Source organism: Sinohyriopsis cumingii, chromosome 16, assembly GCF_028554795.1.
Source record: "Sinohyriopsis cumingii isolate HCF-2022 chromosome 16, ASM2855479v2, whole genome shotgun sequence".
In the NCBI taxonomy this organism is placed as follows: domain Eukaryota; kingdom Metazoa; phylum Mollusca; class Bivalvia; order Unionida; family Unionidae; genus Sinohyriopsis; species Sinohyriopsis cumingii.
The window spans coordinates 32238978-32527335 of NC_142976.1; the positions used below are offsets into that span (position 1 = coordinate 32238978).

A 288358-nucleotide genomic window follows, 5' to 3' on the forward strand; every position below is an offset into this window, starting at 1 on the left:
AAGAATTACTTGAGATCGTACTTGTCCCTGTATGAAGCTACCGGACAGTTAGGAACCAACACCAGTCACGGTATTACGTACGAGGATTACGCAGGAGGCTACGCTTTGTGGGCTTTTGATTTCACTCCAGACCAAGACAGCGACGAGGGACATTTCCACCCTATAAAATCCGGCCAGATTCGTGTGGAAATTCAGTTTCCAAACCGAGACCCTGATGTAACGGTGAACGTCATCATGTATGCAGAATTTGATAATACCATAGAAATCAACAGTTTGAGAGAAGTCATTCTAGATTATTAGAAGCTATGGAAGACTGTTATCCCTCTTTACCTAGTGGAGAAACTTTAAAGATGAATTGTAAGGAAACTGTGGAAGAAGAATCCCAAGACAAAGACGAAGAAGATATCATGATGAAGTCAAGATGGCCAGAACAAGAAGCCCATTTAGTCTGCTGTTTTGCCAAACACTTGGCCGAAAAAATGACGGAACTGATCAAAAATAATTGCTATGGATGTCAAAACGATGATCCCAGTCAAATTCAACACGATAAATGCCTGATGTTAAGTCAAGAAGAAAAATTAGGCGAATATCTGGACGAGGCTTGGAGTCCCATCTCGGACGAAGACGTGTTGCACCAGTGGTATAAAGACTTGCGTGAACATTCTTGTCCACCATTAACCACTCAAGAGATCCATCGTATCGAAGCTCTCCTGAATCAGAGTGAGGAAACGAACGAAGAAACGGTTATTCGTCAGACATTTTCAAGCAAAAGGTCAGGATCGAATTGACAACGTATTATTACCTGTGAAGAAGAAGAAAAAAACCACACAAAACGTGCATACGTGGGAAGTTTATTACCTTTTGAACCACAGTTCGTATACGGCTTCTTGGAATCCTGTCGTATGTGCTAAAGATGAACTCCCTCATCGCAAACCTAAAGACCATCAAGCTTACGTGATCAACACGGACGACAGTCATCTCCCAGGAACCCACTGGGTAGCCGTTTACTTTCCTCAAGAAGGATGTGTGGAATATTTCGATTCGTACGGATTGCCTCCTTTGGAAGACGATATCATTGACTTTATGAGAAGAAATGCTCAGACCACCCGATTCAATAATGTGAAATTACAAGGCACAGATTCCTTGGTGTGTGGACAATATTGTGTGTATTTTCTGCATCATCGCAGCCTAGGTTATTCCTTAGAACATTTAGTGACTCATTTTGATCCTCGTTCTTCTTCTAGAAATGATGTGAAAGTAGATCGATGGTTCTGTGACCATTATGCTTATCTTTTGTCTCAAGCTAGGAAACGTAGTGTCAATCAATGGCCTAATGATTTCCAACAGTGGAAATCACAATTTCATTCACAACGTTGTCAGCCCTGTTTAAAGTAGACTGTGAATTGAGAAAAAAATGTTTGCCATTAGAAAAAATGTTTGATGTTATAATGTTGGATTATTGTTAAAAAAATGTTAGAGTTGTTGTTCAGTGTTAAGTGATTATTGAATAAAAAATGTTGTGTTTTGAAAAAATTGCCTTTGTGGTTTGTTTAGCTATAAGAATGTTTGATTCATGCTCTTTAATTTCTTACTATCCCTCTCATGACACTCACTGAACGTTGCGGCTCGAAAACCGTGTGGGGGATGTTTTCCTTCACGTCCGCGCTTTGACTTTAAGAACCGGGGTTGTTTCCAGTCTAACCATCCATTGTCGACTCATCCTCCTACGAAGATGTGCTCCAAACTAGCTAAGCTAAACGAAGCCTACGTGAATTTGCATAGGGTCAGACACAGTCTGATACCGATGCCAGAAGAAATAGAGAATGTGAGAATGTTAAAAGTCACTGAAGACCTGATAGAAGAGCTCTTCAGAGAAGAAGTGAACAGGGAGAAAGAAGAATGGACAGAGAAGCACAGACTTCAAAGACAGCAGCAGCAACAGCAACAGCAACAACAACAACAACAGCAGCAGCAGCAGCAACCTGAAGCTGACAGAGGCTTTGTCGATTGTCGTATCGACACCAAAGAGTTCTTCTTCTCTTTCCGAAGAAGCAGACCTATTGACAGAAAGTCTATCCTCAGAGGACATCGCATTCTTAGAAACTAAAAAAGATTGCCATAGCAAACAAAAAAACAAAAAGAGCCCTTTTCAGGGCTACCCCAATACTCTAGAAAAGAAATAACCATCAATTTGCCAATGTGTGTAGGTAGAGTAGTGTGAATATAAACACTAACTCTTTTTTTAAAAAATGTGAGGGTATGTGTTTGTGTGTTTGTGTTTGTAAGTGCTCACGTACGTTGGTATGGATAGTAGATTAAAATGATGTCTTTATTTGGTGTTTGAGGTGTAGATTTGGGGTTAGATTGGATTGCTTTGCGTATGTGGATAGTCTATTGAAGTGGTTAATAACAAAAAATTTTTAGAATAGTAATGGGTAGCATAAAAAGTGAGTGAGTGTTTCTTTTAGGTCCGCGCGTTGTTTTTTGGTCACGATCTAGGTAAGATCAATTTTATGTTTTAGGGGGATGTTTTCCATCACGTCCGCGCTTTCAGTATAAATTGAAACTCGCTCGGCAGTCTAGCTACCCTTGTTGATTGATCAACACCACCAGAAGAATGAACACCAGAATTGTGAAACTGCTAGAACTCCAGATGCACCTGGAATATGCCAATCGCATAGTAAATGAACTATCCGCGGAAGCCATAGTAGAAGAGACAAGAATAAAGAAGGAAGAGGAGGAGAGAAGAGAGAGGGAAGAGGAGGAAAAGAAAATAGGAGAGAGGATGACTTACAAGATACCAGAGACAGAGGATTGGGGTGCTAAAGCCAATCATCCTGCCTCTGCACTCCCAAGAAGAAAGGTGAAAGGAGACTGGGGAAGAAGATGCGTGTGTGGCGCCAGGCCAGGAAGGTGCCATCATTAGATAGGTGCATCTGGAGTTAAAAAAAACCCAACAGCCCTTTTCAGGGCTACCCAATACTCTAGAAAAGAAATAACTATAGATTTGCCAATGAGTGTAGGTAGAGTAGTGTGAATATAAACACTAACTCTTTTTTTAATAATGCGAGTGTATGTGTTTGTGTGTTAGTGATTGTGTTTGTAACTGCTCACGTAAGTTTGTGTGAATAGTAGATTATGGGTTTCTTTATTGTTTCTTAGCGTATGTGGAGAGTATAGTTTGGGTTTTATTATATGAAATGAGAAAAGTGGGGATGTTTTCCTTCACGTCCGCGCGTTGTTTGGTCATGATCTAGGTAAGATCAATTTTATGTTTTAGGGGGATGTTTTCCTTCACGTCCGCGCTTTCACTATAAGAACCCACAAAGTTTGATGTTGGAACCATTCTAAGGAATAACTGAGACAAAATGACTCAAGTATCAGTTCTATTTAATCTATTGAGAGACATCTATTTCTGGATAATGGATGTAGAATATGTTGTAGGAAGAATAGAAGAGGAATGGAGGCATGGAGATATGAAAGACTTTGTAAAGAGTCAAGTTCAAGGCCTAAAGACAGCAAGAGATATCATAGCAGGGATGATTGAAGAAGAAGTCAATAAGTCAAGAGGCTTCATTAACCCACCTTACTTCTGAGTGGGAAGTTTGAAGGAAGCACTGGATCATGTCATCAAAGTCCGGTGCTTCCTAGAAAAAATATTGTACTGGACAGAGTGGAGGAATGTAAAATGGGGGTTGGACAAGGTGAAGAAAGGGGAAGATCTGATGAGAAAAGTAATGGAGGAAGAAGTAGAGAAGATTAAAGAGAAATGGAGGGAAGAAAGAAAAGATGTGGAAAACAAAAAGAAAAAGGAAGAGTTTGAGCGGCTTAACAACAATTGGATGAAAATCCAAGAGAAGTTCCGACCCATGGGTCACCCGGACTGGATGCCGGAAACAGAAAAGAAGAAGAAAGGAATGATGGAAAAATAAGAGGATGGTGGAAGAAGTTAAGGAGCTAGAAGAATAAACCCAAAGGCCCTTTTCAGGGCCACCCATATTTCTCGAAAAGAGAATGACTTTCCATTGCCTACCCCTTTTTTTAAAAAAATTTAAAAAAAAAAAAAAAAAATCCCATGTTCAATTCCCCTTGAGGCTATAGTGGCCCAAGACTTTTTCCCATGTTCAATTCCCCTTGAGGCTAGAGTAGCCCAAGACTATTTCCCATGTTCAATTCCCCTTGAGGCTATAGTGGCCCAGGGTCTTTCTCCATGTTAAATTTCCATTGAGGCTATAGTGGCCCAGGGGGGGTCTATAATGTTAATATCCCATTGAGGCTATGGTGGCCCCATTCACTACTCATGTAGCGTGCCCATTATTGCGCTGTTTCCTCTCAACGAAATTTATCAGGACCTTCGTCGTTGGTGGTCGCTATCCCCTAGAAGTAAAATATCAAAAAGGGTGTCCACATCGAAATTCAATGAAAAGGTGACGTAATGGCCCAAATATAAACGTAAGATATATTCTTACAGCATGTGTTCTGCTCAACTTCCTTTATCTAGCCGCTAGGATCTGGAAATTGTCTCTAAGAATTTTCTTCAAGCCTTGGTTACTGTTAGAAGGGGTCCCTAATTAGACACTGTCTGAGAGACGTTGAAATAAAAATCCTCTAAGGTGGAGAACAATCAGTACAAACTAGTGATACAATCTATTAACATTTGCGTGGTTTTCCATACCTGATACCTATCGGACACTACTTATTTGGTCATTTCCTTTTGACAAAATTTGTCAGGACCTCCATCGGAGATGGATCTATCCCACAGAGATAAAAGATAAAAGACTGGTCCATGTAAAAACTCCTAAAAATGGACGTAATGGCCCAACTGATTAGGTGTGTCATCTTCTGACAGCATTTTTCGCAAATTGCGAATTTCTGGAAATTGACTCGAAGAAGTTTCTTTACACATTTCCTAGAGTAAGAACTGGTCCCTATTTAGATACTGTCCAAGAGACGTTGAAATCAAAATCCTCCAAGTTGGAGCACAATCAGTACAAACTAGTGATACAATCTAGTTACATTTGCATGTTTTTCATACCGGTACCCATAGGGCGCCCCTTATTTCCATGTTTCCTTTCGACGAAATTCATCAGGACCTCCTTTGTGGGTGGTCTCTATCTCCGAAATATAAAATATCAAAGAATTGTCTATGTTAAAACTCAATGAAAAGGTGACGTAGTGTCCCAAATGTAACGTAAGATATAATCTTACGGCATGTGTTGTACTCGATATCCATTATCTAGTCTCAAATTTCTCAAATTTAGCTCGACCAATAACTTTCTGTATTTTCCTGCTATTAGAACGTGCCTCTAGCTAAATATTGTCCAAGAGGCGTTTAAATCAAAATTTTCTAAGTTGAGGTTCCATTAGTACAAACTATTGATACAATCTATGAATATTTGAGTGTTTTTCACACCCGGTACCCGTCGGACACCTCTTATTTCGCTCTTACCACGCGACAAAATTCTTCAGGACTTTATTCGTGGATGCACTTAATCCCCTAGAAATAACATATTAAAGAAGGGCCCTTATCACAACTCTAAAGAGGGGACGTAATGGCCCAACTGTACAACGGTATATGTTGTATTCGACTTCCTTTCTCTTGTAGCAAATTTCTCGAAATCGGCTAGGCAAATTTTCTTCAAACTGTTTCTGCTGTTAGAACGGGTACTTATTTATATACTGTATGAGAGGCGTTGACATCAGAATCCTTTTAAGTAAGGGGTCAATTAGTACAAACTATTGATACAATCTATTAACATCTGCGTGATTTTTATACCCGGTACCCATCTGGCTTCCTTTATTTCCTTGTTTCCTCTCGACCAAATTCGTCATAACTTCTTCCGTGGATGAACTCAATCCCTAGATAAAACGTCAAAGAAGGGTCTGTGTCAAACTCTATAAAGAAGGGACTCGATGACCCAAATATATACGTAAAATATAACTTTCATATGGAATGTGTTGTACCAGACCACATTTTTGTGGCCGCGACTTTCTCGAAATCAACTCGACGTATTTATTTAAAAAACATTTTTAAAAAATACTTTTAACACATGTGCCTAGCCAGTTACTGCCTGACGGGCAATGAAATCAAAATCCTCTAATTAGTGGTTTAATTAGTACAAACTCTTGAATCAGTCTATTGATCTTTTCCGTGTTTTTCATACCCGGTACCCACCAGACGCCCTTTATATCGCGGTTTGCCATCGACGAAATTCGTGAGGTCTTCGTTCGAGAGTTGACTCTATCTCTTAGATATAAAATATCAAAGAAGGTTCAACGTCAAAACTGTATAAAGATATAATGTTTTTACGACATGTGTCTTACGCGACCTCCATCTAGCCGTAGATTTTTCGAAATCGCCTCGATTAATTTCTTTAAAAACTTTTTTCTACTGTTTGAACGTGTACCTAGTTAGATACTATGTCAAAAACGTTGAAATCAAAATCCTCTTAACAGGTGTTTAATTAGTATAGGGGTGCACAATCCGCGCAGATAAAATGTCAAAGAAGGGTCTATGTTATAATCTTCTTACGGAATGTGTCGCAGGAGACCTGCGTCATCTAGCTCATTTCTCGAAATGAACTCAACGAAATTCCTTGGGACTTCTTTCGTGACTACATTATCCTCTAGAGATAACATAACAAGAATGGACCTTGTCAAATCTCTTTAAAGGTGATACTTAATGACTAAACTGTACAAGTAAGATATAATCTTCTTGCGGCATGTGGTTTACTGGCCCTCCACTCCCCTTTATGTAATCCCAATTTCTGAAAGTCGGTTACAAGTATGCTAAGATCCCGAGTTCCAAAGACTTAAAGACAGTATTCAAAGTCAACTGAAGGCGTCCTAAACTCGTAAATACTCTGAATAATTCTCCTCTAAGGACATGACAAAAACACAAGAGAAATCTCCAATTTCACATTTGTATGTTTTTTTTTTTTAAATGTGGTTTGCCTTTTACTTGAGTCATTACTTGAAGACACGACCCAAATGCCTAACAAAACTAATTAATCCTATATTAAATTACTAAACACGTATTCCTATCAATATCCTAAATATTTCCTACATATAGTCTGTGATCTGTCTATATTCAGCTTTTTATAGCACTCGTATTTCTCAAATCAGGTTAGAATTACACCAATGCATGCTCTAAACAGATTTCATCTGCATTAACTAAGTGGTAACCAATTACATACTAAATTGGGAGTAATGAATACATAAAAATACTCGTTGTGAATATGGAATAAGTATTGAAATGTATGTCAAATATTTGAATCGGGAATATGTGATGTGATGTGACTTTGATTTTTAACGTAGCTTTAACAATTTTTCAGTCATATCGCTACGATGTCTGCAATGTGGCAGTTTATATTGAATATTGATGTCTAGCACTGGGGCATCATGCCGCAGACATGTAGCATGATGTCCCACCCAGTCACATTATCATGACACCAGGCCGATCAGTCCTAACACTAACGTCTTAATGCTGAACGCCAAGCAAGGTAGCTGTTAGCACCATTTTTGAAATGGTCTCTGGTATGACTCGGCCGGGGATCGAACCCACGACCTCCTGCATGCTACACAATATCATTGCAATCCTTTCTGCTTCCCTTTACCCCCTCTCCTCTCATGCATAAGGAATAATATACGCAGAAATCTGAAGTGAGAGAGGAAAAGAATTTGGGCTGGATGAAACCCTTTAACTGAACTTACACCAAGTAACCTACAAGAATATGGTTCGTCCTAACGGTATCTGTACACTTATCTTTGGATATCTACAGTGCTTAAATAATCAATGATACAAAGTCGCAATATCCTCTCGACACTAAGTATATTTCTTGGCTACAAGCACACATACTGTAATGTATTTAATGTGTTGTTGTTGTTGTCGTTTCTTAAATCTATTATTAATGTTCTGAAAATCGGTTATTATTAATACAATATGAAAATGTTCAAAAGGTCTCTCTCTCTCTCTCTCTCTCTGGACCATCGTAGCAAGATACGGGCGAAAAACCACAAAAAGACGAGCGTAAAGGATTTTCGCTTGTGTGATACGACGATGTCTCTGGACCTATGAATGATGGTAAAGTTAAGTCAAAACGAACAGATAGAGAGAGAGAGAGAGATGTTCTTTTTGTATGTGATATAAATGAAATATACAGTATAGTATGTACGCTATATCAATGACATACAACTCGTATAAATATTTCATTATATATATATATATATATATATATATATATATATATATATATATATATATATATATATATATATATAATACAAATAATACTATAATACACGTTAGGGGATTTTTAATTCGTACTCTACGAAGATTCGAACCAAGGCAGAATGGAAATTGCTATCCCTGGATTCTATAGAAGAATGCTATCTGGTGTATATTTATAATTCTTTATAATTAATTCTACCTTGATTTCTTTCATAGGAATCGGAATGACTGTGTAGATGGATGAGAATTAATTACTAGGTCATCATGCGAGTGTGTCTACTACACACGAGTACATATACCACCGATTGAGTAACATCATTGTTTGGTGATGTGCACTTAGTGATGAGGAATATGGACTATTGTGTGCAGGCAAGGCGATGGATGCCGTTTACCCGCGGACCTGTGTTCGAATCTCCGTAGAGTAGGAATTAAAAAGTCTCTAACCCGTATGATAGTATTATTTGTATTAAATATAAACTCTGCCTACTATTATCAAGCATTCTTCTATAGAATTCAGGGATAACATTTTCCGGTCGTGGTGTATATTTATAATTCTCTCTCTGTGTCTCTCTCTCTCTGTCTGTCTGTCTATCTGTCTGTCTCTGTCTCTGTCTGTATGTCTGTCTGTCTGTCTCTCTGTCTGTCTCTCTGTCTCTCTCTCTCTCTCTCTCTCTCTGTATATATATATATATATATATATATATATATATAGAGAGAGAGAGAGAGAGAGAGAGAGAGATTTCAACTTGTTTCCTTATCAGTTTCAAGCTTGCATGGACTTGCCCCTTTCGTGTATAGATACGTGAGTAAGAAACACGACATGACGTTGACCTTTTGATCAACAGATAAAGTCACACCAAACTCCATAGGGAGAGAACAGTCAGGCTGAAAACTTGTATTGGTAAGGATATATAACATATATCTAATTAACCTTATAGTAGATCATGTATTTTAGTAGTGAACCCTGCTTGAATCAAGTTAAGGCTCTAACAGATCCTGTCTCTAAACTGTTAACCAATGGAAATATAGTATATGTATTATTCTTTTAAGTTATTGTTCAAGCAAAGTATACCTTTTAAAGAACCACATGCTTAAATTCGAATGCTTTACCAGTCACATATTGTTTATCGCAATTCTTGTATTTAGCAGTTTCTCTAAATCTTACTATTTTTGTAGTTCAATGTTCCGCTGCTACAAGTATATGCTCGTTTTTTACAGTGTGTTACATGCCATCGTTTTTTGTATAGTGTTACAGACCATGACTACTTTTTATAGAGCGTTACAGACCATGACTACTTTTTATAGAGCGTCACAGACCATGACTACTTTGTACAGAGTTTGACAGACCAAGACTACTTTTTATAGTGTTACAGACCATGACTACTTTTTATAGAGCGTCACAGACCATGACTAGTTTGTACAGAGTTTGACAGACCAAGACTGCTTTTTATAGTGTTACAGACCATGACTAGTTTTTATAGATATTTTTATAGAGCGTTACAGAACCATGACTATTTTTATAGAGTGTTACAGACCATGACTACATTTTATAGTGTTACAGACCATGATTAGTTTTTATAGAGTGTTACAGACCATGACGACTTTTTATAGTGTACAGACCATGACTACCTTGTATAGAGTTTGACAGACCAAGACTAGTTTTTATAGAATGTTACAGACCATGACTACTTTTTATAGTGTTACAGACCATGATTAGTTTTTATAGATGGTTACAGACCATGACTATTTTGTATAGAGTTAGACAGACCAAAACTAGTTTTTATAGAGTGTTACAGACCATGAACTAGTTTGTATAGATTGTTACAGAATATGACTACTTTTTATTGTGTTACAGACCATGATTAGTTTTAATAGAGTTTTACAGACCGTGACTACTTTTTGTAGAGTTTTACAAACCATGACTACTTTTCATAGAGTGTTACAGACCATGACTAGTTTTATAGAGAGTTACAGACCATGACTAGATTTTATAGAGTGTTACAGACCATGACTAGTAAGCATCTTTGATATAGTATCCTTGACAATAGTAAGAATTTTCTATTCTATTGCAGGTATCATGAAGTACCTAGTAACAGCAATCGTTTTGGTCTGTTTTCACAGCTGCTATGGGTAAGACAAATTAAGCTGCGATTTATACGTGTTAGGTCTGCTCGAAAATAGCCATATCATGTAATCTAGTATTGTGAAATACTGCGCATTGAGAATGGGATACTTGACAGCAATACATCCTTATTTATGCATCGTCAAATGTTTAATATACATGCACATCAATATCATCCAGGCCACTCTTTCATCATAAATTTGTCCTTTTCTTCAATATAGTAACGTACTGATGACTTTGTTTTATTCAAACAATATTTTAACCTAGTAGATTGCAATATGTTTTTTTCCTAATTTGGAAAAAATCGTCTCTGAAAACACTAATTCACTCGCAGACTTCATCCTATCCAAATACAATAATCATCTTAGACACAATTTGTCAAAGATATGCACATTTTCTGGTGCATTGGCTTTAAAACCCTCCACTTATGAATAAGTAAATGAGCATATTTTCCTATCTTTTCCTGACAAAACATACGAATATTTATAGTCTAACATACATAGGGGGTGTATTATTATTAGTCTGATATACATAGGGGCGTATCATTATTAGCGTATCATTATTAGTCTGATATACATAGGGGCGTATCATTATTAGCGTATCATTATTAGTCTGATATACATAGGGGGCGTATAATTATTAGTCTGACATACATAAAGGGCGTATTATTATTAGTCAGACATACATAGGGGCGTATCTTCATGATTACTACATTTAGGGCTGTGAATTTTATAACAGGACAGTTTTAATTAGCTCCTCCTCCCCCCCCCCCCCCCCCCCCCCCCCCCGTAAAAAGAAAACAATAAAAAACAAACACACAAACAGGTCGCTTGAAATTACATTTAAGAATATAAGTATAAATGTTCTTACTTGTGTATGTATATTTTCAGCTATTCGTTGTTATTCTCACCTCAAAATCGAAGTAGGTAATTAACCAACACTCATGACATTTGGTCTTATGATGTCACTCAAAGAGTCATTCACTCTTATCAAGGCTGGATCAGCGTATTTTTGAATCTCGAATGGTTCTTGCATTTACTGTTATTTGTTATTTAGGCCATTACTATTTTGAACTTTATTTAATCAACACTCATAACAACAACTGGTATGTGTATTTATCTCAAAGAGAGTAGTTACCATAGCAAACGTATTGTAATAAATTTGAAGTAAGCGCATTTAGTTATATCATCCCATTTTAAGGAATTTTTATAATTTGTCGATTATTTGTTTGATTATGGCAACTCGGTTCTGTGGAAATATTCCTTAGCTCGAAATAATTAGCAAATTAGTAGGAACAAACGTAACTGAGGTCAGAACCGCATGAGTGCCATCTCGTTCCATAGTCCATATTAAAATGTAAAGGTGTACACTGGTTGTGTGATCCCAGGTGCGGTATTTATGGTAAATTACACAATAGAATAAACGAGAAGGGACTTCCGTCGTCGTCCACTTGGTCATTTTCACTTCCTGAACTTCATAGGTAAATTGTATAAATAAGAGCCGATAACTTGTTTTTTTCTTCTTTTTTTTCTTTCATTATATATCTTTGTGAACTCATTCATTGCACTTTCAGAAGCCGGTATTGTCTAGTCTGGCAAAATTAATTTTCCCTATTTCAATAGCTGCTACGGATAGTGTACTTTAGACTAATTGTGGCTGATTTTGTGAGCACAAGGGAGCAGTCATTTTAGTTAGCAGTGTGCTTAGATCATGTAAATTTCCCAAAGTACAATATCCAAAGAAATGTCAGCTACATTACATTAAAGTAGCATAGCGGTATGCCAACATTCTCTCCACTGTGCATGTTTTAAATCAAAATAACTTCACCATACATACGTCAATCTCTCAAAAATACATAATAACTGGTGAGCGCCCCCTATGTCGCCATGGAAGCAAATGTGATGCAATTTTACAGGCGAAATGTGTCTCACAAAATGATTGTACTGGCCTAAGGTGGCGCAGAAAAAATAGTTCCTTGTGTATGGGGAAGTTGTATAGTTTTATGGCGTGAAATGCTGACGGTACGGCGATTTGAAGAAGAGAAACCATGCAGATGTTAGGTTGATAGACAACTGGAAAGTTGTGAGATCTGTGGTCTTGTATTGATTAGAGTAAAATTATTTATAGAATGGACACGTTGAGCTTTCTAATTTACAGCAGAAGTTGTATGTAAGTCTTTGGAGTTAGGGGAAACTTATGACTTCTAGAGGAATCGCGCCAGAGTTTGACACCGCTCTGTCAACCAAACACCCCTGGGTTGTAACAGTATCTTTGCTTTAAGAGAGTAGCTACCATGCCAAAGGTATATTTTATTTCACCAATTAGGGACTTAGTGTTATGTACTGGGTTGCTTTTTTTTAATACAATGATTTTAAATATAAATGTCTTTACATAAAATGCCTACTTGTTACTTCTTCTTAGAGTTACTGTTATTGTTTCGTGTAAATAATCCGTGTCGTAGCGATGCAATGTTGTCATATAACTTCGACCCCACACAGATGAAACTTTGCATGTTGATGCATTGTAATAAGAATTATTATTAAATCCAATTACTGACCAAACAATTCGAAACACCGTGGCCGAATTAGCTAGGACAATGGCATACTCTTTTCATATGTGTATTTACTGAACTTTTAAAACCCCACAATAACAGGTCATATTAAACTGGGGCCGCGAGATTGTTCCAGTGATTTACACATTGCCTTCATCGCTTTCGTCTTCCGTCTGAAAATGTAAATTAACTACATTTACATTTATGACATCATTCTCCAGATCTCATAGTCATGCTAGATTAATTTGCATCTATGAAATGACATCACTACTGCACCACTTAACCTTATGGAAGGATGAAAAATTAACCCTAGTCCCTTATAGATGGTGGATCGAACTGCAGTGTTTGTACGACCTCTAATACCCTAATCGTAATTTTTACGAGATGTCACTATTAAAACAAGAGTTATAATCGTTTTTACAAATCATTCAGATTCGTCACACACGGAAACATTGCAACGGTAAGGACACACACGGAAACATTGCAACGGTAAGGACAAATATTGCAACGTCTTGAACAATTTCCACAGATATGTCTACAGCCGCTAGGAGATTTCAAGAATTTTACGAAACCTGAGAAAAACCAGCAACTACAAAGACGATAACATACATGTTGCCATTCGAATCAAAGAGTATCGAAGACTGGGTGACTTACTGAACATCAGTATCGAGACAATTTTGGCTACAATTGAACACAATCCATGTTGCCGATTGAATAGAAAAGTCTGAGTGTTGGTCAGTAAAAATCAGTGTGGAGCAGGTTAGAATGGGTGCTGATGGATATCAAAGCCGAAAAGTACCAAAATGAAAATGTACGTTCTCAAAATATACACAAGAATGCTGAAACGTACTGATGAAGTCAAAATATACATCAGAATGCTGAAACGTACTGATGAAGTCAAAATATACATAAGAATGCTGAAACGTACTGATGAAGTCAAAATATACATCAGAATGCTGAAACGTACTGACGAAGTTAAAATATACACAAGAATGCTGAAACGTACTGATGAAGTCAAAATATACATAAGAATACCAAAACGAACTGATAAAGTCAAAACGTTACTGTAACAAAACGTACACAAATTTCGGCAATGTATTAAACAATAAATTATAACATTTTGCAGTTCTCCCACCTAAACGAAACAAAAGGATATTATAACAGGTATGAAGTAAAAACTATAATTCTGGACTATTCAGCTTCGGCCCGATGATTTAAACAGCTGATCAGCTTAAATCATCAGTGATAATTTCCTTGTGTTTGTTTTTGTCCCCAATACTAGCTGTTTTAAGAAGTAATATATATTTTTTTGCTATATTAGACTCAGCCTCAGTTCTCGGTATTGTCCGCAACGTTTAATTCTGAAGAGTTAAATATCACAATTTCGTGTTTATTTATGCGATCTTTGCGAGAAGGATAATTATCATAAAAATGCGTACTAGTCCACGATTGTCCTGCGATATTTGTTCTTACAACTGTTTGTAGTCCTGCAAAATGCAACTTTTTAATGCATGAGATTTAGAGAAAACCGGCAATAGAGTTTATTGCGGTATTCATTTTGCAATACTCTAATTCTACCTTTATTATAATTGTGAAAATGTGAAATTAAATATTATTCACAGCAAAGCGAATTGACCACAATTAGTGTTTGACTTCGGTGTTTACTAGTAAGAACAATGTGTCTATTTTTGTGCCAGTCCGAACAACCCGTTTTTGTATTGTGTTTTTAGTTTGCTATAAAACGCAGTGACTGGTACAATTAAAGTTTTGAACTGAATTTGCCATTTTCATAAGCCAGATATAATTCGCAAGTAACATTTTGTAAGTGGCATACCAGTGTGGAGCACTTATTTTGTAAAGGCAGCACCCGCTTTGTTTTTCTGGTTCATTTGAACTTCTTCTGATCATGAATCGGAGTCGAAAGATGTATATACGCACTGACCTTACAGTATGAACATATAAGTTATGGACAAATGTCGGACATTATCTGGAACCAGTAGGTATAATACAATTAACAATAGGAGGATGAACCGACCACGTATTAACAGACTGCAATAGAACTAGTTTCATCCAAGAACACACAGGTAATATCATCAATAACTGAACTACTTTTAGAGAAAGAAACAACAAATCACACATAATACACATACACACGATAAAAAATTGGAGCAGCAGATTGGATAAATTCTATATTAGTAAAAAATAGAAAAGGAAATAAAAGCACGGATTATATTAGCAGACCGTTATTAAACCCCTATACAGTTAAATTATTAACTATCACCAAGAAAAGCCAAGATGGGCGAGTGAACCTTAGAAAATAAAAAAGGCAATATTGGCATTTTCATTCAGGTAAAAGGAAATAATAAACTCTAGAACAGAGCACACATATATTTGCTGATTGAAAACAAAAACAAAAACCATTTAATTATTCTGACACAATTAAAAATGAAAGTAGGACAAGAAGATTCGATTGGCTCTACAAAAAAAAAAGAAAAAAGAAAACAACCGAAGAGAAGAGAAAACAATAGTTTGCTAATACAAAAGGAAACCAAAAAAGATATATAATTATCGAATGCGTATACCAGTACTATCAGTAATTATATACAAGAAAAATCTAAGTAGATAAACAGTAGAAGATAATAGCAAAGATATAAAGTTTCAAAATTAGTGTAAAAAACAAGAGATAAAAATATACGTAGAGAATCTACAGACGATTATGGCAAAAATAAAAAGTTTAAAAATTAATAAAACAAAAAAAAATGATTACGTGAAACCTTTATCGAACAAACAGATTTAAAAAAAACAGCAATCACATAACTAAATTAAACTTAATCTCCTGTCATCAATGGGCGTTCATCCAACTATCATCCAAATTATACAGCATAGTTTATAATCATACTTGTAATGGTTAATACCAAAAATATCTAAATAAACTATTGTTGGACTCGAGGAGAAAATGGATATATATAATGTATATATATATATATATATATATATATATATATATATATATATATATATATATATATATATATATATGGAGGACGTGATAGCTTAAACATTGGAGACCCATATCTCTTATCAAGCACCAACTATAAAATATCCAACAAAATATAAAAAAATAGGATAATAGAATTTCTAGGACAACTAATAAATAAAAATCATTCATGTCGAGAAAACGAGAAGGGAATTACCAATCAATTTATTATCAACAAAATGTATTTTGGACCATTTGAGAACAATGATATATAGGGTATGATTTTTTGTAATCAATCGAGACAATTTATTTTATCCGGATTTTATATAACATTTTTAGATGGGTAAATATGCTATATAATAATACATAGTCTAAAGTGAAGGTAAATGAAGCCTATACAAAAACAAAGATGAATTAACAGGCAGACTATTGCACAAACTTCATCATTGACAAATCATCAGTTTCATATTTACAGAAAGAATACGAATTATACGATAAAGCGTGATGACCAAAGAGCAATTTTAAATACATTTAGCTGGACATTGGAGAAGTAAAATCATCCAGGCCTCTCCTAGAATATATAAAAATTAAAAGTTATAACCCTAGACACCTATTATGGCAACCAGGCAGAAGAGAAAGCAATTAACGTGAATTAAATAAAATTATAACTAAACATACTAGATAGCCTATTTTTATCATTGATTCTATTTTAAGATAATAACTATGTTATTTACTTGGGTTTAAATTCTAGGGTCAGCCTTGTTTATGACAGTAGAAGAATCTTGAAAATGAATCTGTACCGTGAACATATTTGAATAATATTCTGATTGGATGGTTGTATTACGACATATGTCAGGTGCGGATATATGGCTGGTTAGGGATGGATTGCAACAGAGAATCGTGCGGATCTATATAAGAAAAAAGAAGTACACATTTGTTTCCTATTCTTTTTCATATGTTTATTTTAATATAAGTCTTTTGGTGATGCTCAGTTACAATTTGAGAGGATTTATTAATTTATTGAATTACTGGAATTACAAAAGTGCTTATAGATAGTTTAGACAAAAATGTTATTATGGGATTATTGCGAATTCATTCAAAAACATTATGGATAATATCGTTGTGATAGAACAAGATTGTTAGCACATCGGTGCATTCATAAAATTGGTACAACAATCACATTGAGAGCCTGAAGTTCATTCTGAGCACCACAGAAGTTCATTCGGAGCGCTCTATACTTTGGACTTTTCATAAAACGTTTAGGACTATTTGGGCTTTAATTCGCAATAGTATAAGTTCCCGTTAAATTTTCATTGTATAACTTAAAATTTTAAATTAAATTATTTGTTGAATTTTATTAAGCTTGTTGGCTTAGCTTTTTTATTATTTTGTTAAACATTATAGAGAAGACACAATATGTAGCCAGTTATGGTATGTTTTAATTATATCCCAGGAAATGATATGGAATAATAATAATATATTTCTTTTGGGAGGGAATGCGCCAATTCAGAAAGGAAACACGTATAAAAGGAAAAGAAAAGACACACACGTATTTATATATTGTTACAAGCCAGGGGTCTTTACTTGACAGGTGTAAAACCCTGGCGTGATTCACGCTAGAAATCATAACTAAACACCAAATATCCAAAGACTTCTATACAACTTCTGTTGTAAATTAGAAAGCCAGACGTGTACGTTCTATGCATAAATTTTACTCTAATTAATGCAAGACCACGGATCTCACAACGTTCCAAATATCTATCAACCGCATATCTGCATGGTTTCTCTTCGTTAGTTATTCAGGCCGTAGAAACTATGCAACTATCCCCTAACACAGGGATCTATTTTAACGACACCACCTTACGCCAGTCAATCCATAGTTTCCAGGCACATTTCGCCAGTACAACTGCATCATATTTGCCACCATGGCGACATATACAGTATCTGCCGAGTGAATTCTTATTTATTCCTTTGTGTAACTTACCGATTTCCTACCGTAAATATTACCACTGCAGTCACACCAGCAATGTACAGCACTATATTTTAATAGCGACTATGGTGTTACAGTGACACTCATTCGGTTTTGACCTGAATTCACTACTAGTAAACAATGGCATCATGGAAACTCACTTGCACTTCACTCCGTGACGTTTGCTGCTAGCAATTGGCTAATTATTTGGGGCTAAGGAATATTTCCTTTGCAGCGAAATCCAGTAATCAGACAAGCAATCACAAAAATGTATATATGCATGTATGTATGTATGTATGTATGTATGTATGTATGTATGTATGTATGTATGTATGTATGTATGCATGTATGTACGTACGAACGTATGTATGTATGTATGTACGTACGCTTATTCTTGCATTAGTGTCTAGAAGCTGAATCAGTCTTATTGTTATTTGGTTAGAATTAGTCATGAAAACTATTATTCCCTGGAAATAGAAAGTGCTCATTAATACTTTTCCTAGACAGAAAAATTAATCTGAAAATATAGTGAATGCAAACAAGGACATTTTTGGATTATTTTGTTATGATACATCAAGAGACTTTAAGCACCTTCACAATCCAGGCCATTGACACATTAACACGTTCGAGACTACAGGCTCATCAGCACTTTCAACATTGAAATTTATTTTGAAAACCACGGGAATTTCATAGTAATGGACTTGTGAAAGAACTTTTATATCTGTTTGAGATTCAATTTATAATACTAAGTTCTTTTTAAATCTTCACTTTGTATTCAGCAGTGTGTTAGAAAATGACGTAGATGATGATCAGTATATGCATATTGTGATCTGTTTGTATGGGTGATGGTCGGTAGGTACTGGGTGCTGGTCAGTAAATGTGAGTAATTTTACCCAGCGTGACCCATAATGTTAAATTCCTTGAACGTTCAACGAGAGCCATACTTCGTTAATACATTAAATTTCCCTTTAAATGTACAATAATCACCTACTATTAAACTGATGGAAGTTTTTAACATTAAATTTTCCTTTTCTCAACAGTGATCTGAATCACATCCAGTAACTACTGAATTTCAAAGTCTATGTCAAACATTTATTGAGATTATGCATCAGATTCGTGAAAGAATAAATTCAATTGGTATTCGTTCTAAGATTTGAAAGAGCTTAATTAGAAATCTGAATAAAAAGAAATTCACTTTTTCATGCAATGAATCTATTTCATTAAGATATAAGCTCAGTCATAGCATAACTAGACAATCGAATAAAATTTACTCGTTGAAGTGGACTATACCAGAACATATTACCATAACCAGCCAGTATGCAGATTATGCGATTGTGGTGTATACCATAACATTGTAGCCGGCCAGTATGCAGATTATGCGATTGTGGTGTATACCATATCACTGTAGTTATCCATTATCTAGATTATGTGACTGTGTTATATATCATACCACTGTAGTTAGCCAGTATATAGATTATGTGATTGTGGTGTATACCATATCACATTAGCTAGCCAGTATCTATATTATTGATTGTGTTGTATATTATATCCCTGTAGCTAGCCAGTATGTAGAGCATGTGATTGTGGCGTACACCATATCACTGTAGCTAGCCGGTATTAAGATTATGTGATTTGATGTATGCCATATCACATTAGGTAGCCAGTATGTAGAGTATGTGATTGCGGTGTATACTATATCACTGTAGCTAGACAGTATGTAGATTATCTAATTGTGGTGTATGCCATATCACAGCAGGTAGCCAGTATGTAGATTATGTGATTGTGGTGTACACCACCATATCACTGTAGCTAGCCAGTGTATATTATATGAATGTGGTGTATACCATATCACTACAGATAGCCAGTATATAGATTATGTCATTGTATTGTATATCATATAAACGTAAATAGCCAGTATGTAGATTATGTGATTGTGGTGTATGCCATACCACACTAGCTAGCCAGTATGTAGGTTATATGATTGTGGTGTATATAGTATCACTGTAGCTAGCCAGTATGTAGATTATGTGATTGTGGTGTTTACATATCATTGTAGCTATCCGGTATGTAGATTATGTGATTGTGATGTATACCATGTCACTGTAGATAGCCAGTATATAGATTATGTCACTGTGTCGTATATCATATAAATGTAACTAGCCAGCATGTAGATTATGTGACTGTGGTGTATGCCATACCACACTAGCTAGCCAGTATGTAGATTATATGATTGTGGTATATATAGTATCACTGTAGCTAGCCAGTATGTAGATTATGTGATTGTGGTGTAACACATCATTGTAGCTATCCGGTATGTAGATTATGTTATTGTGATGTATACCATATCACTGTAGCTAGCCAGTATATATATATATATATATATATATATATATATATATATATATATATATATATATATATATTATATGAGTGTGATGTATACCATATCGCTGTAGCTGACCAGTATATAGATTATGTGATTGAGTTGTATATCATATCACTGTATCTAGCCAGTATGTAGATTTTGCGATTTTGGTGTATACCATATCACTGTAGCTTGTTTGTATGTAAATTATGTGATTGTGTTGTATATCATATCACTGTAGTTTGTCAGTATCAATATTATGCGACTGTGGTTTGCACAAGATGTTCGCAATATTTCGATTTTTACTTTACGATAATATAAATCTCTTAATTTTTATTCAGATTAAATTTGAAGCCATACAATGAAACCGCCTTATCGATGTTCAGGGGTTATGACTACAATCAGGATGATTTCTTTACATTAGACGAGCTGCATAGAAGCTTCACCATTTATGACGTCAACCGTGAGTAATATTTGCTTGTACAATCAAGCATTCGAGGTGATATCTGTCAGTGTGTTGTCACCCGTCTTTTCGCGGAAACCATTTGATATTTAATCAGAGTTTTCATCTGTCCTCACTGCAGTCTGCCTGTTGCATCCCGGTTTCCACTCAGTAACTTTAACCCATTCTAATGTCAAGGTCATGATTTTGCGCTCAATATCTTTATAACAATTCTGAGACAAAGAGACGAAGTTTGGTACTTATATGATTCGTAATTAATAAGTATGTCCCATACCCCACGTAATTAGTTCCATCTTGAGGGTCAAGTTCAAAACGTACTATTTTACACTTTTCCTCACACTTTTCATGGAACTCTATAACTTTAGAGCCGTTTGAAATTTAGGAATAAGACTTAGAATACTTTTATATGCTCATTAGACGGCGTGTTGCACACCTCATAGCCGCTCCTGTTTTCAAAGTCGAGTTTTCTTTAACACCTACTATTCCGCTCTATGACGTTACTGTTTTTTGAAATGAAGGGATAAAACGTTTCCTACCTTTGCATCATAAAAATGTGTTTTATACTAGTTTTGAGGACCATATCTGTAAGGTCAAAGCCACAACCTAATAGCCCACTTCCATTCCAGTCTAATGCTTTATTCATTTTGGAGATGACGGGATGAAATATCCCATGTCCATTCCAGTCTATAATTTATATTTTTTGTGATCACGTGATAAAATAGTTCTCTTTTATTACATTCTATAATTTCATCAGGTTTTGAAACCACGTGATGAAAACTTGGTATGCTTATATATCACGAGAAGGCACGTGTTTATTATACTGGCGAACCTATCATATAGATCAAGGTCACAATTCAAAATACTGGCGGTCCTATAATTCAGTTCAAGGTCAATATAGAATTTTCCATCATAGTTTTCTTTATGCTTTAGATATATTGGCCCTTTAGTATCTAGGTATATTTATGGATGATCATTATTTTCTTCCATACTTTCTTTTTCATTTTAAGACATAAAATCATTTTGAAATTTGGATACCTATCTTCAAGGTCAACGTGATAAAAGTATATTTTATGGTTGCTAGTGTTTACGCTTTAACTCCTAAACATTACCTGAGGTTCAGGAATGAACCAAGGTAAAACTATAATTGATGCCACCTCATGAATCAGTCAAACATTATCTTACACGTTAAGATCACTTGTCAGTTTCTTTTCTATATTTTGACTCTAATATACTTTGAGACATGTACATGAAACTTTCCATGTCCACCTTGTAAATATACAGCTCTGTAACAGAGATCACATTCAGATTTCATCATGGTATACTTGTGGGAACCTCATCACAGTGAGCTGGTCAAATCAAACAACAATTCACAGAACTTTCTTGATTTTGTAATTTTTTAAATCGACATGAATTATTTAATCATGAGATTATATGTAAGGCAACGATAATAAATTTGTGTTTAAGTAACATATATTACATATTTGGCTAGCTGGAGCAGCCTATAAAAGTAGTACCTAGGACAGCTGGATACGATGATAAATGACGCGTTCAGATCTGTTAGTGTATTGCTGTCACTGCATTATTGACCAGTTGCAGATGCCTCAAAGTCCACATGTACACTCCCATCTGTCAGTCTATTGTTATTTAGCACTCCTGACCAATTTCAGATTTCTCAGATTCGATATATACACTCCCAGTTGTTAGTCAATTGTTATTTAGCACTCCTGACCAATTTCAAATTTCTCAGAGTCCATATATACACACCCAGCTGTCAGTCTATAGTTATTTAGCACTCCTGACCAAATTCAGATTTCTCAGATTCCATATAAACACACCCAGCTGTCAGTCTATTGTTATTTAGCACTCCTGAAAAATGTCAGGTTTCTCAAATCCACATATACACACCCAACTGTCAGTCTATTGTTATTTGCCACTGCTGACCAGTTTCAGATTTCTCAAACTCCACATATCCACGGTCAGATCTCCAACTGTGTTTTTCACCACTTCCGACCAATTTCAGATTTATAAAACTCCATATATACACACCCAGTTCTCCGTCTATTTTTATTTACTGGAAATTCCAATAAAGTGCGAGAAAAATCCCCCCCCTCCCCCGTATGTCGGTCTATTTTACTTTACCACTCCTGACTAGTTTCACATTCTTCAAACTACACATATGCACTTTTCAAGAATACATGGCTGAAAATACTGGAACTGATTTTACAGTACAATAAAGTTGATTTTGGGTCAATCCTATGTATCCAGAACTCGTAGTCCTGATTGTCTTGTCTACGATCGAAACTTGGATGTAATCCTGATGGCCTTGTCTATAATCGAAACTTGGATGTAGTCCTGATGGAATTGTCTATAATCGAAACTTGGATGTAGTCCTGATGGCCTTGTATATGATAGAAACTTGGATGTAGTCCTGATGGCCTTGTATATGATCGAAACTTGGATGTAATCCTGATGGCCTTGTCTATGATCGAAACTTGGATGTAATCCTGATGGCCTTGTCTATGATCGAAACTTGGATGTAGTCCTGATGGCCTTGTATATGATCGAAACTTGGATGTAGTCCTGATGGCCTTGTCTATGATCGAAACTTGGATGTAGTCCGGATGGCCTTGTCTATGATCGAAACTTGGATTTAGTCCTGATGGCCTTGTCTATGATCGAAACCTTAACGTAACAGGTGTAGCTGAGATAAACTGTCGGCTCTTTTTAGCAGGAAAAGACCCATTATGTATAAATGACCTTAATGCAAATAAAATATACAAACCTTGTTCAACAGTTGTTAATAGCGGGCCATTCGTAAAGAAATTACGTAAGAATTACTACCAGGTACAGATGTAGTATTACTACCAGGTACATATGTAGTATTACTACCAGGTACATATGTAGTATTACTACCAGGTACAGATGTAGTATTACTACCAGGTACATATGTAGTATTACTACCAGGTACATATGTAGTATTACTACCAGGTACAGATGTAGTATTACTACCAGGTACATATGTAGTAATACTACCAGGTACATGTGTAGTATTACTACCAGGTACATATGTAGTATTACTACCAGGTACATATGTAGTATTACTACCAGGTACATATGTAGTATTACTACAAGGTACATATGTAGTAATACTACCAGGTACAGATGTAGTAATACTACCAGGTACATATGTAGTATTACTATCAGGTACATATGTAGTATTACTACCAGGTACATATGTAGTATTACTACCAGGTACATATGTAGTATTACTACCAGGTACATATGTAGTATTACTACAAGGTACATATGTAGTAATACTACCAGGTAAAGATGCAGTATTACTACAAGGTACATATGTAGCAATACTACCAAGTACAGATGTAGTATTAGTACCAGGTACAGATGTAGTATTACTACCAGGTACATATATAGTATTACTACCAGGTACAGATGTAGTATTACTACCAGGTACATATATAGTCTTACTACCAGGTACAGATGTAGTAATACTACCAGGTACAGATGAAGTATTACTACCAGGTACAGATGCAGTATTACTACCAGGTACAGATGTAGTAATACTACCAGGTACAGATGAAGTATTACTACCAGGTACAGATGCAGTATTACTACCAGGTACAGATGTAGTAATACTACCAGGTAGAGATGTAGTGATACTACCAGGCAAAGATGTAGTATTACTACCAGGTACAGATGCAGTATTACTACCAGGTACATATGTAGTATTACTACCAGGTACATATATAGTATTACTACCAGGTACAGATGCAGTATTACTACCAGGTAGAGATGTAGTATTACTACCAGGTACAGATGCAGTATTACTACCAGGTACAGATATAGTAATACTACCAGGTACAGATGTAGTGATACTACCAGGTACATATATAGTATTACTACCAGGTACATATGCAGTATTACTACCAGGTACAGATGTAGTATTACTACAAGGTACATATGTAGTAATACTACCAGGTACAGATGTAGTATTACTACCAGGTACAGATGTAGTATTACTACCAGGTACATATGTAGCATTACTACCAGGTACATATATAGTATTACTACCAGGTACATATGCAGTATTTCTACCAGGTACATATGTATTAATACTACCAGGTACAGATGTAGTAATACTACCAGGTACAGATGTAGTATTACTACCACGTACATATGTAGTATTACTACCAGGTACAGATGCAGTATTACTACCAGGTACATATGTAGTATTACTACCAGGTACATATATAGTATTACTACCAGGTACAGATGCAGTATTACTACCAGGTACATATGTAGTATTACTACCAGGTACAGATGCAGTATTACTACCAGGTACAGATGCAGTATTACTACCAGGTACAGATGTAGTATTACTACCAGGTACAGATGTAGTATTACTACCAGGTACAGATGTAGTATTACTACCAGGTACAGATATAGTATTACTACCAGGTACATATGTAGTATTACTACCAGGTACATATATAGTATTACTACAAGGTACATATGTAGTATTACTACCAGGTACAGATGTAGTATTACTACCAGATACATATGCAGTATTACTACCAGGTACAGATGCAATATTACTACCAGGTACATATGTAGTATTGCTACCTGGTACATATATAGTATTACTAAAAGGTACATATGTCGTATTACTACCAGGTACATATGTAGTATTACTACCAGGTACAGATGCAGTATTGCTACAAGGTACATATGTAGTTTTTCTACCAGGTACATGTACAGTATTACTACACGGTACATATGTAGTATTACTGCCAGGTACAGATGTAATATTACTACGAGATACATATGTAGTATTGCTACCAGGTACAGATGGAGTATTATTACCAGGTACATATGTAGCATTACTACTAGGTACATATGTAGTGATACTACCAGGTACAGATGTACTATTACTACCAGGTAGATGTGTAGTATTTCTACCAGGTACATGTATAGCATTACTACCAGATACATATGTAGTGATACTACCAGGTACAGATGTAGTAATACTACCATTTACAGATGTGGTAATACTAAGAGGTACAGATGTAGTAATACTACCAGGTACATATGTAGTATTACTACCAGGTACATATGTAGTGATACTACCAGGTATAGATGTAGTATTACTAGTAGGTACAGATGTAGTATTACTACCAGGTACAGATGTGCTATTACTGCCAGGTACAGATGTAGTAATACTACCAGGTACATATGTAGTATTACTACCAGGTACAGATGTAGTATCACTACCATGTACAGATGTAGTAATACTACCAGGTACATATGTAGTATTACTACCAGGTACAGATGTTGTAATACTACCAGGTACAGATGTAGTAATAGTACCAGGTACATATGTAGTATTACTGCCAGGTACAGATGCAGTATTACTACAAGGTACATATGCAGTGTTACTACCAGATACAGATACAGTATTACTGCAAAATACATATGCAGTATTACTACCATGTACATATGCAGTATTACTACAAGGTACATATGCAGTATTACTACCAGGTACATATGTAGCATTACTACCAGGTACAGATGTAGTATTACCACCAGGTACATATGTAGTATTACTACCAGGTACAGATGTAGTATTACTACCAGGTACAGATGTAGTATTACTACCAGGTACAGATATACTATTACTACCAGGTACAGATGTAGTAATACTACCAGGTACAGATGTAGTATTACTACCAGTTACATATGTAGTATTACTACCAGGTACATATATACTATTACTACAAAGTACATATGTAGTATTACTAAGAGGTACAGATGCAGTATTACTACCAGGTACAGATGCAGTATTACTACAAGGTACATATGCAGTATTACTACAAGGTACATATGTAGTATTACTACCAGGTACATATGCAGTATTACTACCAGGTACAGATGCAGTATTACTACCAGGTACAGATGCAGTACTGCTACAAGGTACATTTGTAGTATTACTACCAGGTACATATGCAGTATTACTACCAGGTACAGATGCAGTATTACTACATTGTACATATGCAGTATTACTACAAGGTACATATGCAGTATTACAACAAGGTACATATGCAGTATTACTAACAGGTACATATGTTGTATTACTACCAGGTACAGATGTAGTATTAATACCAGGTACAGATGTACTATTACTACCAGGTACAGATGTAGTATTACTACAAGGTACATATGCAGTATTACTACCAGTTACATATGCAGTATCACTACCAGGTACATATGTAGTATTACTATCAGGTTCAGATGTAGTATTACTACCAGGTATATATGTAGTATTACTACCAGGTATTGATGTAGTATTACTGCCAGGTACAGATGCAGTATTACTACAAGGTACATATGTAGTATTACTACCAGATACACATGCAGTATTACTACACGGTACATATGCAGTATTACTACCAGGTACATATGTAGTATTACTAGCAGGTACAGATGTAGTATTACTACCATGTACATATGTAGTATTACTACCAAGTACAGATGTAGTATTACTACCAGGTACAAATATACTATTACTACCAGGTACAGATGTAGTAATACTACCAGGTACAGATGTAGTATTACTACCAGGTACATATGTAGTTTTACTACCAGGTACATATATAGTATTACTACAAGGTACATATGTAGTATTACTACCAGGTTCAGATGTAGTATTACTACCAGGTATATATGTAGTATTACTACCAGGTTTTGATGTAGTATTACTGCCAGGTACAGATGCAGTATTACTACAAGGTACATATGCAGTATTACTACAAGGTACATATGCAGTATTACTACCAGGTACAGATGCAGTATTACTACCAGGTACAGATGCAGTATTGCTACAAGGTACATATGTAGTATTACTACCAGGTACATATGCAGTATTACTACCAGGTACAGATGCAGTATTACTACATTGTACATATGCAGTATTACTACAAGGTACATATTCAGTATTACTACAAGGTACATATGCAGTATTACAACCAGGTACATATGTTGTATTACTACCAGGTACATATGCAGTATTACTACCAGGTACAGATGCAGTATTACTACAATGTACATATGCAGTATTACTACACGGTACATATGCAGTATTACTACCAGGTACATATGTAGTATTACTACCAGGTACAGATGTAGTATTACTACCATGCACATATGTAGTATTACTACCAAGTACAGATGTAGTATTACTACCAGGTACAAATATACTATTACTACCAGGTACAGATGTAGTAATACTATCAGGTACAGATGTAATATTACCACGAGATACATATGTAGTATTACTACCAGGTACAGATGGAGTATTACTACCAGGTACATATGTAGGATTACTACCAGGTACATATGTAGTGATACTGCCAGGTACAGATGTACTATTACTACCAGGTAGATGTGTAGTATTTCTACCAGGTACATGTATAGCATTACTACCAGATACATATGTAGTGATACTACCAGGTACAGATGTAGTAATACTACCATTTACAGATGTGGTAATACTAAGAGGTACAGATGTAGTAATTCTACCAGGTACATATGTAGTATTACTACCAGGTACATATGTAGTGATACTACCAGGTACAGATGTAGTATTACTAGTGGGTGCAGATGTAGTATTACTGCCAGGTACAGATGTAGTATTACTACCAGGTACAGATGTAGTAATACTACCAGGTACATATGTAGTATTACTACCAGGTACAGATGTAGTATTACTACCAGGTACAGATGTAGTAATACTACCAGGTACATATGTAGTATTACTACCAGGTACAGATGTTGTAATGCTACCAGGTACAGATGTAGTAATACTACTAGGTACATATGTAGTATCACTACCAGGTACATATGCAGTATTACTACAAGGTATATATGCAGTATTACTACCAGATACAGATGCAGTATTACTGCAAGGTACATATGCAGTATTACTACCATGTACATGTGCAGTATTACTACAAGGTACATATGCAGTATTACTACCACGTACATATGTAGCATTACTACCAGGTACAGATGTAGTATTACTACCAGGTACAGATGTAGTATTACTACCAGGTACAGATATACTATTACTACCAGGTACAGATGTAGCAATACTACCAGGTACAGATGTAGTATTACTACCAGGTACATATGTAGTATTACTACCAGGTACATATATACTATTACTACAAAGTACATATGTAGTATTACTACCAGGTACAGATGCAGTATTACTACCAGGTACAGATGCAGTATTACTACAAGGTACATATGCAGTATTACTACACGGTACATATGTATTATTACTACCAGGTACATATGCAGTATTACTACCAGGTACAGATGCAGTATTACTACAAGGTACATATGCAGCATTACTACAAGGTACATATGCAGTATTACTACCAGGTACATATGTAGTATTACTACCAGGTACAGATGTAGTATTACTACCAGGTACAGATGCAGTATTAATACAAGGTACATATGTAGTATTACTACCAGGTACTTATGCAGTATTACTACCAGGTACAGATGCAGTATTACTACATTGTACATATGCAGTATTACTACAAGGTACATATGCAGTATTACTACAAGGTACATATGCAGTATTACTACCAGGTACATATGTTGTATTACTACCAGGTACAGATGTAGTATTGCTACCAGGTACAGATGTAGCATTACTACCAGGTAGAGTTGTAGTATTACTACAAGGTACATATGCAGTATTACTACCAGTTACATATGCAGCATTACTACCATTTACATATGTAGTATTACTATCAGGTTCAGATGTAGTATTACTACCAAATATATATGTAGTATTACTACCAGGTATTGATGTAGTATTACTGCCAGGTACAGATGCAGTATTACTACAAGGTACATATGTAGTATTACTACCAGGTACATATGCAGTATTACTGCCAGGTACAGATGCAGTATTACTACAATGTACATATGCAGTATTACAACACGGTACATATGCAGTATTACTACCAGGTACATATGTAGTATTACTACCAGGTACAGATGTAGTATTACTACCATGTACATATGTAGTATTGCTACCAAGTACAGATGTAGTATTACTACCAGGTACAAATATACTGTTACTACCAGGTACAGATGTAGTAATACTACCAGGTACAGATGTAGCATTACTACCAGGTACATATGTAGTTTTACTACCAGGTACATATATAGTATTACTACAAGGTACATATGTAGTATTACTACCAGGTTCAGATGTAGTATTACTACCAGGTATATATGTAGTATTACTACCAGGTATTGATGTAGTATTACTGCCAGGTACAGATGCAGTATTACTACAAGGTACATATGTAGTATTACTACCAGGTAGATATGCAGTATTACTACCAGGTACAGATGCAGTATTACTACAATGTACATATGCAGTATTACTACACGGTACATATGCAGTATTACTACCAGGTACATATGTAGTATTACTACCAGGTACAGATGTAGTATTACTACCATGTACATATGTAGTATTACTACCAAGTACAGATGTAGTATTACTACCAGGTACAAATATACTATTACTACCAGGTACAGATGTAGTAATACTACCAGGTACAGATGTAGTATTACTACCAGGTACATATGTAGTTTTACTACCAGGTACATATATAGTATTACTACAAGGTACATATGTAGTATTACTACCAGGTACAGATGCAGTATTTCTACCAGGTACAGATGTAGTAATACTGCCAGGTACAGATGCAGTATTACTACCAGGTACATATGTATTATTACTACCAGGTACATATATAGTATTACTACCAAGTACAGATGTAGTATTACTGCCAGGTACAAATGTAGTCTTGCTACCAGGTACATATATAGTATTACTACCAGGTACAGATGTAGTATTACTACCAGGTACAGATGCAGTATTACTACCAGATACATATGTAGTATTCCTACCAGGTACATATATAGTATTAGTACCAGGTACAGATGTAGTATTACTACCAGGTACAGATGCAGTATTACTACCAGGTACAGATGTAGTGATATTACCAGGTACAGTTTGAGTATTATTACCAAGTACATACGCTATATTATTACCAGAAATTCAGACTGCACCTGATGAAGTAGAATTTTGTGGTTTTGTCAATTGGTCTTCAAAAGGAATGATTTTAAAAAGAATATTGCCAGATGCTGAATTTGGAAAAAATTAAGTTCAAAACTGATAAAATGTCCTCATAATACACTGATGCCAGAATATATTGAAATGAGAATCCCACTGAGTATTATGCCGGGATATATTGAAACGAGAGTCCCACGGAGTATTGTGATATAACGTATATTGAAATGAGAATCCCTGGGATTATTACGATATAATATATTGAAATGAGAATCCCACGGAGTATTAAGATATAATATATTGAAATGAGAATCCCACGGAGTATTATGATAGAATATATTGAAATGAGAATCTCACGGAGTATTACGATGGAATATATTGAAATGAGAATCCCACGGAGTATTACGATATAATATATTGAAATGAGAATCTCACGGAGTATTACGTTATAATATATTGAAATGAGAATCTCACGGAGTATTACGATGGAATATATTGAAATGAGAATCCCACGGAGTATTACGATATAATATATTGAAATGAGAATCTCACGGAGTATTACGTTATAATATATTGAAATGAGAATCCCACGGAGTATTATAATAGAATATATTGAAATGAGAATCTCACGGAGTATTATAATAGAATATATTGAAATGAGAATCCCATGGCGTATTATGCCAGTTGATTTTCAGATTTAGGATTTGAAACATTGACTATGAAAAAAAAGTTGTTTCGTTTTATATTGGTACCACATATTTTAAATTTAACTTCTGTTATTAATTGAGAAACTGGGATTACTAAAGCATACTTAAACAAATATTGATGAACAATTTTAAAATGACGTCCTTTTATTTTTAGTAGGTTGATGCATAGTTTGCTGTATGATGTTCATCTTTATGGAAATTCATAAGAAAATAAGGTTTTTGATAATATAAGATATGTAAGGATTTACAGAACAATTGGTACGAAACATTTTGATTGCTGTTTTTATCTTACAGCCTTCAAGAATAGGAAATATCAATTGTGTACAGCAACTTGCAGACAATCGTCACAGGATGCTACACACACACACACACACACACACACATATATATGATGAAGTAGTTCAAATGATTATATACCTTTAATTAATCGATGTTGAATATGTAGATTTAATTCATGTTCTTAGAGCAATTTGAAGGGTTAATCTACATGTATCATTTCAATATAATAACGTTATGTTCTTTTAATTCTAATACACATCTACACGCAATACAGTTTAAAAATGATGACAAAATAGATATGTTTATTAATTAGGAAATAACATGCCATGCACAAATATTCGCGAAATAATATTGCTGTACGAGAAGAGAGAGCAGTACCTGTAACCTTAAACGTTTTCAGTCGATCAGATGCTCTTTCAACTTGAATAAGACACGAGCAATGCTCCTGGTCATCAATTCTTCTTGAGGTGTCAATTGATCTAATTTTATAAGAAAAGGTGGAATCAATTCTGCCATACATTAAAATATCTTTAATCAAAAATCCTCTGTCCGCAATCACTAACTCACCTGGTTCAAGTAAATCTGCCAGTCCACTTTTCACAAAATTATCCTGGTCTGAAATGCTATCGTCATAGACTTTTGACAAAACGTTATTGTTCCTGTCGGTGAAATTCCTACAATGCATTTTAGTGTAGCATGGTTTTTATAGGTAGAGTACATGTTACCTTGTTCAATAAAGTTTCTAGATAACCAAACAACTACATCAAAGCAGTCTAGGGTAACTTTTACATTTTTAAAACATTTGAAACAAGCAGACAATGTTTCCTTAAATGATATCTTTGATGGAAATTTTTTTAAAAATATTCTTGAGATAGTGCAATAAAACAATGTTGCCCGTTGATATTCCAGATCTTTCATAAATACTGTAGTCAGATTTCACTACTGTGAAATTTTGTGACCTTATACCATGGAAAGGGATGAAGGGACGAAAATTCACTGAATTTGCTTTTTGTAAGACATAATCCATTTTGCTACATGCAGATACATAAAACAGTTTTGGTATTGTACTTTTTTCAATGCAGATGACGGCAGAGTTACACGCCACGAGTACACGTCCTACGTCAATACTCATACCCCGACTCTACATGACCTTTCCCATGCACTTTACGATGATTACGATGTGGACAGCGATCACCATCTAGACGAGCACGACTTTGACAATTTGTTCAGCATGATGGACGTTGATAGTGCGTTGTTTTTTAACAGTTATATTCTATTCAATTAATGAGAAAGAGTGAAACGAATATAAATAAATAGACTTTAAAAAATTTCATTTAAGATACAATTTTAAGTTATCTATGTTGTATAAGTAGTACATATATTGACAGAGCTGGATTGCGATCTTGTTTCTGTTCGCACTTGTTTTACAATACCTATATATATTACTGCCATATCATCTCTGTCTGCGTGGGTTCGAGTCTCGGATTCAGCCAATGTGGGTATGTGAGAAAGCTTGCCAGTAGCTTCTCGTGGGTCGGTGGTTCTTTCCGGTGCTTTCCCCGGGTTCTTCCTCCACCATTGATACTGGCCGCCATGTATAGCCTATCGTGTGCTGAAAAATGGTGTTAAAGCCCACAACAACAACAACAACAACAACAACAACATTTTAAGGTGGACTCTGATCCACTTATCTCAATATATTCACTACTTATAACGACTGTAACAGGAACCTTGTTCTTATTTTTATGATTTTTTTATGGTGTGTGTGTGTGTGTGTGTGTGTGTATGTGTGTGTGTGTGTGTGTGTGTGTGTGTGTGTGAGAGAGAGAGAGAGAGAGAGAGAGAGATGAATGGAAATACATATGCTTTCAGCTTATCCATTACGTGTCGAAAGCGTAAGAATCTAGTACTATTATTATGCATAGATAGATAGATAGATAGATAGATAGATAGATATGTATGTATTTTTGGATTGATCATTAGCTAGATAATATGCGTAATCTATATACAGAATGATAAGTAGGCATATACCATGAGAGACAGAAAAAAGATAAAGATATATGAACTTGCAATTAGAAGTATCTGACTGTTACTGTATAAATTTCGTTGCAGTGGACCGTAGAGTATCAGTAAAAGAATGGGAGAGTTACTGGGTTCATGTAAGTGTTATATACTCACGAGAAAGTTCCATTTTGTATCGGTTTTATTTGTCATTTTCTTAAGGCTGTCGACTATAGCACAGTTTCATGGTTCGTTTATCTACCAGTGTACAAGGAATGCATGGAAACACACTAATGTTAATGTCCATCAAACGTTTTATTTGCTTTGGCTTTCGGAATTGGAAGTCCCCCCACCATTTTTTAAATTTTTTACGGAGATTTCTGAACTTAAGTTTTAAACCCGGTGTATAATGTATATACATTGATATCGATGAAAGGTAGCTGATTCGAACTGGTGTATCTTGTAGGCTTAAGGTAGCTGATTCGATCTGGTGTATCTTGTTGGCTTAAGGTAGCTGATTCGATCTGGTGTATCTTGTAGGCTTAAGGTAAGCTGATTCGATTTGGTGTATCTTGCAGTCTTCACGTAGCTGATTCGAATTGGTGAAATTTTCAGGCTTAAATTAGTTAATTCGAATTGGTGTAGATTGTAAGCTTAAAGCATCACGATCTTGACGTTAGTTAGACATTGCAACACATTTTCAAAGCAATAGTTGAACATTATTTTTTCCCGACAGTATTAGTAGTAGTAGTAGTAGTAGTAGTAGTAGTGATGCTTCTGCTGCTGCTGCTGATGATGATGATGTTGATGATACTTTATTCAGTAATTTTGGCCACCGATTTATATTACAAATTATAAATAAATGTAGCGTGCGCCATGGTGTACAGGAATTAAATGTGGTGTTCAACATGCGTTTACGTATAGAATGTCGTGTCAAGAATCAGTGTATGATATTGTTAAGGTGTTACTGCCACTATGTGTAACATTCGCCATTCGTATGAATTATCAAAGGTCATCTCACACGAAAAGCCCAATTAATATAGCAAGAAATATTCCTTATAATTAATATTTTCTATGACCCATAACGGATAAACGTTGCCTGCAAACGGAATATAGATAATAAACTTCATTCAAGTGTTTGTATTATAATCGATATAGACAAAGGCAATGGAGTTCATATTCTACCAAACAGACATTTTTTCCGGCATAGTCCACAGTATCTATTATTTCTCTCAGTCCTACTATGCCTGCCTGTCTCTACTTTCAGCATGTGCGCTGAGTGTCTGAATTTAGAAAGTATCTTCCTAAATAGATATAATAGTCAGCATTACAGATTTGTTCCGTTTATAATTCAGTTTTATACATACTATAAAACAAACTTATATGTGAATTTGTTATAATTGCTTTGCCAGTTTCAGAATGCCTTATCCTTAATTCTTTGCGAAGATAGTGAGAAAAATTCGGGGTGGGGTGGTCTCCAATATCTTGATTTAGCCAGAGATATCCAGAACTAAAGGGAAATAACACGTCTTTGACTTTGGCAGTCTAGTTGACACGATTGGTTTCATGTAATATTTTCAACAATAAATAACAAAGGTGCGAGTAGCGAGCAGGTATAAATCGCACAAGCCATAGGTATAAATCATACAAGCCATAGGTATAAATTGTACAAGCCATAGGTATAAATCATACTAGCCATAGGTATAAATCATAGAAGCAATAGGTATAAATCATGCAAGCCATAAGTATAAATCATACTAGTTATAGGTATCAATCATACAAGTCATAGGTATAAATCATATTAGTCATAGGTATAAATCATACAAGCCATAAGTATAAATCATAGAAGCCATAGGTATAAATCATACAAGCCATAAGTATAAATCATACTAGTCATAAGTATAAATCATACAAGCCATAGGTATAAATCATACAAGCCAAAGGTATAAATCATATAAGTCATAACTATAGATCATACAAGTCTTATGTATAAATCATACAAGTCATAGGTATAAATCATACATGCCTTTGTTATAAGTCATACAAGTCAAAAGTATAGATCACTGATACCATCATTTTAAATCATGCATGTCATGATTCCCCAGTACTAGACATCGTTATAACCTGCAACACTCCACACATCGTAGCAATATAACAAAAAACTTTTTAAAGCCTTTTTATAAATCCAAATCACATCGAGTATTAGACGTACTTACTAGTTAGCAATATACATAGTGATTATTAGTAATATACATGATGATTGGTTAGTATTTGGACATAGTGGACTGTTTGGCTAATAATAAACTTAGTAATTACAGTTTTGAGACATGAATTTTCGCTTGCAAAGAATTATATCCTTGGATTCAGTCAATGAAGTGCAATGAATTTATGGGGTACAATAGAGGTGGCTTGTTTCTGAAACCAAAAGGGAACTAAATGATCTCTTTATTTTCTGATCACTGACCATATTATTAAAACAGCTACAATTTTCTTTCCTAAAAGTGCACCAGATATTTTTGACATTTTTCAAATCATTGGTGTATAACTGACTTTTATTTTATACCATAATAAAGAACTTTGAATTTATGTTATTATAGCAAATCATATGTATACATTTGCATCATTCTGCATAATAATAAATAAGGTTAGTTGCATTCTACCAGCAGAGCGAGGGGAACGGAAGTGTACAGTACGCAAGTTCCTGGTTCGCTGTGATTGCTATCATTGGTCTAGAGCACACACACACACACACACACGCACATAGACATATATATATATATATATATATATATATATATATATATATATATATATATATATATATATAAAATGACAAACTGACGTCAACTTTCCGTGTTCTTAAGTCCATGCTAGAAAACTACATAGATGTCGATTACACAACCCAAGAAAGACCCTATTCTGTTTTACTATAAATATTATCTATATATATTCTCATACTGGTAGATTCCATATACCCAGTCCTTGCCATTTTAGTTCCTTAACACAACAAACCATCGCACTATTAAACAGCTCCTGGCCAGGGTAACTATAAGTCATTCCAAGTGAATACCTTCTCTGTTTCGTTCTCTGCTACACGAACGAAAATATGTAACGCAACTATTGCCTTCGTTGTTATATTCCTCACTTTTGCTTACATTATTCTGACACGTATGGGCATGGACCAAACACATATACCATATGTAATTTAATTTTATTCTTCATTGATCATCTTTGTCGTCGTATCAATATATTGTTGATGCTGCTGTTATTATTATTATTATTATTATTTATTTGCAGCAATTTATAAAATATGAGCACCTTCATTCACAAATCGGAAGGCGTTAACACTACGCTGATGGGCGGATGAATACTAAGACTCTAGGATGCGTAAAGTGTTGTTTTGTTCAACTCATAAAAAATAAATCCATATTCAACCTGATGCATTTTATCGTCGTCCTCGTTGTTTTTTTTTTTTTTTTTCATTTTCTGTCTCTGAAATAAACTGTGATGTCAAATTAAAGCAGTTTCGAACGTTGTACGAGAGTACAAGAGTTATACAAGTTAGAGCTCTTTTAACGATTAAACCGTTAGGAATCGTCTACCGGCGTAGGTACAGTCGTTTATAATCGTACACCATTGTTGTTATAAAGGGTAAGATAGTTACCAGAGAGTATACGACAGTTGTTAGCCTTTGAACATACCTTGATAACAACTTTGAGTTTCCTATAGAAATTTAAAAACTTGTGAATCTTTGAAGAGTGTTAGTCAGACACAAGAACAAAATATATAATTCAGCGAGTCATGTTATGCTTGCAATATAACTTATTATCTATACAATGGTAGAATATATATATATATATATATATATATATATATATATATATATATATATATATATATATATATATATATATATTCTGTTTGCGGATGGCTAAAACTCTTTTTCCTCCAACTTCGTTTCAGGCAATTTTCAGAAAACACTAACATCCTCTTAAAATATTTTATTTAATCGTCCGTATTTAGTTAGTTACAAGACTGTTTTGTTTGAATGAATCATCAATTTTTAGTTAACAGTCTGTCTTGTTTATATGAATTGTCAGTATCTAGTTAGCTACAAGAATATCTTGTATGAATGAATCGTCAATATTTAGTTCGTTAGCAGAATGCCTTATTTGAATGAATCATCGATATTTAAATTGTTAATATACAGCCTTGCTTGAATGAATCATCAATATCTAGTTAGTTAACAGTATGTCTTATTTATGTGAATCGTTGTCAGTATTTATTTAGTTAACATACTGCTTTGTTTCTGACGAGACCTGGATCAGTTAAGACAATTCCAATGATCTTTGCCACAACACCGTGTTATCAGTTTTGTGAAACACAATGTTCTCAACATTGAATAAGAACAGTATATAGTCAGAGATGGGTGACGCTTTTGTAAATAAATAAATAAAAACAAAAATAAACACTGTGTTTGTGAATGGCTAATGCAATTCGTCTCTTTCAAACTTCGATTCAGACAATTTTGAGAAATGATTAGCATTTTCTTTATGCTTCCGGATAAGGTCACTAACAGGCAATATTCTACCAGTTTAACTGGACCCTTGGCAACCTTGCCGTTTCGCCTATATGCGATCACCAAAATTTACAATTTTTAACAAGGCACACCGAAGCAAAGTCAACTTGTAAACAAAAAACATAGATACCAAAAGCAAGCTTTTTTTGCGTTCTGTTTACTTATGTAATTTTCGTAAAAGTATCTTAAGATTCAATTTTTTATTTCAACTTCGAAACACCATATAAAGTCAACAGTAAATCTGCCCACTTACCACAAATATGGCTGCTGATGACGTCATTCGAGAACTATTTATATTTGAATTATTCGTAAATATTTAGTTAGTTAACAGACTGCCATGGCTGAATGAATCAACAGTATTTATTTAGGTAACAGACTTCCTTATTTTTTATTAAACATCAATAATTAGCTAGTTAATAGACAGCCTTGTTTCTGACGACACCGGCATCATTTTAGTAAATTCTAATGATCTGCGCAACAAAGGTCGTGTTGTTACTTTTATGAAAATAGAGCTTTTCAAAACTGAACAAGATCAATATATTGAAATTGTCGAGTGATGCCTTTGTAAATACCTCTGAACACTGAATAAGAACAATAGATTGCCAGAGGTTAATGACACCTTTGTATGTCCCACTGAACACTGAACAAGAGCAGTCTATGCCCAGAGATGAGTGACGCCTTTGTAAATTCCACTGAACATTGAACTAGTGCAGTTTATGGACAGTGATAAGTGATGTCTCTAGCAACGAAATCTCGAGATCGGCTCTAAGGCTATTCTTCAACATTTCATACTGTTAGATCGGGTCCCGATTTAGATACTGTACATGAGGCGTTGAAATTAAAATCCTCTAAATTGGAATACAATTATTAGACTATTGATACAATCAATTAACTTTTGCGTTCTTTCATACACGGTTCGTATAGCCTACTCCCCCTTATAGCGTGTACTCCTCTCATTCTCTTGACGAATTCGTCAGGACTCCCTTCATGGATGGACTCTTTCCCCATGAGATCAAATATCAAAAAGAAAAGTCCATGTCTAATCTTTTAAGAGGGGACATAATGACCCAACAATATATGTATGATTTCATCTTTTGATGGCAAGCGTTGTTCTCGACTTCCCCTATCCAGCCAAACATTTATCAAAGTCGGCTCGACGAACTTTCTCCATACTTTTCCTACTGTTGGAACGGTCCCCGTTTAAATACCGACCAAAAGACGTTGAAATCAAAATCATCTAAGTTGGAGTACTCTTAGTACAAACTAGTGATACAGTCTATTAACCATTACGTGCATTTCATACACGGGACATATAGTGCACCCCTTAATGCGCGGTGACGTAATGGCCCAAATGTAAACGTAACATATATTCTTACAGCATGTGTTCTGCTCGACTTCCTTTATCTAGCCGCTAGGATCTGGAAATTGTCTCTAAGAATTTTCTTCAAGCCTTGATTACTGTTAGAACTGGTCTCTAATTAGATAATGTCTGAGAGACGTTGAAATAAAAATCCTCCAAGTTTGAGAACAATCAGTACAAACTAGTGATAAAATCTATTAATATTTGCGTAGTTTTCATACCCGATACCCATCCTCTTGACAAAATTCGTCAGGACCTCCATCGTGGACGGATCTATCCCCTAGAGATAAAACATCAAAGAGTGGTCCATGTTAAAACTCTTAAAAATGGAAGTAATGGCCCAACTGATTAGGTATGTCATCTTCTGACGGTATGTGTTATACTCGACCAGTTTTCGCAAATTTAAAATTTCTGGAAATTAGCTTGAAGAAGTTTCTTTACACCTTTCCTACAGTAAGAACAGGTTCCTATTTAGATACTGTCAAAGAGACGTTGAAATGAAAATACTCCAAGTTGGAGTACAATCAGTAGAAACTAGTGATATAATCATTAACATTAACTTCCTTTGTTGGTGGTCTCTATCCCCGAGATATAAAACATCAAAGAAGTGTCTATGTCAATACTCAATGAAAAGGTGACGTAGTCTCCCAAATGTAACGTAAGATATAATATTACGGCATGTGTTGTACTCGATCTCCATTATCTAGTCGCAAATTTCTCAAATTTAGCTCTACCAATAACTTTCTGTATTTTCCTGCTGTTAGAACGGGTACCTAGCTAAATAATGTCTAAGAGGCGTTTAAATCAAAATCTTTTAAGTGCAGGTTCCATTAGTACAAACTATTGATACAACTGAGTATTTGAGTTTCTTCCACACCCGGTACCCGTCGGACACCTCTTATTTCGCTCTTACCACACGACGAAATTCTTCAGGACTTTAATCGTGGATGCACTTTATCCCCTAGAGATAAAATATTAAAGAAGGGCCCATATCACAACTCTAAAGAGGGGACGTAATGGCCCAACTGTACAACGGTATATGTTGTATTCGACTTCCTTTCTCTTGTAGCAAATTTCTTGAAATCGGCTAGGCGAATTTTCTTCAAACGTTTCCTGCTGCTAGAACGGGTATTTATTTATATACCGTATGAGAGGCGTTGACATCAGAATCCTTTTAAGTAAGGGTCAATTAGTACAAACTACTGATACAATCTATTAACATTTGCGTGTTTTTCATACCCGGTACCTATCTGGTTTCCTTTATTTGCTTGTTTCCTCTCGACAAAATTCGTCATAACTTCTCCCGTGGATGAACTCAATCCCTAGATAAAACGTCAAAGAAGGGTCTGTGTCAAACTTTATAACGAAGGGACTCGATGACCCAAATATATACGTAAAATATAACTTTCGTATGGAATGTGTTGTACCAGGCCGCATTTTTGTGGCTTTACTTTCTCGAAATCAACTCGACATATTTACATTAAAAAAAAAACATTTTTAAAAAATACTTTTAGCAAGGGTGTCTAGCCAGGTACTGTCAGATAGGCATTGAAATCAAAATCATCTAATTAGAGATTCAATTAGTACAAACTCTTGAATCAGTCTATTGATCGTTTCCGTGTTTTTATACCCGGTACCCACCAGACGCCCTTTATATCGCGGTTTGCCATCGACGAAATTCGTGAAGACTTCGTTCGAGAGTTGACTCTATCTCTTAGATATAAAATATCAAAGAAGGTTCAATGTCAAAACTGTATAAAGATATAATGTTTTTACGACATGTGTCTTACGCAACCGCCATCTAGCCGTAGATTTTTCGAAATCGCCTCGAGGAATTTCTTTAAAAACTTTTTTCTACTATTAGAACTTGTACCTAGTTAGATACTATGTCAAAAACGTTGAAATCAAAATCCTCTTAACAGGTGTTTAATTAGTACAGGGTGCACAATCCGCGGAGATAAAATGTCAAAGAAGGGTCTATGTTATAATCTTCTTACGGAATGTGTCGCAGGAGACCTGCGTCAGCAAGCTCATTTCTCGAAATGAACTCAACGAAATTCCTTGGGACTTCTTTCGTGACTACATTATCCTTCTGAGATAACATAACAAGAATGGACCTTGTCAAATCTCTTTAAAGGTGATACTTAATGACCAAACTGTACAAGTAAGATATAATCTTCTTGCGGCATGTGCTTTACTCGCCCTCCACTCCCTTTTATGTAATCCCAATTTCTGAAAATCGGTTACAAGTATGCTAAGATCCCGAGTTCCAAGGACTTCAAGACAATATTCCTAAACTCGTAAATACTCCGAATAATTCTCCTCTAAGGACATGACAAAAACACAAGAGACATCTCCAATTTCACATTTGTATGTTTTTTTATATCTGTGGTTTCCCTTTTACTTGAGTCATTAGTAAGCTTTTCGAACCCGAATACTAATATTTCACGCCATGCATCAGAAGACACTACCCAAATGCTTAAAAAAACTAATTAATCCTATATTAAATTACTAAACACGTATTCATATCAATATCCTAAACATTTCCTACATATAGTCTGTGATCTGTCTATATTCAGCTTTATATAGCACTCGTAATTTTCAATTCAGGTTAGAATTACACCAATGCATGCTCTAAACAGCTTTCATCTGCATTAACTAAGTGGTAACCAATTACATACTGAATTGGGAGTAATGAATAAATAAAAAACTCGTTGTGAATATATAATAAGTATTGAAATGTATGTAAAATATTTGAATCGGGAATAAGTAACTGGTTACTTATTCCTTATTGAATCGGGAATAAGGAATATGGAATAAGTAACCAACTTGATTTCAATTAGTTTAGGCTAGGTTTTTCTCTTCGGTTTCGAATAATTCGCAATAGTCTTCAAAACTAATTTAGTCCAGTGAGCACTCTGCATTTCAATGAACAGTCCAAAACAATTGCTTCCTCTCAACAATATGTTAAGGCAAAATTACATTCGTCTGCAGACTTGCTGTTACAGTAAGATAATAAAAAATAAGAACGAATTAATTGTCATTCTACAAATACTTGTAGCATTTGTTGTAAAAATTTATTTTGCTCCTATTAGCTTAGTGGCATTTGGAAATCTACCACATATCTTAAGTATATCTTCTAAGAACCCACCTGAACGACCCATCCAATGGAAAATCAATGTAAACTTTTGTAAATATGGTTGATCCCACACAATCTACAGTCGCTCTTGATATCTAAAAATAAAACATATTCCGGTGTACAAAACTGAACGACAGATAATCACTACCATGGAATCTACCGGCCGTGGCTTTGCATCGCATACCGTTTAGGGTGACATGGGAATCATTGGGATAATAGAAACTGGCCCCAGTAAGTTAGTCACTACGAGTGGAAAACATGCATAGTCAGATCCGGTCCAAGAAAACAAACTGTAACGTAACTAACATAGTCAGATCAGGTCCAGGAAAACAAACTGTAACGTAACTAATATAGTCAGATCCGGTCCAAGAAAACAAACTGTAACGTAACTAACATAGTCAGATCAGGTCCAGGAAAACAAACTGTAACGTAACTAACATAGTCAGATCAGGTCCAAGAAAACAAACTGTAACGTAACTAGCATAGCCAGATTAAGCCCAAGAAAACAAAATGTAACGTAACTAACATAGTCAGATCAGGTCCAAGAAAACAAATTGTAACATAACTAACATAGTCAGACAGGTCCAAGAAAACAAACTGTACCGTAACTAACATAGATCAGGTCCAAGAAAACAAACTGTAACGTAACTAACATAGTCAGATCAGGTCGAAGAAAATAAACTGTAACGTAACTAACATAGTCAGATCAGGTCGAAGAAAATAAACTATAACTTAACTAACATAGTCAGATCAGGTCCAAGAAAACAAACTGTAACGTAACTAACATAGTCAGATCAGATCCAAGAAAACAAACTGTAACGTAACTAACATAGATCAGGTCCAAGAAAACAAACTGTAACGTAACTAACATAGTCAGATCAGGTCCAACAAAACAAACTGTAACGTAACTAACATAGATCAGGCCCAGGAAATCAAACTGTAACGTAACTAACATAGTCAGATCAGGTCCAAGAAAACAAACTGTAACGTAACTTACATAGTCAGATCAGGTCCAAGAAAACAAACTATAACGTAACTAACAGTCAGATCAGGCACAAGAAAACAAACTGTAACGTAACTAATATAGCCAGATCCGGTCCAAGAAAACAAACTGTAACGTAACTAACATAGTCAGATCAGGTCCAAGAAAACAAACTGTAACGTAACTAATATAGTCAGATCAGGTCCAAGAAAACAAATTGTAACGTAACTAACATAGTCAGACAGGTCCAAGAAAACAAACTGTAACGTAACTAACATAGATCAGGTCCAAGAAAACAAACTGTAACGTAACTAACATAGTCAGATCAGGTCCAAGAAAACAAACTGTAACGTAACTAACATAGATCAGGTCCAAGAAAACAAACTGTAAAGTAACTAACATAGTCAGATCAGGTCCAACAAAACAGACTGTAACGTAACTAACATAGATCAGGCCCAGGAAATCAAACTGTAACGTAACTAACATAGTCAGATCAGGTCCAAGAAAACAAACTGTAACGTAACTTACATAGTCAGATCAGGTCCAAGAAAACAAACTATAACGTAACTAACAGTCAGATCAGGCCCAAGAAAACAAACTGTAACGTAACTAACATAGTCGTATCAGGTCCAAGAAAACAAACTGTAAAGTAACTAACATAGTCAGATCAGGTCCAACAAAACAGACTGTAACGTAACTAACATAGATCAGGCCCAGGAAATCAAACTGTAACGTAACTAACATAGTCAGATCAGGTCCAAGAAAACAAACTGTAACGGAACTAACATAGATCAGGTCCAAGAAAACAAACTGTAACGTAACTTACATAGTCAGATCAGGTCCAAGAAAACAAACTGTAACGTAACTAACATAGTCAGATCAGGCTCAAGAAAACAAACTGTAACGTAACTAACATAGTCAGATCAGGCCCAAGCCAACAAACTGTAACCTAACTTGCATGTCATATGATGCTAGCATTAGTAGCATATAAACTGAGACGGATGTCTTTAAATAAGAAGAGTAACAATAATGTGTTGTCTCTTTGCTCACCTACATGGTGCTCTGCTTCATGTATATCTGCAGCGATTACCTCTAATCAGTAACCAATCATATAAATTGCTAAAAACATGAGATGAATTAATGGTGTTCGGTTAAAGCTGTTATATAATTCTTAGAAACACGAGGATAAGCTAATGATAGGAAAAGAGAGATGCTATGTAATTCATAAAAACATGAGGGTTAGCTGGTAATCGGAAGAGATGGTTGTTATGAAATTAATCGAGACTATTGGGCTAGCTGATAATCGGAAATGATGGCGGTTATGTAATTATTAGAAACAAGAGGGCTAACTGATAATCGGAACAGATGGCGGTTATGCAATTGATAGAAACGAGAGCCAGCTGATAGTAAGGAAAGGTTGCAATTAGGTAATTCATAGAAAAATGAGAGCTAGGTGATAGTCGAAAAAGATGGCTGCTATGTAATTGACGCAAACACGACTGCTAGCTGATGGTTGGAAAAGAAAGATGCTGTTTAATTCATGGAAATACGACGGCTAACTGATAATCGGAATCAGTGCGACTATGTAATTCATCGACAGATGAGCCTTTGCTGATATTCGGAAAAAGATGTTTGCCAAGTCATTTATAGAAACACGAATATTAGCTGATGGTCAGAAAAGACGGCTGTCAGGAAATTCCGAAAAACAAAACGTGGACTAACTGATAATTAGAAAATATGGCTTTTTTAATTACTTGGAATGACGTCGCGTGCGCCCAAAAGGGCATGTGCGACGGTAAATATGCTGTTATATAATTCGTATAAATATTAGGGGTCGCTGAAAATCTGAAAAGATATCCCTTGAAATCGGGGTAATATGACAATGGCATTTATTTAATAGAAACACTAGGGCTAGCTGATACTTAGAAAGATACCCGTTATGCAGGTCATGGAAACACGACAGGTAGCTAATAATCTGGAAACTCGAGACCTGGCTGATGCCCTGAAAACATGGTTGCTATGTTGTCCATAGAAACTCGAGGGCTAGAGGATAATCGGGAAAGATGCGTAATGAAATTGGGTTAATATGACTATCATAGCCCGTGAACTAAATTTTGCCAAGTGTTTGGAATATGTCATGTTCGGTAATCACAGTGCATGCCATTCAAAAACCAATTTCATTTTATTCATGTATCCTCTCATGAATCCTTAGTTTCATCCTAATACTGTCCACTAGCATCAAGATCGTCACCTTATTCTCATTTATCCGTTTGCAGTTTAATCATAAATGAGGCATTTTACAAATGGGATTACAACAGTAGGAAATGTAAACCTTTCAAACATGAACTTCATCGAAGAAATATGTGACTGTGCCCTTGCACAATAAAATAAACTCATTTGCACTGTCGTCGAAAAATTTCTTTAGGAACAGGTCAGACGACATTTCAGTACGCGTCAGTATCCACCTGACATGACGGATACAGCTGTGTGCTTTATCTCCGTCATTACATAACATATACTAGTTTACGTTTTACAGCTTCCGGACTCCGTGATGATGTGAATTCTAAAGCTCAAGAAGGATCCGTATCGGATGGTGACCAACAGCTAACATTAGGCTATTTCGAAGCAACAGAGTCGAATCTTTAGGATCGTGTCTTTAACAGTTACTAGTAATAATATTGTTGAACACAATGGGTGATTGTCTCATCCGCTGTATAGAATAACACTTGAACCGTAGTATAATTGGTACTTCTATGTCAAAATACAAAACATTATGAATCAATTCCACTTTAGTTCATATATATACGTATTTATACGTAGCCGTCATAACAAAGTTGCTCTTCGAAGACACGTAATTACGTTTAGTTTAAATTCATCGGTTTTGTTTAAGTTTGCATGCACTGTGGTATGTGTCGATCTTCGCATTTTGTTTCTTGTACAGAAGAGTCTGCCCATTGAAAAGATCTTTACTCATGTAGTCGAATGATGATAAATTGGGTAACTAGTGCAATTCAACTTCTCCAACAATATGTGACCACGCTCGAGCCAGATAATTTCCTTCTGACATGTTACACTACAATAGTCTTCCAAGGACTCTGCTGGATCATTCATCTTCTGATGAGAATGATGTATATATATAATAATGCTTGTCTAATCACCACATGACCATACATCAAGAAACTCTAATAATTGCAGACTTGAATGTTTTCTTTTTGTTTCACGTTTGTACGACTCTTCAGTGTACTTTTTACAGCCGAATATTAGTAGGCCATGCCATTAATTACAAAAAGGACCCAAACAAAGCATACCAAGCATGATTACCATCTCAAACTAATGAACACGTGTTCCTAAAATATCTTGATAATTCCCAGTGTTACTTTTAAGATATTAGGGAGGGTCCATTTTAAGAAACTAACCCTTACTGTCGCAAGGTCTCGTAAATGCTGATCATCGTGACGTCTGCTTCTTGAAAAGAGTTAATTACTAGGTTTAATATCCCCAAACACCGACTCCCCATAATCAACAAATAATCACTAAACTCTTACAATGCTATAGAGACGTAACTACAGGTTTCGCAAACCATAGGTTTATTAAAATAAAACACAAGTATGTTGCAGCGGCAATATATCAGACATTTCTAGTAATGCAAATACTGATAGTTTTAAGAAAGCATACTTTAAGAAAGCGTACATTACCATCTCGTCTAACGACATACACAAAAATTAAATCACTAGACGAGTCAGACGCTTTGGTATTGCTTTCAAGCCTAAAGCATAAAGGTCACGGACAACCCACCTCTTTGATCATTGCCATCTCATATGGGGACACGTATATATAAGTTAAAAAATTTTGATTTGATCAAAGCAGCCAGATATTAATTCACAAAGTGTAGGGATAGAAAATCACTTAGAAATTATACTTGCCAGTTCTATGATCAGCACAATGCCACGTCATTTCTTCTCAGACAGATTACAATGTTTAATATAAAACTGATATGCATTAAACAGTCAATATAGTGTTTATTTTTTAATTTAAAAAAATGTTCACACTGGTACAAGAAATAAATAATTGTATTAATTTCACATTTGAAATATAATAGAGTAATTAATCAATTATATTCTAAGGTTTCATATACTGTATCGCAGATATGTTATGAATAAAGTGATATGTGCGTTGTTTTAAAATCTCTTATATTTATAACATATTAAGACTGTAGAATAGTGACATAATGATTATGAATACCGTGTAATACATTAATGAAATCAATCCGTCTGGTAGTATGAATGATATAATAAAACTGACATGGAAATAAGGGCACGTGCTCAATATTAGCCCTAATAGCACTACATTCAATAATAATTGTAAAATATACAGTCCATAACGTGTACTAAACAGCTTGCTTTTCCGTTTTGTTTTAAGAAATTGCTAACGTAGAACTAAAACTATATGTGGCATTAGATCTCTGTATACATGTACTGGACCTGATCTAAAACTATATGTGGCATTAGATCTCTGTACACATGTACTGGACCTGATCTAAAACTATATGTGGCATTAGATCTCGATACACATGTACTAGACCTGATCTAAAACTATATGTGGCATTAGATCTCTCTACACCTGTACTACGCCTGATTTAAAACTATATGTGGCATTAGATCTCGCTACACCTGTACTGGACCTGATTTAAAACTATGTGGCATTAGATCTCTGTACACCTGTACTGGACCTGATCTAAAACTATATGTGACATTATATCTCTATACACCTGCACTGGACCTGATCTAAAACTATATGTGGCATTAGATCTCTATACACCTACACTGGACCTGATCTAAAACTATATGTGACATTATATCTCTATACACCTGCACTGGACCTTATCTAAAACTATGTGTGACATTATATCTCTATACACCTGCACTGGACCTTATCTAAAACTATATGTGGCATTAGATCTCTATACACCTGCACTGGACCTGATCTAAAACTATATGTGGCATTAGATGACTATACACCTGCACTGGACCAGATCTCAAACTATTTGTGGCATTAGATCTCTGTACTCGTGTACTGGACCTGATCTACAACCGAAACAAAAAGCATACCCATCTGGCGTGAAATAGTGTGAAATCACTGTACAAAAGTTTCCATCAATACATTAGAGATTCAAAATTTATATCAGTAGTATTTACATCTAATAGATGGGTGATCAAGTTTATGTAAAAGTTTTAATTGTTCTTTTTTGTTGCCAAGTTTGGTAAGTTAATGTATGTGACAAGGAATTATAAGATAGCTGAAAAGTAGCTGCTTGGCATTAGCGCGTGGAGTTCCCTCCATCCTCTAATGACCCGGAGTTAGCCATGAAAATAAGTATAGTATTTGTTTTGCTATATTGGCCATCCGGTTAAACTAGATTTTCGTCAGAGAAAAGTATGGCGGTATGTCCAGAAATACTGTGGTATACGGTGGAACGAACATTTCCGTAGTACCCATTTCTAATAATTACGGTCTTAACTTAAGAGATTTTAACATTTCATTCAAGATTGTAATCATTTTGGAAGCTATTGTCATATTTTCAGATAGTATTTGATAGTATAATTCACTTTTCTACAGGGCTCTTTTGTCCGTTGGCTATTCAATGGTAATGCACTCAGTTATGTAATTGGGAAATAGATATGATGCATGAGGGAATTTGACAAATGTACATGTAATTCCGGCAGTTTAAGGGGTGGCCCATTTAAGAATTATAATAAACATTACATCGGACTGGTGTGAAGGCCAAATATTTATCTGTCATATATCGATCTGTCTTTCAATGGTTTCAAGACAAATGTGGTAAAGGGGATGATTAATGGCAGTTACTACTCGAATTTTTTCTCATAAATATGCTACGTCCTGCCGTCTTTTAAGCTCCTTTTCTCAGTGAACTTGTTAACCAGCCTTGTTTACACTATGATCACACAAAAGACAATTTTTAAACACGTATGTTCCTAGCTACCAGCGACTAGCTGGAATTTATAACAAATATTCTAACACATTTTTCTCTTGGGAAAAATAACATGCATAAAGCCATTGCAGATCAAAATATGGTTGAGCGTAAGTATTTTAACGTATGCACGGCACCTTTATTATTAATAGTAATGAAGCTTTATTCGTTTGTTTAAAGCATAAAGATGAATTCAAGGTGAATATATAGTTTGATGTATGTACTCTTATTCTGTAGCATAAAGATGCTATAACGACAAAAAGACCCATGATTCCCCTGTATGCCTTTATTCTGTAGCATAAAGATGCTATAACGATAAAAAGACCCATGATTCCCCCGTATGCCTTTATTCTGTAGCATAAAGATGCTATAACGACAAAAAGATCCATGATTCCCCTGTATGCCTTCCTTTTTTGCTAGCATAAAACGATTACTATATGACAAAAGGCCCTGTATATAAGTACATAAATCTGATTAAAACTTGCAATTATAGCACATTTATGCCGGCCAGGGCCGGCATAAGACTATCTGTTGCCCTAGGCAAGGTTAGATTCTGGCGCCCCCCCCCCCTCCGGAAAATATTAATTTCAAAATTTATAAACAGTCTGGTGTTTCGGTCAGACTGAATCTACCCGATTATTTGTCCCTGTATGAAATAAACCAGGATAAAAAACGACCCTCAATAAAACTGAAATTAATTGTTTTATTTTTCAAAACTGTTGTTGATTTGGAGAAATGCGCCCCCTGAAATCAGCGCCATAGGCGGCTGCCTAGTTTGCCTATATGGTAGCGCCGGCCCTGATGCCGTCATAAATTTGTGATTTCGTGTTGTGTATTCAGCCGGTCCGATCATGTTTTTAGACCAGTAACAATTCATTTACAGACACAAACAAGGAAGTTATTAAGAGAAATCGCACGTGATCAGTTTACCCCGTTGTCAAACCTACTGCAAATGCCTACATAATGGATAGTCATTTGTTATTTACTTTGTATGTGATTGTGTTTTCTATCAATTACCAAGGTAAGTGTCATACTGGCGCGTGTTAGTGCATGCATTAATGTAAGGTGTCTGTCATTCGTCACTAAAAATCTATAAACGTTACATCGCCTTGCCTATATTCTTGAACGGGTTATACTTTACGCTCTAGATGTTACCTACCTCTTTATGTACATTTTATAAACACCACTCAACCATTTGAAAGGCTGTTTGAGGGCGCTAAATATATTATGAAACGCCCGCTTTATTTTTGTCTTCGCATTATAATTCCTTTGTAAATCAAATGATACCTGTCGGTAAGTGCTTCATTGATTACACTGAAGCAAACGATTTGTTGACATGTTGCACGGCACGTTTGTACGACTGAAACGTATACACAAAGAGATTAGATATTGGTACGGTGTAAATATTCTTTGATAAATTTGTGTATGTAATGGATATCTAGGTTTGATGAAGGAATTCGACCATTTTGCTTGCATGCCGATATATATATATATATATATATATATATATATATATATATATATATATATATATATATATATATATATTGTTCTCAAGCTCCTAGCATAATGGTTTCTCTTCGTGTAGGATATGGGTTTGGCTTTATACAGCTATTAATTGATATGAGATGTCACTGTAAATCTTCTGCTACACAGGGAACAGTTGATAAGCAGAAGCTGTATTTCGTTTGTGCAAGCTGATGTATTAATGCATACTCACTTTAGACACTCTTGTTACAGCAACTGGAGAAATTACCCTGAGACTGAATGGTATTGCATACTACGGCCGGCCGTTCAGTTTGATATGCTTCAATTCACTGAAGAACGAAACCCAATATGCAATATTCTTTAGGTCATTGTCTTTGGAGACAACTGGATCTAGGGTTGCAGTGGTGTTATATATAAACTCAACATGTAGCAGCACACCGTCGAGCTTTCGTAACTACACCTATAGTTGTCAGAGTAATGGAACGGAGATAGCTTTGATAGTCCCTGGTGAAAACGAGGTAGAACACAATACGTACTGGAGATGCGCCAATCCGGGAGGAGTAAATGCAAACAACAATAATGTCGTGAAAGCTTTTGTTAATGGTACGTATTCAATACATAGAGCATCTATACAGAAACTTGTTAAATATTTGTTATATTTGATCAGCATGGCAACTTTTTCTAAGAAGTTTGGAATAGACCTTTTACGTATAAGCATACATTTTTATCTTTACTTATCCATTATACATAAAACCAGCTTTGTTATTTTGATCACTATCATACGGAACCCTATACATATATTTGTTTGTCATTATTTCCTGTATGAGAAAATCTCTTGCTGACTGTATCGTATTGTCTTTTTTCCACTTCACAAGTATACCATTTTATTATTCAGTAGTTAAATGTGATGAGACAAATATCTTGACAAAAGTTAATTAACGGATCTGTGAAATGACGCGACCCACTTGTACTATGACAGAAACAACCGTTATAAATTCTGACTGGTCATAACACGTTCTTTAGGCATGATGATGAGATAATCGAAGATTGGAAACCGTGTTGAAACACAGGAAAGTACATAATTATAGATGTTTCAATCATCCACCATAAATGCTTTTGTGTAAAAGTTGAATATATGAACACACGCGCCTTTTGATTCTCGCGTATGTACATTAAACGAAGTTTCGGGTTTAACCTTTGGTACGATTAAGTGCAGTAGTTATTGTTTATGATAAATAACGAAACCAGTATTATAGAAATAAAATGATTTCTTCCCTCTCATGTCAGTACTTACCCCACAAGTTACAATTGGCACTAAATTGCAGTGAGGATAACTTCCGTGAGTTTGACAAGGAACGGTCTGACAATTAACGACACTGTCCTCTCAGTGGATTCTGGAGAAGCTGTGACCGTAACCTGTGTGGCAAGTGTCAGTCGCCCAGAAGCGTCGTTTTTATGGTATCTGGGCTCAGAACTTATTGGGACAGGTCAACAACTTACGTTTACACCTGAGCCCGAGAATCATGATCAGAAACTACATTGCTTAGCATACAACACAGATCTGGACACTGCTGTTTCCTCACAATCACCGGTTTTGAGGATTAGAGGTGAGATATCGAATTAGTCCATTTCAATGTGTATACGGGTTTTACAATTAGAAACTACTATACAATTGCATCTAGTTCATGACTGTCGACACAAATCATTATTTTGCGCAGAACTGACATACATATCAAGAAAATCGTTTATTCTAGCATAGTCCAAGATAGCTTGACAGCCTGTAAGTTAAAATAGAATGGAAATGATTCAGATATCTGTATTGAAATGAGTTTTGCCATATTTCTTTATCAGTTCTGTGCAAACCAAGCGATCATGATAAAAGGGTTTAAATAAGAATTGTCTCTGTACGACATGAGGGAAGGGCTAGGCGGTAATTCGGTTGAATAACTTTCTTTATTTTCTTACTTGACTGCGCGTATAAAAAAGATAATATAATAAAATATGGTTATTTATTACATAGCTCATGCATGGCTGGATGAACGGATCCATTCGATTCCTAAGTTGTTTTGTCAAAAGGATTCATTCTATACTTGATTAAATTGATTTAAGGTTTTATTTTGTGTTTACAAAGAAAATAGAGTGTCTGTACTCATTTTATGAACGTGAATGTATAAAGATACTTGAGTGATACTTTCTGGTTATATGATTCTACAGGTATCCCAAATAAGCCGACGCATTTGTCCGTCCTTTATCGAACAGTTGACACTATCGTCCTGTCATGGATGCCTGGCTATAGTGACGGACACACTCAAACGTTTGTATTGGAAGGAAAACTGGGTGCATCCCACAACTGGACCAATATGTCATACATTGTTGAAATAGACGCCAGAAATGCAGCAGTAATAAAAAATCTCGCACATCGTGGAACGTACCTGTTTCGGATGTTTGCCTTCACATCGATTGGAAGAGGAAATTATTCTGACCTTTTGAATGTAACACTGCTGGAAAACAATGAACAAGCAAACGGTTTGTTTGCATTTTTATGTTTTTTGCCTATTTGTACTGAAAGTTTGAATTGCTGGAATCTCACTTTAGTTCTATTTAAGTATGTTTTTACATGATGCGTTAGCACAACATCTCTTATATCACATGATATGATAAAGATTCTTCACACGAGGAATCGAAGTCGATTTCATAAATTTACGGTTGTATGCTAAGTTCCGTTTGAAGGGTTATTTTTGTTTATTGTTATTGCTATCCATCTTTACTAAATTGATGTAATATTTAACCTTTTCCACCGCTCCGGTGGCCTAGTGGTTAGAGTGTCCGTCTCGAAAGCGGGAGGTCGTGGGTTCCAACCCCGGCCGAGTCATATCAAAGACTTACAAATATGGTACTAACGGCTGCCTCGCTAGACGCTCAGCATTAAGAGGTTAGTGTTAGGACTGGTCGGCCTGGTGTCAGAATAATGTGACTGGGTGGGACATCATGCTACATCTTTGCGGCATGATGCCCCAGTGCTAGACATCACTATAAACTGCCACACTGCAGACATTGTAGCAATATGACTGAAAAATTGTTAAAGCTACGTTAAAAATCCTAATCACACACACACACACACACACACACACACACACACAACCTTTACCACCCGTTTGTTTTGAATGTACATTTTGTTACTAGTTAATTAATTAATTTTGTTTAAAACTCATATTAGCAGCATGTACAAATACCCATTAAGCAAACACTATGGGACTGCTCCCGTGACCTAAGTGGTTAGAGGCCAAGTCATACCAAAAACTTATAAAAATGGTACTAGCAGCTGCCTCGCTAGACGCTCAGTATTAAGAGATTAGTGCTAGGACTGGTCAACCTGGTATCAGGATACTGTAGCTGAGTGGGACATGATGCTACATGTCTGCGGCATGATGCCCCAGTGCTAGACATCACTATGAGTTGCCACACTGCAGACATCGTAGCGATATGACTGAAAAGTTGTTTATAGCTACTTTAAGAATCCAAAGATATATATATCTTTGGATTTTCATTTTAGAAGCACTCATTGCATTTAAGAACTAATTGTTATAATTCAATCGTAGTTTAAACATAAAACAAGAAAGAACAACTACAATACTTAGCACACCACTCTTATCAAATCAACGTGTGTATAAAATGTACGTCTGACTCATCTCTCCTGTGCCATCATTTTTTGTTTGTTTGTAGATAATGTTTTATAATGATTTGAAACGTTTCTTTTGCTTTTGGACGCAGACGATAGTTTACATAGAAAATTTAAGTCAATCATGATGTCAAGCAAGGCTAATTTACATCAATTCACAGGCATGTTATGGTATGTCTCAAATTATAAGTTTGACGATCTCCCTCTCCCGATATGTCGAAGGATATTATCGTCTAAATTCTTCAAAATTGAACGATAAAACTCAATTTTCAATTTCAATTTACTGAACAACAGTTTGTCCCAAATCACTTGATATTCACGAATAGCATGTACAATGATTGTTACTAGGTGACATTCTAATATAGGCTGTATCGCCTAGACACCGACTTATGACTTTCAATTTCCTTCCTGTGTCTCTATATGACTGTAAAGTTCCTGCCTGTCTCTTGGTATTACTGTCAATTACCTTCCTGTGCCTCTGTATGAAGGTCAATTTCCATTGTGTGTCTCCATATGACTGTCAGTTACCTTCTTGTGAATCTGTATGACTCAATTTTATTCCTGTGAGTAATATAGTAGGGATGTATAGGGACTATGGAAAACCCTGTCAAAAGGTCGTGGGACTGTACAGGGACAAGATTTATAGGGACAAGGGAAATCGCAATCACAAAGGTATTGGGGCTGTATAGGGACAATAGGACTTACAATTACTATAGGGACAGTAGGAGTAGAACAGACGAGGTGACGTCACGGTACTGAAAATTGGCAACAATGTAGCAAGGGGCTGACCTCAATCGGGACCAAAGAGTGGGAAAAAAACATAGAACACTTGGCGGGACATAGACATATATAACACATACAACATACAGATATAGATGGATGAACATCATTCTATCACTCAAACAACTATATTACCGACTAAAATATGTTTTAGGCAAGAAAGCAAATGTTTTCGAGGCATATGAGTGGCCCTGAAAAGGGTCTTTGGTTTTTTATTAACATCATTCCGTTAACACAGATGATATTGCATAGGTCTTTTTCTTTTCCTCAAACTTCTTCTGACTTCTGAACCGTAGATGAGGTCTTTCTTCAGACAGTCTTTTCTCTCCACATTTATTATTCTTTTCCAAATGCTGGTATCGGTGATCTGGATAATTGTCCATGATGATTTGACATAATGGGTAAGTCCGGGTTGAACAGCATCGACGATATGAGAGTAGATGATTCAACGTTTGTCAACGTCTTGTGACGAGAACAGGTGAAGTGAATGCAGTAAGCCGCTGTTATTTATAGTGGAAGAGCGGATCGAAATGGATTGAGTTTTTTCACCAGTCCAAACACGCGTTACAAAATTCAATCACAGTGTGGAGTCTGTCTAACAGTCCGAAGGGAGCTGTCTGTAATGTCACATTCCTATATAGATGCGCTACCGTCTGTGCGCAGTGAATCAATGCGACATAATTTTCAAACATGACGGAAATTAAGACGATGAATTGGGGTGCACCGGTAGTGGAAAGGAGAAGCGATGGTATAGCAGTGGCTACCAAAGTCAGCATAGTCTTACTTCTAGAATAGACCGATTTTAATTGGGATTTAGTGGATATTCTTTCTTCGCAAGAACTTGTTCCAATACCAGTACCTTCGCCACCTTCTCCTTCTTTACCACACGTCGACGATTTTAACCAGAGACCTGAAAAAAGAATTGGAGCTTTTTTTACAGCAGCAGAAAGAAGCAGAACAAGCTTTTCTCCTTCAACATCAACAACAAGAAGAGAAGCAAAAAGAAGGGAAAGACAGGAAGGAGAAGGAACAGCAGAGAAGTAACAACGTCTAGGAGAGAAGGAGGACAGTGAAAGTCAAACGGTGACAGTACTCTTAGACATTTTGGCAGATTTAAGGAGTTTGAAACAAATATATCAGACTTCTTTAATGCGAGCCAAGAGAACAAGTTCCCCAGCCAAAGAGCCCAATCCTGTTGTTACACCTGAGATACCACATCTAGTGATTTCTACTAAATCAGTGACAGGAGCAAGTCCAGAAGTAGGCATTCTGTGTATTTTGTCACTCTCTGTGTTTTGAATTTCTTCACTTTCACATGTTTTTCCTCCTCCTCTTCCTCACTTTCTCCTCGTCTTCTTTTCTTATTTATTTTCTCTTTCTGGATGTGTCTGGGTTCTTCCTTTTGGGAGGGTACCTCTTCTTCCTGTTCTGAACCCCTCTCTTCTTCTTGCTTTTGTTGCATTTTTGAAGCATTCTGAAGACCAATGTCCTTTCTCATGACAATGAAAACAGGTATCTTGACTTTTGTCTCTTCTGACAACTGTCTTGCTTTTGTGACGGTCTGTACACTCTATAACCCAATGCCCTCTCTTATTACAGATATATCAAGTATCTGGACTTTTATCTCGAAAGAAGGAAGATTAGTCCGTCGGCTTGTCTGAAAAAACCTTTCGTATGACACCTCGCAAAGCTCTGATCAGAAGTTTGATCTGTGTGGGGTCTTCCATCTTTCTGGTCAGTTTGCGAGTGAAATGAATACTAGGAGGGAAGACACTGGTCTGAGATGGATATAGGGTCCCATGGCGTTTAAAATGTAGTCATTGACTTTGTGCAGTCAAGATGAAACGATTGCATCATTTTGTGGAGAAAGGAGAAGAAAGTAAGAGGCAGAAACGTGATTTATCCCCTCGCACAGTAGCTGAAGTCTTGGCTAAATTCACGCCAGCGATTTTGAAGATGACATGAGTGAGCCAGAATCCAGACCCAGAAAGTCTACACCCAATCAAAGTTCACAACATTAACTACTCAAAAGTACTCTCACATTCAAGAAACGGAAAAGCACTCCACTAGAAAAGTTAGAACTACAGCTTACACGTACACGGTGAAGTTTAAAGATTTCAAGTCCGAAGTACCGTTGGCGAAAACAGAGGGTTCATCACTGAGGTGTGGGATTCTTTGTTAACCACACTGAAACGGCAATGTGAAGTCAAAGAAGACGATCGCCTGAGACTTTCCATTCACCACGACAGTTTGAAGTCCCCCATTTTGATCGAGTTTAGCAGCCCGGCAGAACTGACACCTTCCAAAGTCATCGACAAGATTCAACACGTGCAATATTCCAACGACAAGTTTCACATCACCAATGGAAAAACATCACTGTTCATGACCCACGTTTATATTTCCCAAGCGACAGTACGCAAAACGGCGATATTGGTTGACGAACTTCGCAGCATCAAGCATAGCCTCATTCAAATTAACAACGCTCATGACCCGATGTGTTTAGCCCGGCAGAATTGAAAAGAGTCTGGGCGAACATTCGAAAAACGAACCGAGCCAAATAACGAAGTGAAGTAGAGCTACTGTTACAGAAAGATTGGTTATCCAAAGACATGTGGCATTCCTGAAATGCAAAAATTGCAAGATCTCTTGGTTCCACGCTATACCTTGAAAGTACACCCTCAAGAAGTGTGCGGACCTCTGTTGTTTCGAGGCAAAGATCTCAAAGATGGAAAATAAATTCACGTCTATCATCACGATGAACATTTCAATACCATCACCAGTAACGCTTCATTCCTGGGATACACTTATTATTGTGAGAAATGTGACTATGGCAATAGCAATCGAGATCAACACAAGCATTGTGGATCGAAATGTGAGGGATGCTTGGCCTCACAATCCTGTCTTGACGAAGGGCAAGAACGAGTACATTGCCCAACTTGTCAGCACACTTTTGTCAGCCCTACCTATTACCAATAACATCTGAAGATGCAAAGTTCACAGTAGAAAAGTGCATGCCAACTCCTGAAATTGTGCCCTACTTGTGGACAAGGCATACGTACCAATAATGCCAATGCACACGTATGTTCAGGAAAGAAACGATGTCACATTTGTCACTAAATCGTGGACATGGAACACGAAAACTACATTCAAAAATACCATTCCAAATACCAAGAGGAAGAAGATTACAAGAAGAAAGGGAATTGCATCTTTATCTATTTCAAATGCATGCAAGAGACTGGCAATTGCATAACTAATTTCTGCGTGGCTCACCGAACGTGCGAGAAATGCGTTCAAGAACCGGTATTTAGTCATTGTCCAAACTGCAGCAAGATTCATGGAGGACGTGAAAAAATCTTTCGGGGACCGAATACGCTAGCAGATATTGCCCAAATGGATCTTAGACGCCATCGACGAGAAGTGGAGCCAAGAGGACATCGAACGTTATGGAGGTTGCCATCGCCATGCCACGGTGATGGCTCACGATATCTCGGGATACGATGGACATTTTCTTTTGAGATACTATACAGAACAAAGTACCGAACGTACTAAGTGACTTTGAACCGACCTAAACTCATTTCCATGCAAGTGGGACAAGTGCAGTTTAAAGATTCGATGAGTTACTTGGCCATGCCTTTGAGTCGAATGCCTGAAACGTTTGGAATGACAGAAATGACCAAATGCTATTTCCACAATATTTCACTACCGAAGCCAATCAACATGCCGTTCTACCCCATTTGGTCTGAGGCTCACGACTACGACCCCGACAACATGCTCACCGAACAACAAGAAGCTTTCTACGCTTGGTACCAGACTCACATCTCAGATCCCTTCGACTTTCAGGACGAAATGTTAAAGTATTTTCGGTCCGACGTGGACATTTTACTGCCCTTCGAGTGGAAATTTCGAGAACATTTCATTGAACACGGAGGGATCGATCTTTGAAAGAAGACTGCACTATCGCCAAAGCGTGTTCTTTAGTGTACCGCCAAAGATTTATGCCCAAAAACACCCTGGCTGCCATAAGCCCTCAAATGACGAACTTTGTCAAACGTCAATACTCGGTCAAAGCCCTAATCTGGCTACATTACTTGTGCGACAAGGAAGACAAATATATCCAATATGGCCGCAATGGGGGAGGCGAAAAGACCGTTGGAATGTATTCGATGGATGGTTTGGACTTAGAAAACCCCAAGATCATGTACGAGTTTAACGGTTGCTTATTTCACGTGTGTCCCATTTGTTACCCTGAACGTGGCGCTAAAAGTCAGTTTTTACACCGGACCATGGAAGACTTGTACCAAGCCACCTATCAGCGGCGATTCAAAATAGAACAGCAAGGATACCAAGTGGTGGAACTTTGGGAACACGAGTACGGTCACCGTTTGAAAACCGATCCTGATTTAACGCATCGTGGAAAGTTACAAGTTGGTGGACCCACGGAAAACACGGGACAGTTTGTACGGAGGACGGACTAATGCCACGTGTTTGCTGTACCAAACCGACGAGGAGAAAGGAGAAGAAACCAAATACTTAGACGTGTGTTCGCTTTATCCTTACGTGTGCAAATATTGTCGCTTTTCATCAGGGCACCCGCAATTGCTGACGAAACACACCGACCTGGACAAAATTCGACAATATGAAGGATTGATCAAGTGCAAAGTCTTGCCTCCCACGGACCTTTACCATCATGTTTTTCCTCACCATTGCCAACGAAAACTGATATTTCCTTTGTGTCGTACTAGTGCCTGAACGTGCAACCTAGCACACTCAGGAAGAACGTGCCTTGACGTGAACTTGGGTTAGCGTGGAAGTGTTTAAACTCTGGACCTGGGAGAGAAACTGTTAGAAGTGTACGAAATGTAACACTTTCCTAAGACAGAACAGTACCACAAGGGCGACTAGACACAGAAAGGCATTTTCGCAGACAACATGGATACCTTTTTAAAACTCAAACAAGACGTCAGAGGCTATCCTTCCTAGTGCGACACTCTCGAAGACCAAACGAAATTGAAAGAGAAATACTGCGAGCAGGAATGCATCAGTTTAGACCACGTCGAGGAAAACGAAGGAAGACGATCGTTTGCCTAAGTAATGTTAAATTGCTTGTGGAGTAAAATGGCACAACGACCGTGTTTACCCAATACTGATTATTTGACGTAACCTTCACGCTACTTCCAGATGATTCACGACGAAACCAAATACATGAAACACGTGGACGTCGTTTGTGAGGAATTGATCCTAGTCAATTACGAAGAAGAACTTGACATTGTAATTGGCGAAGAACTTGGAAATAACATTATTGCGGCTTAGGTGACAACCCATGATGGCTTAAAATTGTACGAAGCTTTAGAACTGTTAGGAGACCGTGTCCTGTACTTTGTCAGGGACAGTTGCATCTACATCGATCGCCTGGGTCAACGTCACCCTAACAGCGAAGGAGACCGATCAGGAGCCTGGACGGACGAACACCCCGACGACAAGATTCTAAATTTTGCTAGTGGCGGTCCCAAACATTACGGCTACGAATAACGTAACCCACAAGAAGTAGTGCGCACCGAGTGTAAAGTGAAAGGATTGAACTCAATTATCAAACCAGTCTAGTGGTGAACTTTGGCTTATTGAAAGAAGCCTTGCAGTCTGGACAGAATGGAAATTGTAAAGTGACCACCTATGAGCCGCACAAGGTTGTACGTTTACCCACACACCAAATCGTGAGTCGACCCTTGGAAAAATGTATCGGATCGTGTACGAGAATTACGTGCTACTTCCCAATCACTTCACTTTGTCGTAAGGACACGTCGATATTGGCCACCATATGAAAAGGTACAACGTCTAAGACCGATAGTTCATTGTAACTATCAAGACCAAGTGAGAAAAACGAATCCTTTCAAACAGACATCATACAAGTTCAGTGATTCACAAGTGGAGTGCAATGCTGTCCCTTGCGATGAAAGCGATGCCGTACGTTGTGATCTCAGCGATGCAGTAAATCACCATGTGAACTTTACTATGACTTAAAATACTACCACTACACCTACCATGCTGTGCGTGTCAAACCTAACGGATGCGAAAGCGATGCCTCTCGTTATCCTGGACTGTTTACTGGTTTTCATGGTCAATGTCATCCTCCACGTGAAACCATACAGCTACCACCCTAGGGATGTCATCAAAAACTGAGCAAACCCTTGCGGATTTCACCGTACCCTCATCGAAATGAACCCGTGAAAGACTAATATTCGTTCCCTGTGCGTTTGCCTGAAAACTGCAACTTTGAAAGTCGACTCCAAACGTTCCAAGGAAAATGGCATAAATATCTGGGAGGACCTACCCCCGAAGAAGTAGCCAGAGCTGGATTTTTCTACTTGGGCGATGGGGATAAAGTCAAGTGATTCAGTTGCGGTGTGTCACTTCACCAGCAACCAGACAGAGTATTTGTCGACTGCCGTGTAGACACAAAAGTGCTTAGACGATAAAAGAGAGCGATAAATCCTGGTTCACAAAAGAGATACTAATTCAATTGCCAATGGTATGTTAGTAAGTTAAAAAAATAGAAGTGTGTCCAGAATCACTTCTTTTGTTTGACTTTATTAGAAGTGTGTCTATAAGTACTTCTTTGCCGTGGCTTGTCAAAAAATGGTCAGCATGTGTTTGTGACTGTAGTTAGTGTTTGTAGGTAAAAAGTAAGTGTTTCTTTTAGATCCGCGCGTTCCATGAAGAAGATTGGACGGAGAAGTACAGGCTTCAAAAGCAGAGAAAGCATTGAGAGCAACTAACAGCAGCAGCAACCAGACAGAGGACACAAACATTCTTAGACGATAAAAGATAGCCATAAATCCTCGTTCACAAAACGACAGCCCTTTTCAGGGGTACCCCAATACTATAGAAAAGAGATAATAATTCAATTGCCAATGGTATGTTAGTAAGTTACAAAAATAGAAGTGTGTCCATAAGTACTTCGTTTGTTTGACATTGTTAGAAGTGTGTCTATAAGCACTTCTTTGCCGCGGATTGTAAAATAATAGTCAGCATGTGTTTGTGTCTATAGTAAGTGTTTGTAGGTAAAAAGTGAGCGTTTCATTTAGGTCCGCGCGTTCCATGTTTTTTTGGGTGATGATATGGGTCTTGTACGTTTTGTTATCAGATGATGGCTTTTCTTCACATCCGCGCTTGACAAATATAAAGGGAACATTCGTCGATCTGGCTTCCCATCGTTGATTCATCAACTGTGAACAAAATGATCATCAGACTCACCAAGCTTTTGGAACTTCAGATTCACCTGGAGTATGCCAGGCGCCTCCTGGGCGAGCTGGCCATGGAGACCATAGAAGAAAGTGCGTGAATAGAAGAGGAGGAGGAGAGGAAAAAGAAGAAATATAATGAAGAAAGATTCCTGCCTCACCTTATGCTAAGGGCTCTGTGTGAGGTCAAGTCTGAGGTGAGGACACCTCCACAGCCAGCACCACCACAAGCATGTCAGCTACAGCCACAACATCCACAACAGCAACCACTACCACCAGTACTAAGAGCCGTGATCCTCCAGACGGAAAACTGGGAAAATGAAATAAGGAGGCCGCATACTAGAAGGGAACAAGTCTTCACTATCCCTCAAACGGACGAGTGGGATATTGAAACCAATCAAGCCCCATCTGCGCTCCCACGAACAAATGTGAAATGGGACAACAATTGGAACCGCTGATGTGTTTGTGAAGCCCGGCCTGGGAGGTGCCAGAATTAAGCTGGTGCATCTGTAGTTTTAAAACAAATAGACCTTCTCAGAGCTACCCCAATTCTCTAGAAAAGACACTATTGAAGTTGGCAATTTGTGTGAATGTGGAGTAGTGACTATAAACACCCACTCCTTTGCTAATGTGATTGTGTGTGTATTTGTGGGTATGTTTGTGTGCGTATATTTGTATGATAGTAGAATGTGTGTTTGTATGAGTGAGCGTACGTTTGTGTCTATAGTAAAATTTTGTGTTTGTAAGCGTTCGCGTACGTTTGTGTGGATAGTAAATATTGGGGTTTTTGATAGTATATTTTTGAGTTTGTATGAGCTCGCGTACGTTTGTGTGGATAGTAGATATTGTGTTTTATTTCTCTCTTCCCGTGTGTGGATGGTATATTTGTGATTGTTTTTTCCTCTTTCTGTGTGTGGATATTATAACTGGGTTTGTTTTTTCTCCTTGTCGTGTGTGGATAGAATATTTGGGTTTGTGGATCGTATATAATAGTTTTGTCATCACTAATGTGTGGATAATAGATAAGATATGAAGTGAGTGTAAGGGATGTTTTCCTTCACGTATGTACTTGAAGTATATAAATCATAGCGGTCGCCAGTTTGACTACCTCAGCGTTGACTCGACAACACCTAGGAAAAATGGATTTGTTTAACAACTTTAAAGGCAGTTGGTACTGGATTGTGGATGGACCCTATGTGTTGGAAAGGCTTGCAGATGAATGGAAGTGTTCAAGATAGCCTAGACTTTGTGACCAGTCTAAAAGTAGCGAGAGATCTGGTAAATGGCATGATAGAGGAGGAAGTCGAGAAATTAAGAGGCTTCATTAAACCAAACTATGTTAGAGCTGGAACATTGAGGAGGCACTTGATGGTGTCATCAAAGTACTTTTTAGAACAAATACTGAATTTGACAGAGTTGACTTTTGTGAAGCGGGGATTAGACCAATTAAATAAAGCTGAAGAAATGATGAGAAAGGTACTAAAAGAGGAGGTGAAGAAAATAAAAGATAACTGGGCAAAGGAGAAAAAGGAAAAAGACAACATAAAGAAAAAAGAGGATTTTGAAAGACTGAATCAAATTTGGATCAAGGTTCAGGAAACGTTTAGATCCGTGGGACATCCTGACTGGATGCCATAGAAGGAAAATAAGAAGAAGAAGGGAATGATTAAGAAAGTGAGATGATGGAAGAAGTGGAGAAGAAGAAAATGAAGAAGAACCCGAAAGCTTTTTTCAGAGCCATTGATATGCCTCAAAAAGATTTCTTTTCTTGCCAAATTTGTTTTAGTCGGTAGTATAGTTGTTTGCGTGATGGAGTGATGTTCATCCATCTGTGTCTGTATGTTGTACGTGTTATATATGTCTATGTCCCGCCAAGCGTTCTAGGTTTTATTTCCGCTCTTTGGTCCCGATTGAGGTCAGCCCCTTGCTACATTGTTACCAATCTTCAGTACCATGATGTCACCTCACCTGTTCCATTCCTATTGTCCCTGTATTAATGGTAAGTCATATTGTCCCGATACAGCCCCAATACCTTTTTGACTGGGTTTTCCATAGTCCCTGTACGGCCCCACTATACTACTCCTGTGTCGCTATATGACGTTCAGTTACCTTCTCGTGTTTGTATATGACTATTTCCTTTCTTGTCTTGATATCGTGATCGTGTCTGATGCAATTTGAAGGCAATCAGATGACGTAAGTTTGACTTGATGTCTAGCGGAATGTAATGGAATGTTTCAGTATTGTGACTGCATCAGATACAGTTTGTTAGCTTTTAAATGGCTTGCTTCGTGTAAAGGAGAATGCACTGAACTTTTCTACTAACTGTGAATCATTCTACAAACGTCCCTTATTACCAGATATCATCCTATTACTAGAATATATCTGTACAAATTTTGTAACAATTCGCATTATTTGAAATTTCTTAGTACTGACATCAAACGTTTTTCTTATAAGTGTTAATATTATTAAATTAAAGATTACATTTGCGACGGTCATCAAATGCATTGACTATGCAAATTAGTCATGCCTGTAAATTAAAAAAAAATGATTACGCATTTTAGCTGATGGCTTCTCTTTCATTATTGAAAATTGTTTATGCATATTTTGACACCGGAAGGTAGGACACAAATCGCTCAGATCGGCTATTTATGGTGCCCTCTGTTAAGAGGAATACAGTATGTAGCAAAGTTGGTTAATAACCGAATCATATGTAGCGCCGGCTAATTGCATCGGAAAAGCCATAACAACTAAAACGCCTACTTCACAGTATCACACTGGTCTTTACATAGATACACACAAGCGAACATTAAACATTACTGTAAATACGAAATGTTTACTTCATATAATACAAAGTTTTGCATTAGTGTATTTCGAGTAGCATAAAATACATTATTAAATAATTCAAAACGTATGATTCGAAGCACGTCGTTTCGGTTACATCAATCACAAAGTTAGTACTTATGCAAAATTGATTCTACTTATTTGTTCATAGTCCCTTTTGGCATTTTAGATAGAATCCACCAGATGCTCTTGTTATTGCAGATTTAACTGCAGTGAACTGTAACTGAATGAAAATGATGATCGCGAAAATCACACCTGGCAGTAATTTTGCAAAGAGGAAAAAATCTTTCATTAGTTAAGAGTGGGAAAAAATATGTTTTCCATTTCAGATTTCATTTTATTGCATGTGTGTGTGTGTGTGTAGACCGAGAGACAAGTGCATTAATATGATCAAACATATAAGAACGTAATATATTATTCCATGCAGGACTCAACAATTGGCATATTTGATAATCTTATCAGGTATCCAATAAATAATATGCGCTGTCAGTATTGGCGTCGCTAGGGTTGGTATCACCGTGTGCGGTAACTCATAGTGTCACCCCATGGACCTCTTTCCTGCAAAAAAGGTAAAACTTTTATTGACACTCATTTTGGTGTCACCCCCTCTGATGGTGTCACCGGGCGCTGTCCGCACCCCCCCCCCCTCCCCCGTGATGCCACTTGCTGTCAGGAGAAGCGCTATTCTCTCTCTTTATAATATATGTATCAATATAATGATAGGTTGGAAGGCAAGAAAAATATCGAGGCTACAAAACAATAATAGCAATGATGGTTTACTCTTGCTACTCTTTTCTGTGAAATGTTTTTGCAATTTACACTTGGTATTAGTAAGAGTTTCACTATGTTTGTCTCAGAGCAGTATAATAGGAATAAGCTCATGACTTTATTGTTAGATTGATAGTTATATATGTTTAGTTGGTCCAGCACTATAAGTAGGTTTTCTGTGCCAAGGCGATTAAAGTGCCTACTGAGCAACATACCACTGCAACTAACTTGGTCTAAGCTGCTGTAAGTATTCGTATCCCACATAATTTCTGTCCAGAGTCCTGCGACAACCATTGAGCCACAACGACTCCTTCCTTCATTAAGTCGCATCTTACAGCATGCAAAATACATATTTTAGAATCGGGCTTCGCTTACTACTTTGAGAAACAATTTGGTACTGGTGAGACCGCATATAACTAAAGTGTATCTCAATGTGGTCATGTCGACGCATATACTGAAATGAAATGAAATCTTAGTAGTTGTTCTAAAATGTAATATTGTGAAAAGTTTATCCAAAAAATATGGGCTCCAGATTGTTGAATGTTATGCACCTTAAGTGTCATCCAAAAATTTCATGCTAAAATTTCTGATTGCTTTGGACTTTTACAATGATGGCCAGGTACTAAACTGGGTCAAAAAGACGTCGGGTCAGTCATAAAGAATAACAGGGAACTACGATTTATTTCGTCAAGAGCTTTTGACATTACATCGGGTGACTTTCAATGCGGTTTGTTTTGGATCACAGCTTTAGGTTGACCTTGTCCAAAAATGTCCACATAATTTAACACTGAGTTAGGCGTGGGTATGTCGCAATGAAAATAATGACTTTCCATAGGAATATGGATGTATGAAGATTCAAATAAGTGAATAATTGCCATTTAAATGTGTGTATCATCAAATTCCTTGAGAATAAGTACTGTGGCATATTCGAATTTGAATGCCCGCATGACCGTCTCACTTTTGCTATAACATTCTTCACGTTAAGTACGGAATATCCATATTTGTTTTTCCTCATGCTGCACGCATTCGTCTCGTTCTCTGCCTACTATTCTTCCTCTTATCCATTCGTCCACACGAATAAATCAATCGGGAAACAAGAGTTTGCTAGCTATCGACCTATGATTCTGGCGAGCCTGCTTAATCTGGAACACACACACACACACACACATATATATATATATATATATATATATATATATATATATATATATATATATATATATATATATATATATATATATATCTTTGACAGTCTCTGTTCCTCTCTTTCCAAGGACCTCAAGACAACAGTCGTCAAGTGAAGGGTTCTTAACGCGCAAATATTACAATTAATTGTTTTAATCACCAAATGACCACACGTCACGAAACTAAATTCACCTTTGTAAGGTTGTTCTTTTTTCACACGTGCATGATTCATTAGCAAGTCTTCGAAAACCGAATATTGTACTTCACGCCATGCACTAGAAAATATGACCCTTACACCCAGTTCAAAGAATTAATGATATGTCAAATAACTCAACAAGTATACCTAAAATTAGCCAGAGAATTCCTTATGTCCAGAATTTAGGGAGGGTCCATTTTACGAAACTAATCCATAACGTCATACGATTTCATGAATACTGTACATTTTGGAGTAGAATCATATACGTTGACTAATTATTCTCGTTCAGAAATATCTTCCCAACTCTGACTCCCCACAATCAACAAATAATCTCTAAAATTAAACAAAGCCACAAACGTAGACCTATAATACTGATAGCAAATACCCTACACACACACACACACACACACGCACACACACACACACACACACACACACACATATATATATATATATATATATATATATATATATATATATATATATATATATATATATATATATATATAATTTTTACATGTCATCCTATTATATTTCTGATATGGTGCTGAAGCGAAACTGTCGTTCATCTTTATATTTGCATTAAAGCTTCAGATACAAGAGCCGTTATCCATGCCACAAACGAAGTCGGTCCTATTGTAGGGACAGGAATTGGTGGAGTTGTCTTTGGTGCAGCAGCTACTGTTCTAATATTAGTGTTCAGACGTAAATGTAAGTTTATTAGAAAACACGTAAAGGCACCTTTTAAATCTTTATGCAGTAATCAGTATATATGAGGAAAGTAAAGGGTAGAATAAGTGGGTTCTTTAAAATGAAATGAACATACTAACTTATTTATTTGATAAATACTGATTTCATTCTTTGATTTAAATCGGCAAAATTCCTCACAAATATTCTCGTACTTTCATCAGGTTAATCTTCATTTCTAATATTATAACCGTCTGATAGCAACGTCACTTCGTACTCACCCACAATTATCCCCCACCACACGCTAACCATAATCGACAATCGAGAAGATGTCTGGCAGGAAAACAGGATTTCATCGACACCCGCTACCGAATTGAATCGACCTAATTAATAACTTGCATTTTGCTCTTTTGGCATTGCTCTTCCGTAGAATGGTATACATAACCCTCGTTCATCAACATATTTGATCATTTTATTGGTCGGTGCAAACTCCATACAATAAAAGAGTCTTAGAGCCTCACACACACACACACACACACACACACACGTTTTCCTAAACATTTCGCATGTTACAAGCAATATCTATCTCAACTCACATATTTTGGTGCGTGTATCTGACGTACGAAGCCTATCCCGACCATGGGTAGTTCTAGATGGCGCTAAAGTCATATAGTCTTCCAGTGGTAAATTTGATCGAGATTAATTGCGTTCGCGCGTAGCGAATGATGGGGACGTGCCATTACAACAGACTTATCTGAGGTACCAGAACTGAACTGACTTAAATGAGAATGGCTTAAACATAGATGAAATAAATACATTTATATCTGTTTATTTTTAATTTTACTTAACACACACACACACACACACACACACACACACACACACACATATATATATATATATATTTATATATATATATATATATATATATATATATATATATATATATATATATATATATATGGGGGGTTGCGTGTGTGTGTGTCTGTGTGTGTGTTGCATTCTTTAAACTATAGGCATCAGGTATACCTAAATTCTAAATGGATTATATTTATTTTAGGATTAAGCACGCATGGCTTGGTTATACTTTTAAATATAGATATTCAACATTTGATTAAACAATCTATAAAACAAACTTTGTTTTATTCAGTCAGATAGCTAAATTCAATACTTAGGTTTTAAATGTTCATTAATTTTCTCTCTAAATCAGTTTTCTTTAAATTTTGCACTGTTTATCTGCTGATACTAAATCCCATTGCAATTCTCCTTTCAGTTGCTACCAGGAAAAGAAATTCGTTGAGGTCTGTAATATGTAGTCGTTTTGTATATATGATATTTATGGCAACCCGTCGTAAGCGTGCACGTCAAAAGCGGGCTGACAAATGTGCGCCGACAAAAGCGCGCAGCGAAATATGTCCGTCCAATACGCGCCGTCAAAAGCGCGCAGCATAAACTATAAGCCTGTAGTCTGTTATGACTTTGATTGATAAATGTATCATTTCGAATGAAATAAAATAATAGTTTGAATCACTGTTTCCAGTGAGCAGACATAAAAATGTGTACACTCTTAATATTGAGTGGAAATAAGGTACTGGTTTCAATCTCTGTTTTTGCACATAACGTTGCAATTTGAAAAATGATAGGCATAACAAAATGAAAATCATATTAATATTTATAATTGATTTGCCTTTTTTGTGTCTTGATTATGCACATAACGCGTTGCATTTTGAATAGTGATAGAAATAATACACTGAAACTCATATTAATAATATTAGCTATTTTTTAAATAGCGAGTATTTGCTTATTTATTTGACATAATAACTTATAATTTATTCCTTGCGCGCTTTTGTCGGTGCGCTTTTGTCGGCGCGCCTTTGACCTGCGCGCTAACGACGGGATACCGATATTTATACCACGCTTTTGATTGGACGAATACATTTATCACTATACTCATCTTTAGAGCTGTACGTATATTGGGTGATTATTAGACGTGCAAATGTATGAAAGTTCGATAAATCATGATATTTGATAAAGAGGAATATATATATATATATATATATATATATATATATATATATATATATATATATATATATATATATATATATATATATATATATAGTTGCTACAATAGCTTAATTTCCGAGAAATTTATTTCTCTGCTTCATACGTTTGTGGGATCAGTTTTAGAATGCTTTACATTTTCATGTTTTCAAATCTGAACATTTTAGTTAAAAAGAGATAAAGAAAAACTTGATAATTGCATATATATGTGATACAGTGCAGATTTTCTTAAAGTATCAAATTAATTTTATTGTTTGAAGCTAGAGCTTAACATTTATAGTCAAAAGTATTGTGAATAAGTATCCAATGTAATAACATTTTGAAAAGTTTAAAAACAATAACATGTATTGATCGCATAACCTGCCAATTCATTGCTGTTACTTTCAGCAGTGGCCCCACCAAAACCGAAGATACCTATTATAATATAGCAGTGACTGAACTGGATGCAGAAGAAAGAGGTAAACATATAGTTCTAATTTACATGAATTTATGATCAATATTTACAGAATCCTTCCCAAAAATTAATTCTCGCTAATTTACTGCGAGTTTGTGCATGGCATTAGATGTCGATCTAAAGGTTGTGAAATAATTAATGGGATTAATCTAATACTTAATAACTGTGTATTATATATTTCGTAATGGAGTGGGGTTTGGGGTGGCGAGGAATTTCTTATTGATTACATATTTCGTACATCATGCGATTATTGGGCGTGGCATTATAATATACGTAAGTAAGTTTCATGACAAAAAAGTATAAATGCAATTTAGCAGAACAACGTTTTTCTTTCAGAGACTGCTCCACCAGTTTCCATTGTGTCCAAAAGGTATTTTCAGTAAAACAAAATCACACATATGCCCTCCTGCTTCTGATCATTTTCATCATCATCATCGTCTGCCTCTTCTGCACTAAGTATATATTTTCTCCTTCATTTTAGATAAAAAGATTTATTGTTAGTTTTAAAGACTATCGACACACCATTCTTAATATTCATAATTATTTACTCTTTTTATTATATCTAATAGATCTGTAAAAGAAATAGAAACTTTATCATACTTATTACGATGGTATATCACATTATCCGTTAGCGTCTGAGAAATAATGGTGTAAATGTATTCTATTCTATATTTTGAAAGATAAGTATGAATCTCCCAGTTAATAGCCAAAGCGCAATAGCACAGGTCATCACTTTAAACAATGGCTAAGAAATCTAAGTAATATTGTACCTATACCTATATATATATATATATATATATATATATATATATATATATATATATATATATATATATATATATATATATATATATTGTTGATAGCTTGCAAGATCAAGATAACTATTCTCAACTGATGAGATCGGTCAAGAATGAAAACGAATACGACAAGGTCCAGCACATTACATAGCGTAAGTACTGTGTAGCCATTTCAAATGAAATATTACCTTCCAAATGCAATTTATGACACGATATCACCCGCAAAGATGGAAACTATTCAACTAGCTGCAGAACATTTATGGAAAACGAGTGCAGATCTCAGATTTTATTTATCACATGACGAAAACAATTTATTTTATCAACCGGAAGCACGTCATAGTCACCACCTTTTGGCATCCGTTTGCGTGTGCATCCGAGCTTACGTTTCTATGTCCGTCTGTCCACACTATAGGTTATCGTTGATATTGTTTTTTTAGATTAAACTGAAAGCAAATGCTTTTAGGACTTTCTCGCTTCAAAATGTGCCTTCAAAGCATTTGAATTCCTAGATATAAAACAGTACTTGAAAATCTTATCACTTGTTTTGGCATGATGAAATTGGGAAAATTTACTCTGTACACTATATCGCTAATGTTATTGTGTCTTATTTTCATTTAGCGAAATATATACAAACAGCGCCAAAAGAAATGATCTTCATAAGTAGTAAATATAATGAGAGAGCTAGATCATAAAGTAAATATATTACGGTCTTATATACTTTTCGCACTTGTTTTACAATGCACACACACACACACACACACACACACACACACGCACACACACACACACTTAGATACATACATACATACATACATATATTGTGAGAAATTAAGTTTTGAGATTTGCAAGTACATTCACGTCTTACAGCAACCCATTCTTATAGGTGTAAAACTGCATTCAATTAAAAAGCCAATATTCGCTTGGAAAGTAAGAGCCAAGGATATTAGTTTACAAATATTAACATACCAAAACTAGGTATTATTACACAAAATTAGACACATGTAATTGAATCAGCACACGTTGTAATTGTTTTATTTATTCTAATGCAACATTTTGTTAAATGCAAATTATGTACCTGGCATTATATGTTAATATTTTTCACTCCCAGTTCGAAATACACTGAACAGCGTCAAGAATAAGTATAAATCGTATCGCAGCTTGTTCAGAGACGTTATTATTGCAGACTCTCTACTGCAGCATACATTGTGCTACGATAAACGGAAATCATAATCAAAATGCTACAATTCATGTTACAAAATATCAACAAACCTGATTTATTTAAACCAATGACCATGCAGAAGAGCCGCCCTGCTATGGCCATGCTTAAATATAAGTGAACATGTCAAGCTTATTTATTATATTTCTGTAGTGTGTCAGTGTAACTTTGGCCGCCTGATCTAGGCGTATCACGAGAGAAAATACATTGAAAAGCCCGTTATTAAGTTCTTGACACAGGTGAGGATTCTTCTATATAACTGAGAGCCGCCTTTTGTTTGTAGCAAGTACTTATTAATTTAAAAGATCAACGAAAAATATAAATAAATTCAACGAGTAAGTTAAAATAAAGGTCTACAAAAATTGAAGCACGTGAGGCAGTTGCTATGAGAATGCATGAAGTACCCTCGGAAACCAGAAAGATTCCAGGGTGGAGCTAGTCTTGTTTGAGATTCATATATGAAAGCCATATTACATACTACACAATTTCTGGAATACGCTAGTGACATATATGTTTCTTGAATAGTAACAACAACTCTACGTCTAGACTCTAGCGGTAAAACAGGACTCATATATGTAACTTTCCTGACGATACTATTAAATAAAAAAAATTTGATTAAGGAGGCTATTATCAACGAACCTAATAAATTATCAAAATTTTAATTACTGGTGCAGACCCAACAGCGAATAACTACCTAGACTTCCCGCTGGTGTGAAATTTGATTTTTACAATGTGATACCCTTAGGTTTTACTATGCTAATGAATATTGGTCTTATTTTACCCTTCTTATATGCTTCTAAGTGTGGGATGCTGTTATATTATCCCTTCGATTCGAGCATTCGTTTTAATGAGATTTTATTTTTATCATCACCATCAATTTAAGCAGTCTGCAGTAAAGTAACAGTAGGGAGGGTTAACAGACCACTTTTTAGAAGAGTCGGTGCGAAAAAAATAAAGCTTCTTACGAAAATAGAAATACAAAGTCAAACACGCCAAAACCGAAGCCTCTAACCGACCGAAATTTATCTAATTGGTTTACTTTATTTTTTACTCTTGTGTTTTTGAATGTTTGTTTACCCACCCGGACACTCATAGCTGGTCGTCACCCTCCCTGCTGCTGTTTCTTAACCAAACATTGTATCAAGAACTACACGATATCGCGACCGAGGATCGTGTAAATTTATCGTGATAAATCAGTGTGGGGTAGCTTGGGCACGTGAAAAGAAGTGTTTAAACTTAATCATATACATATCCCCTGAACACCAAACATGATGAATGTTTCGAAGAGTATGTGTATCGACTCCATTAAACACAACTAAAATATTGCAGTTATGTCTGATCACTTTAGGTATTTGTGTATATCGCTGAGTAACATAAATCACGTCTGTGTTTTTGTGTCTGCCTCGAGAAAATATCCGAGCTGGATTTGATTGTTTGTCCAGCATCACATAATCGTATACTACGATATTATTAATAAATCCATCGAGATCATCTACAGATGGGGCTTCATCAATATCTGTGATAAAATCAGTAGTATCAGTGCCGTCCTCGTCCAACAATTTTGCGTTTTCATTAAAATCATTAAGCACATCGTCGCATCGTTGATCATCTACAGATGGTGCCACTAAATATAGCTTATCCCACTTGAGCCAACTCATTATCAGATTTAGCAATAATTGCATCTTACCAGACCCAGATGGACCTATGATAATTGCTCTTATATAATTTGGTAGCGCTGGATGATGCTTGACTGGCTTATGCTTTCGTGTCGCTGAGAAAGCAATTACAGCTCGCACAAGGATTATTCTTTCGTTGTTTGAATGTCATGGTAAATTCAGTGTCGAGATCAAAGTCGCGCTTATTATTATTGTCACACTGTCTATAACTAACCAATAGTTTCCTACTACATCATTGCCATCACCTTCGGTGTTGCTAGCAGTTTGATTATTTTTTCTGTCAAGTCTATGATAACCCTCCGCAGCTGAGATATTCTTCTAATTCGAGACACTGCGAGATTTACTAAGTTTGACTATTCAGTACGATCATCAACAATCAAAATATTAGTATCCGAAATAGTTAATCCTTGTGACGAATGAATCGTTATAGCATATCCTAGCGTCCATGGAGTTTTGTTTTGAAAAGTGTTTACGAAACTTGAGATAACAAACAGGATGAAGACCTTCATCAAACCTGAATGAAGTAAGTCGTGTAAATCCCGTTATATCAAAATCTGGTAAAGGTCCATTTAGCGATACTCTGATCATCTCGTGTGTTGGATGTCCAAATTGCTTAAAAATATTCAAAACACTCTCCCATTACAAGAAAACTTCCGGGATAACATGCTGCCATATCAAGTGATGTCATATCCTTATTCGACACAGCTTGATATTATATCATCGAGAATATCTAACCGAGTTGGTTTCCATATATTTCTCTTTCTAGAGCAAAATTAGACGCGACTGATGGAATCGTAACACAATTACGGAGTAACCTTTCATAATCATTGGTGTATTTCGACGCAAGCTCTTTCATTTTAGAATGAAGAAACTCTGTTTGATAAATCTCACCATTAGGTCTAACAAACTTATCAAATTTTCTTTCTTTGATACAGATACTTGCATCAGTTTTAATTAATTCGTCGTGATTTTCATCTGAACTTTGAAATAACCACACCCACACAGAATCATTTTTTCTTATTTCGTTAATAAAATCAAATATATCTCCTTCGTAAAATCTAACGGCTCTATCTCTTGGAAATATTGTTATAGCAGAAGTCCAAGCATGCGCATTATTATCAACGATATTTATCGGAGATCTTTTCAATAAATATTTTGGCTCGTATAATACTTTTCCTGTTATTGTTTTTACCATTATTGGGAAATTTGGTATTTTTTCTAACCTAGCAACATCCTTAATTTCGCTCCTTTAGCATTGACTGATTTAGCCCCTTTTTTTCTTTTTCTTTTTTTCAAGTCGTAGATCTGTTAGTTTATTTCCACGTGTTGCATTTATAAAATGTTCCATTTCTCGTTAGGCTACACAATTTATTTTTGAAAATTTCATTGGCTTAAAATGATCAACGCTAGGATTACTATTCAGCGGATATATTGGATAAATGCATTCACATGATACGCTCGTTCATAATACGCTTTGTCCATACCAGTCAACATTCCTGGTTTGAAATTTTTATTTAACGTAATAATATTTCCAGTGTGATGTAATCGAACAGGGTCACGTTTGTCACAGATAATCCAAGTATCGTCTACTACCGCGGTATCTACCGTTACAATAAACTTGACTCCAAAAAAGTATCTTTGATTATCGAGATAATTAATAATCGTTGCCGCTCATTGGTCATTCATTGTAGCATCGATAACACCTTTCCGTGTCGCGCATGATTCTGAATGTTGAACATGTTGAACACACATGATATGCACCATCGCCGTGAAATTCTTCCTTGGCGACATGAATACTTTTAATCAGAGTTTTCGTCGGATCAACCAGAACTCTCTTCGGTATGTCAGGGGTTCTTCTATCAAGATTGCATCGAGGTGTAGAGGGTTTAAGCACAGATAATCTCTCAATTTCCTCCAGATTATAATTAAGACAAATATATATATATATATATATATATATATATATATATATATATATATATATATATATATATATATATATATATATATATATATATTCAATAATTAATAATCGCCGCCGCTCATTAGTCATTCATTGTAGGTTGGATAACACCTGTCGGTGTCGCGCATGATTCTGAATGTTGATCACACATGATATGCACCATCGCCGTGACATTCTTCTTTGGCGTCATGACTACTTTTAATCATAGGTTTCGTCGGATCAAGCAGAACTCGCCTTGGCATATCATGGGTTCTTCTATCAAAATCGAATTGAGCTTTGGAGAGTTTAATCAAAGATAACTTCTCAAATTCCTCCATATTATAATTATAACAAATATGTACTTAAATTGAAGTATAGTTATATATAATGATTCTAAAAAATAATAGCTGTAAATGGCTAATGATCGGTTCTTCAGTTCCTTGTGACAAAGCCTACGTAAATGAATTATGTGGACTTCACCTACAAACCGTACAAAGAGGGAGTCTAGGACCAAAACCGTGTTTGAAGTGTGATGCTGGGGTTACAGGAAAACGCAGTTGTGTCTGTATTGTGGTGGTAAAAAATACAGCTGAAAGATATTATGATACAAAATTAACGCCGGCAATGACAAAGTCATAAAAAAAAACGGAGAAGGCTTCTCACCAGGTTTTCACTCCAGCAATAAAATAATTATTTTATGATATGAAATGCAGTTGCATGAATTTGCGAAACATCCCATCGTCAAGAATTATGAAGCATCTCGATATGGTGTAATCAGGAACTGTCAATGAAAAAAAAACTGTCGGTGTTGTTAATAATGCTGGTTACCTTAGAATTACTGTTGGAGGAAGAAACAATATCTTTCTCATAAATCGGTCCATGAATGTTTTCATGGACTAATTGAAAAAGACATTGTGATCGATCATATTAATTCAAATCCAAAAGATAAATCTTAGGATAATTTACAAACTGTTACTCAAAGTCAAAATTGCAAATTTGGTAAGACTGGCATTAATGGTAATCCTCCAAGATCAGTTGTATCTACGAATCTAGAGACTGGCAAAAATATAATAATATTTCCATCGACATTTACAGCATGCGTTCAATACACTTTGTCACAAATAATATTATAAAATCGGTAGATTCGAAGAAATATCAGTGAATAATATTTCAGTATCTCCTGATTGTGTTAGGGTAAACACTTCGGATGAAGGGAAATAACTATATCAAACAAATATTTATCCGGTTGAGAAATTAAACAGTTACTTCCGCGATTATTTATTTTTGTGTAATCTTAATTGTTATATTTAGTAATGTAACTATCTATGTGGCAATTACCTGTCACTGGAATAGCGTAAAATCTAAAAGTGCAAATTAGTTTAAGGATATTTACACCCTTTGACATCGTCCCCGATTAATTTAGAACAACAGTAGGTCACGCCCACTTATGTAATACAGCTAAGTTATTTTAAGATCTCTAGGTAAAGTAGCTGCATACATCCCTACATGTGCTTTAACTCGGCAGAAACATACGCGCCATTATTTTATACCGTGTGTTTCGGAAATCGAAATAAATTCACGCCGCAGTTTATAATAATTATGATTTATTCAGTATAACGATCATTTGTAGGAATCCATGATTGGTAACTTTATAATAATTTTTGAAACATATATCAGCAAGGACGGTCATTGGTGCAGTGCTAGCGTGTTGGAATCTCATACTCGAGGTCTGGTGTTCCAATCTCATGAGTGACTAATTTGTCGATGGTAGGACGATATCGCAATTTTCCCTATATATACAGGGATCTCCGCCCCATGCTCGAACTTCAACAAACAAGTACACGGTCCCTCCATGTCACCACGTGGTTGGTAATCTTTTTCACTCTCCCGGGGTTGTTTAAGGGGAAGGTGTGCAGTTTTTTCAACTTAGAGATGGCTACCCTATATGTACTGTGCCGTCCTTAGAATTAAGTTAGTGTTGTGCCGTCCTTAGAATTAAGTTAATGTTGTGTAGTTCATAAAATTAAGTAATAGAATAAGTTAGGGTTGTGCCGTCCATATAATAAAGTTATATAATAAGTTAGTCTTGTGCCAGAGGTTTAAGTTATATAAGATAATATGTTGTGCCGTCCTTAGAATTAAGTTAGAAAAGATTGTATGTTGTGCTGTCCATATGATTAAGATTATATGTGTACCCTCCGGACCTGCTAGAATGTTGTTTGGCAATCAAGGGTTTCCCATGAGGGTTTTGCCATCCATAGATATAAGATTATATATACTATACATATTTCTTATCTCCTTCTGTACCTGCTATATTTCGGTAATTCAAAATTACATGACGGTTTAAACATTTATGATCAACTTAATCCTAGGAAAAAGTATTTGCGATTTTGAATCATTATAACAACGATAATTTGAAGATAGATGTATGTTAACAGCAGAATACAGATTCATTAAGCAGATTCAACAATCTATGTTACAATCGTTGGCGACAGTCAAAGATATAAAAGTTGAACAATTCGTATCACTGGATCGCACGATCGAAAAAATTAGATCAGAATTATCTCACGAAAATTAAAGAAAAACAAATGTGAATGCTCCTGTAAGGCAGTTAAGAACATTTGTCAGATCGTGTAATGCTTTATTGTAAAAATGAAAGCGCTGTAACCAACCAGTGATTGTGAAAATGAAGGTAGTGAAAACGTAACTAAGGGGGATTGTGAAAGTTAAAGTAATGACAACACAATACAAAATTCAAGGGGGCGCTTGAGGTGTAAATGTGTATAAAATATATCCTGCTGAGACTGGATTTTTCAAGATCTACTTGATAGCGGCCATGAATTTCATCACATACAAGATTGACTGCAATCGTTGATATTATGTTTACAACTCCTGGCGAAATATGATGACCGCCACCGTATGGATCATTGTTAGGTTAGAGAATATTTTATGACAGGACTATTTTTTCCATGTGGCAACAATTTAAGGAATTATTTTTATCGATAACGTCGTTGACTGATTCTTTTTAGCTCGTCGGCGTTAAATTCTGATACTATGAATGTGGTAATTTGTTCTTCTGTAATTAACTATGCGCCCAGGAATCATTGTTTGATTGTTGAGACATTAACTACTCCATCAGCACGGTTAATTATATTTTCAATGAAAATTTATTGACAAACTCAAGGTTGGATATAACACGGTTTAAATGTTGTATTGTTGCCAGAATCTGCTGCTTTATATCGTCGCTACAATATTGTGTGACGCTTGAGAATAAATTTTGCAGTTGATCTAGCACATATTTGTAGTCTGACTTGATGCCGTCGGAAAATTAATTAATACATCCTTTGACGAATTTGTCTTTATTATTATGATTATCGTAATAAAAACCAATTGGTTATTACAGGAAGTTTTATACCATTGGACGCAATGAAAGTATATTTCACAAGATCCCATGGTTTTCTTTTTCGATATTCTTGAAGTTCTAAAAATATTCGTTTGTCCGTTTAGAAATCGACACGTTGGTGATACTTGATACACATGTGCTATCTCTGGCCATCCTAGTACGATTCTGATTGAAGACCGATATATATCGACGGCGTATTCTAGCGAGTTTATTTCTATCAGGGCAGATACTGTTGGTTCATGAACAGTGGTATCTATTATGGATTGTTTTCCTGTTATAGATTTGATTTTGCACTTCAATTCATCGTTTATATCATTGCTTTTGATAATCGCCCGTAGGTATGCTTATAACATTCCAGTCTGGGGTTCCATCTGGTTTATTTTTTATACCAGAGAATTATTTTTTTGCAACCCACCGAATGATTTTGATCTAATATTTGGATAACTATGATATACTCTTAATTGTGGTAGAGATATTTATTTCGCTGGAATCGCAGTTGGAGAGCTAACGCTGAGGTCATGATTGGTTGAACTGATATTATGACGCTTTTTGACGTAGATTTATTAGTGAATATCTGATTTAGTTATTCTTGCGATGACGACATTATTTATGTTAAAATCCTGCCGTTAAATCAGGATTTTAAATCCCGATTGTTTTATAACTCGGATAGATTCTGACACAGACATTGCCTCCTTGTAAATCTTCATCATTTATGTGAACTCAGTATCTGATATTATTTCATCGCTAAGTCCTGATGATATCAAAGAAGATAATTTTGAGTATACTGGCGTCGCTGTAGGCAACTTTATTTTAAACTTGTGTAAAAAGAACATTTCGCTGCAAGAATATATTTATTTCGGTGAGAATAACAGCAATTGTTGTTGGAGCTCAAACAAAAATTGTTACAACTGCTGGCGATGTCATTGTTATTGTTGATAGCAATAGGCTTGTTCCAGAGATAACAGCGGACGCCGAATACACAATTATATCAACAACTACACGTCTGCGATGTTTTTACTTTCACTGTGTACTCGTCAACTATAATTTTCAGTTTGGATTGCCACTCAAATACTTGATTGTATCTATAATGTTGAATGTTGATTGGGATGTTCATTATCTTCTAAATAGATGATAGTTTAGCGACTAAGTCAAGACAACAAACCTAATTTGTTTTTGGTTCCACAATATGTTTCCTCATCGTTTTGCTCCAACATCACTAACATAGATCCAGAGGATCTAGTTAGTGGATAACGCCGTGAAATTGTGTATGTCGTAGTACCGATTACAGAGAACCTGTATATACAGGTAACCTTAGCGCGATGTTTAATGGATTTATTGAGTGGTGTCCATGATGCTGATCCAGACGCTACTCTATATAATACACTGTCAACGATCTTATTGGTTTCAGAGAGTTTAATACCGATAATTGTTGGCTTTCCAAAGAAATCTTCAACGATTCCATTTATTTGTTTGCGAAAATTTATAAACGCGTTTATATGATTAGAATAGTCAAATCTAAACGAGATTAGTCCATCATTAATTGCAATTAGTGAGTTCTTATTGTGAGGTTGCTATTTTCGACGTATTTCTTCTTTGCAGAGTCATCGACTGATTCTGGTTCTCCTAGACCCTTAATGCTAACCGATCGTATGCAAGGCAGAGAATAAAGTTTAAGCATCACATCTATATTTGAATTACAATAATACAATTAGAATAGTAAATTTATATTTTGGAGAGAAGCAAAAGTTAAAAATGTACTATATTTGCAGAAAATAGTGCTTCTTACAAATAAATAAATCAGTAAATATAAACAGCATTAAGTTTCAAATATGATTGCAGAATTAAACCGATTTACTTTCTCGGAAGTCTTGTGAAGATAGATTACATAGATTCAGAAAAGTTGATCGGTTCTTCAGTCAATATTTTGTCTCTGATTCATTTAAGTCTTTTGAGGCTATAATTCGTATAATCGAAATGTCATGAATCGAAAATGCATTATACTGTACAAATATTAATATTTACCAAGAAAAGTATGTTGTCTAAATAAATAAATGAACAAATGAATGAAATGTGAATGGAAAAAATAAAATACGATTAATAGAAAACTGACATGTAATACGTGTGTCTAGACCGTAAAAGACTAGAGTGTTTCTTTGCAAGCATTATTTTAATATGATACTTCTTGAAACATAATATATATTTTTTATGTTATGTTACCCAAGTAGTTTTTCAGAGAATAATTTAGTCTGACCTAAGTTTATGTATATTTGATGATAATGGTATTTGATGCCGTATAATCATTGCAATGTGGTGGGGAATGTTTTAGAAACTGCATTTGTTGTCCATGGGACTGGTATCCGTGGAATAGACTTTAGCGAAAAACTGTTGGTACTAGTGAATTTACTAGCACCTATATAAAGGCACATACATCAAACGTGGTTACTGAAATAGCTAGCATGCACATGACGGAAATAGTTGTCTCTGATGACCAGTGTAAATAATAGCATGCGTATGAATGAATAAGAATCATTGCATTCAGTCGGAATGAAAATTTATTGTGTAGATAAATCATACGATTACAAATATAATAAAAAATATAACTGAAGCATTTCATCAGGCTTGAATAAAATGACACATACAGAATATAGGGTATAAATATACAAAGTAAAAAGCAACGAATAACACAAAGGACAGGCCTAATTATAAACTATTAGAAAAACATCCTTTGAAAACTTATCAGTTTTCATCCTTATAGCTTTTCATAAAGTGTGGGCTTTGTCTGCATTTTCAGTGACATCCTTCCATAATCTACTTTTAATGCTCATCCTTTACATTGTTAATGACCATATTGCTGTAGATGTGATTCCCGGACGTTGACTGCCTTTTAGATCCTAGGAATAGAAACAAACGCTGATCTGTTAATATGGACTAGACGCATCTGCAGCATATTTTTGCTTTTGCGAAGCTTGAAATAAATGAAAGAGTCAATAGTAACACCACTAATAAATATCAGTTAATCTGAACATATATTACAGTTATCCGACTGCGTGCACTGTACGGAATATTTTTACAACAAAATAACTAAACGTGTAGTTGGCACTGTGTCATAACTACATCGCTTGGAGTCAAAAGCGCTGGTTATATATAGCTGAATTATATTAATAATTAAGGTAAAGGCTGATGTTCATCCAGTGAGAACAAATGTTCCTTTCCAATAGCTAATCTGAAAATAGATTTTATTAAACATATAATCATAGAATGATTTATATTTATATTTTGATTTAGAAGTAGAATTAACCCTCTGACGAGGTCTCATTGGAGGTGGACTGTAGTGTTCTTATGCCAATAAATTTATAATTGACCTCTTCATTATGATATTGATTCGTGTGACCTACAGCTGTGTCATGTAAAGCCTACTAAATCGTTAATGGGTACATATTTCGAATAGGTCTAACTATTTTAATGCTAAATTTAATATTCAACTTTATATCGTTTTCAGATTAAATCTGAAGAAAGTGCAGACATGCACGGAATGCAAGAAGTGTCTGGCTTCATAAAGTGATTTTTTCTTTAGTTTAAACAAAGAGGTAAATAATATATAAAACGAATAATGTAAGATCCGGTTTTTTTTCTTTCTTATTTTCTTTTAGTAGGAACTTTTTGTATATCATTGTTTTCTTATCTTGTATTCCTTGTTGTGATATTCTCTCTAAATAAATGTGAATGTTAAACGGATAGTTCTGGAAACATGTAGGCATGGAAGGACAGTTCAGTGTTTTCCACAACGAATATCATGGGATGACACTAAGCTTGCTGCTATCTGACGATTTATCTTACAGTTTTGGATATTATCACTAATACAATACCTCGACAGAAACGAATGCCTGTTAAGGTTCATTAACGTCTGTGTTGTAATTTAAAACGGGTATAATCCTTTTAGGAAGTGTAAAGTTGCACACTCATTAGACACTTCCGTTGTCAAATATTCAGTTTCGGACGTGCATGGTATCTGTACGTTGTCAAGCTCACTTTTTTTGGAGACAAGCAAATCGTGCATGCAGTTCCATAATGCATGTATGGAAAAGTTTTGAAAATAGAAACAGTTTTAAAGTCTGATTTTATTTTTCAACAAAAATCACATTTGAAAAAATTATAGTTGGTATTAAGTTCAGTTGGTTTCCATATCTGCCATATTTTCAATATTCATTTCATTCCTTGTTGAGAGAACATCTAATAAAACTCTTATACTGATTTTTTGGTTAAATTTGTTACAATAATTGATGAAAAAGTACCTCATGAAATCTCTGAGAAGAAACACTAAAATTGAGAATACGACAGATGTCGGTCAGGAAAAATTGATTAGTTTGAAAATTGTCATTGCCGTTACATAGTTATACGATTCCAAATATCTGCAAATACAATTGTTCTAAATTACAAAGGGACAATTGTAAAGGTTCTATAGTTTCTGATTGTTTCTTATAGTTTGAAATCACTTTAAAGCTTGGAAAGTTCAAACGGTGAGCACTTTGAATTATCAGACATACAGAGTTACAATCACTATTACGTTTATACTCATTTCGTTAGTATAAAATAATTTTCCATTTGGAAAATTTCAGATCAAGTAAAGTAACTACTTGATAAGCTTGTGTCTTAGAGTAAAGTACGATCCCTTAAAGAAAATAATAAAATGTTTTCAAGAATGAGCTAAAATTATGACATACGTGTTTATTGATTTATATATTACATTTCATTTAATTTAAGTAGCCTTAATCAACTTATTCAAAAGGGGAAGTTTAGTCAAATATCATAGAAAATAACAGCATTTACAAATAGAGAGAAACTCCGCACAATCAGATCTAAACGAGATGAAACTTTGCTGATGGTCTCTACTGTTTGCTTCTTTAATATTAATTGCTTGCGGTAAGTTGAAATCCTGCAACCTCAAATATCTAAACAAATTTTAACACCATTTTTTAATAAATATCACCACCTCCATACAATCGAAACGCACTTTTAGCTCGCAAATATAGTATAACTTCTAAATTCCCAACACACACCGGACCAGATTATTTGCAATTTGTGAACGCTCTAGTAGGTTTATCATTAAGGATTTGTCAATATGGGAAGGTGCGGTTAAACAAATATCCGTGATAAACTATGGTCGATGAAAGGATGATCTGAAGGTCTTGCGCCCAAAGAAAAGCCACTTTTAAAAGGAATATTTTATTAATAAAGAGACGATTGTACATACGTCCATTAAGGAAGATTATATTTATTTATCATCTACATATCATTGGTAATACTCGTTAGTATTAAGGGTCACTATAACATGCTTTTGTTGATCTTTAAATAAATACTCTGACCTTATTTAAAAGACACATAGATGCTCTGCCGGAGGAGAGCGACAAAACATGACGATAATCTTATCACGTTGGATATTCAAATGAGAAATATGATCACACAACTGTATTCAAATAGACTTTCACTTGACTTAACTAAAATATCAAGATTGCAGAACGACACGCTAAGGGTCCAGGGATTGAACGTTACTTCTGGGATAGCAATAATGATTATGAATCTCTACCAAAAACGTACATTGAACGAAATAGGGGACATAGGAACATTTTGAACTCTAATTATTATTTTAATATTATGGACTACCAGTCTTAGCTATAGTAAAGTTATAAAAGTACATCCCGTTCCATAAATGTTTCTTGAGACAAGGAATGTATTTTAGGCTGTTTTTTTCGGATTGAAAATAAGTTGTTCAGTTAATCTAGAATTAAATGTTTTAAAGAAATTATCACAGGTCTCATACGTTAAATAGTGGATTTGGATTTGTACTGCTTTTTGGGGACAATGCTTCTATCCCACTTGACCGTAGTACATTTTAGTATAAAAGCCACATACTATGTGGAAACAGTAGATCATTTGCAATACTAATCCACAACAGTGAAGCATCCAAGCACGAGTCATGAGTCATACAATTACCAGCAAAACCGCATATAATAATATTGGTTTCAGTCGACTTTTATTGTATGCAGTAGTGGTACTCGCTATCTTTTTGTACTAGGAGTTGTCGTTGCTTTTTTATTTCCTCTACACTGTTTCGAATTCACTTGCATTAATTATTTTTACTTCTATTACCATCGATTAAAGTTTACTGATCGCGTTGAAACTGCTTTGTGCCACTGTAAGCAGTTCTGAATAAATATGCTAGCGCCACCAGAGACAACAGTTACTATTAAAATAAATTTGATAATAATTTCCATTGGTGTACCTATGGTTGTTGTTGTGGCTGTTACCCCAGCCACACGCTGAACCGATGCAAGCCCACAAATAGTATCTACAATAAAACACGCCCGTTTGTAATTTACGATCAATGTAGTTCGACTGATTTCATCTCGCAGATGCCGTTTCCCTTCGACTATTCATTCATATTGGTATCATAGAGGGTCTCTTATTGTTCTCCGTTAAATAATACAATCTACAATAGAACGACTGGCAGACAATATCCTAACTCATCAAACCGAGAAAGACGCACATGCACTCTACCCAGTTATCATTTCTTATTGCTAAAACTGTCATGAAGTTATCGAAAATACCAGCCTGGACAGTCTGGCACTCATTTCACTTAAAAACACACCTGTTACTTCTGCATTTTTATATCTAATGGACGTCTTTGCCCAGTAAATATTATCCGAATTAATGTGTCCTTTTTGAATAACAGACGAGAACGTTTTGTCGCACTTGAGTTACTATTGGTGGAGAATATTCGTTTTTGAAAGTAACCAGGGCGGATACACTAGTGAATACCACTTTATCGTTAAAGAAACAGACCGTGTTTTGACACATTGATTTGTGGCGTTCGGCTCTGCAATGATTCTAAGCTGACGAGTGCATTAGTACATCAGTGTGGTTTCAAAAAGTTTATTTCTATTTGACACTTAAATAGATTATAGTTGAGTGTATACGAGGGTCCGCTAACACTACTCTGGCGCAGATGTTGACCGACAAGTGGAAAGAAATCACCATCGATGTTAACATTCTTTGTTGTGTCATCCGAAACCCCATCTGTAGATTTGGTAACCTCATCATCGCGGTAAGACTACATCACGTATATAATAATAATTCTAAACTTATTCAAAAACACCAAAAACGATTAACCATCCTTTTTAATTAATGGCGAATCCTTCGAAATGAATTTCATATCCTGCTACCAACGATAGACATCACAAGTATAAAACCTTTTAGAGAATTATCTCGCAAATCACGTATTCCAAATTCTTCCCACCATATATTATTTGTCAGTATTGCTATTGAACCTCACCCAGCAGAAGGTCCGGATATGATGCTTAAATATGATCGTGACTCTTGCACCTTTAAGATGTGAGGTATGTTTTTAGTTATTTCCTACTTGCCTTAACTGCTCAGCATTTTTATGTATTCTCTAGATGAACTTACTACGCGCGGTGGCAAGAAAGTTAGCGATCTGATTTTCCATGTATTGTTTTACTGTCGCAATAGTATTATCATCATACGTTTTAATAAACCCGACCGACCGACTGCTGTCTCTGGTTTCCCGGATTTCAGTAACCTTGTAACGTCGCCCTCTTAGTAAGCGGGGTGGTTAATTGGATTTGTCTGACGTTATCTGGAGGATGACCTCCCTCGATATTATAGCTCAGCGGGAGTGAAAAGGAATAGATTTTCAATAGAGAATTGAGCGAAAATATGGGTAAAAATAAAACAATACGAGCCCCCCCCCCCTTTTTGACAAAAAACTAACAAATTTAATCAGAACAAATTAATAACAGCAATTCCAATTCAAGTTAGATTATGACAATAGAATGTAAGAGGAGTGTCCAATTCGGATTTATATGATCATCATAACGAGAGGTGAAAAGAGCGCAATGTCCACGACCGATCTGCATCACATTCCTTCCTTGACCGTCTATCAACGTATTCCCAGTTCGTCGTCTTCCTAATCTATATGCTTTGTCCCTTCATGGACTTCTTGATCCTTTTATTCTGACGTCGTCGTCCTTTTTCCTCCGACTTCTGTCTTCTGACTGTCCCGACTCTATCCCAGAAAGCTCTTTCTTAAAAGACAACATAACCCTTAAATTTCTGTACAACACACTCTCTAGACGCACATAAAATTCCCTCACGTTACTCACAGAATGTTGGCTACAAACACACTGCTAAATTCTGACTTAGTACGGTAGGACATTGACCTCCGTTCCAGCGCCAGGTCTTAAATTACTACCCGATTGTCCATCGAATATTACCGTATTCTTTTACATATGATACTACATGTTCGATTACTATTGCATAAAATTCACAAATTGTAACTCTCAGTAATCCTTAACCTACAAGATTATTCAAACATTACAAAATCAGATATAATTAGGTAAGTATCGTTAAGTCACAATAGTCTGTATCGTTTAAGTCACGATAGTCTGTATCCTCCTATCAAATAAAGGAAGTTATTTCATATAACCCTATGAAATCCTACACATATGAACATTTGAATCGCATGCAGTCAATTCTACCGATGAACTAATAACAGTATCATTAAAAGGTAAATTGCATAACAATTCTAGCATCAACATTTTCCATGAAATTGAATAAAAATAAATTGCATAACAGCTCTAGCAACAACACATTTCCGTGAAATTGAATTAAATAAATTGCATAACAAGTCTAGCATCAATACATTTCCACGAAATTGAATAAACGGTACATAATATGGAACCTAGTCATAACAAACACATTTACATAAAGCCAACAATCAAATAATATATTATTTGAAGCTAAAGTTGTGTACCTTATTGCTGTTCTCTTTCAGAACTTCTGCGTCCTAGCACTAAAGCCTTTCTTTTCCAAGACTGCCACCTGGTCCCTTTCTTGTTTAACGAGGAAAGCACTATTCTCTTTCGGCCTTCTCGGAGTCAAGGCTACTTTCCTCTTTCAGGATATTTCAGACTAAAGAATTTCGGCTAAGATCGTCAATTTATATTCTGATTGCTTCTAAAGCATACGCCTTAATTTATTCTGCCCAATAGTTGGCAGCGGTCCTTAACTTTTCCCAAGGAAATAATTCCTTTCTTCAGACGTCGACAGCTTAGAATCTGTGAATGACGGTGCATAAAAATTTCCCTGACATAGGTTTTTACCAAGTGGTTAGGGTTGGTAGCTCAAATGTTTACTTTCCAAGGACCGTGTTAAGATACCACGGTCAATTTCATTGAGTTGGAATGCTGCCCCATTGAGGTTTACACTGACATGGGGGAGGGGGAGAGATGAACGAAGATAGGTCGAAGTGACAAAGACTTTTCTGTCTTAAATGCAGTACAATTTTAATGCTCAATGCATTCAACTTTAAAGTTCACTGCAATTCAAAATTCGACACTTCACAAGCCTCAGTCAGGCTCTTGGCGACAAGGCCGTTCAACTTACAATGTCTTTAATGTCAACATGAGACGTTTGCAGTTTATCAGTTTGATATTGGAAATACAACACGAATTCACCTGTGTCGACATCAACAACAACACGACTAGTAAACTCAGTCAAATAAGCGTGGTGGGAAACCTGCTCAGATCTACATCAGCACCACGTCGGACTGAATAACATCCATCCATGTTAATTAAATTTTGTATAATATAAAATCGTACTTTATTGTAAAACATTATCAGTGTTTTGCGTGGTTGTGCATGTGAATCGTTTTCTTCCCGCCAGTACATGAAAAGCTTTAGCGACAATATGACTGCATATGCGCCCATCCAACCGAGCTAGTGTCGGCAGAGTAGAATACAACAGCGGTTCTTGACCGTGCCTGGTTAAATAATTACCAAAGTCAACTGGTGATACAAGTCCATATGATTAAAATACAAACAATCTCGAAGTTTAACCAAGGATGAAACACAACGAGTTCCAGGTCCTGTAGTTAAATCCATGCTGACAATATCATTTTCACGCGTAAGTGGCACCATCCATACAAGTTCATTTCTCACAAAGACACCAAGAAAACGCTTGACTGGTTTTGCCATTGCGAGCAAATAAAGATTAGCTTACGTTGCTTCCTTCTGTGTGTTGTATTCGGAGATCGAAGACCAATTGCCGATGGTATTCGGAGACTTGTACTTGGTAATATAAGGCCTTTGTTTTTTTAATTATTCATGTACGACCTTCCATTACCTTTTTCAGCGCCATCAGGGATGAAGTTCTGACAGTACGTGCGTTTGTTACTGCTGCAGCCCATGCTGCCATCAACACAGGAAGCGATGCAAGACACCTGTCTTTTTTATTTGAGTTACCTCTGATAATAATTTTAGCATCACCAAAGTATTAATATGTTTATCCGCATTAAGCTGAGCGAGTACTATTTGGATCAACAACACGGGGCAGTTTCCGGTTAACTTTACTATAGAAAGTTTCAGTGTTTCCACACAATTGTTTTATATTTTTCTCAGCTATTTTCACTAAGGCTGAGTTTGACTTTGTGATATGATATTATTATTTAACCCTCTAACTTGTGCAATTGTGTTTTCCACAGATATATCGAGTATCCTCGTTCAGCCACCAGATTCTTCCAACAACCATGTTTTATCAGAAAGTATCAAGAAGTAACATTTTTACACGTTATAGAAAATACATGTCTGAACAATTCTAAATGATGCAATGAAAAGTAATAAATCGGGTACAACGTACAAAAGTCGTGTTGTTAAATCTGCAACACATGTATCTGTTTTGATACCGGTCCATGTACGATCATAAATTATAATATGCAAGTGGAGAATGAGGATCGTCTGTTGCAAATTCAAATTTCTTCACATATATCCTGATGACCATTTAACCGCAAATCAGTCACTCTTAATGTGTGAAATATCATTTTACTATAAGGTTGGACATTACCCCCATGCTTCATTTTGAAATACCACAAAAACGTGTTTAGATGGTATAAAACCATGTTGGTAACTTATTTGCCAGGTATATTGTCCCTTAATAGGAGTTGACGCGTGCGCGTCTAAAATATGTGACGAAAACAACAGTGCTGATGTGGTTCCCGACTGCACGAACAACAATAAACATGCGTATGTTGATCGTAAAGAAGCAGGCACAAGTATCCATAAAGTCAATGTTTCTATTAGAAGTAAAATATCAGCGGCACCTGCACCACTACAAAATTACCTCGTTGGCACTGTTCTGACGAAATGAATCACAGGTGGGCTGTATTCTAGTCTGTTGAAATCCAACGTTGACATCAGAATAAGGACACAGTAAATTTTCAGCTAGAACAACATCGTTGGAGCATTTCGAGATAGCAGAATTATATGCTGTCTATGATGTGCCTGATTAGATGCATAAATATAATCTTTTTCCTGATGCTCACTTGTAATCGTGGCTGTATCTGGTGAGTCCGGTAATTGTTGTGGCCACGTCTTATTAGTCAAAAATTGATGATTTCCATTGATGGAATAACGTACGTTGTTGAACAAAGCAACAATACCATTGTTTACAAATCCATCTCGGATAACATCACCGTAATTGGAATCATCGGTCTCTTCAAGTTTCCACTCACTTTCTAGGAATACGTCATGGAAGAAAAATTATAGACGTGTCCTGCACTTGCTATTTTACTTCTCGTTGATCAAGGACCCTAGCCGAGTATGAATAATATTGGAAATCCCCTTTTATCGATCCACCAACATAGACGCGCACATTACAACTTTTGCATCAGCTACATTTTGACACCGATACTTTGTATATACAACGTTGTATGCGAAAGGTTTCTGTAGTTGAATTGTTGAGACCAATAATTCCACTGGCTCCGCTCGTTACTAATCCATCACCTGTTGCTAATTCACCACCGGTAGACAAAGCGTCAAAAACAGCAGCATATAACAACTGAAATAACTTGCACTTATTAACGGAATACCAAGAGGTGCGAAAATGTTTGACATATTTGCAATATTAGGTGCATTTGAGGATAAAATAAGCCATCGTCGGGATGAACAAAATCGTATTTCATCTGCTATTCTGCTACAAATAATGGTGAATTAGAAAATCACGTGGCAATTAACCCACACAGATGAAAACCGTGCAAAGACGTTCGGCAACTGTTATCAAAGATGATTCCTGAATCATATCAGTTTTACAATACTCTGGCCACCCCGTAGTAAAAGCAGATATTATTATTAATGCGCATTTGGTTATGCCACTTAATCAAATATCATCATACAAGTATGGATTTAAAACGACTACACCATAGATTCACATCGTTGCTCGTAAAATCATGAACCGATATGACACCAGCGACAACAATGATGAAAATGACAAAGGAAGTGAAAAGATTCTCGAGACGCTGGTGAAATACACCAATGCAGGTTCGGACATTACCGATGTTTACAAGTCTAGGTACATCTAACACCATATCAACCATTTCCAGTTTCATGCCAAAACCAAAATGAGTTTCACAGAGGTCAGTAAGAAATTAAATAATGTTGACCATCATCTATGTTTTGAAGGGGCGATTTTGTCAGCGTTACATCCGGATAGTGATAATAAAAACCAGCTTAGAAATTACTGACAGCACCTGGGTGGGCTTTTTTGTTTGTTTTGGGAAACGTCCAATTTTACGTTTAAATCTCCAAGACAACACTGAACACATTTAAAACACTTGAAACATATCTCTGTTAATGTGTTCACTTGGGATGACAGTTTGTATCTGCTTGCACTATCCCTACATGGAAATCATGAACAAGAGCGAACTCAGGTTGATTTGTTGGTGAGTCATAAGAAAGATTCATAGTCGGTATCGTATTACGTATGGATAAAGAAGTTTGTTCGGTTGCTACATTGACAAAGCTATTACGAATGTAAAAAGGTTCCAGTCAGACGTTGCATTCATGTTTTTAACACTCAGGATACATACCCACTAATATTGACCTGCTAGCGAGAAAAGGTGTGAGCGACTGGGATAAATTTGCTGAAACTGAGTTGACACCGATTGAATCATTTCATTCATCGTCGTCTCGCGAAGGTATTTCAGAAAATGTTTACGAACACGCAACCACAATTTGATCAGTATATGATTACAAACCCTCGGAGACAATCATGATCTGCATTTACGTACTAATATGTTGTTGTTTGCTGATGTGTTTGAGAAATTCCATGTCCCTGCCATGCTGTGTATAAGCTAGATCCCGCACGTGGGATACGTTGCAGTTCAAAACCAAAATTGAATTGCAATTGCTCACCGATATTGACCAGCATTTGTTGATTGAGAGACAACTTCGTGAAGGGATATTAAAGGCAAGTTCAATCAACCAACAATATGGAGAGGTATGACCCCGCAGCCATCAATATTTACATCATCAATCTAATTCTAATAACCTCTGTTGATATTCAATGATGCAATCGTTACTGGTGGGTGGGTTTCTGTGTCAAGATACACCCAACTGCAACTGTAATTGCGACCACTGATACTTCTTTGAAGTTGATCTAGAAGATCAAAATACCTAAATGACGCACACAACGATAATCCTAGGGATCCACAGAAGAGCTGTCAGTGCAATGTACATGGTTGTCCCCGTATCAGTACGCAATCATGAATTAATACGGACAAAAGTGTACTGAACAAGCCAGACTTGTTCCAAATCTTAGAACCAAACGAAACTTTGCACTTGTACCTGCGACTGGGATTGCGTGTTGCCAAGATCCATCGAATTCTAATAATCCGTCTGCACGCATCGATAACATCGTACATAAAAAAAGAATACGGATGAGAGAACTTAAACATTAATCAGTTTGAGACAGATGTCTTTAAGCTCATCATAAACTATTTATTCGGAGAAATAATGAAAAATCAAGATCAAACTGTTTTAGCAGGATCGGGTCAAGATGTTGGACACCCACACTGAGTTGCTGCTTATTGCACATTACCACCAATGCCGTATACGTGGACATGGCTGAACCAAGTTTGTTAAATAAAATTGATTCCAGCTATTATCCCAAGGAAAAAAAACTTTGTGTAATAACACCAATAAAAATGTTTCTAGAAAATTCAAAGACGAGTCCTCGGGTAATAAAGACAATCGAACAATATGTGGGATTGCGACCACAAATATACTTGGTTTTGGTTGTACGACATGCTACTGAAACCGAAACGAGAGTTAAAGGTGTAAACTGGATATGATTAAAAAAGAACTCCGGCACGACCTGTACGTGGAATGTCTTTGAGACAAGAGTGAATTCGTGCTCACGGCAAATATCATAAAGTGTCGGAATCATCACATGAGCTGGTACCCATATACTAAAATGAGTTTGTTCCCGCTTGATACCAATATATGGATATTCCCCTACTATGGTGTCACCACTCATGCATTTGGGTACTAGGCTATTGCGAATCAGTTTTAATGGGTTAAAACAGATACTGGTTGAGGTTCCGTACTCGCTTAAACTACTTTCAATTTTGATCGTACAAATGTTTGGATGCAAAGCTTTTCTACTTTTTCATTAATCGATCCCAAAAAGTAATATGTTGGTTTTCTCTGCGCATTGATCCGAAATCGTAAACACATCAACGAAACGTACCGGGTCAGTCGCACGACTCTGTCTACCATTTCTCTCTCCACGTGCATACGGATACTGCACAAAGACGTTTCCGAGTGGTTGAAATAGTTCCGGATGTCTTATCATTTTCTGAGTGACACTGATTTGAGTAAAATCGCATTAGCTGGTTTTAATTCGAAAATGCATTCTACTTCATTGTCCAACGCTGTTATGACTATTGAAAGACGTGTTACCCATTTGTGCGATCGCTGGAAAGTTCCCAGCATCGGAGACATCACCAAAAATTCTTACATACTGCTGACCTTGAGAACAGTTCTTGGTTGGCCTACAGGTGCACCAAATTATTTGCGGCATTGTTTTCATGCACCGCAAAAATCGATAAACAAGCAACAATTCGAGTCCTTGATTGTATAAAAACCTGGGATTAAAAGTGACTCAACCGATTCAAGATCGACTGTGACTCAAGCACCTCCAAAACCGGCTATAATATCAGCAACAACTATGCCGGCTGTGGTTCATAAAATCATTAATGACGCCGCTCAACCACGATTATCTGATTGCAAATATATCAATGGTAAGTGGATTACGGTTTAGAACGCGAGTGTAATAAAACATTATCATAGGATATAGGCGGTTTTGCAGGCTACTGTACTACCTTTGCCTGTAACACTTCACTGTCATTGGTTATAATTGCTAATAATCTACGGTTTCCACATAGCATGTGACTTTTATGCTATAGCTAGCAAAAGTCATGGATGTGTAGGTGTGTATAGAGGCAATGACTAATAGAATAAATTTTAGTCCAAAACAGCTATTATCACCCCCCCACCCCCACCCCCCCACACACACGTGCTCTAATCACATTTCCTCACATACATAATTGCAAAGAGTTATCAAAAGTCTCAATACTAGTTAGGTTTTTCCACGAATTTTCCATTGACTCCAAAATCCAAATATTCAAAGCTTTCATAGTTGTCCTCCACTTTAAATGGTTCTCACCACATTCCAATTACATGGAATTTAAGACCCTGGAAGGTTAGAATCTGAATCCTGCAAGCCTGTGTACAAGCATTGTGACTACAGAGTGTATGAAGTCAACTGTTCATGGCTATGTACGCTCTGTGTAAAGGTCAGGAGTAAGAGTCAATATACAGGAAGACATGGTTTTCCACTTTAATTGTTGATTTCAGTTTCTTCTGTAATTATTTAGTATTTGGTCTGGAATTACATTGTATCGCGTTTACAATTTCAGTGGTTACCTCATTTTAAGATATTATGTGTATTTATATTTTGTGTATTCTTTTCATTATCGTAGTTTCATGGAGTCATTTTGTTAACATTTTAGATTTTAGTTATCTCTATGATCGTAAGTTTGCATGATGAGTCATTCTTGCATAGTGCGTAAATTCATTCATAAAGTTCCAAGGCTGATCTGTAGTATTTTTAAGGTAAACAGCACATTACCTGATTTTTAAGGCACGAGTTCATGAAAGGTCACACTGACCTAATTCGTGATTAGTCAGAGATATTCGTGATTAGTCAGTGTAATCTACTTGATTTTGTTTAACAGTTTAAATCATTCTGGAAAGAATATGAGACGCTTTCTATATTGCGTAATAGTTATGTATATCAGAGATTTTACCTGGAGATTTTGACATCCCTAGTGTTTATATAAGTCTTGGAAGAACATGTAGTAGTGTTCAATTTAGAGGATTCATTCATTTAATTCAATCGTTCAATGGATTTGCAAAATGGTCGAACTAATCCAATTTGGGGATTATAGATATCACGGAATTATTGTGAATTCATTTACATACATTTTGGGATTTTATCAGTGCGGGTAATTCATCGCTATTGGTATACACCTGCATAAGTGAACATTCTTAGGAATATCAATGGAATTCGTTTTGATTTACTCGATAATTGTGGACTTGATAGAACACTTAAAACTATTTCGGACCTCATTCATCATACCGTTAGCAATTTTTACTTATTCACTTTGTATTTCAGAGAAATAAAATAAAACATTAAATTCTACAAAACTGGTTGGATTTCGTTCGTTTTTTTCCATAGTTGAGGCCATAGAGTGGTAACAATTCACACACACACACACACACACACACACACACACACACACACACACACACATATATATATATATATATATATATATATATATATATATATATATATATATATATATATATATATATATAAGTAGTTAAGTGGGATACTATACGTACAATGGGAATTAGCATTACGGAGACCCCTGGGACAATATACGTACAATGGAAATTTAACATGGCAAAAAATCGTGGGTCAATATACGTACAAGGGGATTTAACACGGAGAAAAATCGTGGGACAATATACGTACAATGGAAATTTAACATGGAGAAAAACGCTGGGCCACTTTAGGGACAATGGGAATTTAACATAGAGTTTGGGTCTGTCTAGGGACAAGGGAAATTAACATGGGGAATAGAGTTTGGGGTTTTGGGATTTTTTTTTTTTTTTAAAGTTTTTTTAAATTTAAATTTAAATTTAAATTTAAAAAAAGGGGTAGGCAATGGAAAGGCTATCTCTTTTCGAGAAATATGGCTGGCCCTGAAAAGGGCCTTTGGGTTTATGTTAATGTATTCATTAACATAAATGGTACCGCATTGGTCTTCTTCTTGTCCTTAGGCTACGTCTCACTGTTGGTCCGTAAATCAGCACTCTTTTCAGGCATCCTTGTCTTTCTACGTAGATCCTACGTATCCACAGGCTGGTGTTTGTCTTGTGGACAACGGCCCACTTGGATCGGACATACATGGGTATGTCCGTCCGGAACATCATGGAAGACACAAGCGTAGAAGATTGCACATCGGTCCACATCTTGAAGCGACGAGAACAGGTGAATCAATGCACTGAACTGCGCTTATTTATAGGTAGAGGCAGGATTGAAACGGATTGAGTTCATTCACCAATCCAAACACGCGTTACAAAATTCAGTCAGCCCGCATCCAATCCGAAGAGAGTAGTCTGTGACGTCAGTTGGTCTATATAGATTCGCTAGCGCTTGTGTGCAGTCAATCTATGCGACAGTGATTTAACATGACGGAAACTCAGAAAACGATCCATTGGGGTGCACCAGCAGGGGAGACTGCCCAAGGGAACCCGGACTTACTTTCAGAAGAGGTACATTGGGATTTTGTGGATTTTCTTACCTCGCAAGAATTTGTTCCGGAACCTTCGTTACCTTCTTCATTACCGCAAGTTGAGAATTTTAGACAGAGACAGAAAGAAGAATTGGAGAAATTTATGCAACGACAAAAGGAAGCGGAACAAGCTTTTCTCCTACAGCAACAGCAACAGCAACAAGAAGAGGTAAGAAAAAAACAACAGCAACAACAGCAAGAAGAAGTAGCAGCAAAGAAACAAGAGGGTGAAAATCAAACGGCTACGGTACTGTTGGACATTTTAGCGGAGTTAAGAAGTCTGAAACAAATGTATCAGACTTCTTTATCACGACCGAAGAGAATACGACCTTCCCGAGCTAAACACGCCAACCCTGTGACTAAGCCTGTCGTACCACCCTTAGTGATTTCAACCCAATCATCAGAAGTAGGCCTTGGCCGTGGCAAAGGCTTAAGGCAGTTAAAGTTGATTGGTTAAACTCACTCCTACACCATAAAGAAAAAAGGCCCTTTTCAGGGCCACCCACATTTCTCGAAAAGAAATACAATTTCAATTTGCCAATAACTCAAAAATAAACCCACCCATTTTACCCTTATAGTACGTGTCTGTGTATGAGTGCGTGAGTGTAGCTTCTTATTTTAAAATCAAAACTCAAAGACACTTACCTTATATCATTCATGTATTCTTTTATCCATTTTTTTACAATCCAATTCACAATTCACCACAGAACACTTTAAAAAGTTCGTACACTTCTTCTTTTTCATTATTTAGTCTCTCTGTTTTTTGAATTTCTTCACCGTTTTTTCCTCATTTTCTTCCCTTCTTCTTTTCTTCTCCTGTTTCTTTGCCTCTTTTAAATAGAATTGTCTTCTTTCTTCCTCTTCTTCCTCTGAAGAATCCCTCTCTTCTTCCGAAGAATCCCTCTCTTCTTTTGAAGAATCCTCCTTTTCTTCTGACTCCTCTTGTTTCTTTTTTGGGCAATCTGGAGACCAATGTCCTTTTTCTTTACAATAATAACAGGTATCTTGACTTTTGTCTTTTTTAGCCCCTGTTTTTGTTCTTTTTTGACGGTCTGGACACTCTGAAGACCAATGCCCTTTCTTCTGACAGATATAGCAAGTATCCCGACTCTGATCTCGAAAGGAAGGAGAGTAGTCTGTCGGCTGGTCTGAAGAGAATTTTCTAATGACCCCTCGCAAAGCTCTGACGAAACGTTCCATCTGGGTAGTCTCTTCCATCGTTGTGCTCAGCTTGAGAGTGAAATGAATAGTGAAAGGACAAGACACACACCCTTTTTATATACGCTGGTTTGCCAAGACTATAAATTAGTCTATGGTGTTTAAACTTGAGTCATTTGACGTTTTGCACTCAAGACGAAACGATCCCATTCATTCGAGAAGAAAGAAGAAGAAGAAAGTAAGAGGCAGAAACGTGATCTATCGCCTCGTACCAGGGCTGAAATCTTGGCACAGATTCATGCCAGTGATTTTGAAGAGGACATGAGTGAACCAGAATTTGAAACCTCTAAACCAAGTTCGTCACCCTTAGTCAACCCTGAAAAATACTATTCCATTCGAGAGACGGAAAGCGCTCCTCTAGAAAATTTAGAACCACGGCTTACACCTACACGGTGAAGTTTAAAGATTTCAAGGTCGACGTACCCTTGGAGAAAGCAGAAGGGTTCATCACCGAGAGGTGGGATTCTTTGCTCACCGCACTCAAGCGACAATGTCAAGCCAAAGATGACGATCGCCTGACACTATCCATAGATCACGACGGTTTGAAATCCCCTGTTTGGATCGAGTTTAGCAGACCTGCAGAACTGACCCCTTCCAAAATCATGGACAAGATTCAACACGTACAACAATCTAATGACCAGTTTGACATCACCGATGGTAAAGCCACACTGAAAATGGCCCACGTCTCTCTTCCTCAAGGGACAGGACGTAAAAAGATGTTATTGGTGAACGAGCTTCGCAGCATTAAGCGTAGTCTTGTCCAAATTCACAATCCTCATGACCAGATGTGTTTAGCCCGTGCCATCGTGGTGGGACGAACCTATGCCAACAAGAACGACACGACAGAATGGAAAAGAACCTGGAACACTATTCAACGATCCGATCGAGCCAAACAACGAAACGAAGCAGAACTCCTGTTGCAACAAGCTGGCCTGTCCAAAGACACACCCTGTGGCATTCCTGAGATGCAAAAATTGCAAGATGCCCTAGCTCCACGCTACACCTTGAAAGTGCACCCTCAAGAAATGCGCGGGTCTCTGTTGTTTCGAGGCCAGGATTTTAAGGACGGAAAATACATTCATGTTTATCATCACGATGACCATTTCGATACCATTACCAGTATCACCGGATTCCTGAGATACGGTTATTATTGTGAGAAATGTGATTATGGTTATAACAATCGAGAGCAACACAAGCATTGTGGATTGAAATGCCCAGGATGTTTGGCCTCTCCACCCTGTCTGAGCGAAGAACCAGTGCCTTGTTCGACTTGTCTGCGCACGTTTGTCAGCCCTGCCTGTTACCAGCAACATTTGAAAACACAAGGTTCACAGAAGAAATGTGCTTGTCAACTCCTGAGATTGTGCCCTACGTGTGGACAAGGCATACTTACCAACAATGCCAAGGCACACGTATGTCGAGGAAAGAAAAAATGTCACATTTGTCACCACATCGTGGACTTGGAACACGAATGTTACGTGCAAAAATACCAACCCCCACCAGAGAAAGAGGACGGTCACAAGAAGAAAGGCAATTTCATCTTTTTCGATTTCGAATGCATGCAAGAGACTGGCATTCACATCCCTAATTTCTGCGTGGCTCATCGAGCGTGCGAGAAGTGCATTCAAGAACCTATCTTCAGTCATTGCCCTCACTGCAGCAAGATTCCTGGAGGACGTGAAAAGATCTTTCGGGGACCAAACACGTTAGCCGATTTTGCCCAATGGGTCTTAGACCCCATCGACAAGACGTGGAGCCAAGAGGACATCGAACGTTACGGAGATTGTCATCGTCATGCCACGGTGATGGCTCACAATTTCTCCGGATACGATGGACAGTTTCTTTTGAGGTACTATACGGAACATGGCACCGAACGTCCTAAAGTGATTTTGAACGGAGCCAAAATCATTTTCATGCAAGTGGGACAAGTGCAGTTTAAAGATTCGATGAGTTACTTGGCCATGCCTTTGAGCCGAATGCCTAAAACGTTTGGAATGACAGAAATGGCTAAAGGGTACTTTCCACACTTTTTCAATACGGAAGCCAATCAACATGCTGTTCTACCCGATTTGCCTGAGGCTCACTATTACGACCCCGACAACATGCGTACCGAACAACGAGAAGCTTTCTACGCTTGGCACCAAGCTCACGCCTCGGACCCTTTCGACTTTCAGGAAGAAATGTTAAAGTATTGTCGTTCCGACGTGGACATTTTACGGCGTTGCTGTGGAAAATTTCGAGAACTGTTCATGGAACACGGAGGGGTCGATCCTTTGAAAGAAGCTTGCACCATTGCCAAAGCGTGTTCCTTAGTGTACCGACAATGATTCATGCCTGAAAACACCGTGGCTGTCATCAGTCCTCAAACGACCCACTATGTCAAGCGTCAATACTCGGTCAAAGCCCTACGTTGGTTACATTACTTGTGCGACAAGGAAGACAAATGGATTCAGCATGCCCGCAACGGAGGAGGCGAAAAGACCATCGGAACGTATTCGGTAGATGGCTGGGACTTAGAAAACCCCAAGATCGTGTACGAGTTTAACGGTTGCTTATTTCACGGATGTCCCGTCTGTTACCCTGACCGTGACACTAAAAATCAGTTTTTGCAACGAACCATGGAAGACTTGTACCAGGACACTTGTCAGCGACGCCTAAAGTTAGAACAGCAAGGATACCAAGTGGTGGAAATGTGGGAACACGAGTACGATCACCGTTTGAAAACCGATCCCGAGTTTAAACGCCTCGTGGAAAGTTACCAGTTCATGGACCCACTGAACCCGAGGGATAGTTTGTACGGAGGAAGGACCAATGCCACCTGTTTGCTGTACCAAGCCGACGAAGAGAAAGGAGAAGAAATCAAATACTTGGACGTGTGTTCGCTGTATCCCTACGTGTGCAAATATTGTCGCTTTCCTGTAGGGCACCCGCAATTGTTCACGGAACACATCGACCTGAAAAACATTCGACAATACGAAGGCTTGATCAAGTGTAAAGTTTTGCCTCCCACGAACCTATACCATCCCGTCTTACCTCACCATTGTCAAGGCAAACTGATGTTTTCATTGTGCCGTACTTGTGCAGGGACGTGCAACCAGGACCAACCTTGCCATCACAGCCAGGAAGAACGTGCCTTGACGGGAACCTGGGTCAGCGTGGAATTGTTCAAAGCTCTGGACATGGGATACCAACTGTTAGAAGTGTACGAAATTTGCCACTTTCCCAAGACACAACAGTACCACAAGGGTGACCCTACTCAGAAAGGCATTTTCGCCGACTACGTGGATGCCTTTTTGAAACTGAAACAAGAAGTCAGCGGCTATCCTTCCTGGTGTCAGACTCCCGAAGACCAAATACAATTCAAAGAGAAATACTACGCACAAGAAGGCATCTCTTTAGACCACATCGAGAAAAACGAAGGCAGGCGATCGTTTGCCAAAGTGATGTTAAATTGCTTGTGGGGTAAAATGGCACAACGACCGTGTTTACCCAAGACGGAATATTTGACAGAACCTTCCCGCTACTTCCAGATGATTCACGACAAAACCAAATACATGAAACACGTGGACGTCGTTCGAGAGGATTTGATCTTGGTCAATTACGAAGAAGATCTGGACTTTGTACAAGACGACCCTTTTGGAAATGTCATCATTGCAGCTTACGTGACAGCTCATGCTCGCTTAAAATTGTACGAAGCTTTAGAACTGTTAGAAGAACGCGTCCTGTACTTTGACACGGACAGTTGCATTTACATCCATCACCCGATTCAACAGCACCCTGACATCGAAGGAGACCGTTTAGGAGCCTGGACAGACGAGCATCCCGACGACAAGATTCTAAGTTTCGTCAGTGGTGGTCCCAAAAATTACGGCTACGAATACCGGGACAAACAAGGAGAAGTGCACATGACGTGCAAAGTGAAAGGACTGACTCTGAATCATCGTACCAGTCGAGTGGTCAACTTTGGGGTATTGAAAGAAGCCTTGCAATCGGGAGAGGATGGAAACTTTAAAGTGACCACCTATCAACCGAACAAGATTGTACGTTTACCCACTCACCACATCGTCAGTCGACCCTTGGAAAAAGTCTATCAAATTGTATACCAGAAGCGAGTGCGACTTCCCAATCACTTCACCTTACCGTACGGTCACGTCGGTATTGGTCTGTATATGAAAAGGAACCCTAGGCAAGATCGATAGTTCATTGTTCATTGAAGTAACTTACCATGTCGTTGACGAAGAAGAAACCAGATTGGTTAGGAGTCAAATGTTGGACATCACCGAGACCAGGGTTTTGAGGCTTGGACACAAGAGGTGGCCCAGTATGCACGAGAGTTATTCAAGGAAAAAAGTTACTTTTCAACCTGTGTTAGTGACGGTGCCAGAAGAACCCGTCACCCAGGACAGGACTGTCGTGGACAGGCCTGAAAGACCCTTTCGGGAGGACACTTGTGTGACCTTACCCCTACTATAGAACTGGTTAGAACTTTACCCAAAACATGTTGTACAGACACTTGTGTTTATTCCACGTTCATGGTTATCATGTGCCTTTTATTCTTGTACTTAAGCCTTTGGCTTTTATGCATTTTTGTCTTTCGTATTCATGTTTGAAACATTCAATAAACGTGTTCTGAAAAAGTATATAAACTCTTGTCTTGTTTGTTTTTCGTGTCACAAGTGACATTTCTCACACCATGGCTACCTCTGCTGTCTCTGCTCCCTCTTCCTCTACTGTCAAAGTCATCGACGAACACTTAGATCGTGCCAGTTGGGAGGCTTTGTATCTTCGCCATCCCTTTAACATGCTCATTGCTGGACCTAGCGGTTCAGGCAAAACCGAATTCGTCAAACGTTTGATCGAACATAAACATCATTTGATCGATCGACCCCCTCAACGAATCGTGTGGTGTTACAAAGAGTGGCAATCGGCGTACAGCCTCTTGCGAGAAAGTCAAGGCGATTCCATCGTGTTTGTGGAAGGCATTCCTAAAGAAGACGACGGCATCGTCTCTGACTCCCGTCTAACCCATTTGGTCATTTTCGACGACATGTTAGGAGAAGACGAAGAAGAAATTAAACTGTGGTTCACGCGCAAAGGGCATCACCGTAATGCCAGTGTCGTTTACATCACCCAAAATTTGTTTCAACAAAGTAAAGCCCATCGCACCATCAGTCTCAATGCGCATTACGTAGTCTTGTTTAAAAGCCCTCGAGATAAATCGCAAGTGCAAGTCTTAGCCAAACAGTTAGGAACGCCTTGGCTGACTCAGGCGTACGACGATGCCACTCAAACTCCACACGCCTATTTACTCGTCGATTTGAAACCTACGACTCCCGAGGATTTGCGATTTCGTACCCACTTGTTTCACCACTGGTGCCAAGACGGAGGGCCTGTCCTGTACACGTCTCCGTCCTCGACTTCATTTCACTCCCCATAAAAAAAAAATCTATAAAAACCTCAGACCCTTTTTCGTCTGTCTCACTCTCAGTGCGAACATGACGTCCGTTCAGTCGCATCTTCCCGTCAAATTGATTCGTGCCTTGTATGGCATCAGTCGAGAAAAAGATCCACAAACACGAGCTCGTGTCTTAGAAGCTAGTCTCAAAGAAGTCTTACGATGGTTCACGGTGACGGCACGTCAATTACTCCAAGGAATCATTCAGATTCCTCATCAAACCAAACGCTTTTTCGATCGAAACAAAGTCGCTTTGGTCCAACTGGCCGATCCCCGCATCGACACTCAAACCAAAAATAAATCATTTTGAAACCTGGAGGGAGCGGTACTCTGGGGGGGGGTCATCATTCGCTCACTCTTAAGATGGGATCCTAATGCCCCCAAAGTTATACCCAAGACAAAAGTCCAACGAAGCCCCAAGAAGAAAAAGACCAGGTCCCCAAGGAGAACTTCTCCAGTGGCAGGACCCTCCTCTGACCAGACACCACCACCCCGGAAAAAGAAAAGAAGCCCCCAGAAAAAGAAACAGAGAAAAAGTCCCCAGAAAAAGAAAAGTCCACAGAAAACTAGTCGCAAGAGAGGCACTTCGGCCAGGACGCAACCTTACACTCGCAAACCACGACCTGCCACAGCGGTGACTGCGTCTCCGGCAGCTTCACGTTTGTCCACTTCTCCGTTAATGACACCCAGAACTGAAGAGTACTTGGAGACGATGATCACACCAAGAACTTCTCCGTTGATGACCCCCAAAAGAACTTCCCCAGTGGCAGGACCTTCCAATTTAGTGGCAGTGGCTGCTGCTCACAAAGTACCTTCTCCCAAAATCAAAGTTCAAGAAAGATCGGGCATGTTACAAAGTTTACTGGATTTGTCCAAGCAAGAACTGGCTCGATTTAGTCCGTTGCGTACCCCTGCACGACGTGTCATGCCTGTCCTCAAACTGATACGACGTAAAGACAATCAGTGGCGACGCGTTCCAGTATAAAAAAGGCCTGTGACCAAGTCGGGTATCAGTGTTTTTTCGGTGCTCCTGAAGACTCAAAGATGTCACCCTCCAGAAAACCCCAAGGAAAGAAAAGGAAAGGACTGCCACCACGTTTAGCCAAACATGGGGACATGTTATCTGTCCTGTCCAAAGCTTCTCCACCCCTACGAAAAAAACTCATTCAAACGGCCTCCAAAGAGGTCATCGATACCGTGTGCGAATGTTGTTTGAACGTTTTGAAAGGCACGATCCCTTTGTCCAAACACCAGAAACAATGCTTAAGCAAACATCGTCACGTTCTTCGCCAAATGGTTCAAAAGAAAATTCCCATTCGTCAAAAAAAGAAGATGTTAGTGCAACGTGGAGGTATTTTACCTCTCTTGTTAGGCCCCATACTGAAAGGAGTCTTGGGAACCATGTTGGGAGGACTGGTGGGACAAGATAAAAAGGCCTTCGGAAGTCCCAAGATCTCAGAATCGACCCCTGACAACCCCATGGAAGGACGAAAACTAGCTTTAGTGCCTTACAAACGATGGATGGAATACCATCGGTGGCAAGAACAACGCACCCCGCATTTACCTCCCAATCCCCATTTGAGCGAGATGTCCCAGTTACAACACGAATTGCAGTCCTTGATGGATCGCCAAGATTTGTCTGAAACAGAAAAATCGCAAAAGTACGGTCAACTCTTGCAACGACTGCAACTCTTTCACCAGAAAGCTTTAGACGAAACAGCTCTACCCACTCTGAAAGATTTTAAGACCTTGATGAAAAGTCCAGCACCATCACCAGTACCAGTACCACCAGTACCCGTGACCAAGACAGAAAAAGGAGAAGAAGAGGAAGGGTTTCAAACTCCACCAGAAAAAGTACGCAAGTTAACAACACCACCTACCTCCAGAATTGGATGGATTAAAAAGATGATGGCCACCCCTTCTTCCTCACAAGAGAAAAAGAAAGTGAAGACAGAAGTGAAGACAGAAGTGAAACAAGAACCGATATCCCCCGCTCAGACATCCTTCTCCTTTTCGACGCTTATTGCTGGCCGCACACGCAAAGCATTGCAATCCAAGAAAATACCCCAAGAGAAAAAGTGTAGCATCCTCCAAGAGTGGGTGTCTTATTAACACACCAACCAACACAAAAAATGGAAAAAGTCTTAGCCAGCATTTACTACGATCCCTCGCATCCTGCAGGTTACGCAGGAGTTCAGACATTGTATCGTGCTGCCAAAACTCGACTGAAAAGTCTCCGTTTACCTCAAGTGCAACGATGGTTACAAGGCACCGAATTTCTGAACCAAGCTTTCCAAAAAGAATTAAAGAAACGTGATATTCATTTTTTTACCACCGAGAATCCCGAAACCAAAGCCAGCATCGTGGAACGTTTTCAACGCACTTTGAAAGAACGCATGTGGAAATATTTTACGCATCACCACACTCTGAAGTACATCGACATCTTACCGCACCTGGTGCAAGCGTACAACCAATCTTACCATCGAAGCATCGGACGTGCCCCGCAAGACGTGACTCCCGAGAACGAAGTGTTGGTGTTTGAGCGCCTGTTTGGTACGTCCCCGACGAGGGCTGTCCCCAAGAAAAGTGGAGAGTTGGCCGTAGGAGATTGGGTGCGCATTGGCAAAACCAAACGCACTTTCGACAAAGGTTACTTACCTAACTGGACGACCGAATTGTTTCGCGTCACTGGACGAGTGCATGGCCGTCATCCTGCCGTCTATAAATTGGAAGACATGAACGGAGAAGTGCTCAAAGGAACGTTTTATTTGCCCAAGTTACAACGTGTCACCAAAAAAGAAGACGACGTGTACGACATCGAAAGCATTCTCGAACGCAGAACCCGTAAAGTGGGCAAACGACGTGTCAAAGAAGTCAAAGTACGTTGGAAAGGATATCCGCCCAGTTTTGATTCTTGGATCGACGCTTCGCAAGTCATCGACTATAAAAAGAAGTGACCATCATGCCCTTTCACACAGCAGACGCAGCTACGTCGACCACTCCTCCTTCCCCTAGTTCTTCTGTGTAAGATTTACAAAAACAACCCTTGTGGGTGTGATGTGGAGAACGTGTGCCTAAAACGCAAATCGTCTTTTTCTGCCAAATCTTCGTGGTGTATTGTGTCATCCGGGCAGCCATCGCCAATTTGAGTTTGCAACAAGGAGACAAACAATTGTGGACCATTTTATTGAGCAGTTGCATCGGTTACCTGCTTCCTAATCCCTCCCTGAAATTCACCTCGAACGGGAACCCCGGGAACCTTGTGTCCAGTGCCAGTGCCAGTCACCACTTCAATCACAACCAGAACCCCATTTTAGACGGAGACACGCCTCTGACGTCCAGTAACCCCTCGGACAGCCACAGAACTCTGGAATTATGAGTCACCAAAACCAATTTTACTTAACTTTACCCAGTGACAGTTCCATGGAGGTGTTTCCCAAGAACACGTTGTGCTGTTACACGACCAAATTACCTCAGGCCATCCAGTTAGATCACGAAGCCCATTGGGAAGTGGCTTTAGTAGAAATGATTCACCCGACCCAAGTCCTCAATGTCCTTCCCAATCAAAATTTTTTTGATGTGGAAGTTCATGACGAGCAAATGCAACAGTGGATGGATAGCAATGTCAAATATGACAAGAAAACCCGTACACAAAAGTACACCACCTATCACTTGTTCATTCCCCAAGGCTATTATTTTAGTGGTCAACATTTGGTCAGCACCATAACCTCCAGGTTTAATGTCGTGTTTCTGAAAGCTTTGGAGCATGTCAACAAAAATGTCACCATGGAGTACCACAAAGCAGCTCGTCGCTTCTTGATGAAATTTGAACGAAGTAAAATCTTGTCCATTTTATTTTGTCCTGAATTGTTTGACATGTTGGGCGGAGACATGGACATGAGAAAGGCCATGCTCAAGAAAAACGAATTACCCATCGTTTACGACAACGAGTCTTTTAGCAAGTTATTTCGTGCCCCGGTACAACTGAACCAAGGACTGAATTTGATGTTCGTGTATTCCGATGTGGTGGAGTACAAAATGGTGGGACACACCTCCGTACCGTTACTGCGTGTCATTCCTTTCAAAGTGGATTCTGCCACGAACGCTGACGAGGAAGGTGGAAACACTTACCACGTCCACCGCGAATTTGTCCATCCTCACTATTTGCCTGTCAGTAAGTCGTATTTGGACACGGTCAACATTGCTATAAAAGGAGATCTGGGACAAAATATTCCATTCACCAAAGGAAAAGTCACGGTGAAACTCCATTTTCGAAAACGGTTCTCTCACGACTCGTAAGTAAGTCATGTATCCAGTGTACCGAGGGGTTGCTCGACAGCGAGGTCACGGTTTAGGAGACATGTTAAAATCGGCCTTTCGTTCGGTGGCCCCGGTGTTGAAACCGATGGTGACACGCGGATTGCACGCCTTGAAAGATGCGGCACTGACGCAAGGCAAAGAATTTCTCCAAAATGTCATCATCGACAAACAAAACCCTAAAGAAGCCTTCATGAGGGCAGGCAAAAATGTCTTGCTGCAAACGGGTAAAGACATTTTAGGCCAACGAGAAACACCTATAAATGCCCTGCACGCTACCGAGTCAGGCATTCAGCAAGGACAAGGCAGAAAGAGACGACGAAGAAAACACCCTTTCACCAGACTTCAAGCGAGAAAGGCCAAGAAAAGAAGAACCGTTCGAGACTTAGACGTTTTCGATCATTGAGAAAAGAGACAAAAAAAATGATGCACCGAGAATCTTGCGCTTGTTCCAAGACGGAACTGGATCTGTTTGCCATGCCCCCTACCATGATGACCATGCAAGAATCCCAGTGGGTGGAATTTCACCCCGTCTCCTCACTGACCGATTCCGCTTCCATCGAGTTTGAAATCAAAGGACAGCCCGAAGATTACATCGATCTGAATAGCAGTTACTTGTACCTGAAAGTCAAAATTCTAGATAAGACTGGAGGTGCTATAGACGATGAAGCAGTAGCTCCCGTCAACAATTTCATGCATTCCTTGTTCAGTGGAGTGGACTTGTACTTGAATAACAAACTGGTCAGTAGCAGCATGGATACTTACCCTTATCGTGCCTACCTGGAAAATCTCTTGACGTACGGAATAGATGCCAAGAACACTCATCTCAATGCCTGTGTGGTATGGGAAGCTGACGAACCTACCAAGTTTGAAATATTGGAAACTGATGAAAAGAAAGACAACAATGATGGATTTGTAGAACGAAGAAAGAGAATCACGGGAGCCGACACAAGTTTAGAACTGATGGATCGTTTGCATTTGGACATGTGGTTGCAAGAAAAGTATTTGCTGAACGGGGTGGATGTCCGCCTGAGACTGAATCGTAGCAGTGCCGCTTTCCATTTGATGGCTGATAGTGACGGTTACAAAACCAAAATCCTAGAAGCCAGACTCTACGTACGCCGTGTGGAAGTGTTACCTAAAGTGGGAAACGACATCAGTCAGACGTTGAGTAGAACGACCGCCAAGTATCCCATACGACGCGTGGAAGTGAAAACCTTCACCATTGCCAAGGGACAGCGATCCATGATCGAAGATCATCTGTTCCAAGGACAGTTACCCAAACGTTTGATCGTTGGTATCGTCGAGAATACAGCCTTCAACGGAGCTGCCGAAAAAAATCCTTTCTACTTTCAACACTTTGGCGTGTCCAAAATCGAAGTCAGTCGCGATGGCAAGACCTTGTGTACCCGACCTTTCGAACCTGACTTTACCAAGAAGAATTACTTGAGATCGTACTTGTCCCTGTACGAAGCCACCGGACAGTTAGGAACCAATACCAGTCACGGTATTACGTACGAGGATTATGCAGGAGGCTACGCTTTGTGGGCTTTCGATTTCACTCCAGACCAAGGCAGCGACGAGGGACATTTCCACCCTATAAAATCCGGCCAGATTCGTGTGGAAATTCAGTTTAAAGACCGAGACCCTGATGAAACGGTGAACGTCATCCTGTATGCAGAATTCGATAATACCATAGAAATCAACAGTTTGAGAGAAGTCATCCTAGATTACTAGAAACCATGGAAGACTGTTATCCCTCTTTACCTAGTGGAGAAACTTTTAGTGTTGGATTATTGTTAAAAATGTTAGAGTTGTTGTTTAGTGTTAAGTGATTTTTGAATAAAAAATGTTGTGTTTTGAAAAAAATGCCTTTGTCTTTTGTTTAGCTATAAGAATGTTGGATTGATGCTCTTTCATTTCTTACTATCCCTCTCATGACACTCACTAAACGTTGCGACTCAAAAATTGTGTGGGGGATGTTTTCCTTCACGTCCGCGCTTTAACTTTAAGAACCGGGTTGTTTCCAGTCTAACCATCCATTGTCGACTCATCCTCCTAAGAAGATGTGCTCCAAACTAGCTAAACTCAACGAAGCCTACGTGAATTTGCATAGGGTCAGACACAGTCTGATACCGTAGCCAGAAGAAATAGAGAATGTGAGAATGTTAAAAATCACTGAAGACCTGATAGAAGAGCTCTTCAGAGAAGAAATGAACAGGGAAAAAGAAGAATGGACAGAGAAGTACAGACTTCAGAGACAGCAGCAACAACAACAACAAGAGCAGCAGCAGCAGCAACCTGAACCTGACAGAGGCTTTGTCGATTGCCGTATCGACACCAAAGAGTTCTTCTTTTCTTTCCGAAGAAGCAGACCTATCGCCAGAAAGTCTATCCTCAGAGGACATCGCATTCTTAGAAACTAAAAAAAGAATGCCATAGCAAACAAAAAAAAACAGCCCTTTTCAGGGCTACCCCAATACTCTAGAGAAGAAATAACGATCGATTTGCCAATGTGTGTAGGTAGAGTAGTGTGAAAATAAACACTAACTCTTTTTTAAAAAATGTGAGGGTATTTGTTTGTGTGTTAGTAAGTGCTTAAGTAAGTTGGTATGAATAGTAGATTAAAATCATGTTTTTTTTGGTGTTTGAGGTGTATATTTGGAGTTAGATTGGATTGCTTTGCGTATGTGGATAGTCTAATGAAGTGATTTATAAAAAATTTTAAAATAGTGATGGGTAGCATAAAAAAGTGAGTGAGTGTTTCTTTTAGGTCCGCGCGTTGTTGTTTTTGGTCATGATGTAGGTAACATCAATTTTATGTTTTTTAGGGGGATGTTTTCCTTCACGTCCACGCTTTCACTATAAATTGAAACTCGCTGGGCAGTCTAGCTACCCTTGTTGATTGATCAACACCAAAAATGAACACGAGACTGTCTAAACTGTTGGAACTTCATGTGCACCTGGAATATGCCAGGCGCCTGTTGAATGAACTGGCCGCGGAAGCCATTGTGGAGGAGGGAAGGATAAGAGAGGAGGAGGAAAGAAGAAAAAAAGAAGAGGAGGAGAGAAGATATAAAGAAGAAGAAGAAGAGGAAAGAAGATACAAAGAGGAGGAGAGAAGAAACAAAGAAGAGGAGGAGGAGAAGGAAAAGAAGAGAAGAAGAATAAATTTCAGAATCCCAGAGAGCGAAAATTGGGATTCTGAAGCGACATATCCTGCCTCTGCTCTCTCCCCCAAAAAAGTAAAAAGTAACTGGGGGATAAGATGTGTATGTGGCGCCAGGCCTGGAAGGTGCCACCATTAACCAGGTGTCCATGAAGTTAAAAAAAAAACAGCCCTTTTCAGGGCTACCCAATACTCTAGAAAAGAAATAACCATCAATTTGCCAATGTGTAGGTAGAGTAGTGTGAATATAAACACTAACTCTTTTCTAAGATAGTGTGAGGGTATGTGTTTGTGTGTTGGTGCTTGTAAGAGCTAAGGTATGTTTGTGTGAATAGTAGATTATGGGTTTCTTTATTGTTTCTTAGCGTATGTGGAGAGTATAGTTTGGGTTTTGTAACCGCTCACGTACGATTGTGTGGATAGTAGATTATGGATTTTGTTTATTGTTTCTTAGCGTATGTGGAGAGTATAGTTTGGGTTTTGTAACCGCTCACGTACGATTGTGTGGATAGTAGATTATGGATTTGTTTATTGTTTCTTAGCGTATGTGTTTGTGTGTTTGTGTTTGTGTGTTTGTGTTTGTACCCGCTCACGTACGATTGTGTGGATAGTAGATTATGGATTTGTTTATTGTTTCTTAGCGTATGTGAAGAGTATAGTTTGGGTTTTGTAAGCGCTCACGTACGATTGTGAGGTTAGTAGATTATGGATTTTGTTTATTGTTTCTTAGCGTATGTGTTTGTGTGTTTGTGTTTGTACCCGCTCACGTACGATTGTGTGGATAGTAGATTATGGATTTGTTTATTGTTAATTAGCGTATGTGGAGAGTATAGTTTGGGTTTTGTAAGCGCTCACGTACGATTGTGAGGATAGTAGATTATGGATTTTGTTTATTGTTTCTTAGCGTATGTGTTTGTGTGTTTGTGTTTGTGTGTTTGTGTTTGTACCCGCTCACGTACGATTGTGTGGATAGTAGATTATGGATTTGTTTATTGTTTCTTAGCGTATGTGGAGAGTATAGTTTGGGTTTTATTATATGAAATGAAAAAGTAGGGGATGTTTTCCTTCACGTCCGCGCGTTGTTTGGTCATGATCTAGGTAAGATCAATTTTACGTTTTAGGGGGATGTTTTCCTTCACGTACGCTCTTTAAGTATAAGAACCCACAGTATTCGTCGTTCAAACCATTCTGCAAAGAATAAAAAAAGAAGATGGCTTCTAACCAAATGGACAAAATACAAACATAACAAGACGTTTTAGACAACTTAGGAATGATGGAGCAGATGTTGATAAGACTGGTTGAAGACCATTATTCCTATAGTCCCCATCGTGTAAAGATGGAAATTAATAACTTAAAAAAGGTAAAGGACAAGATTAGTGGTGTCATGAAAGAGATAAAGGAGGAGAAGGAGGATGAAGAGGAAAGAATAAGAATAAGCAAATGGAACGAAAAGATTGAAAAAGAAGAAGAAAATGAGAAGAGGAAGAAAGAAGAGGAGGAAGAGAAGAAGAAAGAAGAGCAGGAGAAAAAAAAAGAAAGAAAAGAAGAGAAAGAGTGTTGGAGATAAAATAAGAACTTGGTGGAGAAAAAGAAGAAACTAGAAGCAGAAGAAAACCCAAAGGCCCTTTTCAGGGCCAGCCATATTTCTCGAAAAGAGATAGCCTTTCCATTGCCTACCCCTTTTTTAAATTTAAATTTAAATTTAAATTTAAATTTAAAAAAACTTAAAAAAAAAAAAAAAATCCCAAAAGCCCAAACTCTATTCCCCATGTTAATTTCCCTTGTCCCTAGACAGACCCAAGCTCTATGTTAAATTCCCATTGTCCCTAAAGTGGCCCAGCGTTTTTCTCCATGTTAAATTTCCATTGTACGTATATTGTCCCACGATTTTTCTCCATGTTAAATCCCCTTGTACGTATATATTGACCCACGATTTTTTGCCATGTTAAATTTCCATTGTACGTATATTGTCCCAGGGGTCTCCGTAATGCTAATTCCCATTGTACGTATAGTATCCCACTTAACTACTTATATATATATATATATATATATATATATATATATATATATATATATATATATATATATATATTAGAACTGCAATTTATCTAACATTATTAATTTTTTACTTGTATAATCATTTAAATTTTCATGAGTTTGAAATATCTATATATTCAACATTTATTTTTCTGTCCTCAGAAGATTTAATGTGCAACTCCCAGTTGTATAAATGTAAAGGCGTTTGCCTTTACGTCGGGATACATTACGTAATGCAGATTCATTTGGATGATAATTTGGGACGTTTTCTCGTCAAATATAGCCTCTTTCCTCTTAACTTCAATGAGTCCATGTTCTCTTCACATAACACACCTTTCTAATATTAATTGTGTACAGTCATTAAATGAGCAGTTTCTCTTCGCATACCACGCTTTTACAGTGTATTCTTTGGATAAGAATAATTATCTCCCTATATCACACCTATTCCAATCAACAAATGTATGTGCGACTATTGAATGCATATATTTTTCTTTCATTCCACACTCTCTTAGTCTGAGACGCTCACTTTGATGAATTTATGCGTGTTCTTTGGGCGAACATATATTTATCCATCAGATACCATACCAAACCTAAATTAGTATTCGTTTAAGATGCAGTTTAAGAGATATAACTCTATATCTTATTAGAAACAATTGCTTGAAAAATTGTCTCCCTTGACCAAATGCTTGCCATTCTAACTGCCGTAAACATTATCTACAATAAGTTCAAGTGTGAAAGTCGCATTCTGCCCAAGAATGCCCACGATTGTTTATTACACAGATAAGGATAATCCTGTGAATATTATCTCCCCGTTAATACATTTGTTATTAATGATAAACTGAGTAAGACTCAAGTTGCACATATTCAGAAAGTTGTTGGTATTTTCCCGCAAATCATTGGCTGCAAGCAAGTATTAAAATCGATCGTACAAGAAAATTCAACACCCAAAGTCAATGTTCACGCTTCCACAATCACGAAGTATTCACATGAATAAAGATGATTGCTGATTATTCGATATATTGTCGTATATTTTATCTTTAATTTTCATTGTGAATAATTGGGCAATTTTGATTCTCTTATACGTTTGATCCAGTGTACTGCATACTGTGTCTTTAAGAAAGAAAGTTTCCATAGTGTCTGGGGTTAGTGCAGTGAAAGGTGTCAGAGAACTAAAGTGCCATACGGTTAAAATCGTCATAGAATCTATTGAAACATCTCATATAATTGCATGCTAGCCCTAAATCAAAATAATATTCTAGACCTTTGATACTTTTAATGAATACTTTAATTCTACTGGTCATGTGAGAGAAACTTTCGAGACAGGCCTAAATGTATTTCTATGTTTTTAGAAGGTAAATTGTTGCTTTTTCACAAGTTTTTAAAAAGAAAATATCTGTTAAAGATTATGTATGGTGAGAAGATGCCAAAAGATACCAGGAAACTATTTTTATTTACAAATTTACGGGACATATATACAGGTTTTGTAACACCTGTACTGATAAATGACATATTCAAAATGAGACAGACACAGAGAGTAAGAAAGAAAAAGATAGGATCTACCATAGGCGGTTTGATTGTCATATTATTTACTTGCCTATTGCTAGTTCTTCATATTCAGGTTTGGAGCTAGTGTGACTGTTCAAGACCTCGTAAATATCTAGCTTTCTCCCACTATAAATTAAAATAAAAGATAAAAAGTATATGCTATTATCAGTATTTACGATCATTATTTTACTGTTTTTATGATTAAACATCAGAATAGTAGAAATCATTTTATATTGATTCCGCAATTTGTTGCTTATAAACATTTTGTAAATAAATCGTTTCATTGCTCAAGCCTTAACATAATTATGCAAGAATGATAAATGCACGAGCCTTATAAAAGAGATTGATGTATGTATCATGCTTTGAACAAGTTGAAATAGATTTTGATCAGGTAACATGCACACAAAACTATGCATACATACATATTCAGTTTGAACAGCACGCTTTTAAGACTTCTTATATTGGCTGCAAATTATTTTGTTTGCAAAATGAACTACAGTATGTTACAGGGGGAATGTTAAAAATGATCTACAGTAAGCTAGAGTCCATGTGAAACTTGGTATAAATACACAATGCAAGAAAGAGCAATAAATCAGTTACAAAGGAAAGGAAATAGAAATATGCCTTTATAGGCACATTTGTATCGCTACGCAATATTGCAAAACCAAACGCTAATAGAACATGCTAAGACAAACACGAACTATGATGTAAAAATCAAGAATGAATGATCATTAAATTGAATCGCTATATGTTGATGTTTTCTTGCCAATGCTGATTGCAATAACCTATGAAATTAAAGCCATGTAATTATTTCACCAGTTCCTTCAGTCTGTAATAAATTAAACTCTAAACCTGCATCTATGGAGGCGTATTCATATCAAGTTAAATCTGGATATGTTGAATAAATCCTGAGCTCAGATTGAAGGAACTGGTGAAATAATTACATGGCTTTAATTTCATAGGATATTGTAATTCGAGGCGATACAGTTCCAAATGTCATGTCGGTATCGGTTACACTGTGTTCAAATCGAGTTTCACTGGGTATGCTAAATAGTTTCTAAGCTTGGAAGGTCACAATAAGGAGATATAATTAATCGCAATTATGTACACACCGGTTTTGTGAAGACGCAACCATAAAAATCACAATTGTTCATCATATATGTCATTTAAAAAGAACATTGCCGGATTATGCATATCAAATAAGTGTGGACGGACTGACAGAGGGAATGAAAATTTAATTTCCCCAGCAATATCTAGAATATGCATTGTAAACGTGTATTGTTCCTGCTATTAATTGAAATCATTAGTATGAAGTAAAATGACTTACTCTTAGCTGGAGTAATCGAAGTTTATGTAACAATCTGACCATCACTGTTAATCTTGACTCAATTATATGATTATTTCAAAATATATGTACTAGGACTAATTCGATATCGGTTTTCGTAAATTATATGGAACTTCAAACAACTACTCAAAATTATTTTGTTGTGAAATATCGTGAAATAATTTATGATGTTATTTAAAGTTTATTCAAGTTAAGTATTCTTAATGGCCGTGTCTTTAAATCAGTGTCTATAATTTCACGGGTTAAGATGTGATGTGATGTGATTTTGATTTTTAACGTAGCTTTAACAATTTTTCAGTCATATCGCTACGATGTCTGCAATGTGGCAGTTTATAGTGATGTCTAGCACTGGGGCATCATGCCGCAGACATGTAGCATGATGTCCCACCCAGTCACATTATCCTGACACCAGGCCGACCAGTCCTAACACTAACCTCTTAATGCTGAACGCCAGGCGAGGCAGCTGTTAGTACCATTTTTTAAGCCTCTGGTATGACTCGGCCGGGGATCGAACCCACGACCTACCGCATCCGAGGCGGACGCTCTAACCACTAGGCCACGAAGCGGTCACACGGGTTAAGAAACAAAGGACAAAATATAAAAGGTATGTACTAACCGAGGACCGTCCTTGACATCTGACACACCTACAAATAGAATTTTAAAGATATTTAAAAAAGTTCAATAAAAAACAGAAGATGCCTAAACAAGACAACTGCCCAAAACATAAATGTATAGTATCAGATAAAATGAATTTAAGGAACAACTATTTATTGCACTTATTCTTTAGAATGAAGAAGCCATACGATAGCAGCAATTTCATTATTCTGTGTGTAAATGGGTGATGGAGATATGCTTCGAAACATAATCAAATTAAAAATAGCTCTTTAGAGCTTGAAGTTCTTATGGCTCAAATTGTCATGCAAATTTTCAGTTGGTTCGCGTGTCTTTACAGCAGAAGGTTACGGTGGGGATGAGCGAGATTTTGAAGTTGAACTGGGCATTGCAATATTACTACTAATGTTACTCATATCAGAATGAAATGAATGACTGATATCTGCATGAAATGAATGACTGATATCAGCAAATAAAATTTCATACTGTTTACTTGATTGAGAGCTACCATGGGCCTGTAGGGATGAAAAAAAAAAACACACAAAGAAAGCATGGCCTTAGCCGTAATACGAGTACCATTAGAGTTACCATGGGCCTGTCGGGATGGAAAAAAACACAAAGAAAGCATGGCCTTAGCCGTAATACGAATAACATTGCTCCTATGTTTAAAGGACCTGCTTCGGCTTGGAGTTTGACATTCTTACAATTGAACGGTCGCCCCAATATTACCCTAGAACTGTGGCCGTATAACGTACATTTTCTTAATTAAGGTCCTGTGAATTATACTTACCTAACCTTTCATGGGTAAGCGGAAATAAAACTGCAATAAAACTGTAATGTTTTCTGTCTTTGCCGTCTCATTAAATATAGGTAACTTTAAAAGTAAAACTGTTGCTTCTTTCATGTCTTTAAAAATATAAACGGTGTGCTTTAAAGTTTATGTGTACTTTTAAGATGGCAAACAATATCATCAAACTATTCCAGAGCAGATGTATAGTCCAATGTGTACGTTAAGATAAAGAATATATTGATTTAAAACTTTAACATGAGAGAGAGAGAGGATCAGATAGAGACGGTCTGTGTGACATATTTCCTTGCCTTTTGATAGTTCCTCATATTCAGGTGCAGAGAAAGCGTGATTATGAAAGTGTTCGTCAGTAGATTCTGTTTCTCCACTGTAAATACAACAATGTAACTGTCGTTGCAAAAATAGTGATGGAGCCGCATCTTCGCCATTATAAAGACCTGAGCATCTTAACAATATTTTTATTCAAAGTCGGAGCAGTAGAAATGGTATATATTTAAGTTCTGGATGTCGAAAATTTCGAAATTGATATTTCGTGCAACATAAGTTATTTCAAGAGGAGGATTATTTGTGTGGCATAATTAATAGATAATGCTAAAAACAGAAAATGTTCAAAGTTTTAGAATACTTTGCTAGGAACAGGTAAGCTTTCTGGTTATTTCCTAAATGGAGGCCATCGTTTTTAAATGTATTATACTGTCAAAGAACCCGTAATGAAAACTCATATAAATAAAAACAAGTCAGATTTCGTCATCATATAAACCCGTTAATTGGTGTAAAATTCGAAATTTGATTTGTTTTTATTTATACGAGTTTTCATTACGGGTTCTTTGACAATATAATAAATTTAAAAACGATGGCCTCCATTTAGGAAATAACCAGCAAGCTTACCTGTTCCTAGCAAAGTATTCTAAAACTTTGAACAATTTCTGGCTTAGGCGTCTAAAAACTGTTTTATTAAGGTAAAGAGTATGCAGTGTTATATACGTGGGCTATTAAACCTACTATGGATGAAACGATGAATACATTATGTTATAAATAAGGCAACATCAACATATGCCACGAGGTTTACGGAAGGCAATGTAACTTTCTAACTTGCTTGAAGGTGATTGTGTTATTCAATATACATTTCGTCATTTTAATCATGTACCCATCTATTCGAAGTAATGTACTCTTAGAAGCATCTTTTTCTCTCTTTCCTTCTTTTAATATATACTCCGTAGATTATAACTATGATTTAATTTATTTGTGTCGCATTTTCGAATTCATTCATGGATAGGTTGAACGGTGTAATCGTTAGGATATTTATGAAAGTGTGCCACCAAAGAGATTTTATCTTGAAATAACTGATGATATTAACTAAAAAGGCTTCCAATAATTAACCATTACTAATTAATATTCATCCTTTATTAACGTAACATGGCATTCACCTTGACGATTAATTAGTATGTGTTATATATACATATATATACTTACCCAGCATCAGCCTGCAACACCAACATGCCTGCAAGTACGAACATCCAAAATTAGAATAACGTTAAATAAAAACAAAACAAAATTACACAAAAGTAGCAAATTAACAAAACATCAGCTTCTAAAAAAGTTTTAAAGTATCATTAAACAATTATATATTGTACTTATTCCTTAATGTAAATTAACCACCATTTTAAGCAAGATTCCATAAAATATAACTGAACTGACCTTTAAAGTTCTAAAGTGGTATGGGACTAAATTCTCGAGCAAATTTTCACTTTGTTTAAATTTCATGACAATAGATGGATATAATGTGTAATAGAATTACTGTGTCATTCGAGTGATTATCGGATAAGATTCTATAGTTAACTGGCTATGGTTAAACTTACGTACGTATTATTTCATAAGTAAACAGGTGTGTAATGTTCACTGAAAAGTGTTTATTAAAAACCAATAAGGGATAAAGTTACGATACATACACGTGTAAATGTTTACGCATTTTCGTCTAAGGTCATAGAGGGTATCTTCGACACGGTAGATTTAGTGATTGCCTTTATATGATATATAATCTTATACTAGTACAACATCTATTCTTTTCGCTGCCCTGAACAGTATGTGTTACATGTTTGCTTTAAAACTGTCTTTGCAACGTGCATTAGGTGACAAGTATACCGCGAAGCGTTTTGCAAAGATGTCAAACATATCGAGCGAAAACGCATTTCTGATGTATGGCGTTGAAAAGAATGCCTTTGTAGCAATCTAGCATTAATTTGTTCTCTATTTACTGTATGGCTTAAACACACATACAGTATTTAAATATTTGTAAATAACAGTACGCTTTGAGTGGAGATCACAAGAGGTTAATCGGTCTATTTGTTTTATAGTAAAGGATACTGTAAATAAACCGTGTATCATTGATGTAAGAAATAAAACGCTGTATGGTAATGTGAAGCCCATGGCGATGTACATTTTACTGATTACAAGGAAAATTATTTTACTTTGGATTGCAGTTAAAATTATAATGTCACTGTTCTTTTGAAAGCTTCATTAATTTCTCAAAAGGTCAACATTTCTCCAGCCGTAATGTGCATACTAGTAGAGTTAACATGTTCCATATCTTTTTAGGACTGCTTTGCTCATACATTTATTAATAAACACCCTTTTTACTGCAAATATATGAAAAGGAACATGTAATTCATTGCCTCTTTGAAGAAAATTAATGGTATTTTGGCATTAATATCTACCTGCTCGAAATCTGATGATTATATCAAACTTGGCACCATAGTCTATATAGGCGCCATATGGCAACCTCCAGAATGGCAGAGGTTACACACATGAAGAGAAAACAGACAAATAATAAGATGGTGCATATTCGTCTACTCTAAATATCATTAGACTCTACGCAATGAATAACAATTCATTTTTATCAATACTAAATTATAATAAAATTGAAATAAGTAAATTATGAACAAGTGATATGGTACATTGGAGACCCTTAAAACAAAGAGAATATACTGCTGGAGAGAGAGAGAGAGAGAGAGAGAGAGAGAGAGAGAGAGATTATTTAATAACAAATTACTGAAGGTATTTCGAACTTAATACGACTACTACTATATGAACACTGGTCTTTATTCATCATAATAAGATGGAGAGCCAAGACAGTTGTATGACGTTGTTCAGCAAGATTCTGACATTATACTCTTAATCTTTAAGAACGTTACATTCCAAAAAGATTTGCAACTTTTCTTGAATTAAATAAATATACAGCTTCTAATGAACACGAACTTTCCAAAAAGAAACAATTGCAATCGAAAGTATTTATATTACAGACAAAGCTATAAGGCTATGTTCCAAAACTTTAAGTAACGTTCTGATTGGTTATCTGCGATATACATTGTGGAAAAGAATGTTTCTGTGAAGATGTTTTCGTACATCTCTAACAGAGTAATGTTGCTGCAGATGCTGACATTAAAAAGTTGCTATATGCTCGTTTTAATGGTGTTTAATGTGTCCATAATCTAAAGGAACTTTCTTACTAGTCTGAGATTAAAGTTAAGTTTATTATTCTTTTCGTTGCACGCTCGTTATAAAGTAAGATATTATACTAGAACGTAGGCATAATAACGGATACGTTTTTAACATTGGTAATGGAAATGTAACCTTGGAAACAAAGGCATTTTAATGGTAAAAGGGAACATATGTGTCGTGCTTATTGTATACATTGTCTGACATATCAAATTTATTAGAAGTAAAGCTGTTTTATATTTTAGGCATTTCAATATATGAAGGTATTATTCAAACTGCATAGTGACTAGATGGCATAATATATTTGGAAAACATGATATCACAAATATAGGGTACACATTTTACTTTTAGAAAATGTCTGTATGGATACACAACTTTGTAGTGAGGTAGAGTGAGAAAAAAGATAAAGACCTTTCATTTACTTGCCTTTTGATAGATCTTCATACAGGGGTGTAGAGCGAGTGTGATTATTCAACTGTTCGTAATTACATCTTTTGTCACCACTGTAAAAGGAGATATACGATTCTAGATAGAAGATTAACCACTTTTAGCGTCAAAACATTTGAGTTTGTTCTTATTTCTGATCAATTATTTTAATCTTTAACTTAAGAGTTGGAATAGTATTAATATATATATATATATATATATATATATATATATATATATATATATATATATATATATATATATATATATATATATATATATATATATAACACTATAGCTTTCCAAAAATGGGATAATTCATACAGCTGACAACTCCAAATTGTAATAGTTAGGGTCTTCAGATATGCTTAGAACCTTTACAGTTTTCTCTCTATTTCTATTTCTACAGAGATGTTTCTTTTCTTACAGCTTTTTGAAGTGTGAACACGAGATTAAGTCCACCATTTATTGGGTCTAGTAATAAAACTAACATAACGCAAAAATCATTCAACAAGTTTTCAGATATGCTTAGAACCTTTACAGTCAGTTTCGGTGGAAACGTATACATGAGGGCATAGAAAGCTCCCGTTTTCTGAACCGAATAAATAAAACTTACCTTTGATTGCTAGGCCTTATCTTTTCATAATAGTATTTTGTGACACACTATTTTCAAATATGATTTATATCGTTGTAGCAGGTAAAGAACTGCACCAATCTACATAGGAATTACTCTTAATAGCCCCATACAATGTTCAATCTATTCACAGTCGTCATTTAAGTTTTCTCTCTATTTCTGCAGAGATGTTTCTTTTCTTACAGCTTTTTAAAGTGTGAACACAAGATTAATCCATTCAGCTATTATAAACATTTTTTATTAAAGTACAGTGCTAAAAAATCCGATAGCCCGACGCCCAAGCCCCTTTAATTTTAGATCGGGCTTGTCCTGTATTCTAAATGAGGTGCCCGTCGGCCTTGCCGAAGTATTTAATTTGTCAGAAGAGACTTTGATCGCGCTGATGAAATGTGTAAATGTATTTTCAGGATGTTAAAATACCTACCATAACAAGGCGCAATCTAAATCAGATCACCAATGTCCAACGTGAAATTGAGATCTGATTTTCATCAGATTAAAGCATGGCATGTCATGCTAAAATTATGATTTTGTACTCCCACCCATCCTGACACAGTCGTGTTTCGAGAAAAAAACAATTTTCTGTAACCTTCAAAAAAGGAAACAAAAACAAAAACTAAACAAACCACTTTCAGTAGACGTACGTTACATCTATCATTGAAGCTGACTATTCCTTGTGCAGTTTAAATATCGACAATTAAAGGAAAAGAGGTCAGGTATAAATTACCATTTCACAGATTACTAAACTGGATGACAATAGCTAGTGAGATGTGTCTGAAGGCTACAGTGGGTTGCCCATTGTGTTAATTTGTATAGGTATTATTAAGACGTGGAACAACATATTATTGGTAAATCAAAGAGACGGTAGATGCGTGTACAGGAACCAAATTTATTACATATTATTGCCTTGAATTAGAATGTTTAAGCCATATGTACTATATTTTTGACCAGTTTATGAACAGCGGCAACGTTATTTTTGAATGTCATATTTTACTGCATATAAGAATGTAAAGCATGATCATTTTAGTTGTCGGAATAGTGTTCAAGTGTAATTCATTTTTGAAGCCAACTTAGGTTAGCTATCAGTCAAGTTCAACAAAAATAAATTTAAAAACGCTTGGTTGAAAGAGTTTTAATTTGTGAAGCACATAAGCGTAGCGATGAACACTAATGAAACTTGCATTACCTTCAAACACCTTTGAACCCTTTAAATTTATATTCTGACTTTAGCTATTGCAACGTTGTGGGACAAAATTAAAAATGGTGGAAATTGTGGGCATGTGGAAATTGAAGTCCGGGCTTGCGGAAATTCTCTTAAGGATTGTGAGTTTATTCAAGTCACCAGCCCAGGGTCATTGTCTACAAATGTTCTTTGAGCACTGCAAAATAGCAGATTGAAGAGAGAAAAATGCTGGGCTGTTACTCAGATATATTTCGTATGGAGATCTAATAACTGTACGCTGTATGTCATTCTAAATTCAATTATTTCTTATCATCACGTATGTATACGTACATTCTGTGATCTTTGTATAGTCATCAAACCGCCTATTCCTTTCTGCGTAGACATCAATATTAACGTTTGAGAAACATAAACTTATTTTGTGCACCAGATAACGAGGTACACAATACTTGCGTACCTTGGTTGATATAAGTGAAAACGATCTAAAATTCGAAACTTTGCACTTTGTGGCTTTTACGTGAGATCAATTACCCTAGATAGGGGTACCTTTATCGTTATTGTTGCACCATGTATGTACAAGATAATGTTAGCGTTCTAGTAAGATTTGAAATAATGTACGTGCATAGATAGAACGTAAGCCTCAATTAAAACCACCGTCAAAAGTCTCATACATTTAATGGAGAAAATTTTACATATTGGCCCAATATCAATGCTTTGAGTATTGGACCATGTTAAATACGCATCCAATATCCATTAACCCACCTAATTCCCCCTCCGGTACACACGCATATATTTACACACACTATTAAACCGAACCCTGCTCAATTAATATTTGGTCTGGTTACTACAAGAACATTGCTCTGTTTGTTTCATATGTAAAAAACATTATAATGAAAATTAGAGGCCTACTATATGTGTTTATAAATATAAATAACGTGGGCAAGTTCACTTAACTCAGTGTCGATTAATATCGTTACTCGCGACCAGCCTTCAATTTAAGCTTTGGACGAATTATCACACTCAGACATGATTATCTGTTTTCTTCTGCATATATTTATTTCATACAGTCATATCATGTGTGAGATAAAGCGATAAGAACGATCTGCACGACTATATAGTCGGTCTCATACCACCTCAATTTCGTCACTTCGACCTTGTTCGATTCCTTTCAGGGTGAACGTGTAGCCGAGTGAAATACAACGGTGGTACATATCTAGGCTACGGTTTTCGCTTCTCGCTGAGTGGCCTTTGTGTCTGCTTCGAACGAATTATGACTTACTATGCTGTTTGATTATGTTTGTGTCTATCAATGTAATACTGTTTCGCATAATTATGTATTTATGGATAGTTTCCTGGAACTTTGTATAACACTTTCCTCACTGTCTGGTATATAGGAGTCAATTTATAATCATAATTCGGTGTACATAACTTGCATTTCTAAGCAATACTTCAGTAAGTTTGTATATAACGCCATGCGTCAGTTTCCACTTGTCTACTGATTTGGTCCTCTTGCAACTCAAACCCTTTCGTTGTGTTTGGCGACATACCTTGTATTTCTAAATCAAGGTTTCTACGTGCATTTAGGTAGCTGTTACTGTATGCTTGCCTATTAAGATGGTTGTCATGGACTTCAAGTTTTGGAAGTATTGGACAACGTACATGCAGAGTACAACGAAAACGAAAACAAAATATAGACTACCTGAATAAAAGATCTATAGAACAAGGCTTGGGTGTTCAGCTCGTTAAGAAGTTGCGCAGATGTTTATTTTATCAGTTTTACAGTACAATGCAATTACATCAGACTTAATCTGCTAACGACAAGTATATAAATGAATTATTTTCACGCGTAATTGCATCACAAGAGAGAGAGAGAGAGAGAATCATTGATGTAGCAGCTTATACAATTTAAATGTTTCACATGATTCTCATTGAATGAGTTTAAAAGAGCATTGATACGGAGTAAGAGGACAAAGATTTAATCTGGTGACAGAAAGGTTAATACTTACTATGGCCAGATTACAGTACAAATTGGGGTAACAGTTTACTGAAGGATGTAAGTATGTATTTGACGAGCAACAAAAAACAAACATGATGACATTGTAACTGCATCTGGGTGATTTCGGAAGTACATGAGATAATAGATTACACGGGACCTGTCATACATTAGCTACAGTTTAACAACTGTAGATACATATAAAATATGTTAATATTATGTATTAGTGGAAAGTGATTCAAATAAAGAATTTTATTACATTTTGTGACTTTGATATTTTTGTTAGTCTGAACGATACAATAAAATGTGCTGTTGGACAAGGAGTTATTACTAAGCGTGACATGCACTTAAAATAACTACGAATCTTGACGAAGAAATGAATAACAAATTCAACCATCTGAGAAATGTAATGAGACGTCTTTTATTAACACAATGTCCACGAGTAATTAGAAACGCCATTAAAAAAACAATGAAACTGAATATCATATCAGAAAACAATGATATTTGCGATAGATTCTGATGATTAATTATGCTATGAACGATCTGGAAAATCAATAACTTTGGACTATTCATCCATCCGAGGCCACGATATTAAATCGAAGCAGGTGCCCAAAACTCGGTGATACGAGAAACAACCAACACCGTGTAATCTGGTGCACGAGTATCGTAGCCAAACTTTGGATGATCTAACTATCGAAATTAATAATCTATTTTCAGAGAACTGCGAAGTGAAAAAGATAATGTTGGACTTCAGAACCGAGGACCACAATCTCTTACAAAAGTCAACATTTTCCTGTTTTCATGATGCCGCTAGAGACGAAACTTGACTGAAGAGAGCAACGGGTGCAAAATAATTTTCAGTACCTAGACGAGTGTGTATCAAAGAGAGAGCAAATGTATGGAAAGTTGTATATAGTATTCAGACTATAGCTTGACTATCTCAGTCACCAGACATACATAAAACTGAAAATGTTTGGAAAACAACTATTACAAAACTTGCTAGAAGGTTGGCTATAAATGATCTGAACCGTGATCATGGATATTTGGCAGTCAGTGGATCAGGTTTATATAAAACAACTTAATTTTCCAGTCTTTTCCAAAGCGTCTACGGCCTGTCATAAAGCAAGATCAAAAATTCGAAATACTACAACTTGTCGGTGCAGTTTTCTTCTAAATTTCTTTTGATGCCATTAGTTTCAATTACATTACCTCATTTTTTAATTATGTGTATGTCTTTGAGGAACACCCACAAAGATCCAAATGAGCAAATAATAAATAAGAGAGAATATTTTGATTAATTGAGATTAATTATAAGTAAGATTCGGAACGAAAAACATAAATATACTAATAGAAAATGACACCTATCCCGTCCAAAACAAAACAATCTATAGGAGGAAGATAACACTATCATGTTTCAAACATAGTGAATTTATCAATAGTGGCTTTAAATGATCACATCTGATTTGGAGGAACGAAGGGTGCTGCTTTCACACTCCTTAATAATTTTGAAATATATCATTTTAGCAGAAGAAATGTTTCATTATTCGAGCAAACATTTAAGTCTATGTCATTGTTTTGGAGAGTAGTTACAATGCATCACAATATAACATTCAAAATCACAATGAGAAATGAGATAAAACACAATAAATATAGAATGTAACATTTTTCTGTATGAATTAAAATCGAAACTTATAATTAGCATTTGCTTTTATAACTACACTTTTTGTTATGGTTAGTAATTGCTTTTATACCTATTCATTATATTATGGTTATTAATTGCTTTTATAAATATACATTTTATTATTGTTTGTATTTGCTTTTATACCTATACATTTTTGTTATGGTTTGTATTCTCTTTTACACCTATACATTTTTGTTATGGTTAGTAATTGCTTTTATATCTATATATTTTTGTTATGATTAGTATTTGCTTTTATACTTATACATTATGTTATGGTTAGTAATTGCTTTTATACCTATACATTATGGATTGGATTCTATTTTCTTCTGATAGGATTCCACTCCACTGGCACAAATTCACAATAAAAGAAACAAACACATTCATGTAAATATGTGGTTTGCGAACGTTTATAACTATTTCTTAGCAAAAAGTTTTCAACAAGAAAAATTCAATATACATTTTTCGAAGTTGAACAATATGTTGGGCAAGGCATATCTGTTCATGGCCTTATTTCTGATTGCCTTGTATAAGAAACAATCCAGTGGTATTTTATTTATTTATACTGTTTTGAGGATTTATATGTTTTGGCTGGAAGATATATAAAGTGCCAATACGCTTCAGAGCACATTGAAACACGCTCAAACTACGAAATGAAGACCAACAAATCTGTTGAGAAAATCACGACAAGTGCATCTCATTTCAATAAAAGAATATACACGTTAAACAGCATCATTATACATTGAATATTTATACGTTACGCGGGTTACATTAAATCAACCAAGGGCAGCTATAAACCAATACCATGCATAGGTCCAATATGGAATTCTTCCCATCATATCTTTGTCTACGAAGAAGTGTTTAGTTGATTTCCATCTCGATATGTCGAATGGATACCTAGTTGAAACCTCCCAAGCGAAGATGAGAAACTGAGCGAAAAGGCCCATGCCTGTATATTACACCAGGAGCCAAACCTATAGTTACCGACATTATTCATACAAAGAGCAAAATGATATCTTGAATGATTCCATATATGCTGTTTACATGCAAATACAAGGTTATAATATGGAAAATGACCTACAGGAACAATAACTCTGTCAGAAGAGGCTGTTCAAGAGATAACATTATAAAAGACATGTCGGTATCTTTTAGATAGTTATCACGTCAAATCGCACCTGTATTAAATGTCTTCTAAGCTTTTTTTTTGCCAAAAGGAGGATCAAACTCGATTGTACTTTTACAAAAAATGTGCTGATACTACGAACCATAAGGGACACGTGAATTTATGTTTCATGCATATTACGTTCTGCTAATGCTGATTTATATTACATTAAGTTCCGTGGATGGTAGGACAGATGAACAGACAGAAAATTAAATTTATCCAGAAACCTATTATACAAATAAGGTCCATGATAGAGGCATACTAGTTACCGTTTTGATATCTAAACAAACACCTGTATTCAATTTTTTAATCATTTGCGTAAAATGTCTTTCTCTTAGTTGTAACAAGACACTACTATTACACGTGGTTACCATGTGATGTGAAGTAGCCTTGAGTTCAAATGATAAAACTTCCAATGATACGAATCGACTGATCGTTTTGGAGTCTGAAATAAACTGGTCATGAGATACTGATCTGGAATTTTGTACACATCGGTATATTCTGCGGACTACATTTGGTTCCCAGTTTCTACGTCATTTTATGTGATGTTTTATATATACGAACGCTAATGTGGGTATGTGAGAAAGCTTGCCAGTAGCTTCTCGTGGGTCGGTGGTTCTTTCCGGGGTTTTCCCGGGTTCTTCCTCCACCATTAATACTGGCCGCCATGTATAGCCTATCATGTGCTGAAAAATGGCGTTAAATCCTACAACAACAACAACAACAACAACAATATATACGAACGCATTACAACATAATAACAAATTCTCACCCATCCACCTACGCGATTTACAATCAAAATTTCCAACTTCTTGATTAGAGTCGCCCATTAGAAGGTAAGCCAATGTAATCGCACAGTCCTTCCTGCACTCAAACACTCACTCATTATACCAGAGAAAGCATTTGGCAGGCAGCTTCACAAGCCAATCTTCAGACAATATTGCATTATGCTTCAGCAGTAGGTTCCACCAGTTGTTATTAAGGTTTTTGTTATACGGTAACATGGGATGTAACTAAACATGGAGACAATGTTGCTATTGAAAGATATAACTGCGAGGAAAGTAAGAAACATTCATGCTAAAACAATACGTGTCATACTCAAACATAATGCTAGTGACAGAGGAATAGTTTGCTTTTAACAACAAAAAACTGACCATACAAAGTTCCTTAGACCACTGGCATGATCCGCACTGACACTGAACCCTGCATTACAATATAAGAGTCGGCGATTCTTGACTAACGAAGAAGGGGGTATCTATCCTGGGCAGTGAAGAGGCTAATCAAACAAATCGACCTAAACACGAATGATGTGATGATGAACTCCGCTGATATGATGATAGAATGAACAAAAAATCGAATTTTAAAGATCAAATGAAGTGTAAAGTGTTACCTAGATACCTAGTCACTCACAATATTAAAAAGAAGGCTTCAGACCATTTTATTTATGAGTTATGGGTAAAATGTACACATTGTAAAGCACCCTACCATGATCATTTAATCCTAGAATGTACAATTTTAAGGGTTGAGGGACAAAGGACAGAAAATTTGAAAAGTGTAGGAATAGTTTATAGGTTCTTACCTAGCATCGGTTTTCAAATTTGAAACACCTAAAAGGCAAAATGCAATAATATAAATATACATGTGCGAAATTAAAATAGAAAACCAAACCAACCAAAAAAATTAAAATGAAAACGAAACGTACCATACTTTTTATAGAATACGTTAAAAGGAACTTAAGCAACAATTATTTATTGTATTTATTCCTTAAAATCATTAAATCATCCACTTAACATTTGCTGAAAAAAGAGACTTGAGCATTTTTCAACTAAAAACGTTTGAGCTTTACTGGATATATACTATCATCAACAAGAGATATTTTCTAGTTTGAAGCGATTAGAGACCACGGACGTTTGTGACACTGATCTGGTCCTTAGATCACATTCCATGCCCAGTGTTGTCCTGCCATTAAATGTATAATGCTGGTAATGGAGTGTTAAGAACATTCAATAAGTGCAACGACTATTTCGACTATTTAGTCATCTATGACATTTACGGACGTTTGTGTCACTGATCTGGTGTTGTATTGCCAGTAAATGTAATAAATTATTGATGCACTGTTTATTGGTGCTTTAACATTTTATTAAATTCCTGACATAAAAAAACTTTGCTTAAGAGGACGCCGTTGAACGCGTAATGGTCATGGACCTTTATCACATCTTTGAAATAACTAAATCTTCGCGTTAGCATTTTGTAAGATATTGGCTGGTATGTTCTTTTACTGACAGAAAGCTAAAGTCATACCATCGTTTTTCTTTAGTTTACAAAGGCCGATATCGTTGATATTTGGGTCTGTTTGACTGTTCAAAATATATAAAAATACATTATACAGTTTGAAAAATGAAGAGCATGCAATAACATTTTCATGAAATATATCAGTTACAATTAAATGGAAATGTACAAACTTCTCCCTTGGGCCTATAATTGGATATAATGAGTATGATTTGGACGTTTGCACAATGTAGTCAATATGTTTTATATTGTATCATTTGTAGTGAAAGAAAAACCACTGTTTAACTTCTGTGTATATTTTATTGTTTTCAATTTACAACGTAAAGTTTCAAATATAAAATGAAACTGCATATGTAAATGCATACAAGTTGCAGAAATAAAAGTAATTTGAATTCATAGGCTTTTTTGTTCTTAGTAGCTAACATTGGTATGAACTTTTCAACTGAAGAAGTTTTCACCCAGGAACAGATTTTAATATTCACGTTAAGAGACAAACGTGGACTCTAACGTAGAAAAGCAGTATTTACTTAATCTTTTGTCGATTTTGAAAATTGTATGATGAGAGTATTCAGAATAATCTTTACCTGTCATCATTCTTGCATCCTACAAAGAACAGTAATTGAAAATAATAATAAACGCTTAAAGAAAAAAGGGGCAGATAATTCAGAGACAAGACTTAAATATTTAACGTTTGTATGTTAAATATAAATGAATTTTAGTGATAGGTAGCTTTATAACAATCGAAACGGAAAGTTTTGCAAACACTTTTATCGAATCATAAAATTTTACGAATAAACAACAATTCGTCAAAGATGAAAAGTAGTTAATGGGGATCCTATAGGGTCTATGGGACTTATCATTAAAAATACCCTTGGGAACATATAGGGTCTATGTAAATTTAACATGGAGAAAAATCGTGGGAACATATAGGGTCTATGGGAATTAACATGGCCAAAAACCCTGGGACAATATAGGGTCTATGTAAATTTAACATGGCCAAAAACCCTTGGGACTGTATAGGGTCTATGTAAAATTGAAACAGGGAGGGTCTCTATTTTTAAAAAAATAAAAAAAACAAAATAAAAAAGGGTAGGCAATGAAAGGCTATCTCTTTTCGAGAAATATGGGGGGCCCTGAAAAGGGCCTTTGGGTTTTCTTCTTCTTCTTCTGCTTCTAATTTCTTCTTTTCCTCCACCAACTTCTTATTTTCTCACCTACATTCTTTTTCTTCTTTTTTTTCTCCTCCTCTTCTTTCTTCTCTTCCTCCTCTTCTTCTTTCATCCTCTTCTCATTTTCTTCTTCTTTTTCAATTTTTTCGTTCCATTTTGTGACGATCGTCGATAAATACCTATGTATCTATAATCAGCTGAAATTCCTATGAAATCCCACTATCTATTTATAGCTCCAACTTGTGGGTTTTTCCTTTGGAAAATCCCACTATCTTTTTATAGCTTCAGCTTGAGTGACGTTCCTGTTTATGAATTCTAGTATATATGTATAGCTACAAAATGTGGAAATCCCCAAGTCGATATTTATAGTCTCGAAATTTCCAGCGTCAGTGACGTCACTGTACTGAACACTAGGGATAAATATCAACAGTGTTGCAAGTGGCTGACCTGAATACGCGCTACTGTAGGTAGGTAGGTAGAGTGTATCTGATAGGGATAAAGTGAGTTTTATACGGACAAACAGAGACCAATAGACACACACAACGTACGCGCGCAGACACACACACACACACACACACAAACACACACACACACACACACACAACGTACGCGCGCCGACATACTCACACACACACACACATACTCACACACACACACACACACACATACTCACACACACACACACACACACACACACACAGAAACACACAACGTACGCGCGCAGACATACTCACACACACACATAAACACACACACTATAAAATAGATAAAATTAGTAACTACTTACAATATCAACTTCTGTGACGATCGTGGATAAATACCTATGTATCTATAATCAGCTGAAATTCCTATGAAATCCCACTATCTATTTATAGCTCCAACTTGTGGGTTTTTCCTTTGGAAAATCCCACTATCTTTTTATAGCCTCAGCTTGAGTGACGTTCCTGTTTATGAATTCTAGTATATATGTATAGCTACAAAATGTGGAAATCCCCAAGTCGATATTTATAGTCTCGAAATTTCCAGCGTCAGTGACGTCACTGTACTGAACACTAGGGATAAATATCAACAGTGTTGCAAGTGGCTGACCTGAATACGCGCTACTGCAGGTAGGTAGGTAGAGTGTATCTGATAGGGATAAAGTGAGTTTTATACGGACAAACAGAGACCAATACACACACCCACACAACGTACGCGCGCAGACACACACACACACACACACACACACATACACACATATACACACACACACACACATACAGAGGGAAGAGGAAAAAACAAACCCCAAATATACTATCAACACAGAAGGGAGATGATACAAACCCCAAATAAACTATCCACACAAACGTACGCGAACGCATACAAACACCAAATATACTATCAACACAGAGTGAAGAAGTAAAAGTTTTTTGAAAGCACCTAAGCCCTCACCTGCAATGACCAACTCTGCCAAACACCTACACCCCACCCCACCCCACCCCCCACTCCCAACACTACAAAACCCATTTAACCCGTTATTTTATGGCATCAGTGTGTGATTTAGGAAACATCAAGACACAAAATAATGGAGGAATAGACTGACTATTGTTTACCGACTTGCATGCCTAAAGAGCGTGCGTGAAGGAAAACATCCTTCCATTTCAATTCTAACTAAAACATGATCCAGAGGGATAGAGATAGGTGAAAGGGCACAATTTCATTAAGTGTGAGTAGAAAACAAAACACGCCATCCTTATTATACAATGTCAAGACCAAGAGACACTTACGTGTTCTTTCTGGTCTATTCTCTTTTAGAAGGTAGTATGAAATTTCACATCAGGGCCAACGCATCGGCTCACATTGTCAATTTTTCCATTTCCATGTCTTTACTGGCACAAGTTCTTCATCATCTTCAATTTCTTCTTCTTCTGAATCCCTCTTCTCTTTTTCGTCTTGTTTTTGTTTATTCTCTTTTCTCGTAGGGCACCCTGAATTCCAGTGTCCTTTCTCCTGACAACGATATTAGGTATCTTGACTTTTGTCTCTCTTTCTTAGACGAAGCAGGTATTCTGGAGACAAATACCCATTTACCTTTGCAGATATAGCAAACTTCATTAGCACTTACACACTTTCGTATGACTCTTATCAAATCAACGACCAAAAGAGTAAGTTTTGTTGCCACTTTCGCATGTGAATTATGCTTTCGTATGACTTTTAGCAAATATTTGACCAGCAGGTCGATCTGTGCTGACTCTTCCATCTTTGATCGTTTGAGAGCGGAATGAATACTCTGACGCTAAGACACTCTCCTTATATACAGAGACCTGCTGCGTATGAAACCTAGTCAAATGTAATTTTGCAATAAGATGAAACGATTTCATTGAGGAAGTAAAAGGCAATGATGTACCGTATCGCCTCACACAAAACCTGAAGTGTTAGTTCAAATCCGTGTCAGCGATTTCGAAGACGACATAACTGGGCTTTAATCAATGCTCTCCATTTCTGCCACAAAACCACGAGTCCTGATTCACGCCAAAAGAAATTTCGTTCGGTCCATAAAAAATAGTATCACATCTGAGAAACGCAAAAACGAACTTCCAGAAAACTGAGAACGACGGCTTACACCTACAACGTAAATGTATGAGTTCAAGTAGTGCGTAAAACTTAGTCAAATTAAATTTTTATAGTCAAGACGAAACGATCTCTTTTCGAAGAAGAAAGCAGACACCAAACGACAATGGCGATCCGTGTCACACAACACTTTTCAAAATGTGTATGATCAGAGGTTTATTTAGCGATCTGCACGGTTAAATTAAATGTTGATGTATTTTGCAATAAGACGGACACAATTTCCATGGGATCGCCCATGGTACGATTGTTCGTGCATTAGTTTAATTTTTAAAAATATTTTTTTATATAAATCGCCTATAGGATAGACCCAGTAAAGCATGGCCATTCTCGTCACTGTCTGAATAGCTACTCAAGTCAATTCGAAGCGAACGCGGTAAGAAAATAAGTATAGCCAATGAAATGGCTTACAACGGGTGATGCATTGTTTTGTTCTAGGACTGTGTGGCATAATAATCCCTATGTTCTTGCGTTGTTACCATTACAGTGCAGACACTGAAATGTGAACTTACAAGCCCTCTTTGTGTGTGTGTGTGTTGTACCATTTCCTCTTACCACATCAAAATACTGAGCGTCACAGTATTGGTTCGCGTTTTCAAGCTGACCATTTTTTTATATCTCACTTAAACATTTCGACATAAACACTCACATCGGTAGAATCAGAACAGACGTGTTACAGTATTGAGGGGCATGTTATCTTTTTTTTCAAACTAATAAATTTGGGGTTTGTATGAAGTAAAGAACCGAAAGTACAGTGAAACTCAAGGATGATGACCCAATCTGTCTGTCTATTGATGCATGTATTTACTTAAGAAGAAATATGACCTCTAAAACACAAAGAGATACGGCAAGCATGATTAGATTAAACACAACGATGTTTTTCCTTCACGCCTGTGTAATTTAGAGTTTCAATCGTCTTTGAACACAAACTTGGTCTCCTTTTGTAGGGCTTGAAATAATAAAAAAAAGCTGAAAAATCTTAAGCACTTTGCTATAGATAATTTCATCAACAGACTAAACAACATAAATACCGTTACAACAATAGAAAGCCTTAAATCTTCTATCAAAAAGAAATGCATGAAAAAAATTAAAGATTAACGATAACTAACCAATGAAACCGAATTTAACAAAGGCAATGACATGTGAAGAAATGCCTCTCACTTTGGAAAGGTAGGCGAATGTACTCTGTCATGCACCATCAACTTGAAAAAAATTATAAACAGAGAGAAACCTGAATTCAAAATTCAGTTGTTTTTTTTTTCTTCAAAATTATTTCGTTTCTTTTTTCTTTTTTTTGGAACAAATCTAAGCACTAATATAGAGTGGAAAAGGGAAAATGCACATACAAGCTTTGATATTTCTGAAAAAACGAGGGGATATTCCTAACGTTCATAACCACCTATATATGCTTGGACTTGTCTGTGACTTATCCACAAAACAAGATGTACATATTTCTGGTCAAGCTGCAAGTGTGTGCGTGTTTTTGAAAATGGTAAAAACTTGGATATACAATTTTCTCGTGACACTCATAAAGTGAAGAGTCTGTGCAAGTGTCAAAAGCCAAAGTCATATAAGTTTTGTATTTTGTACGGCTTGTAAAGATTTCCACTTTAGGAAATGTGAAGTATCACAAGTTATTATCACAAACAGAAGTGGAACATAGGGGCTTGCAAGAAAGAAAATAACCCAGACAGTTGGTGTCATCAAGAGTGTTAGAGACGGTACCCGAACTTGCTTGCTTGCTTACTTGAATTAAAGTGATTTTCGCTCTAATGGAGCATGTATCACTGGTTTAATAACGCACCGCGTGATTTTTAATTACTCCTGGGGAAGGAAAGAGAACTTCATCCCCCAGGCTTTTATGTACTCACAGACTATTTTTAAATTTAGCCACTCAGGTGTAGGACTAACTAGTCCTTAACAACCTGACTGAAAGGCTTTACACATGAGTGGGAATTGTCTCACCACACACTCATTTTTCTGTCCGAGCGTGGTAAAGGAGGAAAAAAGGTGCTCAGCAAGACAGCCATGGATGTTAAGTACTCACCAAAACGCTAACCCGTACTTATTTCAAATCAAGTCCTGTTTTTTTGCTAATCGACAATAATAAGTACCAATAATGTGTTAACCACCTGTGCAATTAGTTCAAATCTAACGAGTCTGTTAAATTTCCTAACATATCTGTCTAATATTAGTACTTAGTGTACATAAAAATAGCCATACTGATCTTATTTAAATTATTATGTCTAAGCGACATATACCAGTTTGGTCACTGTTAGGTTTAAAAAGTTAAGTTTGTTGCAGTGTTCCAATGGGTCAAGTTTGTTTCGAGAATAGTTTAGTCAACGAGGGATACCAAGCCAAATATGGTTCCCTATTTAATAAAAAGCAATCTTTTGGAGCCCTAAAAAAAGTCTGTTTTTTTCGGTTAGAAGGTAACACGTCTCTCTTTTGCTCTCACGTTCTTTCCCGCACTCCTAGTCACATGATTCTTGATATCAGGAAATGCGTAGCCATGATGGGCGGTAATGTAAGCAGCGGCATCTACCAGTTGACTGAGGGGGTATCCAGTGTAGGTTTGTCTGTAGAATTGGGGAAGAACTCTGACTCAAGCTGAGGCTATAAAAAGATAGTGGGATTTTCCAAAGGAAAAACCCACAAGTTGGAGCTATAAATAGATAGTGGGATTTCATAGGAATTTCAGCTGATTATAGATACATAGGTATTTATCCACGATCGTCACAGAAGTTGATATTGTAAGTAGTTACTAATTTTATCTATTTTATAGTGTGTGTGTTTATGTGTGTGTGTGTGAGTATGTCTGCGCGCGTACGTTGTGTGTTTCTGTGTGTGTGTGTGTGTGTGTGTGTGAGTGTGTGTGTGTGTGTGAGTATGTGTGTGTGTGTGTGTGAGTATGTCGGCGCGCGTACGTTGTGTGTGTGTGTGTGTGTGTTTGTGTGTGTGTGTGTGTGTGTGTCTGCGCGCGTACGTTGTGTGTGTCTATTGGTCTCTGTTTGTCCGTATAAAACTCACTTTATCCCTATCAGATACACTCTACCTACCTACCTACAGTAGCGCGTATTCAGGTCAGCCACTTGCAACACTGTTGATATTTATCCCTAGTGTTCAGTACAGTGACGTCACTGACGCTGGAAATTTCGAGACTATAAATATCGACTTGGGGATTTCCACATTTTGTAGCTATACATATATACTAGAATTCATAAACAGGAACGTCACTCAAGCTGAGGCTATAAAAAGATAGTGGGATTTTCCAAAGGAAAAACCCACAAGTTGGAGCTATAAATAGATAGTGGGATTTCATAGGAATTTCAGCTGATTATAGATACATAGGTATTTATCCACGATCGTCACAGAAGTTGATATTGTAAGTAGTTACTAATTTTATCTATTTTATAGTGTGTGTGTTTATGTGTGTGTGTGAGTATGTCTGCGCGCGTACGTTGTGTGTTTCTCTGTGTGTGTGTGTGTGTGTGTGAGTATGTGTGTGTGTGTGTGTGTTTGAGTGTGTGTGTGTGTGTGAGTATGTCGGCGCGCGTACGTTGTGTGTGTGTGTGTGTGTGTGTTTGTGTGTGTGTGTCTGCGCGCGTACGTTGTGTGTGTCTATTGGTCTCTGTTTGTCCGTATAAAACTCACTTTATCCCTATCAGATGCACTCTACCTACCTACCTACAGTAGCGCGTATTCAGGTCAGCCACTTGCAACACTGTTGATATTTATCCCTAGTGTTCAGTACAGTGACGTCACTGACGCTGGAAATTTCGAGACTATAAATATCGACTTGGGGATTTCCACATTTTGTAGCTATACATATATACTAGAATTCATAAACAGGAACGTCACTCAAGCTGAGGCTATAAAAAGATAGTGGGATTTTCCAAAGGAAAAACCCACAAGTTGGAGCTATAAATAGATAGTGGGATTTCATAGGAATTTCAGCTGATTATAGATACATAGGTATTTATCCACGATCGTCACAGAAGTTGATATTGTAAGTAGTTACTAATTTTATCTATTTTATAGTGTGTGTGTTTATGTGTGTGTGTGAGTATGTCTGCGCGCGTACGTTGTGTGTTTCTCTCTGTGTGTGTGAGTATGTGTGTGTGTGTGTGAGTATGTCGGCGCGCGTACGTTGTGTGTGTGTGTGTGTGTGTGTGTGTGTGTGTGTGTGTGTTTGTGTGTGTGTGTGTCTGCGCGCGTACGTTGTGTGTGTCTATTGGTCTCTGTTTGTCCGTATAAAACTCACTTTATCCCTATCAGATACACTCTACCTACCTACCTACAGTAGCGCGTATTCAGGTCAGCCACTTGCAACACTGTTGATATTTATCCCTAGTGTTCAGTACAGTGACGTCACTGACGCTGGAAATTTCGAGACTATAAATATCGACTTGGGGATTTCCACATTTTGTAGCTATACATATATACTAGAATTCATAAACAGGAACGTCACTCAAGCTGAGGCTATAAAAAGATAGTGGGATTTTCCAAAGGAAAAACCCACAAGTTGGAGCTATAAATAGATAGTGGGATTTCATAGGAATTTCAGCTGATTATAGATACATAGGTATTTATCGACGATCGTCACAAAATGGAACGAAAAAATTGAAAAAGAAGAAGAAAATGAGAAGAGGAAGAAAGAAGAAGAGGAGGAAGAGAAGAAAGAAGAGGAGGAGAAAAAAAAGAAGAAAAAGAGTGTAGGTGAGAAAATAAGAAGTTGGTGGAGGAAAAGAAGAAATTAGAAGCAGAAGAAGAAGAAGAAAACCCAAAGGCCCTTTTCAGGGCCCCCCATATTTCTCGAAAAGAGATAGCCTTTCATTGCCTACCCTTTTTTATTTTGTTTTTTTTATTTTTTTAAAAATAGAGACCCTCCCTGTTTCAATTTTACATAGACCCTATACAGTCCCAAGGGTTTTTGGCCATGTTAAATTTACATAGACCCTATATTGTCCCAGGGTTTTTGGCCATGTTAATTCTCATAGACCCTATATGTTCCCACGATTTTTCTCCATGTTAAATTTACATAGACCCTATATGTTCCCAAGGGTATTTTTAATGATAAGTCCCATAGACCCTATAGGATCCCCATTAACTACTATGAAAAATGACACATCACCAAAACAACAAGTATGGATTTTCTACGTTTCAAATCGGAAATATATTATAATATAAATGATTTAGTTTCAAAGTTGTTTCTGAACATTAGTGAGCGATTATAAACTAAAAACAAGGTTGTTAGTGGCCGTTCCAGATTAACTAGCGATCAAGTTAATAGTTTATTTTCGTTTATTTTCAACCTGGTTTAACGAGTCGTAGACAATCTCGCTGACCTCTGCAACGACTCTGACTGTTTTTTATCTACAGAAGTTTCCGAAGGAACGATTCAACAGTGGTTAGACAAATCGTGAATAGCAAATTTGTAAAAAATGTACTGTTTTTTTTTTCTTCTTAATGATAGTACCGAACACCCAGTTCCAAGACACAGGTCGGTGCCAAACAGAATATAAACCGTCTGTTAAAGACATACAAAGAGACAGACATTAAGTTATTGAGGACGTTTTGAGTATCGAAAAGTTCCGTCTAAATGCAGAGACAAACCTACAGAACATTAAGCCAATGATGTCTTGTTACATGATGTGTATTCCAGCTGGAGCAGTTATATCGAGAGGATTAATTTATTTAATACACATTCGTTGGAAATACAGAGCTCTAATATTCATATAACTATATTTTGGATGACATAGATATTGCGGAATTGCTGTGAATTCATTCAAGATACATTTGGAGGATTGTATCATAGAGATTCGCCTGGACCGTTGGTACATCATTATAGTACTGAACATCATTCGGAATACTACTGGAATTATTTCGAATTACTCAGTACGTTTTGAATTGATAGAACGTTTAGTACATGTTAGAACAGATTATGATTTAATTTACAATGCTGTAAGTTATAATAATATTTTCGCTTTGCATTTTAAAGAAATAAATTATATTTTCAATTTTACAAACCTTGTTGCTTTTCACTTTTTCGTGTTACTTATTTTAAGACTAATGGTATATATATATATATATATATATAAGTAGTTAATGGGGATCCTATAGGGTCTATGGGACTTATCATTAAAAATACCCTTGGGAACATATAGGGTCTATGTAAATTTAACATGGAGAAAAATCGTGGGAACATATAGGGTCTATGAGAATTAACATGGCCAAAAACCCTGGGACAATATAGGGTCTATGTAAATTTAACATGGCCAAAAACCCTTGGGACTGTATAGGGTCTATGTAAAATTGAAACAGGGAGGGTCTCTATTTTTAAAAAAATAAAAAAAACAAAATAAAAAAGGGTAGGCAATGAAAGGCTATCTCTTTTCGAGAAATATGGGGGGCCCTGAAAAGGGCCTTTGGGTTTTCTTCTTCTTCTTCTGCTTCTAATTTCTTCTTTTCCTCCACCAACTTCTTATTTTCTCACCTACACTCTTTTTCTTCTTTTTTTTCTCCTCCTCTTCTTTCTTCTCTTCCTCCTCTTCTTCTTTCTTCCTCTTCTCATTTTCTTCTTCTTTTTCAATTTTTTCGTTCCATTTTGTGACGATCGTCGATAAATACCTATGTATCTATAATCAGCTGAAATTCCTATGAAATCCCACTATCTATTTATAGCTCCAACTTGTGGGTTTTTCCTTTGGAAAATCCCACTATCTTTTTATAGCCTCAGCTTGAGTGACGTTCCTGTTTATGAATTCTAGTATATATGTATAGCTACAAAATGTGGAAATCCCCAAGTCGATATTTATAGTCTCGAAATTTCCAGCGTCAGTGACGTCACTGTACTGAACACTAGGGATAAATATCAACAGTGTTGCAAGTGGCTGACCTGAATACGCGCTACTGTAGGTAGGTAGGTAGAGTGTATCTGATAGGGATAAAGTGAGTTTTATACGGACAAACAGAGACCAATAGACACACACAACGTACGCGCGCAGACACACACACACACAAACACACACACACACACACACACACACACACAACGTACGCGCGCCGACATACTCACACACACACACACATACTCACACACACAGAGAGAAACACACAACGTACGCGCGCAGACATACTCACACACACACATAAACACACACACTATAAAATAGATAAAATTAGTAACTACTTACAATATCAACTTCTGTGACGATCGTCGATAAATACCTATGTATCTATAATCAGCTGAAATTCCTATGAAATCCCACTATCTATTTATAGCTCCAACTTGTGGGTTTTTCCTTTGGAAAATCCCACTATCTTTTTATAGCCTCAGCTTGAGTGACGTTCCTGTTTATGAATTCTAGTATATATGTATAGCTACAAAATGTGGAAATCCCCAAGTCGATATTTATAGTCTCGAAATTTCCAGCGTCAGTGACGTCACTGTACTGAACACTAGGGATAAATATCAACAGTGTTGCAAGTGGCTGACCTGAATACGCGCTACTGTAGGTAGGTAGGTAGAGTGTATCTGATAGGGATAAAGTGAGTTTTATACGGACAAACAGAGACCAATAGACACACACAACGTACGCGCGCAGACACACACACACAAACACACACACACACACACACACAACGTACGCGCGCCGACATACTCACACACACACACACATACTCAAACACACACACACACACACATACTCACACACACACACACACACACACAGAGAAACACACAACGTACGCGCGCAGACATACTCACACACACACATAAACACACACACTATAAAATAGATAAAATTAGTAACTACTTACAATATCAACTTCTGTGACGATCGTGGATAAATACCTATGTATCTATAATCAGCTGAAATTCCTATGAAATCCCACTATCTATTTATAGCTCCAACTTGTGGGTTTTTCCTTTGGAAAATCCCACTATCTTTTTATAGCCTCAGCTTGAGTGACGTTCCTGTTTATGAATTCTAGTATATATGTATAGCTACAAAATGTGGAAATCCCCAAGTCGATATTTATAGTCTCGAAATTTCCAGCGTCAGTGACGTCACTGTACTGAACACTAGGGATAAATATCAACAGTGTTGCAAGTGGCTGACCTGAATACGCGCTACTGTAGGTAGGTAGGTAGAGTGTATCTGATAGGGATAAAGTGAGTTTTATACGGACAAACAGAGACCAATAGACACACACAACGTACGCGCGCAGACACACACACACACACACACACACACAAACACACACACACACACACACAACGTACGCGCGCCGACATACTCACACACACACACATACTCACACACACACACACACTCACACACACACACACACACACACACACAGAAACACACAACGTACGCGCGCAGACATACTCACACACACACACATAAACACACACACTATAAAATAGATAAAATTAGTAACTACTTACAATATCAACTTCTGTGACGATCGTGGATAAATACCTATGTATCTATAATCAGCTGAAATTCCTATGAAATCCCACTATCTATTTATAGCTCCAACTTGTGGGTTTTTCCTTTGGAAAATCCCACTATCTTTTTATAGCCTCAGCTTGAGTCAGAGTTCTTCCCCAATTCTACAGACAAACCTACACTGGATACCCCCTCAGTCAACTGGTAGATGCCGCTGCTTACATTACCGCCCATCATGGCTACGCATTTCCTGATATCAAGAATCATGTGACTAGGAGTGCGGGAAAGAACGTGAGAGCAAAAGAGAGACGTGTTACCTTCTAACCGAAAAAAACAGACTTTTTTTAGGGCTCCAAAAGATTGCTTTTTATTAAATAGGGAACCATATTTGGCTTGGTATCCCTCGTTGACTAAACTATTCTCGAAACAAACTTGACCCATTGGAACACTGCAACAAACTTAACTTTTTAAACCTAACAGTGACCAAACTGGTATATGTCGCTTAGACATAATAATTTAAATAAGATCAGTATGGCTATTTTTATGTACACTAAGTACTAATATTAGACAGATATGTTAGGAAATTTAACAGACTCGTTAGATTTGAACTAATTGCACAGGTGGTTAACACATTATTGGTACTTATTATTGTCGATTAGCAAAAAAACAGGACTTGATTTGAAATAAGTACGGGTTAGCGTTTTGGTGAGTACTTAACATCCATGGCTGTCTTGCTGAGCACCTTTTTTCCTCCTTTACCACGCTCGGACAGAAAAATGAGTGTGTGGTGAGACAATTCCCACTCATGTGTAAAGCCTTTCAGTCAGGTTGTTAAGGACTAGTTAGTCCTACACCTGAGTGGCTAAATTTAAAAATAGTCTGTGAGTACATAAAAGCCTGGGGGATGAAGTTCTCTTTCCTTCCCCAGGAGTAATTAAAAATCACGCGGTGCGTTATTAAACCAGTGATACATGCTCCATTAGAGCGAAAATCACTTTAATTCAAGTAAGCAAGCAAGCAAGTTCGGGTACCGTCTCTAACACTCTTGATGACACCAACTGTCTGGGTTATTTTCTTTCTTGCAAGCCCCTATGTTCCACTTCTGTTTGTGATAATAACTTGTGATACTTCACATTTCCTAAAGTGGAAATCTTTACAAGCCGTACAAAATACAAAACTTATATGACTTTGGCTTTTGACACTTGCACAGACTCTTCACTTTATGAGTGTCACGAGAAAATTGTATATCCAAGTTTTTACCATTTTCAAAAACACGCACACACTTGCAGCTTGACCAGAAATATGTACATCTTGTTTTGTGGATAAGTCACAGACAAGTCCAAGCATATATAGGTGGTTATGAACGTTAGGAATATCCCCTCGTTTTTTCAGAAATATCAAAGCTTGTATGTGCATTTTCCCTTTTCCACTCTATATTAGTGCTTAGATTTGTTCCAAAAAAAAGAAAAAAGAAACGAAATAATTTTGAAGAAAAAAAAAACAACTGAATTTTGAATTCAGGTTTCTCTCTGTTTATAATTTTTTTCAAGTTGATGGTGCATGACAGAGTACATTCGCCTACCTTTCCAAAGTGAGAGGCATTTCTTCACATGTCATTGCCTTTGTTAAATTCGGTTTCATTGGTTAGTTATCGTTAATCTTTAATTTTTTTCATGCATTTCTTTTTGATAGAAGATTTAAGGCTTTCTATTGTTGTAACGGTATTTATGTTGTTTAGTCTGTTGATGAAATTATCTATAGCAAAGTGCTTAAGATTTTTCAGCTTTTTTTTATTATTTCAAGCCCTACAAAAGGAGACCAAGTTTGTGTTCAAAGACGATTGAAACTCTAAATTACACAGGCGTGAAGGAAAAACATCGTTGTGTTTAATCTAATCATGCTTGCCGTATCTCTTTGTGTTTTAGAGGTCATATTTCTTCTTAAGTAAATACATGCATCAATAGACAGACAGATTGGGTCATCATCCTTGAGTTTCACTGTACTTTCGGTTCTTTACTTCATACAAACCCCAAATTTATTAGTTTGAAAAAAAAGATAACATGCCCCTCAATACTGTAACACGTCTGTTCTGATTCTACCGATGTGAGTGTTTATGTCGAAATGTTTAAGTGAGATATAAAAAAATGGTCAGCTTGAAAACGCGAACCAATACTGTGACGCTCAGTATTTTGATGTGGTAAGAGGAAATGGTACAACACACACACACACAAAGAGGGCTTGTAAGTTCACATTTCAGTGTCTGCACTGTAATGGTAACAACGCAAGAACATAGGGATTATTATGCCACACAGTCCTAGAACAAAACAATGCATCACCCGTTGTAAGCCATTTCATTGGCTATACTTATTTTCTTACCGCGTTCGCTTCGAATTGACTTGAGTAGCTATTCAGACAGTGACGAGAATGGCCATGCTTTACTGGGTCTATCCTATAGGCGATTTATATAAAAAAATATTTTTAAAAATTAAACTAATGCACGAACAATCGTACCATGGGCGATCCCATGGAAATTGTGTCCGTCTTATTGCAAAATACATCAACATTTAATTTAACCGTGCAGATCGCTAAATAAACCTCTGATCATACACATTTTGAAAAGTGTTGTGTGACACGGATCGCCATTGTCGTTTGGTGTCTGCTTTCTTCTTCGAAAAGAGATCGTTTCGTCTTGACTATAAAAATTTAATTTGACTAAGTTTTACGCACTACTTGAACTCATACATTTACGTTGTAGGTGTAAGCCGTCGTTCTCAGTTTTCTGGAAGTTCGTTTTTGCGTTTCTCAGATGTGATACTATTTTTTATGGACCGAACGAAATTTCTTTTGGCGTGAATCAGGACTCGTGGTTTTGTGGCAGAAATGGAGAGCATTGATTAAAGCCCAGTTATGTCGTCTTCGAAATCGCTGACACGGATTTGAACTAACACTTCAGGTTTTGTGTGAGGCGATACGGTACATCATTGCCTTTTACTTCCTCAATGAAATCGTTTCATCTTATTGCAAAATTACATTTGACTAGGTTTCATACGCAGCAGGTCTCTGTATATAAGGAGAGTGTCTTAGCGTCAGAGTATTCATTCCGCTCTCAAACGATCAAAGATGGAAGAGTCAGCACAGATCGACCTGCTGGTCAAATATTTGCTAAAAGTCATACGAAAGCATAATTCACATGCGAAAGTGGCAACAAAACTTACTCTTTTGGTCGTTGATTTGATAAGAGTCATACGAAAGTGTGTAAGTGCTAATGAAGTTTGCTATATCTGCAAAGGTAAATGGGTATTTGTCTCCAGAATACCTGCTTCGTCTAAGAAAGAGAGACAAAAGTCAAGATACCTAATATCGTTGTCAGGAGAAAGGACACTGGAATTCAGGGTGCCCTACGAGAAAAGAGAATAAACAAAAACAAGACGAAAAAGAGAAGAGGGATTCAGAAGAAGAAGAAATTGAAGATGATGAAGAACTTGTGCCAGTAAAGACATGGAAATGGAAAAATTGACAATGTGAGCCGATGCGTTGGCCCTGATGTGAAATTTCATACTACCTTCTAAAAGAGAATAGACCAGAAAGAACACGTAAGTGTCTCTTGGTCTTGACATTGTATAATAAGGATGGCGTGTTTTGTTTTCTACTCACACTTAATGAAATTGTGCCCTTTCACCTATCTCTATCCCTCTGGATCATGTTTTAGTTAGAATTGAAATGGAAGGATGTTTTCCTTCACGCACGCTCTTTAGGCATGCAAGTCGGTAAACAATAGTCAGTCTATTCCTCCATTATTTTGTGTCTTGATGTTTCCTAAATCACACACTGATGCCATAAAATAACGGGTTAAATGGGTTTTGTAGTGTTGGGAGTGGGGGGTGGGGTGGGGTGGGGTGTAGGTGTTTGGCAGAGTTGGTCATTGCAGGTGAGGGCTTAGGTGCTTTCAAAAAACTTTTACTTCTTCACTCTGTGTTGATAGTATATTTGGTGTTTGTATGCGTTCGCGTACGTTTGTGTGGATAGTTTATTTGGGGTTTGTATCATCTCCCTTCTGTGTTGATAGTATATTTGGGGTTTGTTTTTTCCTCTTCCCTCTGTATGTGTGTGTGTGTGTGTATATGTGTGTATGTGTGTGTGTGTGTGTGTGTGTGTGTGTGTCTGCGCGCGTACGTTGTGTGGGTGTGTGTATTGGTCTCTGTTTGTCCGTATAAAACTCACTTTATCCCTATCAGATACACTCTACCTACCTACCTGCAGTAGCGCGTATTCAGGTCAGCCACTTGCAACACTGTTGATATTTATCCCTAGTGTTCAGTACAGTGACGTCACTGACGCTGGAAATTTCGAGACTATAAATATCGACTTGGGGATTTCCACATTTTGTAGCTATACATATATACTAGAATTCATAAACAGGAACGTCACTCAAGCTGAGGCTATAAAAAGATAGTGGGATTTTCCAAAGGAAAAACCCACAAGTTGGAGCTATAAATAGATAGTGGGATTTCATAGGAATTTCAGCTGATTATAGATACATAGGTATTTATCCACGATCGTCACAGAAGTTGATATTGTAAGTAGTTACTAATTTTATCTATTTTATAGTGTGTGTGTTTATGTGTGTGTGTGAGTATGTCTGCGCGCGTACGTTGTGTGTTTCTGTGTGTGTGTGTGTGTGTGTGTGTGTGTGAGTATGTGTGTGTGTGTGTGTGTGTGAGTATGTGTGTGTGTGTGTGAGTATGTCGGCGCGCGTACGTTGTGTGTGTGTGTGTGTGTGTTTGTGTGTGTGTGTGTGTGTGTGTCTGCGCGCGTACGTTGTGTGTGTCTATTGGTCTCTGTTTGTCCGTATAAAACTCACTTTATCCCTATCAGATACACTCTACCTACCTACCTACAGTAGCGCGTATTCAGGTCAGCCACTTGCAACACTGTTGATATTTATCCCTAGTGTTCAGTACAGTGACGTCACTGACGCTGGAAATTTCGAGACTATAAATATCGACTTGGGGATTTCCACATTTTGTAGCTATACATATATACTAGAATTCATAAACAGGAACGTCACTCAAGCTGAAGCTATAAAAAGATAGTGGGATTTTCCAAAGGAAAAACCCACAAGTTGGAGCTATAAATAGATAGTGGGATTTCATAGGAATTTCAGCTGATTATAGATACATAGGTATTTATCGACGATCGTCACAAAATGGAACGAAAAAATTGAAAAAGAAGAAGAAAATGAGAAGAGGAAGAAAGAAGAAGAGGAGGAAGAGAAGAAAGAAGAGGAGGAGAAAAAAAAGAAGAAAAAGAATGTAGGTGAGAAAATAAGAAGTTGGTGGAGGAAAAGAAGAAATTAGAAGCAGAAGAAGAAGAAGAAAACCCAAAGGCCCTTTTCAGGGCCCCCCATATTTCTCGAAAAGAGATAGCCTTTCATTGCCTACCCTTTTTTATTTTGTTTTTTTTATTTTTTTAAAAATAGAGACCCTCCCTGTTTCAATTTTACATAGACCCTATACAGTCCCAAGGGTTTTTGGCCATGTTAAATTTACATAGACCCTATATTGTCCCAGGGTTTTTGGCCATGTTAATTCCCATAGACCCTATATGTTCCCACGATTTTTCTCCATGTTAAATTTACATAGACCCTATATGTTCCCAAGGGTATTTTTAATGATAAGTCCCATAGACCCTATAGGATCCCCATTAACTACTTATATATATATATATATATATATATATATATATATATATATATATATATATATATATATATATATATTTGTCTGCAGTCCGTATCTATCGATCTGTCTATCTTTACTTATATATTGTCGAAATCTCTTTCGTAATTAAAAAATATTGAAGTATTTTTTATTAATTGGTGAATGTTTAAAGTTTGTGAATAATAAGTAAAACGAACTTAGTGAGTGAATATAACATACCTCTGCATAAACGTTTCCTTGATCGGATAACTAGTACAATAACCGTAATCAGGCAAGCAGCCAGACAAGCTAGGACAATAGATACTATCAGCGTAATTTGCTTGGTATTTGTCATGGTGTCTGAAAGAAAAGCCACTTAGTAAATGTATTGGTGGAGGAATTAAAGTTTCATTTGCCCTTTCAAATATGGTTTATATTTCATTAAATAGGACACCCAGGACAAGGTTGTTACTTATACCAAACCGGTTTGATAATACTCGCCTTGTTTTTATCTAAAATTCTTTTCTTACTATACCATTTCTTTATTTATACCACTCTACGACTGTTTCATGTTTTCTTACTAATGAACTTACTTTAATTAAATCAGTGTTTTGAAGAAAAATAAATTTGGAGAGAAAGAGAGAGAGAGAGAGACAGAGATTTCAACAAGAGTTTGCATGCAAAAACATACAGTATTTTTTTTACAGTGACCAACAATAGACCATCGTAGAATTGAAAACTGTATACCCCATAATAAACTGATGTAATTAGTTTTAAAGATGACTTAAATAAAATGATAAAAATGTTATATTTTAACACGAAGGAAGAAATAACGAAATTAAAGTCAGAAATGTAACAGTTACAATAAATTGATCATGCAAAAACGTTCTAAAATAAATTGACATTACGTAAGGGTAGAGTGTTTATAGCTACTTTGAAGCATTTTGTAAGCTATGGTAAGGGTAGAGTTTTATAGCTACTTTGAAGCATCATGTAAGTCACGGTAAGGGTAGAGTTTTATAGTTACTTAGAAGTATCCAGCAAGTCGCGGTATGGGTAGAATTTTATAGCTACTTAGAAGTATCCAGCAAGTCACGGTAAGGGTAGAGTTTTATAGCTACTTAGAAGTATCCAGCAAGTCGCGGTAAAGGGTAGAGTTTTATATCTACTGAGAAGTATCCAGCAAGTCACGGTAAGGGTAGAGTTTTATAGTTACTTAGAAGTATCCAGCAAGTCGCGGTAAGGGTAGAATTTTATAGCTACTTAGAAGTATCCAGCAAGTCACGGTAAGGGTAGAGTTTTATAGCTACCTAGAAGTATCCAGCAAGTCGCGGTAAGGGTAGAGTTTTATAGCTACCTAGAAGTATCCAGCAAGTCGCGGTATGGGTAGAATTTTATAGCTACTTAGAAGTATGCAGCAAGTCACGGTAAGGGTAGAGTTTTATAGCTACTTAGAAGTATCCAGCAAGTCGCGGTAAGGGTAGAGTTTTATATCTACTTAGAAGTATCCAGCAAGTCGCGGTAAGGGTAGAGTTTTATAGCTACTTAGAAGTATCCAGCAAGTCGCGGTAAGGGTAGAGTTTTATAGCTACTTAGAAGTATCCAGCAAGTCGCGGTAAGGGTAGAGTTTTATAGCTACTTAGAAGTATCCAGCAAGTCGCGGTAAGGGTAGAGTTTTATAGCTACTTAGAAGTATCCAGCAAGTCGCGGTAAGGGTAGAGTTTTATAGCTACTTAGAAGTATCCAGCAAGTCGCGGTAAGGGTAGAGTTTTATAGCTACTTAGAAGTATCCAGCAAGTCGCGGTAAGGGTAGAGTTTTATAGCTACTTAGAAGTATCCAGCGTCAAAAATGTTTTAAATCAAGCTTGCATTCGATCTAAAAGGGATGCAAACTGCGTTTAGATTAGGTCAGACTTCGACGTACGTAATGTTTTTCTCGTCTAATAATATAGCTTGTAGACGATTGATATAGTCATGTGGCAAAATCGAAATGGCACAAACTGCTTGAGTGGATAATTAAGCTATCACAGTAAAATATGTAATAATGAATTACTATCTATTGCTGTCGCCCATGTGATGAAAAAGCAACGTATGCTACTTAAAGTAAAGCAGTTTTAATACTCGGTTTTAGAGCCGTGGATAAAGCAAGTAATTTATTTTGTAATGGGGCTCACTGGGGGTGTCTCAAAATATTACCAATGGAACGTTTAAGTTATCATAATTCTATGGAACAAAAGTAAAAGTAAAAAATATATGGCCATTTTGCTGGTTAAACTGGGTTTAGAGATGTTTCTCCATGACGCATTAAACTCAGGGACTGCGCATTTAACGTTTTCAAAAGTGGGGGAACTGTAACATTTTATTCCTAAATATTATAAATTTCCAACTTCAAATAACTTAAAAAATATCGCACTGATTGTTGGACAAAAATCATATTATATCGATTATATTATTTGTAAACAATTATCTTGGGAAAATCAACAAAATCTGGTTTGAAAGAAAATCAGTGGTGCACTTCCCTTCCGCCACTGCCGATGTATATGGTCGGTCCCTTAGGAGACCGTTACTAGTTTTCCAGAGATATAGCTATTGCAAAAAACGTAAAACACTTATAACTTTCTTTCACTTCATAAGTTCATGTAAGACTGATGATAAATACAGTATGATATTATACATGTTATGTGTCACTTTCTATGAAGCTCGTAGCAGTTGGAGCACTCTTCATTCTCTTAGCCTATTTCGCAGATATATTCATGTGAAGAGATCTTTGGAACCAAACCATTTGACATATTAAAATATAGATAGTAATTTTCAAAAAGAAATCTTCAGAAAAGAATCGTGTCTGCATGCACGTCCCTTTCATGCACTATTAACCTCATAACACTAACTCCTTGCAGAGAAAATAGATGAAATGTCCATTCCAAGTGTAGCTAGGATGCTGTTTCAACGTTAGAGCTTAGCATACGTAAAGGAAACAAAGTGAAACCAAACACTTAAGTAAAAATCAACAAGCAATTTATTTCAGTAGAACACAAAGTGTGAAATCAAAAGACCTTTACATAATTGTGAATTGTATTTCTAATAAAACTAATGGCAGAAGTGAAAAAATATTGAAGTTCCCAAACGAATTCCATTAGTCTTGAATGCCCTGATGTACCAGTTATATCGAATATCCTGATATACCAATGACGTAATCCAGAATGTCTTGTACTGAATCCACAAAATTCCAAATTATTGTGTGAATCCGAAAGACAATAAGTACTTACTAATTGTAGTTAATATTATAAGCAATTAAATTATCTCGTATTGTATCAGATTGCAAAAACACAGCAGCACGTTCTGGTCATAAAGTGGATTTTCATATATTGAACTAAAATGAATTAGGTTTAATTAACTCTATTTATACACATTGTACGCATGGCTAATATTGCATACAATACATTTATTGGTTCAAACGTTATGAACTATACCATTCCTTCTATACAATTTTGTATTGTTACTATTCTACGCCTTTTTCATATTTTGTTGTTAATGCACTTACTTTCGTTACATAAGCCTTTTGAAGAATCGTTTTGTAAAGCTATTACGTTCATGTATTTGTTCTTTTCTCATGTTTGCCTTCATGCTCTGCTTTGCTTCTTTTTACAAAAGAAATGATAGAGTCCTAATGTGTTTGGGGTCTTGCACCTAATGTTAACATTGATCATGCAAAATTACTTACCTGTCTTTGCGTAAGAAGAAAGGCGATCATCTAATACAGTGACATTTCGTTCAATGCTGAACTCAGGACTGGTGCTGTACACGAGGAAAGGACCCGTTGTCTGCATCAACAAACACACAAAAATTGATGCATTAGGTAGATCGATCTGAACATATTCCGACAGTTATTGGTTTATTCATATTTACTATGTATATTTTCCTATGTCGGTAATTAATACTTAAATCTTACCAGCAGTTTACCGGTCATTGATTATTATGATGAAAATGTTTTGGGCTTTGTGTACCGATTTTCAGTTTTTATTTCCGCCATGCAATTAAACAGTATCCGTCACTAAAGTTGCACAGGTAATGCAGAAATGTATATCTATTATAAGACATCAAACATTTTTTAATTATTTATACCGTATATAACAAGATTAGTTTGCAATTTTATAGGCGATCAATTTACACCGACTCTACAGGGATCTCATACTGGTATGTTTACAACACTTAATCTATAGTAATGTACAACCCAAGATATGGATCATTTTGTCACAGTATGTATATTAAATAGGGTTTATTTTGTCACAGTATGTATATTAAATAGGGTTTGTTTTGTCACAGTCTATATATTAAATAGGGTTTATTTTGTCACAGTATGTATATTAAATAGGGTTTGTTTTGTCACAGTCTATATATTAAATAAGGTTTATTTTGTCACAGTATGTATATTAAATAGGGTTTATTTTGTCACAGTATGTATATTAAATAGGGTTTATTTTGTCACAATATGTATATTAAATACATCATTGATTCAGCTGATATTAACACGACGCCTGTCGTAGGAACATCTTCGACAACTGTAAAATAAAATCTTCACTCAATCCTGTGCATCATGGACAAACGTTATTGGCTGCATGACCTGTGGACCTAAGCTAAGGCAGGGGTTATAAATAATGACAAACGTTAGTTCTTCTTTAATATCACACGTTCATTATTATGACGGTTTACCGATGGCTAACCATCCTTGTGCTCAAATGGTGTTCAGTCTTTATTCAGGTAGCACTTAACGTGTGTTCCGATTGTTTGAAAAATAACATTCTTTATGTCAAATGTCTTCACTTTCTAATTAAAATACTGCATATAAATGTTGGGGTGGGGGGCACACGACATCGCTCAAGCAATTTATGTAAGGAAAATGTCACTGATAACATTTTTACAGATTTGTAAGACTGTTCCAATAACATATTTTGATTACATAGCCTGGAAGCAAGGTTTGTAACCTATACTTGCTGTTCTCTTTATTTTCATTACATTTTGTCCGGGGAGTAATGAATGCAACTTCTGCCCGCTGATCCCCATATTTTGATTACATAGCCTGGGGATATGGATTGTAATATCTACTTGCTAATGCAAGTATTTTCATTAAATAGCCTGGGGAACAGGGACTGTAGCCTATAATTGCTGTTCTCCATATTTTCATTACATAGCCTGATACGTAAGGACGGTAACCTCTATGTTATACTTTCCATATTTTCGTTACATAGACAGGGACGTACAGATTCTAGTCTCTACTTGCTATTCACCATATTTTTGCACATTTTAGTAAACCTCCGTTATGCAGACATTTCCACGAAATCTTTAATTGTATGCAACACGTTCTCAATGAGAACACCAGCCCTTTAGCAATTAAGAGATATTCGCATTTGGATACTTTGTAAGTAACAATAGTTTATTCGTCACTAAGACGAGTAAACTGAAGAAACCTATGAGGGAGCCACGTACCAATAGTTATATATATATATATATATATATATATATATATATGAGGAACAGACGTGTTAATATCTATCCATCTATCTATATATATATATATCTATCTATCTGCCTGTCTGTCTGTCTGCCTGTCTGTCTATCGATCGATCGATCGATCGATAGATCGATCGATCGATAGATCGATACATCGATAGATCACACTAATTGTATAGATAGTATTGAGGGGTGTGAGTGTGTGTGTTTGATTTTTAATATAGCTTTGGCAATTGTTCAGTCATATCGCTACAATGTCTGCGTGTGGCAGTTTATAGTTGTCAAGCACTGGGGTCATCATGCTGCAGACATGTATTATCTTGTCCCACCGAGTCATATTATCCTGACACCAAGCCGACCAGTCTTAACACCAACCTCCTTAAGCTGAGCACCAAGCAAGGGAGCTGCTATTACCACTTTTATAAGACTTTTGTATGATTCGGCCGGGGTTCGAACCCGCGATCTCCTGCATCCGAGACGACAACAATTAGGAAAATGTAAGATGGAGAAACTGAAAAATAGTTATCTGAGTATACAGATTACCTTTAGGGAAATAATACAGCGATAAAACATTCTCCCTTTAGGAACACTATTGTTGCGAAAATCGCAGGAATGACGTTTGGTGTAAAAAATATAAAAAATCTTGAGGTAATAATTTTGGGTCAATATAGGAGATCTACAGTGCTGAAATAAAAGACTAAAATATTTGCACGAGACAGGATTGTAAAATATCATTAGGATTGATAAAATTACGAACGGATAGTTAAAAGGCTATCCAAAAGGTACGATTTGACAAACGAAGTTCACCTGTTACTGTCGATTTGGAATGTTTCTAAAATACAAGGTCTTTTTGTTTGTAATTGTCCCAAGGAGCGCAGAGTTTTAAGACTCTTTCAAAATGTATGATAAGTAACTTTTTCAAGAGATACACTTAATTCCAATTAATTCTAAAAGACATTTATACTGAGTAAATGTGACATTTCCTGTCTAAATTTGCAAGTTTCCAAAGGTAAACGTTTCCATACTTTGATTGTCACAGTTGTCTTAAGTTTGGCCCTGTTTTCCACCTCTACTTCAAAGAAGTAATGTCCGTCTTGGTCCTGATCTGCGTTTTCTAATCTCCGTTCCAGATTGTCAGGGACCAGAGACATTTGACCCTTCAGGACAGAATGTTTGTGATAGCATCCATCGAAAGGAGTACAGTAACAGTGATCCCCTCGGCTGCAGTTCATATACTTTGCCTGGCATTTTTCCTTATCCTGGAAAGATTGATCAAACAGTAATTATGGTCAACTGGTCAACTTGCAAAGATACATCATTTTTTGTATACAAGTTATACTGGTACGTACGGATTTAGTTTGAGAAACCATCAGATGGGTTATACACACACACACACACACACACACACACACACACAGATATATATATATTGAAACAGCGTAATGTGAATCCAAACAAGCATACATAAGGTCCAACGAAAGAGATTCCTTTAAGCACCTGTACCGGCGTAAAGCTGTTTATAAGATGTACAGCGGACAAATCGACTCAGGGCAGCTACAGTTATGGGAGATCATAGTCTGTGACGTCAATACTCTAGGCATGTATATGAAGCTAATGTAAGTAATCATGCGATGCTTTCATTCTGTCTACAATGAATTCGGAGATTATCCAGTTAATTGGGAATTAAATCAGAATGCAACATATACTACAAGTGTTTGAAAATTAGATCCGAAATTTGAACCTTAATCATTTACTCGACTAATGAGTTCCATTTATACAGAAGAGAGGGAGAACGAGAAATGAACATACCGATAATTCTTCTTGAAGAGATAAATTATTCAGTCCACGAACAACCGTGTGACCTGTGTAATTATCATACAGCCTCCACTGGATATAGTTAATTCCACTGTGAGTATCATAGGCCAACCACTCGATCCTACAGTAGAAAACATACATCAATGTTTGATTTAATATTGATCTAATTCTAATAAAGACCACAAAAATACACAAAGTCGATAGTTAGTGTGTGTGTGTGTGTGTGTGTGTGTGTGTGCAGTTGTTTACTTGCCAAATAATATTTGTTCCTTTAGATTACCACCTTAATCAGAATGAGACATACATTTTGCTACAGTAATCAAATCATGACAATATTTTGGTCAGTGTACGATTGGCAAAATTCTAAATGTCACAATAAGCAGAAGAGAATAAATAAAAAGGATAAATGAAAATATGCCTCTACGGACACCTAATATAGTTGAAATACAGCTTGCTGGCAGTGACAGATAGCATGTTCAGTGCGAATCTTAAACTAAGGATAGCCAAAATTGTAACACTTACCATGTTTTTGCACTACATCAACGGTACTATAATGGAGACGTTGAGTTTTAAAACCGAAGCTAATGCATGTCTGTAATATACTGATTTAGTTTTCTTTTCATCAGATTCATATCTATAGATTGCAACAGTATTCACACCAATAGTCAAATTTGTAGGGCTTATGAAGGTGTATATTTTTATCTATTAGGGAATGGTAGAGGAAGGGAGTTGTGGGTTCTACGTTTCTGTTAAGAAGACAACATGGAAGGGACGGAATAGAATCTTTAAGTTTTATTTATAACTTATTTAAATTATATTATTATAACCCCGTCTTTACATACTACCCTATGTGGTCAGTAGTTAAGTGGGTGTTAGTGACACGAAATGGTGCGTTTAATAGTAAGTTTAGTTTTACCATTACTGTTCTCGTTATAACATGTACGTTTATACATTTCTTTGAACCCCTGTTTTCATAAGGGACACTATAGGGTCATTAGGGCTATTTTCCATACACCGACAAGTGGCATTTTGTTTGTTTTGTTGATAAAGAAATTACTTGAGTGACTTTATCTTTACAGTTTTATACCGACAACACTGCCAAAACAAATTCAGCCTTTTCAGGAATAATAGATATTGTCTCTTGTCACGTGTCAAATAATCTAAAGATTATAAAAGGATATTTAGTGTCCTAAACGGCCATGCATTTTTCACATAGAGAGGATTGACTATCAACATTAAAAATAGCTTCTCAGTGTATGTGCACCAAATAGATTTAAAATATGACGGATACATTGTTATGTACAATTTTCTTTCATACATACACCCTCTCCCACAAGCCAAACAACAACGCATCACTCTCCAGCGCTGAGAACAAGTATTAATTTTACAAATGTTTCATCACTTACGTTAAGTTGGCGAATTCCCTCAAAATGGACATGCTGATGTTAGCACCATCTTCCCATGTAAACCAGAGATTCTCAATAACAGGTGGACTGGTGTCAATTGTTACATTTACAGTATCTTCTGAAAAATTACCCATAATGTCATAGGCCCGCACGTGAATCACCATCCGCTTCCCATCAACTATGTCTTCTTTTATGTCCGTGCTTTCATCATGTATATTCTGGATACTCTTGAAAGGGATATGTGTGATGTTTCTTTGATATATTGTCTCGTAACCAACATCAAAACGTACAATACCTTCAAGAAAACGTGATGGTGTTCAATAATATAAGAAACATCTTCCATAATTGTATTTTCCTGACCGAATGAATATAAAGGTAAAAGTAAAGACTACAGCCAAACGCTTGGGAACATATTATCGAAATGTTCTAGCCATACGTGTCCTATATAGTATCTGGTGCATTTCTGAGCAGGCTGCCTTTTGATTAAATTCATTAAAAATTATTTTTTGAATTATCATATTGAATTGTTTTCTGATCTGAAAAAATTCAATGAAAAATTTGTCAGTGCTAAAATAAGAAAGAAAACCAATTTGCATGTAAAATATAGCAAAATATGATTCATACAACTAAATCAACACACAAACAGTTCTTACTAAACACAGCTCCTACCAATTAAACCATCATACAAATAACACATAATCCCTACCAATTTAATCAACACACACAAATGCCCACGCATAATTAGCGAAAAAAATAAATACGCCATCACAATTACACGTAGCACAAAAACTGAGAGAAAACTTGAACAAATTTGAAAGACGGAAAATTTAAAAATAAATAAATGCAAACATCAGATGATAACATTATTAAAATGAACGAAATAAATGTTTATACTGTGGTTCTGGGATCAGAAAGGCAAACCTTTATCAACAATAATTCAAAGTGCGATGATAGGCGTGGATACAAATTATTGGTACGGAGAATCAGACTGCGAGAAAATGCTCTAAAATAATATTCAGATCAATACATTAAAATACAATGAAAGTACAAAAAGCCAGTAGAACATTTGTTTAAACTGAATTAAGTAGCGAGGCATGATCATGTATGCAAGGTATCATTATCTATATCATGCATGTAGTTCAAACGTCACCAAACTGATACTTAGAATGTAGAAATCGCACCCAGTATAAATCACATACTACAATTACCTTAACATAACCGTGCCAAGCATTACCTAGTTTGAAAAACCACATATACACACACACATATACACACACACACATATATATACAAATACAAACACACATATATACATATACACACATATACACACACACATATACATACATATACATATACATACATATACATACACATATACATATACATACATACATACATATATACATACATACATACACACATACATTATATATATATATATATATATATATATATATATATATATATATATATATATATATATATATACCGTGAATATTATCTGTTCTACTTATTTGTCTTTTCCCTTGGTTGTCGTCAAGGGCGCTATCAACATGGAACACTTTTTCCACCGAATTCAGCCACCCTTTTCCTTCATGCACTTTATTTGCAAAACGATTGTGCCATTCTACATGAACCATTTTACACAGCTTAGTAATCCATCTATAATTAGTCTCTTTAGAGGCTGATGTCACTTTGGAAGGGTTATTCATTTTTTCAACAGCAGAAATGTTATCGAAGATGAAAATGCGTCTTGATGATTTTCTATTCCCCGCTTTGTCAAATACAACCAACAAGACAGAATACGCGCCAGAATTTCTGAGAGACATATTGGCCTGCAATTGAGAAAAATGATTATTTCACAGAAAAAGAAAAACAAGTTAACATTAAAGTTACTTTATATGCTATACTTTTCTGAGTGAATACCTAGATTTTTGTACTCTTCTTTTAGTATAAAGAATACCATCTGCTAAGTTGACGGGCTTTAAAGTATATGTAAGTTAGCATTATTTGTCCAATAGCACAGAAGACGCTTTTCGAACCTAGAAATTTTTTTCTCCTTAATAGAAAGATATTTTCTAAATGTATCAATGCATCTCCTCTTTTTCGACTGTCCAGTTACATATTATAATGGATTATTATCAAACCCTACTAATTGCAGTGTTATGATTTACCACGTTATGAGATTCAACGAATGTATGTATGTATGTATGTATGTATGTATGTATGTATGTATGTATGTATGTATGCATGCATGCATGTATGTATGTATGTTTTTATATCTGTATCGTCTATTTTATTTATAATTTCTATTTTAGTCATTTGGGTTTGTATATTTCAAACTATTAAATACAGTGACTACGTAGCTGTAGTGTAAAACACATGTATACTACCAAGATAAGGTTAAATCATCAACAATGTCGGTGAAGTATGCCACGCATTAATTCGAATGGCCGTCAAAACACGTTTCATGAAACTATTGGTGCATTTGTCCTGTTAGAGCTATCGTGCACGCCCAAGTTGTTGATTAGTTAAATAGTTTGATATGGTTTTAAAATGACTGTTCCAGTTATTCTGAAAAAACACGAATTTAACTGTTCGATAATCTTTCAGTGAATCATTATCTTGATTTGCTGCGCACGTTGATGCTGTACATGACTGTGTGCTTGTTATTGTTTGTGTGCGTTTAGTATTTTGGTTATGGAAAGTTCCAGCTGCAATGAGCTCTACGAGATTATTAACAAGCTAATGTCAAGGAACAAATCAACACCACTTCCAACTACCTTCTCTCCAGTCGACCTTCCGGATATGTTTTCAAATTTCTTCCGTGACAAAGTACAAACCATCAGAGATAAGCTTGACACTACAATTTCAATTGACTCGTCCTCACTATACAGTTGGAATACAGAATTTGAGCGGCAACCATTAGCAGCATTTGAACCTGTCTCTATGGATTTTGTACGTACAATCCTGATAAAGAGTGCACCAAAGTCATATGAACTTGATCCAATTCCAACATCACTGCTGCTTGAGTGCTTAGATCCAGTATTGCCTCACTAACTGATGGTATTAATACCTCACTCTCATCCGGGGAATTCCCATCATTTTTCAAAACTGCCATTGTAGACCCTCTGCTGACGAAACCAACACTATACCATAACGATTTAAAGAACTACCGCCCAGTTTATAATTTCCCATTCATATCAAAAATCTTAGAAAGGTCGTTCTATCCCAGCTTGTATCTCATCTAAATTCAAAGAGTCTTTTTAGCAATGTACAATCTGCATATCGCCCTTGCCACAGTACTGAAACTACTCTTCTAAAAGAAGTTAATGACATTCTCTCTGCGCTGGAAAGCGGAAAGATTACAGTCCTCACCCTCCTTGATTTGTCTGCAGCATTTGACACAATATACCCTGATATATTACTTCACCGTCTCCAGCATGTATTTGGCATCCATGATAGAGCCTTACTGTGGTTCAAGTCCTACTTGGTCAACAGGACAGAAATTGTATCTGCAAATGGAATACACTCCAGCCCAGTTGATCTATGTAGTGGTGTTCCACAGGTGTCTGTTCTTGAACCTGTTCTCTTCATTATGTATACTCAGTGGCTCTCAAGTGTCATAGATCATCATCCAGTGTCTCACGAATTGTACGCTGATGACACCCAAATATACAAATCTAGCCACCCAACTGAAGTTGATGCTACCATCCAAGGTGTAGATAAGTGCATTTCGGATGTGAAATCATGGATGACATGTAACAAGCTGCAGATAAATGATAAAAATGAGGCAATTCTGATCACAACAGAGACTTTCTCATTCACATCCTTTACCTCAAACAATAAATATCAGCAACGCCAATATTAAATTCACACAATCAGTACGAAACCTTGGTGTTACTCTGGACAGTACTCTCACATTCCACCAACATGTCATGAACATATGCAAGGCTACATATCTTGAGCTGAGACGCATCAGCTCAGTTCGCAAATATCTTTCAGTTGTTGCCACTAAAATCTTGTGTGTTCATTAGTACTTTCAAGACTGGACTATTGTAACTCAATTCTGTCTGGTTCATCTCAATATCTACTCCAGAAACTTCAAAAAGTTCAAAACACAGCTGCTCGGATCATACTTAGAGTACTACGATCAGAGCACACGTACCCGCTGCTCTGTACCCTACACTGGCTCTCCATCTGATCCAGAATCAAACAAAATTTGTTCTGTGCTACGTTTCACTGTCGGACTCTTAGTCCAACATATCAATCCGATCTCACCCATATGTAGATACCAGCAAGATATTTACGCTCCTCTTCTAACAATCGTATAATCATTATTCTCACTATGAAATCAAAGTCATATGGACAGCGTTCTTTGCATACCAGGGCCCAGCAACGTGGTACGAATTGACCACTGAACTTAGACACAAAGACACAGTGATCACATTCAAGAGGGCTCTCAAAACTCACTTATTTCGACTGCATGAACAAACTTAAAGACCTAATAATGTTTCCAACCTGAAATATTCTCAGCATGTTTTTTTTATTATTTTTTTAATGTTTTTCTAATTTCATAGTGTTTTTTTAAAAATAATATTATTATATGTTTTTTATCTTATTGGTGTTGTCTAATGTTGTAAAGCGCTTAGAGCTTCGAAAGATTAGGCGCTATACAAAGTCCTCATTATAATTATTATTATTATTATTATTCAATACAATAATACCTAAGGCCCATATACATGTTATTCTGTGGTACGTATGGTGAGAGTAGTATGTGAGTTGCGTGCGTTGCACGTGGCTAACATGCAACCGACGATTACATTAACAAGTTCCCTGTTCCATTCTTTACTCCTCTAACGTGTCTCCAGGAGTAGAGTTCAACATTTTTTGGTGCAATAATCTGCTCAGTACTTTGTATGTTATCGAAGAAAATAACTATTGTACACAAGAATACTACACGACGCTGACCTTCTTCTTCTTCTAGTTATTAGGTTAAGATCAGGTCTGATTAAAATACAAGAACCCAGGGAGGCGTAACATAGGTTTTTTTTCCTCCCATATACCCGCTAGAGGTACTACAAGACTTTCTAATGGGAATACACGTGTACACCGTGTATTTATTCTTAAGTTTTACTTAGTTCTGTTAGAGTCGTTAGAAGAAATAGTGATTTATTTATAATAGTTGTTCTTCGGATCTAACAGAGTGGAAACTTTTTAATTTAAACAATCAGTACTTATCGGATTCCGTGAATGTATTCGATGATTTAAATATTTAATAAATTCGTATGGGATTATGTGAAAATTTCAAGGACTGCAGTGGTATTTTAAGTTATGAGATCACAATGAAGTAAAAACAGATTGGATTTAGAGCTGAGATTTCTCAGTGGTATTAGAACGGTAGCACATAAACACAATATAACCTTCATTCGGAATACATTTGGATAGTTACCGGATTATGGAGACATTTATAGTAAAGTTTAGAATATTATAGGAATTCATATAGTGAAAGTTTTATTTTTATATAATTATTTCACTTTCTTGATTCTATTTCAATAAAATTACATTTTGTAAAGTTGAATGCTTCTTCGGTTTACCTTGTCTTGCTATTTAAGTTTAAGCCCCTAGATGTAACGGCATGTATGTATGTATGTATGTATGTATGCATGTATGCATGTTATGTATGCAAACATGCACGTTTGTATGTACATATGTATGTACGTACGGATGCATGGATGGATGTGGATATTTTTCAATTGCGTTTTAAGTTACTCAGGACATACCTCAGATGCTGATGAATCAAGAGGCCCAGGAGTACCCGAAACTTTTTCGCCATGTTTCAATTTTGTTAAATCACTGACGTTGACATCAGCTATCAGCTGGAACACTTCAATTTCATATTTACGTATCCCTGAATCTTTGTCATTCCATCCATCCCAGCTGACTTGAATAAATGACTGAGAAAGAGTGAGTGGTATTAGTAAGTCGTTGTCATTCAACCGGGAACAAAGGAAACTATTCCTTTAACGTTATTCTGTAGAAGGAAGAAGGAAGTTTTGTCGGGTATTATTTGTTAAGTCTGTAAAATATGTTTTCTTGCGTGAATAAAAGAATATGACTAACAGACCTTACTAGGACTAGTGTGCGATATATAATGACAATCACAAAGATATAACACTTGCAGTTCAAATATACGTATTTAACGTAATCGTCCTAATTATTATATACTCGTCTTTTTGTCTGTTCCTTGAGTTCTGCAGTATCGTTCGCACTGTTTTAATTTGCACAGGACGTGGGCCTAAAACTATTGAGTGTATCATGCACATTTAATTGCGTGCTTAATATTTGTTTATGATTGTAAGTTGTACTTTAGCTGCTGTAAACAGAATTTTTAAATAGCCATCTTTTGTCCATGGTTGTAAATTGCAAATAGGTTTACATATCATTTTAGCCCAGAACATTCTAGGACTTATCTGGTTTACAATTAGGCGAATATTCTGGTTGAATTCTGGATTGCACCAATTTGTGAACCATATTGAAATTCATTTGGAACATTCTAGGACCTGTATGGTTTACAATTAGGCTAAAATATTCCTTTTAATTCTAGATTGCACCAATATATTAACCGTATTGAAATTCATTGGAACATTCTAGAATCTGTATGGTTTACAATTATGCTGGAATATTTTGTTGAATTCTGGATTGTACCAATTTATTAACCGTATTGAAATCCATTCAGAACATTCTATATTTTTTGGAATGTGATAGGACCTTTGGGATTTAATTGAAAATAGTTTAAAGGTTTCTTGAACGTTTACTTTGTATTGCAAAGAAACAAATAATTCGTTGATTTTACTTAAATTACTGGTCTCACTTCAGTGTTAGAAACTACTTTTTTTTTCTAAGCAAACAATCGGTGTTTATCTATCAAATAATTTCTAAATAAACAAGATTGTAAGGCCCTCTACTTGTCATAGGCCACGATTAGCACTGTTTGAAGAAATCCTATTAATGGAAACTCCCATTCTAGAAGATTCGGTAGCTAGAATGATGATAAATAACATGGTAAACACAGTGCTCGTGGCTCATACCAATATAAAAATGTTTATTTTTACTGATAATGACCTTACACTTAAACCCACATTCATAGAAAAATGTTAGCTATGTATTAGTTTTTTACAGAATAAAATAATCATTGATTCTGATCAGATTGACAATGAAATTGATTTTGGACAAGTTCAGCTTAAAAATACAATGTTCCATAACCCATATTATGAATAAAAAAGTAAATGAACTGAGATGCAAATTAAATATCCATACCAGGGATCCCAAACTAAACCGAGCATATACCTCAGCGTTTTATGCACACATTGCCTAGCGATAGCTTAATGACACCAAACGTGAAATATGTTGTGATAAAAAATATCATTCCTGATCATTCAAATATTTGTTTTGCAATGGTTCGAACTATGTTATTCTATCTAGATTCCGTAATGAAGTAGCACAGGAATGCACCTTTGGGCCAAGCCTGTTTTGTCTGACTAAGATAGTATTCCTTTTACGAGTGCATGCACTAAATTAGAGAAAATTGCAAGCGAAAGAAGCGGGTTTAGGTATATAAAAAATCATCAAAGCCGATAAGCCTAGACAGCAAATAAGCTATGTTTCTGCTTAACATTTTCAAACCAATAGTTGGTAGCCCATACTAAACCCGTTGCACGGATCGATGTCTAATGATTTTAGTCGTATAATATTAATAGGTTACTGCATTTGTATGGGAAAATATGAGCGAGTTTTCCGGATGGAAATACTGCACGACCTTGGGAGTGCAGTACATACATCTGACAAAACGAAGTCATATTTTCCCATATAAATGCAGTAACATTTTTATTAAGTGCTTAATTTTTTATTCTACCTAAGGCTTAATTATATAAACAAAAATACGCTACAAGAAAAAATGGAACTGAATGTGTTTCTGTTTTTGCCATTGAATGTTTTCAATCATAATGTGGGAAAATGTGAAGTCTTTCAATTGCAATTATCAAAACGACGCTGTGGAATTTAATGTTTATTTCATTTTGAGTGCAGTAATGAGGATGTAGTTGCACTTGGAACATAGTCGAAATTACATTACAATTTTGATATGTTTATTCAAGATTGAAAACCTTTGACGTGACTCGTGTAATTCGGTTTAGAAGAACTAAGAAACTACATTTTGAGGAAATTCAGGATAAAACTAAGCATATTTGTTTTGCCATTCTTATTACCAGCTAAAGAAGGCGGTTTATGCCTTGCCACTTGCATGTTATTTGTAAGGACCCTTCTGTCATCTATACCTAGCCTAAGTCCGAAATATTGTATGAATAAAGTTAGCGCGGAATGTTCCAAAGCAGCTGGTACGTGACAGTCAACGAAACATCTGCTTTAGTTCATTCAGAAACAAATTTAATCAACCAAAACGTAAAGCGCCTACTACGCGAGCGTACATGATTTGTTTACAAATCAAAAGTGCTGGCGTATGCGTCCATTGTTTGTTTACAATAGAAAGTAGTTCCCTTATGCAATTTACTGCAATATGAATGGTACGCTAGTTCAATATCGTAAAATATAAAATATTGCACGATTTTGACAATATAAAGTTAACGGAGGAAAAAATAAGCATATACTAATTTCTTTTATATCCAATTTCTTATCGAAGAATATCGAAGCACAATCAAATATATAAGTGTTTTATACTCTGATGCGCGATATTTTAGTTTAACAGCGATGGTAGCTGAGGAATGCCTATATTGGTTAATTAATGGTATAATTTTAGCGAAATTAATATGTCTGAGAACAAATGGCCAAATGTAAATAGCAATATTCGTTTCGTTAAGGAAAGAGTATTGCATGAAAGTAAGATTCCTGAGAATCCTTACGAAAGCTGGAGACTTTATTACCAAGAAAGTGGCAGGCTATACAATTGTTTCCTACAGCTGGTTGTAATGATCACTATACATGTATGTATCTTTTAGAGTCTTGAATTTCCTCAAAATGTTCTTTCCTATATATGCCTGCTAATTAGAATTACATAGGTTATATTACAAAGAAGAAATTAGAGCACTCCAAGTCGGAACAAATGTTATCTTTTCTAACCAAAAATATATCATCCGGCACCAACCTGAAAAACTGAGTTTAAAGAATTTCACATATTTACAGATTATGATACCAAACTATTAACAGCAGAACAGAAACACAAATGCAGATCATGGTCAAGGCCAGACTATCAAGCCACCCACTTATAACTAGCAAAGCAGAATTTAGTTGGATCCACAGAAAAGTAAAGTCTCATCATTCCAGACCAAATAGGAAGGTCATTTGAATACGCAGTTATTCACAATGTGATCATGAATTTTAAAGTTAAGAGTCAAGAGCAAAATGAAATTGTTTTAAACAAATAACTGGATAAGCGGTAATTTACCAAAAGGTCGCTATGCAGTTTGGCCCTGAATTTAGTTATTGTGTATTTGTTTAACTACTGCTGTTGATTGACTTAGAAATTTAGCTGAAATTAAAGTAACGTTTATGTTGTGTTCTGTTTCTATTACTCAGCTTAAGACGGACATCATGAAAATATAATAGAAAAAAAATAAAAAAAATTAACTTGTTTTTTCCCCACTTGCTATTCTGCACTCCGAACGTCGCGCAACATTGATCAGAACAATTCGTTTTAATTTCTCTCTACAAATACAGTAACATATAAATCCTGAAACGGTTAAATGCCAGATAGTTTTCAGAAGACAGCATTTAAACCTCATACCTTAGTAGATATACGATATGATCTCTTCAGTAATTCTATACCTAATAGTCTTTTGATTCCACATGTACTATTGAATCGGCATTTGGTTACGTTTATATACAAAGCATATTAAAGTTATTTAATGCTTTAAAATATGAACTCGATCATTCTGACAAATTATTTTATTCATGTTGACATGTAATATTGTAGAGGGTACAGTATTATAAGCTCTGGTACTTCATCATAATATAACTTGACACAAGGAAGTGTTCACAAATTGTAATCGGCGAGTTTACTGTATACTGTATAATTGTGTTGTAAATTTTGTATATTTGTATCCCTCATTCTACGATTTATTTGTTTAGTTTCGACGTCGCTGGAACAGTTTTATTTGATGATATTTGGCATGTTTAAATGTTAAGGTGACATAGTCACTTACTTTATTAGTGACCTCCGGCACAATGATGGGCTCAATCGAACAATTACTGACAAGTTCACTGCAATGAAGTGGCTCCTGATAATCAAAGACAATGTCAAAGCTGCTCTGTTTTGTAACACCTGTCAAGTTGTATTTGTCCTGCTGCATCGAATTGTCATAATTCACGAATAAAACGTGACCACCATTTCTAACTTCTACAGTAAACTGAATGCTGAAACAAGCGAATACAAGAAAGTGGCAGGCTATACAATTGTTTCCTACAGCTGGTTGTAATGATCACTATACATGTATGTATCTTTTAATGTCTTGAATGTCCTCAAAATGTTCTTTCCTATTTATGCCTGCTAATTAGAATTACATAGGTTTCACAACGAAATCCTCAGCACGAAAATGTGCTATAATCTAGACTACATCTTATACTAAAATCATATTACAAAGAAGAAATTAGAGCACTCCAAGTCGGAACAAATTTTATCTTTTCTAACCAAAATTATATCATCCGGCATCACTCTGAAAAACTGAGTTTAAAGAATTTCACATATTTACGTATTGCAAGCTACCTTTCATGTATGCTATTTCTCCTTTAATAAGATGATGTAATATAAATTCAAACCAATATCATACAAACCGCTTGGTTCTCTGAAAGAAATGTGCTATGAGCAATCATCCTGGGACTTTATAACAAACTATGTCTATCATTATTGTATTTCATTTCCTAAAACCCATTCTTAATGAGATACACTCATCAATATCAAGTTGATTCCCACTTCAAAATTGGCCGATATTCAGAAGTGATGTTATCATAAATTTATAGAACTTCATGGATTTCTTTTCTGTTTGATAAAATTGTAAACTTTTTTGATATATTCCGTGTTTCTAAAACTTTGTTTTCACTCTCCTAGTATGTAGCAAAATTTTCTTCTATGTTGCAGTTGTAAACTTGAAACTTGAAACTTTGAACTTCTAAGCGTAAATTCGTTTCTTTGATTTACTAGGTCTAAGATAGATGTCATTATCAATCAAAAGTGCAGTGTTGTAACGCTTTTGTAACGCTTTTGGTATTCTTCACCAATTTGAATGTACATTTCCAATTATTTTAAATATGAATTATCGTGGTATCTTTGAAAAGACTCAACAATTATTTTTTTTTACGTTGGACAGAATGTCTAAGCTACGGATGAAGAAATTATAACAGCTGAAGAATTTTGTCCCCTTTATTAAATGTAAAAGAACATTATTTCCATTCATGTTCGTTTGGTCTTCATAATAATTAAATTTTGATTGAGAAAACAAACGTTTGGTCCTTAACTTAATTTAGCAACAATGATATTATTATGAGTAATTTTGAAACTCATCAGATCATCAATTTGTACTTAATGCAATTAATTTTGCAGACTTAAAATTAAAGATTACCATAACAGCGTATTTTTAAAGTTAGCAGTAGATAGCGACGAACAAACGAAATGCTAAAATGATTGACCTCTTTACCTTTTGATGAGAACTTTTAGGACTGGATGATCATAATACCATTTGCTAAGATTATTCATTTATAAAACAACTTTCGGTTGAATGCTGCAATCAACATCACTCCCGAATGCAGTTTTAGATTAATCTTAGAATTTTCCAGATACAGGTGTATTGTTACGAATCTATGGTCTTAAACTAATATCAGAAAAGACCGAAAATCAACAAATTTTGTAAACTTCTACAAATAATTTCTTTCTTTAGAACACAAAGTAAAACGTGAAAAGAATTTACAGTATTGTGAAATAACTATCACAATAGTATTACAGGTTCTATCTGAATCCAAAAGTATTGAGCATACAAAATGAATTTCATTGAAGTTACGAATGATTTCCACTGTTGTATATGTTGATGTGCCAGTAGCCTGGAATAGTGTTGACATGCTAACATGCTTGATGTAATACAACGATATAATCCAAACTATCCTTGAATCAATTCACAATTATTTCCAAAATTGTAATTTAGTCCTAGAGTCTTTGAGTAATTTGTAATTCCAATGAATAATTTTAACACAACTTGAATCCACTATGACTGCTACTAGGATATGGAATGACTAATTCCAAAGTAAACACCATTTATATAGAAAACTAGGTCATACCTTTCAGAACCAGGATGCGGATTAACTTAACGTAAATTTCAAGTACACTTTAAACAATTTCTTTCAAGAAACTTCAAGGGCCAGAATCAATTCTGTCAATATATCTCAAACTAGTAAACATGTTTGCCTCAAAGTAATAATTATCTTAAAGGAGACAAGAAATCAAACTTTTCCTTTTACGTATGTAATTCTCTACAGATTGTAATTCGACTGCAATGTTTGTAAATTCAATATCGTAAGCGGGTAGTGATTATATTGCGTGGAAGATACCACGATTCCGTAAATTGCCGAGTTTTTCCGAGTTTTGACTGAAGTAACTGAATAGGCTCGGAAATTTTGCATACGAGGTCATGGAAATTCAGCTCCTAGAAGATAGGCCAATATTTAAATATTGGCATTAAGGTCGGAGATGATACTTCAGAATAAGGTTTTCTGCTATAGTACTTTTATTGTTGTTCTATATTTCCATTGGTTTCTGGTCTCCTGTGATATATAACCTAAAATCATAAACAAGTATTAGCTATGTAATATGTTGTTCGCAACAACAACAAAATAAAGATGTGAGCAGTCAGGTAGATATCTGTCATCAATTACTGATTAATATCAATCACACAATATAGAGATACATAGCGATATGTTTGTGGCAGTACACAAAGCCTTATTATATAATTACAGAACTCATCAGAGGTTACAATTTCTTACCGGTCTTGGTGTTTCAGTGGTTCCCACTCGTTTAAATTAAAGTTGCCCTCACAAGTAAAATTATCTGGTATGGGGTTATCGATTCCAGGGTAGCATTCATGTATGTAGCTGGTCGTAATTCTTTTACCATCTGATGACATTTGGTATGAAATGTAAATCGTGTATATTTTAACAACTCAGACGAATCCAATGACAATCAACATACTTTACGATTTTAAATTTAGGAAAGCTTTGACAGACGTAGATCGGAAAGTCTGAGGAATTATTCGCCATTTGGGGGCATTTTTAAATACTAAAATTACACAAACTCGAAGATACTAGCAATGCAGGGTAATTTTCTCATGAAGGTTGCACAATAATTGTTGTCATGTAATTTTCTTTCCTTCTTATAACTACGTTTCAAACATCAACATTTGCAACTAACAATACATAATTATTTTCTTCTCTCCCATACGCTAGGTTACCTAATGAGATTATATAGCGAATGAAAAGAACCCAGCATATCTATACCACACACAATAATGTTTATGGTTACATTAATATGCAACTTGTATTTCTGTATATTCAAAAAATCACATATCTGCATTTGGCTAGGTATACAGAGAAACGTAAACGTTTTATTTCGTTTAGCCTCATTTAGAAGTCAAATATATTCAACAATGCATCAATGTATTGTTTGAAATATTTTATCATACATTAGTTCAATCCAACACTGTAAGCGTATTTTGTGGCATATTTTGTCATACATTTTTTCAGTTAGAATACATAATGTAAATAATGCAACTTATTTCAGTAGAAACCATACACTATAGTATGTGAACACACATGAATATTACAAAAATTTGTTGGAGTCATCCTACTCCGGATAAGGTAATAACAAGTTCAACGAATATCTCAGTTTAAATTTACACAAACTATATTACTAGACTTCAACTACATGATTAATTGTCTTCGAGATCGTACGGTCCATTTACTGTAGTTAAGGATCCCATTTTAATTACACTGGACAACAAATTTTTACAAAAGTCATGTTACTGAAATAAAATTAGTCAATTCTTATCAATTTTTATGTGCTGAACACGAATATGACAGTCAAATTGCAAAATTGGCTCTAGTTTTTTTGTAATCTGCAAGAAATTAATGTTTACATAACGAAATGCATTCCAATAGTAAAAGGTCAACTGTAATAGCCTACCTATAAAAAATCAAGTCATTGACTACATCTTAGATTTCTTCGCCTGTCTCTTGTACAGCTGTTCGGGAGCATCTCTGAGGAGTGTCCAGCAGTAGTCAGCCAGCATTGTAGTGGACCATTTTCCCTGGTATCTTTGTTCCATTGTTGCGATATCTTGATGAAAACGTTCGCCGTGTTCATCACTAACAATACCACAGTTGCTAGGAAAGAAATCCAAATGGGAATGAAGGAAGTGAATCTTTAGAGACATATTGCAGCCAAGTTTCTTATACTTCATCAACATGTCTTCTACTAGTTCCTTATAGTTTTCTGCCCTAACATTTCCGAGGAAGTTTGTAGAAACTAGGCGAAAAGCATTCCATGCTTGTTTCGCGTCACCTTCCAGCAAGTTGTTGAACCGGTCATCTTTGAAAAGCTCTCGAATCTGAGGACCCACAAAAACTCCCTCTTTAATCTTTGCTTCGCTGAGTCGAGGGAATTTTTCATGCAGGTATCGGAATGCTGGCAAAGTCCGGTCAATGGCTTTCACGAAGTTCTTCATCAAACCTAGTTTGATGTGAAGGGGTGGTAGCAAGATTTTCTGAGCCTCAACCAGAGCTGGGTGTTGGATATTCTTCTCTCCAATGGATACATTCTGCCTGTGAGTCCATTCCTTCCTCATGTAGTGCATTTCCCTTGCTCGGCTATCCCACTCGCATAAGAAACACATGTATTTTGTATATCCTTGCTGCAGTCCCATTAAAAGGGCAACTACCTTCAAATCACCACAGAGGTGCCAGCTGTACTTGTTATACTCAATGGAATTCAGTAGCTGCCTTAAGTTATCGTATGTCTCTTTCATGTGGACAGCATACGCTACTGGAATAGATGGAAGAATGTTTCCATTGTGCAAAAGCACAGCCTTGAGACTCAGTTTCGAAGAGTCCACAAATAGTCTCCATTCTTGTGGGTCATGAGTGATTTTTAAAGCATTCATGAGGCCCTCAATATCGGAACAGAATATCAGATTACTTCCTTTCTGAAGAAAGGCTCCAATTGCTGGTGGCGCTTTCGATATGCAGTAATTGTGACATCTTCTTCTAGAAGATTCCATTGTTGGAGTCTTGATCCTAGCAAGTCTGCCTTGTTCTTTGATAAGTCCAAATCACGAATCAGGTCATTTAGTTCTTCCTGTGTTATTCTGTGTGGGGTTGATGATGTACCACAGTGAAAATCTGGATCACTGCATGCTGATGGACCAGGAGAAGAACAGGTCGACTCACCTTTGTCTTCGTCAGATGAATCAAGAGAATATTCTGCTGGAGGTTCTGGAATAGGAAGTCCCTCACCATGTGGAACTGGTCTCAATGCAGACGGAATGTTTGGGTAGACTATTCTCGACTTCTTTCGCTTCGTTATTCCGCCGGAAAGAGGAGGAACCAAGCAGAAGTAACAGTCATTTAGGTGGTTGCTTGGCTCTCTCCACACCATTGGGACTGCAAACGGCATTGATGACCTTTTGCAATTCAACCACTGTGAAAGCTGTGTTGTACATGTAGCACAGCATATATGCGGAGCCCAAGGCTTGTCTTGGTCACCAACCTTGCATCCGAAGTAAAGATGATATGCCTTCTTCACTTGAGAATTGATACTTTTCTTCTGGTTGGCAAATGTCACTTCCCCACAAATATAGCAAAAATTCTCCGCGGTATTAACACACTTTCGAGGCATTACTGTTCTTTATTGTACGTAAATGGATAAAATAATAAGTTTTATGTAACAGTAGCTTGAACTGTCTCGCACAACGTCTAAAATATTTTAAATGCTGAACCTATCTGATTGGGCTTTATATAGTACACTGCTTACGTCAGCTTCAGCAGCCGCCTGGCATTAGTATAATAGGCCTACACATGTATAGTACACTGCTGACGTCAACTTACTTCAGCAGCCGCATGGCATTAGTATTGCATTGCATCAGAAAATGATGCAATCAACTGTGGATGATGTGAGCATGATGGTATTATGCAATGTTACATCATTATTCCGGATGTTGCTGCAGTCCTACTGGAGAAATTTACACAGTGAAACATAGAAAATGAGGTATATGAATATCTTCAAAACGAGAGCCAATACAAATTTTTCACGGTTATATTCGTGTTCGGCACACCAAAATACTACAGATTAGGGCCTTTTCAAGTCAGTAATGATTTCACTGTTGACCAGTGTAATTATCGGTCCCAGAACGTGGTCAACCAACAAGATTCTTGGTATATCAGGTTTCTTCGCTTTCCTCCACCTCAAAGACCGCTGCCTAGTGACAAACGGCCCATCAAATATGCGTTATATAAGCCTTCAGAACTTTTAAATTAGTTGGTTTCCGAACAATTAGGAAACGTGTGTTTAAGTCTAAGTTATTTAAAATTCTAACTCGAAAAGCAGCATAAAAGTAAAGTTGAATAACTTAAATTTCAAGCACAAAAAGCCGCCACTGACTTTAAGGTAATCTAAATATTTGTTTATATATATATATATATATATATATATATATATATATATATATATATATATATATATATATATATATCAATGAAGATTTTTGCTGTTGACAATTCCGTAAATGTATTTGCATATACATTAATTGTAATACTATCTGACTGTTTATATATCAGTTTCTTATATCCTAATCTCTAACTTCTGTATATAAATTAATTAAAAACCACCTGACTGTTTTTACGTAAATTAATTACCACACTATCTGACTGTCTGAATATAAACTAATCATTACGCTATCATATCTGACTATTTATATATAAATAAAATATCACACTACCTGACTGTTTAATATTTGATTACATAAAATATAAAAACTGTATTAATTGTCAGGGCCACCGAACATATTTCTCATGGACAGGAATAAAACTTCCTTTGAGTTATAAAATAGTATTTTTCTTGCATGTTATTTGCATCGAACGTCATAATTTATATCAAACAAATTATTTAGTAAGATGTCTATTATCCCAAGAGTATATTCATTGTTAATTTAAATTAATTACTTCTTTAAATCTCATGGAGAGTTATTTTTATTGGGTAAACTATACTTTTTAAAATTATATTTAGGGTTTAAAGAATGCAACATTCAGAATAATATCATACCTAAATTAATGCTCCCATCGGAAATGATTCGTTCCGTGTTATGCAAGTTTCATTAAAGTGTGCTATGTAAATGTGTACGTGTACAACATGTCCTTAAACAGCATTCGCGTGACCCTGAACTTTATTTAAATTTATAGGTTGAGTCTGGAGAGATACTCAGTCAGTTGGTTTTAGGAGAGAGAGAGAGAGAGAGAGAGAGAGAGAACCTCTGTATAGATCCAACTGAACTTTCCCGTAAGAAATTCCCACTGTTGAGTTAATGATGTACTTTGGTGGCATGTAGTTCTCAACTTCGATCATGAAATTTCCTTGCAGAGTAGCGTTGGCTCGAATATTGCTGGACTTCAGATTTGTCCACGTTGTAGGCTGAACATCGCTGCTTGAAATATTTGGTGGAGATTCCACTATTTCTGATCCAGCAATTAACTTCATGTGATTAACTTGGATTGAAGCAGCGTGGATTACTGCAGTAGAAAATCATATAAAATATATTTTAAGAAATGGAGAAAAAAATTGCAACTTAATCACATTTCACTTCCCAAAGCGTTATTTCCATTTTCAGATATCTTGTAATCAGGCTAAATGTTCAGTATGATTATACATGAGATCGCCAAGTAATTATTTCAATTTACATTACTTGTGTCTTTAATATGAACAATACAGTTAAAGTATGCTGCTGGCAGACACCTTTACAATCAATAACCACGGGCTATAAGGAAATCAATGAGTTCATATTTGTAAATTATGCGTACATTATCACTGCCAAGGTTTATCGAGTAAAGAGCTGAAACTATGTGATTCTGTTCATTCATGTAAACATACATCGCACCATGTGACTCTGTTCTGTTTAAGACAAGGTATTTTCTTTAGTCGCTGTGATATCCGGAGTTCTCTCAAAGATCTGCAGAATATTCTTAGATACTATATATATGGTGCAAAAGTATGAATCATAAATAACTGATACGGAAATGGACGACGCAATCTAAAGCAAGTTTTCATTCATTTGAACTTTCCATAAATATTCCAGTGAAAAATATGAATTCGTAGTTTAAATAAATAAATTTCATATAAAAGCTCATACAATATTCAAATGCTTTTCAGATATTGCTCATGGCAGTAGATACTATTAACAGCATTAACATGTGCGTTTGTGTGTGTGTCTGTGTGTGTGTGTGTGTGTGTGTGAGAGAGAGAGAGAGAGAGAGAGAGAGAAGGACGGATAGTTACTTTGGTTACAGTCTGGTCCAGAGAATCCATTTACGCATTCGCAACTTGCAATCGTTGTATCTGAACAATTTCCAGGAAAGCATCGGCTTCCTTTTCTCCATGAGCATGCCTCTGGACAAATTCATAAACATAATCAAAATGTTAATATATAAGTTTCGTGAATGTTCGAGGAATGCTAAATGGAATGTGTCTCCCAATGATACTTCTTTTCGCTTTCTGCTCATTCTGATTTTAAAGAGATAAGAAAGTCTTTGGCATTGCGGACGAATTGTTTTAATATATACATGTTTGTATACATTCAACTGAGAGACATTTCCACACAGATGATTGTATTTTCCCCAGTGTATTAGTTTTCCTCACTTTGTAATTAACTTTAAAAGTCAAGTATATAATCAGTGTTGAGCTTATAGTATGAATGTGATCGAATAATAAAAAAGTAAAATGTATGACATAAACAAAAATGTCTCTTAAAGGTCTCAGGTTCTGCTAAATCCACAGATTTCAGGAAGATTCGATATTTTACGATAATAATGAAAATCAATAAACTATCGATTTATATACTAAATTTATATTTGCAAACAGAAATAAAAATTATTAGTGACAAAGTTGGTATTATAATTATGAACTAAATCTAAAATAACCCCAAACCGTTGGTCACAAAACAAAATAACCAAGTAATGCAAATGAATTTTAGGACCTTGAGTAAATATGCTGATGCGACAACAATCTTCATGTATCCCATTGGAAGTGTCCAGAACCCCTTTGAATAGATTTATAATAATCCAAAAACAATATTTTAGACTTAGAAATTTCAAAAAATAAACCAAGCAAATGATTCATCTTAAATTATATCTAAGCACAACATTAAACACATATGCAGACTGATATTAAGATAACATACGAAATAACTAACTATCCAGCTATACGTCCTTATATATATCCATACGCCCCAATGTCACAACACCTCACGTCGCAAAAGAAGCCACCTGACCGACGCGTTCAGTGGAAATTACCCCCAACTCGTTAATAAGTTTATTATACTATTAATATTGAGAATAGTAAACACCTTGCTATTGATCACGTGCAATCTACAAACACGTACTAAAAATAAAAATCACCATACCGATACTCAGTCTTTCCATCAAACAGACTGTATCATTTATAGATGTTTACGCAAGTTCCACGCCATTTCCCAACGATTTTATTTGCAAGTTGTATTACTGCGTGTAGTGCATCCATAGTTATTCTCCCCCCAAAACCCAAGAGCTTGCATCACATGCATAAAGTACTTGCTTTCAGAGGGAGGACGATGAAGTACTTGAATGAAACATATGAATAAACATATTTTTAAATATCATAAAATGTCATGTTTGATGTTATTTAATGTAAACGTTTATACAACTGGAAACCTTAGATAACAAAAAAAACATCATTTGCTTCTGAGGTGGGAATGTTTTAACCACCTTATTTAACGATGAAACTATAACGGACAGACATTTGTGTGTGTACTTACGTCTGCATGTCTTACCACCGTCGAGAAACCTTGTATATGCGTAAGTACCATATTCAGGTTCATATTCGCCCTCACAGTACTCACAGAAGGCATCATTAGCACTGGTACAGCGTGGAATATTGCATTTATCAATTCTGCAAGCTGAATGAAAAATATTAGTCGTCATCTGTGATATTTGGCATTAATTTATCCTCACCCCTTTCAAATAAAATTGAAACGAAATTGATAGATTATTGATTAAATATATTCAGGTCAACTAAGCTAACCTGGTTCAGCTTATTGATGAACTAACATATTTGTCAGAATGTAAATAAATCGCCCACAATCAGGTAGATTCTAAAAGCTGACAAAGCTAAATAATTCATGCACTGAATCGAAAACCTAAAGTTCGGATGAAAAGAAAAATAAAATTCCAAAGGAAAGGTTGACATAAACTCACCTATCATTTCAGATGACCTATTCAATATTCAAATGCTTGGATGCAAAATATGTCAATAAAATCATGGATTTAGACTGTCGCAATTTATGACTGCGATATAACACATAACTTCGGTTAGGTGGATGACGTTAAAACTCGAGAAATGTAATTGTTCCATTCTCTTCTTACCTCTACAGTATCCGGAATCCGGATAGTAGCCTTCATTGCAATTTGCACAGGTGTTGACATCCACACATGTACCGCCAGTATTTTGAACGATACGCCCGTCCCTGTATTTTACATATCCTTCAGTTATGTTGCAGCCATTTTGATCAGTGTTTCCAGCACACAATGCTAATTCAGAAATAAATGATTCAAGTACATAACAAACTAGCATTTTGATGAAGTGAACCTTAATTACCAGACGGACAAGGTCTACACCATGCTGCTCCAGCAGGCAGACCTTATTTTTGTTATCGGTACCAAGTGACAGGTCGCGGTGTCAAAGCAACGCCAGAAGAATAAAATAATGCGGGGTATATCATAATTGTTTACCTATATGTTTCACATACCTGCTGGTGATGAGTGGTCAGTGACCTATCAAGTTGTCGTTACTAAATCACATCGGCATGAAAGTCTTACTCAAGCTCAACAAACTTTATTGGATGTACATTTAAGTGTCATTAAGACTGATGAAAACATATTGAATAATTTTCTTTAGCTGAAACTCAAAATGGTTGATTCCTAATATTGTAAATCGTCCCACATGTGACAAAAGGTAATAATACCCAGTCCGAATATATGTAATGCTAATCTGCAACATGTTACCGCATGTGCAACATGTTACCGCATGTGACTAACCATTTTAGTGGATAACGGTGGACTGCATTGGTTCCTTATCTACCAAATCAGGCAACCAATGCTTGATGAACATACTATTTGCGTCCACAATATGTATAGACGCAATGTCTTTGAGAAATGTTTAAACTAATGGTTTTAACACGTGTCGCCTTCCCAAATCTGTCCAGTCTAGTCAAGGGTTTAATTTTATGTCCAGATGTTTCCAACATGTTATGGATCAGATGAATATCCATCAGTTTAGATCTCCTGCTTATCTCCCTGAACTGGCTTTAGAAAGATTTTATCAAACTTTGCAAAACATAATTGAGTCAAATTGCTTTGATACAGGATAACATATGGATGATGGTGTTTATTTGCTGTGGGCGGTGTTATGGGGATTTTTCATTTTTTTTTGTTGCTGTTAGGAAATTAAATTAGCAATCGTTACACATTGGATATACAACGCGTGTACCTTTTTCGTTATTAAAAGAGACAATTGTTTCAACTGGAGATTCAAAGAAAAATATTCTGGACTATATCTCTGATTTCAAATAGAATTTGTGAAAGGCTTGTGAGATAGTAAGAACTAACCACCACTCTGCTCAGTCAAAACGGAATTAAGATATGACGGAAATATACTGGAACGTAATATTATCTTGGTAATAATGTTCTGAGAGCTTTGACCATTCTTAACGATATTGTACTTATTATACAAATAATACAATGTAAGTGACTTCAATTATATCATTAATAATCAAAGAAGTCGTAACATTAAACAACTTTTTAATGCAAACTTTTTAAGGGGTACTTTCATAGAGATTATCCAGTGAAGTATTACGTCATTACCACTCATTGGAGGTGGAAATAGAACCAACGTTATCGTATAAATATGGTAACAGAGTATTTTGACAGAAATGGTTCGCTTAATCATTCAATTAATATATTTGTACCTGTCCCACACAGTGGGTATGTAAGCTATGCTATACAATTCCACTCTTCAGAAATATCAAACAATATGGACCAGGAAGAGGAAATGAGTGAACTAAAGCAGCTATTACGTGAATGGTTTTCCTGATTTCCCAACACAAACAAATAAAATCTTTTATGAAGATGAGATTATAGAATCCACATCTGCGAAGCAACATTCTGTCTCGATAAATCCTAACAAACAGGAATATTTGAAAACGGAATTGAATATTTACGACCGAATGAGTCTACTGAACTAAGAAAAATGAAATGACGTTCACGATGTATCATTGTGCCTAAACAAGATAATGCAACCCACCTGTGTACTGACTATGAAAAGGTCAACAGTCACCAAATGCCAAGAATAAATTATTGCATAGGCAAAATTTGAAATGCAAAGTATGTTACTTAGTTTGAACTTTTGCAAGTATTATGGCATGTTCGACTTACCGAAATAGCGAAGTAACTTTTAGCACTTGCAGTTGGACTCTATCATTATAAGGTTATGCAATCTAGTATCAATAATTATGAATATTATAACATGTGGTCAAGATAACTATAACTAAAATAACGATGATGCATTTTCTAAAACGATGCCCATAAAAATCACTTAGGAACCCTTCGAATGCTATGTTCGACTCAGAAATGAAAATCGACATTTAATTTAACCACGTTTTAACGTATTTCTGTCATAGTGTTAGGATGTATTGTGGGACAAGGTCAATATAAACTTGTAGAAAATAGGTTCAAAGCTATCAGTAAATTCTCAATGGCGACTGGCAAAAAGGAACTGATACGTAATGTATTATCAGAAAGTGTTTCTTCCCAAATTTACTATAATTCCTGCGCCTCACAGAAACGTACTAAGTAACGAATCCATGTTTCATAGATCTGACAAGTGTCAGTATTTGTTTGACAAACTAAAAGCCATTCTTAAATGTGCACCAGATTTTCAAATCCAAATACCAGCCAATTATTTACAACGTTAGTGACGTAGGATTTGATGTAGTATGGCCGCACAAAGATAAAAATCAAAGATACATATGGTTTGTATTTTGTTTACAACTCGAGGATCATAAACTAAGTAACAGAAAGAAACAAACGTTACCTCATTAATAACATGACCAACACATGTGCCAACTAAAGGAATACCTTTATATCATCTTCATTCTCAAGAACTCGTTTTGCTACACATATAGTAACTGCATAAGGAAAGTATAAATCAATAATTTCAATCACTTGTATTGAAACTAAGAATATTAGGGAGAGAAGTTAACTTAAACCGCATTCTACTCCCTGAACAAGAACACTTTCAGAAAAAGAACACCCCTCACACAAAGAAAAATACATGATAACGAAAGACACTGAAACGTTCGGGTGTTCTACAGAATTTTAATAAGGATATAATTGTCCGAATCACCAATAAGTGATATAGAACCTTTTGACAATAACGGTTCTCCATAATAAAATCAGAATATGGTTTGTTTGTCCCAACAATACATGACCTTAACATTGACCTCAGAAGAATAAGAACATTTGGAACAGCTCTGTCTTTATTATGTGACTTAAGCAATAAGAAAACTTAAGAATAGATATTGATTTATGATCATTCTTAATAGGCGTTTGTTTGATTCTTAAAAATTGTGTCAGATGCAAATTAGTTAAGTCATCACTTGAACCTGAATCTGTTTCTGACATCTACCCAGTCCTAGCCATTTATATAAAGCGAAACGTTTAAAGTACTACTGCTAAGTGATAAAAGACACATTACCAACAACGTAAGCAATTCACATGGATTTTACCCATCCAAAGGAAATTAACTTAATTCTTCTAAGATACCAGCTGATCGATCTGTCGAATATGCAAAGCCCAAAAATTGTAAACATATTTACTATTATTTATATTATTAGTAGCTGTCGGCACGAACTTAAATATATATTTATTAATCCTAATGACATTTGACGTTTTAAGATTTGAAAATCGAACATATGCACGTACGAAATTGTATCTTCAAAATAATCAATACAATGTTACGCCTTGGATAGAAATTACAAAAATTATATATATGCATAACACATTTCAAATCGAGATGGGATAGTTTGGCTGTTATATTGTCTTTGCAACACTTTGACGTGTATATTATTTTAGCTACTGTTTTGAGTTATGGTATTCATTAAAAAAAATAACAATATTAAGAAATGGTTGTCATCGATGTTGATGTTACAAGAATACAACTTTAACACTAGACTCTTGAGAGGAGAAGACAATGTGATTGCAGATTCACTCTCATTAATCTAGAAGTTTTATATTGTAATGCATTGTACCATATTAATTGTAGGATACGCTACTGCTATGAAAATAATCTTAAATAAAGTTCTAAAAAAGCAAATAGCAATTCCATTTACATACATAATAGATAATAGTAAATTACTTAATGAAATTGAGTAAGTCTTTCGAATTTGATATCTGCATAACCTGATTTGCGAATACCAATTTTTCCGGACAAGTAGTTCGCAGTGGATTAATAACACATTGGTCATTACTTTAGATCCCTTTGAACAATAATAATAAATGTCTAAACTTAAAAACTAAGTATAAATAAGGGAGAAATTGGTCGAATTAAAAATTATATTAAAAGATAATCAAATCTACTTACGGATGTTGCAATTTTTACCATCTGCAGATGCCCAACCAGGACAACATCTATAGAGCGTGGTGGCACGAAATCTATTGGACAGAAGAAAAAATTAATTTTAATCAGCTGCTGATTTCTTGACCATATTTAAGAAATTTCTGGGTAACACTTGGTCTAATTCTATTCATTTTAAAAACTTTCATTTAATCTCTAATACTTTAGATTAAAACCTAAGCAGAGAGGCTGATATGGCATCACGAACAGAGAAATGTTGTAGCGTTTAAAGTTATCTCCAATTATGTTAGTAGTGGAAATGAAAAAGTAAAATATAAGAACAGATATCATTTAGAGAATTAAAGCTCCGTAAGAAAGGTGTTAACAGCAGATAACAAACCTAACCAAAATGTGTACAATTTGGACATTGCTGCCGATATATAGACGAAAATCTGTTAAAACTTAAACAATTCATCCATGTGATTTTATGCTATGTCAGTATTATGATTTTTCCGTCAGATTCAAACTGATCACTTGTCACCGCTTAGGAACTATGTCTTGTTGAAGAAGATTAAATATTGCATGCATTCATAAAGCTTCTAATACTACAGCAACTACTCCGAAATTAAAAAAAAATCACAGGCATAATTTTGGCAGATCCTGTATGATAAATTGTTGATCGTCGATATCCGTTTTCTATTTTTCTGCTGAGCATTATGTCAGTTTTAATCATCCGCCTCGATATCAAGGAGCATACTTGATTTACCATTTATGAATATCGCAAGAGGGGAATCTGTCTATGATTAAAACTGGTCATTATGCATGTCCATGTTTTCGTAAAATCTCCATTGAGATCTTGATAATATGACTACGATTGTGTTATGATAAGACAAACGTTTCACAGATGCCAAATAAGGTATATATATTATTTTTATCTGCCCAAGTACTGTTTGGCCAATTATCAAAAACAATTTCCCTATGTTGTTGCATATATTGAATCTAAATCGTTATATATATATATATATATATATATATATATATATATAACCTAATTCTGCGTGTAGCCAGCAATACAATATTTCTCAACTTCGTCTCCTTATTAGACAAAACAGATTATTATAATATTGTGAGTTTATATGTAATTATCTTTTACTATAATTGTTATAGATCTAGGTTACAAATCTAGCGAGTCTCCAAGTTATTTCAGAGAGTTTTGATATCTCACACGACGTAATGAATGACAGTTACAAGCATGTAATGACCGTCAGAGATTTAGATATTGACTTTTTGAAGCTTAGTTTATTTCAAAGTCTATGATATTATGAACATAGGTAGTTAGCTAAATGTGATACCTCAGTCTGTTCGAACGTATCACACTAGCCCAAGTCAAACTGATACTTGATTTGAACGTTGTGATGTGTAAATTATTTTCACAAGGATGCAATCAATTTTAATTACGATCAATTATTTTCCATGCTGATTGTAACTTCGTCATGTTTGTAAAATTGCCGATTAATGGCAAAAAATTGATTCCACTCGTGATATAACTTCTCGATCTAGGAAAAAAGATAACGTGTTTCTATTATGTACTCTGAACACAAAAATTCTAAATTAATGTAGAGTATTCTTCTCTCGATACTTTACCTATGCGATTACTATACCAGTACAAACAAGTTTATTATTATTTTTAAACTTTAATATTTATTGAGCATTTGTCTAAAATGGTTCATTGTGATCATTATTTGTTTTGGTTGTTTTTGTTCGCTAGTTCTTTTAAAAGATGTGGTTTAGGTTATTCGTTAATTTTGGTTACTAAGTTATATTATCTTTTTCAAGATAGAATACTGTTTTTTAATATACAATACACATTATTTACTACTACTGGGCGACTATCAGTTTTACTTTTTTATACTTGACAACTGTAATAATTTTATGGGAAACTACTGAAACATAAAGAAACTTTGAAACCTATTTACTCCTGTTCAAGACTGAAAGTGGGTAAGCTCCAAAATACCTTACTACATTAATCTGACCACAGGCGTCAGAGTGTATGACATGTACTTTTGAATGTTCTGGTAACATATGTATCAGCGCTATTAAAATTGTTATGTACGTACTTGTTTTGTACCCTTTTACTTGTATTAATTCAGGACGATGTTTAATCGGCAGGATAGACTAGTAGTTCTTTGTGCTCGTTTGGAAAAGCGTTATTTCATACAATTGCATAAACTATGATGCATACTATTAGGAATCGAATGTTAGATGTAGTTCAAACTAAACTATTTAAAAATGGTAATTCATTCAAGGCTAATATGTTTAAGGTTCAACTCGTTGTAGCCCATTTAAATAGTATTTATTGTTCAACCTGTTGATAACGCAAGTTATTGATAAAGTTCAACTATGTGATAGCCCATTTAGTTGATTTTTATCACGTTCGACTCGTTGATGATCTTTGTATATGACAAATCTAGACTACAACTCTTTGACAGGCCTTTAGCTGACGTTTATAAAGTTCTACTTGTTTATAACCAGCTTAGCCGATATTTATCAAATTAGACTAGTTGATGATATTTGTATAGGACACGTATAGAGTTCAATTCGTTGATAGTATATTTAGATGTACCCTTGTAGAGTCCAAGTCGTTGGTAGCCTATTAGCATTTAATGAAGTATAGGAACCAGGCTGTGTATTTTGTACTGCCCATGATATTACATACAGAAAATGACTTGTTACCTAAGTTGCCAAGTATATCTAGAACCCATGTGGGGTAATATATATTCACAAGGGTATGTTATCAAAGTTCGCTGTCTTTCTTCAAAGCTATCGCAATGAAATTAGTAGATTTCGTTGACCTTTAGCTGTTTATTAATCATCATCTTGATAACTCCTCTACGATTCTATGACATTCTTTTTCTTACTTTAACTCACTGTTACGAATCTAAGTAACAGAAAGGACCGAAACAAGCAATTTTTAAAATTCAACAAATAATTTCCTTTGAATAGAAATAGAACAATTACAAATAACTTAGAGTATGGTGAATTAAATCCTAAACAGTCCTAAAAGGTTTATCACAAATCTAAAGATTACGAGTTTTTCCGTATGGGTTCCAGTATGTTTCGAATGAAATTCAATCAATGTGCTGATGTGTTAATAGTCGGCAATATGTGTTGATATGCTAACAGTCTTGATCTATCACAGTGATCTAATCTACCGCAATTCCAAAATAGCTACTGAATCCAACATTTTATGAGCATAGTGTAATACCAAAGAATACCTGACATGAACAAATGAATTAATCTCAAAGGAACACAACTAAATGACTCCACTAACACTGATGCTTAAGATAGGAATAACTAATTCTAGATAAAACATACTTTACAAAAAAACTAAGTCGAGAACGGGGATAGAATACTCGTTTACAGATTATTATAACTTTGTCAACAATGTTAGGTCCTATCAAATAACCAGTCAGAAATTAGGTTGTCTGGTTTTCCTAAGGACACTAAAGACCAGAATTCAAATCACATCACATTCGTCAATGAGATTTCTTCTACACCTTCCAAGGTCAAAGACCACATCAACATATTTACTCCTTTCTACAGTACCACTCACTCTCCTGCAGGAATGTAATGTGTATTGCAGTGAAAGGGTGGGGCAGGGTCATCTTGAACAATGGTATTGCATGGTCCGATTGGCAAAGCTTCGGATTTTACTGGAAAAGGTTTGTTCCCATGCTTACCGTTGCTCTATATACAGATGCCAAAATAATATCCACGACCGAGGTAGATCTATTCCAGTATGGTTTTTCCCCCTCGATCGATGAAGCGAGAAAAACAACCACTGAGGTGATAAGACACAGCCACGTTAAAATTAATTAGAACAAATATATCAGATGTAGGAGAAAGGCGGCTTGGACTAGGTTTATATTATCTTGCCTTGACAGGCAGAATAACCATTACATATGGAAAGTCTATTACCTCAGAGACAGCCTCAGGTTTGTCGGTCTCTCCTGCCTTAAAATGGGCTGAATTCAATTGTTTGTTTTACCGGGTAAAGTTGGATATTGTGTATCGATTCTGTGTGTCTTTAAATTTCAAGGAGGATTCGAAATGTGTTAGATTCGATCAGTATTCTGTCAAACGGAGTCCCCCACAATGTAAAAGAAATACATTTTAGGCACGGAGGGCGTGCTCAACATAATATGGATCTATTTATATATTGGATGGCCGTATGACGGATACCTTTATAAATAAGCAGAATTCGTTTTTATATACCGATGTAGAGTCAAAATATGCAAATTGTTTCGTAGCTGTCAGTACAGTGATAGAGAAAAAATATTGCTGGTTTGAACCACGGTGGAGAAAAACACGCTACCATATTAACTGGAGAGAAGCGATCTAAGCAATTCTTCTCCTTTCATAAATTATTGAGATAAATGTTGTAATAAAACATGAACTCTGAAAGAAATTATGTGATACTATGTGAAAGAACAAATAGGACGTGGGCCTGTTAAATTATCGTCTGAAGATACATTTTCAAAGAGATGTATAAATACATGGCCGATTCTCACGTGCATTTCTCGTTGGCAAACACCTTAGGGTAATGAAATAGCAATATGTGCAACGACATACCGCCAGCTAACGGGCGAAGGAGCTAAACAGGTTTGTCGAAAATAAAATATGTACCGTTCAAGTATATGTATGAGCATGCACAAGTGCCCGGAGAAAGTCAAGTTTCAAGAACGTATAAAAAAATAAAGACTCTCCGCGTGCTGTCAAGATTAATCTGTTTACATAATGACATTGTTTTGTCGTCATGCAATTAATTGCCACGTTACTTTAGTAACTGTCATTATGTGTTTGATTACGTTGAAGCTGTTCAACTCAGTGATCACAACACTTCATTCATCAATAGTAATGACGGCGTCATCAATGACTTCCGACCATCTATGTTTTAGTCATCCCCCCTTTCGCTGTAACAAAATCTTCTCATGAGGCCCTGCCATCGCTTAGGAATTGATCGCCAATTTTCGTGTTGATTATTCTGATTTAGTCTAGATAGTGACGTTTCTTCTCCAGCAGTCTTTGTTTCAAAAGCGGTCAGTTTCGTGGCAATATCGGTTTGGAAAGGTGTCACTGTCATCGCTGAAATCCGCAAGTTGATCACCAATTTACTTTTCGGCACAAACAACACTCAACCGGTTTCGGATACATTGTTGCCAGTCATTGTAATATCAAGTTCAGTCTGTAATGTTTAAATGTTATTATCCAATGTGGAAGTTTCATATAAAATCAAGGGTCAAGGGGTGAATGGTTCACAGGGATGTCACAATGAAGAGATGGATATGGTTTACTCAACTAGTAAACAATGTAGAGTTTTACTCATTTTGTAAAATGAATTCACTCAGATAGTGAAAGTATGCAATCAAAAAGGGACTTATATACAAATCAGCTTTACAGTCCCGAAAGATACAATGGGTTTTACGAACCCCACAATTAGCCAACGGCTAAAAGATTATATGAAAGGAGATACACTCCGTCAGCAGCACAGTTTATTTCAGCTCTACGGCTGCTACAGTTCAGCTTCACAGCTCCTACGGTTAATTCCTGTGGTTTGCTTTACAGCTTGCACCACGTTGACCCCGATTTCTACGATAACTTTGAACGCTCGGGTCACTCTGTTCACTCTAGACACTCTAGCCACTCTGGATACTCCAGACACTCTAGACACTCCAGACACTCTGGACACTACAGACATCCAGACAATCTAGCTATATACAGCTCTACACAGCCAAAAATATATCAAATACCGTGTATTATACATAACACGGGCATAAAAGGTAAAACGTAATGACGTTATACACGGTAAATTATACAGATTACATTACCGGTACAATAATTACAAAACAACAGGTTCAGAAATAAACCTAACCCTGCTCGATAAGAATCCTTCTGTACTAAACATTTCTTAAAAATGTAGCTTTATATTACAAATATAAATCCTTTGCTAAATCGCAAAAAAGAATAGAAATGCGCATTATACTGCGTAAACCAAAGCTACGTAGCAAACATACAAAAATAAACGTGGTAGTACAATAGTTATCAGTTATATACAAGAAATGAATAAACTTACATACCTCTACAGCTGAAGATGTGCAAGTCCTTAAAGTAGACCGCTGACTGACATACTGTCCGTAATGTAAAGAGTTGGACCTACGTTGAGGTATTTATACACAGATATAGTCTGTGCACTGAAGGCATTCGGTTCTTCCTATCGAGAGCACTTTGCACGTGCGGCGTAGGATGAACCGAACTCACTATTTCAAAATACAATAAAATACACATAAATCACCTTTGGGTATCGTTGTAAACAAAAATAGAAACCCGAATACATCTATTTAATAAACAAGAGAATTTATACAATTTAGTGACATCGATAATCTTTCTTTGCCCAAATTATCCCCCACTGTGGAAACATCGTTTTCTATGTCATTATGTACCAATTTACTTCCGGCATATCGGCAGCATCCAATTCGGCTGCTTATGCAATGGCGGCGACTGCCCCTGTCACTTGTCCTGTGGTAATCATACCGGGTAACGCTGAAAACAGGGGAAATATCCCATCGGTTTTAAACATATTGGTGACCTTGACGGCCGATAGTGTTATTTTCATTCCATGCCCGCTGGCGCGTGCTTTATTGAAATGAACCAGGTATCACCGGGTTAGTGTAAGTTCATTTCGATGCTTGGATGCAAATGAGAACCAACTAATATCAATACTATTCTACATTTCTTTTTGGCGAACGATTGAAGTTTTGTAATTTGACCTTGACTCAGTGCAACATTTACGTGTGTGTATGGCATGTTTTGGGTATTTTGCACATCGACAAATTCATATATTTTCTACATTTGAGTCAGCGACTTTAATTCGTCGACTAACTCATTCGAGCAATTTCGTCTTTAGTACTGATACGTTCCTGTCAAATGCGAGATCGGATACATATTATGACCATTTCTTATATTTACGCAAGCTTTTTCGATGATCACCTTGGCGATATAGCCCACTGTGTTAGACACAGCCCAAAACGGAGAAGACAACAACCCGCAACGAGAGTCACTGTTATATTGTCAGGCAATAAGTTGCCCTGGGTAACGTTGCGGTCAATTTCTTTGTTTCCAAATCCAAGCACAGTGTGGATTGACTACTCTCCAATGTCGGCACAGGGCTATTTCAATGGAGGAACTTAGAGTTGGCTGGTGGAAGGTAATTACTATGTTAGAATTTAATGATATCTTTTATCCACTATTGAAATACAGCATTGATAACCTCAATTTCGTAGGCGCTGTCCAGGTTATTACATCGTTTGGGAATCTGTGTGTTTCTCATTATGTTAAACTGGCGTGGATTATTTTGTCGGTGAAACGTCAACTATACTGAATGTATTTTATCAGATGTCAATGAATTGTCGGTTACCCATAATAGATTGACTTCTAATATAGTGATATAAATTGTTTATAAGTTGTTATTGTCTGCGATGTTGGGACAATCGAGATACTAGACGCGCAAGTAGTGACCACAAATAGAATACGTCCAACGACCATTGGACATGTGCATATTGTGGTTGGTAATAAATACATTTTTCAGTCAACGATACATCTCCGGCCTGCAGAAATGAAATGCACGGGGACATATCCAGGAGAACAACTTTAACCGGGATACAGTTAATGAGGCCCTGGGACTCGACTGGATATTCGATTGGCTCCTGATGATCATCCAAGGCCTGGTGAGAATCCAGTCATTAATATAGATAAAACATGTTATCATCATGATCTCGAGTACAGGAACGATGACCTGGCACTGTGACATATCGCCGACCATGTGCTTATTGATGCGCTAAATGCGATCAGTTTGCCGACGATGTGAGACTGACTTGCAGGATGGGAAATAACAACCGCGATGAAAGGCATGTTAATGGCGGGACCATGAATTGTCTTGCAGCAAGAAATTGATCAGAAACCTAATATTATAATTCAAGCATTCCATAATGCAATCAATTTACCACAGTTCCAGTAGTTATAAGAAATACATCGAGTGATCAATATAATACTGATTCTACCTCAGATGTTAAACGCAAGAATGAGTAATTACTCAAGAAAACAAGATAATATAAAAACAGAAGACAAAAGAGTAAAATGAAGATGGGGTCAAACGTTCATTTCTAGAAAACTCTAAGATAAGATATAATCTGTTACTAAAATTACAATAAACAATGTGGTAAACATCACGTACGCTCGGTTTACCACGGGGAATTCCAATGTCCTGGATTCAGACCAAAATAAACACGTTTACGTCTATTAATAATGATGCTAATATTTAAACCATAGAGAAATATCAACCATGTATTTGTTTACAAATTAAAATCTACTGTTCCGGCACACAATGAGCTTTATTTTGGAGAATATCAAGTCCGAACACTATTATACATAACATACAATCATGGAGCAAAAGTTAGCAAACATTATAAATCAATTATGCATAAAGGCTTATAAAACACAGTGATCAGTTATGTGTTGTTGTTGTTGTTGTGTTGTGATTTGGATTTTTAACGTAGTTTTAACAATTTTTCAGTCATATCGCTACAATGTCTGCAGTGTGGCAGTTTATAGTGATGTCTAGCACTGGGGCATCATGCCGCAGACATGTAGCATGATGTCCCACCCAGTCACAGTATCCTGACACCGGGCCGACCAGTCCTAACACTAACCTCTTAATGCTGAGCGCCAAGCGAGGCAGCTGTTAGTACCATTTTTGTAAGTCTTTGGGATGACACGGCCGGGGATCGAACCCACGACCTCCCGCATCCGAGGCGGACGCTCTAACCACTAGGCCACCGGAGCGGTGTGATCAGTTATCGTTATCTTCATATGTAAATAATTTTTTTAAAGCTATGGTCTTAAAAAAATTAACGATACCAGTTACCACAAACGGTTAGTAGATTTCACAACGTGCATAACAAAGCGTAAGGAAACGATACAATTTGAGATAAGTTAACGGTGGCTTAGCTAGCTGAACCTTGTTGAAATTTCCATATAGAAAATCGCCACATTTTCTCATGCACATAGTCCTTATTGCCACTCACTGTAAATATCAAGGTACTATCGGAATATATTCATTATAATATAACATTAAGTGATCTTACTGGTATCTGCTGCATCTACGCAAATTCCAAAAACCGCAGGAAGTATATCTCTTTTGTACCTTATCTTCAGTGTAGGGACATACATGACTTCCCCTAAAGAAGCGAAATAAAAAGAAAACTTATTACTTCTTTTCGATCAAGGTTACATTTCAAGCAAATACCAAAAGCAATTTGATCGAACAAAAACTGAAAATTCATTTACGGGGTTATTCTGTACGAAGAGATAACATATGTTCTAATATTAGTAGGCAGCAACGTGTCTAAGTTAATTAAACAATATAGACATATAGACTTTATGTATACACTAGGAAAAGACATAGCGTTTAATATATGGAAACTACTCCATCAGTTGTCTGGAAATATATTTCATACGTTAGGAAAGCAAACTCTAGCGACAATGGCATTTCATAATTAAAAGCAGAGAATAAAATTGAGAAAGATTGAAGAAGATATCATGTAACTGTAAGATAATTCTCTCACAGCTTTAATACAGTTCGGTAAATCACTTGATATTATGACCGAAAAATTAACTTCGTTACAAATTTAAAGAAATTAAAGAGCACTTTCGTGACGCGATAGCTTGATTTTGGCTGAGTACCGAAATATCTTTCAAAAATTGCAGTTTCATGTTATTATTTAGTCATTTTGACAATACATCAATAATTAAAATGCTTATTATTCATAGTAAATGGTGACATGTAGTGTTCTAAAACCGAGACGATTCGTTCTAATTAAATTAGTCGTATGTTATTGTTTTCGGTTTTAACGCCTCTTCTCTACACAAGATAGGCTATATGTAGGGCAGTAAGTATCCTATCGCGATGTTAATTTATGCATGCGATATATCTAGATGTTGATTTATCGGAATGAATCTTAATATTTTCCAACTTAATGTATTGTGCTGATACATTGTGCCTGCTTGGCGCATCACGTGAATGTGTTAGGTCTTGATGCACTGGGCCTGCATGAATTCATCATGTAACAGTGTCACACGGAAGCTGTTAATACTTTAATTATGAGTTTACCTTCAAATTATCACACCAAAAAGCGACACCATTTAAAGGTTATATACAGTCGACAACTGGATCTTATCAAAATCTTGCTATATAATGGTGTAACAATAACTTCATAATTATTAAGATAACCAACGTTTCTCGTGTAAGTGAATGTTTTGATATGAGACGGTTTGCATGAAACAACCCTTGTCGGAAGGAACAGTTCACGCTTTAAGACTCGGAATGAATGCATCATTTCGTTTCTCTCTGTCAGTAATACTGATTTAGCCATTACATATCTTAGGATGACAAATCCTGGACTAGTTGATATGTCTTCCACTTACCCTTTCAATGATTCACCATCTACGTCGCAGATAACAGATCCAATCAGATAGGCAATTACCATTACAAACAGAACATGCACCTTGTTCATATTGCAACATGTGTACTGAGCAGGTACCATTTCATACGAACTCATTCACAGACTTTATAATTTCGCTTACGTACCAGTCTTCCATGAGCGTGATCGTACAAAGGCAACCCAATGCAGATCTGTACCTGTTATTTGATCTTGATAAGGCTAGTTGATTTCTATTGGGTACAAAAGTCGATAAATTATCTACCCCCGTATAAATATCGTATTGTTCTTGCTTTAGTACTTAAATTAATTTAAATCATATAAGTGTCTCGTTGTGCGTGTACAACTAAATATTCTTTTTTAAAAGCACTAAAATATATGACAAAAATGTTTTATTTCAGTATTAATATTACAGTTTTAGCCTTTAAGTCTGTTCATTGTGTTTACTTTTGTGTGCGGATTACGCTATTTCAGTGTGTTGTGTATGATTTATGAGTGTGAGTGTTCGGTTGTGTGTTTGTTAACACACGAGTATACACACGCGCGCACGCACGCACATACAGAAAGACAGACAGATAACTAAACAAATGGATAGATTATGTACAAATTAAAAACTTCAACATTTTCAATATCCCAAACAAGGAAAATGCAAATTTAACATTGCAGATTTTTATACGACATTTTGATCGTACTGTACGCAAGATTTCATATATTAATCCTTAGACTGTAATTACCATTGGCAAACATTTACACAACGCGTTCTTCTTGGTGAAATAAACACTAACTCTCCAAACTTTATTTATTTATTTATTCATTTATTTATTTATTTATTATGTGAAAGCCTTTTATAGTAAATGGACAAGCGAGAATACACAACCACTGTAATTAATGCATACAAGCAAGTATCATGTCATAATTGTGACATGAACAGGGATGTTTTCTTTGTAAAATAAATAGTTCAACCAAGAATTCCTCCACTTTTGACTTCCTCCGTTATATTGGTTTGGTCTTCATTGAGTATAGCAAATTCTATTTATACAAATCTGACAATTATAAAGCAGTGGTAAAATGTAAACCTAGTTGTTTAAGGTAAAATGAGCCAAAGCAATGAAAGAAAAGGAAATTTGAAAATAAATTCCCTCTACAGAAAATATTCATTTCGTGACGTTTCGTGCTGACGGAGGTAATTTGTCATCATAGTATAAATTTGTGTGTCCATGGTATTGACTAAGCCCTTTATACTCTAAATAATGCATTGTATAGTAACACATTATTTCTTGCTGCATATGGAATACGTGTATGGCGATTAGGAAGTTTAGCATGTATAAATGACAAACACTCACAAATTTATAGGCATGTAATAATACTTAAGTAAGTAAAATCAGCGACATAACTGAATATCTCTGTAACATTTATTTATGTATATGTGGTGCCGTGTAACATAACTGATTTCATACAAAAGAAGTTTTTGCACAATTGTTGTGCTTTTTATCTGTATGGCTCTAATATAAATGTGATGTCATACAGTATGTTTTTGCATACGTGTGCCTTTATACAAGCATGACTATAACATAACGGTGATGCCATACAGTCAGTTTTTTATTTTGGTCACAAGCTCTTTGAATACGAAATGTCCTATATACGTTTGATTGGAACGTAACTGATGTCATCCAGCCAGTTTTTGCACAAGGGGTGCAGTTCATATAGCTAAGGGTCTAACATAACTATGGCATCATACAGTTTTTGCATACGTGATGTCTTTATTTAAGCCTGGCTCTAACATAACTAGGACTTCGTACAGCCTCTTTCAGCACAATCGGTGCATTTTATATATGTATGGCTCTAACATAACTTAAATGTCATACAACTAGTGTTTGCATAGGTGGTGTCATACAACTAGTGTTTGCATAGGTGGTGTCATACAACTAGTGTTTGCATAGGTGATGCACTTTTCATATCAATTGCTCTAAGATAACTTTGATGTGTTTGAATACATGGTGGTCTTTATATAATATGACTCTAGCATACATTACATAATGCAACCAGTTTACAGTTCGTGTTCTAATATATATATATATATATATATATATATATATATATATATATATATATATATATATATATATATATATAATAAATTCAAGCAGACGATTATGTATAAAAACAGGTTTTGTTATCGCCTTTCAACTGTTTGACACTCGCGTGGCATTTGCAGTCTTTCAACTTGATAAATATTACGATTACACCAGAATTTTGTACTTTATAAATATTAGTTGGGGTTTATTCTTGGCCCTAAATATTTCAACGCTTATCTAGGAACCTGGTTAGAGCAGACGAATTCTTGCTCGTTATAAAAAACAAACAAAAATATCGATCCGGACGACAGCAACTTTTCTGTAGACTGCGCCTGTGTGAAGTACAACTTTTCAATACTAAACGTTACCAATCTGATATAGCTTGTCTCCGTAATTAGGAATGGATTAATAAAGTGTACACAGAGTAACTTGCCAGATCACAAGAACGGCATGCATATGATTCGGACTAATTAAGGAGACAAACAAATACTCTGAAGCAAACAGTAATGGAATGCTGGATGTCATATAGGCTTCATCCTCGTGTACAAAGTCATACACGCTTTAACCAGCTTGAGAAAATTATACTACGCACACTTCTATTTTACAGTGCATGTAACTATGAAGAAAGATCCTTCCAGGAATGATTCCATGATGTCAAATACCTTGATAATAGTCGTACTGACAAGTATTCTGGTCAGCGATAACCATCTACTTTAAACTCAAGCATACCTACCCTTCACAAAATAAATATTGAAAGACAAAACCCATGTCCGCCAGAAAACTTTCCCGTAGACCATCACGCAATTAAAAAGGAAAAAAATGACAATCAATTCAACATATTATTAATGTGTTTCATCTTGGATCAGCCACAAACAACTTTAATTTTAACCATAACGTCCCCATTAAAGAGACAAAAATAGTTTATCAAAAACAAAGAACGACCCATCAAACGTAAGCATCAGTTTTCGAAACCAAACACTCTACCAGCCCGCATTCTTTTTTTCAGATCGTATTGATTCTATACCAGACAACATATAGCTTTATTTGTTAGTTTTTAAATGCAGTACCTACCCTCACCCATATAAGATTATTGTTTTTCAAAACCAACGTGCTATTCCCTGCGATATACGTCTGTAACAAAGTATGATCTCTACAGCAGCCATGCATGACCATACATCTGACAACTATCAATTTACCTATATAAAACAACTAATGAAGTATTGAAACCATCTCTGATGTTTGTGACATTAATTTTTGTCAATACACTTGCAAATGGTTCTCATCTTTGTCAGTTAACTTTTAAGCCCATAAAATCCTTGTATTGGTAAATTCATGTTTAGAAAGTTATATAAGTTGTTTGTCATAAAAAGAACACCTTAAATATAATATATTTGGAGGTAGCTTATATCGTAAAACTGAATGTGTATGCAAATACTTGTAAAATACCACCAAACATTTATCATCTTCAAATGACATAACATTGTCGATTAATGTGTGATTTGTTTGCCCATTTAAAGTTTTTGATCGACATTGAGTATCAACATAACCCGGTCGTGAAAACATTTAGTCGTCAAGGGACATAACGAATGAAATTGATCTTATCATGTCTCATACTGTTGTAGCTAAAACACCCGTGCTTTGCTTTGTCATGTCTATTTGGTCATGTGCTAATGCTATATTCGATCTACAGCAACATGTAATTTTTTCTTAATTATTTTTAATCTAATATGATTAGTCCTGGTGCAATAATATGGTGTCTTGGATCTTGATTCCAATAATCATATATTTGTGTAAACATGTCAAATAATATCTTTCTTCAAGTAACTTTGGCACATGCCCATGTTGGCTGAGTCTTAAGGTAGAACCCAATCGTACAGAGATGAAATGTCAGCGATCGGTAAAGACGAGTGGTTTAAACCACTACCCGGGGACCCCATTTTTAATGTACGTACTGTGTTCAGTATTACCTGTCGAAAAGATATTATACTTCGTAATCCTGGATGAAAATGTACGCGAACCTGAACTAATAAAAGTTGTTTGTTACTGCCTGATATGTGGCGGAGCGCTGAAGTGCAGTTGGTAAGATTAATATTTACTGCTGAGAATTAAGTATTTATTACTAACATTTCGATGTTGCATTTTGTGCTGAATGCGGTTTAACATTATCATTGTCTAAATTAATGAAAAACGACACCTTTCACTAAATTCTTATCGAATGACGAAGCAGTTGCTTGATATTTCTATAGCAACGGTTTTAATCTAAAAAACTTGTTTGATTCTTATAAAAAAAATGGGGGGGGGGAATTTTTAACAAAAGATTATTTGCCTAAACTAGGAATTAACTATGAGGAATAAATATCAAGGGGCTAGGGATCTGGGATTTGAAAATGAAATATAATGTGGGTGGCCATGGGTGCTTGAGTAGGTAAGATTCGAATGGCCGTGTTTGTTGCCTTTTCTAGAATTAATACGGTATAACTATGTCATCGTTGGTAATACATTGTTTGTCTTGAAAACATAGCATGTGTGCACTGTGCTGTATAGACTGTGGTATTTTAAGAAATAGATTTGTCTCAGGGTGGTGGAGGTAAGGCATTCTTAAGAATAAGTTTGAATGCTTACGGCTGATCGATAATGAACCACATCAATGAAAATTTGTGCCATGTATGGTAGGTTGCTGAATTTTATAAACAAATAATCTTGAATGGTGACCTTGTAGGTAATAATTCATTTCTGTTGTGTAGAGAGTAGAACATTCGTTCTTTAAAATATAGCTGAGTCACAACAATGCAAAGTTCTGATTTGTTTGTGTGTGATTATTAAAATCGACAAGGAGTTACTATTAGCGTACACACAGACACGAACACACAACTAGCTTTATATATATATATATATATATATATATATATATATATATATATATATATATATATATATATATATATACATATATATATATATATATATATATATATATATATATATATATATATATATATATATATATATATATATATATATATATATATATATATGGGGGGTGTGCATTAACAAAATAACCAGTATAGTATCTACACGTTAGATTCTTGGAATAAATAAGAGAACGAATGAGCAAGAGAGGAATACGAAAATATGTAGTGGGCTTTTAAAGATATCATTAGGACCCAATGGATTGAACTTACAGCGGGTTATGGAAAATATAATTTTGGACAATTTAAAAACTGAAATGTAAAATTGAATTTTATGAAAATGTTTCCACCATGCCTATGGATTAAAACGTTTATTCGCCCAAGAACAGCAAACTATTGACATTACTTTAAGGACTTGGTATTTCAAAAAGTAAAGATCATTCTCAGTAGAATAGTCGTTTCAATGTATATAGTAATTTCTTAATTTTGCAAACAAACAAAAGGTTTAAATTTTTCTAACCTCGTTATACCAGAAATATAAAATATTTTATCTCTGAGCAATCTGGACTTCCAATTCAGCAATAATAATAATTTATTATTATTATTATTATTATTATTATTATTGATGTTGCAAATTATTAAAATTAATTGAACCTTATTACAAATAGCAAAAATTATAAGTGTTAAAACATGTTGTTACTATAACTTCGGTTCGTCAGTAAAATTGTCAACACTGATAAAAAGATAGCTTTTAGACACAAATAAGGCGATGGATTACAAATAATATAAGTTGAAGCTGAAAGAATAATGTTATGAAACAAAATCCCAAGTAGTACTTGGTGAAAAAACCGATCTAGGTAATACTGCATCATGATGCAAAGGTGACTTGCTCATTGATGGAATGTAAAAAAGAAGTTTTGTATTCCTGTATACACTGTTCCCTTTCATAAATATCCTTATAACCTGGCTCGTCCTGATTTGTTATGCATTTTACGGTACCCCAGGTACTTTGACTATTTTTCCAATCTGAAGGTCAATATTCTCATAATTCTATAAATAACTTAAACTGATTGGTCTATTTTCACACTTTTACACTACTAATTATATTTTAATTTGTCATCTCCGATTTATGCATCTAACCACAAGCAATGCAACCAGTTTTGACTCCTCTGGTAATGGAAAGATACCATCGATTTGCAGAATCAATTAAGGAACTTGTTTCTCTACAGAGCAAGAGCAATTAATACAGTTATTCGTGGGAAATATATACAAAAATCCTATAGAAGAACAAAATAATGCCGGACCATTTTGGATTGTCGGTCATAAACTTGGCCAAAGTACATCCATTATATAAGATAAGCTTTTGAAAAGTTCAGCAATGTCATTGAATTATTCCATTCTATAAGCTATAAATGGTCACATAATTTGCCTGAGTTTAATTATTAACATTTATTTTCATCAAATAAAGATTGCTTAGGCTTTAGACATTGTTGCAAAAAAAATCATTTATTGACGCTTACAACTCAGTCTGTAAGAAGTGTGACATATTACTTGAAAAAGCGATCAATATATGTTGCTTCCTCTGTTTTTAATTACAACGTTGCAAACGGAAGTGTGGTAATGTTGAGGTTAAATTAGCTGAACCTCAATTGTGGAAGATACGCTTTATATCTCTTTTTTAAATGTAATCATAGGAAATAAAATATCGCTCCTTTGAAAGATTTTAAATAATAAAAAATAGTCGAGGTATGATACAATGAAAACTTTGGAGACAAGACCAGCTGAACTGTGGATAGGAGCCTACGTCTATCGATTGAGGTCTCTGCTTTATATTGCTCATTTTATCAAAACGTTTTAACTGCGCTTCGATGCGACCACTTCCTAATTCTGAGTACAAAAGCAAAACAAAGAAGAAATAAACAAGCAAAGTTGCTTTTCTCCGTTCAATAAATCGTGAGATTGTCAAAGAATTTTCTTGACGGGGATTTATTGATTTGTGACCAAAGATTTCTCCCTAATTTAAGTACTTGGTGTAATTCATGCGAAGTTGGCAGTCTACCAAAGTGGAGGACAATGGCTTAATGGTAAATGTCTTGTAGTTTACATGAAAAGTTAAAGCGAAAACTGCTTATTGTTTTGCATAAAGCATGGACATAACAGCAGATGTCCAAAACCTTTATTAACTTATATAAATAAATACAATTACAGTACATTTGCTTCTTGGGAAAATTAATTATGAAAAGGTTGTGAATGGAATGCCATGTTACAATGTTGCTCATCAATCAAGGTAATCGTGAAGAGAATATGACATTATCTGTGTGTTTAATGGAATCATTGATACGAATTCATGAAAATAGAACAAAAACTGGAGATACAACATTATACTCTTTTTACAGATTAAATTGATAAAACAGCAATATTTAAGGTTAGTCTTAAAGACTACTTTGTTTAAATTGCTGTGATTTAACAATGCATGAATATCTTACTTGCCAATTATTTTGTTGCGACAGAAATATTTCCTTGGAGAGAGCGTACCCTACGCTGCTTATGGTGCCACCCATATTAACAAAATTATATAACATTAAATACCCAATATAAAGACAAAAATCATTTGAATTACACTTATTATATTTCAATTCTAGGTAAGTTTTCACATGGCCGAAAAATTTATTTCGGTTTTGATTTTACATTTTACATTTTTCATAAACTTGTATATAAAAAAGTGTTGTAGAATCTGAGCGTTATAAACCGTAATAAGCAGGGATCGAACTCGCCTAGCAAGTATCGACATCCATCGCCTAGCTCTCACGCAAAATCATTCTAATACGAACAGCAATGCAGTCATTCCCCTATTAAGATCGATTTAGGTTGAAGAAAGAGCTCGATGGGTCATGTAAACACTTCTGTACGCGAGCGAATTTAACACACACACACACACACACACACAATGTGATAAATGAAAAAACGCTCACACACAGTCACGTAAGCGCCGTAGTGTAAAGGGATTATGTACGTACTGGTATAGAGGAGCAAATATATTCTTCGGCACGTCTTAGAGTCCTAAGTCACCTAGTCATCCCTAGATACAGTAGATAAAAAGGAGGATCAAAGGCTGACTGGTATAAATCAATGCAAGTGGATCTAAGACCAAAGCAGCGATATGTTAGCTAAACCTCGTGAACATTTCTTCGGTTCATTTAGGGCATATTTACCGTGTATATCCAGAAGACTATCTTTCCCGCTCTAGCAACGCACGTACGAACGAGTTTATTATTGCTCCATAATATCTAATATATATGAATAAATATGTTTTTATAATGCACATCGCAAATCAAAATATTACACGGACAGGACTGTTCAATAACATACTTGTTGGTCGTGTTATCTACCTCATGTATTTAAATTTCGATATTGGTTTTAGTATATACACTGCTTGCATTGGTATTGGTGTTCTGTGTCGCCTTGATAATATAATTTCGCGATCTGCCAAACACGCCTGAGTGTATATTGTTTTATTTACCTATGTGTACGTGCTGTCATTTACCAAATGGCTAGAATATTCTGCCAAACACGCTTTGTTTTATCTGCATTAGCTATAGACAGAAGAGAGGAAAGGGTTAATGTCAAAGGATATTGCTTCATTTAACAATACCCCAGCAAGAATGGTATTAAGAGATGATTTAACCCTATGGAATAAATGTTATTTAAGACTTGTAACATGATCGACATGATTGGATATTTACATTTTCCCGTTATACGATAAAACATTAGCCTGTTGAAATTTGCAAAAAATATATGATATTTGAGTTTTGGAAGAAATATGCATAATAGAAAATTCTAAGATCGTCAATTCCGTCTTTGTAATATTTAATAATTTGAAATTCGGGAAGCTTCTGTCCATTTCGCTTTTTAAATTATAGTAAGTTAAGATTCGTTGCTCTGTGAGAAAAGGTAACAAACATCACGTAAAACTTCACTATCCCGATCTGAAGCGTTCTTTGCACAGTAGTTGCAATTGTAGGTGCATTGAAGAAACGATGATATTAACTACAGCATTGACAAATTACAATTTGGTTCAGTGCGGCACATACGGTTATACACTCAAGGGAATTATATTCTGTCCAATTTAATACTCCTGTCTGCCGTTTGACTAAGAGTATTAACTAAAACGATAATAATGAGTACATGTCATAATATAACTGGGAAAATGTACAAGTCACCAGGCAGAAACATATGTAATTTAGCTGGTAATAATAATGGCAAAAATATACTTACATTTGTGCAACTTGAATTTCCTCATAATGTGTTATCTTCATTCTGCAAATCGACACAAAAAATAACGAAATCCATTCGTTCCAGACCAAATTTGAAAGCTGTTGCGATGCGCATTCATTCACAGTATGACTCTAAATTTCACGTTTAAGAAGAGAAAAAACGGAAATTCTTTTTGATAGTGATATCGAGCGTTCGACTAAGTTCCCTTAAGTTCGACTAAGTTCAAATGTTGCTGGGTGCGGTTATGTGCGCATTAATATTATTGTTGGGTACTGATGCTTTCCAAGTTATATTATAACCTGTACTCATTATTATGGTCTCTATCTTTAGCCTAAATCCGAAACATTGTATCAATAAAGTTAACGCGGATTATTGAAAACTATATAGTTTATCACAAGACATTCACCCAGCGGAAATTAGAATTCTTCGTCGTCTTGACCTATTGGCTCAAAGACCTTCATTTCTTTTTTACCCATGAATTTAGTACTTTCACGTAGAAAATGGGACTATGTGATAGATATGCTATAGCTCTTGCCGTCAGTATGTTTTTCGATGCTATTTTATATACCCCATAGATCACTGGTCATAGTCGGAACAATTCCATTAACGAAATGTTATGATTATCTATCATAAATATATGTTTAAATGACCAGAATGTTTTTTCAATACTGCGTCTCTCATGTTAAATGACCAGAATGTTTTTTTTCAATACTGCGTCTCTCATGTTAAATGACTAGAATGTTTTTTTTCAATACTGCGTCTCTCATGTTAAATGACCAGAATGTTTTTTTTCAATACTGCGTCTCTCATGTTAAATGACCAGAATGTTTTTTCAATACTGCGTCTCTCATGTTAAATGACCAGAATGTTTTTTTTCAATACTGCGTCTCTCATGTTAAATGACCAGAATGTTTTTTCAATACTGCGTCTCTCATGTTAAATGACCAGAATGTTTTTTTTCAATACTGCGTCTCTCATGTTAAATGACCAGAATGTTTTTTTTCAATACTGCGTCTCTCATGTTAAATGACCAGAATGCTTTTTGTCAATACTGCGTCTCACGTTAAATGACTAGAATGTTTTTTGTTCAATACTGCGACTCTCACATTTGCTGTGGCCATTGTGAATAACATATACATTCGTTCGCTTGTTTAAAATTTGTATTTGTGACTCAGTAATCTCGTCCACATCAAGTTAGCATATCTTCTTTCAAACAACAAAACTAAAACGTTCATTCACAGACAAATCTAATAAACTGAAACCTAAAGTATACTACATGAGTGTACATGGTTTGTTTAAAAAGTAGTTTCTTTAGGCACACGTGTCGTGCACGTGCGTGCAATATACATGTTCAGTATTGTAAAATACTTCACTATCTGGACACTGTATCCTCTGGGTTATGTAAAATAGTATTTAATAGCTGACTCTGTCCAAACTCAGTGACAGTTTTGTAAACAACATTGGTTTTATTTTTCTGAGCGAAGAAAACAAAATGGATCATTATCGTAAGCTGACTCAAGGACATTTGTACTTCTAGACAGGTAGACCTGTTGCATCTGCTGATCGTGACATGCTTTGTTGTAACAGACTTTCTAATTATAACTTTGATTGTTTTAAAACAATTAAGTTTTGGTCCTCATTCGGGTCATTCTTGTGTATTTTAGTTTTTATGTAAATTTTGTTTATCTGATAATTAGTCATTCCTTCGATAATATCTGGGCAGAAATCTCTGTTGTGTACGGTATTTTAATTTAGGTGAAATTATTTATTCAAATTAATATTCTCTGGAAATACAAAGTGCTTAAAAATAATATTCTTTGACAGATATATTTGGAATTATAGTAAATTCAAACAAGGATCTATTCTACGATTATATAATAGTGATTCAACAAACGACTATTGGAACATCTCCACTTTACAGGCTGTCAAATGCACATCAGCTCTTTTTTGATTTGTTTTGGAATACCACTAAGGTTTATAAGAGAACATTATTCATTAGGACTTGTATTTGAAAGTCTAGGATTATAGCGTAAAATTTTTTTACGTTATCACTTTATATAATAGGAAAATATATTATGTTAAACTACATGCTGATTTTCTGTCTTTTATATTACTTAATAGAGTCGAAACAGGCTAAATACACCGTCATTGTAATTTTCCAAACTCAAACCCATCTGCAACCGACACTATATTTATTTTTCAAAACCCCATCCCTTGACATTTATTAAATTCCTATCTTTGGCACACGTAAGTTTTATAAAAATCTCCATGAAACAAAAACGAATGAAACAAATTATGAGATTAAAGCTGCTCTAGATAAAATCTCCATTCGATAGGAATATAGTGACTAATGAAAATGCCAATGCCCAAGAGTTCAGACATTCACTACGTCATTCGGTAAAAAATATTATCACATAGTAGGTATAGTTTTCCTATAGTATGTGCAGTTTCATACTTTTGATATTACCACATGTTAAAATATCACTTTGTGTGATTCTGATTGGTCCAAATAAGGCCATGACATTAGTGTGCAGTATCGTCTTTATTAGCAGGGATCGTGAGAAAACATTTCTAAACCCGCCTTCTTGAATGTTTGGTTTTGAATGAACGTTTTTAGCGGCCATTTTTGAACTCGACTCGCGAAAGGAAATTGAGGAAAAATTACCCCCGCTGTCTGAATATGGCTATGTTACCCCCACAGGGGTTTGTTATGTCATTTATAACCATGTCATAATGAGAAATATAGCGTAAAACTACAGGACAAGAACAAAAATAAGAAGTAAAACTAAGGGTATTGTTTATTTGATGGTGGTGTGGGGACGGGGAGCGGTATATCTGTAACATAGATATAAAATCCACCGTATATACAAGCGTGGTTTAAATGTTAACTTACAGAAGTAAATAAATTCACCTCTGTTCACAGAAGAATTTGGACATACATGGGTGTCCTAACTGACAGAGCGTTATTCAACCACAGCATCTTTACTCAGTATATATGGGATGCAAAATCCGACTAAAAAAGAAATTTGTTTACGTCTTCTGTAAAGTCTATTGTTCCAGTCAAATACTGTAAATATCCGGTCAAAAATGCATTGCAGTTAATGTGATAATATCTGCATCCTATTTCACATAAAAATCGCAACAATATAACGTTTAGTTATGAAAGTTACATTTCAGGGTAAACATGTACTCTAGGTCTACTATTTACCGAACCAACGTGGCATCACATTGCATTAATCATTCTGTTTTGAAAAATGATTTTGTCGTTAAAAAAGGTTATGTTTATTCGGATGGAAGCTTTTTCTCTGATTTATAGTTTGTAAAAATGTACAATCTAATTTTACTAGTTCAACCTTTTTGGGACTATATTTTATGCACAACAAATAAAAGGTGCACCGTCTGTCAGAATAAACGAAGTTATTCGCTCTTCTTTCTATATAAATAATTTCCACTGAAATAAAAACTATGATAAAAAGAATATCAGATGGGTAATGATTAAATATTGAATTTATGAAATTCGTTGAATAATGTCCAGCTTTTGCTTTTAGGAATTGTTACTTATTTCTCAGACGTCAGCAGTAAACATTAAGTCTTACCACTTAAAAGTAAGTTTTTTTAAATCACAAATTCAATATAAAAAACTAGTGCTAATTCAATTTTACATATACTCTGTTCTCAGATTTTGAAATATTTGTTCTCAGCCTATAACAGTTAGTACATAAAAATGTGTGCCAGGACTTTCCCATAAGTCTCTGATGCTATCTAGGGTTTCCCTGGGTTCTTGTTCTCAACTTATAACAGTTAGTACATAAAATATATAGACCAGGACTTTCTGATAACTCGTTGATTCTGTCTGGGGTTTGCCTGGGTTCTTCTTTCGCCAAATATACTGGCCTCCATGTATAGCCTATAATGTGCTGAAAAGTGTTGTTAACCTCACAACAGTAATATTATCAGTAGTAAAATTGGACTAATTTATTTACACGAACAACTCACATAAATACACATAAAGCTTGCGCAATTTCCCCACGGATATAAACTATATATCTTTTCAAGACTCGTCATTCTAAACTTAAATTGCTGTCAGGCTTACCCTGTTTCCAAATGGCGCATTCCAACACAGGACAACTAGCTACACACACTCGGAGAAAATACGAGTCCCTTTGTATCTGAATAATTCCCTGTATTCTATCCTACTCTTAGTTAAAATGACAGATTTGCCTTGATATGGTGTGAGTCATGAACACTGGGGCTGACAAGTACCACATATTTTGCTAAATTATCTTAATTATGTGTAATTATTAAAGGCTTTAAATGTCACATTCTAATCATTATAAGAATAATACAAAAATATCTCTGTAGTGTAGAACGCTGCCAGTGACAGATCTGGCGTAGATAATTAGATCCCAGGTTTTAAATTTTACTGGTTTTTGGAAACCTTTTATATCTCATTGAAAAGCATGATCGTATCTCCTCAGTTCAGTATTATTTGGCAAAAAATGAAACAATAAGTAAACAAATATGAAATATTTGACAATTTATTTTGAGAATAATGTATTATTGCTGAGACATTTGCAACTTTATATCTTCTGAATCGTTAAATTTCCATTGAAGATTTTAAATATCTTTTTAAAAATTCTATTTCTGTTTGTTTTGAGTCATTATAGATCGGTGTGGATAAACTAAAATTTATTCAAGCTTTAAGGTGAACATGCCTGTTCTCGTTTATGTTAGTTTCCTGGACAACTATTTTTTCGTCAAAATAAATATTTTTACACCATTTAAACCTGAAGAAATCCGAAAACATTTAATTCAGTTATCGTTGTTTTTACTACAACAGTTGAAATACACGCATACTAATTCTTGAAAAGTCTTAGGCCTGATTATAACAGAGTTCATTTAAAATACAACAATAAATGAAAATAAATGACGACAGAAAAAAGACACGTATTTATTACATTTACAGTACTAAAACAGTTAACAAAATGACAACAATGCAATTATTTTAATTAAATTTAATGCATAATACGATGTATTTAATAAATGAAATCCCAGTGAGAAAATTATGCCTCTAAAGTAAATGGTCGGTATAAAACTGGTTGCACTAAAATTCAAAGAATATCACAGAATCAATTTGAAGACCAGTTATTGTGTTAGCCCCTTTTCTAATGTAATAAATTAATAGTCAGTTAAATAGCTCTCAAGATTCCTGCTAGTATCAATTTTTCACGTCACAATTGTTGTGTCAAAATTGACCAAATATAATTTCTAAATACTGAATACAAAATAAAGACAAATGAGTCAAATGGTTTTTATCAATCTGCTATGACAAAATCAAATAATATAACCAGAAAAGAATTAACTGCGAATGTGAAGGGGGAAAAAGAACTATACAAGGATGTTGCTTATTCAATCACTAAAAGTTAGTTTGACACTCTGAAGACAATTATCGGACAGCAATACCTGTGTAAAGATACAAGTTTAATTATCTACATTTTATCGATTAACGAATAGTCTCTGCATAACGACAGAGGAATGCCACTAGATGTTGTTACAAGGTACAAAACTAAAGATCGATTTTAAATAACCAGGCACGCCTACATTAGTGTCACTGTGCTATTGACGCAAGTACTAATCGGGTCACGTGCAAGAGCTAAGATAAATTAAATGTCATGACAGTAGTAAATGGGGGCACTTTACCGTCAATGGGAATTAGCATTACAGAGACCCCTGGGTCAGATTAGCGTCAAGGGAAATTTAACATGGAGAAAAATCGTGGGTCAGATTAGCGTCAAGGGAAATTAACATGGAGAAAAATCGTGGGACAATCTAGCGTCAAGGGGAATTTAACATGGGAATAAATCGTGGGACTGTCTAGCGTCAAGGGGAATTGAACATGGAGAAAAATCGTGGGACTGTCTAGCGTCAAGGGGAATTTAACATATGGAAATTGAACATGGTGGGTCTGTATAGCGTCAAGGGGAATTGAACATGGTGGGATTGTCTAGGGACAATGATGGTAGAGGGTCAAACACAACAGAGACAGAAACATACATACACTAGTACAAGCGTGAGATTTATATATAAAGCATTACCAAGACCTGAAATCTTGCTGGGGTGTTCAAAAATTTGCATAATTGTAATGATGCTATAAATAGCTATAATCAAGGAAATGCTCAACGACAAAATGGATGTGACTAAAAGTAACGCTAAAATGACGAAATTGTCCCAGAATTTAAAGGAAAATAAACATATCCCCGAAAATTAAGTTACAATGGTTTAGACTAAAATGGATAAAATTAGTAACTACTTACAATATCAACTTCTGTGACGATCGTGGATAAATACCTATGTATCTATAATCAGCTGAAATTCCTATGAAATCCCACTATCTATTTATAGCTCCAACTTGTGGGTTTTTCCTTTGGAAAATCCCACTATCTTTTTATAGCCTCAGCTTGAGTGACGTTCCTGTTTATGAATTCTAGTATATATGTATAGCTACAAAATGTGGAAATCCCCAAGTCGATATTTATAGTCTCAAAATTTCCAGCGTCAGTGACGTCACTGTACTGAACACTAGGGGATAAATGGCAACAGTGTTGCAAGTGGCTGACCTGAATACGCGCTACTGTAGGTAAGTAGGTAGAGTGTATCTGATAGGGATAAAGTGAGTTTTATAGGGACAAACAGAGACCAATACACACACACACACAAACACACACACAACATACGCGCGCAGACTCTCTCACACACACACACACACACACACACACACACACACACACACACACACACACACAGAGGGAAGAGGAAAAAACAAACCCCAAAATATACTATCTACACTCGGGAGGAAGAAAAAAAAAACAACCAAATATACGATCTACACAACGTACGCGAACAAACACACACACACACACACACACACAACATACGCGCGCAGACTCACACACACACACACACACACACACACACACACACAGAGGGAAGAGGAAAAAACAAACCCCAAATATACTATCAACACAGAAGGGAGATAATACAAACCCCAAATAAACTATCCACACAAACGTACGCGAACGCATACAAACCCCAAATATACTATCAACACAGAAGGGAGATAATACAAACCCCAAATAAACTATCCACACAAACGTACGCGAACGCATACAAACCTGAAATATACTATCAACACAGAAGGGAGATAATACAAACCCCAAATAAACTATCCACACAAACGTACGCGAACGCATACAAACCCCAAATATACTATCAACACAGAAGGAGATAATACAAACCCCAAATAAACTATCCACACAAACGTACGCGAACGCATGCAAACCCAAAATATACTATCCACACAACGTCGCTAACGCATACAAACTCCAAATATGCTATCAACACTCGGGAGGAAGAAGAAAAAACAACCAAATATACGATCTACACAACGTACGCGAACACACACACACACACACACACACACACACACAGAGAGGGAAGAGGAAAAAACAAACCCCAAATATACTATCAACACAGAAGGGAGATAATACAAACCCCAAATAAACTATCCACACAAACGTACGCGAACGCATGCAAACCCCAAATACACTATCAACACAGAAGGGAGATAATACAAACCCCAAATAAACTATCCACACAAACGTACGCGAACGCATACAAACCCCAAATACACTATCAACACAGAAGGGAGATAATACAAACCCCAAATAAACTATCCACACAAACGTACGCGAACGCATACAATCCCCAAATATACTATCCACACAACGTCGCTAACGCATACAAACCGCAAATATACTATCCACACTCGGGAGGAAGAAGAAGAAAAACAACCAAATATGCGATCTACACAACGTACGCGAACACACACACACACACACACACACACACACACACACACACACACACAAACACGCACACCACAGAGGGAAGAAGAAGAAAACCATTATACACTATCCACACGCAGTGAAGAAATAACCCTTTATATATACTATCAACAGAGAGTGAAGAAAATAACCCATTATATTCCATCAACACAGAGTGAAGAAGAAAAAGTTTTTTGAAAGCACCTAAGCCCTCACCTGCAATGACCAACTCTGCCAAACACCTACACCCCACGCACCCCCACTCCCAACACTACAAAATCCATTTAACCCGTTATTTTATGGCATCAGTGTGTGATTTAGGAAACATCAAGACACAAAATGATGGACGAATAGACTGACTATTGTTTACCGACTTGCATGCCTAAAGAGCGTGCGTGAAGGAAAACATCCTTCCATTTCAATTCTAACTAAAACATGATCCAGAGGGATAGAGAGAGGTGAAAGAGCACAATTTCATAAAGTGTGAGTAAAAACAAAACACGCCATCCTTATTATACAATGTCAAGACCAAGAGACACTTACGTTTTCTTTCTGGTCTATTCTCTTTTAGAAGGTAGTATGAAATTTCACATCAGGGCCAACGCATCGGCTCACATTGTCAATTTTTCCATTTCCATGTTTTTACTGGCACAAGTTCTTCATCATCTTCAATTTCTTCTTCTTCTGAATCCCTCTTCTCTGTTTCGTCTTGTTTTTGTTTCTTCTCTTTTCTCGTAGGGCACTCTGAATTCCAGTGTCCTTTCTCCTGACAACGATATTAGGTATCTTGACTTTTGTCTCTCTTTCTTAGACGAAGCAGGTATTCTGGAGACAAATACCCATTTACCTTTGCAGATACAGCAAACTTCATTAGTACTTACACACTTTCGTATGACTCTCATCAAATCAACGACCAAAAGAGTAAGTTTTGTTGCCACTTTCGCATGTGAATTATGCTTTCGTATGACTTTTAGCAAATATTTGACCAGCAGGTCGATCTGTGCTGACTCTTCCATCTTCTTGATCGTTTGAGAGCGGAATGAATACTCTGACGCTAAGACACTCTCCTTATATACATGGACCTGCTGCGTATGAAACCTAGTCAAATGTAATTTTGCAATAAGATGAAACGATTTCATTGAGGAAGTAAAAAGCAATGATGTACCGTATCGCCTCACACAAAACCTGAAGTTTTAGTTCAAATCCGTGTCAGCGATTTCGAAGACGACATAACTGAGCTTTAATCAATGCTCTCCAATTATGACACAAAACCACGAGTCCTGATTCACGCCAAAAATTTCGTTCGGTCCATAAAAAATAGTATCACATCTGAGAAACGCAAAAACGAACTTCCAGAAAACTGAGAACGACGGCTTACACCTACAACGTAAATGTGTGAGTTCAAGTAGTGCGTAAAACTTAGTCAAATTAGATTTTTATAGTCAAGACGAAACGATCTCTTTTCGAACAAGAAAGCAGACACCAAGCGACAATGGCGATCCGTGTGACACAACACTTTTCAAAATGTATATTATCAGAGGTTTGTTCTAGCGATCTGCACGGTTAAATTAAATGTTGATGTATTTTGCAATAAGACGGACACAATTTCCATGGGATCGCCCATGGTACGATTGTTCGTGCATTAGTTTAATTTTTAAAAATATTTTTTTTATATAAATCGCCTATAGGATAGACCCAGTAAAGCATGGCAGTAGTATAAAGGGGCACCCTACGTACAATGGGAATTACCATTAAAAACACCCCTGGGTCACTCTACGTACAATGGAAATTTAACATGGCGAAAAATCGTGGGTCACTCTACGTACAAGGGGAATTGAACATGGGAATAAATCGTGGGTCACTCTACGGACAAGGGGAATTTAACATGGGATTTTTTTTTTAAAAAATAAAAAAGGGGTAGGCAATTCAAAGACTATCTCTTTTCGAGAAATATGGCTGGCCCTGAAAAGGGCCTTTGGGTTTATGTTAATGTATTCATAAACATAAATGGCACCGCATTGGTCTTCTTCTTCTCCTTAGGCTGCGTCTTACTGTTGGTCCGTACATCAGCACTCTTTTCAGGCATCCTTGTCTTTCGACGTAGATCCTACGTATCCACAGGCTGGTGTTGGTCCTGTGGACAACGGTCCACTTCGATCGGACATACATAAGCAAGTCTGTCCGAAACATCATGGAAGACACAAGGGTGGATGACTCAACTGTAGTCCACATCTTGAAGCGACGAGAATAGGTGAATCAATGCAGTGAACGGCGCTTATTTATAGGGACAGGAGGGATTGAAACGGATTGAGTTCATTCACCAATCCGATCACGCGTTACAGAATTCAGTCAGCCCGCATCCAATCCGAAGAGAGCAGTCTGTGACGTCACGTAGTCAATATAGATTCGCTAACGCTTGTGTGCAGTCAATCTATGCGACAGTGATTCAACATGACGGAAACTCAGAAAACGATCCATTGGGCTGCACCAGCAGGGGAGACTGCCCAAGGGAACTCGGACTTACTTTCAGAAGAAGTGAATTGGGATTTTGTGGATTTTCTCTCCTCGCAAGAATTTGTTCCGGAACCTTCGTTAGCTTCTTCATTACCGCAAGTGGAGAATTTTAGACAGAGACAGAAAGAAGAATTGGAGAAATTTATGCAACGACAAAAGGAAGCGGAACAAGCTTTTCTCCTACAGCAACAGCAACAAGAAGAAGAGGTAAGAAAAAAACAACAGCAGCAACAGCAAGAAGAAGAAGAAGAAGTAGCAGCAAAGAAACAAGAGGGTGAAAATCAAACGGCCACGGTACTGTTGGACATTTTAGCGGAGTTAAGAAGTCTGAAACAAATGTATCAGACTTCTTTATCACGACCGAAGAGAATACGACCTTCCCGAGCTAAACACGTCAACCCTGTGACTAAGCCTACCGTACCACCCTTAGTGATTTCAACCCAATCATCATCAACATTACGCAGTCCAGAAGTAGGCCTTGGCCGTGGCAAAGGCATAAGGCAGTTAAAGTTGATTGCTTAAACTCACCCCTTCACCATGAAGAAAAAAAGGCCCTTTTCAGGGCCACCCACATATCTCGAAAAGAAATACAATTTCAATTTGCCAATAACTCAAAAAAAAATAACCCACCCATTTTACCCTTATAGTACGTGTCTGTGTATGAGTGCGTGAGTGTATCTTCTTATTTTAAAATCATAACTCAAAGACACTTACCTTATATCATTCATTTATTCTTTTCTCCATTTTTTACAATTCAATTCACAATTCACAACACAACACTTTAATTAAAAGTTCATTGACTTCTTCTTTCTCCTTGTTTAGTCTCTCTCTTTTTTTAATTTCTTCACCGTCTCACTCTTTTCCTCTTCTTCTTCCTCCTCGCTTTCTTCCCTTCTTCTTTTTTTCTCTTGTTTCTTTTTCTTCACCTGTCTTCTTTCTTCCTCAGAAGAATCCCTCTCTTCTTCTGAAGAATTCCTCTTTTCTTCTGACTCCTCTTGTTTCTTTTTTGGGCAATCTGGAGACCAATGTCCTTTTTCTTTACAATAATAACAGGTATCTTGACTTTTGTCTTTTTTATCCCCTGTTTTTTTTCTTTTTTGACGGTCTGGACACTCTGAAGACCAATGCCCTTTCTTCTGACAGATATAGCAAGTATCTTGACTTTTATCTCTAAAGGAAGGAGAGTAGTCCGTAGGCTGGTCTGAAGAGAATTTTCTAATGACCCCTCGCAAAGCTCTGACGAAACGTTCCATCTGGTCAGTCTCTTCCATCGTTGTGTTCGGCTTGAGAGTGAAATGAATAGTGAAAGGACAAGACACACATCCTTTTATATACGCTGGTCTGCTATGACTATAAAGTAGTTTATGGTGTTTGAACTTGAGTCATTTGACTTTTTGCTTTCAAGATGAAACGATCCCATTCATTCGAGAAGAAAGAAGAAGAAAGTAAGAGGCAGAAACGTGATCTATCGCCTCGTACCAGGGCTGAAATCTTGGCACAAATTCATGTCAGTGATTTTGAAGAGGACATGAGTGAACCAGAATCAGAACCCTCTAAACCAAGTTCACCACCCTTAGTCAACCCTGAAAAGTACTATTCCATTCGAGAGACGGAAAAGCGCTCCTCTAGAAAATTTAGAACCACGGCTTACAAATACACTGTGAAGTTTAAAGATTTCAAGGCTGAAGTGCCGTTAGAGAAAGCAGAAGTGTTCATCACTGAGGTGTGGGATTCTTTGCTCACTTCACTCAAGCAGCAATGTCAACCCAAAGAAGACGATCGCTTGAGACTTTCCATACAACACGACGGTTTGAAATCCCCTGTTTGGATCGAGTTTAGCACCCCTGCAGAATTGACTGCTTCCAAAGTCATGGACAAGATTCAACACGTACAACAATCTAATGATCAGTTTGACATCACCGATGGTAAAGCCACACTGGACATGACCCACGTCTCTCCTCCTCAAGGGACAGGACGCAAAAAGATGTTATTGGTGGACGACCTTCGCAACACCAAAACGAGTCTCGTCCGAATTAACAACCCTCATGACCAGATGTGTTTAGCCCGTGCCATCGTGGTGGGACGAACCTATGCCAACAAGAACGACACGGTAGAATGGAAAAGAACCTGGAACACTATTCAACGATCCGACCGAGCCAAACAACGAAACGAAGCAGAACTCCTGTTGCAACAAGCTGGTCTGTCCAAAGACGCACCCTGTGGCATTCCTGAGATGCAAAAATTGCAAGATGTCCTAGCTCCACGCTACACCTTGAAAGTGCACCCTCAAGAAGTGCGCGGACCTCTGTTGTTTCGAGGCCAAGATTTTAAGGATGGAAAATACATTCACCTTTATCATCACGATGAACATTTCGATACCATTACCAGTATCACTGGATTCCTGAGATATGTTTATTATTGTGAGAAATGTGACCATGGTTATAATAATCGAGAGCAACACAAGCATTGTGGATCGAAATGCTCAGGATGTTTGGCCTCTTCACCCTGTCTGAGCGAAGAACCAGTGCCTTGTTCCACTTGTCTGCGCACGTTTGTCAGCCCTACCTGTTACCAACAACATCTGAAAACGCAAGGTTCACAGAAGAAATGTGCTTGTCAACTCCTCAGATTGTGCCCTACGTGTGAACAAGTCATATGTACCAATGCTGCCAAGGCACACGTATGTCGAGGAAAGAAAAAATGTCACATTTGTCACCACATCGTGGACTTGGAACACCAATGCTACGTGCAAAAATACCAACCCCCACCAGAGAAAGAGGACGGTCACAAGAAGAAAGGCAATTTCATCTTTTTCGATTTCGAATGCATGCAAGAGACCGGCATTCACATTCCTAATTTCTGCGTGGCTCATCGAGCGTGCGAGAAGTGCATTCAAGAACCTATCTTCAGTCATTGCCCTCACTGTAGCAAGATACCCGGAGGGCGTGAAAAAATCTTTCGGGGACCAAACACGTTAGCCGATTTTGCCCAATGGGTCTTAGACCCCGTCGACAAGACGTGGAGCCAAGAGGACATCGAACGTTACGGAGATTGTCATTGTCATGCCACGGTGATGGCTCACAATTTCTCCGGATACGATGGACAGTTTCTTTTGAGGTACTATACGGAACAAGGCACCGAGCGTCCTAAAGTGACTTTGAACGGAGCCAAAATCATTTTCATGCAAGTGGGACAAGTACAGTTTAAAGATTCGATGAGCTATTTGGCCATGCCTTTGAGTCGAATGCCTAAAACGTTTGGAATGACAGAAATGGCTAAAGGGTACTTTCCACACTTTTTCAATACGGAAGCCAATCAACATGCCGTTCTACCCCATTTGCCTGAGGCTCACTATTACGACCCCAACAACATGCGTACCGAACAACGAGAAGCTTTCTACGCTTGGTACCAGATTCACGCCTCGGACCCTTTCGACTTTCAGGAAGAAATGCTAAAGTATTGTCGTTCCGACGTGGACATTTTACGGCGTTGCTGTGGAAAATTTCGAGAACTGTTCATGGAACACGGAGGGGTCGATCCTTTGAAAGAAGCTTGCACCATTGCCAAAGCGTGTTCCTTAGTGTACCGCCAACGATTCATGCCTGAAAATACCGTGGCTGTCATCAGTCCTCAAACGACCAACTATGTCAAGCGTCAATACTCGGTCAAAGCCCTACGTTGGTTACATTACTTGTGCGACAAGGAAGACAAATGGATTCAGCATGCCCGCAACGGAGGAGGCGAAAAGACCATTGGAACGTATTCGGTCGATGGCTGGGACTTAGAAAACCCCAAGATCGTGTACGAGTTTAACGGTTGCTTATTTCACGGATGTCCCGTCTGTTACCCTGACCGTGGCACTAAAAATCAGTTTTTGCAACGAACCATGGAAGACTTGTACCAGGACACTTGTCAGCGACGCCTAAAGTTAGAACAGCAAGGATACCAAGTGGTGGAAATGTGGGAACACGAGTACGATCACCGTATGAAAACCGATCCCGAGTTTAAACGCCTCGTGGAAAGTTACCAGTTCATGGACCCGCTGAACCCGAGGGATAGTTTGTACGGAGGAAGGACCAATGCCACCTGTTTGCTGTACCAAGCCGACGAAAAGAAAGGAGAAGAAATCAAATACTTGGACGTGTGTTCGCTGTATCCCTACGTGTGTAAATATTGTCGCTTTCCTGTAGGGCACCCGCAATTGCTGACGGAACACATCGACCTGAAAAACATTCGACAATACGAAGGCTTGATCAAGTGCAAAGTTTTGCCTCCCACGAACCTCTACCATCCCGTCTTACCTCACCATTGTCAAGGCAAACTGATGTTTCCCTTGTGCCGTACTTGTGCCGAAACGTGCAACCAAGATCAGCCTTGTCAGCACAGCCAGGAAGAACGGGCCTTGACGGGAACCTGGGTCAGCGTAGAATTGTTCAAAGCTCTGGACATGGGATACGAACTGTTAGAAGTGTACGAGATTTGCCACTTTCCCAAGACACAACAGTACCGCAAGGGTGATCCCAGTCAGAAAGGCATTTTCGCAGACTACGTGGATGCCTTTTTGAAACTGAAGCAAGAAGCCAGCGGCTATCCTTCCTGGTGTCACACTCCCGAAGACCAAATAAAATTCAAAGAGAAATACCTGGAACAAGAAGGCATCACTTTAGACCACATCGAGAAAAACGAAGGCAGGCGATCGTTTGCCAAAGTGATGTTAAATTGCTTGTGGGGTAAAATGGCACAACGCCCGTGTTTACCCAAGACGGAATATTTGACAGAACCTTCCCGCTACTTCCAGATGATTCACGACAAAACCAAATACATGAAACACGTGGACGTCGTTCGAGAGAATTTGATCTTGGTCAATTACGAAGAAGATCTGGACTTTGTACAAGACGACCCTTTTGGAAATGTCATCATTGCGGCTTACGTGACAGCCCATGCTCGCTTAAAATTGTACGAAGCTTTAAAACTGTTAGAAGAACGCGTCCTGTACTTTGACACGGACAGTTGCATTTACATCCATCACCCGATTCAACATCACCCTGACATCGAAGGAGACCGTTTAGGAGCCTGGACAGACGAGCATCCCGACGACAAGATTCTAAGTTTCGTCAGTGGCGGTCCCAAAAATTACGGCTACGAATACCGGGACAAACAAGGAGAAGTGCACACGACGTGCAAAGTGAAAGGACTGACTCTGAATTATCGTACCAGTCGAGTGGTCAACTTTGGGGTATTGAAAGAAGCCTTGCAATCGGGAGAGGATGGAAACTTTAAAGTGACCACCTATCAACCTAACAAGATTGTACGTTTACCCACTCACCACATCGTCAGTCGACCCTTGGAAAAAGTCTATCAAATCGTGTACCAGAAGCGAGTTCGACTTCCCAATCATTTCACCTTACCGTATGGACACGTCGGTATAAAACATTGGTTGTAAGAGGATAGCCCCCCACCAGAAAGATGACTTCGCCACAGCAAGAATCGAGTGAGAAACCCGATGAGAACTCCAAGTTCAAACCCTACCATTTTCCAGTCTTCTTACCTGACTATTGTGATTGTGCCCGTCGATTGGACACGTTTCAGAAATGGCCTACGGATAGGGAAGGATTACTTTCTTCGCATGTTTTAGCTAGAACAGGATTTGTCTACTTGGGACCTGAGTCAGGATTGGGATACGAGGTACAGTGTTTCGCTTGCGGACTGAAGTTACGAATGGATCTATGTATCTATAAAGATTCAGCTATTCTGGAACATACTCGATGGTCTCCGCACTGCCCTTACCTTTCTATGGCCTTTCCACCCATCACACTACGGTACAATGTTGACGGTACCTTAGAGACGGTACCTTCCAGAACAAGACATAAAAAACGTAAAAAAGGAAAGATGTACAAGCTGGAGACTGCATTGCGACTAGTATAAAAAGAGGGCTATGGTCAAGATCGATAGTTCATTGGGACTACCAAGACCGAGCGAACAAGATGAATACTTTGAAAAAGACATCGTTCCAGTTTGGGGATTGTAAAAAAGCTGTATCTTTCTCTACTGGATGGATAAGACCCAGACATTGCGACGGAAAATGTCCGGAAGGAAACTGCGATTGTCCATGTGGTTACCATTGTAATTGCGTAACGGAGTTTGCAGACGAGTGCGATTGTGAGCCTTGCGATGGGACCGATGCTGTACCTTGTGACCTGAGCGATGCCGTAAAGCATCATGGGAACTTTGTTCTCACTGCCCCTGTCATGGAGCAGCAGAGGGGGCGAATCGGACATTTTGTCCAATCGTTATTTTGCTTAATTATTACTTTCTGCACTCAACGATCTAGTGTCGTCAGCGCCTGGTAAAAAAAAAACGACGACGTCGTTGGGGGATCGTCGCGTCGTCATTTGGTTTAATTAACACCTTCTGCGCGCCGATCCCCAGCGTCGTCAGCGTCCGGTAAGCACATCGACGACCGCGTCGATGTCATCGCCCCCTCTGCTGCTAAGTGGTTATTTACAATGAAAATTATTTACAACTAACCGAATATTTGGTCAAGTCCGATACGATATCGTGTCCGAGGATCATGTAAATTTATCGTTATGAATCCATGTGGGGTCGACTGAGCATGACTAAAAAAGTTTCGAAAAACATTAAAGTCCATGTCACCGCCGCACCATGTCTGCCAAATATTTCGTAGCGTGTGTGTATCAACGCCGTTGAATACAGCAAGAATATTGCAGTTATCTCTGATTACTTTTGGAATCTGAGTGTATCGTTGAGTGACATATATCACGTCAGTGTTTTTATGCCTGCCTCTGGAAAATATCCTAGCTGGGTTCTTTTGATTGTCTAACATAACATCATCGTACACGACTAGATTGTTAACGTCGCCATCAATATCATCAATACCCGGTGCATCATTGATATCCGTAATAAACTCAATAACATTCTTTTTAGCGATCGCTGATGCATTCTCGTTGAAATCTTTCAACACCTCGTAGCATCGTTGATCATCTACGCTAGGAGCAACCAAATACAACTTATCCCACTTCATCCATCTCATTATTAAATTGAGTAACAATTGCGTCTTGCCGGATCCAGATGGTCCGATGATAATCATCCGGATCGAGTTTGGTAACGCTGCAACATGCTTAACTGGTTCTCTTGTTTTAGTCGCCGAAAAATCAATTATATTCATATCTCTATACATAAATTATGGATCTATATTGTGTGAAGTGTAGAGTGCGTACTGGCACAAATGATATGACAACCGTTACGACAAGAAATAACAGATCGGCGCTTACTGGTAAGTGTGTACAATGCGGTACAAAGAAATTTAGATTTATTTCTATTAGACCCGGAGATGTTTTAAAAAAAAGCGAGGAGGTGACATCGCAGCCAAATTGGCAAAACTCCCCGGAACACCGTGGGCAAAGTATCCAGGAGAAAAACACCTCCCAGGATATAACTACTGTGGCCCCGGAACACGATTAGATATTAGACTCGATGATCAAAATCAGCCCAAACCCGGTGAGTATCCAATAAACGCTATCGATAAGGCGTGTCATGCTCATGATGTTGCTTACAAAAGTAGCGATCTGCAACAGCGTCATATCGCGGATGTAAAATTAATTCACGCGCTAAATGCTATTCCTGATAAATCCGTCAAAGAAAAATTGGCCTCATGGTTGGTAAAATCGGCTATGAAAGGTAAATTAATGATTGGCGCTGGTAATTAATAACAATCATCCAAGAAAAACGATGGATTCCATCTATTATTCTCCGAGAGGATACTGGAAGGGGAAGGCCGCAATTGGTAAGCTTGCAAGCGCTGCAAAGGTAACAAAGACCACTGCGGCTAATTGGTTATCCAAACAGGCTATATGGCAAATCTATCTACCACCGCCTAAACAAATCAACTTCTCGCGCTTTGATGTCAGCGTACCTAATGAAGTTCATCAGGCTGATATACTATTTCTGCCGCATGACAACGGTTACAAATACGCGCTAACCGTAGTTGATGTTGCGAGTCGATACAAACAAGCGGAACCGTTGAAAACAAAGTCAGCAACTGAAGTAGCCGATGCGTTTGAGCGGATTTATCGAAGAGGTCCTCTGCGCTGGCCAAATCTATTACAAGTTGATCCTGGTAGTGAATTTCGCGGCGCTGTTTTATCAACGCTGAAACATCATAGCGTCGCGATACGACGAGGTCATACTGCGCTACATCGTGATCAGGCAATTGTTGAACGATTCAATCGGACTCTCGCTGAACGGTTATTTGGATATCAATACGCGAAGGAATTCATCCAAGAAAAACGATCTCGTGAATGGGTTAAAAGGTTGCCAGGTGTAATTGCAGCGTTAAATAACGAGATTACCCGAGTAATCAACATGAAGCCCAGCGACGCGATTAAATACGAGTATATACCCGGAAAATTAAAAATAAATAGCGTTTCTAAGCCGATTCTTGGCGATGTCACTGTTAGATATCTATATGAACCAGGAGAGCTTGAAGGCGGTAAAAAAAGGGCTACCGATCCTATTTGGAGTGTTACCACACATAACATATCAACGATAACACGATCAATTGGTAGACCACCGATCTATAGACTGGATTCAACTGCTCCTCAGCGCGGATTTACACGCGAGCAACTACAAGTGATACCTAACGATACTCAATTGCCCCCACGTGGTCTTAACTAGCGCCGTTGCGTCTATTGCACTCAAGACAGGTCAACCTCACATTGTTTTTGACATGACCGAGACTGTTATCGATCCTATCCACGGTAAATTGGCGAGTGTCTTTATCCGAATAACGCCAACTCATTATACAATTGCAACTCGCGCAGTGATTATTCTGTTGTTGTCGTAGCGAGATTATTAATTCGGCATCAATATCAAAACGCCGCTGTTTTTTTTTATCCTGTTGGCGGTAACCCGAGAGTTTTCTATTAATGACGCTTGCATCGATAATGTCGTTGTCGTCACTGACCTTGTCAGCGACTCCGTCACTGACTCCGTCAATAACAATTCTTCGAAGCTGATTTATCCTTCGTACTCTGGACACTGCAAGATAGACTAGATTCGACCATTCGATGCGATTATCAACTATCCAAACAATTGTGTCCGTGATGGTTAGTCCCTGCGAGGAATGTATTGTTGTTGCGTATCCTAGCGTCCACGGGGATTTATCAGCACGTAGCGCGTCTTCGACGACGCTGATATCAACGAGCACAATATCATTCAGCACAAGAATTTGTTTTTCTGTCCGGCCCGGGATTTCAACTTCAATGTTCTGCCGCCGTGTGTCCGCGGGTCTATAACACAACGGCACTGGGCGCGTTGGAAACTTTTCCTTATGCAACGCAAACAATTTCCGCTGAAGTGTGTCTCTGACTATCTTTCTACTCGCCACAATCAAATCGTTTGGTCTCCATGTTTCCCAGAATTCATTTAACGGCGTTTCCGGAATCACCTCGCGGATTATTTCACACTGAACTCTATCCGGCTGTAACCTGATTAGTTTTTTAACCTCGCGCAGTTGTTCATCAAGTGCTCGGTAATCAGTATCGGTTTCTTCATAATAGTCCACGAACCCGCTCAACCAATCATGTGGACCCTCGCCGACAAATGGTGGTGGTTGGCCATGGTCCCCACACATGATTACCGCTGTATTCGCGCGCAGCAACCACTCAAGAAACATTTGTAAAGTATCTAACGAAACAGTACATATCTCATCCCAGATGATAATGTCGGGAATAAATTTTTCACCCATTCGATCAGGAGTCCACTCACCGCCGCTGTATCGAAAAAAGCTGTGATAAGTAACGGCGTCAACATTTCGTTGTTTTATCTCTCGCGCTAGTCTATGGGTCGGTGTAAGCACGATTATACTTGCCCGCGTTCGAAATAATTCAATTGCCCGAGTCGTCTTTCCTGACCCGCCACAGCCGCTTAAATAAACCGTCTTGTGTCTACAAATTGGATCAGAACACGATGGTGCATTAGACCATTCTGACAATTTATCACCGCGTAAGTAGTTGTTCTCAACGGTGACATCTGCTGACGGGGAATAATCGCGTCGTATTTCATTTTTAATTCTCCATGTACCCCAACTCTCGTCCGGACTAGTAAACTCGGCTACGTTTCCTTTATACGCTACGTCAACATAAAACGAATCAACGGCTACTCTAACCGCGGTATCGGGGAATCTATTTATCATCGAGAATAAATTGATAGCGGCATATCCCAGCATAGACGCCCTCAAATGTGGATACGCCGGGCTGTCTCCATCGCTGTAGGTAACAACTGTACCCAACCTCGTTCCATTGGACAAGAAAGCTGTTTTGCAGTTCACGTATCTATTTTTTGCCACTGTGTCCTTGATTACGAAATCATATTCTGCGTCATCTATAATCAGCCGTGAGCAATATCGTTTGTAGTCGTGGTTTTTTCCACCTTGTGTGAACTTACCAATTATTCTTCTACCGAGATCTTTTGCCTCGCGGTTTCGTTGGTTAAATATCCTCCTGGACCATTCGATGATATATTCCTCGTCGGCATCAATGTTTTTTCTGGACTCGTCAATTATGCTATCTAGACGCTCCGGTTCTGGTAACCAGACTTCAGTCTGTGCCCGGTATGATATAATCGCGTCACTGACAATCAACGAAACTAGCATGCTACAATCAATCATATACCGTAGCAGCGCTATTGGCAGCCATCTCTTTTCAGCCATGTGTCTACCGATCCAAATATAGCAACAGCGATGGAGTCCTGCCGCGAATTCAAATGATACTATGCGAGCGAATCCGGTTAAATCAAAATCAGGCAGTGGTCCATTAATAGCAACACGAATCATTTCATGACTGGGGTGTCCAAATCGTCTAAAGTACTCAGCGGCGGATCCATACCCGAGAAAACTCGCTGGATAACAGGCAACCATATCAACCGAGATCATAGCGTCGCGGTTGTATTCAGTGTTCCATAGTCCACCGTGATAGTATTCCAAACAACTGGATTGTACATCCGGTAGAAATTCTCTGCGCGTTGGTCTCCACGCATTTTTCCTTGCTGCAACATGAGCTACAACCGATGGAATCGTAAAACAATTTGTTAGCAGTTGTTCATCATGCTCCTCAAATTCTATGGCGGTTTTTTTCATCCTGTTGTGAAATGCTTCAGTGCGATATAATTCACCGTTTGGTCTTACAAACTGATCAAAGGTATCCGCATCGTTTTCAGCGCTGCGAAGTAACCACATTGATACAGGGTCGTTTTTACACAAGTAGGCAATAGCATCAAATAGTTTCCTCTCCGCGAGAAAACCGTCCTTGGAGAATTGTTCTCCCAGGAATTCTTCGGGGATATACTTTACTGTTCTATCCCGTGGAAATATTGTGATCACGGGCGTCCATGCGTGTTCGTTATGATCAATAATTTTGATTGGGGCTCCCTTCGATTTATACTTCGATTCGTATAATACTTCACCGGTTATCGTTGTAACGGTTATTGGAAATCTCAGCGATGTTTCTAATCTCGCTATGTCGCTGATGGTTGCTCCACGCTCTTTTACGGTTAGTTCCCACTGGTTGATTTTGCTACGTCGTAAATCAGTCAATTTGTTTCCTCGACATGCATTTGTAAAATGCTCTATTATTCGTTCTGCTACACAATTTATCCCAGTTGACTGTTTCATCGGTTTCAGTTTTCCGATATCAGGTTTCTTATTTAACGGGTATATTCCATAAACAACTGCTGTTTCAGGATACGCTCGTTCATAGTATGGTTTGTCAATTCCGGTTAACAACCCCGGCTTGGAGTCGCGGCTGACAGTAACTGTTTTCTTGTCGCTGAGAACTGGTTCAAATTTATCACGCATGATCCAATCGCCTGATTCCACCCGGACAATGAATTTTACTCTGAAGAAATACCTTTTACCGTCAAGTTGTGATATTATCATTGCTGCGCGGTTGTCGTTCATGGTAGCATCAACAATGCCATCAATTCGAAATGTTGACCAACTGTGAGATGCGCCATCACGCTTGAATTCATTGATACAATCGCGTATTTTATTCAACAGGGTTTTATCGTTTATTAACGCTTTTGGTGTGTCCTTGAGGACTCTATCGAGATTGAACTTAATATTTTTCCAGGGCTTAATTACTGCTAATCTCTCAAACTCATCCATATAATTAAAACAAGTATTTAAATGAAAGAATATAGTATAATGAATCACTGCAAATGGTTGATGATTGGGTCGACAACCCCGTGCAATAAATCATGTAGAGGTGAATTCTGCGGATATCATTTACAAAGCGTTCGTAATGGCTCTCTTGGCCCCCTACCGTGCTTGGTTTGCCACGTCGGTGTAAGAGGAAAATCGCAGTTGTGTATCAATTGTGGCGGAAAGCGATACAGGGAACTAAAACGCTATTATGACAAGCGAATTAAAAACGCCGTCATTGACCCCACCGCAGACTTCGTCATCAAAACTCCTCAGGACTACATTGCAAGGTTTATAATTAAACCAAATAATAAATTAGACAAGTAGTATTATTATACAAATGGACCAAGAGTTCAGATCTCACCCTGTGTTTGTTAATTACGAGGCATCTCGCGACGGTATTGTTAGAAACCGCAGACTGAAGAAGCCGGTTGGTACCGTAAATAATCACGGATACTTGCGATTTAATGCTGGGAAAAAAATCTGTCTTATTCACAGGATGGTGTATGAAGCGTTTAACGGACTGATCAACGACGGTCTCGTTATTGATCACATTGATGGATGTCCTCAAAATAACAGACTGTGTAATCTAAGAGCTGTTACACCGAGTCAAAATTCCAAATTTGGAAAAACAGGAGGGATGAGAAAGGCAAAACCCGTAAAGTCATTTGATACAATAACGCACGAGGAAAAAATATTTCGCTCTATGAATGCGGCTGGTAAATACTTCGATATTTGTAGTAAATCAGTTCTAGATGTTGCGGAGAATATAACTAAAACAGCGATCTCAAAAAAGACGGGTCACAGAATTCGATTTTCATATATAACATCAAAGGGAGATAACTCGTTTTGTGATAGCGTCTCATGACAAGAGTTATGTCCCTTGAAGTCCAATTAATGTTGCGATTAATTAATCATTTTACGATGAAAACTAATGAAATACACGCTATTATCTAACAGCTGTATTCTTTTTTTTAATGTTTTATTTGAGTATTTGGTTTCATTTAAATGCCGTGAAACACCATTAATAAGTATTTAAGGATTCAAACGATTCAAGGGAATTCAAATTAACACACACCTTGTGACTGACGCCGCTGTATTAGTCACTTTATATACAAGATGACTCGTTATAAGCCTGGGGCTTTCGAAAGCCAATTCAACTAATCAAAACTAACCCACGCTCTTGACCCGGGCGTGTGGTTGTCTTTTGTTCACAATCATGCAACCGGGTTAATTTAATTGGGTTGCTTTTGATTGGTTGAATTGGCCGTAGAGTTCCGCCCCGCCGTTTTATGTTTGTGCTGTCTTGTACCGTCCCATCATCCATCAATCATTTCATTGTAAATATATTCATCCTTAATTAAGTACATGTAGTGATGTCCCCCAAGCATATCTTCTGGGCGGTCTACGATGACGTTTGTCACCCTAGGCCTCCCTCCCGGAGATGTATGCTTTGGGGTTCCAAGATGTGAATGTCCTTAATTAAGTATATGTATATGCCTGTAATCTGCCACAACACTCGAGTGGAGATCTACGGCATTGTACTGTCCATGTATGCCTGCAATCTGCCACAACACTCGAGTGGAGATCTACGGCATTGTACCGTCCATGTATGCCTGCAATCTGCCACAACACTCGAGTGGAGATCTACGGCATTGTACTGTCCATACAAAAAACGGGGTCAAAAATGGCCCCAATAATTTTATTAAAATTTTTGATATTAGAAATAAGATGTTTTATAAGAATAATGAATATCGAAGACATCAATAATATATTAACTGAGATTTCAAAATTAAAAAATCAAGGAATTGAATTATCTGATGGTCTCGACAGTGAAAAAATATTATCCGATTATGAGATTATTAACGAACAGTCGAAACGGGGGCGTTTTACCCTGGCCCGCGAGTATTTTTTTATAAAACGATTACAACATACGATTAATGAGAACCTGTACCACAATGACGCAAATGCATTCATTGGACTATTTACTGCCGTTGAAATAATACGAAAAAAACTCGGACGTGTTTATGAACGACGCCGGGAGATTTCTAGTAAGATCAAAAACATTAGAAGGATTATAGACGAAAACTCCGTGGAGCTCCCGATGGTACACTCGGCGGAAAATTAGAAAATTGCGGATCAATTTACAATAATGGTAGGTGAATCACTTACTACTCGGCTAGCCAGAGAGCGGCTAGCAGCGCTTAGAAAGTTTATACCGTTACGAGACAGAGTGAGAGAGAAACTTCAAACGCGACAACAAATGCAAACTGATTTTGCTGTTGGAAGTGAACAGTTATTTGCCCCGGTAACTAAAGCGACTAAGGATGTTACGGCGGCAACTGTACCCGTTCTTGGTGCGCTTGAAAAGATAGCGGCAGAGACAAAACAAACAAAAAGGTCTTTAGAAACACTCCCTGCAAAAATAGCGGCTGCTACAACACGGAGGCCACCACCACTCGCTATAACCGAACCACAAGAACCTTATGTTACAATGGCCGACGAAGAAGAACCAGGCGCCACCGCAAGAGAACCAGAAGAAGAAATACCCGAAGAAACACCAGAAGAAGAAATACCGGAAGAAAAAGAGGGGAATATACCCCGTATTGTACTCAAGAAGAGCACAATAGATCAAATTAGAGGCTTCAGCAACAGGGAAGAATTAATTAATTTTACTGCCAACAATTTTGCTAAGAACATACGAGATAAGAAGCATATCAATAGCGGTTACGAGAAAAATATAAAGTCGTTAAAGGACTGGGCAAGAATAGTGTATTTAGCGAGTAAACATAAAGATGCATTACCACATCGTAGTAAATCCGATTACGACGCATTCCACAAGGAAGTTAAGAGTATAACACCAAAAAAAGGAAAAGGATACTCTGTTGGTAAAGAATCCTACGGCGTTACCTGTCCTAATAGTGTTCTCAGTGATATATCACGGCTGGAAGTACTAATCGGAGGAAAACGAGCCGGAAATAACTCTCCGGAAATAATCAATGAGGCCGCTGATATTTGCAAGCGGTTATTTGCAGGCGGTATTATGGACATTAATGCATATCGAACGCTCATAGACGAACTCGTGGATGATTAATTGGAAAACTGGTGTTTTTAATAAGGATGATCATACACTACAACCATGATAAACCAGTACTCGTCTACGTGGTAAACTCGCGATTGCTTATTTACCGCGCGTACTATGGAGATGGTCTCGGTAGCACCATTGCGGGGTTATTTACAAGAATGGCTCCAAAAGTAGCGCCGTTAGCCAAACAATTAGGAATGAAGGCTATTGATGTTATTCGTGATAAGGGTATTAGTGCCATTGGAGATGTTGCCGGAAGGGCGTTTTCTGCCGCACGAGACAAACTAATGTCGTTGGTGAAATCCAGGAGAAAAAAACAGAAACCACCGGTGATGCCATCAACGACAGTGATGCCTGCAAATGTCAGTAAAGTAATAAATAACGCCGTGGAAGAAAAATTAGAGTCGTTGGCGACGACTCAGTCGTTGGCGACTTCGCCATCCGCCGATGCGGCAACCAACGCGCTCATGAACGCGATAGCGGGGAGTGGTTTAAATTCAAAGAATTTACGACGAAAAAATCGCAATTGAAAACATCAACATGATAAATAATAAAATGTTTGCACGAACCGCTGACCCCGCGTTTGATATGGACGCCCCAGTGCGCAGGGATGATTCTGTCCGTGATTATCAATATTATTCTTATTATGCAGCGCAACCCGACCTACGATCGCGAATTGAACTTCAAGTCCAAGATACCAGTAAATATTTTTTGCCGTGTGAAGCGTTTATCGAAATTGAGGGAGAACTCGTGACAAATGCCGCCGATAATGCACCATACGCAGATGACCATCGTGTTCGAGTTGGCTTCGTCAACAACGGTATCATGGCGTTATTTGAGAGCGCCAGATATCTTATTGACGGGCGAGAAATTGAATCAATAGAACGCGAGGTTGATGTTGCAACGACGATAATTGGGTTGGCGAGATACTCGGATGATTATACAAGATCGGCGGGCCCATCTATGATGTTTGCGAAGGACTCCACCGATAACGCTGATCATATTCAGTACATCAACGTGCTGGTGGAAAGAGATACTTCAGTTCCTAATCAAACTGAAGCAGCCAACCCAGACCGCAGAACAAGACCGGGTGCTGAGTTCAATATCATAAAAAGTACTAACGATAATTTTAATCTAGGGTTTGCAACACGAATAGGAATGTTGCAAGGACCACGCCGAAAGTTTTCATGCGCGATTCCACTCCATCACATATTTGGATTCTGCAGAAATGTTAGAAAAGTTGTCTATGGGGCTAAGCATACAATCGCGCTGACGCGAAGGGGCCATGATAACAATGCAATATGGCATGCTGCTGGCGTCGCTGCCGGTAAAGTCATTTTAACTAAAATGGCATTGTGGATGCCGGTGCTGACTCCATCAGTTACCACGGAAGCACGATTGTTAGCATTTATGGAACAGGGAGGGAAATCGTTGTTGAGTTGGCTAGCGGTAACAACTGATGCTAAAGAGGATAACGTCGCCGATACGTTTACATGGCACTTGGCGTCAAAACAGGGTGTTTCAGCCCCGCGTCATATATTCATAGCGCTACAGAATAGGGAACGATTGGGTAGTCAAGAACGCAGCCATATGATATTTGATCAATTAGGAGTCAGGGATGTTTCGCTGAGAATAAACGGACAACAGGAACCATCCGAGGATATACAGCTTAATTACGGCGACAACCATATCGCACGTGTGTACCATCGATTGCTGTCATATATGGGTCGTGATCAAAACGTCGACACTGGTTTGCAAATATCACAACTTGATTTTAAAAACCTGTATCCGATTTATTATTTTTCACTGGAACATCTTGATTTAACGAGACAATCCGTCGTTGATATACACTTCCGAGCTCGTATAGCCCCGGGTGGTGTTGATTATAGAGCGGTTGCTGTCATTCTCAGCGATAAATCAATGCTGCTAGAAGGCGTTGGTGGACGAATGAGAATCGTTGATGCACCAGTGGAAAACATGTAATTGAAAACACAAACGCGTTTACAATAAAATGTCGTATAGTGTCGTCAGTGTAGAGTTGACTGATGGTCAAGTCAAGAAATTACGATCAAAGTCGGCTAAACAATGCGGAACCACAATAACGCTGAAGCCGTCGCAGATGGCGGGTGGTAATCATAAGATATCGTTGACGGCGCGTCAAATAAAACATTTCAATGATGCGATGAAGAATAAAAAGGGTGTTCAAATAGATTTTTCGGCCGCAGCAATTAAAAACATGGAAAAGACCGGTGGGATATTTCCGCTGTTAGCTGCGATTCCGGCATTAATTGCCGCGGCCGCACCAGCAGTGGCTAAGGCGGCGGCGTTAGGAGCCGTTGGTACCGCGGCGGGGATGGCATTGAAGAAGGCAACCGGGAAAGGCTACAAAAAAAAACGACCCGTAGCCGGAAAGGGTCTAAGACTACCGGGAACCCCGTATTCATGGTATTCGGGAAAGGGTCTAAGACTACCGGGAACCGTTTATTAACGCAGGAGTCAATGACTCCTGAGTCAATGACTCCCATGTCTAATTTTGATTTAATAGACGCCGCAAACGCGTTAGCGATAAAAAACTTCAGAGGTGTTTTTATGAGGGATCAATTACCGGCGGCCCCAAGGAATACTGAAACCGGTATAATTAACCTCGATGGGTCCTCCGGAGCGGGAACTCATTGGGTTGCATACGCGATTGATCCGCGTGCGATCGTCTATTTTGATTCATACGGGTTAGCCCCGCCGAAAGAGTTTATGCGGTATATCCGGGCGTGTTCAGCCCCGGCGTGTTCAGCCCGGGTTTTTTATTCCACGCTGCCAACACAGCAGTTAAGTGACCCACCGATATGCGGCCGTGAGGTATTGAACGTACTCGCGGCGATTTCATCATCGCGAAAACCACCTCATGTGGTTGTAAACGAATACACTAGTGGGGTTGTAGAGGCCCGGCGGGTTAATTAGAAACATCGTTTTTTTCTACAATAACGATGATTGATATTTGGGGACGACCGGTTTCGGCGCTGAAAGAATCCACGGAAACGGCCGCCGCCGACATAAAAAAACTAATTGAGGATGAAATCGCTGATATGTTAAATTTAATCAGTGTTGACCCAGGCGAAATAGTTGTATTTCAAGACCGCCAGGGTAAATTGAAATCCGGTAATGTGTCACTGAATGATGTTTTAACACGACAGCGTGATGCCGCCGAGGACACTATCGCGTTATATACCGGCGACGGACGACTCAAACCGGGTGAACATATATCGGCGGTAACATTAGTCAAAGACGGTTTTATAAGGTTGGATAGATCGGTGACCGAACTTGACGCGCAGGTGAAAAAATCTGTCACCGAGGTGAAAAAATCTATCACCGATATACAACTCACTACCGCTAGTTTTTTCGGGACCCCGGCGGTAACCGAACCAAATCTTGCAGCAATAATGGGTGCTATTTTGGATTTTGCAACGCTGTCGGGCCAATTTGTCTCGTTACGGAAAAATGTTAACAGGATCGATGACAACTTTGATAAATTCTTTGGTAAAAAAAATACCAAGCCGGATGAGATTACAATAACTATAAATGATATCACTGCGTATGGACAGGAAATAAAAACAATCAAAACTGATGTTGCAACAAACAAAAAGAGTGTAGACGCGCATGAACGGGAAATAGAAATAATCGGCGCTAATGTTGCAACGATCATAAATAATGTAGACTCGCATGGACGGAAAATAGAAACAATCAAAACTGATGTTACAACGATCATAAATAATATGGACACGCATACACAGGAAATAGGAACAATCAAAACTGATATTGAAGCGAATAAAAAAAATATAGACGCGTATTGGCGGGGAATAGGATTAATCAAAACTGATGTTGCAGCGAACAAAAAAGGTATAGACGTTCATACATATGAAATAGGAACAATCAAACTTGATGTTGCAGCAAACAAAAAAAGTATGACCGAGAATACACGGGAAATAGAAACAATCAAAACTAATGTTGTAACGATCATAAATAATGTAGACGCGCATTGGCGGGAAGTAGGAATAATCAGAACTGATGTTGAAACGATTAAAGACGGACTACCGAGAGTAGCAGAGCAATTCGAAAAAATAAAAACCCCTCATGAGAACATCATCAACACAGTATACACAATTCGGCATGGATCATTCGATTGGACTCCTACACAGAATACAGTAAATATCACCGCAACTGTTAAGGGTATTTATCGACTGACACTGGTTTCAATGATGCAGTTTAATATATTATCGTCGAGTTCATCCGGGTTTAACAATACAATATCAACAATTATAGACAAGAACGCAACTGAACAGTTTACAATTTATGCCGTTGATGGAAATCTAGCCCGGGCAAACATTACATGGTATGTGGAATTTGCAGCGAATCTAAGTAATTAAAAACACTAGCTCTTTTAAAATAAAAATGACCACCAAGGAAGTTGAATCAGAGGTATCACCGACGTCACATCAATATCGATTCGATACCGCAAAAGAATTTTCCGCGAACTTGAAAACGCTTTCCGAACAATACCGTGTAAAAATAAAAAAATACCGTCGTAAAATAACCGCCATCGACGCGGTCGTGTACTCGGTGTCGGGTATAGTAGCTGGCGCCGGTGTTATTTTATCCACGGTGACCACAATAACCCCGATCGCTGTTCCAATCGCTGTCTCCGCAATGACAACAGTTGCTGGAGTTGCCAACGCAATCACTAGGAAGATATCATCGTGTTTTCAGAAAAAACTCAACGAGTATACAGTAAAACATCAAATAGTATCCGACGCATACTCGAAATTATCCGGGTTGATCTCGTTATCGATTGATAATTTGTTCGTATCCGATGTTGAATTCTCCACGATGGTCCAGTTATATAGCTCCGCGATGTCAAAAATCGAGGATTTTCAACTGGAAGCCGAAACCACCTGGTTGTTAAAATTAGACACTAAAGACAACGAATAATAATAATGTCGCTGAACCCCGAAGGGTCTCAATTACTTCAGCGGATCGCGGAGAACACCACTCCGGTACAAACAAGTATGATATCGATAACATCAACGAAACCCGAATTCAGTGTGAACTTCCCATCACCGGTTCCAGTAAAGGAAATAGCGCTGGCAAAATTGCGAGTATATCACAGTTGGCCTAATATCCGAGCGGACGCATTTAACGGACAACAACCTAATAACTCGCTGGTTTTTGCACGGACAAATAAACCCGATGGGACCCCAAACTGGGAGGAGGTTACAATACCAACTGGGTCATACCAAATAGAGCAAATCAATAAAGAATTTCAACGCAGGATAAAATCGATCACAGGAAAGGAATCAAAAATCGCTATTACGGTTCATGAACCGACGTTATCGTCGACGATTGAAATAAGCACACCGGGATATATGGTTGATATTTATAACAGTTCAATAAGAACCATACTAGGATGGCCTGAGAATCCACCCGCGGACACCCCCCCATCAACTATCCTCAGACACGATAACGGAGATGGTGGTAGGCATATTGCTCCATACAACGTAAATATCGCATCAGTGATAGCGATCAATCTAGTGTGTGATGTTATCGAAGGGAGTTATCAGGTGGATACCAAGCAATCAAATCAAGCTCAACAGGGGTATATCCTTTATTCGTTTTCACCAACAGCCCCTCCGGGATTTTTAATCGTTGAGAGTCCGATTAATCCGGTCTATATGCGATGCCATGATCGGTTTTTAACGAGAATTAATTTTAGAATTACCGATCAGTCAAATAACCTAATTGATCTGCAAGAGGAGGAGTTAGTGATCACTCTGTTTGTAAGATCATAAAGACTTTCATTGTAAATAACCACTTAGCAGCAGAGGGGGCGATGACATCGACGCGGTCGTCGATGTGCTTACCGGACGCTGACGACGCTGGGGATCGGCGCGCAGAAGGTGTTAATTAAACCAAATGACGACGCGACGATCCCCCAACGACGTCGTCGTTTTTTTTTTACCAGGCGCTGACGACACTAGATCGTTGAGTGCAGAAAGTAATAATTAAGCAAAATAACGATTGGACAAAATGTCCGATTCGCCCCCTCTGCTGCTCATGGAAAGTGATGCTGTGCGTGTCAAACCTGAGGGATGCGAAAGCGATGCCGCTCGTCCTCTTAGACATTTTACCGGGTTTAAAGGGGAATGTTCACCTTCACGTCTACCCCCCTACGGATGTCATCCAGCCCTGAGCAAACTCCTGTTCATGTCACCCAACCCTTATCGAAACGAACCTGTGAAAGACGAATATTCGTTTCCTGTGCGTTTGTCGGAATACTGCGACTTTGAAAATCGTCTTCAATCGTTCAAAGGAAAATGGCCAAAGTATCTGGGAGGACCGACCCCCGAAGAATTAGCCAGAGCCGGATTTTTCTACTTGGGCGAAGGAGATAAAGTCAAGTGCTTCAGTTGCGGTGTGTCACTTCACCACTGGGAACCGCAAGATTCGGCCTACGTTGAACATGCTCGATGGTCACCGAATTGTCATTACTTACCTTTAGTGGGACCGAGACATTGAAGTAACTTCTTACCATAATAATCTGTTCATGAATACTTTACAAGAGAACATTCGTGCTTTGCCTGTGGAGTTGAGAGAACGCATTTACCGAGAGCTGGTCAAAATACAAGTGAAACGTAAAGAACAATTGCATCCGATACGTCACCGGTGTTTGAACCACTGGTACCTGAAGGCTATACAAGGACTGATTCAATTGAAAGTGTTCCATTGGACAGACATTGATCAACGACCTCCTGGTTATAAAAAGGAATGGTTTGGTATTGACGATTCTATCTACTACATTGTAAACGTACTGCATCGAATTCCAGAGGAAGAGTTAACGAATTACCAACATCTTGAACACAATGTCAACTTGGTGAAAGAGGAAACTTCTGAACGAATTGTAATGTGTAGATTAGTGACTCAACGATTTAAATTCGACACTGAAGTGAAACCATGTTTGTGCAAAGAGTACATTTCTTGTGTCAGACCAAAGAGGATTTAGTATGACCTATTCATGGATACTTTACAAGAGAACATTCGTGCTTTGCCTGTGGAGTTGAGAGAACGCATTTACCGAGAGCTGGTCAAAATACAAGTGAAACGTAAAGAACAATTGCATCCGATACGTCACCAGATCTTTAACCACTGGTACCTGAATGGTATAAGAGAACTGATTCGTCAGAAATTCTTTCAATGGTCAGACATTGTTCAAAACTTTGAGGTCGCTAATGATCGACATGTTCATGATTATGGTTACTTCGAGATTCACCTAGTGCAATGCATTGAGGAAGACAAGTTAAAGGATTACAAACATATTTTACGTGGAATCTACTTAGAGGAAGACGAAACACCTAAACGAACTCTGACGTTTCGGTTACAGTATGCAAGATTTAGATTCCCTACTGGAGAACGAAGATCTCTGGCTAGAAAGTACGTCTATTGCATCCGAAAAAAAGAGAATATAAAAACAGGCTGCCATGCCACGGTTTATGTCACATGTCATCCAACAGATTCCGTGGAAGGAACTCAATGACCTATTCATGGATACTTTACAAGAGAACATTCGTGCTTTGCCTGTGGAGTTGAGAGAAAGGATTTACCGAGAGCTGGTGAAAATACAAGTGAAACGTAAAGAACAATTGCATCCGTTACGTCACCAGATCTTTAACCACTGGTACCTGAAGGGTATAAGAGGACTGATTCGTCAGAAATTTTTTCACTGGTCAGACCTTGTTGAATACTTTCAGTATATGAATGATGATGGGCTAGACGTTCGTAATTTTGGTTACTTGGAGATTCACTTACTGCAACGTATTGAGGAAGACGAGTTAAAGGATTACCAACATTTGTTACATGGAATCTGCTTAGAAAAAGACGAAACATCTAGACAAACTCTGACGTTTCAGTTACAGTATGTAACATTTAAATTCCCTACTGGAGAACGAACGTGTTTGGTTAGAAATTACCTTTATTGCTTCCGAAACAAAGACACTATAAAATCAAGTTGCCATGCCACGGATTATGTCACATATCATTCAACAGATTCCGTGGAAGGAACTCAATGACCATATTCAAACCGTGGATCATTACCATCAATTATTACAAGAATTGTACCCATTCAATTTGGGACGACAAGTGGTGTGTGTCTTAGTGACTTGTTTTCTGGGATTTCGTTTACCAGCCGATTCTTTGTGGACTCTTTACGATCAGTACTTACCACCTCCATGGCCTTAAATGGTCACGAAAAACTCCTTTTGTTCAAAGCCTTGCGTTTTCATCTGGATACTTCTCGACCTCAACAGGAAAAAAAGATTCGTCAACTTTTAGTGACCCAAGACGTGTATGACGATGTGTGTGTAGCTTGTGACTTACACCCTCATTGGACAGATGTTCGTGATTGGAAAAAGGGGGGTTTTGAGGCTTGGACCCAAGAAGTGGCCCAGTATGCACAAGAGTTGTTCAAGGAAAAAAGTTACTTTTCAACCCGTGTTAGTGACGGTGCCAGAAGAACCCGTCACCGAGAACAACCACTCGCTTCAGGACAGGACTGTCATGGACATGCCTGAAAGGTCATTCCGGGAGGACACTTGTGTGACAATACCTCATGTAGAGACTGTAAGAACATTACACACTGTCCCTAGGACATCTTGGTTAACCAAAACATGTTGTACAGACACTTGTTTATATTCCACTTTGATCGCTTTGCTGTGTTTTATATTCCTGTACATCACTATTTGGGTTGTATGTATTTTTGTCTTTCGTGTTCATATTTGAAACATTCAATAAACGTGTTCTGAAAAAGTATATAAACTCTTGTCTTGTTTGTTTTTCGTGTCACAAGTGACATTTCTCATACCATGGCTACCTCTGCTGTCTCTGCTCCCTCTTCCTGTACTGTCAAAGTCATCGACGAACACTTAGATCGTGCCAGTTGGGAGGCTTTGTATCTTCGCCATCCCTTTAACATGCTCATTGCTGGACCTAGCGGTTCAGGCAAAACCGAATTCGTCAAACGTTTGATCGAGCATAAACATCATTTGATCGATCGGCCCCCTCAACGGATCGTGTGGTGTTACAAAGAGTGGCAATCGGCGTACAGCCTTTTGCGAGAAAGTCAAGGCGATTCCATCGTGTTTGTGGAAGGCATTCCTAAAGAAGACGATGGCATCGTCTCTGACTCCCGTCTAACCCATTTGGTCATTTTCGACGACATGTTAGGAGAAGACGAAGAAGAAATTAAATTGTGGTTCACGCGCAAAGGGCATCACCGTAATGCCAGTGTCGTTTACATCACCCAAAATTTGTTTCAACAAAGTAAAGCCCATCGCACCATCAGTCTCAATGCGCATTACGTGGTCTTGTTTAAAAGCCCTCGAGATAAATCGCAAGTGCAAGTCTTAGCCAAACAGTTAGGAACGCCTTGGCTGACTCAGGCGTACGACGATGCCACTCAAACGCCACACGCCTATTTACTCGTCGATTTGAAACCTACGACCCCCGAGGATTTGCGATTTCGTACCCACTTGTTTCACCACTGGTGCCAAGACGGAGGGCCTGTCCTGTACACGTCTCCGTCCTCGACTTCATTTCACTCCCCATGAAAAAAATCTATAAAAACCTCAGACCCTTTTTCGTCTGTCTCACACAGTGTGAACATGACGTCCCTTCAGTCGCATCTTCCCGTCAAATTGATTCGTGCCTTGTATGGCATCAGCCGAGAAAAAGATCCACAAACACGAGCCCGTGTCTTAGAAGCTAGTCTCAAAGAAGTCTTACGATGGTTCACGGTGACGGCACGTCAATTACTCCAAGGAATCATTCAGATTCCTCATCAAACCCAACGCTTTTTCGATCGAAACAAAGTCGCTTTGGTCCAACTGGCCGATCCCCGCATCGACACTCAAACCAAAAAACAAATCATTTTGAAACCTGGAGGGAGCGGTACTCTAGGAGGGGTCATCATTCGCTCACTCTTAAGATGGGATCCTAATGCCCCCAAAGTTATCCCCAAGACAAAAGTCCAAGGAAGCCCCAAGAAGAAAAAGAAAAAGACCAGGTCCCCAAGAAGAATAACTTCTCCAGTGGCAGGACCCTCCTCTTACCAGACACCACCACCCCGGAAAAAGAAAAGAAGCCCCCAGAAAAAGAAACAGAGAAAAAGTCCCCAGAAAAAGAAAAGTCCACAGAAGAAAACTAGTCGCAAGAGAGGCACTTCGGCCAGGACGCAACCTTACACTCGCAAACCACGACCTGCCACAGCGGTGACTGCGTCTCCGGCAGCCTCACGTTTGTCCACTTCTCCGTTGATGTCACCAGGAACTGAAGAGTACTTGGAGACGTTGATTACACCAAGAACTTCTCCGTTGATGACCCCCAAAAGAACTTCCCCAGTGGCAGGACCTTCCAATTTAGCGGTAGTGGCTGCTGCTCACAAAGTACCTTCTCCCAAAATCAAAGTCCAAGAAAGATCGGGCATGTTACAAAGTTTACTGGATTTGTCCAAGCAAGAACTGGCTCGATTTAGTCCGTTGCGTACCCCTGCACGACGTGTCATGCCTGTCCTCAAACTGATAAAACGTAAAGACAATCAGTGGCGACGCGTTCCAGTATAAAAAGAGCCTGTGACCAAGTCGGGGTATCAGTGAACTTGTAAAAAAGATGTCACCTCCAAGAAGCCACAAAAGAAAGAGACAAAGGCAGATGCGTCATCCGACAAAGCGCTTAGCCAAGCATCGACATTACCCTAAGAAAAGACACAGTCGTTCCAAGAAAAAGAGGCGTCAACAAAGGGGAGGATTCCTCGGCGATTTTGGGAAAAACATTGTCACCTTTATGACAAAGCGATAGTCCCAAAAAAAGATAAAAGGGTGTGCGTTAAGTCATCGACGTTAGTGTCTGTTCGGTGAATGTCCCGGAACGCACAAGCAAAAATGTCACCCTCCAGAAAACCCCAAGGAAAGAAAAGGAAAGGACTGCCACCACGTTTAGCTAAACATGGGGACCTGTTATCTGTCCTGTCCAAAGCTTCTCCACCCCTACGAAAAAAACTCATTCAAACGGCCTCCAAAGAGGTCATCGATACCGTCTGCGAATGTTGTTTGAACGTTTTGAAAGGCACGATCCCTTTGTCCAAACACCAGAAACAATGCTTAGGCAAACATCGTCACGTTCTTCGCCAAATGGTTCGAAAAAAAATTCCCATTCGTCAAAAAAAGAAGATGTTGGTTCAACGTGGAGGCATTTTGCCTCTCTTGTTAGGCCCCATACTGAAAGGAGTCTTGGGAACCATGTTGGGAGGACTGATGGGAGCAAGATAAAAAGGCCTTCGAAAGTCCCAAGATCTCAGAATCGACCCCTGACAACCCCATGGAAGGACGAAAACTAGCTTTAGTGCCTTACAAACGATGGATGGAATACCATCGGTGGCAAGAACAACGCACCCCGCATTTACCTGCCAATCCCAATTTGAGCGAAATGTCCCAGTTACAACACGAATTGCAATCCTTGATGGATCGCCAAGATTTGTCCGAAACAGAAAAATCGCAAAAGTACGGTCAACTCTTGCAACGATTGCAACTCTTTCACCAGAAAGCTTTAGACGAAACAGCTTTACCCACTCTAAAAGATTTTAAGACCTTGATGAAAAGTCCAGCACCATCATCATCATTACCACCACCACTACCATCCCCATGGGTCACCAGAGATGCTACCCCACAAAGACCTGAGGAAGAAGAGATGCGCGAAGTGTTTCAAACACCGTCAGCAGCTCCCATTTCGAGTAAGATTGCAGCATCCTTGTTGACCCCGTCCCCCACACCCCAACGAGAAGAAATGAAAGCTTGGGTTAAAAAGATGATGTCCACGCCTCCTTCGACAGAAGTGAAAAAGAAAGAAGGGAAACCAGAAGCGAAAAAAGAAAAGAAAACCAAAGCCATTCCATTGCCACCTCCACCTCCATCACCACTACCTTCGACTTCTACCCCCGTAGCCCATCGGACACGTAAATCCGTTTCCAAACCACCCTTTCGACCCACCCAAAGTAGCATCACCGAAGAGTGGGTGACTTATTAACACAGCAAAAAAAATGGAAAAAGTCTTAGCCAGCATTTACTACGATCCCTCGCATCCTGCAGGTTACGCAGGAGTTCAAAAATTGTATCGTGCTGCCAAAACTCGACTGAAAAGTCTCCGTTTACCTCAAGTGCAACGATGGTTACAAGAACAAGCTACCTACACTTTACACAAACCCATTCGACGCAAGTTTGCCAGAAGTCGCACCCGAGTGGAAGGCATCGATCATCAATGGCAAGCCGATTTAGCCGATGTCTCTCATTTGGCCAGCTACAATCGCGGCTACAAATATTTGTTTTGTGTCATCGACGTCTTTTCCAAATTTGCCTGGGTCGTGCCCTTGACTTCCAAATCGAGCAGCGAGTTAGTGCGAGCCCTGCAACGGGTGTTGAAACAAAGCGGTCGTCGCCCTCTTCGATGGCAAACGGACAAAGGCACCGAATTTCTGAACCAAGCTTTCCAAAAAGAATTAAAGAAACGTGACATTCATTTTTTTACCACCGAGAATCCCGAAACCAAAGCCAGCATCGTGGAACGTTTTCAACGTACTTTGAAAGAACGCATGTGGAAATATTTTACGCATCACCACACTCTGAAGTACATCGACATCTTACCGCACCTGGTGCAAGCGTACAACCAATCTTACCATCGAAGCATCGGACGTGCCCCGCAAGAAGTGACTCCCGACAACGAAGTGCTGGTGTTTGAGCGTCTGTTTGGTACGTCCCCGACGAGGGCTGTCCCCAAGAAAAGTGGAGAGTTGACCGTAGGAGATTGGGTGCGCATTGGCAAAACCAAACGCACTTTCGACAAAGGTTACTTACCTAACTGGACGACCGAATTGTTTCGCGTCACTGGACGAGTGCATGGCCGTCATCCTACCGTCTATAAATTGGAAGACATGAACGGAGAAGTACTCAAAGGAACGTTTTATTTGCCCGAGTTACAACGTGTCACCAAAAAAGAAGACGACGTGTACGACATCGAAAGCATTCTCGAACGCAGAACCCGTAAAGTGGGCAAACGACGTGTCAAAGAAGTCAAAGTACGTTGGAAAGGATATCCACCCAGTTTCGATTCTTGGATCGACGCTTCGCAAGTCATCGACTATAAAAAGAAGAAGTGACCATCATGCCCTTTCACACAGCAGACGCAGCTACGTCAACCACTCCTTCTTCCCCTAGTTCTTCTGTGCAAGATTTACAAAAACAACCCTTGTGGGTGTGGTGTGGAGAACGTGTGCCTAAAACGCAAATCGTCTTTTTCTGCCAAATCTTCGTGGTGTATTGTGTCATCGGGGCAGCCATCGCCAATTTGAGTTTGCAACAAGGAGACAAACAATTGTGGACCATTTTATTGAGCAGTTGCATCGGTTACCTGCTTCCCAATCCTTCCCTGAAATTCTCCTCGAACGGGAACGTTGTGTCCAGTGCCAGTGCCAGTCACCACTCCAATAACAACCAGAACCCCATTTTGGGCGGAGACACGCCTCTGACGTCCACTAACCCCTCGGACAGCCACAGAACTCTGGAATTATGAGTCACCAAAATCAATTTTACTTAACCTTACCCAGTGACAGTTCCATGGAGGTGTTTCCCCACAACACGTTGTGCTGTTACACGGCCAAATTACCTCAGGCCATCCCCTTAGATCACGAAGCCCATTGGGAAGTGGCTTTAGTGGAAATCATTCACCCGACCCAAGTCCTCAATGTCCTTCCCAATCAAAATTTTTTTCATGTGGAAGTTCATGACGAGTCATTGCAACAGGAGTTGAATAAGAAAGTCATATATGACAATAAAACCTATAATGAGAAAACTCAAAAGTGGACCTACCACTTTTTCATTTCCCCAGGCTATTATTTCAGTGGTCAACATTTGGTCAGCACCATAGCCTCCAGGTTTAATGCCGTGTTTCTGAAAGCTTTGGAGCATGTTAACAAAAGTGTTACCATGGAGTACCACAAAGTAGCTCGTCGCTTCTGGATGAAATTTGAGCGGAGTAAAATCATGTCCATTTTATTTTGTCCTGAATTGTTTGACATGTTGGGCGGAGACATGAACCTGAGAATGAACATACTCAAGAACAACGAATTACCCATCGTTTACGACAACGAGTCTTTTAGCAAGTTATTTCGTACCCCAGTAGAACTGAACCAAGGACTGAATTTGATGTTCGTGTACTCCGATGTGGTGGAGTATAACGTGGTGGGACACACCTCCGTACCGTTACTGCGTGTCATTCCTTTCAAAGTGGATTCTGCCACGCTCGCTGACGAGGAAGGTGGAAACACTTACCACGTCCACCGCGAATTTGTCCATCCTCACTATTTGCCCGTCAGCAAGTCGTATTTGGACACGGTCAACATTACTATAAAAGGAGATCTGGGACAAAATATTCCATTTACCAAAGGAAAAGTCACGGTGAAACTCCATTTTCGAAAACGGTTCTCTCACGATTCGTAAGTAAGTCATGTATCCAGTGTACCAAGGGGTTGCACGACAGCGAGGACACGGTTTAGGAGACATGTTAAAATCGGCCTTTCGTTCGGTGGCCCCGGTGTTGAAACCGATGGTGACACGCGGATTGCACGCCTTGAAAGATGCCGCACTGACGCAAGGCAAAGAATTTCTCCAAAATGTCATCATCGACAAACAAAACCCTAAAGAAGCCTTCATGAGGGCAGGCAAAAATGTCCTGCTGCAAACGGGTAAAGACATTTTAGGCCGACGAGACACACCTATAAATGCCCTGCACGCTACCGAGTCAGGCATTCAGCAAGGACAAGGCAGAAAGAGACGACGAAGAAAACACCCTTTCACCAGACTTCAAGCTAGAAAAACCAAGAAAAGAAGAACCGTTCGAGACTTAGACGTTTTCGATTATTGAGACACAGAAAAAAATGATGCACCGAGAGTCATGTGCTTGTTCCAAGACGGAACTGGATATGTTTGCCATGCCCCCCACCATGATGACGATGCAAGAATCCCAGTGGGTGGAATTTCATCCCGTCTCCTCTTTGACGGATTCCGCTCCCATCGAGTTCGAAATCAAAGGACAACCCGAAGATTACATCGATCTGAATAGCAGTTACCTGTATTTGAAAGTCAAAGTGATCAAAACTGACAACACCAATCCTGGAGCCAATGATAGGGTAGCGCCCGTCAACAATTTCATGCATTCCTTGTTCAGCGAAGTGGACTTGTACTTGAATAACAAACTGGTCAGCAGCAGCATGGATACTTACCCATATCGTGCCTACTTGGAAAATCTCTTGACGTACGGAAAAGAAGCCAAGAATACTCATCTGGATGCTTGCGTGGTATGGAAACCTGACACGGCAGGTGCAGGCACGTTTAGCGACACAGCCCTGACAGAAGATGACAATCCTCACAATGTGGGGTTTAACACACGTAGAACTAAAATTTTGCAAGGACGTAGTTTAGAACTGATGGATCGTTTGCATTTGGACATGTGGTTACAAGAAAAGTATTTACTGAACGGAGTGGATATTCGCCTGAGACTGAATCGTAGCACTGCCGCTTTCCATTTGATGGCCCATGCCAACGAATACAAAACTGTTATCCAAGAAGCCAGACTTTACGTACGCCGTGTGGAAGTGTTACCTAAAGTGGGAAACGACATCAGTCAGACGTTGAGCAGAACGACCGCCAAGTATCCCATACGACGTGTGGAAGTGAAAACGTTCACCATTCCTGTTGGACAGCGATCCATGATCGAAGATCATCTGTTCCAAGGACAGTTACCCAAGCGTTTGATCGTTGGTATCGTCAGGAATTCAGCTTTCAATGGACTTCACAACGAAAATCCTTTTGAGTTTCGACACTCTAGCGTGTCCAAAATCGAAGTCAGTCGCGACGGCAAGACCTTGTGTACACGACCCTTTGAGCCTAACTTTGCCCAGAACAATTACTTGAGATCGTACTTGTCCCTGTACGAAGCCACCGGACAGTTAGGAACCAATGCCAGTCACGGTATTACGTACGAAGATTATGCAGGAGGCTACGCTTTGTGGGCTTTCGATTTCACTCCAGACCAAGGCAGCGACGAGGGACATTTCCACCCTATAAAATCTGGTCAGATTCGTGTGGAAATTCAGTTTGCAAATCGAGACCCTGCTGATCCAACGTTGAACGTCATCCTGTATGCAGAATTTGACAATACGATAGAAATCAACAGTTTGAGAGAAGTCATTCTAGATTACTAGAAGCCATGGAAGACTGTTATCCCTCTTTACCTAGTGAAGAAACTTTGGACATGAAATGTGAGGAGACCGTGGAAGGAGAATCCCAAGACAAAGACGAAGAAATTGTCATGATGAAGTCGAGATGGCCAGAACAAGAAGCCCATTTAGTCTCCTGTTTTGCTACAGTCCTGGCAGATATAATGAAAGAATTGATCAAGAAAGAGTGTTATGGATGTCACAACGATCATCCCAGTCAAATTCAACACGACAAATGTCTGATGTTGAGTCAAGAAGAAAAGTTGGACGAATATCTGGACGAAGCTTGGGGTCACATCGAGATAGAATTCGTGTTGAACGAGTGGTATAAAGGGTTGGATAAACATTCTTCTCCTCCATTAACGTCTCTGGAGTGCCGTCGCATCGAATCTCTCTTGGACCAGAGTAAGAAGTCGGATCTAAACGCCTCTTACTTGTCAGACATTTTCAAGCAAAAAGTCAGGATCGAATTGATGACTTATCATTACCTGTGAAGAAGAAAAAAACACAAATCAATGGATACCTGGGAACTTTATTACCTTTTGAACCATAGTTCGTATACGGCTTCTTGGAATCCTGTCGTCTGTGCTAAAGATGAACTCCCTCATCGCAAACCTAAAGACCATCAAGCTTACGTGATCAACACGGACGAAAGTCATCTCCCAGGAACCCACTGGGTAGCCGTCTACTTTCCTCAAGAAGGATGTGTGGAATATTTCGATTCGTACGGATTGCCCCCTTTGGAAGACGATATCATCGACTTTATGAGAAGAAATGCTCAAACCACCCGATTCAATAACGTGAAATTACAAGGCACAGATTCCTTGGTGTGTGGACAGTACTGTGTGTATTTTCTGCATCATCGCAGCCTGGGCTATTCCTTAGAACATTTAGTGACTCATTTCGATCCTCGTTCTTCTGCTAGAAACGATGTGAAAGTAGATCGATGGTTTTGTGACCATTATGCTTATCTTTTGTCTCAAGCTAGGAAACGTAGTGTCCATCAATGGCCTAATGATTTCCAACAGTGGAAATCACAATTTCATTCACAACGTTGTCAGCCCTGTTCTAAGTAGATTGTTAATTGAGAAAAAAATGTTGGATGTTATAGTGTTATATTATTGTTAAAAAATGTTAGAGTTGTTGTTTAGTGTTAAGTGATTTTTGAATAAAAATGTTGTGTTTTGAAAAAAATGCCTTTGTGGTTTGTTTAGCTATAAGAATATTGGATTGATGCTCTTTCATTTCTTACTATCCCTCTCATGAACGTTGCGGCTCGAAAACCGTGTGGGGGATGTTTTCCTTCACGTCCGCGCTTTCACTATAATAACCGGGGTTGTTTCAAGTCTAACCATCCATTGTCGACTCATCCTCCTAAGAAGATGTGCTCCAAACTAGCTAAGCTCAACGAAGCCTACGTGAATTTGCATAGGGTCAGACACAGTCTGATACCGAAGCCAGAAGAAATAGAGAATGTGAGAATGTTAAAAATCACTGAAGACCTAATAGAAGAGCTCTTCAGAGAAGAAGTGAACAGGGAAAAAGAAGAATGGACAGAGAAGTACAGACTTCAAAAACAGCAGCAACAGCAGCAGCAGCAGCAGCAGCAGCAGCAGCAACCTGAACCTGACAGAGGCTTTGTCGATTGCCGTATCGACACCAAAGAGTTCTTCTTCTCTTTCCGAAGAAGCAGACCTATTGCCAGAAAGTCTATCCTCAGAGGACATCGCATTCTTAGAAACTAAAAAAGAATGCCATAGCAAAACAAAAAACAGCCCTTTTCAGGGCTACCCAATACTCTAGAAAAGAAGTAATGATCCATTTGCCAATGTGTGTAGGTAGAGTAGTGTGTATATAAACACTAACTCTTTATTGATAGTGAGAGTGTATGTGTTTGTGTGTTTGTAAGTGAAAAAATAGATTGATGTGTATAGTAGATTAAAATGATGTTAGTTTGTTTGTTTGGGGTGCTTGAGGTGTATATTTGGGGTTAGATTGGATTGCTTTGAGTATGTGGATAGTCAATTGAAGTGATGGGTAGCATAAAAAAGTGAGTTAGTGTTTCTTTTAGGTCTGCGCGTTGTTGTATTAGGTTATGATCTAGGTAAGATGAATTTTATGTTATTAGGGGATGTTTTCCTTCACGTCCGCGCTTTCACTATAAATTGAAACTCGCTGGGCAGTCTAGCTACCCTTGTTGATTGATCAACAGTAAAAAATGAGCAACAGACTGACTAAATTGATGGAACTTCAGATGCATCTGGAGTATGCCAGATGCCTCCTGAACGAGCTGGCTGCAGAGGCCCTTGTGGAAGAAGCCAGGATAAAACAAGAGGAAGAAGAAAGAAAACTGAAAGAAGAGGAAGAAAAAAAGAGAGGGATAAGGTCTCACGTGTTGATGATAGAGAAATGTGAGGTGAAGCCCTGGGTGATGGAACCTCCACAGGCAATGACTGCACCACAGTTACAACCACAACAAGAGGTAAGGAGACCAATTGTTCATCCTCGAATGAGGAATAGAAGAGAAAGAAGACAAAGGGAAGAAGAAGAAGTGTTCACTATTCCGCAAACGGAGGAGTGGGATAGTGAAGCCACTCACCCCCCGTCAGCTCTTCCAACAACTTCAGTCAATTGGACCAATGACTGGAGTAGGCGTTGTGTCTGTGGTGCCAGACCCGGAAGGTGCCACCATTAGCCAGGTGCCTCTGAAGTTCCAAAAACAGTCCTTTTCAGGGCTACCCCAATACTCTAGAAAAGAAATAACAATCCATTTGCCAATGTGTGTAGGTAGAGTAGTGTGATTATAAACACTAACTCTTTTTGAAAAATGTGAGGGTATGTGTTTGTGTGATTGTGTGTTTGTGTTTGTGTTTGTAAGAGCTCAGGTATGTTTGTGTGAATAGTAGATTATGGGTTTATTAGTGTATGTGAAGAGTATATTTAGGGTTCTATTATATGAAATGAGAAAAGTGGGGATGTTTTCCTTCACGTACGCACGTTGTTGGGTTATGATCTAGATAAGATCAATTTAATGTTTTTAGGGGATGTTTTCCATCACGTCCGCGCTTTTCGTATAAGAACCCACAGTATTCGTGGTTCAAACCATTCTGCAAAGAATACAAAGAAGATGGCGTCAAACCAAATGGACAAATTACAAACCTTGCAAGACGTTTTAGACAACTTAGGAATAATGGAACAGATGCTATTAAGACTCGTTGAAGACCATTATTCCTATAGTCCCCATCGTGTAAAGATGGAAATTAACAATTTAAGGAAAGCAAAGGACAAGATTAGTGGTGTCATGAAAGAGATCAAGGAGGAGAAGGAGGATGAAGAGGAAAAGATAAGAATAAGAACATGGAACGAAAAAATTGAAAAAGAAGAGGAAAATGAGAAGAGGAAGAAAGAAGAAGAGGAGGAAGAGAAGAAGAAAGAAGAGAAGGAGAAAAAAAAAAAGAGAAGAAGAGTGTAGGAGATAAAATAAGAAGTTGGTGGAGGAAAAGAAGAAATTAGAAGAAGAAGAAGAAAACCCAAAGGCCCTTTTCAGGGCCAGCCATATTTCTCGAAAAGAGATAGTCTTTGAATTGCCTACCCCTTTTTTATTTTTTAAAAAAAAAATCCCATGTTAAATTCCCCTTGTCCGTAGAGTGACCCACGATTTATTCCCATGTTCAATTCCCCTTGTACGTAGAGTGACCCACGATTTTTCGCCATGTTAAATTTCCATTGTACGTAGAGTGACCCAGGGGTGTTTTTAATGGTAATTCCCATTGTACGTAGGGTGCCCCTTTATACTACTCATGGCCATTCTCGTCACTGTCTGAATAGCTACTTAAGTCAATTCGAAGCGAACGCGGTAAGAAAATAAGTATAGCCAATGAAATGGCTTACAACGGGTGATGCATTGTTTTGTTCTAGGGCTGTGTGGCATAATAATCCCTATGTTCTTGCGTTGTTACCATTACAGTGCAGACAGACTGAAATGTGAACTTACAAGCCCTCTTTGTGTGTGTTGTACCATTTCCTCTTACCACATCAAAATACTGAGCGTCACAGTATTGGTTCGCGTTTTCAAGCTGACCATTTTTTTATATCTCACTTAAACATTTCGACATAAACACTCACATCGGTAGAGTCAGAACAGACGTGTTACAGTATTGAGGGGCATGTTATCTTTTCTTTTTCAAACTAATAAATTTGGGGTTTGTATGAAGTAAAGAACCGAAAGTACAGTGAAACTCAAGGATGATGACCCAATCTGTCTGTCTATTGATGCGTGTATTTACTTAAGAAGAAATATGACCTCTAAAACACAAAGAGATACGGCAAGCATGATTAGATTAAACACAACGATGTTTTCCTTCACGCCCGTGTAATTTAGAGTTTCAATCGTCTTTGAAGACAAACTTGGTCTCCTTTTGTAGGGCTTGAAATAATAAAAAAAACTGAAAAATCTTAAGCACTTTGCTATAGATAATTTCATCAACAGACCAAACAACATAAATACCGTTACAACAATAGAAAGCCTTAAATCTTCTATCAAAAAGAAATGCATGAAAAAAATTAAAGATTAACGATAACTAACCAATGAAACCGAATTTAACAAAGGCAATGACATGTGAAGAAATGCCTCTCACTTTGGAAAGGTAGGCGAATGTACTCTGTCATGCACCGTCAACTTGAAAAAAGATTATAAACAGAGAGAAACCTGAATTCAAAATTTAGTTGTTTCTTTTTCTTCAAAATTATTTCGTTTCGTTTTTCTTTTTCTTTTTTTGGAACAAATCTAAGCACTAATATAGAGTGGAAAAGGGAAAATGCACATACAAGCTTTGATATTTTTGAAAAAAGGAGGGGACATTCCTAACGTTCATAACCACCTATATATGCTTGGACTTGTCTGTGACTTATCCACAAAACAAGATATACATATTTCTGGTCAAGCTGCAAGTGTGTGCGTGTTTTTGAAAATGGTAAAAATTGGATATACAATTTTCTCGTGACACTTATAAAGTGAAGAGTCTGTGCAAGTGTCAAAAGCCAAAGTCATATAAGTTTTGTATTTTGTACGGCTTGTAAAGATTTCTACTTTAGAAAATGTGAAGTATCACAAGTTATTATCACAAACAGAAGTGGAACATAGGGGCTTGCAAGAAAGAAAATAACCCAGACAGTTGGTGTCATCAAGAGTACTAGAGACGGTACCCGAACTTGCTTGCCTGCTTACTTGAATTAAAGTGATTTTCGCTCTAATGGAGCATGTATCACTGGTTTAATAACGCACCGCGTGATTTTTAATTACTCCTGGGGAAGGAAAGAGAGCCTCATCCCCCAGGCTTTTATGTACTCACAGACTATTTTTAAATTTAGCCACTCAGGTGTAGGACTATCTAGTCCTTAACAACCTGACTGAAAGACTTTAAACATGAGTGGGAATTGTCTCACCACACACTCATTTTTCTGTCCGAGCGTGGTAAAGGAGGAAAAAGGTGCTCAGCAAGACAGCCATGGATGTTAAGTATGTTATGATATTGTCTATCTCTTCAGGTCTCGGTATCAGACTTGTCATGACCCTATGCAAATTCACATAGGCTTCGTTCAACTTGGCTTATCTTGAGCACATCTTCGTAGGAAGATGAGTCGACGATGGATGGACAGACTGGAGACACAACACAACACAACAATTTCCGAAGAAGCAGACCTTATCCTGTGAGAAAGCCTGTCGTCAGAGGAGGCCGTCATCTTATAACCTAAGCGATCGCCATAGCTTCAACTTCCCAAAAAAAAATTTCAGGGCTACCCCATACTCTCGAAAAGAAATCACATTCCATTGCCTATGATACGTTAGTCAGTTAGAAGAAAAAATACAGAAGTGAGTCTATCAGCACATGATTCTTTATCTTGGTTAGAAAGTGTGACTCTAAGTTGTTCGTTTCCGTCGCTTATCAAAATTTTAAAAATAGTAATGTTCTGTAAAAAGTGAATGAGTGTTTCTTTTAGGTCTGTGCGTTTTGTTTTCTTTTGTTGGTGATAATATGGATAATGTAAGTTCGGGTACAACGAAATTTAAAGAATTAGGTCCAGAACTCGGTGTGGAGGGAAGAAATATACGCAACAGCAGCGGGAGCAAGAAATGCAGACCTAGCCAGTTAGCACTCCACCCACCTCGAGAACACAAATAACAGCTAGTCAACAGCCGACTATACCTAACAAACAACCCGTCCCGGAAAGAGTGGTGGCAAAACAAAGGTCCAATTATGTTACACAAACGGTATGGCAAACTCAGATGTAATTATCGGAGGCACTACGTTCTTTTCTCACTCCGATACTACAGGCAATCTCAGCTGAAAGAACAACCACAACAACAATAACAGCGACAGACACCATAGCAGCGGATTTGAAACTATCTACCTCAACTGAAGAATTAGTATCAGAACCAGAAGAGGAGGGGGACGCTGACCCTCGTTGAGAAGTACACCGAAATGGGGCTAGATCAAGCATTGTATGACGTCATCATAGCAGGGCAGTTTATTACAGCCATACAATACGTTGCCTACAAATCTCTAGACACCTTTAAACCAAGACCTTCTCAATGGGGATTAGGGGTCAGAGTTCTTCCCCAATTCTACAGACAAGCCTACACTGGATACTCCCTCAGTCAACTGGTAGAAACCGCTGCTTACATTACCGCCCATCATGGCTACGCATTTCCTGATATCAAGAATCATGAGACTAGGAGTGCGGGAAAGAACGTGAAAGCAAAAGAGAGACGTGTTACCTTCTAACAGAAAAAACAGACTTTTTTTTAGGGCTCCAAAAGATTGCTTTTTATTAAATAGGGAACCATATTTGGCTTGGTATCCCTCCTTGACTAAACTATTCTCGAAACAAACTTGACCCATTGGAACACCACAACAAACTTAATTTTTTAAACCTAACAGTGACCAAACTGGTATATGTCGCTTAGACATAATAATTTAAAATAAGATCAGTATGGCTATTTTTATGTACACTAAGTACTAATATTAGACAGATATGTTAGGAAGTAGGAAATTTAACAGACTCGTTAGATTTGAACTAATTGCACAGGTGGTTAACACATTATTGGTACCTTTTATTGTCCATTAGCAAAAACGGGACTTGATTTGAAATAAGTACGGGCTAGCGTTTTGGTGAGTACTTAACATCCATGGCTGTCTTGCTGAGCACCTTTTTCCTCCTTTACCACGCTCGGACAGAAAAATGAGTGTGTGGTGAGACAATTCCCACTCATGTTTAAAGTCTTTCAGTCAGGTTGTTAAGGACTAGTTAGTCCTACACCTGAGTGGCTAAATTTAAAAATAGTCTGTGAGTACATAAAAGCCTGGGGGATGAGGCTCTCTTTCCTTCCCCAGGAGTAATTAAAAATCACGCGGTGCGTTATTAAACCAGTGATACATGCTCCATTAGAGCGAAAATCACTTTAATTCAAGTAAGCAGGCAAGCAAGTTCGGGTACCGTCTCTAGCACTCTTGATGACACCAACTGTCTGGGTTATTTTCTTTCTTGCAAGCCCCTATGTTCCACTTCTGTTTGTGATAATAACTTGTGATACTTCACATTTTCTAAAGTAGAAATCTTTACAAGCCGTACAAAATACAAAACTTATATGACTTTGGCTTTTGACACTTGCACAGACTCTTCACTTTATAAGTGTCACGAGAAAATTGTATATCCAATTTTTACCATTTTCAAAAACACGCACACACTTGCAGCTTGACCAGAAATATGTATATCTTGTTTTGTGGATAAGTCACAGACAAGTCCAAGCATATATAGGTGGTTATGAACGTTAGGAATATCCCCTCCTTTTTTCAGAAATATCAAAGCTTGTATATGCATTTTCCCTTTTCCACTCTATATTAGTGCTTAGATTTGTTCCAAAAAAAGAAAAAGAAAAACGAAACGAAATAATTTTGAAGAAAAAGAAACAACTGAATTTTGAATTCAGGTTTCTCTCTGTTTATAATTTTTTTCAAGTTGACGGTGTATGACAGAGTACATTCGCCTACCTTTCCAAAGTGAGAGGCATTTCTTCACATGTCATTGCCTTTGTTAAATTCGGTTTCATTGGTTAGTTATCGTTAATCTTTAATTTTTTTCATGCATTTCTTTTTGATAGAAGATTTAAGGCTTTCTATTGTTGTAACGGTATTTATGTTGTTTGGTCTGTTGATGAAATTATCTATAGCAAAGTGCTTAAGATTTTTCAGTTTTTTTATTATTTCAAGCCCTACAAAAGGAGACCAAGTTTGTCTTCAAAGACGATTGAAACTCTAAATTACACGGGCGTGAAGGAAAACATCGTTGTGTTTAATCTAATCATGCTTGCCGTATCTCTTTGTGTTTTAGAGGTCATATTTCTTCTTAAGTAAATACACGCATCAATAGACAGACAGATTGGGTCATCATCCTTGAGTTTCACTGTACTTTCGGTTCTTTACTTCATACAAACCCCAAATTTATTAGTTTGAAAAAGAAAAGATAACATGCCCCTCAATACTGTAACACGTCTGTTCTGACTCTACCGATGTGAGTGTTTATGTCGAAATGTTTAAGTGAGATATAAAAAAATGGTCAGCTTGAAAACGCGAACCAATACTGTGACGCTCAGTATTTTGATGTGGTAAGAGGAAATGGTACAACACACACAAAGAGGGCTTGTAAGTTCACATTTCAGTCTGTCTGCACTGTAATGGTAACAACGCAAGAACATAGGGATTATTATGCCACACAGCCCTAGAACAAAACAATGCATCACCCGTTGTAAGCCATTTCATTGGCTATACTTATTTTCTTACCGCGTTCGCTTCGAATTGACTTAAGTAGCTATTCAGACAGTGACGAGAATGGCCATGCTTTACTGGGTCTATCCTATAGGCGATTTATATAAAAAAAATATTTTTAAAAATTAAACTAATGCACGAACAATCGTACCATGGGCGATCCCATGGAAATTGTGTCCGTCTTATTGCAAAATACATCAACATTTAATTTAACCGTGCAGATCGCTAGAACAAACCTCTGATAATATACATTTTGAAAAGTGTTGTGTCACACGGATCGCCATTGTCGCTTGGTGTCTGCTTTCTTGTTCGAAAAGAGATCGTTTCGTCTTGACTATAAAAATCTAATTTGACTAAGTTTTACGCACTACTTGAACTCACACATTTACGTTGTAGGTGTAAGCCGTCGTTCTCAGTTTTCTGGAAGTTCGTTTTTGCGTTTCTCAGATGTGATACTATTTTTTATGGACCGAACGAAATTTTTGGCGTGAATCAGGACTCGTGGTTTTGTGTCATAATTGGAGAGCATTGATTAAAGCTCAGTTATGTCGTCTTCGAAATCGCTGACACGGATTTGAACTAAAACTTCAGGTTTTGTGTGAGGCGATACGGTACATCATTGCTTTTTACTTCCTCAATGAAATCGTTTCATCTTATTGCAAAATTACATTTGACTAGGTTTCATACGCAGCAGGTCCATGTATATAAGGAGAGTGTCTTAGCGTCAGAGTATTCATTCCGCTCTCAAACGATCAAGAAGATGGAAGAGTCAGCACAGATCGACCTGCTGGTCAAATATTTGCTAAAAGTCATACGAAAGCATAATTCACATGCGAAAGTGGCAACAAAACTTACTCTTTTGGTCGTTGATTTGATGAGAGTCATACGAAAGTGTGTAAGTACTAATGAAGTTTGCTATATCTGCAAAGGTAAATGGGTATTTGTCTCCAGAATACCTGCTTCGTCTAAGAAAGAGAGACAAAAGTCAAGATACCTAATATCGTTGTCAGGAGAAAGGACACTGGAATTCAGAGTGCCCTACGAGAAAAGAGAAGAAACAAAAACAAGACGAAACAGAGAAGAGGGATTCAGAAGAAGAAGAAATTGAAGATGATGAAGAACTTGTGCCAGTAAAAACATGGAAATGGAAAAATTGACAATGTGAGCCGATGCGTTGGCTATGATGTGAAATTTCATACTACCTTCTAAAAGAGAATAGACCAGAAAGAAAACGTAAGTGTCTCTTGGTCTTGACATTGTATAATAAGGATGGCGTGTTTTGTTTTTACTCACACTTTATGAAATTGTGCTCTTTCACCTCTCTCTATCCCTCTGGATCATGTTTTAGTTAGAATTGAAATGGAAGGATGTTTTCCTTCACGCACGCTCTTTAGGCATGCAAGTCGGTAAACAATAGTCAGTCTATTCGTCCATCATTTTGTGTCTTGATGTTTCCTAAATCACACACTGATGTCATAAAATAACGGGTTAAATGGGTTTTGTAGTGTTGGGAGTGGGGGTGGGTGGGGTGTAGGTGTTTGGCAGAGTTGGTCATTGCAGGTGAGGGCTTAGGTGCTTTCAAAAACTTTTTCTTCTTCACTCTGTGTTGATGGAATATAATGGGTTATTTTCTTCACTCTCTGTTGATAGTATATATAAAGGGTTATTTCTTCACTGCGTGTGGATAGTGTATAATGGTTTTCTTCTTCTTCCCTCTGTGGTGTGCGTGTGTGTGTGTGTGTGTGTGTGTGTGTTTGTGTTCGCGTACGTTGTGTAGATCGTATATTTGGTTGTTTTTCTTCTCCTTCCTCCCGAGTGTGGATAGTATATTTGCGGTTTGTATGCGTTAGCGACGTTGTGTGGATAGTATATTTGGGGATTGTATGCGTTCGCGTACGTTTGTGTGGATAGTTTATTTGGGGTTTGCATTATCTCCCTTCTGTGTTGATAGTATATTTGGGGTTTGTTTTTTCCTCTTCCCTCTGTGTGTGTGTGTGTGTGTGTGTGTGTGTGTGTGTGTGTCTGTGTGTGTGTTCGCGTACGTTGTGTAGATCGTATATTTGGTTGTTTTTTCTTCTTCCTCCCGAGTGTGGATAGCATATTTGGAGTTTGTATGCGTTAGCGACCTTGTGTGGATAGTATATTTTGGGTTTGCATGCGTTCGCGTACGTTTGTGTGGATAGTTTATTTGGGGTTTGTATTATCTCCTTCTGTGTTGATAGTATATTTGGGGTTTGTATGCGTTCGCGTACGTTTGTGTGGATAGTTTATTTGGGGTTTGTATTATCTCCCTTCTGTGTTTTGATAGTATATTTGGGGTTTGTTTTTTCCTCTTCCCTCTGTGTGTGTGTGTGTGTGTGTGTGTGTGTGTGTGTGAGTCTGCGCGCGTATGTTGTGTGTGTGTGTGTGTTCGCGTACGTTGTGTAGATCGTATATTTGGTTGTTTTTTTTTCTTCCTCCCGAGTGTGGATAGTATATTTTGGGGTTTGTTTTTTCCTCTTCCCTCTGTGTGTGTGTGTGTGTATGTGTGTGTGTGTGTGTGTGTGTGTGTGTGTGTGTGAGTCTGCGCGCGTATGTTGTGTGTGTGTTTGTGTGTGTGTGTGTGTATTGGTCTCTGTTTGTCCCTATAAAACTCACTTTATCCCTATCAGATACACTCTACCTACTTACCTACAGTAGCGCGTATTCAGGTCAGCCACTTGCAACACTGTTGCCATTTATCCCCTAGTGTTCAGTACAGTGACGTCACTGACGCTGGAAATTTTGAGACTATAAATATCGACTTGGGGATTTCCACATTTTGTAGCTATACATATATACTAGAATTCATAAACAGGAACGTCACTCAAGCTGAGGCTATAAAAAGATAGTGGGATTTTCCAAAGGAAAAACCCACAAGTTGGAGCTATAAATAGATAGTGGGATTTCATAGGAATTTCAGCTGATTATAGATACATAGGTATTTATCCACGATCGTCACAGAAGTTGATATTGTAAGTAGTTACTAATTTTATCCATTTTAGTCTAAACCATTGTAACTTAATTTTCGGGGATATGTTTATTTTCCTTTAAATTCTGGGACAATTTCGTCATTTTAACGTTACTTTTAGTCACATCCATTTTGTCGTTGAGCATTTCCTTGATTATAGCTATTTATAGCATCATTACAATTATGCAAATTTTTGAACACCCCAGCAAGATTTCAGGTCTTGGTAATGCTTTATATATAAATCTCACGCTTGTACTAGTGTATGTATGTTTCTGTCTCTGTTGTGTTTGACCCTCTACCATCATTGTCCCTAGACAATCCCACCATGTTCAATTCCCCTTGACGCTATACAGACCCACCATGTTCAATTTCCATATGTTAAATTCCCCTTGACGCTAGACAGTCCCACGATTTTTCTCCATGTTCAATTCCCCTTGACGCTAGACAGTCCCACGATTTATTCCCATGTTAAATTCCCCTTGACGCTAGATTGTCCCACGATTTTTCTCCATGTTAATTTCCCTTGACGCTAATCTGACCCACGATTTTTCTCCATGTTAAATTTCCCTTGACGCTAATCTGACCCAGGGGTCTCTGTAATGCTAATTCCCATTGACGGTAAAGTGCCCCCATTTACTACTCATGACTTATCCAGTGACTATTCTTAAAACACATATTAAGTCAGACAGATGACATATCAAATCAAGATGAGAGAGGACTTTTTATTTTGATAATACAAGAGACCCCAGACAAAATCATAAACTATGCATTGTGTTTTTTATTTGATTGTTTTTTTTTAAACAAAAAATATGAACTGGTAATTGTGTTTATCTGCAGCATTGGTCTGTCCAGACAAAATATTCATAATTTTTCAGATCAGAACTATAAAGTCCTAGAAAATTAAAAGGAGAATGGTCTTAAATTTAATATAAGAGAACTTAAGACTCGCTTGTAAAGTATATGAATGTTTGTGTGTCCTATATATGTTTTTATAAGAGAGTAAACTATGCATGCTTATGAAGCATACAACCAAAATAATGCGATAGGAGAATTTACATCCTTTATATAAAGTATAAAAAGTGAAGATTTTATGGAAATGAAAATGAAGATAATAAGAACCTGAGTTCAATGATACGTTAAATAAAGACAAATACAAAATATATCTCATTTATCTGCATTTTTATTTTGCCCAGTTCCCGCCCAACCAAATCTGGGGACTAATTCAGACATCGAAATATTTTGTGTCACTTCATCATCATCAAGGTATATATTATGATTTGCGCATTTCAAAACAATCACTTTAAAATAGCAATAGAATGTTCTAAAATCAGGCATTACATTTATTTCCGTCATCAAATCCCGCCTATATCCAGAAGATCTCTCACACTCCTCGTTATCAGAGTGAAGTAATCATCCAAACCCACCCTCTGTCAATCTCTGTAGATGAACCTCATGTTATAATGTATAGTCCATTTTATTGCCTATAATAATTCGACTTGTGACTCATATTATATCCTACTCTTGTCAGTGGGTGAGGTGGGGTGTATTCTTCTTCCATAATTTTCATTTTCATCTACTTGTCCTTCAGAAAAACATCAGATGCCAATTATAAGACCTTTTCCCCTTTATCAGTGTTGGCGGTGTTATTAGCATAAGAATGTGTTGCACAGATTGATTGATGGAACGACTCATCAATAGATGGACAAATGTACGGACTAAACCTAAAACAAAGTATCTCCATAAGTAAATGAAACGTTAATGGACAATGCCATGATACAGTTACATATTTTTTTCAGATGTGGATCAGCGATCATAAAGACACAGCATCTGCCTAAGAAAAGGACATTGCATGACGCTGAAACTAATACTATTTGAAAATATCACTTACACACATCGTCCCAAGCCAAGAGCGATCGACTACTCTCTTTTATCAGTCACCCGTAACCCGTAATTCGGGGCCCCGATTGGCTGAGTGGTCTAAAGCGGTCACCGTTACAGATCACTGCTATGTCACGTGGGTTCGAGTCTCAGGCTCGGCTAATTGTTTTTACGTGAGAAAGTTTGCCAGTAGCTTCTCGTGGGTCGGTAGTTCTTGCCGGGGTTTTCCAGGGTTCTTCTTCCACCATTTATACTGGCCGCCATGTATAGCCTATCTTGGGATGAAAAATGGCGTTAAACCCTTCAGCAACAACAACACCCGTAATCCACAACGCTCCTTTATCAATCACCCGTGGCTGCGTGGGCTGTGACGTTCTGTATTTTCCTGAATATGCATACACCTGCTTAACTAGTCACTGCCAGCGAGAGTCACAGTCGCTTGTAGTGAAGACCCAACGAGATATATATGTATGTATGTATGTGTTTTAGGGAAAAATTTAACTTAAAAATAAAACAATCGATCCCATACAAAATTACCATATAGATATGGACTCATAACATTGATCTTTCGAAAAGCACTTATATATCAATAAATATATTCTGTTTGATACTTTTGTGCTTTCATTGATAAATAATTTTTGATAATTTTAATGACAATATCGCACGATTGGATGATGTCATAATGTAAAAAAAAATTCCCAATCATAAAGTCATGACTCTATTTAGGGTGTATGTCGCTTGACAATGATGTATGTGGGAAATAATTTCCAGTACTATTAAAATTAAAACTTAAAAACATAGTCACTCTTGCTACCTAGCGGGCCAGAAACAATTAAATGTTCTACCTCTTAAGTCTATGGGGAAAAATCAGATTATATAATATTTTCTGATATTTTACAGCATTGCCTGGTCATTATCAGAGGTATTCATTACTTAAACAGTAAAAGGAAAACGTGACAAAAATATGTTGCAATTAAAATAAGCCAAGCACTAGGAGTTATCTGTATGATCAAAACGTTAATATGTGGTACGTGTCTGGTACCTGCAGTCAATTAATTAATATGTGGTACATGCCTGGTGCTTGCAGACAACAAATCAGTATGTGGTGCATGCCTGGTACCTGCTGACAATAAATCGGTATGTGGTGCATGCCTGGTACATGCAGACAACAAATCAATATGTGGTGCATGCCTGGTACCTGCAGACAAGAAATCGGTATGTGGTGCATGCCTGGTACATGCAGACAATAAATCAGTATGTGGTACATGCTTGGTACATGCAGACAATACATCAATATGTGGTACATGCCTGGTACATGCAGACAATAAATTGGTATGGTATGTGGTGCTTGCCTGGTACCTGCTGACAATAATTTAATATGTGGTGCATGCCTGGTACATGCAGACAATACATCAATATGTGGTACAGGCCTGGTACATACAGACAATAAATCAGTATGTGGTGCATGCCTGGTACCTGCAGACAATAAATCAGTATGCGGTGCATGCCTGGTACATGTAGACAATAAATCAATATGTGGTACATGCCTGGTACATGCAGACAATACATCAATATGTGGTACATGCCTGGTACATGCAGACAATAAATTGGTATGGTATGTGGTGCTTGCCTGGTACCTGCTGACAATAAATCAATATGTGGTGCATGCCTGGTACATGCAGACAATACATCAATATGTGGTACATGCCTGGTACATGCAGACAATAAATCAATATGTGGTGCATGCCTGGTACCTGCATACAATAAATCGGTATGTGGTGCTTGCCTGGTACATGCAGACAATAAATTGGTATGGTATGTGGTGCTTGCCTGGTACATGCAGACAATAAATCAATATGTGGTACATGCCTGGTACATGTTGACAATAAATCAATATAATTCCTGACGAAAATATGTTTCCATTATGTTAATATTTCAAACACTAGTATGTATAAAATACATTGTTCTCGACACAACTATAATACCTAATCTCATTCCAATTTGTACATTATGATCCACAGAGTGTTTTATAAAATAAAATATATCTATTGAAATGGAGATATAATGTATCAACTATTTATTGACGTTTGACTACATAAAATAATTTAGGATTGTCTTTACTATCTCCAGTGCTTTGTTTGATCTATCATCTTGATGATATTTTTCCCACCCAGCATAGAGAGATGAATTAAGCAGATAATTGTAAATTCAGTACCTACTATAATTTGGAGTTATGTTTGAATGCTTGTCCTTCTATCTGTCTATACGTGCCAGCCTTTCTTCTTTCAGTTATACTACCAACTGGCACATAAAGAATGTCCTTGGAATATTATTACATCTACCCGAGAAAACGTTTATAGACGCAAAGCAAAAATTTAAAACGGTCGGTTTTATGCTTATGGTAATGTAGGTTTAATATGTCACGACTTTCACTTATGTGTAGAAATTATTCGCAACTTAGACCTTGTAACAATGTATGTACATTAAAACGTGTTCCATTCTTTCTGAACATTACATTACTCGTATTATTATGGTGTGCTGCATCATGCTTGCAGCCATTATGAGAAGGCTAGTGAGACATAATTCAAAACAAAGTTCTCCTGCTAGTTGAAAAAACAAATTCTGGATCTTTAATTTCTTTTTTATTTGTTCTTTTTCTTTTGTTATTTATTTCTTTATTTTGCCGTATTGCCGACGTGTCGCATTCTTTTATCATTGTCATGTTTGTTTTTGAATTATTATGTTTATTCCTACAAGATGTTAACCATATTTTGGTGACAGATGGACATATAGCAAGTTGGTAAAAGTTGAATTTGCTTCCCCAATCATGGTTGCGGGTCTTCAATGAGATTTCAGGTAAATCTACAAGCACTATATGACACGACATGATAGAGCTATGTCCCTTGATATATTACAGGTTTCTGAGATTGATTTCACTCATACAACTGACCACTAGACTTCTTAATTGAGAAAGTTTAACATTGACCACGATCTCGCACAGAATCACTTCAACTGGCGCCGACGTGTCCATACTAAAGCTACAAACTTTTAAGTGAGTGGAATTCAGGGGCAGTGCAGAAAAATGTGCAGTTTTAATCTCACAGCCGCAGGACGTTCTCTATTTATCCGGTAACCCCAAGCGGCATCTCTGTGCAGTGTGATATAGACAGTCGTCTCACAGAAACCAAACCCTTTTTGTGATGACATGTTCTTTGGACTCGAATAACAAATATACAAGTCTTATACTTGATTTTAGAATTCTTATCAGCACACCAACATCTTTATTCGTCTGGATTCTCAACTGTTGTGTACAGTTCTCGATTAATAAGTTCATAGATTAGCTCTATAACCACAATTCTTCATAATGTATTACACCTTTAGAGTTACAGCTCCCAATCCAATAATAATACAACCAACGTTCCTTTCTTCCCAAAAACTTCCATTATTCCTATTGTATTTCAATCAAGCTGGATAGCTAGATTCGCATTAGAGTCAGATACGTTAACTGGTACCTAATTATAAATGATTAATTAAATTACAACGTGTAACGTTTTGCTTAACAAACGTAATTCATATATATATATTTTTTTTGTACAATAGCTCATCCTTCCTTTTTTTGAACCAAGTTTATATGCAGTTTTAAAAAATACAGGCCTTACGAGTCTAGCTGTGAATCACTTTCATAATTATGTTTGTATAATTCATGCAAATATGATAGAAACATTAATATAATTAGGATTCTCAATAAATTTGCTTTCAAAACCACATTCAAATAAAAAATTGTTTGCTGTTTTATACTGATGAGACCTTTAATCAATTTGATTTCTAGCGGTATTACATGCTAGTATTTACATAATTTGTTGCGGTATTACATGCTAGTATTTACATAATTTGTAGCGGTATTACATGGTAGTATTTACATAATTTGTAGCGGTATTACATGCTAGTATTTACATAATTTGTAGCGGCATTACATGGTAGTATTTACATAATTTGTAGCGGTACAACATGCTAGTATTTACATACTTTGTAGCGGTACAACATGCTAGTATTTACATACTTTGTACCGGTATTACATGCTAGTATTTACATAATTTGTTGCGGTATTACATGCTAGTATTTACATAATTTGTAGCGGTATTACATGCTAGTATTTACATAATTTGTAGCGGTATTACATGCTAGTATTTACATAATTTGTAGCGGTATTACATGCTAGTATTTACATAATTTGTAGCGGTATTACATGCTAGTATTTACATAATTTGTAGCGGTATTACATGCTAGTATTTACATACTTTGTAGCGGTATTACATGCTAGTATTTACATAATTTGTAGCGGCATTACATGGTAGTATTTACATAATTTGTAGCGGTACAACATGCTAGTATTTACATAATTTGTAGCGGTACAACATGCTAGTATTTACATACTTTGTACCGGTATTACATGCTAGTATTTACATAATTTGTTGCGGTATTACATGCTAGTATTTACATAATTTGTTGCGGTATTACATGCTAGTATTTACATAATTTATACCGGTATTACATGCTAGTATTTACATAATTTGTTGCGGTATTACATGCTAGTATTTACATAATTTGTTGCGGTATTACATGCTAGTATTTACATAATTTATACCGGTATTACATGCTAGTATTTACATAATTTGTTGCGGTATTACATGCTAGTATTTACAAAATTTGTAGCGGTACAACATGCTAGTATTTACATACTTTGTAGCGGTATTACATGCTAGTATTTACATAATTTGTTGCGGTATTACATGCTAGTATTTACATAATTTATACCGGTATTACATGCTAGTATTTACATAATTTGTAGCGGTATTACATGGTAGTATTTACATAATTTGTAGCGGTACAACATGCTAGTATTTACATAATTTGTAGCGGTATTACATGCTAGTATTTACATAATTTGTAGCGGCATTCCATGGTAGTATTTACATAATTTGTAGCGGTACAACATGCTAGTATTTACATACTTTGTAGCGGTACAACATGCTAGTATTTACATAATTTGTAGCGGTATTACATGCTAGTATTTACATAATTTGTTGCGGTATTACATGCTAGTATTTACATAATTTATACCGGTATTACATGCTAGTATTTACATAATTTGTTGCGGTATTACATGCTAGTATTTACAACATTTGTAGCGGTACAACATGCTAGTATTTACATACTTTGTAGCGGTACAACATGCTAGTATTTACATAATTTGTAGCGGTATTACATGCTAGTATTTACATAATTTGTTGCGGTATTACATGCTAGTATTTACATAATTTATACCGGTATTACATGCTAGTATTTACATAATTTGTAGCGGTATTACATGGTAGTATTTACATAATTTGTAGCGGTACAACATGCTAGTATTTACATAATTTGTAGCGGTATTACATGCTAGTATTTACATAATTTGTAGCGGCATTACATGGTAGTATTTACATAATTTGTAGCGGTACAACATGCTAGTATTTACATACTTGGTAGCGGTACAACATGCTAGTATTTACATAATTTGTAGCGGTATTACATGCTAGTATTTACATAATTTGTAGCGGTATTACATGCTAGTATTTACATAATTTGTAGCGGTATTACATGCTAGTATTTACATACTTTGTAGCGGTATTACATGCTAGTATTTACATAATTTGTAGCGGTACAACATGCTAGTATTTACATAATTTGTAGCGGTACAACATGCTAGTATTTACATAATTTGTACCGGTATTACATGCTAGTATTTACATAATTTGTTGCGGTATTACATGCTAGTATTTACATAATTTGTTGCGGTATTACATGCTAGTATTTACATACTTTGTACCGGTATTACATGCTAGTATTTACATAATTTGTTGCGGTATTACATGCTAGTATTTACATAATTTGTTGCGGTATTACATGCTAGTATTTACATAATTTATACCGGTATTACATGCTAGTATTTACATAATTTGTTGCGGTATTACATGCTAGTATTTACATAATTTGTTGCGGTGTTACATGCTAGTATTTACATAATTTATACCGGTATTACATGCTAGTATTTACATAATTTGTTGCGGTATTACATGCTAGTATTTACAAAATTTGTAGCGGTACAACATGCTAGTATTTACATACTTTGTAGCGGTATTACATGCTAGTATTTACATAATTTGTTGCGGTATTACATGCTAGTATTTACATAATTTATACCGGTATTATATGCTAGTATTTACATAATTTGTAGCGGTATTACATGCTAGTATTTACATAATTTGTAGCGGTACAACATGCTAGTATTTACATAATTTGTAGCGGTATTACATGCTAGTATTTACATAATTTGTAGCGGCATTCCATGGTAGTATTTACATAATTTGTAGCGGTACAACATGCTAGTATTTACATACTTTGTAGCGGTACAACATGCTAGTATTTACATAATTTGTAGCGGTATTACATGCTAGTATTTACATAATTTGTTGCGGTATTACATGCTAGTATTTACATAATTTATACCGGTATTACATGCTAGTATTTACATAATTTGTTGCGGTATTACATGCTAGTATTTACAAAATTTGTAGCGGTACAACATGCTAGTATTTACATACTTTGTAGCGGTACAACATGCTAGTATTTACATAATTTGTAGCGGTATTACATGCTAGTATTTACATAATTTGTTGCGGTATTACATGCTAGTATTTCCATAATTTATACCGGTATTACATGCTAGTATTTACATAATTTGTAGCGGCATTCCATGGTAGTATTTACATAATTTGTAGCGGTACAACATGCTAGTATTTATATAATTTGTAGCGGTATTACATGCTAGTATTTACATAATTTGTAGCGGTATTACATGCTAGTATTTACATAATTTGTTGCGGTATTACATGCTAGTATTTACATAATTTATACCGGTATTACATGCTAGTATTTACATAATTTGTTGCGGTATTACATGCTAGTATTTACAAAATTTGTAGCGGTACAACATGCTAGTATTTACATACTTTGTAGCGGTACAACATGCTAGTATTTACATAATTTGTAGCGGTATTACATGCTAGTATTTACATAATTTGTTGCGGTATTACATGCTAGTATTTCCATAATTTATACCGGTATTACATGCTAGTATTTACATAATTTGTAGCGGTATTACATGGTAGTATTTACATAATTTGTAGCGGTACAACATGCTAGTATTTACATAATTTGTAGCGGTATTACATGCTAGTATTTACATAATTTGTAGCGGCATTACATGGTAGTATTTACATAATTTGTAGCGGTACAACATGCTAGTATTTACATACTTGGTAGCGGTACAACATGCTAGTATTTACATAATTTGTAGCGGTATTACATGCTAGTATTTACATAATTTGTAGCGGTATTACATGCTAGTATTTACATAATTTGTAGCGGTATTACATGCTAGTATTTACATACTTTGTAGCGGTATTACATGCTAGTATTTACATAATTTGTAGCGGCATTACATGCTAGTATTTACATACTTTGTAGCGGCATTACATGGTAGTATTTACATAATTTGTAGCGGTACAACATGCTAGTATTTACATAATTTGTTGCGGTACAACATGCTAGTATTTACATACTTTGTAGCGGCATTACATGGTAGTATTTACATAATTTGTAGCGGTACAACATGCTAGTATTTACATAATTTGTAGCGGTACAACATGCTAGTATTTACATACTTTGTAGCGGTATTACATGCTAGTATTTACATAATTTGTTGCGGTATTACATGCTAGTATTTACATAATTTATACCGGTATTACATGCTAGTATTTATATAATTTGTAGCGGTACAACATGCTAGTATTTACATACTTTGTACCGGTATTACATGCTAGTATATACATACTTTGTAGCGGTATTACATGCTAGTATTTACATACTTTGTAGCGGCATTACATGCTAGTATTTACATACTTTGTAGCGGCATTACATGGTAGTATTTACATAATTTGTAGCGGTACAACATGCTAGTATTTACATAATTTGTAGCGGTACAACATGCTAGTATTTACATACTTTGTAGCGGTATTACATGCTAGTATTTACATAATTTGTTGCGGTATTACATGCTAGTATTTACATAATTTATACCGGTATTACATGCTAGTATTTATATAATTTGTAGCGGTACAACATGCTAGTATTTACATACTTTGTACCGGTATTACATGCTAGTATTTACATAATTTGTAGCGGTATTACATGCTAGTATTTACATAATTTGTAGCGGTATTACATGCTAGTATTTACATAATTTGTTGCGGTATTACATGCTAGTATTTACATAATTTATACCGGTATTACATGCTAGTATTTACATAATTTGTAGCGGTACAACATGCTAGTATTTACATAAGTGATTGCGTTATTAAATGCTAATATTTACATAAATTGTAGCGGTACAACATGCTAGTATTTACATACTTTGTAGCGGTACAACATGCTAGTATTTACATACTTTGTAGCGGTATTACATGCTAGTATTTACATAATTTGTAGCGGTATTACATGTTAGTATTTACATAATTTTTTTTGTATTTGGTACCTAGCGGTATTACATGGCATCTTTCACAGACTTTTGTGCCCTTGATTTCTAGCGGTATTACATGTCATCATTCACATAATATGTTGCTCCTGATTGGCGGATTGTCTAACATTAGTTTTCACTCGACCATTATTGAATTTTGCTTGTATATTTATATCAATGACACATTGAATTAATTCAATTTAAATGTTAGCAAACAGTATGTACATCCCATCATTTCAATTTATATTTTGTTTGAGGGAATGCTTCCTTAAGATCATCTTTACTCAAATAAAAATTCAGTTTATGAAACTGTTCCTTTATGTAATTTTATTATATCAACAACGTAATGGCTAGCAAATATGTTTCCGTTTATTTCATTTCGTAAACCTGCCATAAAGTATTAGTCAATTTACGAGTAATTTTATAACTTAATAAATACTTCTGAACATTTTAAACCTCACCTAAAGCCAGCATGCAGCTTTCTATGCCGCATAACATCAGTGCGTGTTACAATGTTACTATTAAAAGCCAATCTGCTATCAATTATAGATAAATATTGAGGTTTCAACACCAGCTAGCTATACGTGTGCTACGTATTAGACCGAGCATAGCTATCAAAACAAGTGATTGATGGAACAATCATGCACTGATGCAGTGGTCTCTGCACAGCCAGAACTAAAGAGAAAACGAAACACTACAGTGAATCCTCCCTTGTATGCCCTTACACTGTCTTTAAGGCTTATGCTAAATTCATTGTAAATGTTTTATTTGCACATTTACAGTTATTGATGAGACATTCAAGGAATTTGATTATCAGGGTTTAACTTCATCATTAAGAGTTATGGCCCCTATGTGTTGGTTTTGTTTCTACGGCATAAGTTTACCAAGGATCGTTGGATTTTGGCTAAGTTTGGCGTGAATTAGCAGTTGCTTGCTATCGCTACTCATCCTAAACTGTTTGGAGGAAAATCAGGAACCTTGGCATGCAGTTCATCCTAGGATCTAGTTGCTCCTGTATCGAAACGGTGTCGTCTAAAATCCAATATGGTTACTATAGTGGCCATCTTGAAACTTTTTCATCACTGTGCCTCTTAAATAAAGGTTACATCGATTTGGGGTTTTCCCTAAAAGTTAAGTATGACGTGCACATGGTCCTGAATAAAGATGGTATTAATCTCTTCAAAATGGCTGCTAAGTGGACCATCTTTCATTTCATGTCTTTGCAACTTCTCTTGAATGCATGGCTGTATGAACATGTGGGTCACTATGCAATGCATCTGGCGCTTACGACTGCACGTTTTGCCACGACTTGTCAAGCTTTCCTGTGTTTAATTTTTGATGTAAGTGTAATGAATTTATAACTTTTGTATTTGTGTAATTTCTCTGTGTCGTTTAAGTTTTGGATGGAATAGTAGTATATGGGGATACCCTACGGACAATGGGAATTAGCATTACAGAACCCCTTGGGACAATCTACGGACAATGGAAATTTAACATGGCGAAAAATCGTGGGACAATCTACGGACAAGGGGAATTTAACATGGGAATAAATCGTGGGACAATCTACGGACAAGGGGAATTTAACATGGGAATAAATCGTGGGACAATCTACGGACAAGGGGAATTTAACATGGGAATAAATCGTGGGACAATCTACGGACAAGGGGAATTTAACATGGGATTTTTTTTTTAAAAAATAAAAAAGGGGTAGGCAATTCAAAGACTATCTCTTTTCGAGAAATATGGCTGGCCCTGAAAAGGGCCTTTGGGTTTATGTTAATGTATTCATAAACATAAATGGCACCGCATTGGTCTTCTTCTTCTCCTTAGGCTGCGTCTTACTGTTGGTCCGTACATCAGCACTCTTTTCAGGCATCCTTGTCTTTCGACGTAGATCCTACGTATCCACAGGCTGGTGTTGGTCCTGTGGACAACGGTCCACTTCGATCGGACATACATAAGCAAGTCTGTCCGAAACATCATGGAAGACACAAGGGTGGATGACTCAACTGTAGTCCACATCTTGAAGCGACGAGAATAGGTGAATCAATGCAGTGAACGGCGCTTATTTATAGGGACAGGAGGGATTGAAACGGATTGAGTTCATTCACCAATCCGATCACGCGTTACAGAATTCAGTCAGCCCGCATCCAATCCGAAGAGAGCAGTCTGTGACGTCACGTAGTCAATATAGATTCGCTAACGCTTGTGTGCAGTCAATCTATGCGACAGTGATTCAACATGACGGAAACTCAGAAAACGATCCATTGGGCTGCACCAGCAGGGGAGACTGCCCAAGGGAACTCGGACTTACTTTCAGAAGAAGTGAATTGGGATTTTGTGGATTTTCTCTCCTCGCAAGAATTTGTTCCGGAACCTTCGTTAGCTTCTTCATTACCGCAAGTGGAGAATTTTAGACAGAGACAGAAAGAAGAATTGGAGAAATTTATGCAACGACAAAAGGAAGCGGAACAAGCTTTTCTCCTACAGCAACAGCAACAAGAAGAAGAGGTAAGAAAAAAACAACAGCAGCAACAGCAAGAAGAAGAAGAAGAAGTAGCAGCAAAGAAACAAGAGGGTGAAAATCAAACGGCCACGGTACTGTTGGACATTTTAGCGGAGTTAAGAAGTCTGAAACAAATGTATCAGACTTCTTTATCACGACCGAAGAGAATACGACCTTCCCGAGCTAAACACGTCAACCCTGTGACTAAGCCTACCGTACCACCCTTAGTGATTTCAACCCAATCATCATCAACATTACGCAGTCCAGAAGTAGGCCTTGGCCGTGGCAAAGGCATAAGGCAGTTAAAGTTGATTGCTTAAACTCACCCCTTCACCATGAAGAAAAAAAGGCCCTTTTCAGGGCCACCCACATTTCTCGAAAAGAAATACAATTTCAATTTGCCAATAACTCAAAAAAAAAATAACCCACCCATTTTACCCTTATAGTACGTGTCTGTGTATGAGTGCGTGAGTGTATCTTCTTATTTTAAAATCATAACTCAAAGACACTTACCTTATATCATTCATTTATTCTTTTCTCCATTTTTTACAATTCAATTCACAATTCACAACACAACACTTTAATTAAAAGTTCATTGACTTCTTCTTTCTCCTTGTTTAGTCTCTCTCTTTTTTTAATTTCTTCACCGTCTCACTCTTTTCCTCTTCTTCTTCCTCCTCGCTTTCTTCCCTTCTTCTTTTTTTCTCTTGTTTCTTTTTCTTCACCTGTCTTCTTTCTTCCTCAGAAGAATCCCTCTCTTCTTCTGAAGAATTCCTCTTTTCTTCTGACTCCTCTTGTTTCTTTTTTGGGCAATCTGGAGACCAATGTCCTTTTTCTTTACAATAATAACAGGTATCTTGACTTTGGTCTTTTTTATCCCCTGTTTTTTTTCTTTTTTGACGGTCTGGACACTCTGAAGACCAATGCCCTTTCTTCTGACAGATATAGCAAGTATCTTGACTTTTATCTCTAAAGGAAGGAGAGTAGTCCGTAGGCTGGTCTGAAGAGAATTTTCTAATGACCCCTCGCAAAGCTCTGACGAAACGTTCCATCTGGTCAGTCTCTTCCATCGTTGTGTTCGGCTTGAGAGTGAAATGAATAGTGAAAGGACAAGACACACATCCTTTTATATACGCTGGTCTGCTATGACTATAAAGTAGTTTATGGTGTTTGAACTTGAGTCATTTGACTTTTTGCTTTCAAGATGAAACGATCCCATTCATTCGAGAAGAAAGAAGAAGAAAGTAAGAGGCAGAAACGTGATCTATCGCCTCGTACCAGGGCTGAAATCTTGGCACAAATTCATGCCAGTGATTTTGAAGAGGACATGAGTGAACCAGAATCCGAACCCTCTAAACCAAGTTCACCACCCTTAGTCAACCCTGAAAAGTACTATTCCATTCGAGAGACGGAAAAGCGCTCCTCTAGAAAATTTAGAACCACGGCTTACAAATACACGGTGAAGTTTAAAGATTTCAAGGCTGAAGTGCCGTTAGAGAAAGCAGAAGTGTTCATCACCGAGGTGTGGGATTCTTTGCTCACTTCACTCAAGCAGCAATGTCAACCCAAAGAAGACGATCGCTTGAGACTTTCCATACAACACGACGGTTTGAAATCCCCTGTTTGGATCGAGTTTAGCACCCCTGCAGAATTGACTGCTTCCAAAGTCATGGACAAGATTCAACACGTGCAACAATCTAATGACCAGTTTGACATCACCGATGGTAAAGCCACACTGGACATGACCCACGTCTCTCCTCCTCAAGGGACTGGACGCAAAAAGATGTTATTGGTAGACGACCTTCGCAACACCAAAACAAGTCTCGTCCGAATTAACAACCCTCAAGACCAGATGTGTTTAGCCCGTGCCATCGTGGTGGGACGAACCTATGCCAACAAGAACGACACGGTAGAATGGAAAAGAACCTGTGACACTATTCAACGTTCCGACCGAGCCAAACAACGAAACGAAGCAGAACTCTTGTTACAACAAGCCGGATTGCCCAAAGACACACCCTGCGGCATTCCTGAGATGCAAAAATTGCAAGATGTCCTAGCTCCACGCTACACCTTGAAAGTGCACCCTCAAGAAATGCGCGGACCTCTGTTGTTTCGAGGCCAAGATTTTAAGGACGGAAAATACATTCATGTTTATCATCACGATGACCATTTCGATACGATTACCAGTATCACCGGATTTCTGGGATACGGTTATTACTGTGAGAAATGTGACCATGGTTATAATAATCGAGAGCAACACAAGCATTGTGGATGGAAATGCTCAGGATGTTTGGCCTCTTCACCCTGTCTGAGCGAAGAACCAGTGCCTTGTTCCACTTGTCTGCGCACGTTTGTCAGCCCTACCTGTTACCAACAACATCTGAAAACGCAAGGTTCACAGAAGAAATGTGCTTGTCAACTGCTGAGATTGTGCCCCGCGTGTGGACAAGGCATACGTACCAATAGTGTCAAGGCACACGTATGTTCAGGAAAGAAAAAATGTCACATTTGTCACCACATCGTGGACTTGGAACACCAATGCTACGTGCAAAAATACCAACCCCCACCAGAGAAAGAGGACGGTCACAAGAAGAAAGGCAATTTCATCTTTTTCGATTTCGAATGCATGCAAGAGACCGGCATTCACATTCCTAATTTCTGCGTGGCTCATCGAGCGTGCGAGAAGTGCATTCAAGAACCTATCTTCAGTCATTGCCCTCACTGTAGCAAGATACCCGGAGGGCGTGAAAAAATCTTTCGGGGACCAAACACGTTAGCCGATTTTGCCCAATGGGTCTTAGACCCCGTCGACAAGACGTGGAGCCAAGAGGACATCGAACGTTACCGAGATTGTCATTGTCATGCCACGGTGATGGCTCACAATTTCTCCGGATACGATGGACAGTTTCTTTTGAGGTACTATACGGAACAAGGCACCGAGCGTCCTAAAGTGACTTTGAACGGAGCCAAAATCATTTTCATGCAAGTGGGACAAGTACAGTTTAAAGATTCGATGAGCTATTTGGCCATGCCTTTGAGTCGAATGCCTAAAACGTTTGGAATGACAGAAATGGCTAAAGGGTACTTTCCACACTTTTTCAATACGGAAGCCAATCAACATGCCGTTCTACCCCATTTGCCTGAGGCTCACTATTACGACCCCGACAACATGCGTACCGAACAACGAGAAGCTTTCTACGCTTGGTACCAGATTCACGCCTCGGACCCTTTCGACTTTCAGGAAGAAATGCTAAAGTATTGTCGTTCCGACGTGGACATTTTACGGCGTTGCTGTGGAAAATTTCGAGAACTGTTCATGGAACACGGAGGGGTCGATCCTTTGAAAGAAGCTTGCACCATTGCCAAAGCGTGTTCCTTAGTGTACCGCCAACGATTCATGCCTGAAAATACCGTGGCTGTCATCAGTCCTCAAACGACCAACTATGTCAAGCGTCAATACTCGGTCAAAGCCCTACGTTGGTTACATTACTTGTGCGACAAGGAAGACAAATGGATTCAGCATGCCCGCAACGGAGGAGGCGAAAAGACCATTGGAACGTATTCGGTCGATGGCTGGGACTTAGAAAACCCCAAGATCGTGTACGAGTTTAACGGTTGCTTATTTCACGGATGTCCCGTCTGTTACCCTGACCGTGACACTAAAAATCAGTTTTTGCAACGAACCATGGAAGACTTGTACCAGGACACTTGTCAGCGACGCCTAAAGTTAGAACAGCAAGGATACCAAGTGGTGGAAATGTGGGAACACGAGTACGATCACCGTTTGAAAATCGATCCCGAGTTTAAACGCCTCGTGGAAAGTTACCAGTTCATGGACCCGCTGAACCCGAGGGATAGTTTGTACGGAGGAAGGACCAATGCCACCTGTTTGCTGTACCAAGCCGACGAAAAGAAAGGAGAAGAAATCAAATACTTGGACGTGTGTTCGCTGTATCCCTACGTGTGTAAATATTGTCGCTTTCCTGTAGGGCACCCGCAATTGCTGACGGAACACATCGACCTGAAAAACATTCGACAATACGAAGGCTTGATCAAGTGCAAAGTTTTGTCTCCCACGAACCTCTACCATCCCGTCTTACCTCACCATTGTCAAGGCAAACTGATGTTTCCCTTGTGCCGTACTTGTGCCGAAACGTGCAACCAAGATCAGCCTTGTCAGCACAGCCAGGAAGAACGGGCCTTGACGGGAACCTGGGTCAGCGTAGAATTGTTCAAAGCTCTGGACATGGGATACGAACTGTTAGAAGTATACGAGATTTGCCACTTTCCCAAGACACAACAGTACCGCAAGGGTGATCCCAGTCAGAAAGGCATTTTCGCAGACTACGTGGATGCCTTTTTGAAACTGAAGCAAGAAGCCAGCGGCTATCCTTCCTGGTGTCACACTCCCGAAGACCAAATAAAATTCAAAGAGAAATACCTGGAACAAGAAGGCATCACTTTAGACCACATCGAGAAAAACGAAGGCAGGCGATCGTTTGCCAAAGTGATGTTAAATTGCTTGTGGGGTAAAATGGCACAACGACCGTGTTTACCCAAGACGGAATATTTGACAGAACCTTCCCGCTACTTCCAGATGATTCACGACAAAACCAAATACATGAAACACGTGGACGTCGTTCGAGAGAATTTGATCTTGGTCAATTACGAAGAAGATCTGGACTTTGTACAAGACGACCCTTTTGGAAATGTCATCATTGCGGCTTACGTGACAGCCCATGCTCGCTTAAAATTGTACGAAGCTTTAAAACTGTTAGAAGAACGCGTCCTGTACTTTGACACGGACAGTTGCATTTACATCCATCACCCGATTCAACATCACCCTGACATCGAAGGAGACCGTTTAGGAGCCTGGACAGACGAGCATCCCGACGACAAGATTCTAAGTTTCGTCAGTGGCGGTCCCAAAAATTACGGCTACGAATACCGGGACAAACAAGGAGAAGTGCACACGACGTGCAAAGTGAAAGGACTGACTCTGAATTATCGTACCAGTCGAGTGGTCAACTTTGGGGTATTGAAAGAAGCCTTGCAATCGGGAGAGGATGGAAACTTTAAAGTGACCACCTATCAACCTAACAAGATTGTACGTTTACCCACTCACCACATCGTCAGTCGACCCTTGGAAAAAGTCTATCAAATCGTGTACCAGAAGCGAGTTCGACTTCCCAATCATTTCACCTTACCGTATGGACACGTCGGTATAAAACATTGGTTGTAAGAGGATAGCCCCCCCCCACCAGAAAGATGACTTCGCCACAGCAAGAATCGAGTGAGAAACCCGATGAGAACTCCAAGTTCAAACCCTACCATTTTCCAGTCTTCTTACCTGACTATTGTGATTGTGCCCGTCGATTGGACACGTTTCAGAAATGGCCTACGGATAGGGAAGGATTACTTTCTTCGCATGTTTTAGCTAGAACAGGATTTGTCTACTTGGGACCTGAGTCAGGATTGGGATACGAGGTACAGTGTTTCGCTTGCGGACTGAAGTTACGAATGGATCTATGTATCTATAAAGATTCAGCTATTCTGGAACATACTCGATGGTCTCCGCACTGCCCTTACCTTTCTATGGCCTTTCCACCCATCACACTACGGTACAATGTTGACGGTACCTTAGAGACGGTACCTTCCAGAACAAGACATAAAAAACGTAAAAAAGGAAAGATGTACAAGCTGGAGACTGCATTGCGACTAGTATAAAAAGAGGGCTATGGTCAAGATCGATAGTTCATTGGGACTACCAAGACCGAGCGAACAAGATGAATACTTTGAAAAAGACATCGTTCCAGTTTGGGGATTGTAAAAAAGCTGTATCTTTCTCTACTGGATGGATAAGACCCAGACATTGCGACGGAAAATGTCCGGAAGGAAACTGCGATTGTCCATGTGGTTACCATTGTAATTGCGTAACGGAGTTTGCAGACGAGTGCGATTGTGAGCCTTGCGATGGGACCGATGCTGTACGTTGTGATCTGAGCGATGCCGTAAAGCATCATGGGAACTTTGTTCTCACTACCCCTGTCATGGAAAGTGATGCTGTGCGTGTCAAACCTGAGGGATGCGAAAGCGATGCCGCTCGTCCTCTTGGACATTTTACTGGGTTTAAAGGGGAATGTCGACCTTCACGTTTACCTCCCTACGGATGTCATCCAGCCCTGAGCAAACTCCTACCCATGTCACTCAACCCTCATCGAAACGAACCTGTGAAAAACGAATATTCGTTTCCTGTGCGTTTGTCGGAATACTGCGACTTTGAAAATCGTCTTCAATCGTTCAAAGGAAAATGGCCAAAGTATCTGGGAGGACCGACCCCCGAAGAATTAGCCAGAGCCGGATTTTTCTACTTGGGCGAAGGAGATAAAGTCAGGTGCTTCAGTTGCGATGTGACACTTCACCACTGGGAACCGGAAGATTCGGCCTACGTAGAACATGCTCGATGGTCACCGAATTGTCATTACTTACCTTTAGTGGGACCGAGACATTGAAGTAACTTTTTTTACCATAATCATTTGTTCATGAATACTTTACAAGAGAACATTCGTGCTTTGCCTGTGGAGTTGAGAGAACGCATTTATCGAGAACTGGTCAAAATACAAGTGAAACGTAAAGAACAATTGCATCCGTTACGTCACCGGTGTTTGAACCACTGGTACCTGAAGGCTATACAAGGACTGATTCAATTGAAAGTGTTCCATTGGACAGACATTGATCAACGACCTCCTGGTTATAAAAAGGAATGGTTTGGTATGGACGATTTTATTTACTACATTGTAAACGTACTGCATCGAATTCCAGAGGAAGAGTTAACGAATTACCAACATCTTGAACACAATGTCAACTTGGTGAAAGAGGAAACTTCTGAACGAATTGTAATGTGTAGATTAGTGACTCAACGATTTAAATTCGACACTGAAGTGAAACCATGTTTGTGCAAAGAGTACATTTCTTGTGTCAGACCAAAGAGAATTTAGTATAACCTATTCATGGATACTTTACAAGAGAACATTCGTGCTTTGCCTGTGGAGTTGAGAGAACGCATTTACCGAGAGCTGGTGAAAATACAAGTCAAACGTAAAGAACAATTGCATCCGTTACGTCACCAGATCTTTAACCACTGGTACCTGAATGGTATAAGAGAACTGATTCGTCAGAAATTCTTTCAATGGTCAGACATTGTTCAAAACTTTGAGGTCGCTAATAATCGACATGTTCATGATTATGGTTACTTCGAGATTCACCTACAGCAATACATTGAGGAAGACAAGTTAAAGGATTACCAACATATTTTACGTGGAATCTACTTAGAGGAAGAGGAAACACCTAAACGAACTCTGACGTTTCGGTTACAGTATGCAAGATTTAGATTCCCTACTGGAGAACGAAGATCTCTGGCTAGAAAGTACGTGTATTGCATCCGAAAAAAAGAGAATATAAAAACAGGCTGTCATGCCACGGTTTATGTCACATGTCATCCAACAGATTCCGTGGAAGGAACTCAATGACCATATTCAAACCGTGGATCATTACCATCAATTATTACAAGAACTTTATCCATTCAATTTTGGACGACAAGTGGTGTGTGTCTTAGTGACTTGTTTTCTGGGATTTCGTTTACCAGCCGATTCTTTGTGGACTCTTTACGATCAGTACTTACCACCTCCATGGCCTTAAATGGTCACGAAAAACTCCTTTTGTTCAAAGCCTTGCGTTTTCATCTGGATACTTCTCGACCTCAACAGGAAAAAAAGATTCGTCAACTTTTAGCGACCCAAGACGTGTATGACGATGTGTGTGTAGCTTGTGACTTACACCCTCATTGGACAGATGTTCGTGATTGGAAAAAGGGGGGTTTTGAGGCTTGGACCCAAGAAGTGGCCCAGTATGCACAAGAGTTGTTCAAGGAAAAAAGTTACTTTTCAACCTGTGTTAGTGACGGTGCCAGAAGAACCCGTCACCGAGAACAACCACTCGCTTCAGGACAGGACTGTCATGGACATGCCTGAAAGGTCATTCCGGGAGGACACTTGTGTGACAATACCTCATGTAGAGACTGTAAGAACATTACACACTGTCCCTAGGACATCTTGGTTACCCAAAACATGTTGTACAGACACTTGTTTATATTTCACTTTGATTGTTTTGCTGTGTTTCATATTCCTGTACATCACTATTTGGGTTGTATGTATTTTTGTCTTTCGTGTTCATATTTGAAACATTCAATAAACGTGTTCTGAAAAAGTATATAAACTCTTGTCTTGTTTGTTTTTAGTGTCACAAGTGACATTTCTCACACCATGGCTACCTCTGCTGTCTCTGCTCCCTCTTCCTCTACTGTCAAAGTCATTGACGAACACTTAGATCGTGCCAGTTGGGAGGCTTTGTATCTTCGCCATCCCTTTAACATGCTCATTGCTGGACCTAGCGGTTCAGGCAAAACCGAATTCGTCAAACGTTTGATCGAACATAAACATCATTTGATCGATCGACCCCCTCAACGGATCGTGTGGTGTTACAAAGAGTGGCAATCGGCGTACAGCCTCTTGCGAGAAAGTCAAGGCGATTCCATCGTGTTTGTGGAAGGCATTCCTAAAGAAGACGATGGCATCGTCTCTGACTCCCGTCTAACCCATTTGGTCATTTTCGACGACATGTTAGGAGAAGACGAAGAAGAAATTAAATTGTGGTTTACGCGCAAAGGGCATCACCGTAATGCCAGTGTCGTTTACATCACCCAAAATTTGTTTCAACAAAGTAAAGCCCATCGCACCATCAGTCTCAATGCGCATTACGTGGTCTTGTTTAAAAGTCCTCGAGATAAATCGCAAGTGCAAGTCTTAGCCAAACAGTTAGGAACGCCTTGGCTGACTCAGGCGTACGACGATGCCACTCAAACGCCACACGCCTATTTACTCGTCGATTTGAAACCTACGACCCCCGAGGATTTGCGATTTCGTACCCACTTGTTTCACCACTGGTGCCAAGACGGAGGGCCTGTCCTGTACACGTCTCCGTCCTCGACTTCATTTCACTCCCCATGAAAAAAATCTATAAAAACCTCAGACCCTTTTTCGTCTGTCTCACACAGTGTGAACATGACGTCCCTTCAGTCGCATCTTCCCGTCAAATTGATTCGTGCCTTGTATGGCATCAGTCGAGAAAAAGATCCACAAACACGAGCCCGTGTCTTAGAAGCTAGTCTCAAAGAAGTCTTACGATGGTTCACGGTGACGGCACGTCAATTACTCCAAGGAATCATTCAGATTCCTCATCAAACCCAACGCTTTTTCGATCGAAACAAAGTCGCTTTGGTCCAACTGGCCGATCCCCGCATCGACACTCAAACCAAAAAACAAATCATTTTGAAACCTGGAGGGAGCGGTACTCTAGGAGGGGTCATCATTCGCTCACTCTTAAGATGGGATCCTAATGCCCCCAAAGTTATCCCCAAGACAAAAGTCCAACGAAGCCCCAAGAAGAAAAAGAAAAAGACCAGGTCCCCAAGAAGAATAACTTCTCCAGTGGCAGGACCCTCCTCTTACCAGACACCACCCCGAAAAAAGAAAAGAAGCCCCCAGAAAAAGAAACAGAGAAAAAGTCCCCAGAAAAAGAAAAGTCCACAGAAGAAAACTAGTCGCAAGAGAGGCACTTCGGCCAGGACGCAACCTTACACTCGCAAACCACGACCTGCCACGGCAGTGACTGCGTCTCCGGCATCCTCACGTTCATCCACTTCTCCGTTGATGACACCCAGAACTGAAGAGTACTTGGAGACGTTGATCACACCAAGAACATCTCCGTTGATGACCCCCAAAAGAACTTCCCCAGTGGCAGGACCCTCCAATTTAGTGGCAGTGGCTGCTGCTCACAAAGTACCTTCTCCCAAAATCAAAGTCCAAGAAAGATCGGGCATGTTACAAAGTTTACTGGATTTGTCCAAGCAAGAACTGGCTCGATTTAGTCCGTTGCGTACCCCTGCACGACGTGTCATGCCTGTCCTCAAACTGATAAAACGTAAAGACAATCAGTGGCGACGCGTTCCAGTATAAAAAGAGCCTGTGACCAAGTCGGGGTATCAGTGAACTTGTAAAAAAGATGTCACCTCCAAGAAGCCACAAAAGAAAGAGACAAAGGCAGACGCGTCATCCGACAAAGCGCTTAGCCAAGCATCGACATTACCCTAAGAAAAGACACAGTCGTTCCAAGAAAAAGAGGCGTCAACAAAGGGGAGGATTCCTTGGCGATTTTGGGAAAAACATTGTCACCTTTATGACAAAGCGATAGTCCCAAAAAAAGATAAAAGGGTGTGCGTTAAGTCATCGACGTTAGTGTCTGTTCGGTGAATGTCCCGGAACGCACAAGCAAAAATGTCACCCTCCAGAAAACCCCAAGGAAAGAAAAGGAAAGGACTGCCACCACGTTTAGCTAAACATGGGGACCTGTTATCTGTCCTGTCCAAAGCTTCTCCACCCCTACGAAAAAAACTCATTCAAACGGCCTCCAAAGAGGTCATCGATACCGTCTGCGAATGTTGTTTGAACGTTTTGAAAGGCACGATCCCTTTGTCCAAACACCAGAAACAATGCTTAGGCAAACATCGTCACGTTCTTCGCCAAATGGTTCGAAAAAAAATTCCCATTCGTCAAAAAAAGAAGATGTTGGTTCAACGTGGAGGCATTTTGCCTCTCTTGTTAGGCCCCATACTGAAAGGAGTCTTGGGAACCATGTTGGGAGGACTGATGGGAGCAAGATAAAAAGGCCTTCGAAAGTCCCAAGATCTCAGAATCGACCCCTGACAACCCCATGGAAGGACGAAAACTAGCTTTAGTGCCTTACAAACGATGGATGGAATACCATCGGTGGCAAGAACAACGCACCCCGCATTTACCTGCCAATCCCAATTTGAGCGAAATGTCCCAGTTACAACACGAATTGCAATCCTTGATGGATCGCCAAGATTTGTCCGAAACAGAAAAATCGCAAAAGTACGGTCAACTCTTGCAACGATTGCAACTCTTTCACCAGAAAGCTTTAGACGAAACAGCTTTACCCACTCTAAAAGATTTTAAGACCTTGATGAAAAGTCCAGCACCATCATCATCATTACCACCACCACTACCATCCCCATGGGTCACCAGAGATGCTACCCCACAAAGACCTGAGGAAGAAGAGATGCGCGAAGTGTTTCAAACACCGTCAGCAGCTCCCATTTCGAGTAAGATTGCAGCATCCTTGTTGACCCCGTCCCCCACACCCCAACGAGAAGAAATGAAAGCTTGGGTTAAAAAGATGATGTCCACGCCTCCTTCGACAGAAGTGAAAAAGAAAGAAGGGAAACCAGAAGCGAAAAAAGAAAAGAAAACCAAAGCCATTCCATTGCCACCTCCACCTCCATCACCACTACCTTCGACTTCTACCCCCGTAGCCCATCGGACACGTAAATCCGTTTCCAAACCACCCTTTCGACCCACCCAAAGTAGCATCACCGAAGAGTGGGTGACTTATTAACACAGCAAAAAAATGGAAAAAGTCTTAGCCAGCATTTACTACGATCCCTCGCATCCTGCAGGTTACGCAGGAGTTCAAAAATTGTATCGTGCTGCCAAAACTCGACTGAAAAGTCTCCGTTTACCTCAAGTGCAACGATGGTTACAAGAACAAGCTACCTACACTTTACACAAACCCATTCGACGCAAGTTTGCCAGAAGTCGCACCCGAGTGGAAGGCATCGATCATCAATGGCAAGCCGATTTAGCCGATGTCTCTCATTTGGCCAGCTACAATCGCGGCTACAAATATTTGTTTTGTGTCATCGACGTCTTTTCCAAATTTGCCTGGGTCGTGCCCTTGACTTCCAAATCGAGCAGCGAGTTAGTGCGAGCCCTGCAACGGGTGTTGAAACAAAGCGGTCGTCGCCCTCTTCGATGGCAAACGGACAAAGGCACCGAATTTCTGAACCAAGCTTTCCAAAAAGAATTAAAGAAACGTGACATTCATTTTTTTACCACCGAGAATCCCGAAACCAAAGCCAGCATCGTGGAACGTTTTCAACGTACTTTGAAAGAACGCATGTGGAAATATTTTACGCATCACCACACTCTGAAGTACATCGACATCTTACCGCACCTGGTGCAAGCGTACAACCAATCTTACCATCGAAGCATCGGACGTGCCCCGCAAGAAGTGACTCCCGACAACGAAGTGCTGGTGTTTGAGCGTCTGTTTGGTACGTCCCCGACGAGGGCTGTCCCCAAGAAAAGTGGAGAGTTGACCGTAGGAGATTGGGTGCGCATTGGCAAAACCAAACGCACTTTCGACAAAGGTTACTTACCTAACTGGACGACCGAATTGTTTCGCGTCACTGGACGAGTGCATGGCCGTCATCCTGCCGTCTATAAATTGGAAGACATGAACGGAGAAGTACTCAAAGGAACGTTTTATTTGCCCGAGTTACAACGTGTCACCAAAAAAGAAGACGACGTGTACGACATCGAAAGCATTCTCGAACGCAGAACCCGTAAAGTGGGCAAACGACGTGTCAAAGAAGTCAAAGTACGTTGGAAAGGATATCCACCCAGTTTCGATTCTTGGATCGACGCTTCGCAAGTCATCGACTATAAAAAGAAGAAGTGACCATCATGCCCTTTCACACAGCAGACGCAGCTACGTCGACCAGTCCTTCTTCCCCTAGTTCTTCTGTGCAAGATTTACAAAAACAACCCTTGTGGGTGTGGTGTGGAGAACGTGTGCCTAAAACGCAAATCGTCTTTTTCTGCCAAATCTTCGTGGTGTATTGTGTCATCGGGGCAGCCATCGCCAATTTGAGTTTGCAACAAGGAGACAAACAATTGTGGACCATTTTATTGAGCAGTTGCATCGGTTACCTGCTTCCCAATCCCTCCCTGAAATTCTCCTCGAACGGAAACGTTGTGTCCAGTGCCAGTGCCAGTCACCACTCCAACCACAACCAGAACCCCATTTTGGGCGGAGACACGCCTCTGACGTCCACTAATATTCCCTCGGACAGCCACAGAACTCTGGAATTATGAGTCACCAAAATCAATTTTACTTAACCTTACCCAGTGACAGTTCCATGGAGGTGTTTCCCCACAACACGTTGTGCTGTTACACGGCCAAATTACCTCAGGCCATCCCCTTAGATCACGAAGCCCATTGGGAAGTGGCTTTAGTGGAAATCATTCACCCAACCCAAGTCCTCAATGTCCTTCCCAATCAAAATTTTTTTCATGTGGAAGTTCATGACGAGTCATTGCAACAGGAGTTGAATAAGAAAGTCATATATGACAATAAAACCTATAATGAGAAAACTCAAAAGTGGACCTACCACTTTTTCATTTCCCCAGGCTATTATTTCAGTGGTCAACATTTGGTCAGCACCATAGCCTCCAGGTTTAATGCCGTGTTTCTGAAAGCTTTGGAGCATGTTAACAAAAGTGTCACCATGGAGTACCACAAAGTAGCTCGTCGCTTCTGGATGAAATTTGAGCGGAGTAAAATCATGTCCATTTTATTTTGTCCTGAATTGTTTGACATGTTGGGCGGAGACATGAACCTGAGAATGAACATACTCAAGAACAACGAATTACCCATCGTTTACGACAACGAGTCTTTTAGCAAGTTATTTCGTACCCCAGTAGAACTGAACCAAGGACTGAATTTGATGTTCGTGTACTCCGATGTGGTGGAGTATAACGTGGTGGGACACACCTCCGTACCGTTACTGCGTGTCATTCCTTTCAAAGTGGATTCTGCCACGCTCGCTGACGAGGAAGGTGGAAACACTTACCACGTCCACCGCGAATTTGTCCATCCTCACTATTTGCCCGTCAGCAAGTCGTATTTGGACACGGTCAACATTACTATAAAAGGAGATCTGGGACAAAATATTCCATTTACCAAAGGAAAAGTCACGGTGAAACTCCATTTTCGAAAACGGTTCTCTCACGATTCGTAAGTAAGTCATGTATCCAGTGTACCAAGGGGTTGCACGACAGCGAGGACACGGTTTAGGAGACATGTTAAAATCGGCCTTTCGTTCGGTGGCCCCGGTGTTGAAACCGATGGTGACACGCGGATTGCACGCCTTGAAAGATGCCGCACTGACGCAAGGCAAAGAATTTCTCCAAAATGTCATCATCGACAAACAAAACCCTAAAGAAGCCTTCATGAGGGCAGGCAAAAATGTCCTGCTGCAAACGGGTAAAGACATTTTAGGCCGACGAGACACACCTATAAATGCCCTGCACGCTACCGAGTCAGGCATTCAGCAAGGACAAGGCAGAAAGAGACGACGAAGAAAACACCCTTTCACCAGACTTCAAGCTAGAAAAACCAAGAAAAGAAGAACCGTTCGAGACTTAGACGTTTTCGATTATTGAGACACAGAAAAAAATGATGCACCGAGAGTCATGTGCTTGTTCCAAGACGGAACTGGATATGTTTGCCATGCCCCCCACCATGATGACGATGCAAGAATCCCAGTGGGTGGAATTTCATCCCGTCTCCTCTTTGACGGATTCCGCTCCCATCGAGTTCGAAATCAAAGGACAACCCGAAGATTACATCGATCTGAATAGCAGTTACCTGTATTTGAAAGTCAAAGTGATCAAAACTGACAACACCAATCCTGGAGCCAATGATAGGGTAGCGCCCGTCAACAATTTCATGCATTCCTTGTTCAGCGAAGTGGACTTGTACTTGAATAACAAACTGGTCAGCAGCAGCATGGATACTTACCCATATCGTGCCTACTTGGAAAATCTCTTGACGTACGGAAAAGAAGCCAAGAATACTCATCTGGATGCTTGCGTGGTATGGAAACCTGACACGGCAGGTGCAGGCACGTTTAGCGACACAGCCCTGACAGAAGATGACAATCCTCACAATGTGGGGTTTAACACACGTAGAACTAAAATTTTGCAAGGACGTAGTTTAGAACTGATGGATCGTTTGCATTTGGACATGTGGTTACAAGAAAAGTATTTACTGAACGGAGTGGATATTCGCCTGAGACTGAATCGTAGCACTGCCGCTTTCCATTTGATGGCCCATGCCAACGAATACAAAACTGTTATCCAAGAAGCCAGACTTTACGTACGCCGTGTGGAAGTGTTACCTAAAGTGGGAAACGACATCAGTCAGACGTTGAGCAGAACGACCGCCAAGTATCCAATACGACGTGTGGAAGTGAAAACGTTCACCATTCCTGTTGGACAGCGATCCATGATCGAAGATCATCTGTTCCAAGGACAGTTACCCAAGCGTTTGATCGTTGGTATCGTCAGGAATTCAGCTTTCAATGGACTTCACAACGAAAATCCTTTTGAGTTTCGACACTCTAGCGTGTCCAAAATCGAAGTCAGTCGCGACGGCAAGACCTTGTGTACACGACCCTTTGAGCCTAACTTTGCCCAGAACAATTACTTGAGATCGTACTTGTCCCTGTACGAAGCCACCGGACAGTTAGGAACCAATACCAGTCACGGTATTACGTACGAAGATTATGCAGGAGGCTACGCTTTGTGGGCTTTCGATTTCACTCCAGACCAAGGCAGCGACGAGGGACATTTCCACCCTATAAAATCTGGTCAGATTCGTGTGGAAATTCAGTTTGCAAATCGAGACCCTGCTGATCCAACGTTGAACGTCATCCTGTATGCAGAATTTGACAATACGATAGAAATCAACAGTTTGAGAGAAGTCATTCTAGATTACTAGAAGCCATGGAAGACTGTTATCCCTCTTTACCTAGTGAAGAAACTTTGGACATGAAATGTGAGGAGACCGTGGAAGGAGAATCCCAAGACAAAGACGAAGAAATTGTCATGATGAAGTCGAGATGGCCAGAACAAGAAGCCCATTTAGTCTCCTGTTTTGCTACAGTCCTGGCAGATATAATGAAAGAATTGATCAAGAAAGAGTGTTATGGATGTCACAACGATCATCCCAGTCAAATTCAACACGACAAATGTCTGATGTTGAGTCAAGAAGAAAAGTTGGACGAATATCTGGACGAAGCTTGGGGTCACATCGAGATAGAATTCGTGTTGAACGAGTGGTATAAAGGGTTGGATAAACATTCTTCTCCTCCATTAACGTCTCTGGAGTGCCGTCGCATCGAATCTCTCTTGGACCAGAGTAAGAAGTCGGATCTAAACGCCTCTTACTTGTCAGACATTTTCAAGCAAAAAGTCAGGATCGAATTGATGACTTATCATTACCTGTGAAGAAGAAAAAAACACAAATCAATGGATACCTGGGAACTTTATTACCTTTTGAACCATAGTTCGTATACGGCTTCTTGGAATCCTGTCGTCTGTGCTAAAGATGAACTCCCTCATCGCAAACCTAAAGACCATCAAGCTTACGTGATCAACACGGACGAAAGTCATCTCCCAGGAACCCACTGGGTAGCCGTCTACTTTCCTCAAGAAGGATGTGTGGAATATTTCGATTCGTACGGATTGCCCCCTTTGGAAGACGATATCATCGACTTTATGAGAAGAAATGCTCAAACCACCCGATTCAATAACGTGAAATTACAAGGCACAGATTCCTTGGTGTGTGGACAGTACTGTGTGTATTTTCTGCATCATCGCAGCCTGGGCTATTCCTTAGAACATTTAGTGACTCATTTCGATCCTCGTTCTTCTGCTAGAAACGATGTGAAAGTAGATCGATGGTTTTGTGACCATTATGCTTATCTTTTGTCTCAAGCTAGGAAACGTAGTGTCCATCAATGGCCTAATGATTTCCAACAGTGGAAATCACAATTTCATTCACAACGTTGTCAGCCCTGTTCAAAAAATAGTTAGTATTTGAAGAAAAAAATGTTTGTGATTAGAAAAAGGTTGTTAGATGTTATAGTGTTGGATTATTGTTAAAAATGTTAGAAATGTTGTTGTTTAGTGATAAGTGATTTTTGAATAAAAATGTTGTGTTTTGAAAAAAATGCCTTTGTGGTTTGTTTAGCTATAAGAATATTGGATTGATGCTCTTTCATTTCTTACTATCCCTCTCATGAACGTTGCGGCTCGAAAACCGTGTGGGGGATGTTTTCCTTCACGTCCGCGCTTTCACTATAATAACCGGGGTTGTTTCCAGTCTAACCATCCATTGTCGACTCATCCTCCTAAGAAGATGTGCTCCAAACTAGCTAAGCTCAACGAAGCCTACGTGAATTTGCATAGGGTCAGACACAGTCTGATACCGAAGCCAGAAGAAATAGAGAATGTGAGAATGTTAAAAATCACTGAAGACCTAATAGAAGAGCTCTTCAGAGAAGAAGTGAACAGGGAAAAAGAAGAATGGACAGAGAAGTACAGACTTCAAAAACAGCAGCAACAGCAACAACAAGAACAGCAGCAGCAGCAACCTGAACCTGACAGAGGCTTTGTCGATTGCCGTATCGACACCAAAGAGTTCTTCTTCTCTTTCCGAAGAAGCAGACCTATTGCCAGAAAGTCTATCCTCAGAGGACATCGCATTCTTAGAAACTAAAAAAGAATGCCATAGCAAAACAAAAAACAGCCCTTTTCAGGGCTACCCAATACTCTAGAAAAGAAATAACGATCCATTTGCCAATGTGTGTGTAGGTAGAGTAGTGTGTATATAAACACTAACTCTTTATTGATAGTGAGAGTGTATGTGTTTGTAAGTGAAAAAATAGATTGATGTGTATAGTAGATTAAAATGATGTTAGTTTGTTTGTTTGGGGTGATTGAGGTGTATATTTGGGGTTAGATTGGATTGCCTTGCGTATGTGGATAGTCAATTGAAGTGATGGGTAGCATAAAAACGTGAGCGAGTGTTTCTTTTAGGTCCGCGCGTTGTTGTTGTTTTTTGGTCATGATCTAGGTAAGATGGATTTTATGTTTTTAGGGGATGTTTTCGTTCACGTCCGCGCTTTCAGTATAAATTGAAACTCGTTCGGCAGTCCAGCTACCCTTGTTGATTGATCAACACCAAATATGAACACGAGACTTGAGAAACTGTTGGAGCTTCATGTGCATCTGGAATATGCCAGGCGCATATTAAATGAACTGGCCGCGGAAGCCATTGTCGAGGAGGGAAGGATAAGAGAGGAGGAAAGAAGAAAAAAAGAAGAAGAAGAAGAAAGAAGATATAAAGAGGAAAGAAGAAACAAAGAAGAGGAGGAGGAAAAGGAGAGAAGAAATTTCAAAATCCCAGAGAGTGAAAATTGGGATTCTGAAGCGACATATCCTGCCTCTGCTCTCTCCCCCAAAAAGGTAAAAAGTAACTGGGGGATAAGATGTGTATGTGGCGCCAGGCCTGGAAGGTGCCACCATTAACCAGGTGCCCATGAAGTTCCAAACAAAACAGCCCTTTTCAGGGCTACCCAATACTCTAGAAAAGAAATAACGATCCATTTGCCAATGTGTGTAGGTAGAGTAGTGTGAAAATAAACACTAACTCTTTATTAATAGTGGAAGTGTATGTGTTTGTGAGTTTGTGTTTGTAAATGATGAAGTAGGTTGGTGTGAATAGTAGATTATGGGTTTCTTTATTGTTTCTTAGAGTATGTGGAGAGT

At 37.5% G+C, this 288358-nt stretch overlaps 2 protein-coding genes and 1 long non-coding RNA gene across 8 annotated transcripts; 2 read left to right on the forward strand and 1 right to left on the reverse strand.

The window, feature by feature from the left end:
• The first annotated feature begins 9032 nt into the window (after positions 1-9032).
• Positions 9033-37290, forward strand: LOC149780163 (uncharacterized). Of its 3 annotated transcripts, none has more exons than XM_089936338.1 (6): positions 9033-9131; positions 10303-10360; positions 20556-20677; positions 32926-33090; positions 33956-34002; positions 37142-37290. In XM_089936338.1, the coding sequence occupies exons 2-6, from the start codon at positions 10308-10310 to the stop codon at positions 37187-37189; spliced, it is 435 nt and encodes a 144-aa protein (XP_089792464.1). In that variant the 5' UTR covers positions 9033-9131; positions 10303-10307; the 3' UTR covers positions 37190-37290. The 3 variants fall into 3 exon arrangements, with proteins under 3 accessions (XP_089792464.1, XP_089792466.1, XP_089792465.1); XM_089936340.1 differs by lacking the exon at positions 9033-9131 and adding an exon at positions 9234-9258; XM_089936339.1 differs by lacking the exon at positions 9033-9131 and adding an exon at positions 9240-9264.
• A 13509-nt stretch (positions 37291-50799) lies between these two features.
• LOC149780164 (uncharacterized) lies at positions 50800-84558 on the forward strand. Of its 4 annotated transcripts, none has more exons than XR_016415014.1 (6): positions 50800-50914; positions 70029-70056; positions 71207-71277; positions 71610-71643; positions 72137-72222; positions 83807-84558. It is a non-coding gene; the product is annotated as an uncharacterized LOC149780164 (long non-coding RNA). The 4 variants fall into 4 exon arrangements; XR_016415015.1 differs by having other exon boundaries at positions 71210-71277; XR_016415016.1 differs by lacking the exon at positions 50800-50914 and adding an exon at positions 68650-68779.
• LOC149780165 (uncharacterized) lies at positions 82843-193806 on the reverse strand. Its single transcript, XM_089936913.1, has 25 exons — positions 193616-193806; positions 192277-192369; positions 183104-183174; positions 178831-178995; positions 178224-178364; positions 176711-176821; positions 175690-175947; positions 171157-171286; positions 168333-168543; positions 163899-164072; positions 159605-159950; positions 158113-158407; positions 156701-156827; positions 155917-156150; positions 153105-153204; positions 149624-149743; positions 132028-132046; positions 131456-131511; positions 130734-130761; positions 122511-122587; positions 120063-120090; positions 118880-118956; positions 117786-117813; positions 115874-115950; positions 82843-83198 (listed from the first exon to the last, which is right to left on the reverse strand). Exons 1-25 carry the CDS (start codon positions 193747-193749, stop codon positions 83122-83124), a joined length of 3177 nt encoding a protein of 1058 aa, XP_089793039.1. The 5' UTR covers positions 193750-193806; the 3' UTR covers positions 82843-83121.
• Between the last annotated feature and the right edge of the window lie 94552 nt (positions 193807-288358).

Coding starts and splice junctions, on each gene's coding strand:
- LOC149780165 (XM_089936913.1), bottom strand. CDS start 193,749: ATGAGTTCGTATGAAATGGTACCTGCTCAGTACACATGTTGCAATATG. Junction 153,205..155,916: donor AGACAACTGTGACAATCAAA/GTATGGAAACGT, acceptor TTGTTGATGCAG/ACAACGGGTCCTTTCCTCGT. Junction 117,814..118,879: donor ATATGAGGAACTATCAAAAG/GCAAGGAAATAT, acceptor TTCTATTTGTAG/GTGTGTCAGATGTCAAGGAC.
- LOC149780163 (XM_089936338.1), top strand. CDS start 10,308: ATGAAGTACCTAGTAACAGCAATCGTTTTGGTCTGTTTTCACAGCTGC. Junction 10,361..20,555: donor TGTTTTCACAGCTGCTATGG/GTAAGACAAATT, acceptor ATTTTTATTCAG/ATTAAATTTGAAGCCATACA. Junction 34,003..37,141: donor GGGAGAGTTACTGGGTTCAT/GTAAGTGTTATA, acceptor ATTTATTTGCAG/CAATTTATAAAATATGAGCA.